Source organism: Loxodonta africana, chromosome 6 (genome assembly GCF_030014295.1).
Source record: "Loxodonta africana isolate mLoxAfr1 chromosome 6, mLoxAfr1.hap2, whole genome shotgun sequence".
Classification (NCBI taxonomy): domain Eukaryota; kingdom Metazoa; phylum Chordata; class Mammalia; order Proboscidea; family Elephantidae; genus Loxodonta; species Loxodonta africana.
In genome coordinates, this window is record NC_087347.1 from 4,934,264 (window position 1) to 5,221,494 (window position 287,231).

At 49.1% G+C, this 287,231-nt stretch overlaps 5 protein-coding genes across 44 annotated transcripts; 2 read left to right on the top strand and 3 right to left on the bottom strand.

Annotated features, from left to right (window-relative positions):
• Positions 1-1,722: 1,722 nt before the first annotated feature.
• On the bottom strand, positions 1,723-156,887 carry LRRFIP1 (LRR binding FLII interacting protein 1). 24 transcript variants are annotated; one of them, XM_064286484.1, is made up of 24 exons: positions 156,775-156,887; positions 67,546-67,632; positions 59,643-59,660; positions 55,839-55,886; positions 53,895-53,939; positions 53,116-53,166; positions 49,805-49,843; positions 45,090-45,149; positions 38,349-38,393; positions 36,537-36,602; positions 34,161-34,238; positions 30,261-30,296; positions 29,554-29,679; positions 27,318-27,389; positions 24,726-24,896; positions 23,364-23,456; positions 22,347-22,439; positions 21,057-21,149; positions 19,292-19,430; positions 8,451-8,500; positions 5,802-5,919; positions 4,819-4,898; positions 3,184-3,288; positions 1,723-2,172 (listed from the first exon to the last, which is right to left on the bottom strand). In XM_064286484.1, exons 1-24 carry the CDS (start codon positions 156,868-156,870, stop codon positions 2,062-2,064), a joined length of 1,920 nt encoding a protein of 639 aa, XP_064142554.1. In that variant the 5' UTR covers positions 156,871-156,887; the 3' UTR covers positions 1,723-2,061. The 24 variants fall into 24 exon arrangements, with proteins under 24 accessions (XP_064142554.1, XP_064142543.1, XP_064142537.1 ...); XM_064286473.1 differs by lacking the exons at positions 1,723-2,172; positions 3,184-3,288; positions 4,819-4,898; ... (9 more) ...; positions 59,643-59,660; positions 156,775-156,887 and adding exons at positions 13,951-16,944; positions 119,244-119,353; positions 119,527-119,692; XM_064286467.1 differs by lacking the exons at positions 1,723-2,172; positions 3,184-3,288; positions 4,819-4,898; ... (8 more) ...; positions 55,839-55,886; positions 59,643-59,660 and adding an exon at positions 13,951-16,944.
• LOC111752750 (spidroin-2-like) lies at positions 87,782-127,742 on the top strand. Of its 17 annotated transcripts, none has more exons than XM_064286486.1 (4): positions 87,783-90,797; positions 90,885-90,957; positions 94,201-94,328; positions 108,753-127,742. In XM_064286486.1, exon 4 carries the CDS (start codon positions 123,783-123,785, stop codon positions 125,019-125,021), a length of 1,239 nt encoding a protein of 412 aa, XP_064142556.1. In that variant the 5' UTR covers positions 87,783-90,797; positions 90,885-90,957; positions 94,201-94,328; positions 108,753-123,782; the 3' UTR covers positions 125,022-127,742. The 17 variants fall into 17 exon arrangements, with proteins under 17 accessions (XP_064142567.1, XP_064142568.1, XP_064142570.1 ...); XM_064286492.1 differs by having other exon boundaries at positions 87,783-90,514; XM_064286487.1 differs by having other exon boundaries at positions 87,784-90,957; positions 108,753-109,566; positions 115,065-127,742.
• Positions 156,888-190,961: 34,074 nt separating the features above from the next.
• On the top strand, positions 190,962-201,793 carry RAB17 (RAB17, member RAS oncogene family). Its single transcript, XM_003417900.3, has 5 exons — positions 190,962-192,863; positions 196,178-196,329; positions 198,112-198,237; positions 201,334-201,427; positions 201,684-201,793. Exons 1-5 carry the CDS (start codon positions 192,686-192,688, stop codon positions 201,791-201,793), a joined length of 660 nt encoding a protein of 219 aa, XP_003417948.2. The 5' UTR covers positions 190,962-192,685.
• A 7,422-nt stretch (positions 201,794-209,215) lies between these two features.
• PRLH (prolactin releasing hormone) lies at positions 209,216-209,964 on the bottom strand. Its single transcript, XM_023557700.1, has 2 exons — positions 209,865-209,964; positions 209,216-209,403 (listed from the first exon to the last, which is right to left on the bottom strand). Exons 1-2 carry the CDS (start codon positions 209,962-209,964, stop codon positions 209,216-209,218), a joined length of 288 nt encoding a protein of 95 aa, XP_023413468.1.
• Positions 209,965-220,420: 10,456 nt separating this feature from the next.
• MLPH (melanophilin) lies at positions 220,421-268,232 on the bottom strand. The gene is made up of 12 exons (XM_064287384.1): positions 268,035-268,232; positions 251,850-252,071; positions 251,356-251,468; positions 246,217-246,320; positions 245,772-245,891; positions 231,967-232,152; positions 231,199-231,354; positions 229,452-229,544; positions 228,412-228,486; positions 226,258-226,321; positions 221,580-221,680; positions 220,421-220,447 (listed from the first exon to the last, which is right to left on the bottom strand). The coding sequence occupies exons 1-12, from the start codon at positions 268,142-268,144 to the stop codon at positions 220,421-220,423; spliced, it is 1,371 nt and encodes a 456-aa protein (XP_064143454.1). The 5' UTR covers positions 268,145-268,232.
• Positions 268,233-287,231: the final 18,999 nt, after the last annotated feature.

The following is a 287,231-nucleotide window of genomic DNA, read 5'->3' on the forward strand; positions in this document are numbered from 1 at the left end:
TCACTCTCCTTTGCTCCAGCAGGGATGGGACCAGTAGATGTATCTTAGATGGCCAGTCTCAGGCTTTTAAGACCCCAGACACTACACATTACAGTCAGATGTAGAACATTTTCTTTACGAACTACATTCTGACAATTGAGCTAGATGTCTCCTGAGACCATGGTCCCCAGCCCTTTGCCCAGTAACTCGGTTCCTCAGGGAGTTTGGATGTATCTGTGAAGCTCCTATGACCTTGCCTTGGTCAAGTTGTGCTGACCTCCCCAGTGTTGTGTACAGTCTTACCCTTCACCCTAAGGCATTCTTTCGAGTTCTTCTCTCTCATGCTTCTGTAGAGTCAATCCCTTGTGACAGGCTGATCATTCTTTGTATTACATTTTCCCTGGTCAAATTACTGAGTGGTCTTTGCTGTCTGACTGGACCTAAGTTGACAGGCTGTATTTTTAACAGAACTTGGAACTCTTAACCCTTACTAAGTACAATTTCAAACTTGGCAATCCCCTAAAACAAATCATCCTGTGATTGTTCTCCAGGTTGCTGGGGAGACTTGGGGATTTCACGGGACCAACGCAAGGTGGGCTTCGGTATGACAACGTTGGTTTTGAATGGGCAGCAGCAGCACCAGGTCTCAGGCACTGGCGAGTGGGTTAGGCAGTGGATGATTTTATCTAGCGGGGTACTCAAGAAGGTCTGAACTGTACGATACCCTCGGCACAAGGAGACACGACCTTCTCTCTTACCCAAGGAGGTTCAGCCTTACACATCCTGGATGGACGTGTTGCTGGGGGTGGACCCCAGTGCTCTGCTGGAAGTGTTTTCTTAATTATATACATGGAACTCCATGTCCTCTGTGCGAGCGTTCTCAAAGTGTCAACACAAAGTACAGTTTAGGATGAATCTGTGTTGGCCTGCATTTGGTAATATCCTGAAAGGATGGCATGCTTAACCAGCCACATCTGAAACACAACATATGTGAATAAGAAAACAAAAACCCATCAAAAGTCTGTGTTTTAAGTAGCCAAGCTTTCTTACTTTTGTCCTTGGAGATATCATAACTGTCCTTCCTGTGGTCTCCTGCTTCTTCAGCTTACCTGTCATTCTAAGTGCACTGATGCAGCAAATGTATCTTTTTTTTTTTTAAAAAAAAAAACAAAACAGGAAAAGGTGTTGTTTGATATGCATGAGAAATAAAAAGATGACCTAAAATATACAAAGTGATGAGTATAAATTAGTTAAACAAAGACCTTCCTCCTCAGTGGAAAAAAAAAAAAAAAAAAAAAAAGACCACACTGCTAAATTCTTTTCCCATTTCATTTTTTTAATTTTTCTAATAGTACATTCTTTAAAAGAAGTTAACAACTTCAATTCCAAATATAAGGATTAAATAATGCAAATGAAAAGCAGTCATTTTCAGTGAAACTATTGCCTAATTACCCTGAAAAGAAGTATTCTTATAATCGAACAGATGCAAAAATCCCTTAGAAAAGCTTCATTTGTTGCCTGTAAAGAGTCTTCTTAAGGTCACTTTTACTTCTAAGACCATCCCCTTGTTTCCAGTGAAAGAGTTTGCTTGGTAATGGCTTGTGGCTCTACAGTGTTTTGTGTATGAAAAGCGTAGACTAAGAGATACTACTGAAGTCGCTCCGATTGTAGGTTCTGCTATGAAAGGAAGTCCCAACACTGCAGCATTTCCCCTTAATTTTCAGCAAGACGCAATGAACAGAAAACCAAGTCCCACCTCAGTTGTCACGGGATGACCATTGGAAGTAGCGTTAAGAGGCTGCCGTGCCATCCAGATACAGAGCTTGTGTGAGGCCCAGTGTGCTTATTTGGTCACCTGCAGGTTCTGAGTGTTGGCCCCGCGTGGCTTGGGGTCTACAGACAGAGGCTTTGGGTGACTGCGGCTCCCAGTAAACCAAGGGCTGGGAGCACAGACAGCCATTGCTCACCATGGTGCTCTCCTCTGTGAGGCGGGGGAAAAAGTACGTCCCAGACAGGAACAGAGAAAAGCTCATGAAACAATGTTCTTGATTCACTGACCCTTTTCCTGTTCTGAGCTGGCATTTACTGCTGGGACAAGAGCGCGCTCCTATTTGCTTTCATTTTTTCCAAACGCTTCACTAAGTGGCCGTTGCTGACCTCAAGCTCCTCTGTTTTGTCTAGTGCAGAGCGAAGCTGGAAACAAAGAGGAAAGAAAGGCTGTGAGCTCTGAGGAACGTGTTTTTTCCACACATAACAGGGCTCTGTGTTGCTCAGACTCCAGTCCTGCTAAAAGGTACATTTTAACTTGGAGCCACTGAAATCCTAAAAATACACACATACGTACATGTATATGTACGTATGTATGTATTTTTTGGACAAAGATTTCAGGTTCACTTAAAAACCTCCATTACCACCTAGCTATGTACGGTACGGTCCTTCATGATGTTGTCATGACAGATAACAACTGAAGAAGAAACTGAAGTTGTCAGTGATTTCATTCTTGGATCCACAGTCAATGTCCCTGGAAGCAGCAGTCAAGAAATCAAGTGACACATTACATTTGGGTAAATCTGCTACAAAAGACCTCTTTAAGGTTTTAAAGATGTCACTTTGATGACTAAGGTGCGCCTAACCCAAGCCATGGTCTATTCAATTGCCCCATATGCACGCAAAAGCTGGACAATGAAAAAAGAAGACAGAAGAAGAATTGATACATTTGAATTAAAGTGTTGGTCAAGAATATCTAATATACCCTAGCTGCTGGAAGTATGGACAAATCGGTCTTAGAAGAAATACAAACACAATGCTCCTTAGATGCAAGGATGGGGAAGGCTTTGGTTTGCTTACTTTTAGACATGTCATCAGGAAAGACCAATCACTAGAAAAGGACATCATGTTTGGCTAAGTAAATGGTCAGTAAAAATGAGGGAAACCCTCAATGAGATGGATTGATATAGTAGCCACAACAATGGACTCAATCACGAAGATGGCGCAGGGCTGGGTAACATTTTGTTTTGTTATAGACCAGGTCTCCAAGAGTTGGAGCTGACTTGACAGCGACAGGGCGCTTCTGAATGGGTTGGGATGTTACCGTAGCGAATAACCCAGCGGCGGATTTAACTGTAATAAATCCTCCCTTTGGGTTCCCAGCTGGATTATCATTCATTACCCATTCTTTTTCTAGAAACAGCCTAGTAAATTTACCTCTCTTTGGAGTTTTCGTTTTTCAGCCTTAAGCTCATCTTCTACTTTTTCTGCATTTTCGGCAGCTGATTTGTAACGTGACACTTGACTCTCTAACCTTATGACCTACAAGGAAAAACCACGTGGATAAATTGACAGGCCTGTTCCCTTTCTCCAAATATGCTGTCATATTTGAAATCAAAAGGGTGTGATGTAATAAAACGGGAAAATACATCACGCAAATAATTGTGGATAGCATTTATGGATCTTACGGGTTCTAGCCAAGCAGGTCATTCATTCATAACGTTGAAGGACCTCTTAGTCACACTTCTAAGGACCTACTTCCCTTTGACCCTAATCTAGAAGGGTGTGCCCACACTGCTGACTCCTTTGCTGCCCTCACTTCCATCTCGCCCCTTTATGGGATTATTCTGTTACACAATGGGCAAGTTGAGGCAGAACAACGCTGGTACGGCAAAGGTTCCACCAGGCCCTCAGTTCCAGTCTAATCTCTCCTGGGGGTGGCGGGTGGGGAGGGAGGAGAGCGGGGAGGAAAGGCAAGGAAATAATAGAAAGAAGAGTAAAAGAGGAGACTTGGGCGGCATTCCAGTCAAGGGCGTGAGGTCAGAGACAGGAGCAAAGGCCGACTCAAGACCTGAACTCTGTTGAGACCAAAGCCTGTGCTTCACAAAACGCTTTCTCTGGGTGCTGTTTGTGTTTTTGTTTCTATAAAAACTTCAGAGAGTTCCAGCTACGTATGCCCACAACTGAGGGGAAAGGATATCTGTTTTTTCCTCCCCCTTTGGTAAGGCCAGAGTCCCCAAGTGGTGTGAATGGTTAATGAACTTGGCTGCTAATCAAAAGGCTGGAGGCTCCAATCCACCCAGAGGTGCCTTGGAAGAAAGGCTTGGCAATCTGCTTCTGAAAAATCAGCCATCGAAACCCCACGGAGCACAGTCCTGCTCTGACGCACATGCTGTCGTCACGAGTTGGAATCAACTCCATGGCAACAGGTTTTTGGTTGGTAAGGACACAACTGGAGCCCTGGTTGCATAGTGGTTAAGAGCTCGGCTGCTAAGCAAAAGGTCAGCAGTTCAAATCCACCAGGCACTCCTTAGAGCCCCTATGGGGCAGTTCTATTCTCACCTGTAGGGTCGCTATGAGTCAGAATCGACTCGACAGCAATGGGTAAGGACACAATTTGCACTGGGCCCACACGCTAGAGGCAGGAATGGCCCAAATTTAGAATCCAGGGAGAGTACGCCTGGCTGGGGAGAAAAGGCTAAAAATCCAGGTGGGAAGAGGTCCCAGCATGAAGCGTATTTAAAAAAGTAATGGAATTATTTTAAAGAATGAATTTATTGAAACTTCCAAGCCATTATTAGCTTTTTCCTATAACTAACCACTGCTTATAAAGGATCAGTATATACTATAACACGCCAAACCCTAATAATTATCTCCTTTCTCTATGTTTCCTCTCTCTAAGGAATACACTGAGAGACTTGCCGCCTTAACTCATCCCCCTCAGAACCTCTTTTGGCTGTAAAACTCTCTGCTTCTCTTTGTCCTCAGCCTTTCAGGGGCTACTTCCAGCCAGTCAAACTTGAGACGTTCATCAGTTTAGCTGGCCATAATTGCTCAAAAGTGTTCACGTACATTTTGCTCTAATGCAGTTATCTCTTGCTCAGATTTTGCAAGTTTAAATTTGAGGTCGCTGATCTGTCTGTTGGCATCCCCTAAAGGCAAAGAAGAAGGAAAATCTGTTAAGGTCTCAGGCCTTTAAAGTGGTAAAGTGACAGTTACCGGGAACCAGGCCTTACTTCATAATTAGCTTACAAATCTGTACGTTCGGGACTGTGGCTCCAGAACAGGGAGATGGCGCTCTCTTGCCACGTTCCCACGCTAGGGGGGGGCATCCCTGCCCCTCTGCATGGGACCCAGATCCCAGATAGGAGAGCACCCATGAGTGAAGAAGGCAAAGAAGTGGTGGGGTGTAGGAGGAGGGGAGAGAGAGACTGGGCCTCCTTTTATCTCCCTTAAGCCTGCTTCTAGGAGTCCCTGGGTGGCACAAATAGTTAAGCACTTGATTGCTAGCTGAGAGGTTGCTGATTCAAGCCCATCCAGGGATGCCTCAGAAGAAGGGCCTGGCGATCCACTTCTGAAAGATCACGGCCATTGGAAACCCTTTGGAGCACAGCTCTACTCTGATACACATGGGGTCGTGATGGATCGAAGTGGACTCGACAGCAAACTGGTTTGTTTTCTTTTGGAAGCCTGTTTCTAATTTGCTGGCATAGAAAAATACCTTTCAATTTTTCCATACAATCAGCAGATCAAGAGAGTCCTGCATCCCTCACAGGGAAAGTGGTTTTTATCCGTACTTCACAGGATGGCTCCTGGAGTGCGCTGGGGCACCCGCTTTACTTCACAGGCTTACAGAGAAGCACCCTGTGTGCCACCTGCCCCTCTTGGCTCTGTCCCATAAAGAAGCACCTTTGCTCTTTTGTACTCAAGGGCTTGGGGGGGCGGGTATGGGGAATACTGGGTACTCTTTGCCATGGCAGTTTCTCTCCTCCAGACAAATATCATAAAAACAGCACACATAGAAGTGTTTACTTCACATGAGAGCTGCTATTTACTTTGTAGATCCATGACATGCACGTCTGTCCCGTTTTCTAAGACGTCACCTTCAGGCCGTGAGCTGTCTAGCTTGCCATTCTTCTGTCTCTGCTCCAGCTGCCCTTTGAGTTTCTTAACCTGAAAACACCATGGGTAAAATATGTTCATTTGTGTATTCTAAATGAGGCTGAAAAGCTGAGCTTAGAGGCTATCAGAGAGACAGCAGCAAGCAGTGTGTGAATGAAAACCAATACCCCATATGTATAATTGGCCCCCACCTTGCTGCTATGTAGTGTGTCTTAATGGCACCAGAGAGAGAAGGACTACATAATAACAAGCATTAGAGAGATAGACTAAAAGGTTACAGTCCACCAGGCAGGCAGGAAGGGTAGTCTTTCTCCCTTTAATAAAGAAATTAACCAAAATTAGTAAAAAACAAAAAACTCTATCAATTAGTATAATAGACACTGTAGTGAGTTATGTTTACAGTATCAGGCATGAATTATTTTATAACTCTGGGTGAAAAGTTATTTCTCTAAAGTTCAAATTCCTCTTGAATTCAAGAGGAGATTGTACATAAAGTACTTAAAATGTTTATTGTTGTTAGTTGCCATTGAGTCGAATCCCGACTCATGGTGGCCCATTTGTGCAGAGTAGAACTGCTCCGTGGGGTTTTTAAGGCTATGACTTTTCAGAAGCAGATGGCCAAGCCTATCTTCTGAGGTGCCTCTGGGTGGGTTCGAACCGTCAACCTTTTGGCTAGTAGTTGAGTGCTTAACTGTTTGCAAATGCTTGTCTAGAAGTTATCAAATCAGCGTGCTATCAAGCTTTGCTTTATTCACTAAGAAGCCAAAAAAGGGCCACCTGGAGGCTTCTGGGCACCAAACCCAAAAAACCAAACCAACTGCCGTCAAGTTGATTCCAACTCATAGTGACCCTATAAGACAGAGTAGACCTGCGCATGGAGTTCCCAAGGAGCGCCTGGTGGATTCAAACTGCCAACCCTTGGTTAGCACCCATAGCACTTAACCACTACACCACCAGGGCACGGAAGTACTGTAATTGAGTCCCCGACAAACCTGTGTGCCTCCTCACAGGGCTTGGTCAAGTTTCAGGTTTGTCAGCCTTCAGGGAGTCCTGGCTTCTACGTACCCCTCCTCTCTCCAAGAGCAGGCAAATGTGTACAGAGCAGTTGGAAGGGCACGTAACCGTAACAGCCATGGCTGTATACAGAGCAGTTGGAAGGGCACATAACCGTAACAGCCATGGCTATATACAGAGCAGTTGGAAGGGCACGTAACAGTAACAGCCACGGCTGTAGAACCTTCTGGTGTCTCACGGAGGTGCTCCAAGCCCTTTTCAGGTAAAAGTTCTGATTTATGAGGAATCGTTTGTAGGTGATCACCTGCCTTGCTACCCAACACACGTACCACACGAGAACCAAAAAACCCAAACTCGCTACCGTTGAGTCAATTCTGACTCACAGAGACCCTACAGAACAGAGTAGAACCACCCTATAGGGTTTCCAAGGAGTGGCTGGTGGATTTGAACTGCCAACCTTTTGGTTAGCAGCCGAGTTCTTAACCACCGTGCCACCAGGACTCCTACACACAAGCACAGTAGATCCGAATTAAATATGACCCACTAGTATATGCTGCTTGAAGAAAATAAGCATGGAATTATGATAGTACATTTTTAGAAAATATCACAGGAACTTCAGTGGACTTCTCCCACTATATTTAGTGCTTCATCCAATTCTGAGAGAAAACATAACAGACTTGTACAGAGTAAGGCAAACACATTTCATCAGGTGCATGAAGAAAACTTAGGAATTAAGTTTCCTAAGTCTTGTGGAATGAACTAGTAACTATTCCACATATGAAAAAGACCAAATAGGGCTATTTAGTATTTCTTGAGGTAGCAGAGAGCAATGAAGGTAAAATAACATAGACCTACGTCTACCTGAGATGGCTTAGGAGGAGAGATTACAGAATTGACTTTTATGAACCAATAAGAGAAGCGGTGTCTGGAATGACTCAGTAACGTCCTTGCCTCTCAGTGGCTCATCTAGGCCTTCCACACAAGTACTTGTTTTAACTAATACTTCGAATAAAACGTAGCAAATTCGTGTCTATGAATTTTCTGAGACGCCCTCACTAAAGCTCATATGATTTATTTTCTACTTGTTCTTTTTTAGCTGCTATCGAGTTGGCCCTGACTCACGGCAACTCCACGCACAATGGAACAAAACGCCGCCCAGGCCTGTGTCGTCCTCAGGATTGCTTGTGGATTGGACCATTGTGATCCACCGGGTTTTCACTGGCTGACTTGTGGAGTAGCCCTCCGGGCCTTTCCTCGTAGTCTGTCTTAGTCTGGAAGTTCTGCTGAAACCCGTTCGTCATAGCAACACACAAGCCCCCACTGATGGACAGGTGTGTGGTGGCTGCACATGAGGTGCCCCGGCCAGGAATCGAACCCAGGTCTCCTGCAGGGAAGGCGAGAATTCTACTGCTGAGCCACCACTGCCCTTGTCTGTTCTACTTAGATAAGAAGACTAAGAACGTGGGCTGCCTTGATAATTACTCTCAGGCACGCTGTGTCAGGGGTTTCTTGATGAGGCAAGAACGTTCAGGTGGAGAACTCATCATGTAACGTGAAAAGAGTGTTACCTGTTCCAGTAAGCTTTCCCGTTCATCAATCAGCTTTTTCAACCTAATATCTAAAGAAATCAGAGAGACACAAGTTTAGATGAATCCGCGTACGGCGCGCCTTGGTGCATTGTTAAACCAAAGAATGATCGATCAGGTTAGTGAAATTAATGATGAAGGTAGTTCTACACGTACCACAATGAATGAGGTCACAGACAGGACTGGGGGAGAGGCCAGCCAAGGAAGTGTGTGTCACCTCCCAGAACATGCTTGTCGCGTCCGGAGCAGCTGCCGGGTGCATGCAAACAGGCTAATCTTCTACTTTAGGTTATCATGCAAGAACTCTAGGGCGAAACCACACTGCAACACAAGATCTCACAGGCTTATGGTTTACATCGTTAGCAAGGTACAAACACACCTACAATCACGATGATGTAGCCCCAGCATCTTAACTAGTCTTGCCTTCCCAAGCTTACACCCCAGAAATATCCCTCCTCTCTCTTATACTCATCAGTGTCAGGGTTCTGACTGGACATGGACTAATCAGAAGTCTGTAAACAACATGTCTGCTGACACAGTTACGCAAAGCTGTCATTCTCTGCAGGAAAAAATTCAGTGATAGCGTAGGTTCCTGTAATTCTACACAGATGCGTGAGGATGCATGTACGTGAGCATCTCTTCACCCCCAAACACGTCTCTGAAGGGACCGTTTCAGTGACGTAATTTTCAGGTTAGGGATGGGAAACCAAGACCTGGGGAGGAGCTGGTGGTTTGGGCAAAATCCCACACCGTCAGGACGATGATGGCATGATGGTGGAGATGCTGACACGTGTTGCCCCCATACTCTGTGCCAGGCGCTGTTCTAGGTGGTGCACCCCATTAACTCCTTTTGCCCTCACAAAGCCCCGTGGGTGGGCATGGATATCATGTGCCCTTCTACAGGTGATGACCCAGTGCCCAGAGCACCGAAACAGCTTTCCTAAGGCCTTACAGTTGGGAGGTGCAGCCAGCCTCAGGGGCACCCCCTAACCACTCTGCTGTCTTTCCAGATTTAACTTGGTCCCTAAGTGGGGCCTGGCCTCAGGCTCTTGCTCACGAGGGGACTGCGGTCTAGAGTGAATTAGTTCCACATTCTTCAGGGAGTAAAAAATTAACCTTGACCAGTCATGTGAAATGAAAATAATAATATAAAATGCATCTTCATTTTCATTTAAAAAAATAGTCTATCGACATTCTAATTTAACTTACACACTTTCTCTCACAATTGTTTCAAAGAAAAGACCCTACGCTGTTATTCTGAAAGGCAGAATTACAAAAGAAAACCAGGAAATTTTAAACATAAGGTAAATTAAATTTATGGCTCATTTGAGGTCCGTTTTAAGTTATATACAATCAAGTTGCTCTTAACAGATATTTCATTTGTTCCCTTCCATGAACTCACCCAAACTGAAGCAAACAAACAAAAAATTGTAGTTATAAACCCAGCTCTTTTATTCAATATCGATTTTCATTTTTATCTTACATATTTCATACTCTCAGACACACAAACTACAGGCATCGCAAGGAACACTGAGTACACCAGAAAGTGATCTTGAAGCTCACATATCTACTATACAACTTTATTATTACTTTTCTTTAAAAGACTTCAAATATCCCCAATAGCCGATGGAAAATAATGTTAAAATGTAATAACAGTGCTAGCCAAAAAAAAAAAAAAAGGGTAACGTGACCTTCGGTAGTGAGAATATGAAAAACAGAGAGAGGGGTGAAACTCTGAAAGAAGAGAAATTTTAAACCAGAGTTGAGGAAGAAAACAAAAATGAAGCAGTTGAAAGGAAATGGAAAAAGAAGCAAAATTAAGCCTACTCAGTTGGATAAGCGGTGGCACCTCACGGACGTATCGTATACTTAAGGAGATCACTGGAAATCTATCACTGCCTGTTTTAACTTGGCCAGGAGCGTTGGTCTCTTGGGCCTGTAACATTCAGTTTATAAACAGACACAAACTAGTCATTTGAAGACGGTGACTGCAGTTTTTAGAAGATGAAGTCACGTTGTCCCAAATCTAGGGTTATCTTTCATACTGGGAGGTTAAAGTTAGTTGGCGATTAAAGGTAGTTTAGTAATATTGTGAAAGGATTACTTTTTTTTTCTTAAATCTGGCCTTTATATATCAAATTCCAACCGATTTTCTTCTACTCGTTTGTGACCCATGAAATGAGAATGGTTTTGTGAAAAATTGCTCTGGCAGGAAACGAGAACTGGGGTTCTCCCAGCCCACATGCCCCACGTCTGTCCCTTTGGCTGGTCCGTCTGCCCGTCAGGAGCTTGTCTGTCCATGGGGAGAGCGAGGTTCACTAACAGCAACAAGAAGCAGTTTGTTGAACGCCAGCACTTTTAAGGGTCCTGCCTGGATTTAACCCTCACAAATCCCAGAGGCAGGTTCTAGGACCATGTTCAGTGAGGGGAGGGAGCTTGCTCATGTTGTTACTGGGCGCTGTCAAGTCGGTTCTGACTCAGAACAACCCTACAGGACTGAGCAGAACTCCTCCATAGGGTTTGCTAGGCTGTAATCTTTTCTCCCACAGAACCAATGGTGGATTTGAACTGTTGACCTTTCAGTTAGCAGCTGAGCTCTTAACCACTGTGCCACCAGGGCTTGCTCATAGAGACCCCATAATAACGTATTTTCTAGAATGTATTTTTCATTCTGTGGCTTCATCTCAGCCATGGCGGGCCACAGTCTCTTCCCTCCACCGACAAGCAGCATCGTCTTCCCTCTGCATCCACAAAGGGAGGTGAGGCCTCTGTAGAACCCCACTAACCGAAGCTTTCTGTACTCCTTCCTCACAGGGATTAGTTTCATCTTCCCCAAGGCCGGCCTCCCACCCCAGGGACTCCTGTTGTCAGCTGTTATCAAGTCAGCCCCCCGACTCATGGCCACCCCATGTGTTACAGAGTAGAACTGCCCCATAGGGTTTTCTTGGCTGTAATCCTTACCGAAGCAGAGTGCCCGGCCTTCCTTCCATGGAGCTGCTAGGTGGGTTTGAACCGCCAACCTTTGGGTAAGCAGCCAATCACAAACTGCCTGTGCCACCCAGGGAGCACCAGGGACTCCAGTGCTTGCAGAAGGCAGAACATGGACAGGTTGCTGGAGAAGACTTTTCTCCTATTTACAGGGCCCAAGGGGCCTGGGCAGAAGGGAACCATCCCCCTATATTCGGTAACCTTGGGCTTGAGTCCAGCTGAAGAGTGGGAGCCATTCACATCTCCCAAAATACGTATGTCTTTGAGGTAAGGGGAGCAGTAGAGAGGGAGTAAGGGGAAGAGGAAAAGAATTTTTCCCCCAGAAATCACTGCACTGATCAAGTACATATTCTGAACACAACAAACAAACAAAACCCTTCCTTCCTTTCCTTCAGGTGCCCAAACATTTGGAATGAATCTCACTCTTGTGTTCCCTTGACTCGATGGCCGAGGGGACTCACTGTACAACGCAGTCTCCTAGGAAAGGTTTCTCAATACAGAACAGGAACCTGGAACCACCTAAACCCCCCAGAATTGGCATTCCAGGGTCCCGGTGAGCCCGGAAATTGACAAGTTCAGGTTGTAAGGTCTTCTGTAAGTAAAGAGACTAAAAATTATAGAAGGTCGTCACTGCAATGCATTCTCGACACAGTTCTTAAAAACTCCTCAAAAAACATTACTGCTTTCAACCTTTGCATATTTTGAAATAATAACCTGTAATTAAAAAGTCTCAGTTACCTTTCCCTATTTCCTATATATATCTACAATTATACTTAAGCATATTTTTGAAGGGAGATTTACGTTTTATGTACTGTAGCCGAGTTCTGGTTTGGGGCTGAAAAATACCCAAGGTTTTTGAGTTGAAGGTGTCAGTCCTAAATGTTTTGCTCTGTTCTGTATTATTATAACATTTCAGGGACTTAAGTTACTTTGGGAATGTGGTTGACAAATAATAGCCTTTTGATTCCTGTCTGAGTTTTATCTTTTGACATTGAAATCTTCCTACATTGGCTTCTATATTTCCATCCTACTTAAACTGAGTATACTGAATTTAACGATTTCTTGATCACTAAAGGGCCTCATATGTATGCAAAAGATGGACACTGAATAAGGAAGACTGAAGAAGAATTGATGCCTTTGAATTGTGTTGTTGGTAAAGAATACCGAATATACCACGGACTGCCAAAAGAATGAATAAATCTGTCTTGGAAGAAGTACAACCAGAATGCCCCTTAGAAGCAAAGACGGCGAGACTGCGTCTCACATACTTTGGACATGTTATCGGAGGGATCAGTCCCTGGAGAAGGACCTCATGCTTGGGAAAGTAGAGGGTCAGCAAAAAAGAGGAAGGCCCTCAATGAGATGGACGGACACGGTGGCTGCAACAAGGGGCTCAAGCACAGCAACAATTGAGAGGATGGCGCAGAACCGGGCAGTGTTTCTTTCTGCTGTGGGTAGGGTCGCTGTGAGTCAGAACTGACTCGATGGCACCTAACAATGACATAACAAAAAGGCCTTTACTGTGAACATGAGTGACTATGCTGGGCTGTGATGTCATTACACTCTTGAAGCCTGGTAATCAATGTCTGCAGTGAAGCCCTCTCAATGAGCAAGAAATGGCTTGGCTCTTCAGATGTCTCGTTTTTGCCCACTTCCTGATTCTCAGCTGTCACTCCCCACAGAGTCCCATCTGCTTGTTCACTAGCACAGTGCCTTCCAGATACAAAGGGTTTGAAAATGCTCACTAACTAAACGAATGCGTCAGTGAGTGAGTAACAGACTGCTCATGGCTGAGCTGAGGGATGAGAAGTCTGTCATCATATCCATAAATGTGCTCTTGAATAACGTGGGAAAGAAAGGAAAGAGCTTACACGGGTCAGTGATTTCACCAGCTAGTGACCTGGCTTGTTGAGTCACTTCCCAAGAAAGCTTTAAGAGTGGGAATGAGAGCTGTTTTCCAAGGCGGTGTGAGGACAATTTTGATGTTAGGGACCTAAACTAAAACCCTATAAAGCCCTTTACAGCCAGTGGGCTGGAATCTCCAGCAAACCTGATATTTTTCCATTTATATGGCATAACTGGAGAGGATTTATCATGCCCAATATCCTCCACCTCAAGACATTTACACAAAAATAGTCAAGGTTTATTTGCCCTTTTCATCATACCGTTCAAAAAACAGTCTTAAGTACTGGGACATACAAATAGCAAAGCGACAGAATGGAGACCTTGCTCAGCTAGGGTTCCTTGTTAGAGCCACAGCACACAATTCGAGTGATGATCTTCTCAGCTCTCCAGGGATGGTCCAACATCAGCCCTGGTCTAGACATCCAGAAGGAAGACCACTCAGTACTTATGAAGGGCAGCGGGCGTTAGTCTTGCGCAGAGCCCCAAGGGAGACTTAGCTCCCAGAAGGAGACGTTACTTTAAAGATGTGTTATGTGTAACAGTGGCCAGAATCAGACCTCAAGCAGCCAGAGAGTGGAATCACAGGGTCTTAAAATTACAAAATGTTTTTATTTCCATCACATAATAACACAGTTGCTTCAAATTTTATTGAGCTTTTGGTCTTGGTGCACTCAATTATATCTCATAACAGTAATACGAAGTCACGTAATCTCATAAAGTGTCAACAGCATTCATGATGTACATTCCCTTGTGATCTCAACATTTTACAATTATTTTTCTAAATGCTTCTTTATATAGAAAATATATATTCCCTTCAGGCAGATCAACACAAGAAGTTTCCAGTAAGAATGCATGGAAAAACAGCAAATGAAAGTATTTATACCAAAATACCCCGAATGATTCAACTATTTAAAAACCCCTGTTACAGTCTAATTAGCAAGATCAGTGACCTTTTGTAAGGCTCTTCTGAAGAATGAGTAGACGCTCAAACAGAAAGAGGAGGAATTTTAAGGTTAAAAAAAAAGTTTTTTTAATGGCTCTGCCCTTCCCAAATACTTCAGTGCAAGAGGGAATGCAATTTCAACATATGTCTCTTCCAGAATTAAAAAAAAAAAAAAATAGAATCGTTGCATACAATGAATTTGGTACATAATCAGCATAAAGTGAAGTCAAAATCTCCTACAAAATGAATTCAGGTCCCATCAACAATGAGGTCCAAAAGTATTGGTTTGAAATACAATACTTCTGTGAGGTAAAGGTAAACCAGATCTCTCCTGTACTTGAAGGTGTTTACTCATTATCCCTAAAATGACCAACTGTTATCCTAAGGTGTGTATTTTATCATTTGGTGACCTACATGCTATCTGGCCGTTTGTCTCCTTTAGAGAAAACACCATACAGGTTATAACGTACATGTTAAAACCAAATATGAAAGTACATATATCTGAATGAGACAAATCAATTTCAGCATCCATTAAACTCACAGCACGGAAATCTCAAAATTCAATTTGGTCCTTTCTGTCAGATGCTGATTTATTTGGTCAAGAGTGTCCACGTTCACATCAGCCTAAGGCAGAAGTTCAACATTTTTATTCTGATTTTAAGCAAGAACAGAAGCAACAGTGTACATTATTGGCTGATACCCCTGGAATGCTCTCAGTTACAACGAAGACGTGTGTCCTCCTAATCTGGGTGATAACCGTAATGATTGGATAGAAATCTAAAGGTGAACAGTCGACAATGCAAAAGAGTAGGTAACTTGGCGGCTGATTGCCACACAGTGTGTTTATACTGAGTTAGAGCTTTGTATGCATATCGCCAGCGGAGAGAAAAGACAAGCGCCTCCTGACAATGTGACTTACTGTGCAAAGTCCTCGGTCCTCTCTAAGCCTCCACCTCACCAGCTGCCCTTCTGTTTCTGCCTTGGCTCAGGACATGGTACAATCTTCTTTGCTTTTGGTCTTCTCACTGCCACCTCTCGTATCTTCTTTGCGTTCTGACTCGAAGTCCCCCAGCTCTCCTGCTGGTGCCGAGGAGTCATCGTTTCCTAGACTAACGTTCTCTAACACTTTCTCCACTGTCTGACTTGGATGCTCTGATGTCACACACGTCACTGCGCTTTCTGTTTGGGAGACATCACTAATTTCCTCGGAGGGTCTAGCACACACATCTCCATCCTCTGGCTCCAGAGGACTGCTCTGAGCAGCACCCTCTTTTCCGGCATTCTCTTTTGTAATACTTGCATCTAATTCTTTTTCACTAGCACTAGTGCCTGATGACTGAATTGTATCGTTTTCAAAATCTAGTGCGTCTCTATCAGCGATTCCTTCCCCCGCCTTACCTGTTACAGCATCATCTTCTGGGTTAAGTTTCCCATTCAACTCAGTTTTAGGACTTTCTAGACCCTCAACATTCTCGCTGCTCCCTGATACCACTTTCTGTTTTGCATCTTTAGTTACCTCATTGTGGGCTTCTCCTGCGGCTTTGCTGTCAGTTAATTTGGCCTCTGCTTCCTCCTTAACTTCACTGAAATCTGTGTTCTGAAACGTTAACTCTGCCTTAACATCGTTACAGGTGTCTGCAGGGACTGGCGACTTTTTCTTCTTGTTTTTCTTCTTCTTGTTCTTTGCCTTCTTCTGTGATGAGTCCAAGGTCTCTCCCTGTTGGCTGGCCTTTTCTTCATCACGTTCTTTCAGATCTAGGGGTTCACTTCCACTATCCACCTTACCTTCACCCATTGCTTTCTGATGGTTGCTCTTGGCTGCTGGAGAACAAGGAATGGTTTGGCCTTCTGTGGGTTTCTCATCCACTGATTTCATTTCATCCTCATCTTCACTGTGCTCCCTACCTACTTCTGCACTCTGAGTTGGGGCCTCCTTGGGCTCTGCTACTTCCTGGTTGGTGATTTCCTTCTCCAAGCTACACTCTGTGCTTGGGTCTTTAGGGGCATCTACCGTATGATTTTCATCCTGATTCACTGGGTCTTCACTACATTTTGGAGGACTTGAGGCCACTGGGCCCATGTGCTCCTCCACGTTAGCTACCCCTGCCTCTACTACACTCTCTGTAGGGGTCCCACACTGCCCCCCAGCGTCTGTACCACTTGCCCTTTCAACGTCTGGTGTGTGCAAAGGAACAGATTCCTGACACGGTTTTGTGCTAACCTCTCCCAAGTTGGTTTTAAAATCCTCTTGTTCTTCATTTTCCTGCTTTTCTGCAGATTCTTCCCTTTCATTTTTGATATCCAGGGCACTACCACCGTCCTGCTCAACCACAGGGTCTGGGCTCTGACTCCCTAAATCACTCAAGCATTTGGGTTCCTCAGGGGAAGCCCTGGTCCTATCGTCTAATGTATTCATGACCTGCTCCTCATTTTCTGCATTTGCTAATGTTTCCGGGGATGAGGCCTTGTCTTCAGAGGTTTTCTGGTCCTCGGTATTTTCACTAGGACGTAATCCCTCTATGTCCACACAGTCCTTTCCTCTGTCCTCTTTGTGCCGCTCTTGCTCAGTATTCTGTAAGATTTCTCCTTTCCCCACATTCTCCACCATTTCATTTTTCACCTCCACGTCACTGGCTCTTCCTAAAAGACCATTGAGAAAATTGAAGGGACCACATGATGTGGTGACCACTTGATACATACCAAATGTAAACACATGTCCTAATTCCCACCCAAGCCCGTGCCTAAAGAGTGAGAATCATCAAGAGCCAAAAGAACAGAAGCCTTTGCCAGTTCCGTGCGGCAGGGCAGCAGCTACACTAGTGAGCTCCTGATCAGCAAAGGCCACCGCCACCAGCTGAAAGGCCAGGGTGGTTTCTGGTGCCATCTTGCATGAAGTGATTTTTTTAAAGGTGATGTTACGTTTTAACCAATAGAAAGGGCTTCAGATCAGGCCGCAAAACAATCCAAAATGCTGAGGTTTAACGATGGACTTAGGTTTGGCTCCCTGTTCTCATTTCTAAGTGCACATCTGGACTACTCACACTTCCTCAGCTGTCAAATGGCAACACACGTATCACATAGCCCCAAAGGGGCTTCTAAGGGACTTTTTAACAGGACATTCAATTCACATTAAGAAATTCAGCCTCAAGGTCAGCCTCAAGGACAATATTTTTAAAATACCTCATATGATGTAAAAAGAAATCCACCTTCCGCCACCCAATCAATGTATGTCTTCCTGAGACAACATCTCAAGTCTGTGCCCCAAAAACATTTTTGCTCCATTCCTAAGGGACTAGAAAAAATTCCAGCAGGAGGCAAGTGCTTAAGATCAAGATGGCCACTTAATTAAACAATCAACAATTCAACAGTTAAAGAACATATCACTGCTTTGGAACGAACAGTTATATTTTGGGTTCTCCAAACAAACATAACTCCATCGTACTAGATACCATCCTACTGAAAGTCAAATTTGGTAACTTTATAACCTCATGGTCTCCACAAGGGGGTGTATTTTCTCCAGGGAAAATGGGCAAAAAACATCAGAACTTCTATTTAGAGTTAGTTTTACTTAGCCCCTTTAAAATTTCTATTACCGCGCTTGTCTTATACTGCACATCTTATGCTAATGAAATAGAATACACGCATAAATTAAAAATACACGTGGGGACATTCCCCTAATTTTTTACCGATAAGCATATGTGATCAAAAAAACACTTGGTAAACCCTGTCCAAAACTTATTTCTGATTCTTTCAGTATTTTACAAATGGTTGTCAAAGGTTTAAAAAACCTATGTTTGAACAAGAATAGCACGCTCAAACTCCTAGCTGCTCGGGTAGCTAAAATAAAGGTAGGATGGAAATTAATTACTGATTTTCTTTCGACCATCCTGATGCAGTTAAAGGAGCTGCGTTTCTTTAATTACCGAGATCATCATAAAGACAACGCGATGCCTCCCTGGGAAGCAAATCTGGAGAATCTGGGGCCTGCGGGCTTCTACGTGTCCATAAATAAAAAGAAATAGGATGAAAGCTTCTGGACTGAAATTAGAGTCACAGACCTTGACCTCATTCCAGCCTCACTTTAAAAAGCTGGAACCAGGACATGTGAGACCTTATTTGTGGCTGCAACCGGAGGCTGGACCCCAGAATCAGAAGGTTGGCCTCAAAGCCAGATACTGAGACAAACAGTCCTTGGAGGGGCATGAATCAGTGGACCTTTCCAGATAAATGCAAACTGTATAAGCTACATCTGCAATCTGTGGGACCCCCCGGTTTATGTTCTTCCAGGAGCAACACAGGAAATACAAAGTGGGGGTACTACCTCTGGCCAAGAGGCAAAAATGTTTAAATAGAAAGGGGGTACGACCTCTGACACAGGCAGGTACGCTCAGAGTCTCCTTGGTAAGCAGCCTCCTCTGCACCGGTCATGTTCCTGCCGAGTGCCACCTGTCCATCTCATGTTGTGGCTTTAGAATGGCAACCGAGAGACGGGTGGCCCATCTCAGGTGCCAGCCCACTGTCCGCGGCACCATGCACGTCAGAACACGTGGCGGAGCACGGAGCGTGCTGGGCGTATCACAGACATGCCTTCCTGAGAGCCTCAACTCTTCTGCTCTTTGCTCCCTTCCGTAATGGAATACCCTAAAAAGGCCATACTTGATATGTAACCGAGGAAAAACCACGCAGTTACTGTCAAAATCGCCCTTAAGTTTGAGCCTCTTTTCCCTGTGTTCACAGTCTCGTGGGCCAGCTGTGAGAAGCGAGAGCAACGTGACTGAAGCCATCGGTGATGAACACAGGGGAGGGGCATGCCAAGACACACTGGGCCAGCCTGCCGCTTGGGAGGCGCCCCGTGAAGTGACAGACAGACGGCATGCCACGTGACTGTTAACTGATGAGTGGTGATGACTTGAATGCTAACAAGGCATGGAAGGTGAGTCGATGCTGACTGGAGAGGTGGGAAGACCCAACCCAGGCAAATACTTACCTAGCGTCCCGTCTCCTGGCGACTTGAGGGCGCGTAACTCTTCTGTCATCTTCGTGGCATCTTGGTGGCTGACACTATTGACAGTGCTTGAAGCCTCTCCATTGGCAGCTACTTCTGAAGTGAGGATTATTCCATGTTTCTGGGGATAAAAACAGGCTTATCGTAACACTCCCTGAACAATGCTGGGTTCAACTCTGTTTTGGTAATAATAACAGTAACAGTAGCAGCAGTAAGACACTGTCCCTCCTGAAGTAAAGGCCATTTCATACAGACAGGGCAGTGCTATGGCACCACATCGGCAACCACGCTACCAAGACACACAACCCTGAGGCACGTGTTCCACTCCATGTCTCAACTCGCTGGTGACAAGGTCCTGTCCACAGGCATCCTTTTTAGCCAGAGGTCGCGGCCTGTGAGCTTCCACAAGCTGGAGCACCAAGCAGAGCAATGCAGAGTGACCCTTAATTCTGAGACCCGGCTGCATCTTTTAAAAAGAGAGACTGAGATGATGAAAGAAATATGGATGGGTTCCTGAAAAGACTGAACCGAACTGATGATACGGAAGGGATTAAGATGGTGGCTAGGAGCCCTGATGGCACAGTGTTTAAAGCGCTTGGCCGTAAACTGAGAGGCTGGCGGTTTGAACCCACCAGCTGCTCTGTGGGAGAAAGATGTGGCAGTCTGCTTCCCGTAGAGTACAGCCTTGGAAAGCCTATGGGGCAGTTCTACTCTGTCCAACAGGGTCACTATGCGTCAGAATTGACTGGACAGCAGTGGGTTTAAGATGGTGGCTAGAATGCTCAGAAAATTCAAAGAAATAGAACTTGGGCTCACCTAGTAGGGAAACACTTTGAGAACGGCTTTCCTTCCTCACCCCAGGACCCTCCTTCACCATCGACCACTCACTCCCACCTCCCCGCCCACAGCTGTCTCTCTGTTGTCGGCAGGAACCCCCAGCACTGCCCTCACATCATTAAGTCAGGGTGGGGCCACCTGAGGCGAGTGAGTACATGAGGAGCGGGTACCTTCCTGGGAACCCACCATCCAGGCCAGTGAGCCTTAGGTCTAAGCCTGTGCCCTGTGGTTTATGGCTTGGGGTGCGACCCTGGAGCATAGCAGCACACCTACATTCCCGTTGGCTTCTCAGGCATGGTCCCACGGCCATGCCCTCGCTCACCACTGCCTCCTCGGGGCTCTGGGAACCCACTCTGACCTCTGGCCCCAGTGCTGCCCACTGGCTTTCGACTCTGTGTCCGGGTAGCAGCTGATAACTCCTTGGTGTGGGCCTAAGAGGACCAGAAGCTTCCCCCTCCTGCACTCCGAGGTGTCTCACAGTCCGGTTAGCTTGGGCTTCTCCACCACTCACCTAAGACTTTGTTCAGCTAGAGAAGTCCTTAAATTTGAGGCTTTGTTAAAAAGAACCAAACAAGCTTTCTAAATTTTAATAATGTCCTGAATAATTTACTAATGAGTATGAGACAGAATCGAGACAGCATAACAAAAAATTGGAAATCAGAGCTGTTTTCGACGCTTGCATGTGTCAGAGGCCACGGGCAGGCAGACCCCACTGAGCCTACATTTCCTCTTCATTCTCCGTTAATCTTATATTTGAATTGGTTCACAGAGCTAAGATCAATGACACAGAATCAATTAACACCATATACACACACACACACACACTCTCTCTCTCTCTCTCTCATTCTTGGGCATCCCAGAATTGGCTGTTGTCCCCTGGATGTTTTTAAACTCTCCTTTGGCTCCATACCTTCAGTTCCTGTTTGAGCACGGCTGCTTCATCTCTAAGATCATCTCGTTCACTCCTTATGGAATCAAAGAACTCTTTCTGCCTCTCTAAGGCCTGAGCGTGCAGCAGCAGAGAAGAGAGAGAGAAGAGTCATACAGGTAAGCAGAGAACTTAAGAAGCAGGGAGAAGAAGTAGGCTCGTACTGTACTGCACAACATTAACAGAGTTTTAGGACGTTAGATAGAACATGCTTAGAAATACAGACAAAATGCAGGCAATTAAGCTTCTCTTAGTTCATGCAAACCAAAGAACGTTCTAGTTCCTGCTCCCAGAAAGAGTCTGACATTCTGAAGCCCAGCAGCAGAGTGCGAGGCACGGGCGATGATTCTATTCGCATCATTTCTAGCTCGGTCTGTGGCTTCACAGCTTTGCGTCAGAGAACGAACAGAAGCGGTGTACCCATTTAAATGAGGGATAAATAAGGAATAGAGGGAAGAAATGTTTAGGAACCCCCAAAATAACAGCAGTTTTAGCACTTTCTGTAGACTATTCTTCTACATTGATTTTTGTCATTTGTTGTCACAAATACAAACTTAAAGTGGTCCTAAAGCAGAACCACACACAAAAACCCTACCCAGGTGTGGACGAGCACATCCGAGTGGGAACACGGTGCAGCTTCAGGACGAGAACGCACGGTGATGTGCCCAGAGGTCCACGGCTTTTCTCAGGAGCTATGCAGCCCCACAGCCTACTTTTTGGGAGCCATTTGTTAGTATTTTTTTTTTTTTATTGTAGCAGTTACTTTGTGGGGTTCCTTTCCTCCTCTTCTTCCCTGCCTCAATGCTGGTGAGTTTCCCTTTGCTCATGGAGGGGGGGCCTGAGTGGTCTTCCCGGGGTACATTTCAAGGTGGACATACGTAAGACATTGCACCTGCCACCTTGCAGCTTCCTCAAACTCTGTGAGAAAGCACAGTCACACCGGGCAGGGAATTCTAGCACGTTCCGAGCCTCTGCACGTCAGCCCTGCTGCAGAGCGCCTCCCGCACTCCACAGATTTCAAGTCTGCTCACAGCGCAGCCAGGGCTAGCTGGGTCAGTGCTGGCAGAGCGCGAACCTTCATGCTTACAGTCAGCTTCAAGCTGAGTTAATGCCAATTTGGGTGAGGCGGTGAATTCACCATAATTCAGTGTTCCTTGGGGGCGGGGCACGCACACTGGCACAGGCTTTTTGCAAACCAAACGCTCTGAAAGTAGGAAATCTGCCAAGCCAACTGCCCAACTGAATGGATTTTCAAAGATGTAAGGGTCCTACCCCTATCTTTTTGTCCTTCCACTCTATCGTTTCCTGAAGATCAGAAATTTCCCTGATATAACTCGCCTGTTTCTGCTGTAGCTGTCGGATTTCCTGAGGGATAGGAACAGATAGAAAGAAAGCAGATAAAGAGTTAAACAGGAAGGAAAACTCCAGTGCCAGATAAGCTGAGTGCTCTGCTGGTCGTCACTAAGTCCACACTCCAGGCGCCATTTTAACTCATTAACCCTGAATTCACCGTCTGCGCTCCAGGTTTCTCCCCCTCGTTCTACTCCCTGCTTAGGTGAATTCTTACTTACACAAAGAAACTAGTGAAAGTACTGATTAAGTTTAGGAAACAAAAACAACCTTCTGCATTCGTTTTCTATTGCTGCTGTAACAGATTATCACAAATTTAGAGGCTTAAAATAATACAAATTTATTTGCTGATAGTTCTGGAGGTCCAAAGTCCAATATGAGTCTTGCGGGGCTAAAATCAAGGTGTGGACAGGGCTGCGTTCCTTCTGGAGGCTCTAGGTGAGAATCCGTTCCTCGCCTTTTTCAGCTTCTAGAGGCGACCTACTTCCCGGGCTTGTGGCCCCATCCTCACATCGCTCCAGCCTCTGCTTCATCATCCCATCTCCTATTCCTGCCTTTGACCTTCCCGCCTCCCTCTTGCAAGGACTCTTGTCTTTTCACATTGCGCCCACCCAGATAACCCAGGATAATCTCCCCATCCCAAGGTCCCTAACTTAATCACACTGGCAAAGTCCCTCCACCGTGTAAGGAAACACGTTCACAGTATCTGGAGATTAGGATGTGGACATATTTGGGGGGCCGTTATTCTACCTTGCACATCTTCCCAAAACACAACACCATCAAAGAATGAGATGACTCTTCACCAACGACAGGGACTGTCTCTTGAAGTTGAGACACAGAGAATGGGCCTAAACTCAATTTTTGAAGAAAAGTGTTAACTTTAGTAATGAACCAACAAATACTACAAAGTCCAAGACGAAACAGGAAAATGCTACCTACTTCAAGCATTTCTTCTCTTTGCTTCAGGGCCTCCTTCACCTCAGCAAACTGGAACTGCAGGACGCTGTGGGCATGTTTTTCCCGCTCAAGTTCCTACAAAGAAGGAAAACCGGAGCTAAAGATGGAGAGAGATCACCCTTAAACAAAGTTCATCTAACAGCAGACCCTTCTCTGAGCTTAATAAAGATGTTTAGATTCTTAAATAGAGTAACTGTGGTTTTTCTCAGGAAACAAATGAGTATGATTTCCTTAAAATCCTTGACATTTGTAGCAGACAACAAAATGCAAAATAGGGAATGTACATCTCAGGAAAACCTTGACTCAGCTAATTGTGGTTTACTCACAAATGCGTTGGTTATTTTATAGGCATGCTTCTTCATGTTTATGTTTTTACACTACATCTAAAATACTAATTTTTCTCTTAGTAAAACTGTCTCTAGTTTACATGTTGAAATTACACACATCAACATTTCAAGCAACTCAGCAAAGAACTTGGTATTCTTACTCTCAGATGTTTGAGCTTCCTGGACAATTGGAGAACCACGTATATACACACATACATACATTTATACATATATATATGGGGCCCTGGGAAACCCTGGTAGTGCAGTGGTTAAGAGCTACGGCTGCTAACCAAAAGGTCGGCAGTTCGAATCCACCAGGCGCTCCTTGGAAACCCTGTGGGGCAGTTCTTCCCTGTCCTGTAGGATTACGATGAGTCGGAATTGACTTGACAGCAATGGGTTGTTTTTTTTTTTTGCAGGGGTGGGGCATGAGAGATGTGGCAGTCTGCTTCCGTAGGGATTTACAGCCTTGGAAACCCTATGGGGTCACTATAAGTTGGAATTGACACGACGGCAGTAGGTTTGATTCTGGATTTTGGGGGTGCATTTGCTAAAGTGCTCGGTTGCTAACCAAAAGGTTGGTGGTTTGAACCCACCAGTTGCTCCACGGGAGAAAAATGTGGCAGTCTGCTTCTGTAAAAGATTTACAGCCTTGGAAACCTTGTGGGGCAGTTCTACTTTGTCACGTAGGGTTGCTATGTGTCAGAATCGACTTGACGGTAGTGGGTTTTGGTTTTTTACACACACACACACACACACACCTATATCTGTATCTCTATCTGTCTGGCTGTTATCCTTTATAAGGAAACCTGGTTAAGTACTCTGCTGTTACCCAAAAGGTTGACAGTTCAAACCCACCCAGCAGCTCCTCGAGAGAAAGATCTGGCCATCTGCTTCTATAAAGATTATGGCCTAGGAAACCCTGCGGGGCAGTTTGACCCTGTCCCATGGGGTTGCTAAGAGTAGAAATTGACTCAATGACACCTAACAACAACACTACTACCATACCACAGCTTACTTTGTTTTTCTCATCATACTGTCGTCTGGATTCAGCCAGCTGCTCCTCCAGCTCCAGCAACGTGTCTTTTAGGTTGTCCACCTGGTACATGAAGTTCGTTTTCTCGTTGTCCAGCTGAGCATTGGAAACCATCGCCTTCTTATACTTCTCTTCGGCCTCCGCCAGTGAGTCCTGCAGAAATCAGGGCAGAGTTTGCAAATTGTCGTGAGACAACAAAAACAAGGATTAGTTCTGTATTCCTTTAAGAAATTAAAAACAACAACAACAAAAAACTCAGCCCTAAATTTAGACTTTATTTCTTAGTGCAAATTAATGAGAAACACCTGGCAATTTCAAAGGCCTAGAAGTCCCCTCTTTTCAGTTTGATCAAATTCTCATCACTCAGAAAATTAGTTATTAACTGTGCCCTGGTGGCACGATGGTTAAGTGCTTGGCTGCAAACTGAAGGGTCAGCAGTTCAAACCCACCAGCAGCTCTGTGGGGGAAAAGACCCAGCAACCTGCTCCTGCAAAGATTACAGCCTAGGCAACCCTATGGGGCAAGTTCTACTCTGCCATAAAGGGTTGCTATGAGTTGGAATGGATCTGACGGCACACAACAACAATCCCAGAGATGAAAGCAACTTATACCCTTGTTAGAACAAAGGGCGTACAGCATAGAAAGGGTTTTGGTCCCGCAGGCAGGAGAACCACTGACTTTTCAGACAGATGCTACACTGTGACCAGAACCAATGCAGGACACTGTATGATTCCTGAGCCAGGAAGCTTCTTGTGTTAGCGTGGCAGAGCTGTTCAACGGGTTTCTGAAACAATCACCCAAGACACACAACCAGAACCTGACACAGGGCCCGAGAGTGGGGTTGAGAAAGCTCAGCACTTGCCAAAAGCTACGACTGATCATCCTAATTTTGGCTTACGAACCAGGAAAGGATTAAGGGGTAATTCCAGATTCTTGACCCACAGGAAAACTAAACGAGGTGCACAGGTCTCACTGGGGGGTCCCGGAAAGACAAAAGTCATCCCTTTGGAAGGACACACGGGAAAGAGGCCAGCAAGGTACCAGGGTGATGCCACCACTTGGCTCAGCGCTGGGCGGTTCCCGTTAAGATCCGCAAACAAAGTTGGGGAAGGAGCTCCAGGGGAACAGAAAGGTGGAATCATGAGTCTGAGATGAGCAGTGCTCAGCCACGCGTATCGTGTGCCATGGGAGGCTCCATGCGGACCACCCTGGCCTCGCCCTGCACCTCCAAACTGGAGGAACAACTTTAGGTGGGACCAGCAGTCCCTGGACTGGTCCAATGGCTCTCTTTCTACATGAGTCATAAGCCAGAGTCTCAACTGTTTCCCTGGTGGCACAATGGTTAAGCGTTAGACCGCTGAGAGGCTGGCAGTTCGAACCCACCCAGAGGCTCCTCAGGAGAAACACTTGGCAATCTGCTTCTGTAAAGATTACAGCCTAGGAAACCCTATGGGGCAGTTCTACTTGTCATATGGGGTCGCTATCAGTCAGAATTGACTTGACAGCCCCCAACAACAACAACAACAACAAAGGAGTGGTGACAAACATGAAAACAGTCAATAAGTCATGTGATCTATGTTACCCTCTATCTGGCGCCCTGTGTGATAATCAATTCCGACTTTTTACCAGGCAGGGCTTCAAAACGGTTCTTTTTGGTTTGACCCCCTGCTGAGAATTTGCGTTTTCACCCCAGATGTATGGAGTCAGAATCTACATTTTAGCACGATCCCAGATGATTCTCTCGTGAGGATCCTGTTAAAATGTAGATTCTGATTCAGTATATCTGGGGGTGGGGGTGGGGGTGGAAATGCAAATTCTTAGTAGGGGGTTGAACCAGAAAGAACTGGTTTGAATTCCTGTTTCCAGGTGCTTTCTGGGGAGCTGGAAAGGAAGGGACAGAGCCATGGTCGACTGCTAGATTAGTGGTGGGCCATAAGCTGCCTGGTGGAGACACAGAAAGAAAACCCGGTTGCCGAATACTCACCTTGCCTCCCAGGAACATGGCTGACACCATGAGGCAATTCCACATTCTAAACGTGGCATGCATACACTCAAAGAAATCTGAGATGACACACACCCAGACATGGCTTCAGCCAGCAGAATTTACAGTACGCAAACGCTTTGGAAGTTTCAAAAACATGGTGTGTAAGGACTGACTTACTGGTAAAAACATCAAATATCTAGAGAAGCAAGTTAAGCAAAGCGTTGCTTGTATGGAACTGCTACGGAAAGGGAAGAAAACCAAAACCCTTCTTCAAGGGTACAGTACACGTCGGGGGGAAATGAGGAACTGGTTTTAAGCTGGGATGGGGGACAGCAGTAGGGTGCAGAGGGAGGGTGAGAGCAAAGCATGCATCAGGAATACATATTAGTAACCTTTTCTACTGAGTTACTATGGGTTCAAAACTGCACTTGGGCAAACGGTGAGCGCCCACGCCTAGGCCGGCATCACTGCCACATTGCGCTCCACGACCTGCAGCCTGTTTAGCACACAGCATGCAGGGTGAATATCTTCTGTATGGCTTTTTTGTAAGTTGGGTTAGTATCACAAGCCCACACTGTGTCAGCTGGTACCTTCATTTCTTTCAGTCCCTGCATGTATTTGCCTTCTACATCCTGAATCTGGTCCTTTAGCTCATTGAGCTCCTGGGGGAAATGGCAAAAGAGGCAGACGATGTCGAGGGAAAAATCAGCTGCCATCACAAAGAGAGGCAATCCCCTGACTCTTTGTATACTTCCGAACAGTGTTTCTTATTTGGCTAGTCTGAGTACCGATTTTTCTTTTTAAATTAAAAGGAAAACCAAGTAAATTGAAATTTAGGTGTATCTATATATCGTTATTTCCCTGGGTGGTGCAAGCAGTTTGCAATCGGCTGCTAACCTGAAGGTTGGTGGTTTGAACCCACCCGGTGGTACTGTGAAAGAAAGGCCTGGGGATCTACTTCCATAAAGATTATACTCAAGAAAATCCTATGGAGCAGCTCTACTTACAGGGACGCCGCGAGTCAGAGTCAACGCAATGGCAATGAGTTTGGTTTGGATTTAATATCATATTTTTACACTTTTTATAAAATAGGCAAAATAGGTTTTGAGAATGCTTCAAGTTCTTTTACTCATATTTAATGATTCATTCCAGCACTCCAAGTTCCTACTTTCTGCTAGGTAACAGGAGAGGCTAGAGGCAAAAATCAGCAAGGCGTTGTCCCTGCATTTATGAGCGCCAAGTCTCTCCTCTGTCTGTCTCGTCCATCACTGAGTTCCTGGTGCTTCAGACAAGCGCCTGGCATGAGCTAGACTCCCGATAGATAATTGCTGAGCAAATGAAAGGCGCTCACAACTAAGACCAGAGATGAGCTGTGACTGCAGCAAACTCTACTTCAGTGCAGAGAAGGATTGAGCTCAGAGCTGCAGGACCTGCAGAAGACGGCAACGGCATGGACATCTGAGGAAGAGCACGGTCTGCTTTCCGCTTTCTGATGGCGCTTTTGCGCTCACGTACTCAGTAAACTTAGCAGCTGGGAGGCACCTTCAAGGCAGCCCCGTCCAACCTTCTCCACCTTCCCTGCCAAACGGTGGTCCAGCTGTTTGGACAGCACCAGTGGCAATTACCAACCAGTTTTAATTGTTAGAAAACTCTTCCATAAATGAAGTCAAAATCTTTACGTTCCTCCCTCTGACCTTGGCCCTGGCCTCTAGAGGACACAAAGTTCTAGTAACTTAAACATCCTCCTTTCTAGTCTTCTCTGTTCAGATGCAATGCCCCTAGTTCCTTTATCAAATGATGGTGTGTTTCTCTCACACACGCTGAGTGTCACTGTATGCCTGGCCCTGTGCTGAGTGCCAGTCCCTGGGTGTTGCAAAAGGTGAATGTGCTTGGCTGCTAACCCAAAGGTTGGAGGTCCAAGTCTACCCACAAGCACCTTGGAAGACAGGCTTGGCAATCTACTTCCAGAAAAATCTGCCACTGAAAACCGAATGGACCACAGTTCTACTCTGACACACTTGGGATTGCCATGCGTCAGGATCGACTTGATGGCAAGTGGTTTACTGGTTTAATCGTTAGAAAGCTCTTCCATAAATGCAGCCAAAATCTAACTCCCTGAAATTTCTCCCTTTGACCTTGGTTCTGTCCTCTAGACAACACAAAGTTCTACGATTTTTGTAAAAGTGAAGTTGGGTTAATATCATGAGCCCACACTTAACCTTCTTCCTTTCTAGTCTTTTCTTTTCGGATAAAATGCCCTAATGACTTTAATAAACGGAGTTGTGTTTTCTGAGTGTCACCATATGCCTGGCCCTCTGCTCACTGCCAAAGATGTAGCAGACAATAATATCTACATTCTAGTGGGAGGAAAAAAAAACATTAAAATGTAATATGCTGAGGTCTACCAAAGGCATATTACAAATGGAAAGGAAAGGGATACACAAAGTCAAGGTTGCTTGAAAGTACCTGCTGTGGTCTGGGAACAGTAAACAATCTGGCATCCAATACAGTCCGGGAAAAGTAGACTGAGTGTCTACGCACGCTAGGTACACAAAAATGACTGATCTTGTGAACACAACATGGTGAGTGCTCTGGAAAGGTATGGCCAGAGAGACAGGATAGGACCGTAGTCTGCCCTGGAGGGGTGGGGGCAGGTGGGGGGATGGTATCTGAGCTGGGGCTTGGTGTTACCAGAACACCATGTTTATGGGAGGGAGGGGAGACAGGACCGAGATCCAGAATTTTAAGAATGAAATCTTTTTCTATTTGAAGACATGTTCTCATAAAAGATACTTTTAAGTCGTAAGGAAGTAAAGAGGGTCTTACCTTGATTTCCCTAATGGATGCCTCAGTGTCGATGGAGATGGACGTGTCTCCGCTCCCTCTCCGGGAGGACGTCCCACCCAGAGAGGCAAGGGTGGCTGCAGACAAGCTGGGCATGTTACGAGACCCCTAGAATATTGCAAAGGATCAAATATGATTTCAGACAAAACCGAAAAGACTTAGAAGATTGAGATTACAGGGCCTTTACTTTAAGTCCTGGTGGTGCAGCGATTCAGAGCTCAGCTGCTAACCAAAAGGTCGGCAGTTTGAATCCACCAGCCGCTCCTTGGAAACCCTCTGGGGCCGTTTTACTCTGACCTATATATGGTCACTATGAGTTATAATCAACTCGACGGCAATGGGTTGTTTTTCTGGTTTTACTTTAACTCAGTTTCCAAATGGGAAAACCTTCAATGGGCTTACGGTAAGAGCACAGAGCGCTTTGTTTTGCGGGACCACGTGGCAACTTTGGGATTTGCCTGGGTTGACCTTGAGCTCCATGGTTAGGCCTATCATGAACACCTCTGTCTTCTTCAGGATTTTTCACTCCTGCTGGAAGTGACTCCCAGGGAGCTTTCTGGAGAGATGAGATACTAGTTTGGTGGGCCACTTACTGGTCCAATGTTCACACATCGGCAGGCATCTTTGTTAAACACTGAGCAACTATGTTCATAAATGACATAATACAAAGGCTTACGGCAACTCCTCACCTTCTCAGTAAAGTCTTTTTCTGGTCTCTCTTCAACCTGCAGAGGAAAATGGACAAGTATTAAATACTTAAAAGCATTCAAGGGACAATGTGGACTCAAAGGGAAGGAAGTAATAAAATGAAGCATTAGTCCCTCCGTATTTTTAACAATGACTTTGAGGGGTTTCCGATGCGCGGCTACGGGCAGTGTGGACACAGCAGTGGTGCTGGTGTAGCTCACTAGGCGGGTGGACTCAACCGTATGGGTTTCAAAGTTTACGATTCCCACTAGAACATAACTCCAAAACCCCACTGCCATCGAGTCGATTCCGACTCATAGCGACCCTGTAGGACAGAGTAGAACTGCCTCACAGAGTTTCCAAGGAGTGCCTGGCGGATTCGAACTGCCGATCTTTTGGTTTGCAGCCATTGCACTTAACCACTACTCCACCAGGGTTTCCAGAACATAACTAGGTCAACATAAAACAGACACTGATCACAGAAGGACACAAAACAAAGGCTTTATTGCTGAACTGAGCTGGACAGGTTTACTCTGTCGACTTCTTGCAGTTCTGGGTGTCGATCTCAACAAAGTAGAGGAAAACACCGGCCGTTTGCCGATGTGTGTATCTGGCGTGTGTGAAGGTACATAGAGGAAGATCTTTACTTCAGAGATGCACGTCACATCCACCAAACTAGACAATCTGCAGGTGTCAGGTGGTCCCGATCATCCTATCCTATCGTCCCGGGCAGAGCCCCGGAGAGTCCTGGGCTGGTGTTCTGAGTTGTGTTGACGATTTAACATTTCCAATGTGATTCTTCTCTCCACTTAGGAATAAAAAAAACAAGCCCATTGCCATCCAGCTGATTCCAACTCATAGTGACCCTACAGGACAGAGTAGAACTTCCTCACAGGGTTTCCAAAGAGTGGTTGGTGGATTTGAACTGCTGACCTTTTAGTTAGCAGATGTAACACTTAACCACTACACCACAGGGTCTCCAAGGAATAAGAATAAAATTATTCCTGACATATTTTTCAATTTCAAATAACTACAGAAAATCCACCTGTCTAGTACCCAGTCTTCTGGGGAAATTAATTCATTAAATCTCCTGGGGCCAAAACCTTCATTCCCCGGAAGAGTATGCTAGTTTGCCGAGCAAATATTGATCAATCTGAAAATATGGAAGGAACTTTAACTCTTGAGGGAATGAGAAGACCCAGTTCAACAGACTGCCAAGTCACTGCTGAGAATCTGGACCGTTTCTGCTGCACAGCCGAAATGGTACGTTTTCTGATTGCTTGTCAGCAAGAGCTAGATATTATGTGTAGCTAAAGGAAGCTCCCGAAACCCGGGGTTCACCTACTCAGACATCCGTGCCCATAAAAGCAGGCCTCCACCCAACTTACTCTTAGTGTTTCTTGTGAGAGAAACGAGAAAGGGCACACAGCGGACCACAGATGCTGGTTTTGTGGGGTGGTGAGTGAGGACGTGTGCTCGACCTTTAAACAGATGTCTTTGTTCTGCATGGACTCACTTGTTACCACAAACACACATCACTTTTGTAAGTTGGAAAATGGAAAATAAGGAAGAAGGAAAGAAAAAACTCTAAAGCCCCAGCTTTCTCTGTTTATAGTTAAAAGAAGCCTTGGCTCTGACATACGAAAATGGCTCAGAATGGGACCGTCTGGGGTGTGTTTCTGAGCAGAGACCATGCAGAGAAAGATTAAGCTCTAAATGAAAGTTAGAGCAAATCTATGATGAATTATTGTTCCCAATGTCTCTACATGTTAAGGAAAAGCCCTTGTGTTTGTTTTCCTAGTTAGAAACAAACAAACCCACTGTCGTAGACTCAATTCCGACTCATAGCGACCCTATAGGACAGAGTAGCACTGCCCCATCGGGTTTCCAAGGGGCGGCTGGGGTGTATGTATTTGCGCCCCTAAGGAAGTATGCAGAGCGCGAGTGGACGGATGGGACCGTACATCCGCTAGAGGGCAGCCGTGAGTACCATCTGACAGCTGTGAGGCCTCCAGACAGAAGGTGCCAGCTGCACCCACTTTTAATAAAGCTCCCTAGCCATCCTCTAAATGAAGGACCGGATTAGTAAATTAGATGGCGTATTTAATTTTGACACAAAGCACTTTTCTTTAGTCTCTGAAAATATATAGACGCAGAAAGGGAAGAGAGGAAAGCGTAGCTCAAAGGGTTTTTAAGCGTTGTCATAGGGTGCAGAAGCTCCGTGGCTGGGGGTGGACATGGGCAGATGGAGGCTGGGGGGCTACCACTGCAGGGGGCTCCATCCCAAATACCACGGGACCCTGGATAAGCTGTGGAACCACTGTGAAACCCACTTCCTCACCGGACGGTGGCCTGTGCAACACACCCCTGGATAACTGGGCCACTACAAGAAGAAACACACTACAGGCTTCATTCTGTTGTGCTCTGTAAAGGTGTAGTTGCCTCTTCTCTCCAGGTGAAGCTTGGGAGCTTTAAGCGCCTGGCCACAGGGCCCCGGCCAGGAATGAGGGCCTGTGATCGGACCTTCCTCTCCCAGGGCACTTCCTGCTCTACCCCCGAGAGGCCCAGGCCAGACTGCGGCTGTCAGCCTCTGTGCCGGGCAGTGTCCTGGACAGAAGGACAGGGAGACCCAGCACAGTGTGCCTTCTGGGGATTTTGACTAGACTGGTCGGCTTCCTTCCAACACACAAGCCCAAATATGTCAGCTACTGCTTTCTGTTTGCCCAACATAATCACCCTGGGACTTAGAAAACAGAAATGGTTCAGATTCAGCGTAGGATCATGAGTTTTGGAAATGAAGGGAAGTGAGGGATAGCTGAGATCTGTTTTCTGGACTCGCTTCAGGCGCCAGGGAGGTGCTTATTTCCTGTCCCCTCCTGGATGTCCTAGGGGTAATGACTAGTGACAAGGGGCTCTGGTGAGCTGCTGCAGCCATGCCCCCCACCCCTCCACCTCCCACCAAGAACTCCTGCACATTCCAGAAAAGTCTCTGCAGTTCTAACAAGCACACACTGGAAGTATTTTCCGCTTCGGGGTCCCCAACCGACGTGAGGTGCTTAGCATAGAGCAGGAGGACCCCTGACACATACACTCTCTGCGGGACCCTGATCTGTGCCAACCAGCCCACTTTGTAAAAGGAGCAGCCGAATCAAGGAAGAAGAGAAAACCCAGCTGTTATCTGTTTGTAATGAATTCAAAGACCAGCTCAGTGAAATATCTGAGAGCGGCACACACTCAGCGCTTCCATTCAGAAGGCAGTGTGGACACATCTGCGAACAAACGCATACGCAGGAGTCTTTTCAGTTATAAATGCAGAGGATTGAAAAAAATAAACAAGAGCTTTAGAACGGGACAGGGGCCCCTTGCAGCTCTGGGGCTTGGCACGTTCTCAGCAGCCTGAGAGCCAGTGAGATAGCAGGTACATGGAGAAGAACCAGGGACAGAACAGCACTGAAAGGCTGACATGTAATTCCAAAAACTGCCCGGGTCCAATAACCGATAAGATTTCAAATAAAATGTTAAAATTCAACCCTGTACATTTTTAAATCATAAAAAACCACAAACCACAGAAAACAACACATCCACGCACGAGTAGCCCCCCGTTTCCCTTCTCCCACTCAGCCCCCCACCTCGAAGCCCTGCTGACAGTCTCTTATACAGCTCTTTAGAAATGCAGCAACAATCCTAACAGTATCGCTGAAGAGTAATACTCTGCATTTTTCCCAGTTCCAGTTTTCATGTAGACACGAAAAGAAACACAGAAAAACCTTCTGGCTTCATCCTGTGTTTGGGTTTTGGAGGTGGGGGTTGCTTTGAACAAACAGAGAAGTGGGAGTGTGAAAAAGGGCAAGGGGAGGAGAGAAGGAGGCCGGTGTGCGAGACCGAGCGGGGGACAGACTTACCACGGGGCTGGCTCGGGCCGAGCTGGCCCGGGAGGAGGCGCGGGAGCCGGAGTTGAGGTAGCCGCTGTACTCCGAGGGCTGTGTGTGCAGCCCGCAGCGTCAGACACGGACAGAAACAGAGGAACAGGGTCAGCAAGGAGCGAGGAGAGAGGGCACCCGACAAAGTGCTTCAGTTAGTTTGTGATTAGCCACTCGCCTCGCAGAAAGGAGAAGAGTTAGGGTTAGAGAGCACACGTTCCCCTTGGGAAGAAGGCTGTGCCCACCGCATGTCCAAATAAATGCCCACTAACAATTTTAACAATAAACATAGTTATTATAACACCAGGAGAAAACAGGATTCTTAGTAAATAAAAAGAAAGGGATCCACAGCCCCTGTTCGTTGGGTGTGGAGTCACACCTCGCTGATACACAGAAAACCCCACAGGCGGGAAAACAGTGTGTGAGAGCTGAACTGGGGCTGCCTCCCAGCATGGAAACTGACAGGGGACTGGCTTCATAAAAAAAAAAAAAACAACTGAAAATTCTGCTTCTCTACTGTCTTTACAAGTAGAAACAAACAGATCTAAGGTAAATATAAAATTATGCATGCTCTTTAAAAACAGTTTCATTGTCGTGAAAATATATACACCAAAAGCCACAATACAACAACTTCCTGTGTACGGCTTCTTAGTAGTACCAGCTTACCTTCTACCTAGTTCCCTGCATGTACGGATGTATGATCTGTGTATGTATGTATCTGTCTATCCATATGTCCGTCTGCCTGTCTGCCTGTCTGCCTGCCTGCCCATCCTCCCACTCCCCCACCCATCCACCCACCCCCCCACCCATCCACCCACCCCCCCCACCCATCCACCCAAACTCTCTTCTTGTAAAAGGAAAACACCAGCAGCTCATGGATCTGGAAGCGATGGCGTCTTAACTTTGATTGCGATTTGCGTCTGTGCTAGTCCCTAGATACATTTTCACGTTATCAAAAAAAAAAAACAAAAAACTTATTTTCCTGAAGTTGAAACTGATCACTCATGCAACAAGTTCTTCCAGAGTGTAGCAGGCTGCAGCTGGGTGCTGGGGATTAGGCGTGGGGCAGACGCAGAAGCTGTCCTCAGGGAGGTTACATTCTGGCGGGAAACAGGCCAGAGATGGAGGGCTGGCACCGGGGTGGGGCAGCACCATTTGACCTGGATCATAAGCAGAGAGCAGCTGCTGACAATTTCTGAGGAATATTTCCTGAGAGCGACCTGCACAGCCCCCAGTGGTGCTGCCTGGTGGGCAAACCCCTTCCCTGCTGAAGGCCCCACAACTGTAGCCTCTTAGATGGCCGCATATTGCACACCTGGGCCAGGTGCTTGACTGCTACCTGCACGGCCTCACGGCCCCACTGTGCGATCTGTGGGCGCTATCCTCACTGCAAATACAAGGGACCACGTACCTCTGGGCGTTTTGACCCTCATCTCCAACGCTGTTGGGTGCTGTTGAGTCAGTTTTCGACTACAGTGACCCCAAGTGACAGAGTAGAACTGCACCACAGGGTTTTCTTGGCTGTAATCTTTCCGGGAGCAGATTGCCAGGTCTCCTGTGGAGCCACTGGGTGGATTCGAACTGCCAACCTTTTGGTTAGCAGCCAAACATTTAAGTATTGCACTGCCCAGGCACCTACTGACTACCTACTGCCCTAGAAAGTTTCCTTCTCTTAAAGAAGCAGTCCATCTGCCTCTTCTGAGTAAAAACACTCACTTAGTTGCACTCTATCCATTGTATTGGAGGCTGTTTTATCCCTGAGCCGCAGCTTGTGAGCATTCCCAGGGCCTACCAAAATGTGCAAGAACTGGGAAAAATACTTAATACAGGGGGATGCCCTAACATACTAAAAAAAATCCATGAGATATCAAAATCAATAAATGTTTAATTAGATGTCGACAAAACTAATTACCATGTCAACTTAATTAACTGTTATACTCAATACTCATAAAAATTACATTCTACTGTAGGTTAGATTGCCTTAGTTGGTAAGAATTCCTGAATACCCATGGTGACTAGAGAAAAATCATAAAATCAGATTACTTTGCAGCCAGTTAATTTCAAAAGCAAAAATCATAAAAGCACTTTGAAATGCTGCTTAGTGAATCAGTTATTTAACGTGGGGCTTGGGTGCATCCTTATAGGATGTGGGGAGGAGGCTCTGAAGGTAGGCCTATCTGGGCTGACGCTGGCGTCCAGCTGCCCGGCACCGGTTCCCGGGAGCCCTGACCAGGACTGAGCGCTTCCTCCCTTAGCAGGCAGTCACCTCCCATGCCTGCAGCTGTGCCAGCACGTCCCAGGGGCCATGCAGTGGACAGGAAAGGACGTGGGACCACAGAAACATAGAAACCACCTTACAGTGCGGGAGCCAGAGGCACTGCCCCGCCGGACCGCGCCGAGGACGCTCTCATCCAGCAGGGATGCCTACGAGGAAAGCAGACCATCAGGACAGATGCCGCATCAGGACAGACACCTGTGTGGCCTCTCTGTCTCCGAGTCCCAGGAAGCCCTTGAAACGTAAGCTCAGAAAGATGGTCACGCGTTAGGGACACGTCCTGAGAAACATTAGATAAAGGCGTGCTAGGGAGGCTTCCAGGCAGAGCGCTCGGAGCAGGGCAAGGAATGTGAGAGAGAGACAGAGATGACATACAAAGAGAGAGAGAGAGATGGTTAGAGAGAGAGATGACAGATAGAGAGACAGAGATGGAGAGAGAGGGAGAGAGGGAGGTGGTTAGAGACAGATGACAGAGAGAGAGAGAGACAGACACAGGGGGAGAGAGAGGGAAGCCTTAGTTTAGGGAAGCCATCAATGGCGTGCAATTTCATCTCCAACAAATCATTTAAAGCGATTATTTTGAAAAACATTCCTTGCTAAGTAAAAACTTATTAATTCAGATGGTTAAGAAAGCAGATAACTAAAATATCCTGAATTTTGTTATGGCATCCTCACACTTGACACACCGGCTGCAACAATGGGCTCAAGCTTAACAACGGCTGTGAGGATGGTGCAGGACTCGGCAGTGTTTCATTCTGTCATGCATGGGGTCGCTGAATTGGAACCGACTCGACGGCACCTAACAACAAACACTGATAAGTAGAAAATGGGGCCCTAGTGGTGTAACGGTTAAGAACTCAGCTGCTAACCAAAAGGTCAGCTGTTCAAATTCACCAGCCGCTCCTTGGAAAGCCTACGAGACAGTTCTACTCTGTCCTCTAGGGTAACTATGAGTCGGAATCAGCTTGAGGGCAATTGGCATTACAATGGGGTAAGTAGAAAACAGAATATCTGACTAAGTTCAAAATCCTACATAGTTAATCAGGAGCAAATGATACCTCACATGGCAAGGTCAATCTCAGCCCATGTTTAGGGGAACTTGACTTTTCTCTATTTCCCCTTGACGACACCACAGGCTTTCTTGGGCAGCTATGTCTTTAATTCAGAAGTGTGCAATCGGATGGCAACTCAGAGACTTATAAAAATACACAGTAGATACTCTGAATGGTTAAATTTAAGCTTCCTGCACAGCACAAATACCTGTATTTAAAACTGCAAATTCCCAAAGTCACATGGCCAAATGGATTTGTGTCTATGAAGGTTTACCAAGCACCAAAGAGCCCATCTTTCTTCCTCCCAATAGCTGCTGCCATCGAGTCGATTCTGCCTCTTGGCGACCCCAGGTGTTAAAGAGCAGAGCTGCTCCATAGGGTTTTCTTGGCTGTAATCTTTACAGATTGCCAGGCCTTTCTTCCATGGCACCACTGGGTAGGTTTGAACCGTCGACCTTTACCTTAGCAGCTGATTGCAGACTGCTTCTGCCACCCAGGCTCCCTCAGTTAAGGAAACGCTACCATTGCCCCATTCTTGCCTAACAGTTTATTAGCACGAGTTTCCCTAAAAACTGGAGCAAGAGTGACTGGAAGAGCCACAACCCAGGGCGGGCCAAAGTGGACCAACAGGCACCACGGGCACGTGGAAGCTCCAGGTAAGAGGGTAATCCACCACTGGGGGCTGGACACAAACATTCCAGCTGCCAGAGTCCCAAAGGGCACAGGGAGGGGCAGGTAGGGGAGGAGGGTACATGTTAATGGAGAGGCGTGCAAACACGCGTGTGCTGGCATGTGGTGTGGGCAGGGAGTGTGGGGGAGAGAGGAGGCACACCATGCACGCACCCTGTGGCTCCCGGGGGGCCGAACCGCGCTGCACAGATAGGAGGGCTGCAGAAGGAAAGCAAACAGCAGGCTTTAAAGGCCTTGAAGAAACAGCAACAAGTGGCAACATCACAAGGTAGTGGCGACAGGTTCAGTCACACGCGGGCCAGGTTACCCGACAGCGGTTAGAGAAAAAGGCGGGTCAAGGCTCTGTGTTTTCAGCAAACCTGATGGGGCAAATCCAAGCCGACAAGAAGGGGAACTGTGAGATGATTGTTAACTTAAGAATGGGAAACGGCCCCAGCATCTTTGAAACTGGACCCTTTTATAGGCACTTCTTTACAGACACTTCTGGAAGGAAGGCTCAGGAAGTGAGACAGAAGTTCTGTGACAACTCGAACCCCTCAGTTAGTAGGGCACCTATGACTAACCGCAAACAAAACCAACCAGCTGCCGTCCCGCTGACTCTGACCCACGGCGACCGCAGGTCTGTCACAGTAGAACTGCGCTCTACAGGGTTTTTAGTGGGTGATTTTTCACAAGCAGATCACCAGGTCTTTCTTCCAAGGCACCTCTGGGTGGGTTCAAACTGCCAACCATTCAATTAGCAGCTGGGTACTTAACGCTTTGTGCCATCCAGGGACTCCACTGAGGTACTTAACCCAGAACCTAGACTCATTGCTGCCAAATTGATTTTGATTCATAGGGACCCTACAGGACAGGGTAGAACTGCCCCATAGGGTTTCCAAGGCTGTAAATCTTCACCTAAGCAGACTGCCACATCTTTCTCCCATAGAGCAGCTGGTGGGTTTGAACTGCTGACCTTTCAGTTAAAAGCCAGGCGCTTTAACTACTGCACCACCAGGACTCCTCAGTAAGGCACTTAAAAAAAAAAACAAATCCGTTGCCGTGAAGTCAATTCTGACTCATAGTGATCCTATAGGACAAAGCAGAACTGCCCCCATAAAGCTCCCACCAAGCGCCTGGTGGATTTGAACTGCTGACCTTTTGGTTAGCAGCTGTAGCACTCACCCACCACGCCACCAGGGTTTCCCAGTAAGGCACGTAGGGGTATTTAATACACACGTTTCCACATGTGAAGAGTGGGGCAGAAACCATGTGTTTATTTCTATCAGCAGCCTTCAAGTCACAACAGGGAGATGCTAGGCCTGCTCAGCAGTCAGGGCTGGCCCCGCAGAAATGCTCAGAAGCCCTGGCGGTGTAGTGGTTAAGTGCTACAGGTGCTAACCAAAAGGCTGGCAGTTTGAATCCAACAGCCGCTCCTTGGAAACCCTATGGGGCAGTTCTACTCTGTCCTATAGGATCGCTGTGAGTCGGAGCCAACTTGATAGCAAGGAGTTTGGTTTTTGTTTTTTTTAATCCCATACAAGGGGACTCCAGGCGTAGCCTGTGCGCTGCCTGTGGAGTAGTCCTGGGACATAAAACACCCAGAGACTCGGCTACCAGGCAGCCTGTGACTCATGTATCAGCAGAGGCCACTAAACCCACAGCACAGGGTGGGGCGCTGAGTCACCAGCAACGTGTGTCTACTTGCATATGAGACTGACAATTCAACCTCCAAAAGATATGGCTTTCACTTGCCACCTGACACTTCCTTGTATCAGAACAAGACTCGTACACATATAGCTAAAAAAGCCCAGCACCTCAGGCCGGGCCCAGATGCTGGCCCAGTGAACACAGGAAGCCCAGCGGGGAGCGTGAACCAGAGGAACAAAACAGCTCTCCCCACTTCTGGGAGACGGAGGAGCCAGGCTGGACACACGGGCCTTCCAGATTGCTTCCTGGATACATTTACAAGAGGAAGAGAAAAACAAAGAGCACACGGAACCCCAGATGGGGAACAATTGCTGGAAAAGGAGGGGAGACTCAGGAGACTAATTTGTTGGACTTGAGTTTTTGAAAATATACATTTAATAATTAAAAAAAAACAAACATTTGACAGTGGGCTCATGGCAACCTCTTGGGCCTGCTTTTTCCTAAGCTTTTTCCTATATTAGGTCCTAAAGTTATTTTTGATGGACTTTTTTAAAAGGCTGAGAAAGGTTTTAGGAAATGAGTCAAGCCAATGAAAACGCCCACGAGATTTGCTCTCTAACAGGTAACACAGAGAAGAGGTTGAAGTGTTCCCATAGATTTAATCAGTGATTAGAATGACACACAGGAGCAGGGAAGAGGGAAGAATGGGCGGGGGAGGCAGGAGACAGACCCGGTTTCCATTCTGGGCGGACAGGGGTTTGGAGGCAAGGCCGCTACTGGGAAATCTGAGGTCCGAGCAGGAGAGCCCCTGAAAGCAGAAAAAGGGAGAAGAGAGGGGAGGAAGGCAGAAAGGCTTACAACTTGTTTTCCTCTGAAAGGTACATCAGCATTTCAAATTCAGACAGAGCTACCTTCTACAACCAAGAGGTGGAGTGCTTGTTGGGGGTGTGTGTGTGGGGGGGGGTGGGTCATCAAGCCCAGGGAATGGTCCAGACAACACCCTGTACTCCAGCCACCTGGCTCCCTCATCCTGGAGGAGCTTCCCCCTCGCTCTCCTTGCTCCTGTTTATTCTTTAAGGCTCAGCTCACGGTTCCATCCTCTGCTAGAGTGCTTCTGGCAGCTACTTCTCCCTGGTGTTCTGTCCACGCATCTATTTGCCGCTGCCTTAGCGTATCCATGTGTAGGTCTCTCTTCTCTTCTAAAAGTGAGTGCTTCAAGAGCACCTATCTCAACTCACCTGCATTTCTATGTGACCCCAGGGCCCACTCAACCCTGTTCCCATCTAAATTAGTTCCCCCATGTTTGCTGAGTGAATAAGACCCTTAACTAGGGCAGGGAAGCATTACCTATTAGGGCTTTTCGATAACTTAGAAATATCTGCCTGGCAAAACTGATATCTGCTCCTAAACTGTGGGAAGAAACTCAACTGTGTAGACCTTTGGATTTTGATTTGACTTGATTTTCATTCCAAGCAGGTCTAGTTCTTCCCCTGAGAAGCTGCCACAAAGTTTGCATTTACCCTGCAAAGTGTGTTATCAAGAACTCACAAGGGAAGAACTTCAAGGCTTCCTTATTTTAATTTTCCCTTTGATGAATTCTAACTACAAAATATCCACAAGGATACCTCCTTTCATTATAGCCAACTGAATACCATAATTCATATGCAAATGTGGGACACAGTGGACCAATATGATTTAAATGATTCATGTTGATTACTGCTCAAAAACTTAACAAATTAGCTATCCCAATGAAAATCTGAAAAAGAGGCATGGGGAAAAAAGGAGAGCTGGAGCTGAATTCACACGTACAAGATTGCAAGCTACAAAACCTGTAGTCTCTGCAGACAGAATTTGAGAGATTTAAATGGACACCAACCAACTTCTCCTCCCTGGATGATGGCAAAGTGGAGGCTCTGCTGTCGCTGCTGAAGCTGGAATTCTGAGCACCAAAGAAGGAGACATTTGTAAGTGGTGAGCAGTCACTACTCCAAAAGTACCACTTGTCTGTTCAAAAGGCAACAGCGGTAAACGAGGCAAAATAACAAAAGCAGATCAGTATTAGTATTCCAGGAACTTATCTGAAGAATCAAGACACAGCCGGTCGGCAGGCATTCTTAGCACCTGCAGAGTCTAAGCTCCGTCTTCTATTTCACTGTTTATTTCCGCGGTGCCACGTGCCTTGCCTAGGACCGTTTGTACCAGTTCACATCTCCAGCGTTATTTGTGATCGCTTGCTGAATCTCAGGACCCACTGTCTGTATAGCCTCCTGGTCTGAATTTTCCTTATTCCATACCTTCTTAAAAAACAAACAAACTAGTCGTGGTCGAGTCGATTCCGACTCGTGGTGGCCCCATGTGTTACAGAGAAGACTGGTGCCCCACAGGGTTTTCTCGGCTGTGATCTTTTTGGAAGCAGCTGCCAGCCTTTCTTCTGTGGCATCACTGGGGAGGTCTGAGCCTCCAACCTTTTGATTAGCAGTCGAGCACAAACTGTATACGCCACCTAGGAACCTAGCAAACCTTCTTAGGTAACTAAAATTCCATTTATTGCAAAATTCCCAGTTTTTCTTCAGCCCAAGAACCCCTGAGGGACACGACTCACTCCCGAAGCTTTGAGAGGCAAGCGGCGTCTGGGAGAGCCTACCTCCCCTTCCCACTGAGAAACATTTTTCCACAGAACACAAATGCCCTCGGGCCCTTTTAGTGGTGTCTTCAATGCATGCTTTAAAAATGCCAGATCCCACCAAGAACCTGGAGGGGGCTAGGAGATATGTGTGAAAGTCACAAACGAAGACATAAAATGATCAAAATGACCAAACCTCCCTCACTCTCCCCAAAAAAACAAGCCGTTCTCCTATGACATTAAACTATGGATTTCTGAGTTCCCCGGTGGTACAGTGCTTAAGAGCTACAGCTGCTAATCAAAAGGGCCGGCAGTTCGAATCCATCTGCCACTCCTTGGAAACCCTGTGGGCCAGTTGTACTCTGTCCTATAGGGTCGCGAAATTGACTCGAAGGCAACAGGTTTATAAATGAAGGAGCCCTGGTAGCGCAGTGGTTCAGTGTTCGGCTGCTAACCAAAAGGTCTATGGTTTGAACCCACCAGCTGGGAGAAAGATGTGGCACCAAGATTACAGCTTTGGAAACCCTGCTCTGTCCTATAGGGCAGTTCTACTCTGTCCTATCGGTTCACTATGAGTTGGAAGGAACTTGATAGCAACGGGTTTGGTTTTTTGGGTTTATGACAGAAACAGATATTTCTAAACTCTCATCACTGGTTGGTCATTTTATTCCTTCCCACAAGCAGACATTTCCTGCATCTATACAACATCTCATTCCAATCCGATCTTTCTCCATGTTCTACTTTGCACTGTTCCGGAGCTCTCTGCTCGAGGGTTGTCCTGTGTATGACGCCGCATCAAATGTAGCATATTGGGGACTCCAATCATTATACATCCTGTTTGTTTTATAAGCCAATTTCATGCTACAGAGAACAATTTTATTATCAGCTTCCTTTGTATTTGAATTCTAAAGGCATTACTTAAACCTTAACTAAATCATAATGCATACTTCTACTGTTTTCACGTAAAAATCAAAGATTCAAATTTATGTGTATACACACAACACAGAGCTTGATGTCATCCTGCAATGTCACAAACACATTGGCAACTACACATTCGGGACAGTCTAAAGGTAATACTGGGGAGAAGCTGGACTGAAGAACTTTGTAAGTAACTGCCAACTCTAAACTATGATTCTATAACCAATTATTGATTCTTTGTGAAACAATATATTTAAGGGAAAACATTCCAAACTAGTCAAGAAAACTCTGAGAAGCGGTCTAGGGGCTGTTAGAGGACACTGGAGTTCTCGTCCACCACGCTAACACCAAGCATTGTCGTCGGCAACATGGGCAACAGCTGCCTTGTACAAAATGGCGTGCTGTATGCTCCTGGCCCCGTTTTACCTTAAAGAAAAGCACAGCGGAGCCGGACAACATCCAAAGGGAGCCAGTGTAAAAGGCAAAATAAACAGGAAGACACAGCTTTTCAGTTGGGAGTTTTTCTCCTGGCTGGAATGAGAAAAGCTTTGCTAACACACAACAGACGTGTATGCAATCCTGAACAGGAGAGGGAAGGTGAAAACCTGAGCAGCCAACTCCAGAACGCCAATACCAGGTTGGGGTGGTGGGAGTGGGGGGAGGGTTACCTCTTTGAAGCCTGAAAATATAACTGAAGTTTAGGTATCACATTGTATCTTAATAAGAAATATCATAATATCTTAATGTAATAAAGTGAAAAGAAGCACTGTTTGGCAGAACTAGTAGAACGTATTACTCTAAGAAAGAAATGAAGCAAACGTAAGGACAGGAGGGTCTCCCAGACTTCAGTGTACAACAGACCTGCAGCAGGCACGAAGCGTGGCTAAAATGCATCTAGCCCAACCTTCTGAAACCCCCAGCGACTGCCTTCCTGGGCTGCCCATCCTGGCGCCCCTGCTCCTGGGTGCCTCCTCCTTCTCTCCCAGCCCAGCACTCCCCTCTGCTCCCCACCCACCTCTCTGCGACCCCTTTCCTGCCAGCCAGCCCTCAGTGGTGAGCAGCCCGGGGAATAGTATCCACTTTGCTTCCCTTCAGTGTCTTTATCTCTGCGGGCAAACCCAGCCCGGTGCACACATGTCTTTAGGACAAACTCTAAAATGACAAATAAGAGATGTGCAGAACTCTGTGTCAGATTTAAGCATATTTGAAAGCCGAATACGCTTCATAAAAACACACATAAATACATACACTTAAAAAAACCAAAACCAAAACCAAACCTTTGCTGTCAGGCTGATTCCGACTCAGAGTGACTCCATGTGACAGAGTAGAACTGCCCCACCGGGTTTCCAAGGCTGTCATCTGCGCAGAACCACCCTGCCACACCTTTCTCCCTCAGAGCCTAGCAGCTGAGCATTTCACCACTGTGCCACCAGGGGTCCTTTCACACACACATTGAGGGCAACAAAATAACAAAAGAGCCACTCTTCATTTCTTGATGTTTTCTTTGTAAACAGAGATTCTTATCAATATTGAGCTCTCACACTAACCCTTAGAAAGCCTAGTAGTTGGAAACTTCAGCTTTTAATTCTATCATGTGCTAAGAAAAAAAAAGAGAGACCCAATGTAACAGAAAGTAAAGCAAAGAAGCTAAATTTACCCATATTTAAAAAAAACGCTGCAGAGACCTGATTGAATTTGGTGTCAGGATAACTTACTATACTGACCCTGCCAGCTCTTCTACTCAGGGACTGGTGTCCGTGTAATTCTCCATCATAACCGTTTGTCTGTTGCAAGGAAGAAGAGAAGAGAAATGGACATCAGCAGGGACATGAAGACACAGGCAAGCTTAGCAGGGAAAACAAGCAGAGCAGACACACAGCCTTCTAAGCGGAGCAGATTAACGGAAGCCCAGGATGGTACAAGTCCTGCTGTTTTAGATTCTGACTCATGGAGACCCCACATGCTACACAGCAGAACGGCCCCATAGGGACTTCTTGGCTGTAATCAGATCTCCAGGCCTGTTCTTCCATGGTACCGCTGGGTGGGTTCAAACTGCCAACTTTAGGCTCGCAGCTGGGCGCAAACCATTTGCGCCACCCAGGAACCTTGTACAAACCCTAGTGGCCCCCAAACTGCGTCCATGCTTCTCATCTGCTCCACTACAAGGCAGGAGAAAGCAGCACAGTCAGGCCCGTGAGATCCGTATGGCTGATGTTACATGTAACTGCAGGTCACTCAGGGCTGACCCTCCTGAGAAGTGAAGCCTGAGCCTGCTTGCAGTGAGTGCTACCGGAATTTCAGCTCACAAGAAGGCTGGGTGCCATGTCCAGGGTGGGTGAGGGCCCTGATGTGGCCTCAGCCAAGAAGATTTTAGTTCTTAGTTCAGGGTGAGTCCTTGACAATCATGGCCCATGATGAAGATGTACTCTGAAGATTTAGAAATAGTTTCTATTCAATCTGTAATTAAATGCCAAGGTTTATCATGAAAAAAGCTTATTAGGGGCTGTATATTCTATCGTACTTCCTCAGATATAGAATGTAATTATTCTATAATTAAATGTAATTATTGTATTACTATTCATCTAGTCTTCCTACTTCCTTTATTTTTCAAAATGAGATCTGAGGATGTATTTAATGATTCAATAATCTGACCTCCAGAAAAAAAGAGAAAGGTTTTTATGTGTATGTTTACCTCTCTTCTCTTCTCAGCCCAAGTGCCCACTAAGCCAAAGCAAGGGGTTTCCCAAACTTGAATTAATCCATACAGAAATTTCTGATGATTCAGGAGGAGAGCTGCCAAGCACCAGAGATGTACCAACATCCAGAGCCAGGAAAGGAGGAGCAGTGGACGGAATGGGTGAAGAGGATGGAGCTGGCTCTGGGGTCGTGGGTATGGTCCGAATTCAACTTGTCATGTGACCTGGAGCAAGTCACTAAATCCACTTAACTTCTACTTTCTCAGCTATATATATAAACTTTATTGGAAGTAATATATACTTTCAAAAGTCATTGTGAGGATTAAATGAGGTTAAAATGAGCATCCCAAGCACCCTGAAGAGTGTCCTCATGAAGCCTGGGCTTACCGAAAGGAGAAATAAATAATATTTACGTCAGGTGGCCAGCAGGTCAGACGTACGGGTAGCCCCGACTTCTGACGTATTCAAGTTACCACGAGCTGCCTTTATGATTGTTTTCGGTTTGTACATCTCATCGTTAGTGATGTGTACTACATACAGCGTTGAAGCGCGTCATTTGCTGATGTTACCGTTCTCAGATCTTCACTCGCAGGTGTTTAACGATTGGATTTATAAAGAAACTGATGATAAAGTAAAATAATAATGAAAACTAAAAAAAAAAAAAAAAAGGGGTATTCGACTTAGGTCGGAACCAACAGAGTCACTGGAATGAAACTCTGTTGTAAGTAGGGGCTACCTGTAGTGGGGACCTTTCCTTACTCAAAGGGTTCCGGGGGGGTGGGGGCAAGGAGGACCAGCAGACTGTTTAGCACATATTTTTCACCCAGGAAATTAATGGAGGCTAAAAAAATGAATTTCCGGACAGATTATAAACCAAGACTCATAAAACCTCAACTATAAAACTATGTATTTACTTTTGCTACAACTCAAAACCAAATCAAATAAATCTGAAGCTTCTGAATGAAATAGTAGGGTACGTAGAAATCCTTCTGCATTAAACCTGAGCTCTGCTGGTAACATGAAAACATGTCTGAAATAAGTTTAAGAGTAAAAATCTTTAGAGAATGGCAGGAATTTAATTCCATCTAATTCCTTTTCCTTTCTCGGCTGATGAGATTATTGATTCCAAAATACGTGTCAAGGGTTTGTATGTTTCAGACATTACTCTTGCTCGTTTGTTATCCCTTTAGAAACTGGTTTCTGGAAAAAATTAATACAATACTGTAGCCTAAAATAAATCAAGTTTAGATGACTTTCACTTTATCAAAGGGGTTAAGTGAGGAAGAGAATGTATTACAGGCAGAAACTCTCTGGTTTTCCATTGTTGCTTATAAAATACATACTGGTTTAGACCGGTTCTTCTTTCTGGCCTTGTCAGTCTCTAACTGAGCCTGGCCTTACAGCGAGGCCGGTGAGAACTGGCAGAGCTAGCCTTCTCGCCGGCCACCATTCCTCTGCTAGCCTCCTCCGGAAATGCAGGAAGAACCACCCTAGATGCTTCAGGAGTTGGCAACATGTTTGGTTTTTTTTGGTTTAAACGCTTCATGGAATGTCCACCCTGTTGGTCTGTAACAGAATTCCATTATAGGGAACATATTCCTAGAAAGTATTCCCGAATCCATAGGATCTTGTTGACAAAGCCTCGTTGACCTTCTTAAAGAAGCCAGCCAACTTTTTCCTCCTGGGAACTGAACGTTTTATGTGCTGTATGCAGATGGGTGGAGCTGTCTTTACATGGCACAACAGGGAAAGGAGAGTTGAAAATTAATAATATCGGCACAGAAAGCCCAGAAACAGCACACCAGCAGCATCGGAAGGCAGGTCTCTGATGTTCACCCAGCTGTGCACCGCCGGGTTCTTTTTCAGCACTCCTTGCTGTGTGTCTTACTCGGTACACATGCAAACACGTACACATTGCTACACGGCAGCGTTTCTCGGAGGATGGTCTACAGACTACCTGCGCCACGGCCACCTGGCGTGCTGCTCAGGGACTCAGAATACCCATGCACTTTAACAAGCACAGGGAGCATTCCACTGAGAAATACTGCCGTGAGAGAGAACAAAACAAAGACGATGTTCACAAATCACCATTTTCCGAAAGGCGATAAACATGCAAGAATAAACGCCCTTTCCAAACCAATTATTCTAGTGGTAACTTCTGATTAGTCATAACACTAACAATGGTCGTGAGGCTAGCATTCCGAGCATCCATGAACCTCACAGGTAACCAACCACACAGAAGCCAACTGTTAGCTTTTTAGATCAATAGTGTTAGATGTCTATTTTTCTGTATGAATCAAAAGACAGATCGCCTTTAAGGGGCATTACAGGTGGGAGACAAAAAAAGAAAGATAGAATCAAAACTCTCAAGTACAATATTTGATGCATTCGATTTAACTTTAAAACAGTATGAAACTGAAAATAAAAAAAAGAAATTCAAACTGTGTTCCTGGTCATCGCTGACACAATACATAATCATTCCATCATGGGCTGGCCCTTAAACACAGTTTACTTTGAGTTTAAAATAAAAAGGCCAATAACCTAGAAATGTGTGGCTAATAAATCTAGTCATTTAAAGAAGAGAGGAGTTCCTAGAATCAGAGTGTCATGGAAATGCTCCTGTCTATCAGTGTAGCTGTTGAAGTGCTAGGTGGATAAAAGAAACTGGAATACTTTGTGAAGAGTGTTTTTGAATCTAATCACACGTTTTTCTGCTTTCTGCTCTCAACAGCAGGTCTAATCCTCGCCAGGCTAAGACGTCTTCACCTGCTGGGCTGGGATGCCTGCTGCCTCCTGGGCGCCCCTCACCCTTGGGTTCTTGGGGTCCTCTCTGTTGAGTTGGGGGCAGTAGCTTCATATGGAAACCCAGAGGACGAAACTCTGCCGTGCAGAGGCAGGCCACTATTATCACCTTCAAGGTGGAAAATGCATTTTTAAAACAAACTTATTAAATAGTTCTTAAATGCAATGGAATAATGAAGCACAAAACGCTTTTAAGTAAAGTCCTTAACGTGGAGACATGTATTAAATATAGCTATAATAACTTCAGTACTGAATCACTTTGATACCGAACTGTACTTCCTGGGAAGGTTAAAATTTTCTTCCCTTAAACGGTGCTTAAGTTTACAGGTGTTCAGGAAGTGTAAGCACAGAAACTTTCACAGGTAGATTAAAGACAGCAATTCCCGAGTTTAAATCCAAAGGCTTCATTTTTGTTACTGTAACTGGGATCTTTTTCAAGGAGCACTTTCTGGAAAGAGCCAGACCTTCCTTTTAATTTGCACAGATAGGAGATTAGAAATAATGAATTTGTCAATAGGAGAGACAACTTTCATTTTTTTTCCAAAGGAAATTTAGACTAAGGCTTTGGGAATTCTCGATCTGATTTTAGTTCCTTGGAAGCAAGGCACTACCTTGTTCGTCTGTGTATATGCAGCTGTTAGCATAGTGCAGGGCAAAGGGTGGGTGCTCACAAACCACCTGGTGAGTGGGTGCGTCCACAGTGTGATTCCAGAACCTTCCCCAGGAGGAGGGGCACTCCCTGGGGAGGACCTGCCCTTCCGTCCTCACAGTCCCCCAAGGTAAACAGATAGATGGCATATCTGTCTTTTTGGACAAAGACGTACTTGGCATTTTAGAAAAACATCCAACAGGTTAGTGGAAATACCAATGTTGTTATGTTATTATCTGTCACACAAATGGTTAGGAACCACACACGACAAAGCTTATCCGACCCCTCTCACCCAGGCGAAGGCACCCCCGAACTCCAAGTCAGGCTGCGACTGTCAGAACAGGGATGGGAGAGGGAGACAGTAGAAAAAGAGATGCCAAATTAAATCAAAGAGCTAAGTAGGATGGCAGAAACCCAAAGCAAAGACAGGCGCTCTTGAACATTTGAACAAAATTCCATTTTTTTCATGACTTCCAGGCTGTCGTATTTACAAAAAGAATCCATGGAGAGTTATCTGCCATGGATCTAATAACATTAAACGGAGCTTCCAAGACAAATGTTGCTATAATCCAGGAAATCTGACACTGAGGAACTTTATGTCCTTCTCTATAAAACCTATTTATAGAGAGGAGAAGGTAACCCAGGCCTCACTGCCAACTTCTAAATAATAAAAATGAAAAACTTACGATAGCCAAAACATAAATTTCCTGACAGGGACGTTCACACAAACATCAGGAAAGTAAAACTCCCCCCGCCCCTTTTTTTTTTTTTTTTTAGGGTTTATCATCACTGCCAGTTGAATGAAAGGGGCCTGTGTTTTACGAGCTTTAGGAAATGAGAGATATGATCTGATACCAGAACTTTACAAACTAAAGACTTCAGAATATCAAAACACATAGGGACAACACAATCGGCCCACACAGAGATGGAGCCGGCTCAGGGTCCTTCCAGCACACCAGCCTGGCTGCCTTGCTGCGCTGGGCCAATCGGCCAAGTTCGGAGTCGGGCTTCCCTGGTCGTGGACGACGCGTGCCCACCAGACCCCTGGGGAAGGGGCACTGGCCCTGGTGCTCAGAACTGTGACCCTGAGCAAGCCTCTCACTGCCCTGGGCTTGCTTCTGCCTCTACACAAACCAGGAGGCTTAACTTTCATCTCTAGGGTCCAAGTTCTCAGGTTCTGTGGTTTTTAAACAGTCTACTTTTTCAGAGCAAGTAGTCCACCACTGAAAGGTTAGCAAACTACTTTGGCTGGGAATGAAACTCCCAAAATCCTTTTGATTTACCCCTGCCCCGTCTCATATTTAGCATCCTGACTGTGGCCCTCCAGTATGAAATTTTATACCTTAAAACAAGTATGCTTGATATCTTGGCAAAGAATGGTCTCCAGCAAAGAAACTTGATTCTGGTTAAAGTGATTGAAAATGAAATGAACACTAGTATTCCACCATAGCACTCACTAGGCCTGTGATGGTTTTAAACTCTTTGGGATCAGGAAACCTGAGAATTTTACAAGAACAACAAATTCTTGTCCTAGAACAGTGCAATACAACGTCTCGCAAGTGATTTCAGGAGTCAAAAAAATCAAACAACATATTGCATTGGGCAAATCTTCTGCAAAAGATGGCTTTAAAGTGTTAAAAAAACAAAGGTGTCACTTTGAGAGCTAAGGTGCACCTGACCCAAGCCATGGAGTTTTCAATCACCTCATATGCATGCGAAACCTGGACAATGAATGAGGAAGAACAAAGAAGAATTGAAGCCTTTGAATTATGGTGTTGGTGAGGAATGCTGAGTATACCATGGACTGGCAGAAGAACAAACAAATCCGTCTTGGAAGAAGTACAGCCAGAATGCTCCTTAGAAGCAAGGATGGTGAGACTTCATCTCACATATTTTGGACATGTAATCAGAAGGGATCAGTCCCTGGAGAAGGACATCATGCTTGGTAAAGTAGAGGGTCAGCAAAAAAGAGGAAGACCCTCAACCAGATGGATTGACGTAGTGGCTGCAGCAATGGGCTTAAGCATAGCAACGACTGTGAGCACGGCGCAGGACTGGGCAGTATTTCGTTCTGCTGTACACAGGGTCACTATGAGTCGGAACTGACTCAACCGCACAAACAACAACAGATCTGAAGAGAATGCATTTTGATAGAGAGATTTAGATTCTGTCTCCAATTTCTCTCCTCTTTGTCTCTCTGTAACCCATTTCAATCAGGTTTTGGTCTCACCATTTCCACCCAAAATTCCCTTGTCAAGGCCACCAATGTCCTCCATGATACTGCCCCCAATAGTCAATTCTCAGTCCTACTCTTACTTGATTGCTCAGCCCCCTCCTCCTTGAAATAGTATTTTCTTCACTTGGTTTCAAGGATATAGTCAATGACATATTCTCCTGGGCCCGCTCAGCAGCTGTAATTTCTATGCTTTGTCTACAGATTCTGAAAACTGAATTTTACATTTATAATATTCTGGGCTCAATCAATCTTATTTACTCTAGGATGAGACACCTCAGAAGGTCTGCAGGGCAGTCAACACTGTATCACTAGGTCTATGCTCTCGCAGGAGAAAGTTCCAGATACCAAGGTAGCTCTTGAATTGCTTCAGGTTCGACCAAGGACACAGCTTTCTGGCAAAATCCCGGTGGATCTGCTTCGGGCTCTGAGTAAAACAGGGTAAGGTAACAGCAGACCAACAGTATATCATCTTCATGTTTCCTGCCCTAAAGGAAGAGCTACATGAAATATGCCAATGCAGGCAGTCCCGTGTGATATCACGATTTAATTGTCACGGTGATTAAAAACAACAGCAAACCTTCAGCTCTATCCAGTCCTTGAATTAAACGGAGTGGCCAGATTGAGACGTAGTTGTTACTCACGGTGAGATGTAATTTCACCTCTGTGGTCAAATCAACTGACATGCCCAGATGCATTTCCTGATTTAAAGCACTAAGTAAAACATAGTTTTTCTGCTTCAATTCTCAAAGCACACACATTTTCCAAGTACAGTTATGAAGATTTTTTGGGGGATGTTTAAGGAAAAATATATATTTGTGTCTATTGAAAATTCAAGGTGTCAGGGAAGGGATTTATCTCACTGTGGTTATAAAGGGGAAGGCCCCTCACACACGTCACCAGGCAGCCCAGAGCTTACAAGGAGCTACGCAAAACCCTCGCTGACGAGCAATCGCGTGACGGGTGCAGCTGTAAAGTCACTTTCGCTGCCATCATCCCGTTTTGTTGGGGACCATCATCCCGTTTTGTTGGGGAGCGTGTATGTAAACAAGCGCATCAGCAAAGCCAAGACAACATCAACCAAGGTTGGGTAGTTTTGTGATGTGGACAAATCAAAAAAAAAAAAGGTGGTAGCTTCTACTCTTGGGAGAAGGGTGCAACAGGAGTGCCCGGGGTTATTAAACAACCCCCCAGGTAGCAACACAGAAACAGGGCAGCGTTGACCAGCTTTTAAGTGAGCATCTTGTCAGCTGGATACTGACGGTGAGACTCTCTGGGAGGAGGAATGAGGATTGTGGAAGCAGGGATGACAAGGCAAAGCGTTTCTATCCTAAATGGGTCCATGCAAAGGCAGTCGCAGTGGTACTGACCCTCAGGCTGCCACGACTACCCACTGACATGCGCTCGTCTTCATCGGAAGCCTAGGAAGAGAGAGGATGAGAACAACCATGAGGTGATCGTACACACAGAGAAGCCACGCTGACCGATCCCACAGCAGGGGGCTCAGATGCCCCCTACAATCCCAGGGGATGTAAGCCTAGGTCCTCCGCCACATGGGTGCTGCACACGCTGTTTACGCAGGACTGTTTCTGGGTCACATGGATTCAGATTGATTTCGTCAAAGTGGAATCATTTACTTCCCTAGTGATTTACTAATCCCGACTCCTAGTGAATATTATTACGCAAACTATTCATGTGTCTTCCACAGCAAAAAAGCACTGAAAGCTTTATGAACATGTTAATACTTGAAAATTTCTCACACACACTCCCCTCACCACAGTCAGGTCAAAGCGCTAAAAGTTGCACTCAGAGTCTTTGTTTAGGTAACAAAACTGCTATTCCAGGAAAACCTGCGAAAGCCGGAACCTGTATAAGGTGGAAACTTGTCAGAGAAGGAAAACTCAAATATTTTCCACTAAAAGAGTGCAACAGAAAGGTGGCAAGACTGCACCCTGTCAAAGGCGGGAAACTTGTAAGACCCAGAAAAACAAGGCAGAGTCGTCGAGTTCCGGCTCTCACAGGTCTCACTGCAGTGAACTTCGTTCAGAAGTGTCATTGGGAGATGACAGCAAATACACATTTCAGCCATTAAAAGTACAAATCAGACTCTCAGTCAAACGCCGAAGTGAGGAACGAGGAGGGTACTAACCGATGTGTTCCTTCTGGATCTACGAGAGTAGCGTTCGCTGTCTTCCTACCGAAGCATCGGAGAAGAGTATGAAAAGGTTAGAGACAGCAGAGCAAGTGCCTAGAAGAGCCTTAGACAGCCCAGTTGCATATAATACAGCGTTTCTGATATAAATGTCAAGTAAATATTTTCTTTGCTTTTGTTTAAAGGTTTCAATTAAACCACTGGGGAAAAATGTTTTCTTCTAAAGGAGGGTATGTAAGCACACAAATAATCGGTGTATTTTATTTTGGCTTAAAAACAAGCATGTGTGGGAGGCTGGGCCTTAATTTCTTTTAGCCTCTGTAATCTGGCCCATTTAAATAAACTTACTATTTTTCTTACATTCAGGACCTGTCTTCTCAGTAATCAGAAAGTAAGCCATTTTTCTTACATATCCGATAAGGATTATCGCCCTTCTATCTGATATATTTCGTGGCTTCTAACACACACGCAGTTTTCTACATCTTGACATCTCTGAAATTGGGGTATATCTTATAATCAAATCTCAAAATTATAACTAGCAGCAATTTTCTTTTTTACCCAGTCAAAAAACCATGATGCATTTTAAGATTTGATAAAATACCCCTCCCCCCGTGCTTTATAAGCCTAAAATGATGGTTTACACCACAAGAAAGGTTGGATTTAATCTTTTTTTTTCCCCCCAATAGGGGAAGTTCTTGCTCTTTGTATTTCAAAACCTATTCTCTTTTACATTACACGTAGGTATCTAAGACTTCAGGAGATGATTTTACATTTCCTTTACTTTTATGTATGTTGTTGTCCTTAGGTGTCATCAAGTCGACTTTGACTCACAGCGACTCCACCGAACAGAACTGCCCTGCAGGGTTTCCTAGGCTGTAATCTTTATGGGAACAGATCGCCAGGTCTTTCTCCTTTCGACAGCAACTGGTTTTTTTTATCATGAGAAGTGAACCAGTTCTCAATTAAAAAGCAAGAGGGGATGTTTCAGGAGACCGGCTGAGAAGGTAAAGGTGTTTCCTCATCACAAACGGGGCTTCAGGGGTCACAGTGGGTGAGGTGGGGAACAGAGGGTGTATCAAGGTAAACAGGGAGGGCGTATCAAGGCCGGAAGGAGGTGACGGGACCGGTGGTGGCAGTCATGAATGAAGGAAACAGAGCACAATGCCACTTTTGGGTTCCAACGAGAACTTGGCAAGAGGTGTGATTGTATTTCTGGAAAGTTCTCATGCCGGGGGCACGAGCTCAGCCTAAGTGCCCCCTATAGGAAAGTCTTGTGCCCGGGGAAATCAGGGAGGCTGTGGTAGTAGGGAAAACCCTGGTGGAGCAGTGGTTAAGAGCTACAGCTGCTAACCAAAAGGTCGGCAGTTCAAATCCACCAGGTGCTCCTTGGAAACTCTATGGAGCAGCTCTACTCTGTCCTATAGGTTTGCTATGAGTTGGAATCAACTCGATGACAACGGGTATTTTTTTTTTGTTTTTTTGGTGGTAGCAGGGGCCCCACAAACTCTGCTGGCCAGCAGGCTCCAGGAGTCAGCTTCCACTAAACCGAAATCCAAGCCTATTGCCATTGGGTCAATTCTGACTCACGGCAACCCTATGTGTTACACAGTAGAACTGCTCCGTAGGGTTTTCTTGGCTATAATCTTTAGGGAAGCAGGTTGCCAGGCCTTTGTTCCGCAGTGCTGCTGGGTGGGTTTGGACTGCCAACCTTGAGCACAAACCGTTTGCACCACCCAGGCAAGAAAAAAAAGGCCAGACCAGGACTGTCACTAACCAAGCTTCATACAGAGATGTAAACAATCAGAAATCAGATGCAGAAATCCCCAGAAGAAAAATCTCAGTATTACATTACCATGCAAGAGAAAGATAGCTATGTAATTAAAGTGCATTGGAATTAAATTATGAACCATTTAAAAGTTTTAAATCGTATTCGAGGCCTACCATCCACTGCTCGATGTCACCCCATTTTGTATCCAGCCCATAATATTTCTATAGACAGAAGGGAGAGAAGATTAGGCAAGAAGTGAAATGGTGACCGCGTAAGAAGCTCTTCTGACATGCACTTCCACAGCCCCACAGTGAGGGACAGGCCAAGGCAAAGCAGCAGTCACGCGTTCCGGGTTCTGCTGAGGGAGGAAGCCGCCGCCCTAGCAGGCCTGGGGGTTTGGGAGACCCCCCCGCCCCCGCAAACTGAGAGAGGCAGGACAAAAGCATTCCCGTGGGGAGGAGGTAGTGGGGACCAGAGATCTAAACTTAGACCAGCAGCATTTCAAGCCCCTCTGCCAAGCTGTTCATACCCTCAAAACACACCGGAGGAAAAAGCGCTGTTCAAGAGAAGCAAGCTGAGAGCCATTCCCAAGGAGCTAAAACTGGGATGGAAAAACCTAGAGGAGACGGGGAGAAACTGTGTAACGGTCTCTAGGTTTCCAGCTCGCTGATCTCAGCTCTCTGACCTCTGTTCTACATCTGGGCACATGAGAAAATCCTTGGGACGTCTTTATAGATGCTGATGGAAAGGTGACTGGGCAGCTGGCAGAAGAGGTCTCTGCACTGTGAAGAAATACATGCAGAGTGGCCGGTTATGTTCAGAGTTCCCTGGATCTGACACCTCCACGTTTTCATCTGACTAGTCCACATCACGATGGCGCCAGAGAATGAAATAAGGAGGCTTGGAGTGGCCCTTACTGTTACTACTCCAAAATTAGGTGGGAACCCAGGTTAGAACCTCGAATAACGAGGATCTGCTCTTCTCACGTTTCCCTCAATTTCCAGTAAGAAAAGCAAGGAACAGCTGACCAGACCTCCCTCTCATACAACACAGGTGTGATTTTCTCTTTGACATTAAGGATCTTATAATCGAAAGGAAAAAAGCTGGGTGCTGGAGGTACACAACAGCTTTGGAAACTGTGTCCCAACAGCCAAAACAGGCGGTGTTTGGTTCCGTGTGGTTTTCGTCTCAGTTGATTTGGAAGGACGGCCAAATTTAGAACACACTGCCCTAACATGGTCGCAGGCCTTTCTCTGAGAGATGCTGGTAAGCAGAGGCCTGGAAGAGGAAAGAGTAGGGGGAGAATTTAACAGTGTTTTCAAAATTCAGGGAAGACAGGCTCTAATATAAAATGTGCAGCAGCCAAATCTTTTCCTCTAAGTTGCTTTCCTTAGAATATAAATTCAGAAAGGAAATAAAGGCAAACATTTCCCAAAGTCATGTTTTAACTTTAGCTTCGGCAGAATGCAAGAGCTTCCAAGCTGTCCTGCTTTCTATCAATCCCAATTCATTTAACACCAGCCTAACCCTCACTGTCAAAGTTCAGGTTTTTCACCTATAAAACGGGATGTCATCATCCCTCCTTCTCTCATGGCTTAATGACAAAGAAGGAAAATACAGTCTGCAAAAGGAAGGGGTCTATATAAATACCCCATCAAATTATTTAAATTCCAAAAGAAGTCTGTGTTAACAGTTTTTCTATTTTCATATTTGCCTTTCCGCCACATTCTATACCTACATCAAACACTGCACGCTATCTATTGCTCTTTTCATGATAAAAATAAGGACCAGTACTCAAAACCTTCCCTCCAGTTTCGAGGTGACTTTATTAATAGGTGCTGTAACTCTAGCTACATTTCCTCGTCATTCCTGGGGGACAACGCTGCTAGGAATAGCAAGTGCAGGGAACAAGCAGCCCCGGTGTTAGCTAGTGGCACCAGCACAGCAAACTCCAGAAACAGAGAAAAGATTTCCAAGGTGAACCACTGTGATTAGCAGGTGAGTCATGCAAAGAAGCAAGAGCCAGGCTACTGTGAAAGGTGCTTGACTTGCAGAAAAAGCCTTAATCCAGGAGAAGAGAAACCATTCCGAGAAGCAGCCAAACTGGCCAGGAGAGGGTATTTACTGTCTCTGTTTCCTTTCCTCAGGCCTCGGTGATAAGGAAAGCCTGCCCGTACCTGGGACGCACCTTTACTACAGAAATGTGTACCTGCTTGGCCACGGAGGACTTGGGAGCTTTGTCTGCTTCCACTTTGTATACAAATGAACATTCTGGCAAAAATTCTAAAAATGTCTTGCTGGTGAGTTAATAGAAAATAACGAGTCACCTGGAACAGGAAAGGCACGAACCCAAGTGGAAATGAACAGACAGAGCGACCCTTCCATGGTATTAGATCACAGAGTCTGGCACTGTTGGTTACAGCCAGGGCAGCCGGCCTTGCCTTTCCCCGGTCCAATGCTCAACCAGGCTACAGAAGACATGGAACTCTATTTTCAGTGTACAGTTCAACACACGGACCCTAGAAAAACTAGTGTGGCACGAATAGATTTTGGCACCTACCTAGCTGATTCCTTTGCACTCTTCAGGTTATTTAGGGTTGTACAGAGAGAAGAGAGCAGGTAAATCAAAAACCAGCCCACTGCCGTCGAGTCAGTTCCGACTCACAGCGACCCTCCAGGACAGAGTAGAGCCACCCCATAGGGTTTCCAAGGCCGTAATCTTTACGAAAGCAGCCTGCCCCGTCTTTCTCCTCGGTCGGCACCTGAGTGCTTAACCACTGCACCACCAGGGGTCCTTTAAGAGGGCCGGAGGAGGAGGCAATCTGGAGCTGCAGCTAGTCGAGAAATCCATCTCGACAGACTTTTAAAGTGCACAGATCGTGTGTTAAAGGGATGCCTGTCTGAGTCTCTGAAATTAAGCCATCCGATTTTGATTTTCTTAGCTGCTCTAAGAAGAAAAATATCGTTCTTTATCTAGAAACTGTTCTTAGTTGCCATCAGGTTGGCTCCGACTCGTGGCAACCCACGTGTGCAGCGCAGAACTGCCCAGTAGGGTTCTCAAGGCTGGGACCTCTCCGAAGCAGGCCACCAGGCCTGTCTTCCGCAGTGCCGCTGGGTAGGTTCGAACCACCCACCTTTTGGCTAGCAGTCGAGCACTTAAGCATTTGAGCCACCCAGGAACTCCATCTAGTAACTAAAGAAATGTATTTGAGGAACAATTATAAATGTCATAAACAACGAACTCAGTTCACTTAGTGAAGACTCGCTGTAGTCCACAAATTCCCCAGGGTCCGCGTGCTGCCTGCTTCATTATTCCGAAGCGTGAGTCACTGATCGCTTGTGTTCCTCTCTATTTCTCTGCCTGGCCTGCTCGGTGTATTTATTCGAAACCTCAGCCACTTCTACCAAATGCTAGGACGCAGAAATGCGTGCTCGTCTACAATATTCCGAATAGCAGGGAGGGAGGACAGCTAAATTTTGAGCTGGTGGATTTCATTGTTACATCATCACTTTTCCTTTTTACTCAGATTTTTAAATCAGTATGTAATAATCTCTCAGTGCATGGTGCTTTGCAGTGATATTTTTAAAGTTTTCTAATAAAATTAGCTGGGAAGATAATCTTTCTCTTTAAATATCTGATTTGAAAAGGGTTCCCAAATTTTGAAACGTGATTTTTGTCTTAGCACTAGGGTTTTTTTGTTTTTTTTTTTGAAAGAAACAATTTTCCTAATTTCTTGACGAAAACAGATGAGAAAAACACTAGGGACATAGAAATGTGTTCAATGGTTGCTCTCCACGGGTGTGTACGTGGGGGACCTAAGCGTACAAGTTCAAACACACTCATAAACCAAGCGGTAAGACAAGCAGTAAGAACTTCTGTGCGTCTTCAGCGCAAAGCGTTATTTCTGAAAGGTGGCCAGGCCCTTGGCAAAGAAAAACTGTGCATGCAAATTGGAAGTAAATAAGAAACAGCCTACCTTTTGAACCTGATAGATCTACAGAGAAGGGCAAAAGAAAAAGAGGGAAAGAAACAAAATCCAATTAAGGAGCCAGAAACATCAGAAAGACAGGTCCTGTAAATACCTAGAAATACCTAGAAATGTGAATAAAAGAATCATATTGAGAGAGAAAAAAAACAAACAGTGGACACTTGTAAAATATGAACCCAAAAAACCCTTTTAACCCCCCCACCGAAAGACTTAGTAATTTCATCACTTATCCCATAGTCTATTTCAGATAGACTGCAGAATCGTGGGTGTACCCCGTGGCTCTGTACCAGAACCTCTATCACCCTAATGCAAAAGTCTGTGTAACCTTCCAGTGACATCAGAGGAAAAAAGTACTCCTTCACCCTCAATTTCAAAATTCCTTTTCATACTGATAAAGCTTCAGTCAAAAAATGCAGAAACTTAATTGCAAAGTCAACAGATCAAGTTCATACATGATAAAGATGCTTTGACGTTCTGAATTGTGCAGATACAAACTGCACACCAGGAAAATTCCAGCTAAATAGAGTGATCGCTAGACTCTAACTGAAATACTTCAAAAAAACCAAAAACATGGCTTATTATCATAGCTTGACATATTAGTTTGCTTCGCAGGTTTATTCTACTTTTGTAGTAATCATTAAGAGTGAGATATCGCTCATTCATTCAAGAAACCACGTATTATGTCAGGTACTGTTCGAGGCCCTGCCAGAGCAGCAAAGGTGAGCCCAGGTGACTAGAATCAACCTCATGATTGACAACAGTGCAGAGAGGCACACTGATCATCTCATCACCACTTTCCCCTGTTGGTGCAGGTTCACTTGTGAAGTTCAAGGTTCACGTGGATTTCCCACAGAATACATACATTCTTCCCTAGTAAGTCCATTATAAACCTTTTAAACAGCCCCCAGAGCATGGCTAGCATGAGGACCACCACTACAGAGGGCTCCATGGGCTGCTGTGGAGGGGCCAGGGCTGGGGCTGGCCTGGGGGGTCTGAGTAAACCAGCAGCCAGCTCACTACCCCTATCCCCAGGCTCTGCTGGGCTTGGAGACACAGCTGATGTGACACACCTTGATGACAAATACTGGTGGCTCTGGACTCCTTCCCTGGCCCTCCTTTCTGCTCACTCCTCAGGCTCTCCTTGGGGGATCCCAGTCCCTGAAGTGGCTGCACTGGCAACCCGTCCCTGCAGTCCCCAAACCCAGCTTCCTGTTCTCGGAGCTCCCGGGGACATTCGGCATACAGCAGGTCTGGGTCTCCTGCTCAGAGCCAAACCTGTGTGAGTTGGGATGGTTGCCAATGATGATGGGAACAGGGGTCACAGCTCTCAATTTTTACACCAAAATGTTGACCTGACTAGTTAGACATGGGTCTTCCAGGGCATATTAATTTCTACTTAATCAACAAGTTGAAATGCCACTGCCTCAGGCTATGGGATTAAATAACCTCCAACTGGGAGAGCTGGTCTAATAATAGCCAGACCCGAGGCCGGGGCGGGTGGTGAGGAGTGGAGGGGTGTGCTCCCTGTGTGCGTTCCCAGACCTGCAAAGAGCCTCTCTGCAACTGGAAGCTCAGCCATTATCTCCTCTCACTCTTCCCTCTACATGTATGTGCAAACACACGCGTGTACACACGTGCACATTCCCTTGATTTGGGTCAGACCAAGAAATGGCAACACAAACAGCAACTGCGTCTGTGTTTTCTGTAAAATTCTTGCTAACAAAATCACCTCTTTTGGTGTTTAGTACTGCACTGTTACTGCTGCTGTTGAGCACAGCAGGTGGCGGCCCCACGTGTGCAGAGCAGGTGGCGGCCCCACGGGTGCAGGGCGGAGCGGCCCCACGGGTGCAGGGCGGAGCGGCCCCACAGGGTTTTCAAGGCTGTGACCTTTTGGAAGCAGATTGCCAGGCGTTTCTTCTGCACCGCCCAGGGACTCCCTGTTTAACACTATAATAGATACTATTTGTTTTTCCAGGTATGCTCCCATTTCTGTGAAGACTGGGGTCACGTGGATCATTACACCCCCTCTGCGGTGGGCTCCAGCAGGCTCACAAAAGCTAACTTTAATTCCATGCTTTGCTTTTTTTGGTTTGTTTTTACTGTTGACTATGTTATTTGACTGTGAGGCAGAGAAGGGTACTGGGAAGAAATAAGCTTTAAAAAAAAAAAAAAAAACCCACTCCCGTCGAGTCGATTCCAACTCATAGCGACACTACAGGATACAGTAGAACTGCCCCATAGAGTTTCCAAGGAGCGCCTGGTGGATTCAAACTGCTGACCTCCTGGTTAGCAGGTGTAGCATTTAACCACTACGCCACCAGGGTTTCCGAAAACAAGCTTTACAGTCAGCTAAATCTAGTGCTAAATCTTGGCTCGGCCGTGTCACGAGCTGCAGGAAACACTGTCAGATCTAAGGCCTGTTTTCCTCGCCTATCAAATGTGGGACGGTCCCTGTCACAGGCTGTATGTGAAGGTACCCAAGCTTAGGCTGAGACAGGATGGGGCTCCATCAGTGTCCACGCCACCCCCATCCCATTCTCTTTCACTGGTAATAAAATAGATACACTTTCCATTTAAAAATCTTTCAAATCCTTTTCTGAAGAAACAAATAGCATCACTCTCGTGTTTCAAAGACCCAAAAGTTACGACAGCAAAGCTGCAGTCTATAAACGGGTGCAGCTGTTGGGCTAACGAGATCAATAAACCAGGGCTCCACAGCCAGTGCACCGCCCCCTTCCACCGTCCACCCTGAACCCCCCTCCTTGATCTGGACGGGGTGAGCTTCTCACAAGGTTCTGCCTGGAGTGTTTGTCCTTGGCTTTGAGAAAACATGGCTTTCCTAAGTTAGGGCTGCCTTAACTCAGCGTCCCCACTGCTCAACCCTGAGAGTTTCCGGTGCTTCCGTCCTGACACGCCCTGCCCTCCATGCTGTCCTTCCACACACTGGTCATTCTCAGCCTGGGGCCGGGTCATGAGTCACAAGACCTGACCCTGGGTGGGAAACACTTCACTTTCTGGCTGCCTCCAGGGAAATCACAGGAGTGAGGGTATGAACACAAAAGCTGCTGTAATGCCGGGACAGCAGAGATCCGAACTATCAACATAAGATACACTTTAAATACATTTGCCACTTCCTTACAAGTGGGGCTGAGTTTTCCTCCTGGTTCTCTAACACAAACCCAGGGTGGCCAACGCTCACCTTACCTAAACGCCGCCCCAGTGTCTGGAGGCACCTCTGTGTGTAGCTGAATGCAGGGAGGGGAGTCCAGACCCAAATTACCCAAGTGTGTTCCCGTGAGACGCTCCATGGAGCCTGTGGGAGGCAGGACGTTTTCATCACCATGAGCCCTTCAGATGTCTTTACAGTGAAGGTGGAACGTACTGTTGTAATGAAGAGTTTCAAAGTTCTAATGGGATTTACCTGCCAAAGGACAGTTGTGAGTATGGCAAGGAGGGCCAATTGTGGCATCTTTAACCCACCTTTCTGGCTGCCTTATTCTCTGACAGTGCACACTCTTAGCAGGTACCCAGAGGGCAGTGCTGTTGCAGATGTGGACCTGGGAACGTGCAGGCCAGGTTCTGAGCCTCACTCAGCCATCCAGGGGCCCCACGGCAGTCCTGGCCACCTCCTTCTTCTGTTTGTGAAGTCAGGTGGTTCAGTGGGCTTCCCGGGGCTCTGTGAGGATGATGAGAACTGGCCAAGGCCTCCAGCACCCACCATGTCTGGTGGAGGGGACCAACCCCCAGCCACCATTTTTTTATACCAACTTTAATGGCCAAGGCTGAAAGCTTGCTATCTTCAGATAGCATCTGGTCAACTCTCTAGAGAAACAGAACCAATCACGATATATATATATATGGGGGCGAAGGGAAAAGAGAGAGAATTATTTTGAGGAATTGGCTCACGAGACTGTGGGGACTGGCAAGTCCCAACATCTGCAGGTTAGGCAGCAGCCTGGGAATCCCAGCAATCTTGTCCATTTCTAGTCCTGAAACAGAAGCCTCTTTTACCAAAGCTCAGTTTTTTCTCTTAGGGCCTTTAACTGATTGGACGAGGCCCACTCATACCGTGGAAGGTGAACTGCTTCACTGAAGGCCAACGGATTTAAATTAATCACAGGTAAACAGCTTCAGAGCAACATCCAGGCTGCCACTGGACCAAACGATAGGGCACCAGAGCCTTGCTGCGTGGACACACGACATTAACCATCACAGACGGCAATGATTTTTTGCAGCTTGGAATAAGAAAAACCCAACCAAACCCATATCCACTGAGATGATTCCAACCCACAGCGACCCTATAGGACAGAGGAGAACTGCCCCACGGGGTTTCCAACGCTGTCCTCTTTATAGAAGCAGACTGCCATGTCTTTCTCCCTCAGAGCAGCTGGTAGGCTCAAACTGCCATCCTTTTGCTCTGCAGCTGAGTGCTTTAACCACTGTGCCACCAGGGCTCTGAAATTGCCGAAGCTCTGCAACAGATTACTCTTATATTGTAGAATTAAAATAAAACAGAGAAGCTAAAATAAGTTTGACTCAAAGGAAGAGAGGGATGCTGTGCCCCTTAAAGGAGGCCATTCACGTAGCTGGCTTCTTGGCTTAATTCCTCCTAATGTTTTTCTTTCTAGATAAAGAAGTTTTGCCAAAGAACTTTGTTGAGTGCTGAGCTATTTACAATGTCACAGGCATACGTAAATCAATCCTGCCCATAATTAAGGATAAACGAAAAGCAAACCCACTGCCGTCGAGTGGATTCTGAGTCATAGAAACCCTACAGGACAGAGTAGAACTATCCTATAGGGTTTCCAAGGAGCGGATGGTAGATTTGAACTACCGACCTTTTGTTTAGCAGCTGAACTCTTAACCACTGGACAATTAACGATAGAATACATTTTGTCTAAACGTGAAATGTGAAAGGTATGTATGTATGTACATATGATATACCAATTCATTTCTGCATCGGTTTTGTCAAAGTTTATATTTGCATTCTTGGTGAAAGTAAATTTCTCTTAAATGTGAGAAAAGTGATAAAATGATGACCAATAACATCATGAAAACCAGAAGGACCCGCTTACAGGTCCCCCGCCATCGACTTCCTCTGAGTCCACCAGTTCAGCTCCAACAGCAGAGCCTAAGAAGGCAGCCATGTGTCCTGGGAAAGACTACCAGGACCGGGGGTGGGTGAGCTGCAATTCAATCAACTGTGCCAAAACCTGGCAGACCAACCAAACATTCTGGGAAGTTCTTCATACAAACCTTTACAACCTTAATAAGAAAGAATGGGGGACTACGGCAGCCCCCGGAGGGTGAGGGGTCCATGTGATAATAATGAAGCGGGGGGGTGGAGGGGAGCGCTCACTGGCTCCTGGCCCTGGAGAAGGCAGCAACCTCAACTCTGTAAGCTGTGAACCCAAACTAAGAAGCCACTACCCACTGGATTTACCATTGCCACGCCCCTCTGTCATTCTGGCTTCTAAAACAGTCAGTGGGGGGCCAGCAGGGTCCTGTGTACAGTGGACTTGCGCCAACAGAAACACACTGAGGAGAAATCAACACCAGGCAGTTTGAAAAAGCAATTGGGGGTTTATCACTTTAAAACTCTATCTATGAGAAACCAGTTCAGAATAAAATAATATTCCATTAGGTGGCCTCCAATACTCACTGTTTATTCAGATTTTGAGTGTGCAAGAATGGATCAATATCAGGACCATGGGAAGGTGGGGTGACAGGTACGTAACAGTGGCCTGCAGAACACTGAGATCTACTCCTCTTTCCCAGCTCTCTGTCCAAATACTTCCCTCTGGAAATTTCCTTGAACCTGCTTCTGGACTGATCATCCAGGGTCACTCCCGGTTCACGTCCTGGAGTTTATGCAAATGTGTTACTCAGGCTCTGATCCCTACACCGACACCATTAGAACCTGACCTCACCCTGACAGAGATGATGGGAGGAGGGGAAGGTGTTTCCTGTTAAACATCAGGCCTTTGGAAGTTTCAGCTCAGTCTAAAGTTCAAATAACTCATGTGAAAATCTGGGAGTATCTACTTCCTAATTTTAAAATGGGTGGGGGAAAAGGGTACCAGGAGAAGGCGAAACCTGTGCTCCTCTAAGTGAAGTAAATTAAAAGAAAGCCCAAAAAAGTAAAATACTAAGTCAATATAGAGGCAAAACGTCCTAAAAGCTAGAGCCTACTTACACGTGCATTTATATTCACAGTGAGGGAAAACGTGGTTATCTCAAACACTCGCTTAGTCTTTATTCACATGTACACACAGCACAACACCAAAAATACACTTGAAGCTGTTGTCGCAGCTGCTCGTTTGCTTGGGTCACTTCTCAATGACAGCTGGAATGTGTATGGGTCCCCTCTAAGGGACCAGTGTCTCCTCCTGTCCCTATCACTGCTGTGCCTGCATGGGTGTCCCGCCACCCCTTTCACTGGGGCTGTGGAACCACTCTCTTCATTAATCTCTTGGGCCTGAGTTTCCAGTAATCCTCAACCTATTCTTCCCACCACGTGGAAGACTTTTCTTCCCCAAACTCGAGGCTGGCCATGTCCCCACCCCTGTTTACACATTTCCAGTGACTGTCCATGGTCCTACCCCCAACCCCTGTGGTCAAAGGCAGGGAAGAGAAAGGTGACCCATTTGGTCCTCATTGAGAGTGTGACAGAATCTGCAATGGTTTTAAGAGAAATGCTGGTTTTTAACTGAAATCTCCCAAGCTGTCAACATGGGTTCAACTTTTTAAATTTCAGTAGAAAAGGACATCATGTCTGGTAAAATAGAGGGTCAGCGAAAACAAGGAAGACCCTCCATGAGATGGATGCCCACAGCGGCTGCAACAATGGGCTCTAAGGTACCAGTGATGATGAAGATGGCCAGGGCTGGGCAACATTCCATTCTGTCGTACATGATGTGGCCACGGGTCGGAGCCAATTCAACGACAACAACGTGCAAGTCAAACAAGAGCCTGTGCGTGAAAGCCAACCCTGGGAAAGGCAGCTGGCAACCTCTGTCCCACCCAACAACTGCAAACATTCTGAATAAGGAAACCCCTTAGGGGGTAGTGACAGTGGATGGCCCCTCAGGCCCGTCGGGCATGGCTTACAGGAGAACCTGGACTGAGACGGAATTGTCTTCATCTGACACGTCATCTTCAAGGTCAGGGTGAAGCTCACCGCTCTGTGAATTAAGGAGCGCTCACGCTGTAACACCTGACCTCTGACTCCAATCCAGATGATAAAGATGAGTAGCAGACAGCACCAGCAGGTGTGCCAACTACTGCTACCTGCCCGCCTGGGGGGCTACCTGCCCGCCTGGGGGGCTATCTGCCCGCCTGGGGGGCTACCTGCCTGCCTGGGGGGCGGCTTCCTCAGTGGCTATTTCACCCCCAGGTTTACTCTGTTCTGCGTGTCACACAGGGAGGGCTTCAGGCTTCATGAAACCTAATTAAAGCCATAAAAAAACCCAGGCGGGCGGGGCTGTTTTTACACAAAGCACCTTTGTCAGTTTTAAAAAGTGTAATAAGCTGCTCTTGTTTCACATTTTGATTTAGAGTATCCGGATGCCAGCTCATGATGTTCAGACCCAGCACCTCTTGGCTGCGTTCAGCAGAAGGCTGAGCTGGGAGCTGTGCCGGCAAGGGGCTCTGTGCAGGAAGCTGGTTCTGGGAGCTGCAGGCTAAGTGCCTGGGACAGGCACGCCTGGTATCTCGGCTATGTGCTCTCCTTGGCTTGACCTTGGACAAAAATCACATGCCCAGATGCGTGCCGCCCACGAGTAACATCCAGGGAACAGGTGTGTCCACAGCCAACAGGTGCCTCCATATCTGCACACAGAGCCTAAAATAAAAACCACTGTTGAAAGAATGCGCGGCCTCAGAGCCTTACCTCCTTCTGCTGCCGCTCTAACTCCTTCATGCGGATCTCACGAGCCTCTGCGCGGGCCGCACGCTTCGCCGCAAGCCTGGCCTCCGCCTAGAAGAGACAGGAAGAGATGGGGTTAACCACACTATCCTTGGAAGAAAGTCTTGTTCAGAGTTGTATAAACGCACGGTGAAGAATCACAGACTCAGAGGAGTTACAAGTGTCATCTGCAGTAACAGCAGTAGTAGTTATGTTACAATCATCACCACCATGGATCCAGCCCTTAACAACTCGGTTTTAGAGGAAACACAACCAGAATGGTCCTTAGAAGCAAGGATGGCGAGACTCTGGCTCACTTCCTTTGGTCACATCATTAGGAATGACCAATTGCTAGAAAAGGACGTCATGGTTGGTAACGTAGAGGGTCGGCAAAAATGAGGGAAATTCCTCATGAGATAAGTGGACCAGTAGGCACAACAATGGGCTCAAGAATATCAAAGATTGTGAAGATGGTGCAGGACTGGGCAAGGTTCCATTCTGTTATACATAAGGTCGCCATGAGTCGGGGCCAATGCGATGTCAACTGACATCAACAATGACAGGCACTACTCTCCGTATGCCATGTATTGGGTAGACACTATCGCCGTCCCCCGTTTCTAAATGACGGAACTAAGGCACAGACAGGGTGAGTCACTTGCCCAAAGTCACGCAGGCCCAAAGTGGCAGGCTGGTCTTGGAACCCAGGCAGCCTGGCTGCATGCCTGTGCTGTAGATCACCCGCCCACCTGTGGCTATGATGGACGCACAGAGCAGAGTGTCAGGGCTGCACGTGGCTGTGGGGCCATTGGTTCGGCCCCTGCCTTTGCTGAGCAGGAAGCAAGAGCCCGAGAGGTCACAGGGCCAGGGAGCACAGACTCTGACCCCACTTCCCAGGGCTGGCCAGCCCCTTCTTACCACACCCTGCTGCCTTCAGCCTCTGTTTCAAAACTCGCAATGCTGGGCAGCCCAACCACTTTCAAGACAACTAAGATCAGCATCGAACAGTTCTCCATGTCAGAGTCCTTCCTTACATTACAAAATGGGCCTCCATTGAACACTCTCCTGACTCGTAGCAGTTGTGGCATATTCTCTGAGAGGACATCTAAAAGGCCTGACCAACCAAGCCTGGCATTTGAGCACTGGTTCAGGCTTCCCCAGACCCTTGCTCACTCGGTCCTTCATGTGATACTCACAGGGGGCCTGGGAGGTCACTAGCATAAGTGTACCCGGACGCAGATTTCCTGATGCTCAACAAGCCCACCTCCTTCCCTCTGAAGGTTCTGTAAATGACACGGTGTTCAGACTTGTCATTGCTCCCTGGATAGTCTTGAAGCAGGACATTCCAAGACTGCCAGTAGGCTTCTGGCACGATCCGTGGGGCACGTGCAGTGATGTGGCCAGTGCCTCAGCGCTGCGTCTCCTACCACGGCCAACATACAACCCCGCAGGCCCAGGTCGTATGCTCAATGGAAAATCACAACTGTGTCAGGGCTTTGGAACCTTGCTGCCCTTTTCAGGTTTCTAGGCCATGCTACCTTGTGTGAAGGGCCACCTGGGGTCTATAAAGAGGTCCAGGAACTCAGGCAGGAAGGGGAGAGAAGGGATGGGGCAGAAAGGGCCACTGGACTGAAGGCCTGACACACTGACCTCCTCTAGCCTGTTTGATGGCGAGCAAAACGACCAAGTTCACACCAAGTGCAGCCTGCCTCCCAGCCCTTCCAGTGAGTCCAAGCTCGGTGCCTTCTGGCTCCGTAGTCAGCACAGACCAGGTAAGAGTTCCCATGGCAGCCTTAGTCCATGAGCTCAGGTGGGAAGGACAGGGAGTGGGGCTGGGAGAACAGGAGGGAGGGCATGGAGGGAGAAAGAAGGAGTGAGAACATAATAAAGAGGAGAGGGGCTGGAAGAAGGAAGGTGCCACCAGTGGGGGACGGAGGGAAGGAGGAGCGTGGTGGGCAGAATTCTAAGGTGACCCCCGAGATTGCCACTCCCGTGTACAAGTCCCACGCAACCCCCTCCTCATGAGTACAAGCAGGGCCTGTGACTGCGGTGGGATGTCACCCCTGTGATTAGGGTGCCTTATATGGCAAAGGTGAAGGGAGGTTTGCTGGTGTAATTAGGACCACTGATCAGCTGACTTTGGGTTAATTAAAAGATAGATAGATTATGCTGGGTGGGAACGACCTAGTTAGGTATGTGTGGCGGGGTCTACATGTCAAGAGATGCTCCCGCTGGCTTTGAAAACGTGAGCTGCCATGTTGTAAGGGGGCTGGTGGGGTGGCCATGTGGTAAGCCCACGTGGGTGGCCTCTAGGAACTGAGAGCTGCCCCTGGCTGACAGCCAGCAGGAAAATGGGGACCTCAGTCTTACAGCCGCAAGGAACTGAATTCTGCCAACAACCACGTGAGCCTAAAGAAGAACCCGAGCTCCAAAAAGGACCACAGTCTGGCCTTGTGATACCCAGAGGAGAGGACCCGGGTAAGCAATGCCTGGACTCCTGACCCACTGAAACCCTGAGGCAGCAAACATCTGTTGTTTTAAGCAGCTACGTTTGTGGTAATTTGCTATGCAGCAAGAGGTAACGGACGCGAGGAGGTGAGGTCTGAAATGATTACTGCTGGCATGATGTGAGTATCTCTGTGGTCTGAGGTAAGCCCAAGCACCTACATGACCAACAGTCCTTCCTTCATCTTCTCCAGGCCTGCCTGTCCAGCCCCCACCCTCCCCTGGTTTATCTCTGGCCTGAGACTGGGGCAAAGATTCTAGAAGAGACCACCTGCCTGAGTATGAAGTGCCTGCCATCTGGTGGCTCCCACTCAGGTGGCTCCCACCAGACTGGCAGGCCCCCAAAAAGATGCCCTGTGATTCCACTAGTCCTGTGGGGCCTGCCTTCCACCCAGGAAACGGCTCCCGTCACGGCCTGCGTTCCCCTCTGACCTTCACTGTTCAGCCCAACATGTCTGTCCTGTCCAGGAGGATAACCGCATCCAAAGACTAAAAACTATACCCCTTGATTTGAAGGATGCGGGGCTTGGGTCATAAAAGGACTAAATGAACAAACCAAGTTAAAGCATAAACCCCTTATGAGGACATACACAAAAAACTGCCACCTCTAAGGCAGATCAGCTTTGATCAACCTTCCACTTAGAATTTATGGGGAAGAGAAGTTTGTAATTCAACACAACTGGCAGCGTAAAACACTCACATCATTCAGGATTCTTTGGTGACTCATATCTGGAAAACAAAGCCCCCATAATACAGGAAGCGGTGACAATCATGCTTGCTTCTGAGAATCTGGCTAACGAAGAACCAACGGATACATGAGCCAACATTTAAGTTGGTGCAGAGTCTATTCATATCCGCCTTCAGGAGCTCAAAACTCTACTCTTATCGGCAGAATCACCCTTGACACCAGCCTGTGAGTAAATTTCCATAAAAGGCCCAACAGAAAAACCACACAAACTTCCAACAACACAATGCATCCTAAAACATGCCGAGAACATCAAAACAGCCAGGCACAGAGCACAACGGGTCATCTGAACCTCCTAAATGACCATTATGGCCTCACTAAAGGGAACAGTTGATATAATCAAGCCACTAAATGAACAAAAAACACCAAATAGCTTGTGGCCCACCATGGCAACATGCAAACGCAAATTCATGGTTCAGTGGAAGGATTCTCGCCTTCCATGAGGGAGACCTGGGTTCAATTCCCGGCCAATGCACCTCACGCACAGCCCCAACCCATTTGTCAGTGGACGCTTGTGTGTTGCTCCGATGCTGCACGTGTTTTAGTGGAGTTTCCAGACTAAGACTAGGAAGAAAGGCCTGGTGACCTATTTCCAAAAATCAGCTAATAAAAACCCTATGCATCACAATGGTCTGACCCCCAATCAATCACGGGGATGGCGCGGGACTGGGTCGCACTTGCTTCATTGTGCACGGGGTCACCGTGAGTCAGCTCGAGTCCAAGGCAACTGCATCTCAAACAGCACCTGCCAGGTCCCCCCTCCAAGGCGCCCCTGTCCACACCGCCAGGCCCCCCCAAGGTGCCCCTGTCCACACCGCCAGGCCCCCCCAAGGTGCCCCATCCACACCGCCAGGCCCCCTCAAGGCGCCCCTGTCCACACCGCCAGGCCCCCCCAAGGCGCCCCTGTCCACCCTGCCAGCCCCCCCAGGTGCCCCTGTCCACACCGCCAGGCCCCCCCAAGGCACCCCATCCACACTGCCAGGCCCCCCAAGGTGCCCCGTCCACACCGCCAGGCCCCCCCAAGGCGCTCCTGTCCACACCGCCAGGCCCCCCCAAAGTGCCCCTGTCCACATTGCCAGCCCCCCCCAGGTGCCCCTGTCCACACCGCCAGGCCCCCCCAAGGCGCCCCGTCCACACCGCCAGGCCCCCCCAAGGCGCCCCTGTCCACACCGCCAGGCCCCCCCAAGGCGCCCCTGTCCACACCGCCAGGCCCCCCCAAGGTGCCCCTGTCCACATTGCCAGCCCCCCTCAGGTGCCCCTGTCCACGCTGCCAGGCCCCCCCAAGGCGCCCCATCCACGCTGCCAGCTCCCCCAAGGCGCCCCTGTCCACGCCGCCAGGCCCCCCCAAGGCACCCCTGTCCACGCCGCCAGGCCCCCCCAAGGAGCCCCCGTCCACGCTGCCAGGCCCCCCCAAAGTGCCCCGTCCACATTGCCAGCCCCCCTCAGGTGCCCCTGTCCACACTGCCAGGCCCCCCCCGAGGCGCCCCTGTCCACACTGCCAGGCCACCCCCCCAAGGCGCTTCTATCCACACTGCCAGGTTCCCCCAAGGCGCCCTGTCCACACTGCCAGGCCCCCCCCAAGGCGCTCCTGTCCACGCTGCCAGGTTCCCCCAAGGCACTCCTGTCTAGGCAGCTGTTCGCAAGGATTGGTGAACCTCAGCCACTGCTTCATGGAGCAGGACCTGTATTTTTACTTCCCATTCGTCAAGGATCAGTTTTGTAAAATATAAAATTGCATATTTGATGTCACAGCTCTGCCAAACTGCTTCGAGAGCTTTCAAAGGCTCCCTTCCACTTTCAGCTAGCGGGGGTGGTTTACTGGCCCTCACTGCTCCCTGCCACATGCACCCTCACAGGGCCCTGCCTCACAAAGGCCCTCAGCACTTCTTCTTGGCCCCTGTCCACCTGGTCACGGGGCTCTGGGAAGGGGAAGCCTCTGGGCCCTGTACCCCCTTCTCTGCCCAATACCATCCTTGCTGAGGTTCCTGGGAAGCATTTAAGGATGAGATGATAAGCTCCCTCCTGGATCTGCCTCCAGGTGACCCGGGTGGGAGGACAGGGGGATGTAAAGGGGCATAAGCTGGTGACCCTTGAAGCTGGGGGAGGGGCACACGGGTTCTTTTCACCAATGGTTCTCGAAGTGTGAGCCCCAGCGGCAGCATCAGTACAACGCGGGAACTTGTTAGAACTGCAGAAACTCAGGCCCCACCCCAGGCTCCCCAGTTAGAACTTCTGGGGGTGGGGCCCAGACAGAAAGTAAGTTAAAGGAGCCTAAGGAACAGGACGGTGCCTGCTGATGCTACAAGATGGTTGAAGCTCCATCAGTTTTTTGCTAAACACCGCCTCAGTGTTGCCCCTCCTCGGCTCCCCTCTTCCTGCTTCGGCTGGCACTCCCCACACCCCTGAGGGTCGGAGAAAGGCAGGAGCTGACCTCTCATACCTGTTGGTCAGGAAGGCAGAGTTCCGCCTGTCCCGCCTCACAGGGAGAGTCGGCCGTGTCCCCCCATCCCCCTGGGCCTGGTCCAGACCCCATACACGGTTTTCTAAGCCCTGGATTTTAAAGGGAGGCACTTTGTAAGGGTGGGGCACTTGGGAAGGGATGCCTCCAGCTATCACCAAGTTACCCCATTACAGTAATTTTAAGGAACTGAACCTTGAAAACTGGACGAATGGACACAGAGAACCAGGGTGGAAAGGAGGAGAGTGCTGCCACATTGCAGGGCTTGTGTGAAACAATTTGTGTACAAGTTTTTGAATGAAAAACTAATTTGTGCTATAAACTTTCACCTAAAACACAATAAAAAAAAAAAAAGAACTGAACCCTCAGCTCCAATGGTCACTTTGAGTTTTTATATTAACATATATATATATATATATATTTTTTTTTTATATAACTACACAGCACTCTCAGACCGAGGTGATCTGTGTGGTGGTGAGAGACGCTAAAAACACACAGACGTGTTAAGCCTGACCCCAGGGCCTCCTGACAGATGGGTAAAAAGAGCCAGGGTGTCCGGCCGCTGCCCTCAACGCTGACCGTATGGCACTCGGGGCTCAGAGGTCTCGGCAACCTGGACCTTGACCCTCAGGGTGCCCGGGCTGGGTGGGGACAGTCACACGCGGTCACCTCCCCTGGATGCCTTCTCAGCCACACGTCCCGGGCAGGAGCTACTGTAGTGAAGGCCGCTGTACCACATGAGGGCCCTGGCTGTTCTGGCTCTGACCGACTGCGGAGCGGACGGGATGCTATCTGCCGGAGCAGAACACGAAGAGGGAGACAGCAGTCCGCACAGGCCTGCTCTGGCCTGACCAGACGGCCCAGCTCCGTGCGCCAGCCACCCGAGCTGACCTGCTGTGAGTTGCAGTGGTGATAAAACAGGGGTCCAAGGATGCCAGCTCCTTCCTGGGGTCAGGTGGCTCAGTGCAGGGCAGTGTGGGCTGGGGATGGGGGCCAGGAGAGCTAGAAAGAGAAGTCCTTCACCAGGCCCAGTGAGAGAGGGCCAGGGGGCTCACAGAACAGAGCCCCCGCCCTAGCCTCCCCGCCCCGAGGCTTTTGCACAATAACTTGGTTCTTACTTGTCCTTGTGTCTGCGGCGCAGGTTTTGGAAGAAACAGGAGATCCTCCCCAAGAGTGGGCAGCACCCCAACACCCTGAACCCCAATTCCAGCAACCTTCGAGGGCTCTACTAGTCGAATGGTATCTGCGCTCTTCTGCGGCTCCCACTGTTGAATTGCTGTAGGTCCCCACATGGTGCTCTTCAAAGAACTGCTGTTGCTAGTTGCCATCGACTGGATTCTGACTCACGGTGACCTCATGTGCGCAGAGCAGAACTGCTCCACAGGGTTTCCAAGGCTGTGACCTTTCAGAAGCAATCTCCAGGCCTGTCTTTTGGCTCACCGTCCAGCGCTAAGCCGTTGGCACCGCCCAGGGACTCCTCTTCAAAGCTCAGAGAATGGATAAACATTCGTGGAAGGGAATCCCCAGCTGCCTGTAGACGGAGAAGGTGTTTGCAGATGGTGTGTACAAAATAATTTAAAAAGCTGCAAATAACTTCAGGGAATTCCGCTATTCACACATTTCCTTAGCTTAGAGACTCTTCTGGGGTTCAAACATAGCGTGGAATTCTGTATCCTTGGACCACGCACCCTGCAGAAAAAGTCCTTATTCTGCTTTTAAACCCTGTATCTACACCCAGAGAGAACACCGGTGGTTCGGTGGCAGAATTCTCGCCTTCCATGCGGGAGACCCAGCCGCCATTTCCGGCCTGTGCACCCCATGTGCAGCCACCACCCATCTGTTGGTGGAGGTCTGGGTGTGGCTCTCATGCTGAATAGGTCTCAGCAGAGCTTCCAGGCTAAGACAGACTAGGCATTAGGCTGGGTGATCTATTTCCCCGAAAACCAGCCAGTCGAAACCCTACGGACCACAACGGTCCGATCCACGATGGCTCTGCGATGGAGGGCACAGGACGGGCAGCATTTCATTCCATGGAGCCTGGGGTCACTGTGAGTCGGGGTCAACTCCACAGCAGCTAACAGTTACACCCAGGAGTTTCAGAATGCTACACAGAAGCTGGAAGGGATTTACCAGCCATAACTCCCTCCATCAGTTCTCGAGAAACAGGACTGAGGCGCTTTTGCATCATTTCCTCCCTGTAAATGAGACAGTGGTGGGGTTTTCAAAGGCGTCATCCAGACAGCTGGCACAGCAGCTCTGGCAGCCAGCCTCCACCTCTAGTGCTGCTATAACAGAAATACCACAAGCGGGTGGCTTTAACAAAGAGAAATTTATTCTCTTACAGTCTAGGAGGCCAGAAGTCCGAATTCAGAGCACCAATTCCAGGGGAAGGCCTTCTCTCTCTGTTGGCTCTGGGGGAAGGTCCTTGTCGTCAGTCTTCCGCTGGACTAGGAGCTTCTCAGGAGCAGGGACCCTGGGTCCAAAGGACACGCTCTGCTTACGGCACTACATTCTTGGTGGGATGAGGTCCCCCGTCTCTCTGCTCGCTTCTCCCTTTTAAATCTCAAAAGAGATTGGCTTAAGACACAACCTAATCCTGCAGACTGAGTCCTGCCCATTAAGATAACTGCGTCTAATCCTGCCTCATTAACATCATAGCGGTAGGATTTACAACACATAGGAAAATCACATCAGATGACAATATGGTGGACGATCACAGAATATTGGGAATCGTGGCCTAGCCAAGTTGACACATATTTTGGGGGACACAATTCAATCCATAACAGAGACTATCACCACGCAAATTAGCAACTGCAGTCCTCTTGGTGGTGGGATGCTGACCTAGAACAGTCTTTGAAAGGAGACTGTCTGCAATACATCCTGTAATGCCGTGTGGCTCATGGAGAGAGGCCTGGGCCTCGGACCAGCAGCTCTTAGTCCGACAAGAAGGGGGACAGCAGTGACACCAGCTGCATGCCAAGTCCCTTCTCAGATGTACAATGGCAATGATGCCACAGCAGCTGTGCAGAGAAAGGCACCGTCTGCCAGCTGTACAGCGTTCTACACGTAGGAGGAAGTTTTAATAATAATTACATGTGTTGCTTTCAGCCTCCAGGCTTTCAAATCCAACAGAATTGAAAAACTGGCAGCATTGTTTTTTTCACGCCGCATGATACACTATAACTATAATTCACAACCTTTTGGGAAAGCGTTAAGGATGTACTGAGAGTTCATTCATGTGGATGGGGCAGGAACATCATGTCACTGAGGCCTAAACCAAAAAAATCCCAAACTTGTTGCCGTTGATGCCAACTCAGGATGACCCCATGTGTTACAGAGTAGAACTGTCTTGTAGGGTTTTCTTGGCTGTAATCTTTGTGGAAGTAGATTGCCAGGCCTTTCTTCTGTGGAACTGCTGGGTCGGTTTGAATCACCAACCTTCAAGTTAGCAGCTGATCACAAATCGCTTGTGCCATCCAGGGACATTGGTTGAGGCCTGAAGTGGCTGAAAAGGACCAATTTTGCTTAGAAACCAGTAATCCTTGGCCAATATCTGATTCTTTCCCAGGATGCTGAGGCCTGGGGCTCGCTAAGGAAAGTACACACAGGCCGAGTCCAAGCGACACTGCGTGTGCCCCACAGTCCCCAGTTTGCAGCAGATACGGCTGTGTGCTGTAGCTATGAGAAAACGACCCAGAATCCCTGTCAATTTCCTGGCTGTCGGTGCTCCAGGAACTGACAGCTGCCACCAATGTTTGCTTCCTATGCCAACCTCCAGCTCTTCATACTCAGTAGATTCTAAAAATAGTTCGCTATTCAGAGCAGCTGAGCAGACTGGCTGAGGCGTTCTCCTGCTCAGATAAGAGCGCGGACAAGCCTCATAGCTTTGAATGGTGGCCAGCTGCTGGCCTCTGTCATGTGTCTCCATGGCCCCGGGTCCCTCGGCTGACAGATGCATCTCAACTCTGTCTCAAAAGAAACACTCGCCTTTCAGAACGCTTGCTTGGTTAGGCGTCAAAGTGGTTCCCCAATGGCCACAACAAGGAGGCCTATCCTCTACAGCCATGACTGTGATTGCAGCCGCCATGATGGAGGGTGCTTTGGGGCAGCAGCTGCTGGTGGGAGAGTTGCCAACACACAGAGGGCATCTTGGAAATGTTGAGGGGAGTTGTCACAATGATGGGGGGAGCTACTGGGACTCAGAGAGCAGGCCCAGGGATGCCGGCCACCCCGCACTGCAGACGGGCATGCACATGAAGGAGGGCGGGAATGGCTGCACAACTTGAAGAGTAATAATCAACGTTGCTGAATTGTACATGTAGAAACTGTTGAAATTGGTGCATTTGTGCTGCGTATATCTTTAACAACAACAACAAAAAAAAACTTTTTAAAAACGGGGGGGTGTTGGGTCTGCCAGGGTTGGAAAATGAAGCTTTACAACTTCTGCACTGAAAAGTGGTGCCCAATCCTCAATCCTCTACTGATGCCAAGATGGCGCCCGGCCACCCTGTGGAGCCAAAAGAGCACAGGTTCAGATTGCTGGTCTGAGTGCCACTCTGAGGCCACTGGACATACAGGGCAGGCACACCTGCCTCAATCTTACCTGATGATTTGGAGAGTGTAAAGTTGAAGACTGAAGTTTAACAAGCTATTTAAAACGGTTTCCATCAGAGTCAATTATGGAGTGGATTATAAAATTATCATGGATTTTAAAGATAAAACAGCAGCCTTTGAAGGAGACCTCCATCTCGCCTGGCTACTCTCGCTGGGTGAAGGCCCCAGGAGCTGGGCACCTTCCGCAGCCCTTGGGGGACATAGAGGAGAAGTCCCAGAGGCGCTGGGGCAGGCAGTCTCTATGCTGGGGCTGCAGCATTCTCATTTAAATTGTTCTACAGATGGAGGCTTCTTCACAGATGGAGGCTGTCCACAAAGAAGTCTCAAGGCTTAGAAACCAGTTTTGCCTCTATTGCATACCAGTTAACACGAGCTTGGGTAGATTCCTTAAACTTCTGAACATCAGCGTTCATTACAGAGGGGCAGGGTGGGGTGAGGGGGAATGAGGCTACGTGATCCCTAAACGTTTCCTTTTCCTCTGCAATTCCCCGCCTCTTTTTTTTTTTTATACCTGAGGTGAGCTACTGGGTCGGCAGACTTCTTTCCCCTTTGTTACTACAAGTCTCCTGACTTTGCTTATTAACTAAAAGTAAATCCCTTAAAAGTACCTCATATATCAAATAACAAATTTATATTAATCAGAAACAAAATCATTGATGCTGCTTTTATCAAGTGCAATAAAGAAGAACATCGACCTATTCAAACTTCGGAAACCCTGATGGCATAGTGGTTAAGAGCTACAGCTGGTAACCAAAAGGTCAGCAGTTCGAATCCACCAGGTGCTCCTTGGAAACTCTCTGGGGCAGCTCTACTCTGTCCTACAGGGTCGCTATGAGTCGGAATCAACTCGATGGCAATGGGTTTGGTTTGGGTTTTTTGGTATTCAAACTTCACAGCACCATCCAGTCTCCTGGATAGCCACCACCCACATTGATTTTGATGAACAGGAAATGATACACAGTGTCTTCTCGGCAAATGAACTGCTGTTACTACATCCTTCTCCAGCCTCACCTGTCTGCCAGCTGCTCGCCAGATGACAGGTTTCTATCTAGCCACCCAATCTGGGCTCCCCCCTCCCCTCCACCTTCACCTACAGTCTCCAAGACCTTTCCTGCAAACCCCACACCTGGAAGGTTTCAGAAAACGTTTTGTTTCCATTCAAGATAAGGCCAATCCCAGAAGCTCCAGGGTCTTCCTACCTGAGGCAGCTGGTGACTACTGACAACCTCCCCTATAGGCAATAGATACTCTTCATTATGGACTGAACTGTATCTCCCCCAAATATGTGTTAGAATCCTGACGCCTACCCCTGTGGATGTAACCCCGTTTGGGAATAAGGTTTTCCTTGTTATGTTGGTGAGGCCAAATCAGAGTAGGGTGCGTCTTAAACCTAACGACTTTTCAGATATAAAAGAGCACATTAGGTACAGAGAGGAGCAAGCACAAACGGGGAAGACAGATGCCACATGGAGGTCTCCAAGGAACCAAGGCACGCCAGGCTACAGATGCCCAAAGAGACAAGGACCTTCCCCCAGAGTCAACTGAGAGCCTTCCCCTAGAGCCGGCTCCCTGAATTCAGACTTCCAGCCTCCTAAACTGTGAGAAAATAAACAAGTGTGTTTGTTAAAGCCATTCACTTATGGCATTTCTGTGACAGTAGCACTAGGAGACAAAGACGCTCCTGGATCCCGCTATAAAAGAGAGAGAGAGAAGCTGTCATTTCTACCCCCAAAGAGCTGGTCCACTTGGATGGGGGAGGAGCTACCTGAGCAGAAAAAAGACTTCTGCCTCAGCACTTCTGGTGCACGGTGACATAAGGAACAGTTACAAAGTCACCACGGCATGAAAAAGTGTGAAACAGGAGTTTCTGCAGCCTTTCATTTCTGCTCTCCTTTTCCTTATTTAGAACAATGGACCACTGCCCATTCAATCGTCTGAAAGTTACCAGATATAGAAAAGGAAACCTCGACAACTTCTCAATATTCATTCAGGGACAAGCACCCTTGTCCTAAGAAGCCACCTTAGTAAACAGAAATCTCTGGGCCCCGGTGTTGGGGCTGTGAGATCCCAGGATGCAAACAGAAGCTGATGGCAGCAACAATGACAGACGGGTCTAGGTGTCAGCCCACTGCTAGGTGGGCTTGGGGCGGCCACCTAACTTTTCTGAGCCTCAGTTTTATCTTTATCTGTACAATGGAGTTAGCAAAACTACCAACTCCTCATGAGGCTGTGACGAAAGCTGGGAAGATAGGATTTCTACGCAAGCACTTTTCACAATAGCCAAAAGGTGGAAACAACCAAAATGTCCATCAACGGATGAATGGATAAACAGAATGTAGTATATACACGCAATGGAGTACTCAGCCACAGAGAGAGAGAGGAAGTCCTCATACATGCTACACGGATGAAGCCTGGAAACATCACGCAGAGCCAAACAAGTCACTTGCAAAAGGACAAATACTATATGATCTCACATGAAATATACAGAAACCAAAGCTAAGAATTTTTAGTATTCAGACTATCAAGAGAAAATTAAATTAGCTTCTTTCTTCCAAGTTAAACAAAGCCGTCTTTTGCAGTACCCAAGATTTAATTATTCAAAATTGCCATGTGCTTGATTACAGCTATTATTACCTTCGGAGGGAGAGGGAAGGGGGAGTTTTTGCTTAGGGGCACTGAGTTGATGTTCCTGGTGGTGGAATGACTGGGAAAAGGACAGCATCAATGGTGGCATGACTTGAAGAATACAATCAATGTCGCTGAGTTGTACATGCAGGAATTGTCCAAGATGGTGTATGGTTTGTTATGTATGTTTTCACCACACACAAAAAGAGTTCTACATAAAACACCAACAGGAGGACACAGCAAGGGTTTGACAAAAGTTAAACCACTGAGACAAATGTTAGCGATGTTTATTATTTACATCGTGTCTTCTGCAACAGGTACCGATCTAGTGGGACAAATCCTACCCAGATTAAGCTGGAAAGCACCATGAGGAGACAAGCATGCTAAGGCACCCACCTAGCAAAGCAAGCAGAAAAAAAGACCACAGGGGAAATTTCACAGGAAGTAGGTGGGTTCTGTCAACCCTCTCCCGAGCAGGTGCTTTACTTCTCTTCCCTCAGGAAAATGACACACCCACTGCCCCCTATAACAGACACGAGGAACACAAATGGTGTTCAGGAATGTACATGAAACTTCTGATTCAAACTAAAAGTAAATCCTCACTGTAATCATTTAGGATAAATTACTTCTCTAGAACAAAGTAGTTGTAATTCAGATTCAATACAAAACTACTCAGATGGTTTTAAAGTCGCCAAGTTACAGCCCTAAGGAGAAGCCACTTGAAACGCTGGTCCTCCCAAAAGAATGAATGAATCTCAGAATACACCTTTGTGCTGTTTTTCAGTTGCTCTGTTTTGGAATTTGGCCTGGGGAAGGGAGGCTGTAGCTGTAATCAAGCACATGGCAATTCTGAATGATTAAATCTTGGGTACTGGCAAGAGACAGCTTTGTTTAACGTGGGAGAAAGAGGCTTATTTAATTTTATCTAAATAGTCTAAATAATAAAAATTCTTATAAATCCATTCCATGAAAATAAGTTTCTTTACTAAAAGAAAACCAAAAACAAACTAAAATTTGGGAGACCAAGAGTAAAATAAGGTAACGAAAACACCTCTCTACCTCACATGTGTCTCAAACCACTAGGATGTAACAGGGTTTAATGACTGTTAATAACATACTAGGAATTTGAACATCATGGCCTCTGAGGCTCTAAGCATAATGCCCTTAAACATGAATAGATTGGAAACACTGGCACATGAGTAAGGAGTCATAAACAATTCCTTTGCTGAGTCACAGAGCCTGATTTTTGGGGGATAACAAATTCCTCTTGAACATTGCCTTTTGAGGAGCAAACATCAGGCCACACTTGGCCTCACAATTCTGTAGACATTGGATAAGAGCCTGGCTCTGATCAGGTAATACTCCAATTAACTTCACAGAAACACAGTTTTGCAACTATAAATAACTTGACTTCCTGTGCACCATGTAAGTGGCAGCTCAGACTGCAGGGTTTAGAAATTTGCAAAGGAGGCTTCCGCTGTGTGGTATCAGTTCAAGCTGAACAGAAACGAACTCTTAGACAAAACGGGAAATTTTGTCTCCAGTTTTGCCCCAGTAGGACACTCTGAATACTATTAGAAAAGACTTAAACTTACTACTTTCCTATCTTAACTGCTTTGGGAAATGATACATCTAAGTGCTACTGTGGCTCTGAGCTCAAAATCCCAAGCGGAGCTACAGCAGGACCGCCATCTCGGTGTTGACCTCACCCACATGAGTCAACAGTCTTCCCCTGCAGCTCCTGGAACGCGGACCCAGGTGCCTACAGCGGCCACTTGAGAAGGGACTTGTGAGCCTGTGTGTACAGGCTCTACCCTTCCAGCTTCTCCTCAGGATGGTCCTGGTCATTTACAAGGGCTTATCGTTTTTTTTTTTTATCACTAATTAGTATGTCGAAAGACACCAAAGGTGACACAACATGCCTCAAACGTGGGGAAGTTACAAAAGATAAAGAAATGGGAAAGCTAGAGCAATGGCCCACAGCTGATCGTCTTACATCGTTTCAGGGTGGGCCCAGGGTGGACCCTGCCCTTTTCTTCAGGTGGAGCTTGCCAAAGCTGCCTCTTCCTGACAACCCCCTATCTCACCAAGGTGGCCTCCAGCCCTCTCCCTCCACTGAAGACCCCTAATCCCAGCACACGTTGGGGCGGTGGTGGTTCAGTGGTAGAATTCTCACCTTCCATGTAGAAGATCCGGGTTCGGTTCCTGACTAATGTACCTCAAGCAGGACTACCACCCATCTGTCAGCGGAGGCTCGTGTGTCTCTATGATGCTGAACGGATTTCAGTAGAGCTTCCAGACCAAGGTGGACTAGGAAGGAAGGGCCGGTGATCTACTTCTGAAAATCAGCCCATGAAAACCCTATGGATCACAATGGCCCGACCCGCAACTGATCACGGGGGTGGTGTAGGACTGGGCAGCGTTTTGTTCTGTTACGCATGCGGTCACCATGAATCAGGCTAACTTGACAGTAGCTAACAACAGTCACAATCCCAGGTCACAGGGACACTTACTGTAGAATAGAAGCTGGGTTAACCCAGTCTGAAATGCCCACCAGTCTCCAGTTGGAGCTCTGCATCCTGCAGTGGCCGCGTATGATTCCTATGGAAACGCACCCCACTTCTGCACCTCGCCTCATCTTCCTGACACCACTGCTCATCTCTCAATCAGACGCTTCCTTTTCCAACACACCACAACCTCAGCACACAGGGACTGTCTCACTTCTGTTCCCCATACTGTTGCATGCTGTCGAGTCAATTCCACTCATAGTGACCCCATAGGACAGGGTAGGTCTGCCCCATTGGGTTCCGTAGGCTGTAATCTTTATGGAAGATTCATAGCAATTCTACACGACAGGGGAGAACCGCCCCATAGAGTTTCTAGGCTGTAATCTTTTGGGAGCAGTTCGACAGGTCTCTTTTTCCAATGAGTGGCTGGGGGGTTCAAACTGCTGAGTTTTTAGCCATCGTGCCACCAGAGCTCCTTCACTCCCCCATGCACCACTCTCTAATAAAGTTTTCTTACTACTTATTTGTTTAAAAAAAAAAAAAAAAAGTCCCTGTTGTTGTTAGTTGACATCGAGTTGCTACAGGTTTACATTTTCTTACTGGCAACTATTGGGGCCAAATGTTTCAGAATGAAAAGGTTCCTGGATTTCAGAAGGTTAATATGCATGTGATAGCTGGACGATGAATAAGGAAGGCCGAAGAAGAATCAATGCCTTTAAATTATGGTGTTGGTGAGGAATATCAAATAGGCCACGGACTGCCAAAAAATGAACAAATCTGTCTTGGAAGAAGTACAACCAAAATGGTCCTTAGAGGCAAGGATGGCGAGACTTTGTCTCACATACTTTGGACGTGTTTTCAGGAGGGACCAATCCCTAGAGGAGGACATCAAGTTTGGTGAAGTCAGTGAAAAAGAGGAAGACCCTCAACAAGATGGATTGACACAGTGGCTACAACAATGGGCTCAAGTACGACAACGACTGTGACGATGGCACAGGACCAGGCAGTGTTTCGTTCTGTGGTACACAGGGTCCCTATGAGTCAGAACTGACGTGGTGACACCTAACAAGAACGGCAACCATAGGATTCATATACCACGTACTCTGTGACAACTCTGCATACCAGCCCTTAATCAAACACATTAACAAGCCTGCAGAGAAATCCATGAATAAATAATGACTAAAAATAGCCTTACTCAGTCTGGCCAGGTTTCACTGCCAAAGGAATTTTTGCCACAAACTTTTGGTTTTCAGAGCTTATGGGGTTCTGGTGTTGGGGCGACAGGTGGTGAGCCTGTGGGGATGAACCACCTGCTTTTGTCCTACTTATTTCTGCAACAGCTCTATGAAGCAGGCCTCTTAACCCAGGCAAGGTACAAGGCCCAAAGTGCTAAGGAGATACCGTATACAGTGCTTTAGTGTACCCAGCTGTTGTCTCCACAGTCAGGAGACACTGTAGCCAGCGCCTCACTGTACCCAGCTGTTGTCTCTACAGTCAGGGGACACTGTACCCAGCACCTCACTGTACCGAGCTATTGTCTCCCCAGTCAGGAGACACTGTAGCCAGCACCTCACTGTACCCAGCTGTTGTCTCCACTGCTAGGGGACACTGTAGCCAGTGCCTCACTGTACCCAGCTGTTGTCTCCACTGCTAGGGGACACTGTAGCCAGTGCCTCACTGTACCCAGCTGTTGTCTCCACTGTAAGGGGACACTGTAGCTGGCGCCTCACTGTACCCAGCTGTTGTCTCCACTGTAAGGGGACACTGTATCCAGTGCCAACTGTACCCAGCTGTTCCCCCAGCCCGGTTGTGTGCTCTTTTGCACTAGAATCTTACCTAGGACTACCATCTACCTCATCTTTGCCATCTCTGGTTTACCTTGGTGGCTCCTTTGGCGCACCAGGCATCTTGGCCGCACCCTATCCATCCTCATTTCCAGCACCCTTCACTGATGGCAGTGGGTTCACTGAAGATGGCTTCAGGATCTGTCTGTAAGTCCTCAGGCCCCTAGAAGCAAATTATGTTAAGGGGTCTGAGCCAGCTCCAAAAGTCTGGCTTACAGCCTCAACGTGAAATGAGATAACAGAAGCAGCACACTAAAATGGACATTAAGGAAAATCCAGCAGACCCTCCTCAGCAAGGAATTTCAATTCTGAGGGTGCACTCATTAGAGTCCAGTTCTGTGACTCTCTCGGGCAGGCGCTGACCAGGAAGCTCCTCCAAGGGCAGGGAAAGCTTACTCATCTCTAAGTTCTCTCCACACCCAGCGGGTGATTAACTTCTACCTGGTGAATGGGCAATTGTTTGGGGTTCATGCTTTCCTCAAAGTCCCCACAAAAACCCAATAAAGTGTAAATTTAGTGTTTTTTGCTCTCTTCAGTATTCTTTTTTCAGTATTAGGCCAATAAAATATTTCTTTACCAAAGTGCACCCCACACCTTTCACCTTTAAAAACTTCCTTCCATTCACGATCAACTGCAGGCTGTGTCAATATGGGTCTTTTCCATCCTTCCCCATCTCATTCCCCACCCAATTTTGGTGGCCACACTCCCTGATACCCATGGTTCCACTACTGGGTCTGGAGCTGGATTACAGCGAAGTCCCACCGGTGGAGGGTCCTGTCTAGACCCCGGAGACCAGCTAATGTCGATTTGGGGTCTTGGGCTCCTGTGGGTGCTGGAGAGATGGGGTTCAGTCCCCAGTAGTCTGAAGCCTCAGGGCAGGACAGGTGCCCCGGAAACCACGCCCGCCCCAGAGGACGCCAGCCTCCAGGAAGGGCAGCAGCTCTGGGCACCGGTTCCTGGGTGTCGGTATTGTGTAAAACCCTAATCTAGCAGTTCCCTGTGCAACTCGAGAGCGCACGTAGGTCTCAGACCTCGTCCTGGCTGATCCGCCGCCAGAGTCAACTCCGCAGGGGAAGCCGGCAGTCCAGGCAGAGGGAGAGGCCACACTGCGTTTCCCCGTGGCCAGGGGTCCCACAAGAAGAGGGGGTGCTGGTGTCCCGGACAGCCCCGCCCGAGCTGGCTCCCGCCCACAGCCCCCCGCCAAAAAGGGGGTCCGCCGACTCGGCGCCCCCACCCCACGCCCCGCTCCAGCTCCCGGAAATCCAGGGGAGGTCCCCGGGGAAACCAGCTGCACGAGGACGGAGCTCCCACAAGGTCCCGCTCCCTTACCAGCCGCTGCGCCTCGGGGCTCAGGCAGTCCATCTCCGCGCTGCGCACGGCCGGGGAGCTCGCCATCGCGCCGGCCACGCTCCCAGTCGCCGCGCCTTAGGAGCGCACCCGGCGGGTCCGCGGGCCGGGGCCTCAGCGCAGCCGCATGCCCGCCGCGGCGCCGGCCACCGAAATCCCACGGCAGCGCCGAGGCCCGAACCGCTCTCGCCGGGAGGCGCCGGGGGTGCGCGGGCTCGGGCGCGGCCGGTGGGGCGGGGCGCAGGTGGCGGCGGGCCGGAGGGAGCAGGGCCGCCCCGCCCCGCGCTGCCCCGCCCACCTCTGGTGGCCGCCCCGCTCCGCACTGCCCCGCCCGCCCCGCGCTGCCCCGCCCACTCCGCCCGCCCCGCTCCGCACTGCCCCGCCCGCCCCGCCCCGCCCCGCCCCGCGCTGCCCCGCCCCGCCCCGCTCTCACCTCCCCCTCCCGCCCACCCCGCCCCGCCCCTCCGCGCGCCGCGGCCCCACCCCCAGGCGCGACCCCGCCCCCTGCGCCACGCCCCGCCCCTCTCCGACACGCGAGCCGGGACGCGGCCACCAATCACCAGTTCAATCCTCTTTGACTCCTGCCGGAAAAAAAAAAAAAAATTTTTTTTATTTGCCGGAAAAACGGTGAAAAAAAAACGATCCCAGGCAGCCTGCCGCAGGGGCCCGAGTTAGCAGGGAAGGCGACAGCGATGGGGTGGGCGTGCGAAGAGGGGTATGAGGGAGAGGGGTTGTCGGGGGAGGAGCCTGCACGGGGGAGAGGCCCACAGGGGGCACCTGCAGGGGGCGGGTCCGCAGGGGACAGGGTCCGCCTGGAGACTGAAGGAGGCCGGGGTCCCACGGGGGTTGGGCCAGCAGGGGGGAGGGATCCCCAAGGGAGAGACCCACAGGGGCGGGGCTTTGCGGGGGTCCGCCAGGGGAGGAGTCTGCATGGGGCGGGGTCCACAAGGGGGAGGAGCCTTACCGGGGGGGGGGGTCCCACAGGGCGGAAGAGCCTGCACGGGGCGGGGCACACCGGGGGGGGGGGGGAGCCTGCACACGGGTCCACCAGGGGAGGAGTCTGCACGGGGCGGGGCCCACCAGGGGAGGAGCCTGCACACGGGTCCACCAGGGGAGGAGCCTGCACGGGGCGGGGCCCACAAGGGGAGGAGCCTGCACACGGGTCCACCAGGGGAGGAGTCTGCACGGGGCGGGGCCCACCAGGGGAGGAGCCTGCACACGGGTCCACCAGGGGAGGAGCCTGCACGGGGCGGGGCCCACAAGGGGAGGAGCCTGCACACGGGTCCACCAGGGGAGGAGTCTGCACGGGCCGGGGCCCACCAGGGGAGGAGTCTGCACACGGGTCCACCAGGGGAGGAGTCTGCACGGGGGCCGGGGCCCACCAGGGGAGGAGCCTGCAGGGGCGGGGCCCACCAGGGGAGGAGCCTGCACACGGGTCCACCAGGGGAGGAGCCTGCACGGGGCGGGGCCCACCAGGGGAGGAGCCTGCACACGGGTCCACCAGGGGAGGAGTCTGCACGGGGGCCGGGGCCCACCAGGGGAGGAGCCTGCAGGGGCGGGGCCCACCAGGGGAGGAGTCTGCACACGGGTCCACCAGGGGAGGAGCCTTTACAGAACCCGAGTCCGTCAGCGACAGGAGCCCGAATGGACGAGTCCGATGGGGGTGGGGCCAGCACGAGGGCGCGGCTCACTGGGGAGAGAGGTCATACTGAGTTCCGCACCTGCCGGGCCAGGGACCCCTTTAACGCGTCACCCCGAGAAGGGCCGGCTTCCAGGCCCCGCTGCCCTGGCCCACGTCGTCGAGGACTGGCGACTCCCTCGTCCGCCCCCTTAACGACCCACCCAGCACGGCGCTGTGTGCACTCGAGAAGCGCAGAGCCCTCGGGTGGATGGATCAAGGGGTGCGCTTGCCCCAGGCGCAAGTCCAAGGGAGCACCAGTGACATCACTAGGGGTGCGGGGCTGCGGACCGCACGGGGGACACCGTCAGAGGGGGTGACACCTCACGCTGCACAGATACACCCAGACCAAACCACGCAGGACTTGAGCGGCTCCAGAAAGCCCGGGCCCGCTTCGGCCTTGTTTTGGAGGAGCCCTCCGCACGGGGCTCTCCACGTCCACTGGGATGATTCCACTGCCCGGCGGCTCCGCTCCTTTCCAGCACCGCTATCAGCACCTACTCATCTTGAAATCTGGGGGAGGGGGCGCAATTTAGGCATTGCCCCTCGGTGCTGGAATTAGGGGGGCAGTTTAGAGATTGTCCCTGGGGGCTCGTTACCCTCGCCATGCCCCTGAGTCACCGGTGTACGAGGCTGCGGCTCGGGTGTCTGGGACTCGGCCGCAGGAGGGCGCAGGCCCCGCGCTCCGCCGTGGGCGCCCCGGGCTCTCCCCCTCGCCTCACTCAGCCGCAGCTAGAAAGTAGGGTCCCTGCCCGTGGGAAGGATCTGAATCCGAGCACCACTCCGCGAGGCGCAGAGCATGGACCTCGGCACATAAAATCCAAGTCTCCAGGCAAAGCAGCGAACTTTTCCTAAACTCTGCCGCTTGGAGCAGCAGCACGGGAAGGAAACGCCAGGGGTTTTCATCAGGAGGTCGAGCCTGTGCCGGCCAAGGCCAGGGCCGGCTGTGTCTGCAATCCCCCTGACCCCCGAGTTCTGTACCAGATCCGACCCGCTCCTGACGCTGTTCTGGGGACACGTTTTACACGCCTGCCCTTCTTTCAATTAAATATCAGCTCCTAAAAGCCAACTTCCGGCCTCAAGGAGGGAATCCCCAACAGCAGCGCCCTGCCGGATGCTCTGCAAAAACAGCTCCAGAAAGGTTCCTGAGACCCCACGACTGAGGTGTAAACGTCACAACCCCCAAACTCCCCATCCTCTGCCACCGTCCCCTAGCTCTTGGTAACATGCCTGTCAGCGCATGAGCTGTGTGCTCACCCTTTCCATTTACCGGGGACGGCAGGGCCCTGTGTTCCCCTGGAAGCTAGGGGCAGAAGCTTGACTAATTTTGGGGCTTCCGTGGTGATAGGCGCTCCAGCACAGCCAGGGCGCAAGGGGCCAAGTGGAGGCTCTGAGCAGGCCTGCCCTTGCTTCTTCACACCTTCTTCCTCCTCCTCTGAAATCTAGATCCCGTCCCTTGGAAGAGCTCAGCCTCTGACCCCTTTGCCAAGTGGGACAGACCACAAAGGACAAAAAGACCCCCGTGCTCCCTGAGTCCCATTCTCACTGGGGAGAAGAGAGGACACGTGGAGCCACCGGGAAGCACAAAACAGCCAGGCCAGGTCACACATTGGACAGTGATGGGGCTTCAGAGGAGGGGCTTTGGGAAGTAGGGGTTGTCGGCAGGCAGGCAGGGAAGGTGGGCCCAGGGAGAGGAGGACCTGATTTAGGAGAGGAAGGCCAGAAGGAAAAGAGGGGAAGCAAAGGCCAAGGGGCCCCTGTGCAGAAATTCACCAGGTTTCCACTTTGATCAAGATGAACAGAGCTCCTCCCTTTGACAGATAATATCATCAAATAACTTTCAAAGAGAATGAAAGGCTGTAACATTTAAAAATAACATTATGATTCTTGATTTTATAAATGAATTGGAGAAAATAATTTTGAGCTATTTTTCGTAAACAAATATGGAATTTATCATGGAAAGTAATTATAATGTTAATAGTAATGACAACTTCACAGATGATAAAGACAGCCAATTAATAAAGTGGCCTCCTTCCTCAGAGACCTCAGTGGGAATATTCTGATTTAAATAGGTGGGTTCTAGAGCTACCAGGGAGTCCCTGGGTGGTACAAATGGTTAACGCGCTTGGCTGCTAACTGAAAGGTTGGTGGTTTGAGCCCACCCAGGGGTGCCTCAGAAGAAAGGCCTGGCAATCTACTTTTGAAAGGTCAGCCGTTGAAAACCTTACAGAGCACAGTTATACTCTGACGCACATTGGGGTCGCCATGAGCTGGAGTCAACTCTGACCACATCTCCCAGAAGAGGCATGGGGACAGGCTTTGATCTGCCTGTCTCGGGGCAGTACACACAGAGCATTCTCCCCAAGCCTGAGGCCGCCATCCTGGTGCTATTACCACTTCCTGAAAACCATATAGGGGAGGGGTTAAGAAGGCAGACTCTGGAACTAAACAGCCTGGTTTAGTTGCTAGCCCTGCCGTGTACTGTGTTACCTGAAGCAAGCTACTTAGCCTGGGTCACCAGTGGCGGCGACTTGTAGCACTCCAACGTCAGTGACAGCGAGGGCCAAACGCCCTAGCCTGGGGACCCACCGCACAGCCAGCTTGCACTGCCCCGCTAGGCCAGGGCCATATCCAGTAAGTCCAACAAAGACTTAATCAACAGCCGCCCTTCCCCTCTGCTCCAGCTAGAGTCCCCACGGTCAGTACTCTCTTTATGGCACTCAGGCCCTGTCCTCCACACCAAGAAGGACCCAGGCCACAACAGGTTAAAATGGCTGGGAACCAGGATGAGCAGTTGTGGGAGGGGCTGGCTGAGAAGACTTAGGAAGTAGAGGAGATGGCTGTGACAGGACACTGTGAGGAAGGAAGAAGCAACTAGCCGGCCGTTCTCAGTCCTGGGAAGAAAACAGCAAACCCAGTAATAAAATAATAGTAATATGCAAGAGACTTCTATGACACTAAAGGGCAGCATATGAAAGACACCGCTTTTCTAACTTCCTTCTAGGTGGGGGTCAGCCCTGGGAGGCCCGGCAGAGCCATCCGCAGCTCCAGGGCAACGTCCAAGTCTGAATTGCAAGGTAAATGCTTAACATAAGCTTCTTGGTGTGACTATTTATTTCTGGGGCCCCAAGGATTTTTTTTTTTTAAGGATAGAGTGCCTTCTGTTAATTTGATATAAATAGCTCTCTAAGGAAAAAGAGGACACTGGCGGTTCAGTGGCAAAATTCTCGCCCTCCATGCAGGAGACCCAGGTTCGATTCCCAGCCAACGCACTTCATGCACAGCCAATACCCACCTGGCGGTAAAGGCTTCTGTATAGCTATGATGCTGAACAGAGTTTATCTAGCAGGGCTTTCAGACTAAAGCAGACTAGGAAGAAAGGCCTGGTGATCTGGAAAGCAGCCAATGAAAACCCTGTGGAACACAACGGTTGGATCTACAACCCGCCACGGGGACAGTGAGGGACTGGGCGGCATTTTGTTTCATTGTGATGAAGTCTCCACACACTGGGGGCCGACTCAATAGCAGCTAACAACCACCACGACAACTAATGAAAAGGGCCCCCCATCGAAGCCCCCTTCCAATGCAGGCTTTAAACAATTGTTTTAATTTTATTTTTAACTTATAGCAAGGCCGCTTGTGAGGGTGATTCATGAGTGGCTGGAACCCAAACACTTGTCGCTGGGAAGGGCAAGGGATGGGCGTGGCTTTGAAAAATGACAGTTTGTGGAACATGCAACTTGGAGGACGTAACGTTTTCATCCCAGGACTCACAGCTCTAAATGAGTCATGGGAGAATTATACAAAACCCTTTCCCTGGAAACCCATTGCCATTGAGACGATCCTGACTCATAGCGACCCCACAGGACAGAGTAGAACTGCCCCTATAGGTTTCCCAAGGCTGTAAATCTTTAAGGAAGCAGACTGCCACATCTTTCTCTTGTGGAGCAGCTGGGGGGTTCGAATCACCGACCTTTTGGTTGGCAGCTGGGCACTTAACCACTGTGCCCCAGGGCTCCTTTTCCTGGAGGAAGACAAAACTAAAACACTCATCCCACCTAAACCAGCTGCCGTCCAGTCGAGAACTGCCTCATAGGGTTTCCAAGGAGCAGCTGGTGGATTCAAACTGCCGACTCTTTGGTTAGCAGGTGTAGCTCTTAACCACTGTGCCAACAGGACTCCAACCTAGAAGTATGAAAATATCAGAAAAGAAGCCCCAAGCTCCCAACCCTAGGAAGGTTAGCAGAAGGAATCCGAACGTGCCTTTAAATGGTGTGAACACATGGGTGGAGACCCTCTAGGAAGGGAATGGTGTGGTGGGTACCCCAGGGGGAGCCGTCCACCTGGGATAGGCCCGCATGGAGTTGGGTACCTGGCTTTATACAAGGGCTGCGAGGTCAGTGACCCAGGTTAAAATCTTCCTTTGGTAGGGATGCTCAATGCAGGCCCCTTCCAAGCTGCCACAGTTAACGACCTGCCCACAGGCTGCATTCCCCTGGCGTCCCTGCTTAAACCCAGGACTCTACTGAATGGCCGGCAGGCAGGGCTGCTGCAGGCTTTGCGAAGCCTGTGTGTCTTGGACGTGTTAAGGGTGGCCACGCTGAAGAGATGTCCACGTCTTGCCCTGGAAGGTAAAATGACCTGTGAACTTAAGGCCAGTTCTCAGGCATATGCTAAGACCACAGGCAGGGACTTCGCTTCTTGAGGGGACAAGTGAGAAAAGAACAAAAGGCAACCGGAATGGTCTAATTTTGTTGTAGGAACATCAGAATCATAGGTCACCAGCAAACGCCGGAACACTTCACCAATTTGGGGCCACACCCAAACCGAGTCTGTTGTGTCTCCATGGCACCCGTCTGTTGCAGGGTTCACCAGCTCTGCCTCCAGCTGCGGTCTGGTGACGTGCAGGATTCTTATCACAACTCTGAGTGTGGGGGGCAGAGCGGGGATGCAAGAGTGGGGGGGGCAGCATGAGGGGCAGTATGGAGGGCATGGTGGGGAGGGTGGGTGGGGGCATAGTGGGGAGAGTATCATAGAAGGGCAGCGTGGGGGCAGTGGGGGGCATGGAGAGGAGGGAAGGGTGCAGCTTGGGAGGCAGCATGGGGGAGTGGTGGGGAGGGTGGGATGGGGGCATGGCGAGGGGAGGGGGCATGATGGGCAGGGCAGATGGGGGCATGGAGGGGAGGGTGGGTGTGGGGCATGGTGGGGAGGGTGGTGTGGGGCATGGTGGGGAGGGTGGGTGCGGGGGCACAGTGGTGAGAGTATCATAGAAGGGCAGCGTGGGGGGCAACAGGGGGGCATGGTGAGGAGGGAAGGGGGCAGCTTGGGAGGCAGCATGGGGGAGTGGTGGGGAGGTCAGATGGGGGCATGGTGGGGAGGGTGGTGTGGGCGGCATGGTGGGGAGGGTGATGTGGTGGGGCATGGTAGGGAGGGTGGGTGGGGGGACAGAGTGGGGCAGGTGGGTGGGAGGCATGGTGGAGAGGGCAGGTGGGGGGCATGGTGGGGAGAGTGGGTGGGGGCATGTGGGGAGGGTGGGGTGGGAGGACATGGTGGGGAGGGTGGGTGGGAGGACATGGTGGGGAGGGCGGCATGGTGCTCAGCCTCCCCTCTGGTCAGGTAACCACCAGGAAGCTGCTTCTCTAAGCCAAGCTGTGGAGTCTGTTTTCCGTGAATGACAACCACTAGCACAGTCAGCGTCTGCTGGTTGCACAACGAGCTCACATCTATGTTATCACTGTATTTGGGTCCTTTTGATTAATATCTGAACACACTTTGTACTATCAAAGTCAGTGCACGAAATGACCACGCAGAATTCGCAAGCGCCTTCAGGTGTACCGGGCACTCTGCACACACCCCGTCCACACACCAAGGCTCATGGAGTGACGTAACGTGGCCACAGGTGCACAGCAAAAGAGTAAAGCCAGGTTTTTACCCCAGCCTGGTTCTCAGCAGTACACCGCAATGCAGGGCCTCTAGCACGCCTGACACCAAGACCAGAAGTCTCCCCCTCCCAGCCACGCAGAGGTCCTCATGGGGACAGGTCCTCACAGACTGTCCCCTGGCTGAGCCTGAGGCATTACTCCAACCCCCCACGCCAGGGGCATCGGCACAGCAGGGCACCCAGCTCAGTGCCAGGAGCCACCTCCCCAGCAGAGCCAGGACCCTGCCTGCCTCCAGTGGACAGAAGCAGGGAGGCTGAGAAGCACAGGGTGCCGTCTCTGGTTCACGGGACAGCTGTCCTGACATTACACGTGGCATCACACTGAATTCCCATGGCCGCTCATCGTGTGGACACTAACTTCATCTTTTGTCCCCATCAGGAAAACCATGAGGTTCAGAGAGGTTAATCTCCTTGCCCAAAGCTGCACAGCTGGTAGCAGAGCAGGATTCCAAACCAGGAAGGGTGACTCTGAGCCCACCCTCTCGGGCCATAGCGCCCAGTTCAAAGGTGAGCCTGTGTCAGTTCTCAGTACCCAGCTCACAGGGCTCCTCCTGGTCGCTCGGTATGGTATGTGTCTGTCCTGTTCTTGAGGACACAAAGAGGATCCCGCTCCTCCTTGTCCCCTGGCCCCTGGCCCTGCAGTCAGCACACAGGAGTCTCATAGTATTCATCTAATTAAACTGAACTAACAGTCACTGATAGTCTCAAGCATTGCATATGTGACCCTGACTTTCCACCTCAATGGACGAGGCTGGCCTGAGTGTTTTGGGGAGTCAAAGAGGAGCCTCGATTTCCAAGCATAACGAAATGATACAACAAAGCTACACCAGAAAAGGCTTCTGAAGTGTTATATTTGGTTCCCACCTTCTAACTCTCCCTGAATTTGGTCTTACCTAGGAACGATAAGGAGTCCCTGGGTGGTGCAAACAGTGAACGCACTCGGCTGCTAACTGAAAGGTTGGAGGTTTGAGTACACCCAGAGGTGCCTCGGAGGAAAGGCCTGGAGACCTAGTGTCAAAAGATCACCCATGGAAAACGCTGTGGAGCACAGCTCTACTCTGACACACTTGGGGGCACCATGAGTCAGAGCCAACTTGATGGCAACTGGCTTGGTTTAGGAATGATGTTATTGATGTTGGCTGTTGTTGAGTTGATTCTGACTCACAGTGACCCTACAGAACAGAGTAGAATGCCCAGCAGGGTTTCCTAGGCTGTAATCTTTACGGGGGCAGATTGCCAGGTCTTTCTCCTGAGGAGCCGCTGGTGGATCGGAACCACTGACCTTTTGGTTAGTGGCCAATTGCTTAACCATTTTGCCACCGAGGCTCCTTGATAGAGTACGGAGAACAGAGAACAGCACAACCTCGCTCAGGAGTGAATGGATCGGTCTTGGCTGGTGGTTCTCACGTGGCTGTGCTGAATTCTGATACTCTGAGGCTCACTCCTTGCCTTTTTTCTATCAGTAATGTCATTTTCTGCTTCATTCTGTAGAAAACTTCCCCCCAAAGACTGTGTAATGTGTAAGTTCTTCTCTATCTTGATTTTAAAAAATATTTCTTTTAATTCTTTAATCTGTGTGGGATTATTTGGATACACGATGTAAAGTATGGATCTAAGCTTTTTTTTTACTCATTATTCATATAACAACAGTATTTGCACTTAATAGAGCCTGGTAGCACAGTGGTTAAGAGCTCAGCTGCTGACCAAAAGGTCAGCTGTTCAAATCTACCAGTCACTCCTTGGAAACCCTACGGGGCTGTTCTACTCTGTCCTGTAGGGTCACTATGAGTCACAATTGACTCAATGGCAACCTTTTTTTTTTTTTGCATTTCATAAAATATCATTTTTTATTGGTTTGCAGTGCCTCAATTACCATATGTTAAATTTTTAAACATGACTGTGTCGATTTCTGGAAACTTTGTCCTCTTTCATTCACGAATATTGCTATAATTCTACTGTAGTCATGCTTTAGGCAATCATCTGTTTAGAGTATGTTACCTGATCATGGTGGACCTTCATTTCTCCTTTCCAGAAACTGATATTCTGGTCCATTTATTTTAGCATCTTTGGGTTCGGTTTCTGCAACGGGCCTTATTGGATATCCATATATTATTGTTGTTGTTGTTAGGTGCCGTAGAGTTGGTTCTGACTCATAGCGACCCCATGCACAACAGAACGAATTGCTGCCCGGTCCTGCGCCATCCTTACAATCGTTGTATGCTTGAGCTCATTGTTGCAGCCACTGTGTCAATCTACCTCGTTGAGGGTCTTCCTCTTTTCTGCTGACCCTGTACTCTGCCAAGCATGATGTCCTTCTCCAGGGACTGATCCCTCCTGACAACATGTCCAAAGTATGTAAGACACAGCCTCACCATCCTTGCCTCTAAGGGGCATTCTGGTTGTACTTCTAAGACAGATTTGTTCATTCTTCTGGCAGTCCATGGTATATTCAATATTCTTCGCCAACACCACAATTCAAAGGCGTCAACTCTTCTTCAGTCTTCCTTATTCATTGTCCAACTTCCACATGCATATGATGCGATTGAAAACACCATGGCTTGGGTCAGGTGCACCTTAGTCTTCAGGGTGACATCTTTGCTCTTCAACACTTTGAAGAGGTCCTTTGCAGCAGATTTGCCCAATGCAATGCGTCTTTTGATTTCTTGACTGCTGCTTCCGTGGCTGTTGATTGTGGATCCAAGTAAAATGAAATCCTTGACAACTCCAATCTTTTCTCTTTTCATCATGATGTTCCTCACTGGTCCAGTTGTGAGGATTTGTTTTCTTTATGTTGGGGTGTAATCCATACTGAAGGCTGTGGTCTTTGATCTTCACTAGTAAGTGCTTCAAGTCCTCTTCACTTTCAGCAAGCAAGGTTGTGTCATCTGCATAACGCAGGTTGTTAATGAGTCTTCCTACAATCTTGACACCCTGCTCTTCTTCATATAGTCCAGCTTCTCTGATTATTTGTTCAGCATACAGATTAAATAGGTATGGTGAATGAATACAACCCTGACGCACACCTTTCCTGACTTTAAACCAATCAGTATCCCCCTGTTCTGTCCAAACAACTGCCTCTTGATCTATGTAAAGGTTCCTCATGAGCACAATTAAGTGTTCTGGAATTCCCATTCTTCACAGTGTTATCCATAGTTTGTTTTGATCCACACAGTCAAATGCCTTTGCATAATCAATAAAACACAGGTAAACATCCTTCTGGTATTCTCTGCTTTCAGCCAGGATCCATCTGACATCAGCAACGATATCCCTGGTTCTACATCCTCTTCTGAAACCGGCCTGAATTTCTGGCAGTTCCCTGTCGATATACTGCTGCAGCCGTTTTTGAATGATCTTCAGCAGAATTTTGCTTGCGTGTGATATTAATGATATTGGTCTGTAATTTCCACATTCGGGTTGATCACCTTTCTTGGGAATAGGCATAAATATAGATCTCTTCCAGTCAGTTGGCCAGGAAGCTGTCTTCCGTATTTCTTGGCATAGATGGGTGAGCACCTCTAGCACTGCATCTGTTTGTTGAAACATCTCAATTGATATTCCATCAATTCCTGGAGCCTTGTTTTTTGCCAATGCCTTCAGAGCAGCTTGGACTTCTTCCTTCAGTACCATCGGTTCCTGATCATATGCCACCCCTTGAAATGGTTGAATATCAACTAATTCTTTTTAGTATAATGACTCTGTGTATTCTTTCCATTTCTTTTGATGCTTCCTGCATCATTTAATATTTTCCCCATGGAATCCTTCACTATTGCAACTCGAGGCTTGAATTTTTTCTTCGGTTCTTTCAGCTTGAGAAACGCCGAGCGTGTTCTTCCCTTTTGGTTTTCCATCTCCAGCTCTTTGCACATATCATTATAATACTTTATTTTGTCTTCTCGGGAGGCCCTTTGAAATCTTCCGTTCAGTTCTTTTACTTCATCAATTCTTCCTTTTGCTTTAGCTGCTCGACGCTCAAGAGTAAGTTTCAGAGTCTCCTCTGATATCCACGTTGGTATTTTCTTTCTTTCCTGTCTTTTCAATGACCTCTTGCTCTCTTCAGGGATGATGTTCTTGATGTCATTCCACAACTCGTCTAGTCTGCGGTTACTAGTGTTCAATGCATCAAATCTATTCTTCAGATGGTCTCTAAATTCAGGTGGGATATACTCAAGGTCATATTTTGGCTCTCGTGGACTTGCTCTGATTTTCTTCAGTTTCAGCTTGAACTTGCATATGAGCAATTGATGGTCTGTTCCACAGTCGGCCCCTGGCCTTGTTCTGACTGATAATATTGAGCTTTTCCATTGTCTCTTTCCACAGACGTAGTCAATTTGATTTCTGCGTGTTCCATCTGGCCAGGTCCATGTGTATAGCCGCCGTTTATGTTGGTGAAAGAAGGTATTTGCAATGAAGAAGTCGTAGGTTTTGTAAAATTCTATCATTCGATCTCGATCTCTGGCATTGTTTCTATCACCAAGGCCATATTTTCCAACTACTGATCCTTCTTCTTTGTTTCCAACTTTTGCATTCCAATCACCAGTAATTATCAATGCATCTTGATTGCATGTTCGATTAATTTCAGACTGCAGCAGCTGATAAAAGTCTTCTAGTTCTTCATCTTTGGCCCTAGTGGTTGGTGCGTAAATTTGAATAATAGTCATATTAACTGGTCTTCCTTGTAGGCTTATGGATATTATTCTATCACTGACAGCGTTGTACTTGAGGATAGACCTTGAAACATTCTTTTTGATGATGAATGTAACACCATTCCTCTTCAAGTTGTCATTCCCAGCATAGTAGACTATATGATTGTCCGATTCAAAATGGCCAATACCAGTCCATTTCTGCTCACTAATGCCTAGGGTATCGATGTTTATGCGTTCCATTTCATTTTTGACGATTTCCAATTTTCCTAGATTCATACTTCGTACATTATCCATATATTAACTGGAGAAAAATCAATATCACAGCAGTGGTATTTCATTTATGGGCGTATTTGTCTATTCACGGAGCCCTGGTGGCACAGGGGTTAAGAGCTCAGCTGCTAACCAAAAGGTCGGCAGTTGGAATCCACCAGCCGCTCCTTGGAAACCCTATGGGGCAGTTCTACTCTGTCCTATAGGGTCGCTACGAGTTGGAATCCACTCGATGGCAATGGATTTGGTTTTGGTTTGATGTTTATTCATGAACGTCTTCTTGCTGGCCCTTCAAGAATCAGAGGTTCCTCTCCTCTCTGAACCTTCCTTGATCTTACCCTTCGGCCTAAGAAGCACCCCTTCTGAGCCCTCACAGTGCTCTGCACACTGTCAAAGCACCCTGCATCCACCTCTGGTGCGGTGGCTACCACACTGCTGTCAGTATTTCAGGATCTGTCTGTCCCACTAGACTCCGAGGAAGCCCTTCCGGAACGGGAACAGGCTCTCATCTACTCTGTGGCCCTGGGGTCTGGCACACTGCTGGGAGTCTCTGGAGGGTTCAAATGGTTAAGACGCTCTGCTGCTAGCCGAAAGGTTGGCAGTTCAAGTCCACTCAGGGGCACTTTGGAAGAAACGCCTGGTGACGCATGTCTGAAAAATCAGCCACTGAAAACCCTGTGGATCACAGTTGTACTCTGCGTATGTGGGGGCACTGTGAGTCAGAATCGACTCAATGGCAACTGGGAAAAAATAAAGCTCGCTGCTTGGAATGTGGGCGTGTTGTGGATAACGGATGGGCGGGCAACTCTCCCAACAAAATGGAAGGCTCTGGTGGGTGATGATTAACGCTCCCCGATCCTAACTATTTTAAACTTCTTTTACAAGACATGCTTTTAGGATTTTTTTTCTCTTTTTTTTTTCATAACTATCTAGCATTCAGCAATTCACCCCACTTTTTTTTTTTTTTCTGAGGAGCTCTGGTGGCACAATGGTTAAGTGCTTGGCTGCTAACTGAAAGGTTGGTAGTTCGAACCCACCAGTGGCTCCGAGGGAGAAAAGACCTGGTGATCTGCTCCAGTAAAGATTAAAGATTAAAGCCTAGGAAACCCTATGGGGCAATTCTACTCTGCCAGATAGGGTCACATTTTCATTTAATAGGTTTTTTTTTTTTAATTAAAATATTTTATGGTGTTTTCAGTGAAGGTTTATACAGAAAATTAGGTTTCCATTTAACAAATTTTTTCTTTTTCACAATTTGTTCAGTGACATTGGTTACATTTTTCACAGCGTGTCAACTTTCTCATAATTTCCGTTCTGGTTGTCCCGTTTCCAGTAATCCAGTTTCCCTGCCCCCTTGCCTTCTCATCTTTGTTTTGAGTAAATGTTGACCATTTGGTCTCACATAGATGAGCTTTAAAAGGAACCCAGGACTCGGAGATGATATTGTTTATTTTAAGAGCCAATCTGTTAGTTAGCTAAAAGATGGCCTCATGGAATAGTTTTGATTCAAGGTTTAAAGAGTATCTCAGGGTGATAGTCTCAGGGAGTTCTCCAGTCTCAACTGGTCTAGTAAGTCTGGACTTTTTAAGAATTTGAGTTCTGTTCTACCTTTTGCTCCCATTGTATCAGGATCCATCTCTTGTATTCCTGATCGAAACAGTCAGTAGCGGTAGCTGGGCACAGTCTCGTTCTTCTGGTGTCGGGGTAGATGAGGTCATGGCTCATGCAGACTGTGAGTCTTGTGGACTACTTTCTTCTCTGAGTCTTTGGTTTCTTTCTTTCTCTTTTACTCTAGACATGCAGACACCAAAGCTCTATCTCAGATGGCTGCTCGCAAGCTTTTAAGACCCCAGATACTACTCCCCAAACTAAGATGTAGAACATAAACTTTAAGTACTATAGTATGCCAATTGACTGAGTTGTCCCACGACTCTACGGTCCTAAGCCCTCAGACCTTGTAAACCGATCCTGCAAGTTGTTTGGTTAAGCCTAGGAAGCATCTGTGCTCGTGCCTCCATGTGCTTTATTGAATATATGAATATATATGAATGCATACATTTACATATACACACACCTGCATGTAGATACATCTACATAGGCCCATGTATACACAGACATACACTCGCCTATACACTTGTATGCACGCATACACACACAGGTAACCACACTCCCATTTTTTAGTTGTTGCCGCACAGCTGTATGTCATAGCATTTACCAAAAACGTCCTTTTTTCCTGTGTACTTCTTAGTGACATCATTTACCTTGGTCAAGCTGTGCACACTTCACCCACATTTGGTGTTATGTACCGGAAACGTTTTAATTGGAATTTTCTAAGGAAGGTAGTGAGTTTGGTTTTGGTTGAACTGAACTTTTGTTGTTTTTGTGATCCATATGTTTTTTTTTAAAGTGTGGTAAATACATAGGTAACATAACATTTGCCATTTCAACCATCCTCACAGGTACAGTTCTACAACATTAATTATGTTTACCATGTTTGGTTAAAGTGCATTTGAAGTGGTGGCAGGAAACCTAACAGACACTCTAGCACCAGAGATATTAATTGGTTTAAGGTGATGATTAAGTGGTTGGTAGTTAACCGAAAGGTTGGCGGTTCGAACCCACCCAGCTGCTCCACGGGAGAAAGACTTGGCGACCTGCTTTCGTAAAGATTACAGCCGAGAAAACTCCATGGGGCAGTTCTACTCTGTCGCACAGGGTTGCTATGAGTCAAAAGCTACTCAACAGCATCCAACAACATCAACAAGGTGATGAGAAAGATGGTGGCATGCAAATAAAAGAAAGAGGCTCTACATTTAATAGAATAAGAGGCATCTAAGTGACGAGACGAGACAGGGAAGAGATGCTGAGAAGAGTAGAACACAGGAAGGTTGGAGAAGGTGGGTGAATATCAGTGTCAAATGAGGCAGACAGAGCAAAGAGAACAGGGTCTGAGAAAGCCTTTAATTTGCAGCTGAGGAAGCATTGGTTGTTGCCAGGGGTGGATTACCCAGTCAGCAAGGTAAGCACGGGCTGACTTGTGCTTACTTCCTAATGTGTACTGCACAGTTTCATATGGGTTTTACCACATCTTTGAAACCCATGTGCTAGCTGGGTCACCTGCCCTTGTCCAGAACTGTAAATGTGAAAAGAGGCTTTGATTCTGTAGGAAGGTGCTGTGGGTTTGGGAGAGAGACAGATGCCAGCCATACCTAGAAGCAGAATCTTTGATGTGGTGAAAATATCTGAAATTATCACTACAGGTGATCTGGTAAGCAAGGTAAGCATGGTGCTTACCTTGCCTATTGGACAATCTGCCCTCGGTTATTGCACTCTATTGTTAAGATTCACAATTAAATGTTTTCTGGAATTTGTGCAGGTATGATAAATGGCTGACTGCAGCCCAAGGGGAAGGGGGGCCAAGGGGAGAGCTTTGGGCGTGGGGGGATTTGTTCGTTTGTTCACCTCTCTTTACGGATGGAAGAGACTTGGATCTGTTTGGAGGCTGAAGGGCAGGCATCAAAGCAGAGTGAGAAAAGATGGGGGGTGGGAGTGATGCAGAGAGAGATTGATGACTCAGTGATGGGCAGGGGGCTGGGAAGCAGCTGCCAGGTGCTGGCACCGTGAGTTGACTTTCGGGGTTTGGTTTGATTCTGAGCTAAATGGAGCTGAGAATGCCAGGAGCAGAGAGATAAGAGGAGGGCTGCTCCTGGTGTGGCCTGGGGATGGCAGAGAAGAAGGAGGAGCAAGCCTAGGCGGAGGACCAGAACTGAGAGACCTGGCTGAGGAGCTGCACCTGGCCAGCCGGAGGCTACCGTGCTCAGCATTGCATACAGGGCTCCAGGAGCTCCAGGGAACACAGCAATGTTGCCGCTGGTGGAGGTGGATTCACGTTGAAAGTCATTTCTAATTAATTTTACTCTGGAATTAAGTTCATCTCCAAAAGTATCCAGGAACACAGGCACAGAAACCCAGAAAAAAATGTATGAATTTTTCCAATCCTCCCTTCAGAATCGGGGATCCTGGAGGGCAGACCAAAATCATCACAGAAACATGCCCCCTAAATGGTAACCAAGGAAACCCCGCAAACACTTCCAATCAAGTACCTCTCAGGAAAAGCAATTGTTTTTCATGAACAAAATGCACTACAAATATCAACAGATTATTTTTTAAAATATTGAAAGCGAGCAACCAAAATCCATTATGTATTTCTCATCACAAAGGGTGAACTGAACTCTGAAAAGCCCTCTAGGTTGGATCTAACGCAAAGATGAGAATATCCACATATGCCGTCAGGGTGATGTGTTTACGATGCTTTTGATCAGATTAGATAGAGACTAGGAAAGAAAGCCTCACTCTCGACAACTGTATCCCAGAGTCAGCAGAAGAATTGTCCAGTTGATTCCAACCCACAGCGTCCCTGGAGGACAGATTCGAGCTGCCGCATAGGGTTTCCAAGGCTGCAATCTTTACAGAAGCAGCCTGCCACATCTTTCTCCTGCAGAGCAGCTCATGGGTTCGAACCACTGACCTTTTTGTTAGCAGCCAAGTGCTTAACCACTGTGCCACCAGGGCTCCTAAGAGAATACCCCACTAATAAGAAATAAATCCTTCAATACATACTCAGGCATAGAAAATGACTAAAAAATAAATAAAAGCAAGATGTCTTCCAAATATAACTTTATTTGGCTTTGAGCCCAGTAATCCTGCCTGTGAGTTTAAAATTCTAGAAAAGATAGAGTCTTCCCAACAAACAGAACCATGAAGTAAATCTTTATTTTACTAGCCGAAAAATCCAGAAACCACCCAGGTCACAAATGTGATTGACAAATGTCATCCACAGACAGGCACCTGTGAAGGATGCGGGACCATCTAATCTGAGTTTAAACACTACGCACGGCCAACAGGGAGATTGAAGGGCACTTAACGATGAATTCAAAAGTTAAGGACGCAAAAATGTTTAATGAGCTTTAAGGAGACACAAAGGCAGCAGGAGAAACGAGCAGCCTCCCCATCTAAGGTACAGAAACTCCTAAAACAGCACGCCTACACTAATCTTCCCAAGAAAAAGAACTCCCCAAGGGAAAATAAAGTCGGTAACACTTTTCAGCATAGTACTAAAAACACGCACCCACACACTGATATAAAGGTTTTTTTCCCCTTTGCACTCGGGCCCCTGATACATAGTTCCAAGAAACGTCAGCAACTATTAGGCCACAGAAAAGCACCAAATTAGGAGAAACTTCCTTAGCATCAACTTGTAGGGACCGGGTATCTTTAGAGAAGACATTAACGCGTGATAGAAAAAAAGCCTCACCTTTGAAAAATGAGGATAATTAGATGAACTTCGAGGGAAGTTTAAGGAAGAGCAAAGGATGGCAGTCTGGAGACACGTTTGGCATGAGAGTGGAAATTCTGGAATAAGGAGGTCAGGTAGCCACTCCTGACCACGTCATAGCCAAGCACCAGCAAAGAGGTCAATTAAAGCACCTTTATGCCCTCCACCTCGCCGACACCTACCTGCCTGTGAATAATGGAGGGTGTGACCTCCTGTATCCGCTGAGGCCTCCCCCACACTGCTTCGGACCTTTGGACTGAACTAATTTAGTTAAACCTCCAGGTGTCGTCCTCTGGACTCTGACTGCTGGCGGCTCTACGTGTGTCACAGTAGAGCTGTGCTCCACAGGGCTTTCAGTGGCTGACTTTCCAGAAGTAGAATGCCAGGCCTTTCTTCCAAGGCACCTGTAGGTGGACTTGAACCTCCAACCTTTCAGTTAGCAGCCGAGTGCATTAACCATTTGCATTGCCCAGGGACTCCTAATTTTAGTTATTTAGATTATACCGAAGCCCCTTTCCCTTATTTTCACTTCGCCGGAGGCATCCGTGTTAATTGCGGGATTAGGCTTTCTGTGGAAACTCTAATGTAAGGGTAGAGTGGCGTTTCCCCACCTCGGCACTATCTACGTTCTGTGCCAGACCATTATTTGTGGTGGGGGCTGTGCTGCGCATCGCAGAATGATTCCCACTAGAGGCCAGTAGCGTCCCCACCCCCCAGCCGTGACAACCAAAATTGCCTCCAGGCTTTGCCACATATCCCCTGGTGGATAACACCGCCCCTAGACCAGAACTCCTGATCTGCAGGGACTTGAACCTTTGTCATAGGCACCCAACGCGTGGAAGCTCACTGACCTAGCACCGTACGCAGACGCATCCCACCCTGGCAGACCCACGCAGAAACACACAGAAGCGATGGTCGGGGCAGAGCACTGCATGTGTCATCTAATACCTGTCCCACTCTGTTTCATCAAGTCAGGACGACAGCAAGAAAGTCAGCACCAAGGCAGTAGGTAGAAACAGCCCAAACCTTGATGCTGCTTTGCCTACACCCCGTAACCCAGACCGAAAAACCAAACCCACTGCCATCGAGTTGGTTCCAACTCATAGTGGCCCTGTAGGACAGAGCAGAACTGCCCCGTAGGGTTCCCAAGGCTGTAATCTTTACAGAGGCAGACTGCCACATCGTACTCCCTTGGAGTGGCTGGTGGGTTTGAGCTGCTGACCTTTTAGTTAGTAGATGAACTCTTAACCACTAAGCCACAAGGGCTCCTCCCATCCTTAGACAAGTCCTTTACGAACACATGTGTTAAAGATGTATGCATACAGTCAGACGCTGGAAGGGAACACAGAACAAACAAAAGACTGGCTCTTACCAAGTGGCGGAATCATGGAGTTTTCATTCTTACGGTCACTATGAGTTGGAATTGACTCAACCACACACAACCACACTGCTTTTCAGAATATCCTTCAAAATTGTTATAATGCTTTTTTCTTTCTTTCTTTTTTTTTTTTTAACAATATTAGGTTAAGGAGCTTGGACTTTATCAGGAAATAGTAAAGGACTTACGGAAAGTGTTTGAATAGGGAGATAAAAGTTTGAACAAAGAATCTGTAGGCTACCAAAAAAAATAAATTGAAAATCACCCTCATCGTTCTTTTTAAAAAGTTTCTTGGCTGGTCTCACTCTTTATTCTTCCAGATGGATTTTAGAGTCTATTTGTTTAAGCTCTAAGCCAATCTTCCCCCCAAAACTAGAATTTTATTTGAATTGCATTGTATTTATAAACTATGGCGGGGGGGCGGTTAGCCTCTTAACACTGAGTCTTCCCATTCAGAATAAAGCATCTCTCTCTCCATTTTTTAGTTCTTCTAATAAGTCCTTCAGAAAATTGTTACAGTTTTTTTTTTCATATAATCAAAAACCAAACCGACTGCCATCAAATAGATTCCAACTCATAGTGACCCTATAGGACACAGTAAAACTGCCCCACACGGTTTCCAAGGAGCGCCTGGTGGATTGGAATTGCTGACTTTCTGGTTAGCAGCCAAGTGCTTAACTGCTGCGCCACCAGGGCTCCTACCTTCATGCAGATCCTGCATAGTCTTTATTCCTATAGGCTACTTTGAACGGATCTTTTCACCATTGATTTTTAAAAGTCTCTATTGTGGAATATGGCAATGTTCTGGATTCTTGTTTATACTGTTACAAACCATCTTACTGAATGAACTCTGTCTTAGAAATTTTAGATTCGTTTTCCTGCTTAGACATACCCATCACCTGCAAGCAATTGCACATTTTATCTACTCCAGTTCAGTAGTTCTGTCCCTGATTTCTTCCTGCTGACTGACTGTCAGAAGTCTCATTACCATTATAACTTCACAGTAGCCCTGGCCTATCCGTTGCTTCGTAAATCGGACAATTAGGGAGATAATAGGCGGGCAGCAGCTTTGTGAGTAAGCCCTGTGAGTTAGAGCTTGTGCTTTTAAAACAGGCCAGGACGGCAGACTTGTTAAAGTTTAACAGCCCTTAAACTTGCACAGCAAATAAATCGAGAAGTTAACATCAGGCACCTGTGGGGAAACCAGGCCCAAGCTTCACAATAAGGCGCTCTGACCGATACAAGATAAACAGGCAAAGCAACCTGGACAAGGAGGTTAATTACCATTGTGGGTGTTTGAATACAATTGTTTTCTGCAGTGACAGGCACCACAGAGTAATGACAACAAGGAACACAGACTGGGGGTCAGCAGCTGTCCGGGTGTGAATCTTTACCTCGTACCAGCTGTTGACCTTGGGCAAGTTACATCTCCTCTCTGTGTGTCTCAGTTTGCTCATCTGTAAAATGGGGATACAGCAATGATTGTGAGGATGGTGCAGGACTGGGCAGTGTTTTATTCTGTTGTACATACGGTCGCTATGAGTTGGAACCCACTCAATGGCACCTAACAACAACAAAATGGGTTAATAATAGTACCTAGTTTATAGGGGCTATGAAGATTAAACCAATTATTGTTGATGTTGTTGTTGGGTGCCATCAGCTTGATTATTTAGACCCCTAGCACCCCCACGGGACAGAGTAGAACTGCCTCATAGGGTTTCCCAGGCTGTAATCTTTATGGAAGCAGATCGCCAGGTCTTCACCTGCTGGTGGGTTGGAATTGCTCACTTTTTGGTTAGTCCAAGTGCTTAGCCACTGCACCACCAGGGCTCCTTTGTTCATAATCGTTATTTAAATCAATAAAATGCTAAGAACAAGTGTAGTGAAAATGTTTGATCTATATAATGTAAGTTATAAAATAAATGAACATTTAATCTAAACATAATGTATCTAGTCTCAGTCTGGAAAGGAATGTGGGAGTGGACATTCGTCCCAGACAAATCTGCCCCTCCCTGTCCCCTTCCTGCCCCACCCCAGTGTGGCCTCCACCTCCGCCCTCAGTCCCTGCTGCTGGAGCCCACAGGCTGTATCTACACACGGGTGCAGGGAACTACGTAAGTGTGTTAAACCACAGAGACTCGGGTTTAACTGGGATCCTAACTCCTCAGGCTCCGGCAGGATTGGCCACATCACTTTTCTGGAACAAGAGGCCAGAACTTTGTGACGGTTCTTTTCTTGAAGGCTCCCAGTGACTTCCGAGTTGATCTAGATGTCCTACATTTAACATAAAATATTGTGGCACCATCTCTAATTTTTAGTGGTTGGAGCTCGCTAGCCACACAAGGGGGCGTGACCATGTTTCAAAAGAACACTGTTAGGCAACAGGAGCCGGTGAACTTCTCCTTTTGGGTAAAGGGCCCCTTCTCCTATATAAAAAAAACAGGTTTTCGAAAAAAGGGAAATAATCTGCCCACGGTGAAGCCACTAACTCAGAGAAACACAAAGATAAAACATTTCAAACTTTTCAGTTCTAATAAGCCCAAACCAAACCAGGTACCGCCGAGTCAGCTCCAACTCACAGCAACCCCGTGTGTGTCAGAGTAGAACTGCACTCCATTCAGTTTTCAATGGCTGTTTGTTTGCAAGTAGGTTGCCAGACTTTTCTTCTGAGTCACCTCTGGGTGGGCTGCCAGCCTTTTGGTGAGCAGCCTCTTTGAGCCATCTGGGGAATCCTTCAGTTCTTAAAATAAATGTCCTATGTTTGAAATAAAATACTGTAGTGCCACCTCTAACTTTTAGCTCTCTTTATCTGCTGAAGAAGGCATGGGGGTGTGGGCAGTAAGGACAGGAGAAATCAGGGCGGTCACTCCAACTACTGCCTCCTGGGCAGCCACAGGTAAGTGCTTTGAAGGAGCCCTGGTGCTGCTGTGGCTAAGTGATATGGCTGCTAACCAAAACATCAGCCGTTCAAATCCACCAGCTGCTCCTTGGAAACCCTACGGGGTAGCTCTGCTCTGTCCTATAGGGTTGCTAGGGGTTGGAATCGACCTGGTGACAATAGGTTTGGTTTTTTGATCTGGTGCTACAGGGTTCACGATGGCTTAATAATCCAAAATAACGTCATGGTAAAAAGGGATTCACACAACAGACATCTGAGTTTATCGGTGGTTACCAGGGGCGGTGGGAGGGAGGGAGAAAGGAAGACACAGCGCTAAGCAGACACCGAGCTTCTGTTTAGGGTGGTGGGAAAATTCGGGGACAGTTAACAGTGATGGCGGAACAACAGAATGAATGTTTGTTGCTAGGAGGTGCAGTCGAGCTGGTTCTGACGCGTATCGACCTCACGTGCAACGGAACGAAACACTGCCCTGTCCTGCGCCATCCTCACAATCGTTGCTATGTTTGAGCCCATTGCTGCAGCCACTGTGTTAGTTCATCTCATTGAGGGTCTTCCTCTTTTCCGCTGACCCTGTACTCTACCAAGCATGATGTCCTTCTCCAGGGACTGATCCCTCCTGACAACATGTCCCAAGTATGTAAGATGAAATCTCGCCATCCTTGCTTCTATGGAGCATTCTGCCTGTGCTTCTCCCAAGACGGATTTGTTCGTTCTTCTGGCAATCCCTGGTATATCCAATACTGTTCACCAACACCACAATTCAAATATAAATGAGGAAGATGTTTAATGTCACGGAACTGTATATGTGAAGACTGCTGAAATGGCAAATGCTTTGTTACCTACATATTTGCCACAATAAAAAACGTATTAAAATAAGGAATTCACATAAAAAAACTAATAGTTCATATGAATTACAAAGACCAACTTACTCTTTTGCTTAAGCAATATCACAAAAGCAGGAAGAGCCAGTGAGGAGTTCCCCCCTCCACACAGAAGCTAGACGAATAGAGTTCCCAAAGCCCAGTGTGAAATCATCACACCATGGACTAGGAAATGTGCGTGGGAGAGAAGTCCTCAGAGAACATGACCGCTGCACCTCTCTGTTCTAAAACCATCTCCCTACCATGAGCTCTCTACACTTAAAATTCATAGGAGTGGAAAGATTGAACGTTATCATGGATTTTCAGACATCGCCAGAAAAATCAGAACAACTAGAATTGGTAAGGTAATGTTCTAGCTCTACACTTGCTAATTAAAAAAAAAAAAGGAAAAGAAGGCAGGCAGGCCTTATGCCAATACTGCTGCCATTCCGCATACACAGTTAAGCCATTTTTAGCATGAACTTTTATTCGGAAACAAAAACACAGCAGGAGGAATGCCCATTAAAACATCTACCTCGAAAGAAAACGGCCAAGTCAGCTTGGGTCTATCTGCTTAATGGTGCCCTGCCCAGCTGTAAAAATGATTTTAGGACAAGAAAGAGAATGAAACAATCTTACGACAATGTTGAGTGTGTGCAAAAACGAACAAAACGAACAACAACAACAACCCTAAGGGAATACAACAAAATTGAGCTATGGTTGTCTTCACGTCATAATGAGGGGATAGATACATTTTTCTTTCCTTTTATTTTCCAGTGTTTTTCCACCCCCCGCCCCATGAGCATGCACCACTTTTAAAGTGGGTGGGGCAGATAACACAAGTTCATTTTCCACCATAACTTTATCTGAAAAGACAGGAAGAACGGAAATAAGAAATCCTAATGCTTTGTGTTCCTGTTGTTGTTGTGTGCCGTCTAGCCAATTCCCATTCATAGCTACCCTCTAGGACAGAGCAGAACTGCCCTGTCAGGTTTCTGAGGCTGTAATCTTTATTTCCACAAATAAAGACTGCCACATCTTTCTCCCAAGGAGCCGCTGGTGGGTTCGAACTGCCAACCTTTAGCAGCCAATCATTTAATCACTTCACCACCAGGGCAGTTTCTTTGTGAGGCTTTTAAACATAACCTAGGAAATTGCAGTTAATCACGTTGGCTTCTACTTTCAGTTCTTGACTATTTTTGTGTAATGGACCCCTTGTAGGCTGCGGAAGCCTGTGGATGGCTCTCAAAGTAATATTTTTAAAAGCATAAAGCAAAATGCCTAGGGTTACAAGGAAACAGATTATTCTAAAACTTGATCGAATATATTTTTAAATTGTGATACAGCGTATCAGTCAGGGTTCAGCAAGAAAAAAGAAACTGTACCAGTTATTTAATAGAAATAATTTAATACAGGGGCTCAGCTAAACAGGGGTGGATGACGGAGAAGACAAAGGGGACTCAAGCAACACGGGGATGATAACTGCAGGAACAGCTAGGTCTGGGGGACAAAGGGCTGGGTTACTGGGCCCCCAAATCTTGGGAGCCCAGGCTTCTGAGGATGGGGAGCCTCAGGCACTCTGAGGGGGTATGACGATGGTGGTTTCTAGGAGTGTGGAAAAATCCAGAAACAACCAGCTGCTGCTGCCGCCAGGGTGAAGAACGGTTGCTGGGGTGATGCTCACAGAAACAGGAAGTGGACAGAAGGAGCCTGTCCTTCACACTCCAGCCCCCCCCCTCAGCGGAGCCAAACAGGAGCGGCGGGCAAAGCAGAAATGTGGTTTGCGGAGTCCCAGTCTCAGTGTCAGAGCCAAATGAGGAAGGGCGGGTTTGGGGCTGAGAGACCAGAGTTAATAGTCAACACGCACGTGCTGCTTTATTTATGCAGCAAGTAACAACAGATAACATCTACCAACAGAGCCACACGGTGATGCATAGAAATGATTTCCCCAGCTCCTTGCAATGCCTGTAGGATGACAGAAAAATATCTATGATTTCTATTGGGCGATGAGGCCACGTATACTTGTAATACTACTGAGGTTTGTTGCCCACGTTCATCATTGAAGGTACTGCTACTTCCCCCAGTCTGTGTGGTGCAAAGCATTAATGTGCTCATCTGCTCACCAAAAGGTTGGATGTTCCAGCCCACCCAGAGGTACCTTGGAATAAAGGCCTGGGGATCTACTTCCGAAAAACCAGCCACTGAAAACCCTACGGAGCACAGTTCTTTGACACACAAGGGGGCGCCATACATTGGAGCTGACTTGATGGCAACTGGTGTTGGTGGTTGCTATGAGTTGGAATTGACTCGATGGCACTGGGTTTGGTTTGGTTTTTGGGTGGTGTTGGTGGTGGATCCCATTTCACGTGTCTCTTGAAATCAAATCTATCCAAAGGCCTGGGGGTTCATGGACCAAAAAAAAAACCCAAACCCATTGCTGTCAAGTTGATTCGGAGTCACAGCGATCCTATAGGACAGAGTAGAACTGCCCCATAGAGTTTCCATGGAGCGGCTGATGGATTCGAACTGACGACCTTTTGGTTAGCAGCCAAATCTTAATGATTGCGCCCCCAGCGCTCCTCTGAGTCTTTCAAGGTGTCAAATACAGTTCTTTTGCCTTCTTTATTTTAATTCTTGCTTTGAAAAATCACATGACTGATTGTTTGTAACACATTTTCTATTCTTTGAAAGATAAAAACACTGCTAGTACTAACAGTGCTGATTCCTGTCTTTCTGCACTTCTCTCATTTAACTGATACTGCCTACCACTCCTGCAAGTACTGAACAGTTAGCAGATTTTACACTTTATCGTATCCTACTATTTCCTGTACCTCCCTCTTGCTCATGGGCTCTCTTGCCCCCACCGACTGGACGATGACCTAGAGGCTGACAAGCACCAGATCTATACTTCTAATCCCGAATTCTCCAAACTGCAGCCCACCTGCCAACTGCCAAAGGCATCTCAACCCTCACGTCCAAAACAGAGTCCCTACTGCCCCCTACAGACTTTCCCCTGCACCTTCCCGCCTGTGGGTGCACCCCAACCAGGGTTTTCTAAGCCAAAGCAAACCCACTGCTGTCATTTCTGACCATGGTGACCCCGTGTGTCTCAGAGTACGACTGTGCTCCACAGGGTTTTCTTGGCTGTGACCTTTATGGAAGCAGGTCACCAGGGCTTTCTTCCACGGAGCCTGTGTGGGTTCAAACCTCTGACCTTTAGGTTAGTTGTTGTTGGGTGTCGTGGAGTCAATTCTGACTCACGGTGACCCTAAAGGGCAGAGCAGAACTGCCCATAGGGTTTCCTAGACTAATCTTTATGGGAGCAGATGGCCAGATCTTTTTTCCCACAAAGCCGCTGGTGGGTTCGAACCTCCGCCCTTTTTGTTAGCAGTCGAGCACAAACTGTGCCAGTAAGCAGGCTCTATTTAACTTCTCTGTGCCTCAGTTCCCTCATCTGTAAAGTAGGGGCAATGACAATAACTACTTTACAGAGCTGCAGTAAGGACTAATGAGATGATACTTGTAGGGTGCATGGCACAGAGCCTCATATAAGGCAAATACCCACAAAGGTACCCTCCCCCAAGGCACCACCTTCCACCCACTTCCCACTTTCAATTTAGCAGGTTCCTCTCTTAACATCAATTTAACGTGCTCCCATGGCTACTGTTTTCTATCAGGCCCTCTTCAATCCCCTCAGTATTATTACAATTGTCCCACAGAGCCCCCCTCATCCTTCACACTTCTTCCAGTGTAATCTAACTCATTCACTCATTCAACCATGTGGTGCAGTGAATCACTCAACATGGCCCTTGTAGCCACTCATGGTCTTGTGACTCCTACAAAACAAATGGGTGTAACTATGCAAATACAGTGCTTGTGATCCACCAGGGGGATTGGACATCATTGCTCGCAATGCAGATAACGTGCATAGGACACTTCAGGGGTGGGATCATGCAAATAAGCTATGTGGAACCCTAACAAGGGGATTAGTCAGTTTTCCCATTCTGCTAGACCTAAAGAGAACCAATCCCAGGGCAGAGGGGGACATCACTACTACCAAGAAGAGACACAAGTGGTACACGTCCTTCGAACCCACAGTCCCTGTGCTGAGAACCTCTAGACTCAGGAGACAGAGAGAGACAGCTTTAACACTGGAGACGGCGGCAGCAGAACCAGGAGATCAGTGCAAGACCATGGAGTAAGGCTGTTACAGTGGGTGTGCCAACCCACGAAGTCAGAGCTGATAGCCTTCAGGCAGGAGGCTTGCTAGTGGAGTGGGGTGCCTCCAGGCACTTGGTGGCACTAGGCTTGCTGGCCCACAGAGTGACCCACAGAATGAGAGAGCTGAGTGCCTTCAGGCCAAGGCTTACAGGCAGAGTGGGGTACCCTCGGGCACTTATTGGTGGAGCTAAAGAGCTTTGTAAGGCTTCCCTGAGCAAAGCAGGGGCTGAGAGGCTGAGGGCCAGAGAGAGGCCTGCCTGTGGGCACAGCTGAGAAGAGGCTGTCCTGACCAAATAACTGTATCCTGAGTCATTCCTAATCCTTAATTGAAACCTGTTACCTCCCGAATGAACCCCATAATCATGAGTATCGTCTGTGAGTTCCGTGTGGCCATTGTAATGAATTATCGAACCCGGCAGAGAAGTAGAGACTGCTGTGGGAGAGACAGCTGGTGTCAGCGTTGGAAGAAAGGTTGGAAGGTGGAGGCGTGTTTGATTTCTGCCTCATAGGAACCAGCTTTGGGCTGTCGATGCGACAAGGATTCTCTCTCCTTCCCCTTGTGAAGTTAGAAGGGGAGATCTGACACCCCCATGTCACTATTTTTACAACCAACAAATACAAAGTGACGACCTACCTCTTGTCAGATACCATGCTAAGTATGGATATAATGATGGACGAGGCAGAAATGGCACCTTCTAGGGGAGGGGTGGAATAAGCCAAAACCATTGCCGTCAAGATGATCCTGAGTCATGGCGACCCCATGTGTGACAGAGCAGAACTGCCCCATAGGGTTTCTTGCCTGTAATCTTTACAGAAGCAGGTAGCCAGGACTTTCTTCTGCAGCGTTGCTGGGTGGGTTCAAACCACTAACCTTTAGGTTAGCAGCTGATGGCAAACTGCTGGCACCACCTAGGGACTTCTTCCAGAGGGAAGGCAGATGTTAAATAATTGCACAAATAATTAATTAATTATCCTTGTGATAAGTGCCATGACATTAAATAGATGCTGGGTAGGCAGACAGAAAACACATACCGAGCTGGGTATGCAGACAGAAAACATGGATTTGTGTTTTCCAAGGAAATGAGAGCTAAGTAGAGGGGTGAGAGGAGAGGGTGAAACTATGGCCTGTTTTGAAACCTTTTAAAGGGTTTGCTTTGAGAATGGGGTGAAGTTCAAACTCCTCCTTAATACTGACCGCTCATCAGAATGTGGCCCGACTTCCTGATAACCAGCTCTCCAACTTCCTGCCAACCAGCTCTCCAACTTCCTGACAACCAGCTCTCCAACTTCCCGCCAACCAGCTCTCCAACTTCCTGACAACCAGCTCGCCAGCTTCCTGACAACCAGCTCTCCAACTTCCTGACAACCAGCTCTCCAACTTCCTGATAACCAGCTCTCCAACTTCCCATCAACCAGCTCTCCAAGCTGGTCCCCTTTGGTCTTATGGCCCAGTGACAGGAAAGTCTATTATGCTTCTGGGTGGTGACTTCAAGCCTTCGAGAGTGAATCCTTAAGTTTCTTGTTTCACCAAAACAATTTATCAGAATTTAATAGCATGAACAGGAGAGAGCCGACCCTCAGGTGAAGAACTGAGTGGATAAACTAATCTATTTTTTTTTTTTTTTTCTGTCTCATAGAGCAAATACACCATGCATCGATACCAAAAAAAACAAACCAAACCTGCTGCCATCAAGTCAATTCTGACTCATAATGACCCTGTAAGACAGAGTAGAACTGCCCCATAGGGTTTCCAAGGAGTGGCTACATTAACAAGTCTACCCTTAATCTAAAAAGTTTGAACACTTCCACCATATAGTGAAATGAGTTCATTGTACTTTATGAAGAATTGAAAAACTTCAACTATTTATTTATTTTTTTATTTATTAAAGAAACAAAGTATTTTGTGATATTTGAAGACATAAGGTGAATCAAATCAAGAGGTTTTCTTTAGAGCCTCAATCTAAGGGAGAAATTTTAAAATACATAGCATCCATTTTTATATACTTGTAAGATCTTACTTCAATATACGTTAAAGTAGTTATCCTCCTAGATTAATCAGAGGGAAGCTGAACCAAAAGACGGGCAAAGTGGGCAAATCGCACCTTCATTTCTAACTGCGTGGTCAGGATCAACATGAATCCCTGGAAATGGACCTAGTCCTCACCTTCCCACTTCTCCATCTTTGTCACCAGCCCCCAAGTGACACTGTCTCTTTGACTTTAGCCACCCAGAGCTGGGTCAGAGCTTACAAGTTAGAAGGACACATTTCAGACTAGCTGCCCATGTAGCATTTCTCTGACCCTAGCCACCTGGAGCTGGGTCAGAGCTTACAAGTTAGGACATCTTCTTTCAGATTGCCAAGCAGGCAGACTCCAGTCCCTGCTCATCTCACTGCCCTTGTGGGTTCTTTGGAATGACTCATGGAATCTCATGGAGAGTACACTATACTTATGGTGACAGATTTATCACAACCAGATTTAATACAAACAAAGAGACGCAATGGTAAGGCCTGAGGGGGTGCCAGCCTGGAGCTTCCATGTCCCAAAGAGGGACATGCTACCCTCTCCTGTGCATGGTCAACGACCAGGAAGTTCCTCTGAGCCTTAGGATTCAGGCTCTTCTCGGCCTCCTCACTCGGTCCTGCTAGATTACATCATGTCTCCTGAGGCCAGTCAGCATTGGGCTCCCAGGTGATCCCTCTTGGGCTGGCTGGCCCCCACTCATTTGCCTCAGGTGTGGTCTGGCTCTCAGGAACCAAGACCAAAGGCCAAATTGTTTTTTGCCAGATGACTCACACTTCACAGATGCCGAGTTGAAAACAAATTTAGATCAATATTTTTTAAGAACAAGATAAACTTTTTGTTCCAGAGGTACAGAAAATCATCTGCTTTCCATTTTGATTGACTTGTCTGATCACAGCAATACCGAGGGTTTTTTTTCACTTTTATTTATTCTTAGTGTCTTAGTTAGGGTTTTCTAGAGAAACAAAACCAGTGAGATACATTCACAATAGCCAGAAGGTGGAAACAACCCAAGTGTCCATATTATTCCACCATAAAGAGAAATGAAATTCTGATACATGCTATGACATGGATGAACCTTGAAGATAGTATATGAGTGATATATGTCAATCACAAAAGGACAAATATTGTATGATCCCATTGTTATAGACTGACTTGTGTCCCCCAAACGTGTTATAAATCCTAACCCCTACGCCTGTGGTTATAATCCCATTTGTGAATGGGTTGTCTTTATTATGTTAATGAGGCAGCGTTAGTGTAGGGTGTGTCTTGAGTCAATCTTTTTTGAGATATAAAAGAGATTATACAAGCAAGTTAGGGAGCAGATACAGGGGAAGAGAGACGCCAAGCCACCTGAAGATCACCAAGGTTCCAAGGAATAGAAGCTGAAGAGACACAGATCTTCCTCTAGAGGTGACAGAGAAAGCAAGCTTTCCCCTAGAGGCTGTGCCCTGCATTTGAGCTTCTAGCCTCCTAAGCTGTGAGAAAATAAACTTCTGTTTCTTATAGCCACCCATCTGTGGTATTTCTGTTATAGCAGCCCTAAATAACTACGACATCCCACTTACACAAAGTCATTAGAACAGGCACATAGAGACCCAAGTTTATTAGTGGTTACCAGGGGCTGGAGTAGGGGAAGGTGGGAGTCATTGCTTAAGGGGTAGGGATTGATCTCCTGTTTGGGTTGATGCCACTTTTGGAAATGGGCGGTGGTGATGGTAACGTGCAGGTTGGATATAACTGATGTCACTGAATTGTACACTTAAAAATGGTTAAAATGGCAAATGCTATGTTGTATAAACTTTACCACAATAAAAATAATAAAACTAAAAAGAATATGGAGAAGGAAAAAATAGCGTAAAAATAAGAATTGAAAGGTCAACACATATGTGGATATGAAGGCAAGCAGAGATTGTTATGTTGTATTATAAGGACTGGAAGTATGGATCCAAATAAAATCATCTTTTATGAGGCAAAAGTGACACTTATACGGTCTTTATAAGGACATAGGGTTGCTATGAGTCAGAACTGACTTGACGACAATGGTTTTGTTTTTTTTTTGGTTTATAACGCTATGTATTTTAAAGTGTTTTATACTAAAATATTAGGCAATATCACTGAAATGGGACATCGAGCTTCACAGTTTGGCAGACATTTCTGAATAAGAGGCTGTTTTGATCAGCTTAAGGAAAAAACATAGGAGAAGCCACAGATAATTACAGTAAAATCTCATTTGGTATCTGCTAATTTGAAATTGCAGCCCTGGCGACGCAGTGGTTAAGAGCTGAGCTGCTAACCAAAAGGTTGGCAGTTGGAATCCATCAGCTGCTCCTTGGAAGCCCTGTGGGGCAGTTCTACTCTGTCCTATAGGATCCCTATGAGTCAGAATCGACTCGACGGCAACAAGTTTGGTTTGGTTTTTTGGTTTAATTTGGAATTTGTGAGAAATTCCTCAGTAACTTTTTGGTGAACCAAATGGTAGCTTTTTTTTTTTTTTTTTTTAATCCACTGGACACTTGTACTTGGTAGAAGCCCAATGACAAGGTTATATATTTTTTAAAAAATCTCTACATAAAAGAAAACAAAATTTTTTTTCTCATAGGAAAATGCTACGTGTAACCACATCTGTTTAAGTAATTGTCCACTTTCAAAACTATTTATTGAAATACCGAGTTTGAAAACAATTTTATTTGTAGGAAGTTTCATCATGCTGTAAAAGATGCAAACAAACATCAAAATAAGGAACAGAAACTCTGAAGATGGTGGGCAGTAAAAAGGCCTTAAGGAAAAATGTTGCCAGACTGGTCAGTCATATCACCCAAACGTAGTTTACTCAGACCAGTTGTCTCACATATTTCAAAAGGGAAACACACACACACACGCCCACACTCGTGTGTGCCAACCAACTAGTTGCTGCGGATTCAGCTCCGACTCTTGGTGACTCCACTCGTGTCAGAGGAGAACTGCACCCCAGAGGGTCTTCAAGACTGTAACCTTTCAGAAGCAGATTGCCAGGTCTTTCTTCCAAGGTGCCTCTGATGGGTTTTAACCACCAACCTTTTTGTTATAAGTTGAGCACTTAACTGTTTGCCACCCAGGGACCTCACATACATGTAAAAACCAAACCAAACCCATTACTGTCAAGTCGATTCTGACTCATAGAGACCCTGTAGGAGAGTAGAGTTGCCCCACAGGGTTTCCAAGGCTGTAATCTTTATGGAAACAGACTGCCATATCTTTCTCCTGTGGAGCAGCTGGTTGGGTTGAACTGCCAACCTTTCGGTTAGCAGCTGAGTGCCTCACCACTTTGCCATCAGGGCTCCTGTATACATGTAAACCAAAAAAAAGAAAAAGGAAAAAGTCCGTTGCTGTCGAGTTGATTCTGACTCATAGAAACTCTACAGGACAGAACAGAACTGCGCCATAAGGCTTCCAAGGAGCAGCTAGTGGATTCAAACTGCCGACCTTTAGGTTTGCAACCCAGCTCTAAGCCATTGGGTCACCGGGGCTCCATGCATACTTGTAAAGCCAGTACTAAGTACATTACGGAGCTGCTGGTGGGCCCCGGTACCTGCCCAGCTTCTTCCAAAAGACCACAGAAATGGGGTGCCAGAAGTCCCCAAGCCTCACTCCCCTTTGGTCTGATTTCCTTCCCCATCCCCACCTTCCCATCTTCCTCTTACCCAACTCTTGCTGTTGCATTTCTCTTTAGTTGTTGCTAGAATACAAGACCCACAAAACACACATTGGTCATTGCAACAGGATCATCTCTGACTTAAAAGTGTCTGACGGTACCTGGGAGCCAGCGAGAGTCGGGAAGGAAATCTGTTTCATGCCTTCCTGGCCTTCTCATCTGTGGCAAACACGTGAGCTTTTGCGGGGCCGTGGGCTGGGCCTGGATCTGTCTTCACAAACAGAGATTAATTGGTTCGGACCATTAGCTGCTTGAAGAGCCTCTGGCTACCAGGCTGGCACCTACACAGCAGCTGGTAGGACATCTGTGCAGGTTCCCACCCTGGTCCACAGCCCAGGTGCAAGCAGGTACAAGCTCACCCCTTTTTGAAAAGGAACTACCTACATTATTAACAGTAACTGCCATCTGAGCTTGAAGGGGTTCCCTCAGTTCAAAACTCCTAGACTCCTTTGGGATGCAGCAGACTGGGTCTTCCCTTGAGATATATGCCAGGTGCCTTCAGACAAAACCAGGGACGAGTTGAACCTCCACAGCAGAGGGCTGGGCTGCCCTGCAAGGCTGTGCGCACCAGTGTCTGCTGACCTCTGCTGGCCTCTCCCGGAAAATATCGCCCAGTGAGGCGGAGGGGGAGGAGATGCCTCTGACAAGGAGAACAAGGAAGCCACAGCCACACTCAACAAAACAGAAACACCCAACGCTAACAACAGCTAACGCTCTTGAGCCAGGCATGATTTAGACGCCTTCCATGTTTTCATTGGTGTCGTTCTCCCGACAGCCCTAGGAAGAGGCACCAAAGACAGGTAAACAGCTGCCAAGGTCCCACAACTAGTGAGTGATGGAGCCAGAATCCAAATCCAAGCAGTTTACTCCAAAATCGATTGCTCCAGGACACTGACTGCTAAATGCGTGAGCACCTGGGGTGTGTGATCTCATTTAACCCTCGGACAGCCCTGAGAGGCTGGTGTTATCATCCCCGCGGTAGCATTGAGGAAACTGTGGCTTAGGGTGAGCAATGTCCTCAGGGTGACACAAGTATGAGATGCTGCGGCCTGACCCTTGTGCACCCCACCTGGCTTCCATCGCACAGGTGCTTTTCCCACTTAATGAAAATACCAGCTGAAAGGGACCTCTGAGCGTGGCCCAGCCGTCGCCCCTGCCCCCAGCCGCCAGGTCATTAACCCCGCTGTGGCCCAGATGCGGAGCTACGCCACTCAGTCAAGCAGACACCCGAGGACGTGGGACTCGGCCCGCCGGGTGCATTTCAACGACCCTGCTTCCTGCCCACCAGGTCTGTGCTGACCATCTCAGATAGCTTTGTTTGGTCATTCCTGACTTTCTCCTCTCCATGGAAAACCCAATTGACAGGTCACCCTCAGAGTATGTGTTGCTTTTTCCTATTTACAGTTATAACAGTCTGCCACTATTTGTCAAACATCCAGGAACAGAGGGAAATCTGCTCTACCCAACTGGTTTTCATTAAACTCTTTGGTGCCTAATATTCAAACTTGTCCAGAGACTGCCAATCTCCTGCTGGCAGCTGACTCCAGTGGGTTCTCTGTGCAGTGCTGTGTGATGTTTCTGTCGGTGAACACACCTGACGACTGGCTGAAAATTACCGACCCATTAGGCTTCTGCCAGCCAGCAACGGTTTCCTAGGAAACAATGCAATGGAACTGCCAGAACGTGCTTAGCGAGACTGTGTTCTTTTTAAAGACAGGAGTGTGTGCAAGCACTCACGTGAGGTGGTGTCATCATTTTCTTCCTACTTAACTCCAGTCATCAGCCCTCATTCATGCTCAACATACCAAGATAGTGTCAACATCCTACCACATAAAGCCCAACAGGCGAATCTATTTTAGGATCTTCAAGCACCTGGTTAGGCATATTTCTTTAAGGCAACAAGGAAAATATTCGATTTCTAATCTATGCTGGGGAAAATATTTGCAATAGCTATGAAAAGCTTCTAAGAAGTAACCTTCAAATCTACAAGAAAATAGATACCAACAGTCCCAGACATGTTTTGACAATTTGAAAAAGAGCTTCAAATAACTAAGACTCAAAACGCTACCAGTTTTTAGCTACTGAGTTTGCAAAGACTAAGAATACTCGCAGTCTTTAATCCTGTGGTGAGAAAGAGGCTTCCAGGGAACACTGATGCAAGTGTAAACTGATACAATCTTTCTGGAAAGCATTTTGGAAACAGTATCGAGATCCTTAAATATGTTTATACTTTCTAAATTTCCAATTGCACTTTAATATTCTAATTTAAGGAAATAATCTGAAGTACAAAAACTACTCTTAAAAATGCTCACTGCAATGTTATTCACAATAGTAAACACAGAAATACAAAAACAACCTAAATGTCCAACAACAGGAAAATGGAGACATAATGGTATATTCTCAACATCATATAAACCAGCTGCTAGAGAGTCAGTTCTGACTTCTGGCACCACCCCGTGTGTCCGAGTAGAACTGCTCCACAGGGTTGTCAATGCCGGAGTTTTCAGAAGTAGATTGCCAGGCCTTTCTTCCAAGGTGCCCTGAGTGGACTTGAATCACAAACCTTTCAGTTAGTAGCCAAGTGCGTTAACTGTTTGCAGCACCCAGGGACTTTGCAGTATCACATTATGGGGCCCCTAAAATGTTTCGCAGAGTATTTAATATGAGGGATGTGCTTATTTGTTTCCTTTAAAAAAGAAGAATAAAAAATAAATATGCAGAATTTCTAAATACGCAATGGAGATTATATTGAAAAAAATCATAATAAAAGAATGAAGGAGAACAAAATGATAACAAGTGTTACGCTTGGTCACCATACAGAGCATATTTTTTATTTTCTGCTATTGCCTGTATTTTCCTTATTGTTTTTCTACAGTAAACATGTACTGTAGCATATATAATGGATTACAATTTTTCTTTCATCGACATGAACTGTCTTTGTTGGTAATAATTTTTTGCCATTTATTCAACTTGAAACTGTTGTATGTCAAGCCAAACATCAAAATAAAGGCTGTGACCAGATACATGAAAGGAGTGGCAATGTTCCTATCCCAGCCTGGGGAAGTCAGGGAAGGCTTCCTGGAGGAGAGAGAATTAAGTCTGGAAGGAAGAAAAGTTGTGGGAAACGTGCCTCAGCACCTCAGTATGGCTGGAGTGCAAGATGCCGGAAGGAGAGACAGGAGATGAAGCAGGAGGAAGGGGTTCTGGGGCTAACAGGCTTCTGTGGTATCTAAGAGTTTTTAAATTTATCCTGGAAGCTACAGGGGTCATCAAGGGCTGTAAGGAGGGGAATTGGGGGTATAAGATTTGTGTTTTCTAGGGCTCAGTAACCAGTCTTGGAGAAGTACAGCCAGAATGCTCCTTAGAAGCCAGGATGGCGAGACTATGTCTCATGTGCTTTGGACATGTTATCAGGAGGGACCAGTCCCTGGAGAAGGACACCATTCTTGGTAAAGTAGAGGGTCAGCGAAAAAGAGGAAGACCCTGAATAAAATGGACTGACACAGTGGCTGCAACCATGGGCTTAAGCATAGCAATGATTGTGAGGATGGCACAGGACCAGGCAGTGTTTCATTCTGTTGTGCACAGGGTCACTAGGAGCTGGAGCTGGCTCCACACAACAACGACAACCAGGATCAGTGGGACACACAACAAGATGAATATAGACCCGAGTTGGGGTCAATCTTGGAAGCAGACAAACTAGGTGGCTACTGGGCAGTCCACAGGCGATGAGGAGGCCCCACCCAGGCAGGAGCTGTGTCCATGATCACATGGCAGGAGGGAGGGAAGGGGGCAGCTCCGGAGCACTGGCTCAGGCACTCCGAGGAGGAGGGTCAGAAGACAGGAGGGGAGGCAGCAGGCTGCTGGCAGGTGAAGATGCTCAGTGGGGATACTGGGGGTGTGTGGGCATCAGGGAAGGTGGCCAGTTGGCAGAAGGAGTTCAAAGGGGGGTCAGGGCAGGAGGTGGAGATGGAGAAGTTTGAAGTCAACAGTTAAAGCTATGAGTGTGGCTGAAACTGCATAAAGACTGTCCTGTAGACATGACAAAGGAAAGAAGTTAGAGACCAAAACACATTAATTAAGGGATCAAATGGGGTGAAAAGCAAGCAGAGGAGACCAGAAAGAGTGGCAGAGGTTGAGGGGAACAGGAAAGAAGGAAGCGGGAGGGTGTGAGGGCTGTGCAAGTTCCATGCTGGGAAAGTTGCTTCTGCTCAGCCCCTGAGTTCAACCCAGCATGTCAACAGTGGCCTAGGTCCTGGGTTCAACCAGCATGCCAAGGGGGACACAGGTCCCAGGTTCAACCCAGCATGCCAAGGGGGACCCAGGTCCCGGGTTCAACCCAGTACGCCAAGGGGGACCCAGGTCCTGGGTTCAACCCAGTATGCCAAGGGGGACTCAGGTCCCGGGTTCAACCCAGCACGCCAACAGCGGCCTAGGTCCTGGGTTCAACCCAGCACGCCAAGGGGGACACAGGTCCCGGGTTCAACCCAGCATGCCAAGGGGGACCCAGGTCCCGGGTTCAACCCAGTACGCCAACAGCGGCCTAGGTCCTGGGTTCAACCCAGCACGCCAAGGGGGACACAGGTCCCGGGTTCAACCCAGCATGCCAAGGGGGACCCAGGTCCCGGGTTCAACCCAGCATGCCAAGGGGGACCCAGGTCCCGGGTTCAACCCAGTACGCCAACAGCGGCCTAGGTCCTGGGTTCAACCCAGCACGCCAAGGGGGACACAGGTCCCGGGTTCAACCCAGCATGCCAAGGGGGACCCAGGTCCCGGGTTCAACCCAGTACGCCAACAGCGGCCTAGGTCCTGGGTTCAACCCAGCACGCCAAGGGGGACACAGGTCCCGGGTTCAACCCAGCATGCCAAGGGGGACCCAGGTCCCGGGTTCAACCCAGCATGCCAAGGGGGACCCAGGTCCCGGGTTCAACCCAGTACGCCAACAGCGGCCTAGGTCCTGGGTTCAACCCAGCACGCGAAGGGGGACCCAGGTCCCGGGTTCAACCCAGCACGCCAACAGCGGCCTAGGTCCTGGGTTCAACCCAGCACGCCAAGGGGGACACAGGTCCCGGGTTCAACCCAGCATGCCAAGGGGGACCCAGGTCCCGGGTTCAACCCAGTATGCCAAGGGGGACCCAGGTCCCGGGTTCAACCCAGCACGCCAACAGCGGCCTAGGTCCTGGGTTCAACCCAGCACGCCAAGGGGGACACAGGTCCCGGGTTCAACCCAGCATGCCAAGGGGGACCCAGGTCCCGGGTTCAACCCACTACGCCAACAGCGGCCTAGGTCCTGGGTTCAACCCAGCACGCCAAGGGAGACACAGGTCCCGGGTTCAACCCAGCACGCCAAGGGGGACACAGGTCCCGGGTTCAACCCAGCATGCCAAGGGGGACCCAGGTCCCGGGTTCAACCCAGTATGCCAAGGGGGACCCAGGTCCCGGGTTCAACCCAGCACGCCAACAGCGGCCTAGGTCCTGGGTTCAACCCAGCACGCCAAGGGGGACACAGGTCCCGGGTTCAACCCAGTACGCCAAGGGGGACCCAGGTCCCGGGTTCAACCCAGTACGCCAACAGCGGCCTAGGTCCTGGGTTCAACCCAGCACGCCAAGGGGGACACAGGTCCTGGGTTCAACCCAGCATGCCAAGGGGGACCCAGGTCCCGGGTTCAACCCAGCACGCCAACAGCGGCCTAGGTCCTGGGTTCAACCCAGCACGTCAAGGGGGACACAGGTCCCGGGTTCAACCCAGTACGCCAAGGGGGACCCAGGTCCCGGGTTCAACCCAGCATGCCAAGGGGGACACAGGTCCTGGGTTCAACCCAGCATGCCAAGGGGGACACAGGTCCTGGGTTCAACCCAGCATGCCAACAGGGACTTAGTTCTGGGAGGGTGGGGAGCAAGGGTAGGTCGTTTTCATTTGGGTATCATCCAGGTCATTTCAGTATCACCCAGGTCCCATTCCCAACCAATGCACCTCCTGGGCGGCCACCACCTCTCTGTCTGTGGAGGCTTGTGTGCTACGATGCTGAACAGGTTTCAGCGGAGCTTCCGACTAAGGTGGAGTAGGAAGAAAGGCCTGGTGTTCCACTTCCCAAAATCAGCCAATGAGAGCCTTATGGCTCACAACAGTCCAGTGTGTAACCGACCTTGGGATTGGCGCAGGGCCGGGTAGCATTTTGTTCCACTGTGTGTGGGGTCGCCATGCGTTGAGGTTGACTCAACGGCAGCTAACAACGACAAATGCCTGGCACACAACAGATGATATTCGATGAAGAATGAATGAATGAATGAATGAATGAAAAGTCCTCTGATTTATGAAGCCAGTGATGTCTTACTTCCCTCCTCCCACCCGTGTGGTCTCTGCAGTATGACCAGGGTTTACCACACTCCCCTCCCTGCCCCCCACGTTCCCCTAACCCCTCACAAGCACCCCCACCCCATCTCCAGGAAGAGATGAGAAAAGGGGCAAGAAGACAAAGTGCGAACCGGTGGGGACTGCTGATAATTTTGAAAAGAAACCTAATAACAGTAGTACTTGTTCCAACGCAGCGTTTGCGCTGCTCACAGGCTTTGTTGCAAAGAATGCGTTTACAGAGCCTCTGAATGACAGCCATTTCCCAGCAAGGACTCCGAGGCACAAAAAGGTTAAATAACCTGCCCAGAACCTCGTGGCTAGTCGGGGGGTGAACAGGAATCAGGCATGGGCTCCCACGCCCCTGCTCACACTGGGGCCCTGTGCTGCCTCCATCAGGAAGGCTGAAGGCTTGCAGGAGTCACTGAAAAAGGATGCAAGTTGCCATGGAAACTTCCAGCATTCACCACTCGAAGACTCTCAGAGGCGCTTTTGCCAATCAAATCAGCAAGGAAGAACCACGCAATAAATGACCCTAGTGTGGACCCAAGGAGCCCTGGTGGTGCAACGGTTAAGCGCGTGGCTGCTATCTGGAAGGCTGGCTGTTGGAACACACCCAGCTGCTCTGTGGGGGAAAAGACCTGGCGATCTGCTCCCATAGAGATTACAGCCCTGGAAACCCTATGGGGCAGTTCTACTCTGTCATATAGGGTTCGCTATGAGTTGGAATCGACTCGAATGCCACTCAACAATGACAGTGTGGACCCGGTTTGAGGGTCTTCAGGACAACTGAGAAGGCCTGTGCTTGCTGGAAGGAGGGGCCTCGCCCCCTCAGACTTCTCATGGCTGCTATTTTCTACTGGGTCAACTAAAAAACTAAGCCCATGTTAAAACACTTTTAACCTTCCCATCCCCTACACACACACACACACACACACACAACACTTTTACATAGCATCCAGTTTTAATATTACCAAAGTTTATAAACAGCATATTGTTTTTATTTTATTTTCATAGTACTTTTTGGCAGTATCATGGCATGAAATGGGTTACTCAGAATGGAACTCCAGTTTTAAATTCTGGGCTGATAATAAAGAAGGCATTAAATTAAGATATTTTGGCTCATTGCTACCTCTAGGAACCAGCTCGTTCTCAACTGAAGAGTGGACTACAACCCTGGCTCTCTAAAGAAAAACCCGTGAGAAAAGCTGGGATCCATATGTTTTGTAGGTCATGTATATATAACGGAAATAATCTCTAATCTACAAAACACACGGCTACCTATCTATCTGTATACATACATAAAGCATACAGACATATCTGTATGTTTTGTAGATTAGAGATTACTTCCATTATATATATATCTGTATGTTTTGTAGATTACATATATATATATATATGCTTTGTTCAAAATCACAGGCTCACAAATTAAAGTTATCTTAAACGCAAAATAAAAACATCAGGAGAACATTTCACTCTAGTAAACACACAATGTTTCTTTTCCTATAACAACAACAACAAAACAGCCAAACAAAATCACCATTGTATTTTATTTCTATGAAGCCATTAGGCTTCACTTTCATTGACTTCAAAAAGCCTAACTAAATGGTTTATTCCACAATAAGAAAGGCTGTATTACAGAACAAGAAGTTTGCTTAAATGTTCATGAATAATTAAAATCGTAAGCATTTGGTACGTTATACAAAAAACTTAAACATCCTTCAGGGTCAGCACAGTGCAATGCTAAGCGGAAGAAAGGCCTGGGTCATTTATTAGCTTCCAAAGAAAACCCTTCACCCGGCTTTATGAACGGAAATTCTTGGCTGCCACAAAATTCTGCAAAGAATGGAAAGCCAAACCAAGGAGGCATGAAAACCAGCATGTCCCAAGAGTCTTCAAAATGGGCCTGTCCTTTGAACACAGCTATTTCACTTCTAGCAACAACCAAAGATGCAGACAAAGAGGACTATGCGTGGGCCCTCATTCCAACGGTATTTATGACAGAGAAGAACAGGACTTGGGGGAATAAATTGTGTCAAATATACAGTGAAACCTGTGAGAGCTGGAACTCGAAGAGGACTGCCAAGTTTTCCGCCTTTGACAGGACACAGTCTTACTGCTTTTCTATGGCTTGTTTTAGCGGAAAGCATTTGAATTTTCCTTCTCTGACAGGTTTCCGCCTTAAACAGACTTTGGCTTTCGCGCGCTTTACTGTAGATAGAATACTATGTAGCAATGTGGTAAAAAAAAAAAAAAAAATTTAGAATGATTATGATTTTATAAAATGATAATGTGCTCAAAATTTAAACATTCAAACAGAAAAGCTCAAAGAAGGCAGAAAAAAAAATTTCCAGAGACCAAACCCTCAGCCTTGAAAAGGAAGCCCAGACCCTCAGCCTTGAAAAGGAAGCCTCTCCCATCTTTGAGCAGCATGACTTTCTGGAAAGTCTCTCTTTAAGAGCACAAAGCCCTGATGCCTTGGAGCCATTGCTCTTATACAGAACATGACTTCCTTCCTTCTTCTAAAGGGGGCATCAAACATTGGACCATGACTACCCTGTCTCCAGACCCCCGTCTTCTATGGATGGAGTCAGACCTGGACTCCTGCTCCTACAGCTGTGCCCCTCAGTGGAAGGGAATCCCCACCTGAAGCCAGGCTACCTGGTGTCCACTGCTGCCTCCACCACTGGCCAGCCAGGTGACCGCTAAGTCACTGTTTATTTTTCCCCATGAAAGAACCTAACCACACCTAGCATTGCATTGTTGGGAAGATTAAAGTCAAGGGCCTGGAAGGTAACAAGCACTCAACAAATACCAGGGATTATTGTTTTAAACAAGGTTTTCAACTCCTAGAACAGCCCATTGTTGTTAGGTGCTGTCAAGTCAGTTCCAACACATAGCGACCCCATGTACAACAGAACAAAACACTGCCCAGTCCTGCACCATCCTCACAATCGTTGTTATGCTTGAGCCCATTGTGGCAGCCACTGTGTCAACCCATCTCGTTGAGGGTCGTCTTCTTTTTTGCTGACTCTCTACTTTACCAGGCATGATGTCCTTCTCCAGGGACTGGTCCCTCCCCTGATAAAACGTCGCAAGTTCGTGAGACAAAAGTCTTGCCATCCTCGCTTCTAAGGAGTATTCTGGCCGTACCTCTTTCAGGACAGACTTGTTCTTTCCTCTGGCAGTCCATGGTATATTCAATACTCTTTGCTGACTCCATAATTCAAGGCATCAACTCTTCTTTGGTCTTCCTTATTCATTGTCCAGCTTTCGCATGCATATGAGGGAATTGAAAACACCGTGGCTTAGGTCAGATGCACCTTAGTCCTCAAAGTGATATTTTAAAAAGGTCTTTTGCAGCAGACTCTCCTGATGCAATATAGCTTACTAGCCTTGAAGTGATCCTTGTTGAATTCTCCACGGATAGTTTTACTGGATTGAAGAGTATTCCCTCAAAATTCATGACCACCCAGAGCCTGTGAGTAAGACTTTGTTTGGGGAAATAGGGTCTTTGCAGATGCAGTCAAGATGAAGTGATACTGGAGAGTAGGGTGGCCCCTAATCCAAAATTTTGTCTTCATAACAAGAGAAAACAGAGGCACAGGGAGAGTGCCACATGATGATGGAGTGATGCAGCTACAAGCCAAGGACTGCCTGTTCCCCTAGAGCCTTTGGAGTGAGCATGGTCCTGCTGATGCCCTGATTCAGGACTCTGGCCTCAGAACTCTGAATGAATACATTTCCAGTTTGTGGACTTTGTTATGGCGGCCCTAGGAGACTGGCACAGGGTGGACCTGGATGTCCGACAGGAGATGCGGGCGACACTGCTGAAAACCAAGACGTTCTAGGAACGCGGTTAAGAACTGCTGTAGCTGGATGCTGGAAATCAGCTGTAGATCAAAAGCTGAGTGACAGCCATCAGCAGAGGCCCTGGGCAGACCAGACAGCAGGGACGCCTGGGCAGGGAGGACAGCAGGGACACCTGGGCAGGGAGGAAAGCAGGGACACCTGAGCAGGGAGGACAGCAGGGACACCTGAGCAGGCAGGACAGCAGGGACGCCTGAGCAGGCAGGACAGCAGGGACGCCTGGGCAGGCAGGACAGCAGGGACGCCTGGGCAGGGAGGACAGCAGGGACGCCTGGGCAGGCAGGACAGCAGGGACGCCTGGGCAGGCAGGACAGCAGGGACGCCTGGGCAGGCAGGACAGCAGGGACGCCTGGGCAGGCAGGACAGCAGGGACGCCTGGGCAGGCAGGACAGCAGGGACGCCTGGGCAGGCAGGACAGCAGGGACGCCTGGGCAGGCAGGACAGCAGGAGCACCTGGGCAGGGAGGAAAGCAGGGACACCTGGGCAGGGAGGATAGCAGGGACACCTAAGCAGGGAGGACAGCAGGGACACCTGGGCAGGGAGGACAGCAGGGGCACCTGGGCAGACCAGACAGCAGGGACGCCTGGGCAGACCAGACAGCAGGGACGCCTGGGCAGGCAGGACAGCAGGGACGCCTGGGCAGGCAGGACAGCAGGGACACCTGGGCAGGGAGGAAAGCAGGGATACCTGGGCAGGGAGGATAGCAGGGACACCTAAGCAGGGAGGACAGCAGGGACACCTGGGCAGGGAGGATAGCAGGGGCACCTGGGCAGGGAGGAAAGCAGGGACACCTGGGCAGGGAGGATAGCACGGACACCTAAGCAGGGAGGACAGCAGGGACGCCTGGGCAGGGAGGAAAGCAGGGACACCTAAGCAGGCAGTATAGTAGGGGTACCTGGGCAGGCAGGACAGCAGGGACACATGAGCAGGCAGGACAGTAGGGACACCTAGGCAGGCAGGACAGCAGGGACACTTGGGCAGGCAGGACAGCAAGGACACCTGGGCAAGCACACCTGGGCAGGCAGGACAGCAGGGACACCTGAGCAGGCAGGACAGCAGGGACACCTGAGCAGGGAGGACAGCAGGGGCACCTGGGCAGGCAGGACAGCAGGGACACCTAAGCAGGGAGGACAGTAGGGGCACCTGAGCAGGGAGGACATCAGGGACACCTGAGCAGGCAGGACAGTAGGGGGACCTGGGCAGGCAAGACAGCAGGGACATCTGGGCAGGCAGGACAGCAAGGTCACCTGGGCAAGCACACCTGGGCAGGCAGGACAACAGGGACACCTGAGCAGGGAGGGCAGTAGGGACATCTGGACAGGAATGACAGCAGGGACACCTGGGCAGGCTGGACAGCAGACACACCTAGGCAAGCACACCTGCGCAGGCAGGACAGCAGGAACAGCTGGAAAGCAGGATAGTAGGCACACCTGGGCAGGTCAGAAGTAGGCACAGCTGGGAAGGTGGGACAGCAGTCACAACTGGGTTATCAGGATAGCAGGGACACGTGGGAAGGCAGGACAGTGGGCATACCTGGGCAGGCAGGCAGCAGGCACACCTGGGCAGGCAGGACAGAAGGTACACCTGGGCAGGCAGGCTGCAGGCACATGTGTGGATGGAACCACACTAAGAGAAAGCAGCCAGTCTCGCAGGACAGCTGCGCACTCTCGTTGCTGTGAACCCAGCCCTCGGCCTTGGGCCCTTCAACGGCTTCATTCCCAGCCTCCCACATCCCATCCCCTGTGGGCCTTCCACTTCCACAGCATCATCACTGAAACCGCTCTGCCAGGGCCCAGGGACCTCCCAAATGCAAGTATGAGCGGCATTCTCCTACCGGCGCCCTTCGGGTCTTTCTGCTGATCTCCCTTTCCCCTGGCCCCTGGCTCCTCCTGCCCAGTCTCCTCCGGAGGTCTCTGCCCCTGCTCTCCCCTTCTTCATCCAAGGTCCCCAAGACTCCGTCTTCAGCCCTCCACTCCTCCGATCTTGCTGCGGGTTCTCACGGAACCCCATGGCGTCAACCATCCCTGACTGCTGGTGACTCCCTCTCGGCCCTGCAGTCCAGGCCAGCACGTCCCAGCACCTGGAAGCCGCTTCCATCTGGGCAGCCCTCAGCTACCTCAGACTCAGCACTTGCAGCTCCCCCTGAGCTTCCCCTGGCTCCAACCCCACCCACCACACCATGACCCTCACCGGGAGCCGGGAGGTCCTTCTGCACAGCTCTCCCCTCTCGTCCCACAGAATGGTCACTATCAATCATTTTTTAAAACCAACAATTTCCACCACTTTCGTGAAACCAGTACCAGTTTTTCATGTTAGCCGATGCATTTTAATTCAGAGAAAATAGGTTTTGCTATAAATAGTGGGATCTAGAGTGGGCGCCTGCAGCTGTCCTGGTTTCACCGTGTCACCAATGGATTTAGATGCAGGCAGACAAGTGTCTCAGGTCAGTTGTGACACAGCTTTAGCATCTTCAAGTCCCGGAGAAAGGAAAAAAATACATTCCGTCATTGAACTTGAAAAAAAGGACTTTTCCTTGTCTTGCGTAGGGTCAAGGACATGGCACACCACAGCCCTGAAGGACAAACTCTCACGTGACGCTCATACAGGCTGTCAGATGCACCCCGGGCACACGGGGACCAAGTCCTCAGCCAGATTTTACACTTGCCCAAAGGAATCCTGGCAACTCCTAGTCTGCAGGTGTACAGGTACCTGGAAGGGGCCCTGGAGGCGCAGTTGTTAAGTGCTTGGCTGCTAACTGAAAGGTCGGTGGTTCAAATCCACCTGCCACTCCTCAGGAGAAAGATGTAGCAGTCTGCTTCCGTAAAGATGGCAGTCTTGGAAACCCGACGGGGCCGTTCTACTCTGTCCTAGAGGGTTGCTCTGAGTTGGAATCGACAGCTCCAGGTACCTGGGAGTCCCTGGGTGGTGCAAACGATTAAACGCTCACTTTTTTTTTTTTTTTTTACTAGCCAAAAGACTGACAGTTTGAACCCACCCAGAGGTGCCTCGGAAGACAGGCCTGGCAGTCTGCTTCCAAAAGGTCACAGCCTTGAAAACCCTATGGAGCACAGTTCTACTCTGCACATATAGGGCCTATGAGTTGCAGTTGGCTCTGAGGCACCTAACACAACGACAAAGGGCAGTGGGAAGGGGAATGGGAGTTACTGCTTAGGGAGCGCTGGGCTTCCCTTAAGGGCGATGAAAAAAAAAAAAATGGGAACGGACAGTGGGGATGGCAGCTGGGCTCATGAGTGTGACTAATGCCCCTGAATCAGGCTCGTACAAACGGCGGAAAGGGAAATGTTTTGTGGTATGTGTTTTACCACAATAAAAAACGAAACAAAACAAAAACCCTGTGGATCACAACAGTCTGATTCGCATCTGATCATGGTGATGTCTCACAGGGACGGCACAGGACCAGGTGGCGTTTCGTTCCTTTGTGGGTGGGGCTGCCATGAGTCGGGGGCGGGGGGGAGGGCGACTGGACGGCGGCCATGGACGAGACCCCTTCCAGCACTAAGCTATGATCGTCATTTTATTTGATGTCATCAATCTAGGAAAGTAGTCGGCAACTGTACCTGTCTGGCCTGAGCAGACCACTCGTGGGTGCTTTTTCACTATGTGTGGGTCAGAGTAAAGGGTGGTGCTGAATCACAGCTGCTCTACATCAAGTCACCGAGCGGTCCTAATGCCTCCCTGCTCCCGAAACGGAGGGGAACCTCCCCCACGCCTGCCCCAGCAGGCACCCTGTTAATAAAGACACCGTGCCAAGCACACTCCACAAGGCCAACATAGGAAGAAATGAGGTGAGGGATGTGCTAAGACCAAAGCCCGCCTCCGAGTTATTTCCAGACAGACAGTGTTTAATTTAACAGCCACTGCACCTCCAGAAGGCCCAAGTTCCTCTCTACAGACTCGCACTTGGGCAGAGCAGCTGTTTCTTCCTGGGCAGCCACCTCTGTGGGTGGGAATGTCAGCAGTGAGGGGCAGGCGTGGGTGTGGAGGGACCGGCCACACGCCCTCAGCCCCCTCAAGTGCCTCCCAGTTAATGGCCAGTGGACGTGGAGGGAAGCCAACCATGCCGTCACCGGCTGGAGTCGTTCATAGGGCCCCAGTGTGGGGAAGGTCTTACTCAGTGTTGCTCATGTGGGTGGCTGAAATTGGGCCAGTCCAGAACCACCTCTGGTGAGCTCACTGTGTCTAGACTGAAACACATCAAGTTCTAAAACTGTGATATGAGCACAGAGGGGTTCCCTACCCGAGGCCCCGAACAGGTGATGCAGGTATGGAGGAGCTCAGCCCACCTCAACGGGACCCCGGCCCAAACTGCAGCCACTCCCTGAATGGGCTGGGGCAGTGGGCACTGGGCAGACTGCCTCGGTGTGAGCGCCAAGCACAGACTAAAGGCAAGCTTGGCCATTTGAGTGTTTTCTAACAGTTTTATTGAGGTATAGCTTACTTATTATAAAACTACCTGCTTTAAGTGCACAACTCAATGCTTTTCAGTAAATGTACAGAGCTGTGCGACCATCACCACGATCCAATTTCAGCATATTTCCATCATCTCAAAGATACCTGCTTTATCAAGGGCAAATTACCCAGTAAGTAAGGTAAGCACAGGCTCACTTGTACTTACTAATTTGTAGTGAACAATTAAAAAAAATTTTTTTTACCTTGCTGACTGGGTCACCCACCTCTGTCAGGGGTTGTAAATTTGAAAAGAGGCTTTGATTCTGTTGGAAGGTGCTGTGTGGCTGGGAGGGAGACAGATGCCAGCCATATCTAGAAGCAGAATCTTTGATGTGGTGAAAAAACGTGAAATTGGTTACTACAGATGGTCTGGTAAGCAAGGTAAGCACTGTGCTTACCATGCCTATTGGGTAATCTGTTCCTGTGTTTTATATACATTTTTATAGTCTCTGCTTTCACACTCACTTCCTGGAAGTACTTCCAGCCCTGCCAACCAGTTATACTTTATCAAGAATTTCCTGGATTTTTTGCTGCCTCTAAGGTCACCACGGAAACCCTGGCGGCATAGTGGTTAAGTGCTAACAGATTGACGGTTCGAATCCAACAGGTGCTCCTTGGAAACTCTACGGGGCAGTTCTACTCTGTCCTATAGGGTCATTATGAGTCGGAATCGACTCCATGGCAGTGGGTTTTTGGTTGGTTTTAAGGTCACCATGGAGTCCCTGGGTGGTGCAAATGGTTAACATGCTTGGCTGCTAACCAAAAGGCTGGTGGTTCAAGTCCACCCAGAGGCACCTAGGAAAAAAGACCCGAAGGTCTGCTTCTGAAAAATCAGCCGCTGAAAACCTTATGGAGCACAGTTCTACGCGGACACACTTGGGGTCACCGAGAGTCAGAGTCGGCTCAACGGCAAGCGGGGCCGGTTTAAGGTCGCCTCGGGGGAGAAAGCGGCCAAGAGCAATCTCTCTCTTTCCTTAATTTTCTAACATGTTTTATGCATCGCCCTTCATCTCCTATATGGCAACAGTCCTTACAGAACAACTCCCCATTCTCTCTTACACCTACCCCAACCGGGAGTCACCCCATTATGCCACTGGCCCAAAAGTGACACGGCCTCCTTGGCTGCTCCAGACCACGGGGAGTGAGGGTGGAGGCTCTGATCAGAAAAACAAAATAAAAGGTAAAAAATGCCAAGATCCTTCGTCATCTGCCACTGACAGCCACTTGAAAAACATAATCTTCCTTCTAGAAAAATTAAACACAATCTAAAAAGACACCGAGGATACCCAGAGATTGACCCAAAATTGCATCTAATCTCACAGTGCTCTTAGCTGACTGGAGCGAATGAAATAACACTTGTTCTGGGGTGGGAGAGGGCGCTGCTCCGGCCAGCTATGAGTGAGACCCAAGGTCAGTGTGGGGCCCCTCGGACAGGCATGAGTAGCGAGTCTTTCTTGTGGGTCCCCCAGAAGTCAACGGAGGTGGCGGGCGGCCACGGTTGTGACCACAGAAGTGAGCAAGGAAGGGAGCCTCGCTCTTCGTTTTCAGCCATGTCTGCTCTGAGAATTCCTTTACGACAGTGAGCACGGCGGGACTGACACACCTCGCTGCAACATCACACCCGGAAAGGAAAAAAATCAAAGCAAACCCATTGCAGTGGAGTCAATTCTGATTTATAGCAACCCTACAGGACAGAGTAAAACTGCTCCATAGAGCTTCCAAGGAGTGGCTGGTGGATTCGAACTGCTGACCTTTTGGTTAGCAGCCAAGCTCTAAAGCATTATGCCACCAGAGCTTCAAGAGATGATAAACCACTTAATTTCAGGCAAAGTATTGCCCTAGTTGCTCAGCACAGGAAGGCAACTGAAATACGGGTTGAGGCTACGTGACTTGCCCAGGTTCACAGAACACGCTGTAAGAGCTGATACAGAAGCTCAGGGAGCAGGCGTCTTTGTTCCACTCCAGGCTGCACTGAACTCCCGGCTGCTTCGGAAGCAACGCACCCCTGATACGCTGTCCCACCATTTCAGAAAGAGTGATCCTGAAAGTAGGGTGAGAGGAGCGTTAGGGTGTCAGGAGAACTGCAGATGCCAGGAAAGCAAGGCTGGCGGCTGCAGCTACTTCTAGTCTCCACATTCTTAAGACACACGTGCTTTACTGGACGCCCAGGGCAGGGCTCGGTGCTCTCGGCCTTCCTCAGTCACGGCTGGTGGAGAAGCATTAGGTCACTCAGAGAGAACCTTAGCGTGGGAACAAACCCGGTGCTGATGAGTTGATTTTGACCCATAGTGTCCCTGTAGGACAGAGGAGAACCGCCCCATAAGGTTTCCAAAGCCGTAATCTTTTTTTTTTTTTTTAATTGTGCTTTAGGTGAAAGTTTACAGCTCAAGTTAATTTCTCATAGAAAAATTTATACAGATACTGTTATGTGACATTAGTTGCAATCCCTACAATGTGACAACACACTTCCTCTTTCCACCCTGGTTTTCTTGTGTCCGTTCAACCAGTTCCTGTCCCTTTCTGCCTTCTCGTCCTGCCTCTGGGTCTCGTGTATCTGACTGAACTAAGAAGCACACTCTTCACGGGTATTATTTTTTGTCTTATAGTCCTGTCCAATCTTTGTCTGAAGAGTGGGCTTCGGCAATGTTTTAGTTCTGGGTTAACAGAGTGTCTGGGTTCCAAAGTTTCAGGGGTGCCTCCAGGCTCTGTCAGACCATTAAGTCTGGTCTTTTTACGTGAATTTGAGTTCTGCTCTGTACTCTTCTGCTCCATCTGGGATTTTCTCCCACTCTATCTGGGACCAAGGCTGTAATCTTTACAGAAGGAGACTACCACGTCTTTCTCCCACGGGTTTGAACCGCTGACCTTTCGGTTAGCAGCCAAGCACTTTACAACTGTGTCATCAGGGCTCCCCCATGACTCCAGACCAGATGAATTTCCCACCTTCTCATGAAAATACCTGAAAGCACAAAAAAGGAACACCTTGCGGCATCAACAAGGACACATCTCACACCAGGATCTGGAAGAACAGGCGCTAACTAGAAGTCACACCTTGTGCCGCCTTAGGACACACAGCATGCTCCAGCCAGCATCACTGCTCCCACCCTGCAGCCTGGCCACAGGGCTGACGCCTAGCCCTCTGCCCCACCAGCCACAAGCCATGCACCCTGCAGGCTGTTCCACCCACAGAAGGGGTGCTTCCTCCTTCCCATGGTGTGCCGTAGCTGGGTCTTCCTCCTACCCAGGGCGTGTGTAGCTGGGTCTTCCTCCTTTCCAGGGTGCCTGAGACTGCTTCTTCCTCCTACCCAGGGTGCCTCTGGGCTATGTCTTCCTCCTTCCCACGGTGCCTGGGGTTGGGTCTTCTTCTTACCCAGGGCGCCTGAGGCTAGGTCTTCCTCCTACCCAGGGTGCCTGGGGCTGGGTCTTCCTCCTACCCAGGGTGCCTGGGGCTGGGTCTTCCTCCTACCCAGGGTGCCTGGGGCTGGGTCTTCCTCCTACCCAGGGTGCCTGGGGCTGGGTCTTCCTCCTACCCAGGGTGCCTGGGGCTGGGTCTTCCTCTGGGAGGGGCTCCTTTTTCTGACATGCACTCAGAGCCTCAGATGGCTGTGGGGCAGGGGACCGCGTCTACATGGAATGGGAAACCTGGCATGGGACAAGACAGGACAGAACAGGACAGGCTGCCCAAGGCTCACAGGCTCTGCTCTCTGCTCTGCTATTTCTGTGCAACCAGGAGAAATGGCGGGCTGCAGGAGACAATCAGGCAGATAAGGGCAGGAGGACTGGTGGGCTGGGCACAGCAGTGGAGCGCTGGTGACAGAGAATGGTGGTCATGAGATAAAGGACTCTAGAGCAACAGGCACTGGGGACTGTATTTGTTCACCTGCCACACTGCCACAAAGTACCAAAGAAAGAGAAAGGAAGGGCAACGCATCAGGGCTTTCCAGGAAACAGAATCGATATCGTTTTCTAGAGAAAATGTGTGTGTGTGTATGTGTATCATATGTATGATGAGGCAAATAATCCAAGAAGCTGGACTATGTGAAGAAGAACAGGGCATCAGGATTGGAAGAAGACTCATTAACAACCTGCGTGCATTACGCAGGTGACACAATCTTGTTTGCTGAAAGTGAAGAGGACTTGAAGCACTTACTGATGAAGATCAAAGACCACAGCCTTCAGCATGGATTGCACCTCAACATAAAGGAAACAAAAATTCTTTCAACTGGATCAATAAGCAACATCATGATAAAAAAAGAAAAGATTGAAGTCGTCAAAGATTTCATTTTACGTGGATCCACAATCAACACCCACGCAAGCAGCAGTCAAGAAATCAAAAGACGCATTGCATGGGGCAAATCTGCTGCAAAGGACCTCTTTAAAGTGTTAAGATAGCAAAGATGTCACCTTGAAGACTCAAGCCATAGTGTTTTCCATCACCTCATGTGCATGTGAGTGTTGGACAATGAATAAGGGAGATCAAAAAAGAATTGACACCTTTGAATTACGGCGTTGGTGAAGAATACAATATACCATGGACTGCCAGAAGAACAAACGAATCTGTCTTGGAAGCATTACCGCCAGAATGCTCCTTAGAAGCAAGGATGGCGGACTTCTTCTCACAGACTTTGGACATATCATTAGGAGGGATCAGTCCCTGGAGAAGGACATCATGCTTGGTAAAGTAGAGGGTCAGTGAAAAAGAAGAAGACCCTTGAGATGGATTGACACAACGGCTGCAACACTGGGCTCAAGCACAGCAACAAAATTGTGAGGATGGCGCAGGGCCAGGCAGTGTTTCGTTCTGTTGTACATAGGGTCGCTATGAGTGGGAACCGACTCGACGGCACCTAACAACATGTGTATATATATATATATATGCATATTTATATATGTGTTATGGATTGACTTGTGCCCCTCAAAAAGTGTGTCAACTTGGCTAGCCCATGATTCCCAGTACTGTGTGATTGTCCACCATTTTGTTATCCGAGGTGACTATCCTTTGTGTTGTAAATCCTACCTCTACGATTGTTAATGAAGCAGGGCTCGATCTATAAGATCAGGTTGTGTTTTAAGTCAACACCTTTTGAGATATAAAAGAATGAAGCAAGCAGAGAGACATGGGGACCTCATACCACTAAGAAAGCCCGGGGTTCCTGCTTGGAGAAGCTCCTAGACCAGGGGAAGATTGATGACAAGGACCTTCCCCCAGAGCCAACAGAGAGAGAAGGCCTTCCCCTGGAGCGGGCATCCTGATTGTGAGAGAATAAATTTCTGTTTGTTAAAGCCACCCACTTGTGGTGTTTCTGTCATAGCAGCGCTAGATGACTGAGACAATATGTATATATGGAGCCCTCGTGGTGTAGTAGTTAAGAGCTCAGCTGCTAACCAAAAGGTTGGCAGTTTGAATTCACTAGCCGCTCCTTGGAAACCCTATGGGGCAGTTCTACTCTGCCCTATGGGGTCGCTATGAGTTGGAACCAACTTGATGGCACTTAACAACAACATACATATATATATAAAACAACAAAAAAAACCCAACCCCATTGCAGTACATATATTCATACATACACATGTATATACACATATGTACATGTATATGTATATATTCATGTGATCCTCGTTAGAGCTGTTCATCCAATATTTCCAGATTGCCTCTGCAGGGACAACAGCAGGATGGTGCTTCTCTGACCCCCTGATGTTAGGTGTGGCCCGAAATGGTGTCACCTCTGGGCAGAAGTGTCAGGAGCCAGGCAACAGCCCATCACGGCATCCCGTCACTGCAAGGACGGTGGACACATGTGAGAACAAAAGCTCTCTCTGGCTGGGTCCCTGAGAGACTACGATGAGCAGAGGCCCTGCTGCCATGAGATAAACTTTGTTGTTTCAGGCCTGTGAGGTTTTGGGGGTATTTGTTACCGCATTATAACCTAGCTTATCTTGACTGATAGAAAGGTTTTGAATATTAACATCAAAGAAAGAAGCACTCAGAGTGAAAAAAGTCAACCAAGGAAAAGGGATCCTGGTGATACTGAAAACTGGGTAAAATTTACAAGAAAGACAGGACTGTCAGGAACCTCTATGACCTGAGCATTACATTAAACTGTGAGAAATAAAGGAAAACATCCACAGGTAAATAAGGCAAGTTACTTCTTTCAACGACTCAGTTTCTTTACTTTCAATATGGAACTAATAGTAACTAGGAGTCCCTGGGCGCAAAAAGTGAACGCACTCGGCTACTAACTGAAAGGTTAGAGATTCTAGTCCACCCAGAGGTACCTCAGAAGAAAGGCCTGGCAATCTACCCCCAAAAACTCACCAATTGAAAACCCTACAGAGCTCAGTTCTACTCTGACACACTTAGGGTCATGACTCAATGACAAAGCGGTTTTTTTTTTTCCAGCAAAAATGAAAAACCAGAGGAATTCACAGAATTATCTTCTTGAGTGTATCTTGTCTCCGCTTGTGTAAGGACAGCGAGGGCAGCTTTCTTTGGCTGCGTGGGATTTAAACTGGGACATGGAGAAATGCTGCTTCCGGCCGCTGCTGGTTCTGGGGGGAAGTTGAGAAGAGAGCACACCAAATTGCAGGGGCACCTGCCGCAGCCACTTCTCAGCCCAGCTCTGTGGCCTTTACTGTTTCTCCTACTTGCTGGGACGCTGGCCAGGACTCCAGGTCTTGCCAACACCTTTGGACCAATCACAGGGCTGGTGCAGGACCGGCCCGCGTTTCATTCCATTGTGCATGGGGTCGCCATGAGTAGGGGGCTGACACCATGGAGCTAGCCACAGCATGGGTGTGCACAGCCTTTGCAGAGCCATGGCACCTCCACGAGGCTAAGGTCAGCCAAAGGCAGCTATTTATTGTACCTGGCAGGGTATTTTAATACACCTAAATTCCTCTGGTCCAAACCGCATGCCCCAGAAGGAAAGCCACACGGGAGAATGTTCTGCACACACTGTCCAAGTCGCTCAGCCCTGGTAGAGTGCCACCAAACGGAGCTGAGCTTTCCTGGACGCGGTGCCTGTCTTTTTAGGGGATGCGACCTCATGGCTCTGGCAGCGGGCGAAGCAACCTGATCGCGAGGATGGTGTCCAACAAAGTCAGAGCTCCATCCCGGGACCATTCAAAGGATTTTTTCCAAGTGCAAACATCATAAAAGAAGTAAATGGAGGAACACGAGGTGGAAAAAGTCACAAAAGTGGTGCATGGGAACAAGGGGACAATTATAGGTGTGAATGGAAAAGGGTTTATCGTTCCTGGCTTTCACTCTCCACTCTATGTCCTATGACTAGACAGGGGTACAGTCGCTAGCTGTCCTGGCCAGTGTGAGGTGGACCTAAAACGTTCAACACAGACTATCCCAATAGGGATTATTAGTGAAAAGGGCCGTCCGCCACCTCCACGATCAGGTCCTCAAGGGCATCAGTTCACCCAAGCTGCGTCTGCATCCCCGGAGGGTTTGGGGAGGCCCAGATGGCTGGGTCCTACGCCCGAGCCCTGACACAGTAGGACCGCCACCCCACCCGGCTGGGAACCAGCCAGGTCTAAGGAGTTGCCAGGTGGTGTAGATAGCACTGTCTGGAGACCACACTTTGAGAACCACTGATCTAAGCTAAAATCAGTCCCCTCAACAATTCTACCTAGGGGGCTCTGATTTCTCAAAGTTGGTTTAACAACTTAACTGCTACCACTTCAAAGAAGCTCCTATAACCCTCCATATCTGAGTAACCAGAAACTTCTAGGTCAGCTGATAGGCTGACTGGAGCTAGCTGATGACTCCGCCCCATGAGGGACAAGTAGGTTTTGAACGACTAAAAAATTACAACCAAACCCACTGCTATTGAGTTAATCCCGTGCAGAGTAGGATTGCTCCACAGGGTTTTCTTGGCTATGATCTTTACCAAAGCAGATTGCCAGACCTTTCCTCCACAGTGCCGCTGGGCAGGTTCAAACCACAACCTTTAGGTTAGCGGTCGAGCGCAAACGTTTGCACCTGCACAATGAACACGCACAAAATGCAAGAGGAGGGCCAGAGCCAAAGAGAGAGAAGCAGCCACAGATGCCATTTATGGCAAAGTCCAAATGAAGACGTAAGAGTCCAGCACCTTCCTTTGCCCCTTGACAAAAGGCTTGACTCAGTAATGCCCTTTTGTATGTAACAGAGAGTGAAAGCTACCCTTGGATATGAGACAGGGGCTCACAACACTGATTTCTGCCAGGCAACTTTGTAGAATAAAAAGATTTCAGTGAAGATGGGAGAGGAGCAGGAAGGCCCCGTGCCCTTCTGGCTCCCACTGAACAGTGTGTGGCTGTGCCCCCTGCCCTTGACTGTTTGGCCTCACTGGTCCTTGTCTGGAATCTGGGACTCCGGAGTTGGACAGACACAGCATTTCAGGCTCGGCCACTCAGCAGCCTGGTCCTTCTCCCGGCCAGTGTTCCGCCTCTCCCAGCCGGCGGGCACCTTGGTGGAGATGTCCACACGCAGGGTTACTTGGGGGATGACCAGTCACAAGTGAGAGCACCAGCTCGATGTTCAGCTCAGTGTCCATGTCGGCGCCGGCAGCGCTCACTCCCTCTCCCTAAGTCCTCAGCGTAAGAGGCAGTGGGCACCAGGCAGCGGCCATGGGCAACGTGGTGCCTGATAGCCACTGCTCTCAGAAGGCCAACCCCACACCGCTTAACCGCAGGCATAGTGACTCTCAGCAGCTCTAACGGTGGTGGCTGTGTGAACGCCGCTGGCCTGACTGCGTTATTCCTGCAGCGCCCCTGAGTGGTGCCTTCCCCTGGAGAGAACAACGTTTCTGCGGCACCATGTGCAGAACTATTTCCTGTATCATGGGGGGCGTGGACCAGCCGGGGTGTCGGGCTTGACACCGGCCAGGCTTGTCTCCACACACCAGACACAGACAGGACAACAGCACCTCAGACAGGGAGGAAGGAGGCCTCAGCTCCACAGTGTTGCACTGTGGGGCCTTGTGTGTTGCTATGATGAGGGAAGCTACCCCACAGGTATGTCAAATACCAGCAGGGTCGCCCATGGTGGACAGGTTTCAGTGGAACTTCCAGATTAAGACAGACTAGGAAGAAAGGTCTGGCAATCTACTTCTGAAAATTAGCCAGTGAAGAAATCCCTGTGGGTCACAACAGAACACTGCCAGATACAGTGCTGGAAGATGGGCCCCCTAAGGTGGAAAACACTCAGAATACACAGTGGCGGCAATGATGGATTTGAGCATATCAACGATGGTGGAGATGGTGCAGGACTGAGGAACAGTTCATTCTGTTGTACACGGGGTCGCCACGAGTTGGAACTGACTTGATGGCAGCTGACAACAACTACAAGCCTCCCTCCAGTTTATCTTCCACAGAGGCAGCTATGAGTCCCCATTGCACATGCAATCAAGGTTCATCCCATCGCCCCTTTTTTACCAGCTCTGGCATCAACCCTGGTGGCATAGTGGTTAAGTGCTACAGCTGCTAACCAAGAGGTCAGCAGTTCGAATCTGCCAGGTGCTCCTTGGAAACTCTATGGGGCAGCTCTACTCTGTCCTGTTGGGTCACCATGAGTCGGAATCAACTCGACAGCAGTGAGTTTGGTTCTTTGGTTTGGGCATCAACTCAAGCACACCGCTGGAGTGCTGCGATGCATAACCCACTTCGCAACTGATTCCCAGTTTCCTCTGAGCCCGCAAAGCTTCATCCCAAGATTGCTCTTTCCGAGACACGTGAACACCTCCGCACTGATTCCTGTTGTTGTTGTTGTTGCTGTTAGCTGCTGCAGTGTAATGAATTACTTTATATGGCCCTTGTAGCCATGGTCTTGTGACTCCCACAAAATGACTGGGTGGGACTTTGCAAACCCACCAAGGGGCTTGGACAGCCTACTAATAATGCAAATAAGATGCATGGAGTCCTTGTGGGGGTGGGACTATGCAAATAAGGAACATGGAACCCTTGTAGGGGATTGGTCAGTTTTGCCAAACTTTTAGATTTAAAAAGAGCAATCCTAGGCAGTGAGAGGGGAACCTCACTACCATAAAGAAGAAAGGCCAGGAGTGGAGCATGTCCTTGGACCGGGGGTCCCTGTACTGAGAACCTCTTAGACCCAGGAGACAGAGAGAGCTGTAATAATACTGGAGAAGGCAAGAGATGGCAAGAAGCAGCAGCAAGCATGGCAGAGCCCAGCAGCAGAGAAATGGCAGAGGCAGCACCAGGAGACTGGCGTGAAAAGGCACAGTAGGCTTCCTGACCCATGGAGCAAGGTGGCTACAGTAGCCTTCCCAGCCCACGGAGCAAAGAGTTGATTGTCTTCGGGCAGGAGGCTTACTGGCAGAGTGGGGTGCCACTGGCCACTTATTGGCAGAGGTAAAGAGCTTTGTAACACTTGCTTGAGCAGGGCAGAGACGAAGTGGCCGAGGGGCCGAGAGCCGAGAGAGAGGTCTACCTATGGACTCAGCCAAGAAGCAGCTGGACTGACAGAAGAACTGCATTCTAAGTTGATATTGATCCTGCATTGTAACTGTTACTTTCCTTACAAACCCCGTAATCATGGGTATGGTCTGTGAGCTCTGTGTGGCCACTGCAATGAATTATTGAACCTAGCAGAGAAGTAGAGAGTGCTGTGGGAGGGATGGCTGGTGTCAGAATTGGTAAAAGGTTGGAGAGAGTAGCTGTGTCTGACTTCCACCTCACAGGACTCATTTTCGGTCTGATGCTGACCTTGATTCTCCTCCTACCTCGTAAAGTTAGGCAAGGAGGTCGGACGCCACCATGCCATTTTTACAGCTGCTGTTGAGTCGACCCCCTACTCATGACAAACCCCTGTACAAAAGGATAGGATTGTTGTGACCCACAGGGTTTTCACTGGCTGATTTTCAAAAGTATATTGCCAGGCCTTTCTTCCTATTCCGTCTTAGTCTGGAAGCTCTGCCAAAACTTGTTCAGCATCACACAAGCCTCCACTGACAGATGGGGGATGGCTCAAACCGTTCTCACAGCTTTTCGGTGCCTTACTCTCAAATATGAACGGACAGCCAAGGATCAACAAACATCTGCTGAAAGACTCCAGGATGAAATCAGCGAACAAAACACACAAAGGGCAAAAAGATTTGGAAATAAAGAGACCAAAATTCAGGGTACAAAGAAAACTTCAGGAAAAAACAAAAAACCTTAATGACAACCTTGCTTGCTGAAATCGAAGAGGACCGGAAGTACATACTGATGAAGATCAAAGATTACACCCTTCAGTATGGATTACATCTCAACATAAACAGAACAAAAATCCTCACAACTGGGCCAATAAGGAATATCCTGATAAATGGAGAAAAGATTGAAATTGTCAAGGATTTCATTTTACTTGGATTCATAGTCAACACTCATGGAAGCAGGAGTCAAAAAAATCAGAAGACACATTAAAAAACAAACAAACAAAGTCCTCTTTAAAGTGTTAAAAATCAAAGATGTCACCTTGAGGACTAAGCTGTGCCTGACCCAAGCCATAGTATCTTCAATTGCCTCATGTGCATGTGAAATCTGGACATTGACTAAGGAAGACCAAAGAAGAATTGATGCCTCTGACTATGGTATTGGCAAAGAATACTAAATATACCACAGACTGCCAGAAGAGCGAACAAATCCGTCTTGGAAGAAGTACAGCCAGAATGCTCATTAGAAGCGAGGATGGCGAGACTTTGTCTCACATACTTAGGACATGTTATCAGCATGGACCAGTTCCTGCAGAAGGACGGCACGTTTGCTAAAGCAGAGGGTCAGCAAAAGAGAGGAAGACCCTCGACGAGATGGACTGATGCAGTGGCTACAACAGTGGGTTCAAACATAGCGATGATTGTGAGGATGGCACAGGACCCGGCAGTGTTTGGTTCTGTTGTACATAGGGTCACTATGAGTCAGAACAGACTTGATGGCACCTAACAAAAACAATGTATGGGATCAAAAATGACAAGAGCAACTTGAAAGATTAGATAGAAACCTTAGGGGGCGGTGATTTTGCGTTAATGGGAACAACGCAGAAAAGGAAGGTGAGAATGGTTATACAACTCGAAGAATGTAGTCAGTGTCACTGAATTGTACATGTAGAAACTGCTGAACTGATGTATGTTTTGCTATGTATATTCTCTACGACAATAACAAAATAAATAAAATAAAAAAAAAAGGGATGCTATGAAAAAGGAGCAGAGAACAGCCACCAAAACACTCTTAGAAATTAAAGGCAGAAAAGGTGGAAGAGACAGTAGAGTAATCTCCCATGAAGTATCACCAAAAGACAAAAAGTTACAAAATAAGAGCAAAAAGGAGATACTTTCCAAACAACAGGAGTTCCTCAGAGAACAGAGAAAATGGCGGGGAGGGGAAAAAAACTAAGAAAGTTTCTCAGAACTTTAGGATACAAGTTTCTAGATTAAATGAATGCTAAAAAACAAAAACAAACCAGAACACTGAGGATAAAGTAAACATCTTAAAAGCTTCTAGACAGTAAAAGCAAATATTCTACAAGATGTTTAAAATACCATTATTAAACTTCTCAAAGCAATCCAAAATCGAGAATAAAATGTAAAAAAAATGCATTCAAATTTTTGATTAAAAAATGTTTTTATTTTACTTTTAAAATATTTATTAGTTTATTTTAACCAGAGACTCCAGCAGCCTGAGATCAGAAGAACTAGACGGTGTCCGGCTACCACCAATGACGGCCCTGACACGAAATACAACCGAGAGTTCCCCGACAGAGCAGGAGAAAAGTGTGGAGCAGAACTCAAGTTCACATAAAAAGAGCAGACTTACTGGTCTGGGACTGGAGGAACCCTTGAAGCCATGGCCCCGGACGCTCTGTTAACCTAGAACTAAAACCATTCCCAAAGCCCACTCTTCAGACAAAGATTAGACTGGACTATAAAACATAAAATAACGTGCATGCAGAGCGTGTTTCTAAATTCAAGCAGGTACATGAGACCAAATGGGCAGCTCCTGTCCGGAGGCAGGATGAGAAGGCAGAAAGGGACAGAAGCTGGTTAGATGGACACGGGAAACATGGCATGGAAAGGGGGAGTGTGCTGTCACATTACAGGGACTGCAACTAGTGTCACATAACAGTATGTTTATAAATTTTTGTGTGAGAAATTAACTTAAGGTGTAAACTTTCACCTAAAGCACCGTAAAAAAGGATATGATAGATTAAAAAAGTAAATAAATAAAATAATTCTTAGTTTATTTTATTGAATAGATAATAGTCACATGGTTCAAATATCAAAAGAACATGAAAAGTTATACTTGATACGCCTGCTTCCACTCACATCTTCAAACACTTTTTACTGTGGATTCTGCCTGTGTTTCTTTATGCAAATGCAGGCAAATCACATCCTTTTTCTCACAGTGGACAGCATATTATATTCACTTTCTGCACACTGCTTTTTTCAGTTAACAATATATTCTGAAAATAATCTCATAAGACATAGAAATCTTCATCCGTGGGAAAAATTATTTTTAACATAGAACTCTATACCCAGCCAAACTATCAATTGAGTGTGAGTGCAAGACAAAAACGTTTTCAGACATGCAAACTCTCAGAAAATGTATTCTTTCTCAGAAAGCTACTGAAGGATGTGTTTCAGCAAAATGAGATAGTAATCCAAGAAAAAAGACAATACGAAATCCAGAAAATGGGCACCCAACACAAAAAAGGGGCAAGAAGAATTCTCAGAATGGTGGCAAAGGAATGGAAGCTGCAGCAAACCTTGAGATCACTCAGGGCAGATGAGATCTAGAGGACAAAGGTCTCCAGAAGGGAGATTTCAGGGGAGAATAAAATGGAATTGATAGATGATCAGATTTGTTCGATCATACAGAAAATCATATTTTGAGGAGTTCTGTTGAAAAGTTTGTGAAAAATTGGTGAGAGCTCTGTCCAGCAACTGCAAACAGACATACAACAAGAAATGATTAACTTCACAAAAAGGAAAAAGTTGTACAAGGAAAGAAATGTTATAGTACACTACTTGGCTCTGCAATCAACACTATTTACATAGTCAGCAACATCGTCATCATCACCAGCATTTACCGAGCATTTACTCTTGCCAGTCATTGTTCTGAGGTCTTTTCATAAAATATCTCATTCTACCCTCACCTTGTGAGATGTGTACTCTTAAATTTTTCCCATCTTACATATGGGGGAACTGAGGCACAAAGTGGTTAAGTAACTTGCCAATTGATAGTATTAAAATTGATAATAAATAATGCCTATTTATGTTATTTGTAAACACAGAGATAATTACCAGGCCATTTAGGGTCTTGTAGGTCTTTTTTTTAGGTCATTTAATGACTTGGATTCTTCTGAGTGACATGAGAAGCCACTGGGGAGTTTTAATCAGAGAAGTGACGTGGCCTGACATATTTTAAAAGGGTCAGCCAGTTGCTTAGTTGAGAACAGTCTGAGAATATGAGGTGAGGGTAAAAAAAAAATATACACACATACATATATACACACGCAGTCTGAATCCAGCAGATGCTCCTTGGAAACCCTATGGGGCAGTTCCACTCTGTCTTATAAGGTCACTGAGAGTCAGAATCGACTCGATGGCAATGGGGTTTTACACACACATACATGCTGTTGTTGTTGTTGTTAGATGCCGTCGAGTCAGTTCTGACTCAGAGTAACCCCAAGTACAACGGAATGAAACACCACCTGGTCCTGCCCCATCCTCACAATTGTTGCTATGTTTGAGCCCATTGTTGCATCCACTGTGTCAATCCATCTCATTGAGGGTCTTCTTCTTTTTTGCTGACCCTCTACTTTACTAAGCATGATATCCTTCTCGAGTAACTGGTCCTTCCTGATAACATGTCCAAAGTAAACAAGAGGCAGTGTCACCATCCTCCCTCCTAAGGAGCACTCTGGCTGTACTTCTTCTAAGACAGACTTGTTCCTCCTTCTGGAATTCATAGTATATGCGATACTCTTCACCAACACCAAACTCAAAGGCATCAAGTCTACTTTGGTCTTCCTTATTTATTGTCCAGCTTTTGCTTGTATATGAGGCCATTGAAAATATCATGGCTTGGGTCAGGTGCACCTTAGTCCTCAAGGTGACATCTTTGCTTTTCAACACTTTAAAGAGGTCTCCTGCAGCAGATGTGCCCCCGTGCAATACATCGTTTGATTTCTTGAGTGCTGCTTCCATGGATGCCGATTGTGGATCCAAATACAATGAAACCCTTGACAGAACAACATACTAGCCACCACAATATGACAAACTGACAGACGAGTGGTGGCACACATATATATAACTTTAAATACAAATTGATTTTTAAAAGAAGAGTTGGAACCATAAGGCTGAGCAGAATACGGGACTCTCTCCCAGAAGGCATTCGCCTGATGACTCAGAGATCAGCTGGGGACAACAGTCCCGGGGCTGGGAAGGAAGTCGGCCTGACGGGAGGACACCGCCTGGAATCAGGCTTTGGGTGGAGCCGAGAAACTGATCCAAGAAACACGCCGGATGATGAACTGGCCCCAATTAATTCCTAGATGACCTTGGGGAGGTCGCCTCGCATCTCCGAGCCCATTTCTCCACGGCAGATAGCGAGCTGCCATCGTGTCCTCCCAGCTCACGGCGACCCCATGTGTGTCAGAATAGGACTGGGCCCTACAGGGCTTCCAATGGCTGATTTTGTGGACGTACATCACCAGGCCTTTCGTCTGAGGCACCTCTGGGTGGACTCGAACTTCCAGCCCCTCAGTTAGCAGCCAAGTGTGTTGACCCTTTGCACCACCCAGGGACTCCCATGGCAAGCAGAGGCACTGTAAAATCTTTGCTTGAATTTACAATTATCATTATGGAAGCAAAGCTCCGAAGAGTCCCTGGCACGCTGTAGGTCATACAAGAAACCCATGCTCCCACTCTCCCCTTTCCTCTCCCGTACTCCAGCAAGGCACACTGGTGACAGGTACACCTGGAACCAGGCCCCTGATTTCCACTACAGTGCAGCACTTCACACAGCTCTGCCATCCACACACGTCACAACCCTAACCGCTAAGGCCATGAATCAGCTGGTTCTCTGATAGAAATAGCTGTGGGGTGGGGCCCACTGGCCACCAGAGACCAGTGGGTTGTCCAGAGCTAAGTTTTCTGAGTCTGTCTCCAACCAGAAGGTTCTTGTCGGGAATCACGTAAACAGCCCAGAGTCACAGGCGGCAGTGTTTGCATCCCCCGTCTGGAACGCTGGTCCTGCTGCATTTCTAATGCTTTGGAGATGATACGCCAAGACGTGTGTGCGCGCGCGCGTGTGCGTGCGTGTGTGCGTGTGTATGGTAGGAGATCGGCTAAGGGAGGGCCTGGTTAGACAGTGAGGCAGTTCTTCACGCTGAGTGGTCCTGGGCCCTTCGGGATGTTTGATACCCTCGCCTGTCCCCCGGGTCACAGCAGACTGTCTTGGGAGGAAGGTCATGGCACTGACCTTGACTGCAAACCACTGGGAACCCTGGATGACACCATGCCACCACTGTCCACTTGGCTATATCCTCTGGCCAGCCTCGGAAAGTCACAGGGAAGAAAGCGTGAAGGTGAGGGCTCCCGTGAAGTGTAACAAGAAGTAGCACATCGAGGTGAACTCGTGACCCACCACCATGTCATCTGAGGCCGCAGGGCTGAGACCCAGGCCAGCACAGGGCACCGGCTTGGACCACTGCCTGGTTTGCAGTCCCAGAGGAGCCAGCTTAGTGCCAGGGGAGGGCGAGGTGAAGGTTCCAAGCTGAACCAAATTTCTGGGGACCAGGAGTCCCTCCCTGGTGCTAACGGTTCATGCGCTCGGCTGCTAACCAAAAGGCTAGCAGCAACTGGCTTGTTTTTTCTATTTTTTACTTCAAAGGGTCCACAAGCTAGTCCCCAACGTGGCTTTCAGGTATTACATCCTTGTTTCTGGAAAGATGCTCGTATTTAAGAGGCGTCCTCCAGACTGCTTCGGGCATGGTGAGAGCAATGTCATCTTCTTCCCATGGAAGCAAGCTGAAGGAGAAATTTGGGATGCTACCAAAAATGACTCACAGGGTGTTAAACAAGGTAGCAGGGAAACATTTTTCCATTTTTAACACCCCTCTCCCCAGATATGAGAAGCCCTGCTTGGCCTTCAGCGACGGCGAGTTTCCAGAATTGCTTGCTGGGCGTCTTTCCTGACAGGATCTTGTCTGAACGCCACCTCAGACAACACAGTGAAGCACCATCAGCTTGCACCAATGCGTCCGCGGCATCTTACAACTCCACTTACTATCAGCTGCCTAGAGTTTAAACCCTAACGTAACTCCACGAACACAAATGTATCACTGCAAATGTTTTCTCTTTGCTGCTTCCTACTCCAGCCCACGGAAGTCCAAACCCACACCAAATCCACCGCCGGGAGTCAGTTCTGACTCATGGAGACCCCACTTGTTACAGAGTAGAACTGTTCCGCAGGGTTTTCTTGGCTGTGATCTTTAGGGAAGCAGACCGCCAGGCCCTTCTTCTGTGGACCGGGAGGGTTTGAGCTGCCAATCTTTAGGTTAGTGGCCAACTGCAGACTGCTGGTGCCACCCAGGGACCTTGAAGAAAGCCCAAGCCCCTCAGAAGATAGAGCCTGGCTGGCCCAAGGGCCCCTGCACACCTCTCCGTCAGTGTCCCGGCTCTCCCCACATTCTTCCTAGGCTCCAGTGGAACTGGGCCCTGAACTTACCCTGCCTGAGGTTCAGACCTCCTGATTACCTCAGCCTAGAATTCTCCACCACCCTTTGAAGTTCATATGATAGATGCCTGACAGGGTCCACTCCACCTCTTCCTGTTTCTTAACAGTGCCCAGTTCTCACTATGGTCCCCATACCTCCCCATGGGCTCCAGGGGAGGCTGCCTCCCCCATTCCAGGACAGACCCGGTTAGTCAAAAGGCAGACTCACTGCTCCTGCCCCACCCAATGTCCTGGTCCCAGAGCTCGGCTCAGGAGGGCCAGGGGGACACATGGCAGTTGTCAGGAAGGCAGCTCTGCGCTCTCGGGAGACAGCCACCAGGAGAGACAGGCCAGGAATGCTGTGGCCAGCTTGTCTCTGCAACGCAGGTAAGCCTGGGATGCAGCCACCCCACAGAGCACGGCACCAGAGGTGCCTGTGGTGTGGCTGTGAGGAAAAGGAGCCGGAACCGAGGGTGAGCTGACCGGGAGCCTCCCCACCTCAGGCTTCGTACTCCAGGCAGTTTATTCCCTCTTGTTGAAGCCAGTTGGGTCAGGGTTTCTGTCACTGCCGACCAAGTCATCCTGAGTGATCCATCCTTCAAGAGCCGTTTCAGCTAGTGGCAATTCTCATTTCCAAGGGCCACTTCCTACAAGAACCTGTCTGTTGTGGGTTGATTTGTGTCCCCAAAAAAGATATGTTCAAGTCCTAACCCCCAGTGCCTGTGAGGGGACCTTGTCTGGAGCAGTCTTGGCAGATGTGATTAGTTAACATGAGGTCATATCTGAGCAAGGGGGTCCTGATCCAACATGACAGGTGTCCTGATGAAAGAGGAGACAAGACAGAGACAAGAGATGCAGAGGGAAGACCTGGGGCTGCCAGAAGGTGGAGGGGATAAGGAAGGACCCTCCTCTAAAGCCCTCGGAGGGAGACGGCCCTGTAGACACCCTGGCTTCTGGGCTCCAGAGCTGTGAGTGAACACATTTCTCTTGCTCAAGCCACCCCATTGGTGGTGCTTTGTTACGGTGGCCCCAGGAGATGAACACACCATCTCTGACCACCATTCCTAGTCCCACCAGCTAGTGGCAACTCTCATTTCCAAACCTTTAGGGCCAACTACCCCATTGCTGTCAAGTCGATTATGACTCACAGTGACCCTATAGGACACACTAGGGTTTCCAATGCCCATAAGGTTTCCAACGCTGTAATCTTTACCTCTGCACATCTGTCACTTTGTCCTACTGTGGGGGCTTGCATGTTGCTGTGATGCTGGAAGCTGTGCCACTGGTACCGAAATCCCAGCAGGGTCACCCATGGTGGACAGGTTTCAGCTGAGCTTGCAGACTAAGACAGACTAGGAAGAAGGACCTAGCGGTCTACTTCTGAAAAGAATTAGCCAGTGAAAACCTTATGAATAGCAGTGGAACTCTGTCTGATATAGTGCCGGAAGATGAGCCCTCAGGTTGGGGACTCAAGCATAACAACGATTGTGAGGACGGTGCAGGACCAGACAGTGTTTTGCTCTGTGGTATGTAGGGTCACTATCAGTCAGAGCTGACTCCTGGCACCTAACGGACATCAGTCTTTATGGAAGTAGACTGTCACATTTTTCTCCTGTGGAACAGCTGGTGGGTTCGCACTGCCAGCCTTTGGGTTAGCAGGTGAACACTTAACCACTGTACCACCAGGGGCCTTTCAGGGCCCTCTACCCAGGCCGTTTTTGTATCTCATCACTTCCTGTCTTCAATTACGATAATTTACCTACAGGCCATTTCCTCTCTGTGACTGAACGCCTCAAGGCAGATCCAAGGTCAGGTTCTTCCCTGACTTCCCAGTCTTCCCACACCGGTGACCTGAACATCACAACATGTACCTGTTGAATCAATGAGTGAACAGGAAAGTACTGAACTGATTTATAAAAGCATTTGTTAATCTTTATAAAGACTCCAAGAACTCAATGATGAATAGTTATCTGCCATTTGATTGGTGATTGTAATGTTCATGGTTGGGAAATATAATTCAGTTTAGAACAAAACATAAAACGGTGCACATGCTCCCTCCAATAAAATAAGATTATGATTATATCTTGTAAACACAATCCACTCAGTACTTGTAGCCGCTGGATCTATGGTTGGCTTTGACTGGAAGGATGTGTGTGTGGGTAGATCTTATATTTACCGAGTGCCTAATTATGTACTTCATGTATGCTCCAAAACCCAAAACCAAACCCACTGCCATAGAGTCGATTCTAACTCATAGCAACCCTGTAGGACAGAGTAGAACTACCCCATCGTGTTTCCAAGGAGTGGATGGTAGATTTCAACTGCTGACCTTTTGGTTTGAAGGTGAGCTCTTAACCACTGGGCCACCAGGGCTCCTCATGTATGCTACTCATGTTTAATCCTGACAGCCAACAGGGATTTATTCATGCCCGTCTTAGAGGCGAGAAAAGGAAGGCTCGGATGGGGCTGAGTAACTCCCTTTCCTAGGATCACACAGCTGGTGAGGACCCGTGCAGTTCCGACCCGCAGGTCTGACTCCACGGTCTATCTTTGTACCGACAACCCACATCTCCTGGGTGGGAGGCAAGACAGGTCCGGCTGAGCAGGACCTGGAGGCTGTCAGCCCGGGAGAATTCCTGAGCACTTAGTTCCCATCTATTTTTATCCAAGGCAGCAGATGAGAAGAGGCAGACTCAGGGAACTCATTCTTCTCATTCCTTGTCTGGTAGAGTGACCTGAAGCCAAGGCCCAGGATTCGTCAGCTACCTCTGGCCTCCCGGGAAGCACTTGTGTGGTCTGAGGGCCATACATAAATGACAGTCTTCACAGGCAGAGAGGATGGTATTCAAACTACTATGTTGAGCAAAGGGCTATATTTAGCCAATCGGAAAAAAGGGCTGGTGATCTACTTCTGAGTAACCGGCCAGTGAGAACCCTATGGAGCACAGTTCTACACTGACACACAGCAGGGTCACCATGAGTCGGAGTCGACTTGATGGCACCTGGTTTTAGGAGTCCCTGAGTGACAAAAATAGCTGAGAGCTCAGCTACTAACTTGAAGGCTGGAGGTTCAAGTCCACCTAGAGGCACCTCAGAAGAAAGGCCTGGAGATCTACTTTCGAAAGGTCACAGTCACTGAAACCCCTGTGTGCAGCCTGCTCTGAAACACGGGGCTTACCAAGTCAGAGCAGTGAGTCGATGACAACTGGTATACTTAGCCAAAGGTGCTTAAGGGCCTCATACTTCCTTTGTCTATCAGTTAATGTAACAGACACTTCCGAGCACCCACTACCTGCCAGGCTAGGTGTTGAGCCCTGGGGGCACAAAACTGAGTGAGACCCACCTGTCAGGGCATCACCTTCTACAGGTAGACAAAGAAGGATGAGGCAGGGTGACCACCATGCAGGGTGCAGAGAGCGAGAGCTGGCGGAGCTGAGTGGAGGCCAGGAGAGTTCTGCGGGGGCGAGTCAGCAGGCTTTAAGGGATGAACAGGAGTTTACCTGCAAAGCCATTTTCCTTCCCATACAAAGAGAAATGAACGTCTTTACTCATTCAGTAGTCAACAAATATCGATTGACTGCCTTGTGTCCGTGAAAGCAAAGTTCGGTACTTACCAGCAAAAATACCCAAGACCTGTTAAAAGAGTGAAAAACGGGAAACTAAACCAGCTGCAGCTGATTCAGACTCACGGCAACCCCACACGTCGGGGAAGAGCTGTGCTCCACGGGGGTGCAATGGCTGATTTTTCAAAGGTAGATTGCCAGCCCTTTCTTCTGAGGTGCTCCTGGATGAACTCCAACCTCCAACCTTCGGGTAAGCAGCGACTGTGTTGGCCACTTGCATCACCCAGGGACTCCATTACAGAGTGCCCATTACCCGTTGCCATTGATTTGGATTCATAATGACCCTATAGGACAGAGTAGAACTGCCCCATAAGGCTTCCAAGGAGTGGCTGGTGGATTCCAACGGCCCACCTTTCTGGTTAGCGGCTGAGCTTTTAACCACTATGTCCCCAGGCTCCCCATTATAAAGGAGGCCCCAACAAAGACCGACTGATGGAACCAGAGATACTGCTGTTGTTAGTACCGTGGAGTTGATTTTGACTCATTATGACCCTCCTGTGGAAGAGTAGAGCTGCCTCATAGGGTTTTCTAGGCTGTAATCTTTATGGGAGCAATTGCCAGGTCTTTTTCCCGCAGAGCTGCTGGGTGGGTTCTCACCCAGCCTTTCCATTAGGAGCCAAGCACTTGACCGCTGCACCGCCAGGGCTCCGTAAGCAGACACTCCTAATACTTGGAAGCTTCTCCTTGTGAGAATGGTGCTCCTACACAGAATTTCCAGACACTAGGAGGAGGGTCCCACTGCCTTGGTGTACACATTCCTCTTAGTCAATTTTTTTTAAATTGGTCATTTATACACATGGTACACAATTCAAAGGTACAAGAGGGTCCACCTGAAAAATTAAGCCTCCTTTCCACCCAGTGGCACCAATCACTCCCCTCCTTGAAGCTGCTGTCACCAATCTGCTGAACATCTTTCCGATGTCACTTAACTCATTCAACCTCAATGTGGGATCCACGTGGGAGGAAAAAGCCACTTCTCCAGCCCTGTGGACGCACAGAGCACACCGACGTTCATCACCAATGGGATCCTTATAACAAACTCTGCCCGGGAAACTCTGGGGGACCCGTCAGTGTGCCCCGATCGATTTCATCTTCAGTCCAGAAACAAGACACACTGTGACGCCCAAGACAGTGACCCCCACGTTCATCCTCAAGCTGCGCCTCCAGTCACGATCTAGGAGAACAGTCCCCACAGTCCCTGGGCAATTTCGGCAGGGCCATGTGGTCCCAGGGAGCGCCCACGGCCTCAGGGCCGGGCCTACCATCCTGCCCCCCACCTGCCACGATGCGGCACCACAAAGTGGGGACACTGGCCCCCACCTCCAGGGCCAGCCCACCCTGGGCCGTCTGTAGTGTCCCCGTCCGGCTCGCTGCGGGGGGGCGGCGGCCGACGAGGGTGGGGCGGGGGTAGTGTCGCCGGCCGGTCCCTGGGCCGAGGACGCGCGAGACCGCGAGCCGCGCCCAACGCTCCAGGCCTGCGCCCCTGCCCGCACCGCCGGGCGGATGGACAGACAGTGGACACGCGGGCGAACCCGCGCCTGCCGGTTGCCGAACCCCGGGTGCCGCCGGGCACATAACGGGCCGGACCGGCTTCGCGCGCCCCGGGCTCACCTCGCGCGCGATCTGGTTCAGCGCGTCGTCTTCGGCCGACAGCCGCTCCCGGTTGGGGAGCCGCTTGCGGCCCGAGCCCTGGGTGCCCATGTCCATCGGCCGCGTCGCCGCACTGCCGCGGCCCCGCCGCCCAGCTCCGGCCCGGCCTCGCCTCGCCCCACCCTCCGCCGCGGCGTCATGGCGTCAGCGGGCGCGGGGACGCCGGCGGGCCGGGGGGCTGAGGGGCTGAGGGGCTGGGGGACCCGGGGCCGGGGGGCCGTAGGGGGCCGGGGAGTGCCAGGACGGCGGAGACGGCCAGGGCGCGGGGACGCTATGGGGCCAGGGTTCCTGGGCGCAACGATGGTGGGGAAGCCGGGGTCGGAGGAACGCCAGGGACTTGGAGACACCGGGGAGCGCGGGGACAACGGAGACTCAGGAGCGACGGGGCCTGGGGGCACGCTTGGAGACTAGGGGCTCAGGGACGCCGGTGGGGAAGGTGCCTGGGGTCCAGGGCGCAAGGATGGCGGGGAAGCCGGGATCCAGAGGACTCGGGGACACCAGGGGGGCGTGGTGACAACGGAGACGCGGGGACGGCGCGGCCCGGGGAGAAGACGGGACTTGGGGGTACGCCTGGAGGCTGAGGGTGCGAGGACAGCGGGGGCTCCCAGGGCGCAGGGGTAGCAGGGGTTCAGAGGGACCGGGATTACGGAGCGCAGGGATGGCGGGGAGGCGGGGATCTGGGGGGACGCGGGGGCACCGGGCCCAGGGGGCGAGGAGATGATGTAAACTCGGACACGGGATGGCGGGGGCCGTGGGCCCTGGGACACCAGGGGCCGGGAGCATGGAGAGAGCCTGGAAGGCTGGCCTCTGGAGACGCCTGGAGGCTGGGGGCGCCAGGACGACGAGGGCATGGGGAGAGTGGAAGCTCTGGGGCTCAGAGATGCTGGGGACCGAGAAGAGGGGGGCGCGGGCCCTGCGGAGGCCCTGGAGGTCAATGGAGGCCTGCGGGGACTCTCAGGTCGGCAGGTAAAGGCAGAAAGACCCTCACTGTGGACACCTGCCGAGCCCAACCCCCGCGGGGCGCAGCTGGAAGGCTCCCAGGGGCTTGGGTTGCTGAAGGGGCTTGCGCAAAAGGGTGGGCGACCGGAAGTGCGTTCAGACCCGCGCCCGGGTTATCAGGGTCAGAGGCTGTCACCAATGAGAGTGTGAGACAGGCCCACGGGGCGTTCAGATCCAGCAGGCCCTGCCAGGGCCCAGCTGTGTGCCCTTGGCCAGCCTGCAGAGTGATTGCGTCCGAATTATCGTGCTGACTTAAGCACTTATTGTCTTTACATACCTGTCCTCCCCCCCGCCCCGCAACGTGTTTCTCCCTGAAAGCCGAGACTTGTCACTTCCCTTCTGTGTCCCCAGCTTCCCGGGAACTGACACATCAATTACTCTCAATAAATACTTGCTGAAAAGGATGAATTCACCTAAGCTCTCTGAAGCTTAGTTCCTCACCCTGAAGGTGGATTTAAAAATAAATTGGAGAATTAGATAAGATTTGCAGAGCCCTTGTGTCCTAGGTAGATGCTGAGTAACTGTTAGCTGGCTGCACTCAATCAGAGGAAGAAAGGTGCAGGCAAAAGCAGGGTCGGGAAAGTGGCTGGTATGTTTGGGATTTGGGGGGAATCTCAGTGTGGCTGGTTCCCGGCAAGGAAGGGTGGAAGGGCGGAGGTGGGAGAGGGGAGGTGGAAGCTTGGACTGAATTCTGGAGGAAAAAGAAGTCATTCCTGCCTGGCTGTGCATGCCCCTGTTTCTAACTAGAAGATGGTACCCCAAAGCACTTGGGTCACCAGCACTACCTAAACTCCTGCCATGTAGTCCTTTCCCTGTTCCCCTTCCCACCTGAACCCCAGACAATTATACTACCTACTACAGACCAGGAGATAGAGAAGATACATCACAGATGTACATCACGGGGCCATCTCCAAGTCTGGTACCAAGCCCTTCACAAAAATATAGGTGTCAACTTAAGGAAGGGTCCGTCAGAAAGTGGAGGTAGCCAAGAGCCTTGGTGAGGAGGCACACATGCTGTTGAACCCACATGGAGCTTCCATCCCTGGCCCAATGCTCCCTTTGTGCAGGAGCTTGATGAGCTGGGGAGAGAAGTTAACGAACATCCAAAGAGGGGTCATCAGTCTGCATGATGACTCTTAGCTTCTCAGACATAACACCCTCTGCAGGTCATTCCCGTGGACCCTGGGGATGACTTGCTCTGGGTCCACTGAGAGAGTCATCCAGGCGGTTTACCCCACATCTCTTTCACTGGTATTCCAGGCTTGCCTCTTCCTAGTCCCTATAATTCAATTAACAGAGGGTGGAAAGACCTCATTTTGGATTACAGATGGAGAGAGGCTGGGGAGCACTACAGCCCCCACAGGGATGGTTTGAAAGTCAGGAGACAGAGAGCTACTCACTGCATAGAGCTTGGAGCCGGAGTCATGCCCAGGGACCTGGCTGAGTTCGTTATGATGCTTGAGGCATCTATAAGATGCTTGAGAGGTTAATGGTTTGCTGTCTATGGTCTGCTGGCCATTTTCAGTTGCCTCTTTCAGTACTTCATATGCAACAGATCCAAAACAGAAAATCGGACCCACCTCCCACCCCAACCCGATTTCGTAATCTAGTCCTTTCCTTTCCAGAATGCCACCATTTCTAGCTACTTTTTCGCATCTCTTGGAGATAAAACTTTGGATTCATCTACCTTCTTTCTCCTCTAAATCCAGTCAGATGCCAAAATTAAGCTTTTCCTTCATTTCTATCTCCCTTCCGAATTTTTGCTGACACCACCACGGTCCGTACCTGGTTCACTTCCTCACCTTACTCATGGATTACCTGCAGCCTCCTGGACTAGCTGTCTGCAAAGTGGATTGCACAAGATAGTCCACTGGGGTACAGGAAGAAAACGCTAGATCTTCTATTAATAGATATTTTAAACTAAAAATAAGAACATGTTCATTATTAACATTTACTATAGGAACTCACTTTAAGTGGTCAGATGCCATGTCGCCATAATACATGAGATATTCCCAGGGCTTGGCGGTAAGGCCCTCTTTCATGTAATAATTTCCAGCATATTCCGATGTATGAGCAGGATTAAATATCAGGAATGAAAGAGGGACATCACTACAGAACCTACAGACACTGAAAGGATAATAAGGGAATATTAGGAACAACTTTATTTTTCAACATAGATGAAAATGGACTAATTCCTTGAAAAATACAACTTGCCAATGTAGAAGAACAGACAGAAAATTTGAGTAGTCTCGTATCTCTCAAAGAAATTGAATTTGCTATTGAAAAACCCTATAGGGAGAACTCCAGGCTCAGATGGCTTCATTGGTGAATTCTATCACACAATTAAAGATGAAATGATATCCATCTTGGAGCCCTGGTGGTGCAGTTGTTAAGAACTCGACTGCTAACCAAAAAGCTGGCAGTTTGAATCCACCAATCTCTCCTTGGAAACCATAGGGGGCAGTTCTACTCTGTCCTATAGGGTTGCTATGAGTCAGAACCGACTTGATGGCAAAGGTTTTTTTTAAATGGCATCTTAGATACATCCTTTCAAATACAGGAGAGAACAATTACCAAATTGCCTTATGAGACCAGTAAAACACTGACATAAAGCTAATAAGGATATTATAAGAAAAAAAAATTCCAGACCAATATACCTCATGAATATATATACAGGCAGTCCCTGGATTATGAATGAGTCCCGTTTCTAATCTTTAAGTTGAATTTGTACATAAGTTGGAACAGTTAGGTATGGTTCATATCTAAGGTCAGCCAAATGTTCGTCTTAGTAAGTAATATATAGCATACCTTCCTATGCATAAAAAGCATTAAAGAAACACTCCCAGATACACGAAAACAGCTTCCAATAATAATACAGTAATAATGTTTTGATGTGCATCACAAAGTAGCACCCATTTGTTATGATGAACCATTGTATGTATCCCAAATTTTTAATACAATAGGCTTTACAGGGGTTGATTTGTAACTATGGGTCGGGCGTTCATAACCCAGGGACCGCCTGTATACATCCATATAGATAGAGATACAGATATATATACATACACGCAGAGATAGCTATCTGCATCTGTCTATATACAACAATCCTCAACAAAATAATAGCAAATAAAGTTGAGCAATATATAAAAAGATGATACATTATGACCAAGTGGGGTTCATTTCAGAAATGTAAGGTTGGTTTAACACGAGAAAGTCTGTCAGTATAATTCAAGCATCATCAGAATAAAAGAAAAAAAAGGATCATCTGAAGAGATGCATAAACAGCCTTTGACAAAATTCAATATACCCATTCAAGATTTTTAAAAAGAAAACTTTCAGCAAACTAGAACTAGAGAGGACTTTCTTGATCTGATTAAGGGCATCTATCAAAAACCTATAGCTAGCATTATATTTAAGGATCACATATGGGATGGCTTCCTTCAAAGACTGGGAGCAAGGCAAAGGTACCTACCCTTGCCGCATCTACTCAATATTGTACCAGAAGTTTTAGTCAGTGCAATCAAACAAGAAAAGGAAATAAAAGACATAAAATTTGGAATGGAATTAGTAAAACTACCCCTATCTATGGATGTCATAATTATGATGTCGAAAAAATTATAAGGAATCTAGGAAACCAATCTAATGGAACTAGTAAGTGAATTGATCAAAGACGCAGTATACAAAGTCAATATTCAAAAACTCAGTTGTATTCTATAACACTACTAACAAGCAATTGAAAAATAAAAATTCTAAAGCTACTACTTACAATACTATTAAAAAATATAAACTATTAGGGATAATTCTCACCCTGAAAAGCATAGAAGGTTGCAGATAGATAAGAAGACCTAAATAAAGTGATCTATGACATTCTATATTAAACCCTCAATAATGTAAAGATGTCACTTCTCCTGAAATTGGTGTATAGAGGCAAAGCAATTCCGGTCCAAATCCTGGGACTTTGTTGGAGAAACCAGGACTGATTCAGCAGTTTATATGGAAAGGACCAAGCCTAAGCAAACCAATCTGAAAAAGAAGAACAAAGTTGGAGATTTTACAGTATCTGATTGTAAGACTTACTATAAAGCTTGTTGCTGTATGCCGCTGAGTTGATATGGACTCGTAGTGACCCTGTAGGACAGAATAGATCTTCCCTCCATAGAGTTTCCTGTCTGGAAGGAGCCCTGGTGGCACAGTGGTTAAGTGTCCAGCTGCTAACTCAGAGTTTGGCTGTTCGAACCCACCAGCAACTCCATGGGAGAAGGCCTGGTGATCTGTTCCCATAAAGATTTACAGTCTTAGAAACCCTATGGGGGCAGTTCCACTATGTCCTATAGGGTCACTACAAGTTGGAACTGACTCAGTAGCAATGGGTTTTTTGGGCTTGGAATCCTTACAGGAACAGAGTGCCAAGTCTTTCCTCCCATAGAATGGCTAGTGGGTTCGAACTGCTGACCTTTCTGTTAGCAGATCAGTACTTAACCATTTTGTTATTGGGGCTCCTTACTATAAACCTACAGTAATTAATTAGTGGGGTACTGGTTAAGGAACCAAGGAACACTCAGGGCTACTGACAAGAAAGAAGTCAATATGGCAGAGACACTGATCTGGACTTTCAGCCTCTAGGACTTTGAGAAAATAAATTTCTGTTCTTAAAAACCACCCCCCTTGTGGTGTTGTGTTACAGTAGCATGAGGTAACTAAGAACAATAGGCTTTACGGGGGTTGATTTGTAACTATGGGTTGGGCATTCATAACCCAGGGACTGCCTGCATATTTATGTATAAGTGTAAACCAACCTTGCATTTCTGAAATGAACCCCACTTGGTCATAGTGTATCATCTTTTTATATATTGCTCAACTTCATTTGCTACTATTTTGTTGAGGATTATTGTATATAGATAGATATAGATGGCTGTCTCTGTCTGTATATATATATATGCTATATCTCTATCTCTATCTATATTTATGTATATATACAAATAAGAACACAAGCAGGCAACTGAAGAGGGCATTTGACATCAAACTAAATTCATGGTTTTCATGTAATAACTTTTGGGAGGACCATGACTTAGGGGCTGCCTAAGTTGAATATACCATGGACTCCCAAAAGAAAGAACGAATGTGTCTTAGAGGACATACAGCCAGAATGTTCCTTGGAAACAAGGATGGCGAGACTTCATCACACATATTTTGCACATATATTCAGAAGGGTCCAGTTCCTGGAGAAGGACATCACGCTTGGTAAAGTAGAGGGTCAGCAAAAAAGAGCAAGACCCTCAACAAAGTGGATTGACACAGTGGCTGCAACAATGGGCTCAAGCATAACAATGATCATAAGGATGGTGCGGGACTGGGGAGTGTTTTGTTCTGTTGTACATGGTGTCGCTATGAGTTGGAACTGACTCGGCAGCACCTAACAACAACAATAACAGGATGAAATGACGATATGAGGGGATATTTGGGGTTTAGCATAGTTGACACTCTTCCTCGGGGAGAGCTATCTCCACACCCGCCATTGGTCACACCGCGTTTCTGCAGAAGGACCACAGCTATCATCAGGACATAAAGAGAAGGAGGTGTCTCACCCACAATTCCAGGCTGGCTATTGTCCCATTTAGGAAAGGAATCATCAAGCCCATTTCCTTTTATCTTTCTTTCCCTGATCCTTGCTGCATGCACCCTCTTCTATATTTTGTGCTCTTTGATCATCTGTGACCCAAAGGGCAGAGCCAGTGTACTCTGGGCCACATTTGGATTTTCACGCCATTTCCCATTAGGTACTGCGTAGGAGGTCTTGGTTGTGGGCTGGCTTCTCCTCAGTCCTTGACGGTTTGCACACATCAGTACATCTAGTGGGCATTTTGAGTATGAAGTCACAGTGAGTCTGAAATCCACTATTTACACATAGCAGCTAGCTAAGGCAGGTTTTCCTTTTGAGAAATCACAGTATTTATGAGTGAAACATCATCCCTGTCAATCACTCAACCCCAATCGTCCACAACAGAAAGTTAGCACAGATGTTTCGGATCTGTTCCCTTGTCACAGGAAGGAGCTGGCTGTATTTTTGGCTGTGGCTTTTAAAAGCACTCTGTTTCCTTGATTTGCCAATTTTTAAATAGCACAAACATGTCGTCAAGTTTTTGTTACGCTGAATAACGCTCTGAAGACATTTCCATGAGAAAATCACTGGAAGTTTCTCTACGGTAACACAGCACTGGACGATTGAGGACATTCTGAGGGGCCTAGGCTTTGCCTAGTTCTACTCTTAGCCTGTAACAGTGCTCAGGGGTGCTGGCTAAGATAAAGCCAGCAACCCATCTATTTTAGGAACGTAACAGAAAAATAGTTTACCACTTACTCATTTGTGCTCAAGTTGAATTCTTTATATCAACATCCCAGACAAAGGAGAGTTTATAAAATTTGCTACAGTTTATAAAATTCATCTTTGCCCTAAGTATGTAGTTTTCTTCCAATGGAGCATTTCTCTTACTGACAGTAAAACGTAATCACAACGCAAGAAGTAACCCCTGTGAAGGGCTTGGTGCAGCTCTGGGCACGCCGCAAGTGCACGAGAGAGTGCCTGTTGTGTGCACCGTGTGCCAGGGGAGAGGCTGAGAGGAGCAAAAGTCGGCCCTCCTCCCAGTGGATCTCAAGGCATCGGAAGGAGTGGTAAGTCACCATGTAAATAACCAACTTGGTCCAAGGGTTGCATTACAGATAGAATTGTGTCCTCTAAAAATGTGAGTTGGAGTCCTAACTCCTGTACCTGTGGATGTGATTCCATTCAGGAATACGGTTTTCTCTGTTATGTTAATGAGGCCACATCAGTGTAGGGCGTGTCTTAGAAGTAATCATGGCTAAGATGTAGAAAGACCAGACTAAGCACAGAAATGAGCTAGCACAAATTCAATGAGGGAGGACACGCGGAGATCTTCAAGGAACAGAGGACCCCGGGGTTCCCGAGGCCAAGACAACTATTTTCCCCAGACCTGGTGCACTGAATTTGGACTTCTAGCCTCCTATGTGTTTGTAAGTTTGTTGTACTGTGGGGGCTTGCATGTTGCTGTGATGCTGGAAGCTATGCCACTGGTATTCAAATATCAGCGGGGTCACCCATCATGGACAGGTTTCAGCTAAGCTTCCAGACTAAGGACAGACAAGGAAGAAGGACCCGGCAGTCTACTTCTGAAAAGCATTAGCCAGTGAAAACCTTATGAATAGCAGTGGAACATTGTCTGATATAGTGCTGGAAGATGAGCCCCCCAGGTTGGAAGACACTCAAAATACAACTGGGGAAGAGCTGCCTCCTCAAAGTAGAGTCAACTTTAATGAGGTGGATGGAGTCAAGCTTTCGGGACCTTCATTTGCTGATGTGGCACAACTCAAAATGAGAAGAAACAGCTGCAAACATCCATTAATAATCAGAACATGGAATTTACAAAGTATGAATCTAGGAAAATTGGAAGCCATAAAAAATGAAATGGTGCGCATAAACATCAATATCCTAGGCATTAGTGAGCTGAAATGGACTGGTATTAGCCATTTGGAATCGGACAATCATACAGTCTACCCTGCTGGGAATGACACCTTGAAGAAGATGGCTTTGCATTCATTGTCAAAAAGGACATTTCAAGATCTATCCTGAAGTACAATGCTGTCAGTGATAGGAGAACATCCACGTGCCTACAATGAAGACCACTTAATACAACTGTTATTCAAATTCACGCACCAACCGCTAAGGCCAAAGATGAAGAAATTGAAGTTTTTACCAACTTCTGCAGTCTGAAAATGATTGAATATGCAATCTGGATGTATTGATAATTACTGGAGATTGGAATGTGAAAGTTGGAAACACAGAAGAAGGAAACATAGTTGGAAAAATATGGCTTTAGTGATAGCAACGATGCCAGAGGTCGCATGATAGAATTTTGCAAGACCAATGACTTCTTTGTTGCAAATATCTTTTTTTCACCAACATAAATGGCAACTATACACAGGGACCTCACCAGATGGAATACACAGGAATCAAATTGACTACAAAAGTGGGAAGAGATGATGGAAAAGCTCAATATCGTTAGTCAGAACAAGGCCAGGGGCCGCATGTGGAACAGACCATCAATTGTTCATATGCAAGTTCAAGTTGAAACTGAAGAAAACTAGAACAAGTCCACCAGAGAAAAAGTATTACCTTGAGTATATCCCAACTGAATTTAGAGACCATCTCAAGAATAGATCTGACACGTTGAACACTAATGACCAAAGAGCAGACGAATTGTGGAATGACATCAAGGGCATCATACATGAAGAAAGCAAAAGGTCATTAAAAAGATAGGAAAGAAAGAAAAGGCCAAAATGGATGTCAGAAGAGACCCTGAAACTTGATCTCAAATGTTGAGCAACTAAGCCAAAGGAAGAAATGATGAAGTAAAAGAACTGAACAGAAGATTTCAAAGGGCAGCTCGAGAAGACAAAGTAAAGTATTATAATGGCATGTGCAAAGAGCTGGGGATAGAAAACCAAAAGGGAAGAACACACTCAGCATTTTTCAGGCTGAAAGAACTGAAAAAATTCATGCCTCGAATTGCAATAGTGAAGGATTCTATGGAGGAAATATTAAATAACTCAGAAAGCATCAAAAGAAGATGGAAGGAATACACAGAGTCACTATACCAAAAAGAATTGGTTGATGTTCAACTATTTCGGTAGGTACCATATGAACTGGAAATGATGGTACTGAAGGAAGAAGTCCAAGCTGCACTGAAGGCATTGGCAAAAAACAAGGCTCCACAAACTGACAGAATACCAACTGAGATGTTTCAACAAATGGATGCAGCTCTGGAAGTACTCGCTCATCTATGCCAAGAAATAGGGAAGACAGCCACCTGGCCAACCAACTGGAAAAGATCTATATTTATGCCTATTCCCAAGAAAGGTGATCCCACCAAACACGGAAATTATTGAACAATATCATTAATATCACACACAAGTAAAATTTTGCTGAAGATCATTCAAAAGCAGCTGCAGCAGTATATCGACAGGGAGATGCCAGAAATTCAAGTCAGATTCAGAAGAGGATGAGGAACCAGGGATATCATTGCTGATGTCAGATGGATTCTGGCTGAAGGCAGAGAATACCAGGAAGATGTTTACCTGTGTTTTATTGACTATGCAAAGGGATTCGACTGTGTGAATCATAACAAATTATGGATAACACAGGGGAGAATGGGGATTCCAGAACACTTAATCGTGCTCATGAAGAATCTGTACATGGATCAAGAGGCAGTCATTTGAAAAGAACAAGAGGGTAATACATGGTTTAAAGTCAGGAAGGGTGTGTGTTATGGTTGTATCCTTTCACCATACCTATTCAATCTGTATGCTGAGCAAATAATCTGAGAACCTGGACTATATGAAGAAGAATGGGGCATCAAGATTGGAGGAAGACTCAATAACAACCTGCGTTATGCAGATGACACAACCTTGCTTGCTGAAAGTGAAGAGAACTTGAAGCAATTACTGATAAAGATCAAAGACCACAGCCTTCAGTATGGATTACATCTAAACATAAAGAAAAAAAAATCCTCACAACTGGGCCAATAAGCAACAATATGATAAATGGGGAAAAGATTGAAGTTGTCAAGGATTTCATTTTACTTGGATCCACAATCAACACCCATGGAAGCAGCAGCCAAGAAATCAAAAGACGCATTGCATTGGGCAAATCTGCTGTAAAAGACCTCTTTAAAGTGTTGAAAAGCAAAGATGTCACCTTGAAGACTAAGGTGTGCCTGACCCAAGCCATGGGGTTTTCAATTGCCTCATATGCATGGGAAAACTGGACCATGAATAAAGAAGACCGAAGAAGAACTGACACCTTCGAATTGTGGTGTTGGAGAATACTGTATATACCATCGACTGCCAAAAGAATGAACAAATCTGTCTTGGGAGAAGTACAACCAGAAAGCTCCTTAGAAGCTTTGGACACGTCGGGAGGGATCAGTCCCTGGAGATGGACATCATACTTGGTAAAGCAGAGGGTCAGAGAAAACGAGGAAGACCCTCGGTGAGATGGACTGACACAGTGGCTGCAACAGTGGGCTCAGGAATAGCAACGATTGTGAGGACGGCACAGGACCGGGCAGGGTTTCCTTCTGTTGTGTGTAGGGTGGTTATGACTTGGAACTGACTTGATAGCACCTAACAACAACCAAAACAAGAACGACGGCCTTCTAAACGGTGAGAAAATAAATTTCTATTCTTTAAAACCACATCCTTGCGGTATTTCTGTTACAGAGGTAAACAAAAGCCAAAAAATCCCTTGCCGTTGAGTCGATTCCGACTCATAGCGACTGTGGAGGACAGAGCAGAACTGCCCCACGGGGCTTCCAAGGCTGTAATCTGTACAGAAGCATCTTTCCGCCATGGGGCAGCTGGGGGGTTGGAGCGACCAACCTTTCTGTTAGCAGCTGAGCGCTCTGACCACTGCATCACCAGGGCTCCTTGTGTTACACGGCGCTAGGGAACTAAGACGGGTTGTACCTTTTGGGAAAATCAGGACGGAGCCCTTGCTTCGATGATGGATGTGACTTCTCCACACGGGTAGGAATGGTGGCCGAGGCAAGTCCAGGCAGGGGCGACCTTGTTCTTGCATCATCCTCACTGGCCGTGCTGTGAGGCCACCTGAAGGGTAAATGTCTTGAGCCCTCTCTGTATCCTCCTCAGGGACTCCCGCCCTGCCACTCTTGGAAGGAGACTTGAGCTCCTGGCTCAGGGGGAGACCATAGGTGTTAAGCATAGCTGCTGGCTGCTCTGAGGGCCCAGAGATGCCACACCCCTCTCAGGGAGAAGGAAGCCTTTGGCCTTAGCAGGGGTACAGAAGGCACAAGGCTGAGGGCTGGGCTGGCCTGATCCCAGGAAGGAGGGAAGACACTCCAGAGCCAGCCAAGATAGGGCAACAAAGACCTGCCAGTGCCAGGCTGAGAGAGAGCAAAGAAGAGAACGTCCAGGCCGCACAGCCGTGGCTCTGCTGTGTGCATACATGCGTGTTTCTGCAGGTGTGTGTGCATGCATTGTACATGTGTGTTTGTGTGCATGTGTGTGTGTGTGCCGGTGTGCATGTGTGTCTGCTTGTGTATGTTTTCCTGCATGTGTGCAGTATGCACACATATGTGCATGCATGTGTCCATGTGCATGCCTGTGTATGCGCACTTGTGTGTGTTCCTGCACGTGTGTACATGCTGTTGTTGTTGTTGTTAGATGCCGTCGAGTCGGTTCTGACTCATAGTGACCCCATGCACAACAGAATGAAACTCTGCCCGGTCCCATGCCATCCTTACAATTGTTGTATGCTTGAGCTCAATGTTGCAGCCACTGTGTCAATACACCTTATTGAAGGTCTTCCTTTTTTCCCCTGACCCAGTACTCTGCCAAGCACGATGTCCTTCTCCAGGGACTGATCCTTCTTGACAACATGTCCAAAGCATGTAAGACGCAGTCTCGCCATCCTTGCTTCTAAGGAGCATTCTGGTTGTACTTCTTCTAAGACAGATTTGTTCGTTTTTCTGGTAGTCTACAGTATATTCAATATTCTTCGCCAACACCACCATTTGAAGGTGTCAATTCTTCTTCGGTCTTCCTTATTCATTGTCCAGTTTTCACATGCATTTGATGAGATTGAAAATACCATGGCTTGGGTCAGGCGCACCTTAGTCTTCAAGGTGACATCTTTGCTCTTCAACACTTTGAAGAGGCCCTTTGCAGCAGATTTACCCAATGCAATGCTTCTTTTGATTTCTTGACTGCTGCTTTCCATGGCTGTTGATTGTCGATCCAAGTAAAATGAAATCCTTGACAACTTCAAACTTTTCTCCGTTTATCATGATGTTGCTCATTGGTCCAGTTGTAAGGATTTCTGTTTTCTTTATGTTGGGGTGTAATCCATACTGAAGGCTGTGGTCTTTGATCTTCATTAGTAAGTGCTTCAAGTCCTCTTCACTTTCAGCAAGAGAGGTTGTGTCATCTGCATAATACAGGTTGTTAATGAGCCTTCCTCCAATCCTGATGCCCTGTTTTTCTTCATATAGTCCGGCTTCTCGTATTATCTGCTCAGCATACAGGCTGAACAGGTATGGTGAAAGAATACACCCCTGATGCACACCTTTCCTGACTTTAAACAAATCAGTATCCCCTTGTTCTGTCCGAACAACTGTCTCTTGACCTATGAAAAGGTTCCTCATGAGCGCAATTAAGTGTTCTGGAATTCCCATTCTTCGCAGTGTTATCTATAGTTTGTTATGATCCACACAATCCAATGCCTTTGCATAGTCCATAAAACACAGGTAAACATCCTTCTGGTATTCTCTGCTCTCAGCCAGGACCCATCTGACATCAGCAATGATATCCCTGGCTCCACGTCCTCTTCTGAAACCAGCCTGAATTTCTGGCAGTTCCCTGTCGATATACTGCTACAGCCGTTTTTGAATGATCTTCAGCAAAATTTTGCTTGTGTGTGATATTAATGATATTGTTCTATAATTTCCACATTCGATTGGATCACCTTTCTTGGGAATAGGCATAAATATGGATCTCTTCCAGTCAGTTGGCCAGGAAGCTGTCTTCCATATTTCTTGGCATAGTCGAGTGAGCACCTCCAGCGCTGCATCTGTTTGTTGAAACACCTCAACTGATATTCCATCAATTCCTGGAGCCTTGTTTTTAGCCAATGCTTTCAGAGAAGCTTGGACTTCTTCCTTCAGTACAATAAAGATCAAAGACCACAGCCTTCAGTATGGTTTGCACCTCAACATAAAGAAAACAGAAATCCTCACAACTGGACCAATGAGCAACATCATGATAAATGGAGAAAAGATTGAAGTTGTCAAGGATTTCATTTTACTTGGATCGACAATCAACAGCCATGGAAGCAGCAGTCAAGAAATCAAAAGACGCATTGCATTGGGTAAATCTGCTGCAAAGAACCTCTTTAAAGTGTTGAAAAGCAAAGATGTCACCTTGAAGACTAAGGTGCGCCTGACCCAAGCCATGGTATTTTCAGTCTCATCATATGCATGTGAAAGCTGCACAATGAATAAGGAAGACTGAAGAAGAATTGACGCCTTTGAATTGTGGTGCTGGCGAAGAATATTGAATATACCATGGACTGCCAAAATAACAAACAAATCTGTCTTAGAAGAAGTACAACCAGAATGCTCCTTAGAGACACAAGGATGGCGAAACTGCATCTTACATACTTTGGACATGTTGTCAGGAGGGATCAGTCCCTGGAGAAGGACATCATTCTTGGCAGAGTACAGGGTCAGCAGAAAAGAGGAAGACCCTCAACAAGGTGGATTGAGACAGCGGCTGCAACAATGAGCTCAAGCATAACAATGATGGTAAGGATGGCTCAGAACCGGGCAGTGTTTCGTTCTGTTGTGCATAGGGTCGCTATGAGTCGGAACCAACTCAAGGGCACCTAACAACAACAACAATCATTAGAACACAAGTAAACATCTTCCTGGTACACTCTGCTTTTAGCCAAATCCATCTGCAGTTCTAGGGACCCCCAAGGGACTGGCTGGGCCATCACCCAGTTTGCCTTTCATGGGGACTGCCCTACACAAAAGCATGGTGGCCAACTGTCTCACGAGTATTTACGGGATTTGAGAGGTGGGTGGGTAGAGCACGTTATTTCTCCACTTCTGATGGGAGATGGGTTGTTCAGAGCCTCAGTTCTTCTGTGTGTCTGGCTCCTCTTTTGTCTTGCCTGGCTCCCTCTTGGTGTAACAGTGAGCACCTCAGTTGAGGTCCCCTCATCTCTCCTGCACACTTTGCCCTTGGTGTGCTGGGAGGGTTGTGGACTCTGCTGTGGGTCACTGCGACCTGAGGATCTACTTCAGAAAAACCAGCCATTGAAAACTCTATGGAGCACAGTTCTACTCTGATACACACAGGGCCACTATGAGTCAGAATCGACTATATGGCAACAGAGGCGTTGTGAGGGGGAGATAAGGGGGGCAAGTCCAAGGGGGCAGCAGGCTTGGTGGGGGTAGGGGTTGCTGGAGTAGTTTTACTCAACAGCCTTCCCCCTTCCTTTTTTTTTTTTTTTAATTGTGCTTTAGGTGAAAGTTTACCGTGCAAATTAATTTCTCATTCAAAAATTTATACACAATTTTTTTTTGATGTTCGTTGCAATCCGCTCTAGTTGTCAGCACTCTCCCCCTTTCCCTTTCCACCCTGGGTTCTCTGTGTCCATTCGGCCAGTTTTCCTGTCCCTTCCTGCCTTCTCGTCTTTGCTTTTGGGCAGGTGTTGCCCATTTGGTCTCATATACTTGATTGATCTAAGAAGCATGTTCCTCACGTGTGTTATTGTTTGTTTTATAGGTCTAATAATTGGCTGAAAGGTGGACTTCGAATGTGACTTCAGTTCTGAATTAGCAGGGTGGCTTTTTCTGGAGGCCATAGTCTCAGGGGTTACTCCAGTCTCTGTCAGATTAGCAAATCTGCTTTTTTTTTTTTTTTTTTTTTTTTATGAACCCAAATTTTGTTCTGCATTTTTCTACTGCTCTGTCCAGGGCCCTGTATTGGATCCCTGTCGGAGCAGTCAGCGGTGGTAGCTGGGCACTGTCTCAATCTTCTGGGCTCAGGCTGGTGGAGACCATGGTACCTGTCGTCTGTTAGTCCTTTTGAGTAATATTTCCCTTGTGTCTTTGGTTTTCTTTGTTCTCCTTTGTTGCAGACCAATAGATGTATCTCAGATGGCCACTCGAAAGCTTTTAAGACCCCCAATGCTACTCACAAAAGTAGAAACTAGAACATTTTCTTTATGAACTATGTTATGCCAACTGACCTAGATGTCCCCTGAGACCATGGCCCCCAGCCCTCAGCCCCTGTAATTCTTTCTCTCAAGGCGTTTGGATGCATCTAGGAAGCTTCTATGACTTTGCCTTGGTTAAGCTGTGCTGCCTACCCCTATAACATGTGTTGTCTTTTCCTTCACCAAAGTTAACTTGTCTACTATCTAGTTAGAGGCTCCCCTCCCAACCCCTTCCTGCCCTCATTCAAGAGCCTTTTTTTAGGGAAGTTGGTCAGGGAATCTCAAGTGAAAGCCAAGGAACTATGAGAAAGGGGGAGGAAGGGTCATTCAATAGCCTGGAGCTCAGAGAAGACTTACACATGTCTCAGATATTTGTCTAAACCAAGCTGAATCCAGGCTTCCTCTTGCTCCCAGCTTGGATCTTTCACAAGGTGTGACCCCTGCTGGCTCAGCGTGATGGTGAGCGATTTCAGTCTGCCGGTGTGAAGCCTTGTAGCTCAAAGCCACAGGTGAATTAAAGAACTGAATCACTCACTCATCACGGCCTTCTGGGCTCTGGATGCTGAGTATGAGCTGCGTGCAGTTGGCAAGAGTCTCGTTTCTTCCAGTGCCATTGGTGAGTCAAAGGGCCCTTGGCTGTTAAACCCACTGGCACGTAGTCCCAGATTGCCCTCTAGAAAACAGTACCACTTGACGGGCTCAGTAGGAGTTTCTGGAATTCCCCAACTCTTGACTCTCTCGATTCTCTTGCCAAACCATGGGTGTTATTAATCTTTGCTAATCTGATTTTTGGGTTGATTTAATCAGCATTTGTACATACTGGTGCAGGTGAACACTTCTGCATGTGCTTCTCAGACATCTATGATCCTTTCTCACGCGTTGCCTGGCCATAGTCTTGCCCATTTTCCTATGAATGGGTCAGTGCAATTTTATAAATTAGCGATATTAAATAGCACGTATGTCGTAATGATTTTTCTCAGTTTTCTGTTTGCATTTTTGTTTTTATTCTTGGTACTTTTCTTCATGTAGAGATGGTTTTAATTTGCAGGTAGTCGTTCTTTCTGCCGATGGTTTGACTTCTGCGTTTGACTGTGTGGCATGGTGGTTAAGAAGGATGTGGGTTTGAGTCATGGTTCAGCAGCTGCATGACTTACTTTGGGGAATTCCATCAATGTTTCTGAGCATCAGCATTCTCATTCATAAAATGGGGATAACAATATTCTCCTCCACTGGTTTACTGTGAGGATCCACTGTTATAACTTATATAAATGCTGAGCAGGGTGCTGGGAAGCACTCAATAAATGACGGCGTTCCATGCTCTTTGATCATAATCAGCAAGTGTAGTTGTGGCACTTCTGTTACTACGGAGGTATCTGAGAAATAGAAGAAAAAGTTAAGACCCAGGTCCTGTCCTTGAAAGAAAAGGGAAATGGAAAATTAACTTATAGGGAGGGACTGCCTGGTGCTGGGGTCCCTGGCAATATTGGAAGGAAGTGTTAATATGATGTTGTTGAAGGACTCCATCAGATGAAGACCCTGAGAAGCCATTAAAAACTTAGTCTAAGTACAAGGTGCAGCAGAGATGGACACCAGGTCCGTCTGTTCCCAGAGACCTCGGGCATCTAGTTGACCTTGCGGCTTATCACCTTGCTGGAGAGACAAGGCAACGTGTTCATGTGACTACTCTTCCACAGCTCAGCCTTGCAGGTTCAGGCTTCCCTGGCTTTTGTGCCAGTAGGGGGCAGTGGTGCGCAGTGGCCATGTCAGCTGAGTGTAAAATGCTGAGTAGCATTTTCGGGAATTTTCCTACTCTCGACTCTTGCCAAACTGTGGGTGTTATTGGTCTTTGCTAATCTGATTTCTGGGTTGATTTAATCAGCAGTTGTACACACTGGTGCAGGTGAACATTTCTGCATGTGCTTCTCAGACATCTACGATTCTTTCTCATGCGTTACTTGGCCGTATTGTTTGCCCATTTTTCTCTGAATGGGTCAGCACAATTTTGTAAATTAGTGGTGTTAAATAGCATGTATGTTGCAATGATTTTTCTCAGTTTTCTGTATGCATTTTTGCTTTTATTCTTGGTGGATCAGCATCTGGGCAGCTTGGGAGTGGCCAGGCAGAAGGAACTCCTGGATAATTGGTCAAGAGAGACGGTCAAGGCCAGCAATGCCTGCCAAGGCTGGGAGGAGCAGGAGTGTACTATGTGTTGTCGTGTGCCATCTAGTTGATTCCAACTCATAGCCGCCCCATGTAACAGAGTAGCACTGCCCCATAGGGTTTCCTAGGCTGTAATCCTTATATGAGCAAATTGCCAGCTCTTTGTCCTGCAGAGCTGTTGGTGGGTTTGGAGGACTGACCTTTCAGTTAGCCACTGAGTGCTTAATCATTGTGCCACCAGGGCTTCTTGTACTATGTGTAGGGCTAGGGAAAACCCTGGTGGCATAGTGGTTAAGAGCTACGGCTGCTAACCAAAAGTTCAGTAGTTGGAATCCACCAGGTGCTCCTTTGAAACCCTGTGGGGCAGTTCTACTCTGTCCTATAGGGTGGCTAGGAGTTGGAATCTACTCGATGACAGTGGGTTTGTGGGTAGGAAAGTTAGGTCCAGGGCCCAGAAGGTGAGGAATAGGATCTGGGAACCCAGGTTAGGGAACAGTGATCAGGTCTCAGGTGGGGAAAGCAAAGTAAGCACCTGACCCAGGACTCTGGCAATGAGGGGACTTTGTGGAGAATAAGGTCTTCTGACAGAATTACTCATCGAATGTCGACTGTGCCAGCGAGGACCCTATTCATCATCACCCAGCCACTCGCACGTGCCAGGATCTTTACCTTATCATCTTTAATTTTCACAATAATTTTAAAAGTTAAGTGATATTATTTCCACTTTACCAGACAGGAAACTGAGGTTTAGAGATGAAGGAGCCTGCCTGAGGTCACAATGCTGCAATGTATCACTATGTTTCCTTATTCATTGTCCAGCTTCCACATGCATATGAGGTGACTGAAAATACCATGGCTTGGGTCAGGCGCACCTTAGTCTTCAAGGTGACATCTTTGCTTTTTAACACTTTAAAGAGGTCTTTTGCAGCAGATTTGCCCAATTCGGTGTGTCGAGGATTTCTTGACTGCTGCTTCCATGGGTGTTGATTGTGGATCCAAGTAAAAAGAAACCCTTGACAACTTCAATCTTTTCTCCATTTATCATGATGTTGCTCGTTGGTCCAGTTGTGAAGATTTTTGTTTTCTTTATGTTGAGGTGCAATGCATACTGAAGGCTGTGGTCTTTGATCTTCATTAGTAAGTGCTTCAAGTCCTCTTTGCTTTCAGCAAGCAAGGTTGTGTCATCTGCAAAATGCCGGTTGTCAATGAGTCTTCCTCCAATCCTGATGCCCCGTTCTTCTTCATATAGTCCAGCTTCTCAGATTATTTGCTCAGCATACAGATTAAATAGGTGTGGTGAAAGGATACACCCCTGATGCACACTGTTCCTGACTTTAAATCACGCGGTACCCCCTTGTTCTGTCCGAATGCCTGTGTCTTGATCTGTGTGCAGCTTCCTCCCAAGCACAGCTAAGCCACCCTGTAGGACAGAGTGAACCGCCTCTGGGGTCACCAGGGCTGCGGTCTGTACGAGAGCAGATTGCCACATCTTTCTCCCGAGAAGCGGCTGGTGGGTTCAAACCACTGACCTTTCAGTTAGTAGTTGAGCACTTAACCACTGTGCCACAGATGCTCAGTAAAAGGTGGCTGTTGTTGTCGGGAGCTGTCAGGTTGACTCCACCTCACGGCGACCCTGTGTGCTGCAGAGCAGAGCTCGACCCTGTGTGCTGCGGAGCAGAGCTGTGCTCCACGGGATTTTCTTGCTGTAGTTTTTATAGAAGCAGATCAACAGGGCTTTCTTCTGTGGCACTGTGAGCTAGTTTGAATCACCCACTTTGCGGTGAGCAGCAGCTACTTTTATTTTTGTTATGTTTCTAGTCCAAGTCCTTACCCAATTGGACAAGGCTTTCACACCTGGGCTCCCCGCCCTCCTCCCCACACCTTCCCTCTCACCGCCCACCACAGACCCCATGCTCACTGACTGTGCGCCCCTCGTCCCCCGCTTCTAGCCCTCCACCCACACTCACACTCCTCCCAGGCGGGCGAGTTTTTCTGCCCTGTTTCAGCATTTCCTCCTGGGGACAGTCTTCCTGACCCTTCCCCTTCTCCGCAGTATTAGGCAGTCTCCCCTGCCTGCACCCTATGACCCTTTGTGCCTGGGCTGCCACCTCTCAGCTGCAGACACCTGTCCTGCCCCTGCCGGGCACTGGCCCTTCAGGGCAGGACTTAGATTTATTTCCTTGGCTCCCCTCTGCTCTGCCCAGCCTGGTAGGCAGCCAGGTGCCAAAGGAATTGTTGAGCTGAGGAATTTGACTCGGTGTACAGAAACCCTCATGGAATTTTCCACTGAGATAAGTAAAACAAGGGTGAAGACTTGTAGGCAGACATGGCCATTTCTGTTTATCTCAAAGGCCTTGGCAGATAAGAGGGCTCTGGAAGAACAGGCTGAGATAACTATCATGCTATGAGTTCGACCCTTAGATAACAGCTCAGCAAGGGGGCCCCAGGGAGGAAGGGGAGGCCTAGAAAAGCTCCAGCTGACTTCTGCCAGGTGCGCTGGGCAGAGTGGGGCGGTGGCATCACTAGGGGAGACGGGGGTGTGGATTGCACCCTTTGACACTGTCAGATGGGGTGACACCAAAATGACCCCAAGGCCGGTGGTGGTGGGCGGGCAGGTGCTGCTGGGGGAGGAGCCACCAAGGCAGTGGTGTCACTATGGTTGGTGTCGCCTGTCACCCAATGTGGTAACTCATTACCACTCCCCCAACAGTAGCCAATCACTAGGGTTGGTGTCATCCAGTGTGGTAGCTCGTCACTCCCCACCCCCCACCGTCACCTGCCTGTTGGGCAGAGAGGAGGGTCTTCGCCTTGCCCAATGGGAGAGGGGAGGAGCCTGGGGGCAGAGGGGTGGAGCCATATGGAGCTCAGCACAGTGCAGGGGTGGGGTGGGGCCACAGCTCCTCCTACAAGGGGGTTCCCTGGCAGGCCCCGCCCACCCCTAGCAGGGGTGGGGTGGGAGGGTGGGGGAATGGGAGGTGGGGTGGGTGGTGGTAGGTGACATCATGATTACCATACTGGGTAACACCAACCCCAGTGACACCACTGGAATGGGGTCCCTTGGCCACTCCCGCTGGAAGGATGTGAAGGTGTTCGCTATGCGAACGACACTGGGGGCCTCCGTAAGGAACTGTGGGGCATGGATCTGGAGTGGGCAGTTAGCAGTGTTCACCGCGAGCCCTGATAACCGCTTCTAGGATCTCAGGAGTGTTTATAAGCTGTGGGTCAAGCTTCCACCGAGTGATGCCAGGTAGCAAATTGGGAGGAAGCCCCAAAAGGCTGGCATGGATGGAAAGGAACCCAGTGGAATGGCTGTCCTGGGGAGCAGAGAAGCCCCAGAATTTCCCTGTAGATATTTGAGCAGAGACTGAAAAGTCAGCTGGCAGGGGTGTTGCTGAGATAGTTCAGACCCTAGGTGAGGCTCAATCCCATAAGCCCTAGAGCCTGGCTAGCCCTGGTGGCTGTTGTTGTTAGGTGCCCTTAGGTCAGTTTCCACGCCTAGTGACTCCATGGACAGCAGAATGAAACGTTGTCTGGTCTTGCAGCATCCTTACAGTAGTAGGTACGTTTGAGCCCATTGTTGCCATCACTGTGTCAATACATCTCACTGAGGGTCCTCCTCTTTTCTGCTGATTCAGTACGATGCACGATGTCCTTCTCCAGGGACTGGTCCCTCCTGACAACGTGTCCAAAGTATGTGAGACGAAATCTTGCCATCTTTGCTTCTAAGGAGGATTCTGGCTGTGCTTCTTCTAAGACAGATTTGTTCATTCTTTTCGCAGTCCATGGTATGTTCAATACTCTTGGCCAACACCACAATTCAAAGGTGTCAGCTCTCCAGTCTTCCTTATTCATTGTCCAGCTTTCACATGCCTATGAGGTGACTGAAAACACCACCGCTTGGGTCAGGTACACCTGAATCTTCAAAGTGACATCTTTGCTTTTCAACACTTTAAAGAGATCTTTTGCGGCAGATTTGCCTGATGCAGTAAGTCATCTGATTTTTTGACTGTGGCTCCCACGGGCATTGATCCAGGTGGAATCCAGCCCTGCAGCTCTGTGAGTTGGCAGTTCTGTTGGAAGCTCAACGTGTGCACATGAGTGTGCGTGTTGTGTAGGTGAGCTGACTAAATGGAGTCACTGTGATGCTTCATCAGGGTGGCCCGGGGCCCAGCCCCTCACCTTCTTCTCTCCCACCCTACTAAAGGTCCCCGGGTAGTGCAAATGGTTTGCGCTGGACTGCTAACCTAAAGGTTGGCGTTTCAGACCCACTCCGGCTCCATGGAAGAAAGCCCTGGCGATTTGCTTCCTTTAAGGTTACAGCCCATAAAACTCTCTAGAGCGGTTCTCCCCTGACACACACACGGGGCCACAATGAGTCAGAACAGATCTGACGGCAACTAACAACAACAAGTGCTGATGCGGAGTCCTGGGTGGTGCAAATGTTTAACATGCTTGGCTGCTAATTGAAAGGTTGGAGGTTGGTGTCCACTCATAGGTCCCTCAGAAGAAAGGCCTGGCAATCCACTTCTCAAAAATCAGTCCTTGAAAACTCCAGGGAGCACAGGGGGACCCACCGAGGCTGCTGTGAGGCCGACTTGGTGGCAGCTGGATTGTGCCGTCTGGGCTCACAGCCGACACACTCCCACCGCGTGTCTTTAGCCTCGCCCACCGCCCGGGCACGCTCGGAGACCCTGAAACCTTACCTTGCAGGCACTGTTCCATCACCACCAGGCGGGGAATTCCAGGCCTAGAGTCCTGTGAAGAACTCAAGGACGAAGAGGGAGCCCCTGTCACCTCTCCTGCCCCTCCCTCCACAGTGATACCCAGGGGCTGAGACTCCAAGGAAGGGTTGGGGGTGACAAAGTATGGAGAGAAGATTAGAAAAATATACCGTCCCCCAGGCGGCACCAGCCCGGACCCCACTGTCTGACCCTGGACGAGTGCAACCTGAACAGCCTCGGGGTCCCGGGGTGGGGTCTGCAGGAGTTGGCTGGCCGCTGTTTGCAGAAGGAATTAACTTATTTGACCAAAATGCTGTTTTCCCCTCTGGACTGTTTGTTTCAAGTACAACAGAGGTTCACTGCAGCTCCAGGGAAGGGGCCCAGGCAGTCCTGAGGGGGGCCTGTGCCAGAGCTGACACTCGGATTTGGGGACAGAGCCGCGAAAGGCGCTACACGGGTGAGGCTGTGACTTCCTGTGGCACCAGGTGTCACGCTTGCCCGCTTTATGCCCGGCCTCCTGCCTGGCCCTGCCCAGCCCTGGGTGACCACATGACCTCGGTTGGACCTTGCCCCCAAGGCAGGAGGGGAGGGCAGAGGCCTGTCCTGGGCGGGTGGGCGCTCACACACCTGCCCGAGGCCGCCGCTCTGACCTCCCTGCCCCGGGCTCTGTTTTCGGGTGCAGCAGAGCCGTCTGCTGAGCCGGCTGCAGCCCTGTCTGCTGCCCCTACTGGGGAAACCAGCCTCTGCCACACCAGGAGGAAGGAGGACGGGACAGGTGGCAGCCCTGCATGGCCCAGTGATGGTTGTGAAGCTGGTGCCCTGAAGTGACCAGCCTGGGAATTGTGAGTTGTTGTTTAAACTTCTGAGCACTGTATAGAGGGAGAAAGTGTGTTTGTGTGTGTAGTATATGTGGGGCGTGTGTGGTGCGTGTGTCTGTGTGCTGTGTGTGTGTCTGTGTATGGTGTGTGTGTGCTTGTATGCATGCGTGTGTGTGTGTGTGTGTGTGTTTGAACGTGCCCATGTGCATGTTATCAAAGGAGCAAAGCAAGGGGCAGAAGAGGCTTGTTGTACTCAGGGGTCAGAGGGGCCCTTGTTTGGATCCCCAGTGGCACTAGGTCCGATTTCTGGAAGAGATTCTTACTTGAGGGTGTGCTGGCCTCAGGAAAATTCCCATGCAAAGCCTGAGTGTAAAACCACTGTAACGAAGAGAGGCCTGTAAAGGAATCCGTGTCAATGGGATCAAACTGCTCAATTAAAACATTTTGTTGATGTCAGACTTCCTTGTGAAAATCCCCTGTAAATCTACCTGTGTGTTTTTCGTATATATTTTTCTGTATCCAGTGGCGACAGCGTTTCTGAAAGGGACTAAAGGTCTGAAAAAGCACCTGTGTGGCAGTCGTGTGTCCTCTCCGAGCCTGGGCAAGGGTGACATCCAGGACAGAAGTCTCGCCAATATTCTCATAAAACCAGAACCTTCCCTGAAATTGCCCAAAGGAAAACAAAACAAAAACAAGAGTGGTGTGTGTTTGCTCTCCTTCCTTTTTCGCTTTCGGTGGAAAGCAGTGAGGCTGTAAGAAATGAAAAAGCCCCAAATGAAGAGAAGTAGGGAGGACTGTCCCTGTCAGGCTTGAAAACTGAGATTCCTTTGCCTTTAGAAAGACTCCGAACGCCACCATCTTGATTAAATTCTAGAGGCCCGGTCAGATGTCCCCTTTAGAATTTTTTCTCTAAATGGAGCCCGCCAGCCTCTGATTACTGAAAGCTACAGCGTAGAAATCACATAAAAAGTTAAACACGAACATGGTGAGTGTGGCCTTATCCGTAGGAGAGAAAAACTTAAAACCAAGGAAAAATCCAGCATCAGGGAAATGACTCAGCAAATTGGGATAACCATTGGAACGCTATGCGGCCGTTACACACTAGGTTTTTGAAAGCATAAATAGGAATGTGGAAAGCTGCCTTTGATATTACATTAAGTTTTTTTTTTTTTTTAAGAAGATAGGATACAATAATTTTCTTTTAAAACTATGGGTTTTGGTTTGTTTTTAAGATTCATAGGGGAAGAACTGGAAGAATAGAGGAAAAATATTCATGGCTGTCTTAGGGGTGTGGGATTGTGAGTAATTTCTCTTTTTTTCCACATGGACAATTCTGTGTCTATATTTATGGTAAAAGGTTACTTTTTAAACCAAGAGAGGTATCACTGAAGGCATGAAGTGTTGGTACCTGGTGTCATAGTAACAGCACCTTCATTCATATTCCACTTATTTCAGTTAATTCCGACATGTTTTGGGCTAAAGATTTCCTTGACTTAAAGGACTTTCCAGTCTCTGCAAATAAATAACCCACCGGTGGCCGTCAGTCAATTCGGATTCACGGCGACCCCACGTGCGTCAGAGCAGAACTGTGCTCCACAGGGTTTTCAGTGGCCGACTTTTTGGAAGTAGATTGCCAGGCCTTTCTTCCAAGGTGCCTCTGGGTGGACTTGAACCTCCAGCCTTTCAGTGAGCAGTCTAGCCCCTTTACTGTTTGCAGGATCCAGGAACTCTGTGCAAATAAATAGCAAAGAAAACTTGAAGGAGTGTCTTTAAATACTGAGGATGCATTGCTGTTGGGTGTCTTACAACTTTCTCTTGATGTAAAATTACTGTACAAACCAAAGGGTCTTTTTCTCCCAAGCAAGCTGTCTTAAGCGCTTCTCACAAGAAACAAGTCATTAGCCTGGGATGGCCCAGAAAGTTCAGAAACTCCGTTCCCAAAAATGGTTTGCAAATTTGGTTGTTTCTTTAGCTGTTAGGTGCCATCAAGTCAGTTCCTACTCAGAGCGACCCTATGGGACAGAGTGGAACTGCCCCACAGGGTTTTCTAGACTGTAATCTTTATGGGAGAAGATCATCAGGTCTTTCTCCCCCAGAGCCACCCAGTGGGTTTGAACTGCCAACGTTTCAGTTAGCAGCCAAGCACTTAACTATTGTGACATCAGAGCTCCTTTGCAAGTTTAGACTCATTACTGAAGTGACCATCTTTTTCCAGCGAGTCTGAGGCGCTGGGGTTCCAGGGCCAGGTGTACTGTGATGTGGTTCTTGTCAGTAAAGTGGGCCCTGCCCTTGCCGCCCTTGTTTGCTTTCTGAAATGATGACAGAGCCCAGAGAATCCCGTCGGGCTTGGGGCAGCAGACTGTGGTGTTCATCTTGTGTCTTTGTCATAGAACAACTGCTGGGCCTCTCTGTAGGGTGGGGTGACACCAGGACCCTCAGAGCTTCTTGGTCACCTGCACCAGGAGGCTCTGTGAGCATGTTGCCAGGCTTGGCCCATCCACTCTGTGGAGGTGGCCTGTCCACTAGGCCTGGTCAGCTCGAGGCCCCTCGGGTCAGTACACTGTGAGCAGGCTTGGCCTCGAGGCGTAGTCTCGTGCTTTCCTCGGCCGCCCTGAGCTGGGTGGCTGGTGTGAAGCGTTTTCAGTGTCCTGCGGTTCTACTCTGTTCTCCCTTCTGCAGTTGCCCCAACTTACTGCTTGATGAGTGGCTGGAGCTCCACTGACAGTAAAACCGTACAGCGGAAACAGCGTGTCGGTCCAGTTACAGCTTCCTGCTGAGCCCTTCCCTCACTCATTCATTCATGAACTATTTTTTGAACACTGCGTGAGTTAGCCTAGGGTTGCTGTACAAATTACCACAAACTGAGTGGCTTCAAACCCCAGTATTCATTCTTCGCTCACAGTTCTGGAGGCTGTTGTGGTTGTTAGCTGCCGTGGAGTGTGTACCAGTGAAGGGGACCCCATGTACCACAGAACGAAACCCTGCCCGGTCCTGCACCATCCTCCCAATCCTCGCTATGCTTGAGGTCATTGTTGCAGCCACTGTGTCAATCCGTTTCATTGAGGGTCTTCCTCTTTTTCACTGACCCTCTACCAAGCATGATGTCCTCCGCCTGGGACTGGTCTCTCTTGATAACATCTTCAAAGTATGTAAGATGAAGTCTCGCCATCTTCACTTTTAAGAAGCATTCTGGCTGTACTTCTCCTGAGACAGATTTGTTCTGTCTTGCTGCGGTCCATGGAGTATTCAATATTCTCTGCCAACTCCACAGTTCAAAGGTATCAATTCTTCTTCAGTCTTCATTATTCTTTGTCCAGGTTTCACATGCATACGAGGCAATTGAAAACACCATGGCTTGGGCCAGGCACACCTTAGTCTTCAAGATTACATCTTTGCTTTTTAACACTTTAAGGAGGTCTTCGGCAGCAGATTTGCCCAATAAAATACATTGTTCGATTTCCTGACTGCTGCTACCTTGGGCGTTGATTGTGGATCCAAGTAAAATTAAATCCTTGACAACTTCAATCTTTTCTCCATTTATCATGATGCTGCTTACCGGTCCAGTGGTGAGGATTTTTGTTTTCTTTATATTGAGTTGTAATCCATACTGAAGGCTGTGGTGTTGATCTTAATCAGTAAATACTTCAAGTCCTCCCTTTCAGCAAGCAAGGTCGTGTCATCTGCACATCACAGGTTGTTAAGGAGTCTTTCTCCAAACCTGATGCCCGTTCTTCTTCATGTAGTCCAGCTTCTTGAATTGTTTGCTCAGAAAACAGATGGAATAAGTATGGTGAAAGGATACAACCCTGACGTACACCTTTCCTGTTTTGAAACCATGCAGTATCCCCTTGTTCTGTTCGAACTGCCTCTTAGTCTATGTACAGGTTCCTCATGAACAATGAAGTGTTCTGGAATTCCCGGTCTTTGCAATGTTATCCATAATTTGTTATGATCCACTCCACACAGTCAAATGCCTTTGCATAGTCAATAAAACACAGGTAAACATCTTTCTGGTAGTCTCTGCTTTTAGCCAAGATCCATCTGAAGTCAGCTTTTAGCCAAGTTCCACATCCTCTTCTGAATCCACCTTGAATTTCTGGCAGTTCCATGTCAATGTACTGTTGCAAATGACTTTGAATTATTTTCAGCAAAATTTTAATTGTGTGTGATATTAATGATATTGTTCGATAATTTTCACATTCTGTTGGATCACTTTTCTTTGGAATGGGCACAAACATGGATCTCTTTCAGTTAATTGGCCAGGTAGCTGTCTTCCAAATTTCTAGGCATAGATGAGTGAGTGCCTACAGCACTGTATCCATTTGTTGAAGCATCTGAGTTGGTATTCTGTCAATTCCTGGAGCCTCGTTTCTCGCCAATGCCTTCAGTGCAGCTTGGACTTCTTCCTTCAATACCATCAGCTCTTAATCATATGCTACCTCCTGAAATAATTGAACATTGACCAGTTCTTTTTGGTAGAGTGACTGTATATTCCTTCCATCTTCTTTTGATGCCTCCTGCATTGTTCAATTTTTTGCCCATAGAATCTTTGAATATTGCAGCTCAAGGCTCAGATTTTTTCTTCAGTTCTTTCAGCTTGAAAAATGCCAAGTGGTTTTCCATCTCCAGGTCTTTGTACATTTCATTACATAATACTTTGTATACTTTTCTCAAGCCACCCTTTGAAATCTTCTGTTCAGCTCTTTTACTTCATCATTTCTTCCATTCACTTTAGCTGCTCTATGTTCAATAGCAAATTTCAGAGTTTCTTCTGATACCCATTTTGGTGTTTTCTTTCTTTCCTGTCTTTTTAATGACCTCTTGCTTTCTTCATGTATGATGTCCTTGATGTTGTTCCACAACTCGTCCGGTCGTCGGTCATTAATGTTCAACAAATCAAATCTACTCTTGAGGTGGTCTCTAAATTCAGGTGGGATATACTCAAGGTTATATTCTGGCTCTCGTGGACTTGTTTTAATTGCTTCAGCTTCAGCTTGAACTTTCATATAAGCTATGGATGGTTTGTTCTGCAGTTGGTCCCTGGCCTTGTTCTGACTGATGCTATTGAGCTTTTCCATCTTCTCTTTCCACAGGTGTAGTAAATTTGATTCCTGTGTATTCCATCTGGCGAAGTGCACGTGTATAGTTGCCGTTAATGTTTTTGAAAAAAGATATTTCAAGACTATGTCATTGGTCTTGCAAAATTCTATCATGCAATCTCCAGCATTGTTTCTATCACCAAAGACATGTTTTCCAACTGCCTATCCTTCTTTGTTTCCAACTTTCACATTCCAGTCACAGCTCCAGTTACATTAATGGAATGTACAAACTATGAATCTAGGAAAATTAGGAGTCCTCAAAAATGAAAAGGATTGCATAAACATGGATATGTTAGGCATTAGTGAGCTGAAATGGACCTGTACTGGCCGTTTTCAATCAGGCGATTATATAGTCTACTATAACAGGAATGACAAACTGAAGAGGAATGATGCCACGTTCATCCTCAGAAAGAACATTTTAGGATCTATCCTGAAGTACGACACTATTGGCCATCGGATAATATCCATACGCCTACAAGGAAGACCTTTTTTTTTACAAGGAAGACCAGTTAATACAATTATTATTCAATTTTATGCATCAACCACTAAGGCCAAAGAAGAAGAAATTGATGGTTTTTACCAACTTCTGCAGTCTGAAATTGATCAAGTGTGTGTTCCAGATGCATTGATAATTACTGGTGATTGGAACTCGAAAGTTGGAAACAAAAGAGAAGGACTTGGAGGCCAGAAGTCCTAGCTCAGAGTGTGGGCAGGATCTTGTTCTCTCTGGAGGCTGATGGGGAAGATCCTTTCCTATCTCTCCAGCTCTGGTGGCCCCAGGCCTGCAGCTGGAGGGTATCTCCAATCTCTGCCTCCATTGTCAGATGTTGTCTTCCCTCTGAGGCTCTCTGTCTGTCTTATTTCCTCTTTTTATATGGACACCGGTCATACTGGATTAGGTCCCTCCCCACTCTAATACGACCTGATGTTAACTCAACCTTACGCTAACTCGTTCCATCTACAAAGACCCTGTTTCCAAACAAGGTCAAGTTCACAGGTACCAGGAGCTAGAACCTCAACATATCTTTTTGGGAGGCACAATTCCATCCTTAACAGTAATTCGATCCATAATAAGCACCTAGTAAATACTCAATGACTATACATCTTGCTCTCATTCAAGGTTACAGCCCAGGGAAGGAGATAAAACTTGAATAAAATAATTATATAAATTGAATCTCATTAGAGGTTTCAGCCAATGACAGAGATGTCATTAGTAAAAAAATCATTCATGTTAACGTACAGTTACAGACAGATACTTTCAAACAAGAAGAGGAATAGGGAATAATAAACTCCGTGATGGCAAGAATCTTTGTTTATTTCTTACCACTGCTTGTATGTATGGAGACCATGGTGGCATAGTGGTTAAGAGGTAAACTGCTAACTGAAAGGTGGGCAGTTCAAATCCACCAGGCGCTCCTTGGAGCTCTTTTTTTTTTTTGGTTTTGTGTGTTGGGGTGAAGAGGGCAATGGTTTTTCAGTGGTAGAATTCTTGCCTTCCACACAGGAAACCCAGGTTCAATTCCCAGCCAATGTACCTCACGTACAGCCAACAACTGTCTGTCAGTTGCTATCATACTGAACAGGCTACAGCGGAGCTTCCAGATAGGAAAGATGAGGAAAAAAGGCCTGGCAATCTACTTCCAACTATCTGCCAATGAAAACTCTGTGGAATAAAATGGGCTGACCCTCAACTGATCAAGGGGATGGTACAGGACCAAGAAGTATTTCGTTCCATTGTGTACGGGGTTGGCATGAATTGGGGGCCAACTTTCTGGCAGCTAACAACAACCATGCTTGTGTAGTGTGGACACGAGACCTTATTTAACCTTTATAAGGGCATTTCTCAGCTCTGTGTGGACTGCGCCACAAGGGCAGGGATGGCTGAGCTGGGAAGGCAGTTTCCGGCCAATGGGTCAGGCATCTCTGGCAGGAATTGCTGTGGTCCTGCACTAGTCATGGCCATGTTGGAGAGGAGAATGGCCTCTCCCGCTCCCTGGGCTGGGCTGTTACATGCCTGTGGAATCCGGAAATCCTAGGATGGCCAGACAGGGCAGAGGGAGCTCCAAGAGATTGTCCTATGCTCAGGCAAATATTTTAAAACACGGCACACTGGTAATGTACCCTTCTTTGTCTTTGCACAGAGCCCAGCGTTTCACCTCATTCATTCATTCATTCACCAGGTGTTCACCGAGCACCTATTATGTGCCAAGAGTCCCTGGATGGCGCAAATGGTTATGTGCTTGGCTACTAACTGAAAGGATCGTGGTTCAAATCCACCCAGAGGCACCTCAGAAGAAAAGCCTGGCAATCTACTCCCAAAAGGTCAGCATTGAAAACCCTATGGAGTGCAGTTCTACTGACACACATGGGGTTGCCATGAGTTGGAATCAACTTGACAGCAATGGGTTTGTTTTTTTTATTTTTTATTCTTAATTATGCTTTAAGCGAAAGTTTACAATTCAAGTCAGTTTCTCATATAAAAACTTACACATACATTGTTAGTTGCTCTCTCTGTAATGTGACAGCACACTCCTCCTCTTCACCCTGTATTCCTCGTGTCCATTCAGCCAGCTCCTGTCCTCCTCTGCCTTTTCATCTCGCCTCCAGACAGGAGATGCCCACATAGTCTCATGTGTCTACTTGAGGCAAGAAGCTCACTTCTCACCAGTATCACTTTATGTCTTACAGTCCCGTCTAGTATTTGTCTGAAGAGTTGGCTTAGAGAATGGTTTTAGTTTTGGGCTAACAGAGAGTCTGGGGGCCATGTTTTCTGGAGTCCCTCCAGCCTCAGTCAGACCATTAAGTCTGGTCTTTTTACTAGAATTTGAGTTCCGCACCCCACTTTTCTCCTGCTGCAACAAGGACTCTCTCTTGTGTTCCCTGTCAGGGTGTTCATTGGTGGTAGCCAGGCACCATCTAGTTCTTCTGGTTTCAGGCTGATGGAGTGTCTGGTTTATGTGGCCCTTTCTGTTTGTTGGGCTCATATTTAACTTGTGTCTTTGGCGTTCTTCATTCTTCTTTGCTCCAGGTGGGTTGGGACCAATTGCTGCATCTTAGATGACCACTTGCTAACTTTTAAGACCCCATATGCCACTCACCAAAGTGGGATGCAGAACATTTTCTTAATAAAGTTTGTCATGCCAATTGACCTAGATGTCCCCTGAAACCATGGTCCCCAGATCCTACCCCTGCTACTCTGTCCCTCGAAGTGTTTAGTTGTGTTCAGGAAACTTAGCTTTTAGTTTAGTTCAGTTGTGCTGACTCTCCTGTATTCTGTGTTGGCCTTCCCTTCACCTAAAATAATTCTTGTCTACTATCTAGTTAGTGAATACCCCTCTCCCTCCCTCCCCACCCTTGTAACCATCAAAAAATGTTTTCTTCTGTGTTTAAACCTTTTCTTGAGTTCTTATAATAGTGGTCTCATACAGTATTTGTCCTTTTGCAACTGACTAATTTCACTCAGCATAATGCCTTCCAGATTCCTCCATGTTATGAAATGTTTCATGGATTCATCATTATTCTTTATCAATTCATAGTATTCCATTGTGTGAATATACCATAATTTCTTTATCCATTCATCCGTTGATGGGCACTTTGGTTGCTTCCAGCTTTTAGCTATTGTGAACAGTGCTGCAGTGAACATGGGTGTGCATATATCTGTTCGTGTGACAGCTCTTATTTCTCTAGGGTATATTCCAAGGAGTGGGATTGCTGGATCGTTTCTATTTCTAACTTTTTAAGGAAGTGCCAAATCGATTTCCAAAGTGGTTGTACCATTTTACATTCCCACTAGCAGTATAGAAGTGTTCCAATCTCTCCACAGCCTCTCCAACATTTATTATTTTGTGTTTTTTGGATTAATGCCAGCCTTGTTGAAGTGAGATGAAATCTCATTGTAGTTTTGATTTGCATTTCTCTAATGGCTAATGAACGTGAGCATTTCCTCATGTATCTGTTAGCTGCCTGAATGTCTTCTTTAGTGGAGTGTCTGTTCGTATCTTTTGCCCATTTTTTAATTGGGTTATTTGTCTTTTTGTAGTTGAGTTTTTGCAGTACCTTGTAGATTTTAGAGATTAGACACTGATTGGATTTGTCATAGCCAAAATTTTTTTCCCAGTCTGTAGGTCGTCCTTTTACTCTTTTGGTGAACTCTTTGGATGAGCCTAAGTGTTTGATTTTTGGGAGCTCCCAGTTATCTATTTTCTCTTCTGTGGGTCCAGGCAACAGTTGCCGGTGGGTGAAAACTTCTCAACAGGACAACTGAACGTCATTAGTCTCCAGAGGGGAGCGTGCACCACACTCACAGGCATTCTTGTCGGAAAATTGAGCCTGTACCTGATCAGATTTCCATTCTGAAACACCAGTGTGCAGAAAACACAGGGTTCACGGGAAAGTTCCTGGTGGCCACATAGGGATGTGATCAGCAGCATCCCAAAACTGCAGGACAAACAACCTAATTTCATCAACAAATAAATAGCAAAGAAATAATATACATATATATACTGAAAGCTACAGAGGAGATAATAGGATGACAGAGGTTTGCTTCAAAGCAATCTGGTGCTGGGCTATGGGTGAACAAGACTGGCTATGGGGTGTTAGTCGTGGAGGTGGGCGAGGGGTACCTGGAGGTCCTTTGGGCCGTTCTTTCTCCCTCATGGCACGTGTGTGAAATTTTCTGTAATAAAAACTGTGCATGGTCTCCCAAATTTATTTTGGCCACAGAGCTGTTTTCCTCCAGTGCTGTGGCTTCTGAGGCTTTGGATCCAAGGAGAAAAACTACAAAGTTTTGAGATCCCTGAAATACCAATTTTATTTTTAGAAAGATTTTTTTAAAGCACTAGCTTTAATCCATGAACCAACAATTAAGAGAGCAGTTTACCTCTTGGGTGTTTCAGGTACTTTTACGAATAAGTCATGCATTTTTAAGAAGTGAGACGTGGTAGAATGAAGACAATAGGACATAGACTAACTATTGTTGTTGTTAGATACCGTTGAGTCAACTCTGACTCATGGCGACTCCATGGGCAACAGAACCAAATACTGCCCGGTCCTGCATCATCCTCATAATAGCTGACGTGTTCAAGTCCATCACTGTGGCCATTGTGCCAATCCATCTCACCAAGGGTCTCCCTCACCCTCACTGACCCTCTACTTCACCAAACAAGATATCCCCTACCAGTGACTGATCCCTCCTGACGACGTGTCCAAAGCAAGCAAGCTGAACAATGTTCTGTTGTGATCTGTTGGGTTTTCGTTGGCCGCTTTGTGGAAAGAAGAAGTCCAAGCTGCACTGAAGGCATTAGTGAAAATCAAGGCATCAGGAATTGAAGGAATATCAATGAAGGTGTTTCAAAAAATGGATGCAACACTGGAAGCGCTCACTTGTCTAGGCCAAGAAATCTGGAAGACAGCTACCTGGCTGACTGAAAGAGAGCCGTGTTTGTGCCCATTCCTAAGAAGGGTGATCCATCGGAATGAAGAAATTATCCAACAATAAAAAAAAAAAAAAAAGGTTTCTTCTTTTTTTTTATCATGAGTATCACACACAAGTAAAGTTCTGCTGGAGATCATTCAGAAGCGCTTGCAGCGGTACATCCACAGGGAACTGCCAGAAATTCAGGCTGGATTCAGAAGAGGGTGTGGTAGGAGGGATATCACTGCTGACTTCAGATGGATCCTGGCTGAAAGCAGAGAACACCAGGAGGGTGTTACCTGTGTTTTTTCGACTGTGCAGAGGCATTGGACTGCGTGGATCACAACAAATGATGGATAACATTGCAAAGAATGAGAATTCCAGAACACTTAATTGTGCTCAAGAGGAACCTGTACATTGACCAAGAGGTAGTTGTTCAAACAGAACAAGGGGACACTACATGGTTTAAAACCAAAAGAGTGTGTGTCAGGGTCGTATCCTCTCACCATACTTAATCAATCTGTATATTGAGCAAATAGTCTTAGAAGCTGGACTATACGAAGAAGAAGGGGGCATGAGGACTGGAAGGAGACTCATTAACAACCTGCGTTATGCAGATGACACAACCTAGCTTGCTGAAAGTGAAGAGGACTTGAAGCACTTACTGGTGAAGATCAAAGACCACAGCCTTCAGTATGGATTCCACCCCAACATAAAGAAACAAAAACCCTCAAAACTAGACCAATAATCAACATCATGATAAACAGAGAAAAGATCGAAGTGGTCAAGGATTTTATTTTACTTGGATCCACAAACAACACTTATGGAAGCAGCAGTCAAGAAATCAAATGACATATTGCATTGCGCAAATCTGCTGCAAAAGACCTTTTTAAAGTGTTAAAAAGCAAAGATGTCACTTTAAGGACTAAGGTGCATCTGACCCAAGCCATGGTATTTTCAGTCACCTTGTGAAAACTGGACAATGAATGGGGAAGATGGAAGAAGAATTGATGTCTTTGAATTATGGTGTTAAAGAAGAATTTTGAATATACCATGGGCTGGCAGAAGAAGGAACAGATCTGTCCTGGAAGAAGTACAAGCAGAACGCTCCTTAGAAGCAAGGATGGCAAGACTTCATCTCACATACTTTGGACATGTTATCGGGAGGAACCAGTCCCTAGAGGAAGACATCATGCTTGGTAAAGGAGATGGCCAGTGAAAAAGAGGAAGGCCCTCAATGGGATGGGTTGACACAGTGGCTGCAACAATGGGCTCAAGCACAGAAACGATTGTGAGGATGGTGCGGGTCTGGGCAGTGTTTTGTTCTGTTGTACTTGGGGTCACTATGAGTTAGAATTGACTCAACACCTAATGACAACAATAATTCGTGGAAGTGGCTCTCCAGGCCTTTCTTCCTAGTGTGTCTTAGTCTGTAGGCTCTGCTGAAACTTGTCCACCATGAGTGACGGATCACTGGTGTTTGAGATATTGGTGGCATAGCTTCCAGCACCACGGCAATGTGCAAGCCCCCACAGTATGAGGAACTGACAAATGGGTAGTGGGTGACAACTATAAGGGTAGTCATTATAAATCAGGGTCTGCAGCCATTTCTGATGTAACACACCTCACAGGCTGAGCTTTCTGTGCTCCTCACACAGACCTACACCACAGACATTGGTCACCCTGAGTACAGATGGGGAGATAGGGGGCAGGGTGAGCAGGGGTGTGCACCCATTGTCACCTGTGGCTTGCAGCTCTGTTCCAGGTTACCTGCCCGAACCAGTGCAGATGGTTACCAGGTGGATTGGACTCACCGAGCTTATTGGCCCCAGGTAGCCACCCCATTTCAAATGTGTGCCTCTTTGCAGGGCATGGCACAGAAAGACACGACCCCACCACCTGGGGCCGCCTTGAGACCACCCCGTGTCTTCAAGCTGGTTCTCCTGGGAAGCGGCTCTGTGGGCAAGTCCAGCTTGGCTCTCCGGTATGTCAAGAATGACTTCAAGAGCATCCTGCCCACCGTGGGATGTAAGTGGTGCATGGACAGAGTGCCCTGTCAACCTCTAGCAGCATAGTCTCTGGGTGGAACAAATGGTTAAGTGCTGATCTACTAGTGGAAAGGTTGGAGGTTTGAGCCCAGCCAGAGGTGCCTCGGGAGAAAGGTCTGGCAATCTCCTTCCAAAATGTAGCCATTGAAAACCATGTGGAGCACAGTTCCACTCTGATACACAGGGTCGACATGAGTCAGAGTCAACCTGCTGGTGAAAGGTTTTTGTTTTAGTAAAAAAGCCAGAGCTGCTGACTTGACGGGTGGGAGCGGGTCGAGGCTGTCCCCGGGATTCCCATGCTTGGCGTTTGCACCTGGAACCTCAGCTGCACCCAGCAGCGGGTTGAGGAGTGGGAGGGTGATGGAGTCCTTCACAACCAGGCACACGGGACCCAGAAGAACAAGCAAACGCCCTTGCCTTCAGCTCAGGTCTCTCTCAGCTGGGGTCTGCAGGGGTGGAGACTCAGGGTCCCTGGCCCCAAAGGGCTGGGCGTGTGAGCAGCTCTGTAGGTGGATGGAGGGACATAGACAGCCTGGCCAGGCTCTACCGCCCACATTGATGCCCAGATGAGTTGGCCTTTTACTCAGGGTGCGCTCTTGCTAACACACTCCCTTGGCCAGTTTGCCTAAAGAGCACCCCTCTCCGCCTGCGCTTGGCTTCCCAGTGAGCCTGGATGGCGGTGGGGAGCCTAGGAAGGGTACCAGGGAGGGAAGACCTTCTTACTGAGCTCCTTAGAGAGGCTGCATCTTAATGTAACCCCCTTTGGACATCTGCGAGGCACCTCCTGCCTGGGCATAGAAAACACATGGCCCCACCTAAAACTGGGAAACCCAAAAGTGTTCTTTATGGTGATCCCCCAGGGGGCACTGGTGGGGGCCTCCCCCACGTGGACTCGTGGAGTCGGAGCTTTGCTGTCAGATTCCCACTTTGAGTTAATAAGCTGTCAATGTCTCTGAATCCACTCATTCATTCAGCAGGTGGACCCTTCACCTGTATCAGGTGTGGAGGATCCTACAGGGACAGGAATAGGCAAGCCCTGTGACCTGCAGCCTCGTTTGGAGGCCTGTCAATCTTCTCAAAGGCGGCTCCTAAGGAGTACCCCAGGGGTACGGGAGTGAGGGCTTGGCCCCAGGTGGCCCGAAGTTTAATCCCGGCCTTTCTCTGGGCTGCAAACTTTCTCAGTGATGTCTTTTGGAGAAATGGTGACACCCAGTGCTTCTGTGCCGATGCACTGATGGAAGCCAAAATCAATCCCAGACCCGCTGGACTTTATGTGGAGGAGGATGGCGACACACAGCACGGTCGGCTCTGCTGGCGGCGTCTCTGTCACCTTCTAAACTGAGAGCCTTGTGAAGTCAAGCGCCCCTGAAATAAGTTACCTGTTCCGTGTTCCCTTGTAACCAGTAACCAGGTCATTACTTTTATAAAAAGGATGGATGATATGGAGGGAGCTTTGCTTACAGACCTATTTAACCAAAAGAACCAACCGTTTACTAAGTTAAAAGGTAGAGAAAACCAAAATCGTTTTTATTAAGTTAAAATTTAGCATACTGCTGTTAGTTGACTCTGACACAAGGTGACCCCAGCCACAAGAGAATGAGACGTTGCCCGGTCCTGCACCATCATCACCATCGTTGGCATACTTGGGTTCATTGTTGCGGCCACGGTGTATTTTGAGCGCCTTCCAGCCTAGGGGCTCATCTTCCAGCGCTATATCAGACAGTGTCCTGCTGTGGTCCGTAGGGCTTTCATTTGCTGGCTTTCGGAAGTAGATTGCCAGGCCTTTCTCCCTAGCCTTAGTCTGGAAGCTCTGCTGAAATAACCTGTTGGTATTTGAGTACCGGTGGCCCAATGTCTTGGTCACCTAGTGCTGCTGTAACAGAAACACCACAAATGGATGGCTTTAACAGAGCGAAGTTTATTCTCTCACAGTCCAGTGGACTAGAAGTCCAGATTCAGGGCATCAGCTCCGGGAAGGCTTTCTCTCTGTCAGCTCTGGAGAAAAGTCCTTGTCATCAGTCCTTTCTTGGTCTGGGAGCATCTCAGTGCAGGAATCTCAGGTCCAAAGGATGCGCTCTGCTCCCATCAGGCTGCCTTTTGGCAAGATTGGTCCCGCAGCCAGGAGGCAGGGGACCAGATGTGCTCAGGGCTCTGTGGCTCCGTAGCCACAGATTTCTTTCTTTTTTTTTTAAATTATATTTTATTGTGTGTTTGGTGGAAGCTTACACAGTAAATTAGATTCCCACTTGACAGTTTCTATACAAATTGTTCAGTGACATTAGTTACATTCTCCACAATGTGTCAACATTCTCTTTGACTGTGTTCTGGCTATTCCCTTTTCAGGTATCTGAGTTAGGCTCCAGTCTTAGTCACCTAGTGCTGCTATAACAAATATCACAAGTGGATGGCTTTAGCAAAGGGAAATTTATTTTCTCACAGTCTAGTAGGCTAGATATTCAAATTCAGGGCGTCAGTTCCAGGGGAAGGCCTTCTCTCTCTGTTGGCTCTGGGGGAATGTCCTTGTCATCAATCTTCCCCTGGACTAGGAGCTTCTCCACTCAGGGGCCCTGGGTTCAAAGGACGCGCTCCGGACCCGGTGCTGCTTTCTTGGTGGTATGAGGTCCCCATTCTCTACTTGCTTCCCCTTCCTTTTATCTCTTGTAAGGTAAAAGGTGGTGCAGGCCACACCCCAGGGAAACTCCCTTTACGTTGGATCAGGGATGTGACCTGAGCAAGTGTCACATCCCACCCTAGTCCTCTCTAACCACAGGCAGAGATTATGATTTATAACACACAGGAAAATCACGAAATGGAGGACAACCACACATGGCCTAACCAAGCTGACACTTATTTTTTGGGGACACAATTCAATCCATGACAGTCCCTGAGAGTTTTTCTTCTTGCCCAGAGTCTCTCCGAAATCGACCACAGATCTATAGCAAATCATTTTGAACACTCTGCTTTACCCATTGCAGTCGAGTCCATCCTGACTCACAGCGACCCCATAGGACAGATTAGAGCTGCCCCGCAGAGTTTCCAAGGCTGTAAATCTTTACGAAAGCAGACAGCCACATCTTTCTCCCGTGGAGCAGCTGGTGGGTTCAAACACTGACCTTTTGGTTAGCAGCCGAGCGCTAAACCACTGTGCCACCAGGCCTCCTTCCCTCTGCTTTAACGGCTATGAAAACCCCGACGTGTGGGCAGCAGGGAGCAGGTTCGCTGAGCCAGGGCTTGTGGCCATCCAATCCAAGCCGTGGATAAAAACATCTTCTAAATGAAGCTCCCGCGTTTCAGGTGCCTTCTTCACAAAGGTGGTGCACATGGAGGCTGCTTCCCTCAAGTTTGAGATCTGGGACACAGCCGGCCAGGAGAAGTACCACAGCGTCTGCCACCTCTACTTGCGGGGTGCCAATGCCGCGCTCCTTGTGTATGACATCACCAGCAAGGTGAGTGCACCATGACCTCCTCCCTGTGTCTCAGGTGCGGTGCGGCTGTGTTCTGAAGAAGTTACATCGCTGCCTGTGCCCTGGTCCTGGATTTGTTCGGGGCGGGGGGGGGTCCTTCAAGCTGGCTTCCATGTCCTTTCAACCGTACTTTCTAGCATCCCAAGATATTCCAGTGCCAGTGCTTTGTGGTAAAGTTACACCAAACAATGGAGAACACTGCAGTGCAAGTTGGTCACCTCCTCCAGGACGCCCTCCTGCTCAGCTGGGCTTGTGTCCCTTCACAGCCCCCAGAACATCTGCACACAGCCCTCCTGTTGTCACTCACTGTTCCTCGGGTGCCCGCTGAGTTGGCAAGGAGGATGTCACAGACACAGGACAGACACAGCCCCTGTCTGCACAGGGTGCCAGCCAGGTAGAAGCTAACTACAAGTCACCAACCAGGTGCTGTTGAGTCGACTTCGGCTCATGGCATGCCATGTGTGTCAGAGCAGAACTGAGCTCCATAGGGCTTTCAATAACTGATTCAATAACTGATGTGGATTGCCAGGCCTTTCTTCCGAGGTGCTTCTGGGTGGACTTGAACCTCCAGGCTTTTGGTTAGCAGGCAGCATGTTAATTGTTGAATCACCCCAAAACAAGACAAAACAAAACAAACCTTCACCATCGAGTTGATTCCAACTCCTGACGACCCCATGCGTTACAGGGTAGGACTGTGCTCTATAGGGTTTTCTTGGCCGTAGTCTTTGTGGGAGCAGATCACCAGCCTTTCTTCTGAGGGTGCGTTTGAACCTCCAACCTCTTGGTTAGCAGCTGAGTGCATTAATCATTCGTACCCCCCCCCCAAAAAAACACCAAACCTGCTCCCACTGAGTTGGTTCTGACTCATAGTGACCCGACAGGACAGAGTAGAACTGCCCCATAGGGTTTCCAAGGAGTGCCTGGTGGACTCCAACTGCTGACCTTTTGGCTAGCAGCTGTAGCTCTTACCCACTGCGCCACAAGGGCCTCTGTTCGCACCATCCGGGGACTCCTAAATACAAGTGAACAGGACCTCGATGAGGCAGGCCAGGCTCTGTGGGAGTACCTTGGAGGGTCACCGGTCCCAGCAGAGGTCAGGGAGGGCTTTCCGCGGGGAAACAGGGACTAGCCATGGTGGAGGTGGGCGGGGCAGGGAGCTGGCGGTGTGGCACCTGAGCAGGAAGGGGGAAGAGGTTCTTGCACGAGGGAATAGCATGCGTAGAGGGCCAGCAGCCAGAGAGCTCAGGGCAGGATCTGGGGCGTGAGCGGTGCTGCAGTGGGGTCACGGGTGGGAGGGCTGCGAGTAGGGGCTGACTCGGTCAGGGTGGAGAGGGGGGCTACTGGGGCAAGAGAAGGAGCCTGTTGCCTGCTTCACGGGGCACTGCAGTTAGGATCAGGGTTTGGGGTGATAGCCACCCCCAAACTCTCCTGCACAAAGGGGTCTTTTAAGGGCATCCAGAGGTGCAGGGCTCTGGAGCTTGAGGCCTGACCCAAAATACCTGGGGCCTTGGTCTAGGGGCCCTATGAGGAGGGAAGGGTGGGTGAGAGGAGCTGCCCTGTGTCCTGGCAGCTCACTGGCTGACTGCACAGACCACGCAAAGCTGGAGAAAGGCCTGGTCACCTGTCCCCAGAGGAACAGGGGTTGTCACAACCAGGTCACAGGGCAGCTTACACGTGACAGGCAGCCTTCTTTTTTATCTCCTGGAATAGCTCATGAAGACCACCCATAAGTTTCCATCTGACATTTTAAACACCTTTTTGTAGGATTCCTTCGTCAGGGCTCAAAGTTGGCTGAAGGACCTGGAGAGCGAGTTTCTGCCGGGAGAGGTTGTGGTGATGTTGCTGGGCAACAAGACAGACCTCAACAAGGAGCGTGAAGTGACGTTCGAGGTGCGTCTCTGGAGGCCCTGTCACTACCTCCCGTAGGAAGAAAGCAGCAACTTCTCCATCGTTGAGACCTACACACATGGGCGCGTGTGTGCGCGCGCGCACACACACACACAGTGTAGGATGGGCTGGAGGACACTGGAGGGCAGGCACCCCGGCCAGGGGGAGGCAGTGGGTCTCAGGGGGCTGCATCCCTTGCTTCTGCTTTCCCAGCGGTTCTGCCTGGGTTTGGCTGCCTGAGGCAGGAAATCCTTGTGGCTTAGACCCCACGGAAGCAGCCTCTCCTCCTTAGTGATGAGTGGCTCCCCCTGCCCCCACAGGCCCCAGGCCCCACTCTGCTTTCCTTCCTCATTCTGAGTTCCCCACCAACAATGGCCCAGGCCTCGGGTGGTTGGGAGCCAGGTGCTGTAGACCAGAGCACCGTACCTGGGAGCCAAGCAGGTGGCTTCACCTGGGCCAGAGGTGAGGCTGAGCTCTGAAGGCAGTAGGTTTTCAAATACTTTTGACTTTTCATTTTAAAGTAATTTCAGAATTACAGTAATGTTGCAAAAATAGAACCCAAAAAATACCCTTCTCCAAGCTTGCCCCATTGCTAGCATCTCACGTGAGCATAGGACAGTGATCACTGCCAGTAAAGAGACACAGTGCGACCCGGTCCGCACCGCACTGGCTTCCCACCCATGATTCAGGAAAGTTTGGTCCCAGATTTGGCCAGTGGGGGCGCCTTCAATGGATCCATGTCCTTTCAACTGGCCCCATTGCTGTTTGAGCGCATCCCGAGATGCTCGAGGCCCACCTTGTACCTTCTCTGCCATTTCCCCCAACTTGCACTCGTCCCTTTCATTGGAGAATGAATGGGGGTCCTCATTCCTCCTGGGTGAGATGACGGTAGACTCTTCTGGGCCCTTTGGACCTAAGGACAAACTCTTCACATGACCTTACCTGGAAAACACAACCTGGTGGGGCAGAGGGGGATATTTGGGTTTCATTTATTCACCTAGATATGTGCAGTGGAAACCCTGGTGGCGTAGTGGTTAAGAACTCGGCTGCTAACCAAAAGGTCAGCAGTTTGAATCCACCAGGTGCTCCTTGGAAATCCTATGGGGCAGCTCTACTCTGTTCTATAGGGTCGCTATGAGTTGGAATCGATTTGACGGCAACGGATTTAACAGGTAGATAGGTGCTATGTAACGTCACCAAGTCTCCCAGTCATACTGGATCACCTTGCCTTTTAAAACGGGAATGAATAGTGGCCACATATCAGGTAGTATAGGTGCCCAGAAGCTTACCTGGGGACTTGCAGGTGTTTACGTCTTCTCCTTCCCTGTTGTGCTGATACCCATTATTGCGCTCACGTTTGCCTTCTGAGGCTGTTCTGTCTCCACCTGACGCTCATCCAAGCAAGGCCCCAGCTGCTTCTCCTCCATGTCCTGGACACAGCACCACACAGGCTATATGGGAGAAGCAGGCTTTTCCAGATGTTGGGGGCAGTGGACTGAGTGACCTGGTAGCCCAGCCCAGCAAACGTTCCCTCCCTGCACTTTCTCCCCGAGGCCCCAGCCTCCCCAGCTCCCCCAGCCTCCCCACCCCCCCCCAGCCCCCCAGCCTCCCCAGCCCCCCTAGCCCCCCCAGCCTCCCCAGCCTCTGGGCCTCCTCCTCACTTGTGCCCAACGCCCCTCCTCTGGCCTGGCCCAGCCTGGCCCAGACCTCTGTCTCTCTCACATGGGCAACTCAGCCCCCACCTGCCACCCAGGCGGCCCTTCTCCCCCCACCCTCGATGGGTGCCACCATCTGCGTGCCAGCCCCATGGGCACACCTCTCAGCTGCTCCAGGCTCAGGCCCCCTCTCTGGAAGTGTGTTTCCCTTTATGGCCATCCAGTTCTTCTGTAGTCCCCCCTTTCCTCTCAGTAACCAGGAGGGACTCCCTAAAGATTGCCTGCCCCACGCATGAATGGCCGCGACCCCACTGACCTCACGGGTGGAGCAGCCATCCTCCATTTTCCGTCCTTGCTGTTGTCTGTCTTCACTAGCGTCTTCCTTCCCTCTGCGTCCCAGACGAGGGCGGTATAAGTGGTGCAGAAAGGGAGTGTGTGGGAAACCCTGTGCATACCAGGCAGTCCCCAGAGGGAGCCTGGGCACAGGGAGTAGCTCAGTTTCTGAGGACACTTGGCCACCTGGGTTCCTTGAAGGTGAGCAGGAAGGCGGAGAGAAGGTAAGGAAGAAGTCAGAGGAATCTGGAGAGTAAGGGGAAATGGCACCGTGTGAGGCCCGCGGGGTGCTGACGGGTCCACGGGAGCCGGAATTGCAAATGGTGGTCCACTGGGAGGAAGTAGGGTTTGCAGCCTGCTGGCCTATGGGGCTGTGCCCTGAGAGCTGCCATCTGGGGGTGGTGAAGCCAGGTGGACCCAGTTAACACAGGGGCCAGGGGGCTGGCTGGGAGGTGAGAAAAGCGGGAAGGTGTGGGAGCCCCTGCTTGGGGGGACTGGCTGTGAAGTAGGAAAGAATAAGGAACAGGCAGTCAGCACTGTGGGCACAGGGAAGGGGACCCCAAAGAGGTGAAGCCTGGCGGTGGCTGATTCCTCATTCTTACCTCCTCTGGGCATGACCCATGCCTTCCAGTGAACATGGGGGGGTCCTGGGGCTCACCTGCCTGTGTCCCATGTGTCACATCAGGGAGGGTCCACCTGCCTGTGTCCCGTGACAGCCATCTCTGCACAGGCCTGACTGTGTGTCACACCAGGGAGGGCTCCTGGGGGCGAGGGCTGAGTGGACAGAGCCTGTCTCTCCTTCCCTCCTCACGTTTCCTCAGTTCTCGGTTTCTTCGTCCCAGTATCAAAGCGTCTCTGGTTTATAGGCTCAGCACTCTCTGTTCACACCCCGGTTCCCCTCTGTGTCTCCTCTTTGATGAGGACAACACTCAGGTAGGATTAGGACCCACCATCCTCCAGCATGGCCTCATAGTCACTAACGACATCTTCAAACATCTCTAGCATGTCTCTCTGGGGGGGCACAATTCCATCTGTGACAGAAGGCAGTGAGTGTTCTCAGGAAATGCTCTTCTCCTAAGTAAAGCTGGGCTCCTCTGGCTGTTTCCCTCAGGAGGGGAAGGAGTTTGCAGAGAGCAAAAAGCTGCTGTTCATGGAAACCTCAGCCAGGCTCAACCACCAAGTGACCGAGGCCTTCAGTGCTGTGGGTGAGCAAGGGGCCATGAGGGGCAGCAAGGGGAGAGGGATGGAGGGTATATCCCCTGGCCTTCTTTGCGGGGTCTTCTTTTCTGCTGTCCTGGGAACTAAGACACTCCTTCTAGGGGTGAAAAGGTGAGCAAGAGAGGCACGGGGCCCTTGTTTGCCATGGAGGGGGTGTTCCCAGGGCTGCCATGGTCTGCAGGGTATGTGCCAGGCTGGGGACTGCCGTCCCCACCTTACCCTTCCTCGTTCTGCCTTTTACAGCCCGAGAGCTACTGCAAAGAGAAGAGACAGTGGGCCCGACGCAGAAGGAGAACGCCCGGGTGGCTCTGAACGAGGGGCCCCCCAGGCAGGTCAGGTGCTGTGCCCACTAGAAGCAGGAGGACTGTGGGAGCACATCCCGCAGCCAGGTCCCTGCCCAGTTCTCAGAAGGAGTGGCGCTGACCGTGGCCCTCAGCTGTGACTCTCTGTTGTCACTGGATTGTCCTGAGCCTGGAAGTCCCGGGATGCTAGCATTCATGTGAAACCACTTCCCAAAGTCACGGGGTCATCTGTGTCAAATGGCATGTCCACAAGAGTCCATCTGATTCCTGGACACTGGTTGGGGTGTCTGCCCCACCTGGACACCCGGATGCTGTCCTTCTTGGCTGCTTTAGCCCGGGACACAGAGGAATGAAAGGGGCAGGAAGGAGCAAGAATTCAGAAAGGACTTCGGTTGTTACGATGGGTGGACAGGCACCTTCTTCCCAGTGCTGGGCAGGGGTAGGCCCACCTGCTTCTGGGGAGTGGGGGAGGAGGGGCCGGGCTCAGGTCGGGGTGGCAGTGCCAGGAGAAAACGCAGGCATGGGGCAGGTCCAAGGCCTTTGGATCTCAGTGAAGACCCCTGGGAAAGAAGGATAGCGTCTGATGGAGGGTGGTGGGGAGTGCCGGCCCCCTCCCCACCCCTTCTCCTGGCTGTGAACTCCCTGAAGCTGTGCATGCATTCAAGACCCTGAGACTTCTAGCCTGAGGTGTCAGCTGTGCTGGTTGTAAAATTAAACTGCTTTCTGTAATCGGGAAGGTGGTACGTTTGCAGGGCCAGGCGGGACCTGACTGCGTTATCGAGGGCCACTCTCTACACGTTCCAGGAGAGCTCAGTTTAGCTGAATGAGCAGGCAGCCCTCCTGGCTGGCAGTGGCTAACTGGTCCACAGGACCCTTCTCTGGATGGTACCAGGTCCAGTTGCCATCGAGTTGACTCCAGCTCTCGGCAACCCCATGTGTGTTGGAGTAGAACTGTGCTCCATAGGATTTGCAATGGCTGATTTTTCAGAAGTAAGCTGCCAGGCCTTTCTTCCGAGGTGCCTCTGGGTGGACTTGAACCTCTAACCTTTTGGTCAGTAGCCATTAACTGTTTGTACCACTAGGGATTAATCTACTCACCTCTCATCCACCTGCCTTTACTGAGAGGGGCGCCATCATTGCCTGGGAGGTAATCCCCAGAGACCTCTTTTTCTGTTTGGGCTTTCTCTTGATGCCTGACATGACAGGTTGAAGGGATTCAAATGTGGCCATATTTGGGGTGAGATCGGTTTCCATCCTTGCCTCTGGAACTATGCCCGCACAAAAGCAAACCCACTGCTGTCAGGTCGGTCCTGACTCACAGTAACCCTACAGGACAGAGTAGAGCTACCCCATAGGGCTTCCAAGGAACGGCTGGTGGATTTGATCTGCTGACCTTTTGGTTAGCAGCCTGAGCTGCACCACCAGGGCTCGCAGCTATGAAAGCATAATTAATGAAACATTGCTATCTACTGGAAAAGGTGGCTTAACTCTGTCCACTGCAAGGGTAAATGTAAGCACAAAGGTGGAGGCACCCCCTGCCCCGACCCGGAATCCAGAACCCAGAGGCGTGTGGAGCTTCTCTGGAGGGTTCGGGTTGCTCCCTGTCCATTCTTCTCCACCTGGGGGACATCAGTTGGACCACTGCGCTTGGGCCTCCAAGTCGTGGCAGCCTCTGCAGAGCTCTGGCAGAAGGCGAAATGTTGGCTGGGTTCCCTCTTGGTGGGGTCACCTCAGGATGACGGTGTCCTTCCAGGTCCTGGGAGCAGCTTGCTCCCCTCCCGCACCAGGCAGGTGGGCTCCCTCCATCGCTGTGAGCCTGGACTCCCACCTCCCTGTGGTCCTCTATGTCCCAGTCACACCTTAGTAATGAGTTCCTCTGTAATAAGCCCACCTTGCCTCATCCTAACTGGGGATGCCGCCATGTCCTGGTGTCCCCTGGCTGGTCCTGCTTCTGTGCTGGGTTTGGCGTGGGCTCAGCTCAGGTTCTCCTGAAAGATTCAGTCTTTTCTGGTGCTTATTCTGAAAGAGTGGGGCAGTCACGGGATTCTCACTTCCGTGTGGGAGACCGGGGTTTGATTCCCAGCCAATGTACCTCACGCACAACTACCACCCTCTCGTCAGTGGAGGCTGGCATGTTCCTGTGATGCTGGACAGGTATCAGTGGGGCTCCCAGACTAAGACAGACTAGGAAGAAAGGCCTGGCGAATTGCTTCAGAGAATCAGCCAACGACCACCCTGTGGATCACAGCGGTCTGATCCGAAGCCCATCATGGGGATGGTATCGAACCGAGCAGTGCTCCATTCCACCGTCCGTGGGGTCGCCAGTAGTCGCGGTCTAACTTGACGGCAGCTGACAACAACAACTCTAGGAAAAGCTTCTCATGGGTCTCCACTAGACAGCTGTTCCTTCTGGTCGTGATCTTCAAGAAAAGCTAAAGGATAACTAAAGGAAACGAGAGCTTAGGAGAGAGCTCATTTCTTTGATTCTTGGGATTTTCATCCTCAAACAATTTCATAGGTAAAAACTGATTTCTTATCATGGTGCCCGTTGCAGTTTCGATGGCTAGTAAGGTTGGACAGTGTTGTCATACGATTATTCCCTAGGACGAGAAGGGAGGCTCCAGGTGCCTGTGCGACCTCCCTCTCTGGACCCCCGCCAGGCCCTACAGTGCTGGGAACCCCCATCACCAAAGGCAGGGCCACCTGCAGGCAGAGGGACGCTGGGGCTGCCCCTGGCCACCAGATGGCGCTCCAGCATCACTGAAGCGAGTCTGCTGTGTGCGGTCTGGAGGGTCCTGGGATCCCCCCACCTAGGGAGGGCAGTATTTACTAAAGAGCAAAATGAGAGGCTTTCAAGGAGTTTCTGAGGAGCCCATTGAGAAAACAGGAAGTGAGGAGATAGTGATGTTTGGAGGACACCCCATGTCTGGCTGCCTGTCCCCTCCTCACATCTCCTACCTCCTGGTCAGGTTAGCTATCACTTGTGCTACAATTTATTATAAAAGGTATGTTCATATTAAAACTATATTAAATATATAAAAATGTAAATATAAAATGATATAAAAATTAGACTAATTTCCACCGGGAACCTGCCATGGCCCCTCCAAGATGGAATGGGGGGTGGCTGTGGTCCCGGACCCTTGTGCTCCCATCTCCTGGGCTGTGGTGGCCCCTTCCCTCTGCCCCACAACCCACCGCCATGCCCGTGGACATTGAAATCACCTGGGAGCATCAGACAGTACCACTGCTGCCCCTTCCCTAGAGGCCCTGGTTAAGTCCCTCTGCAGGACGACCTGGGTGTTGAGATTTTACAACCTCCCCCGGTAAATCTAGGCTAAGGCAAAGTGGAGGGCCTGGTGGTGGCAAGGGCGCAGTCTGCCTTTATTTTGAACTTCCAGCCCCTGGAATCAAATTGATGGCAATGGGTTTGTTTTTCTGATACAAGGTCAGATCCCTGGGTGGCACAAACGTTTTGTGCTTGACTATTAGCCTAAAGGTTGGTGGTTCAAGCCACCCAGCAGCACTGAGGAAGAAAGACCTGGCGATCTGCTTCCGTAAAGATTACAGTCAAGGGGCAGTTCTACTGTGTAAGACACGGGGTCACCTCGGTGGCCAAGGGCTTGGGTTTGGTTTGGTGTAAGGCGGGGGCCACAGCAGATGCTGTTCAAACACGTGTTGACCAAGGGAATGAAGGCTGTTTTCTCAGAGCCCTAGAGAAAAGGCAGGCGTTCCTAAAACAGTCCTAAAACAGCAGCCGCCACAACTGACGAACGTTAGTGGAGTGCTCGCCGGCGGCCAGCTTCACCCATGCCATCTCATGGGCCCACACCAAAAACAAAAAAAACAAAAAACCCCAACCTGATGCCATGGAGTCGACTCTGACTCGTAGGGACCCTCTAGGACAGAGTAGAACTGCCCCGTAGTGTTTCCAAGGAGCAGCTGGTGGATTCGAACTGCAGACCTTTTGGTTAGCAGCTGAGTTCTTAACCACTGCACCACTTATGGGTGATGGGGTACTTATTCTCACCCTGAAATGTGGGGTGGTAGTGGCGGGGAGCTGGCGTGAAGTCCCCATCCCTGTCAGCGTGCAAGGGTGAGCCAGCATGGTGGAAGTTGGTGGCACAGATTCTCCAAGGATAAAGGGGTCCTGGACCCCACAGGATCCTAGGCGAGGCCTGTCTATGTGTTCGTTGTCCTGGTCTGCTCATGAGCTAGCGTGTGCGTGGAGGGGATGGAGGGACGGAGGCAGGGAGAGGGTTATAAGTGACACTCCCAGGGGCGCTTCTGCTGACCTGGCCTGGGATGCAAGCTTTTCCATTCCTTGTCTTGTTTCCATTGAATGTGTTCCCCTTCGACTCCCTGGATGAATGTGCTTCCCCAGCCAGCCTGACCAGGCTCCAGCTCTGCGCTGCTCCTGCGGGGACCGGGTCCTTTTCTCTGAAGATTTCCTCCCTTATTGGGGTCCTGTTGGCCACACGTGGGACAACTTGAGCATCAGAAATTACTTATAAGTTGTTGAACAAACAAACCCCCCCCCAAAAAAAAAGAAAGAGAAAAAGGAAAAATTCTTCTTCAGAAGAATTCAGTAGATAAGTGTGGAAGGTAAGTAGAAGACCCCCTTGGTGTCACCCTACCGGCCAGGGTGTTCAGGGGGTATTTCCATTTATGGCTGTGAGCCTGTGGAGCAGAGGATACCACCAAGGGCCAAGGCGCCTGCCGCAGGTATATGGTAGGTACACGGGGACTGGAATACCACTGTCAGCTGTGACACTGTTGGGGGGACACGGTGCACTCCTGGTCATGCTGGAAAACCTCACCACCTCCCTTTCAGATCACAAGAGATACGGGAACAGAGGACAAGATGCTCCCCATGTGGGTCATTCTATGAGACAGCTGCTCTAGGCTCTTGAAACCGTCAACGTTGTGACAAGATGGGACGACCAGGGGGCTGCTCTGTACTTAGGCTAAAGAGAAACCGCAGACCGTAGCCTGAGGCTTTAGGTTGGAGCCTGGTTCCAAAATAAAAAAGAAAAGAAGAAGCTGTAGGGTTTCTTGCCTCAGGGATTTCTAAGCGTAGACTAGAAGCGTGATTCTGTTACAGATTCTTGTTCCTTTCTTAGGTGTGATCACGGTGTTGTGGTCGTGTAGGCGATGGCTCTTGGTCTCGGAGAAGAATGTCATGACGTCTACAGCTTACTTTCAAATGGTGGAGGGAGGGAGCGAGATGGAGAGGGCGGGGGAGAGGGGAGGAGGGAAGGAAAGAGGGACCCACCCAAAGAGGGAGAGGGATGTAAAATAAATATAGCAGAAAATATTGATATAAATATAGCAGAGATAGACATTCATAATTGGTGAATCCAAGTGGAAGGTACTCAGATGCTCATTATTAGAATTTTCCACTTTCCTGTGTGTTTAGAAACTTTTATGAGGAATTGTAGACACAGATGCCCTTGACCAACATGACGTGGAGTTCTGTTTCCCAGGAACACATCCCAGACAACAGTGAAGATGACTAATTATGACAGTAGATGAAAACAAAGAAGTTGTAGAAGATGTAAAGCCTCCCGCCCTCACCTCCCCTAGGAGAGTGGTGAGCAGCAGCAGCTTGGACGTCCTCCGGCCCCAGGGCTCTCACTCGGAGACTGTGTGGGCTGCCTGGTCACAGCGGCCAGTGGCCAAGCCTAGTCCCCTTCTCTGTAGCCTCCTCTGTGTGGTGGTTCCCACCCATGACCCCAGAGTCCTTGAGGGGAGGAGGTCTTTGCCTCATGATGGGCTGTGAACCTCCAAGGGCATGACCCTTACCTGCAGTCATCTCTTCTCTCCCCATGAGCTTGCTCTGACCTGGGGAGGCATGTGGACAAGGGGCTGTCCCTGGAGGAGGCTAGCTTGGTTGCCCCCCCCAACTCCATTGTTTGTCTAGTGGCAGCTGGGGAGTGGGGCATGAACAGCTGGGGCTTGGGGTCTATGGGCTGCACTGGGATCTGGCCACTGGCCCCTCCTGGGCATGTGAGTCTGTGGTCTGGGTGGACCCCTGAGATTGACTTCTGCATGCAGGGGCTGGATGGTGCCCAGCTTTGGGTTGAGTGTCCCTGGCATTGCCTGTCCCCCATGCTGGGTTGGGAGTGGAGCTTGGGGAAGGGGGTTCATGCTCAGGAGTAGCCCTCCCTGAGCTGGGCCACTGTACAGGTGCTGGGCCTGTAAGTGCAACTGTCCTGGGTCCACTGTGGAACTTGAGGCACAAGGAAGTCAAGGAGCAGCTCACGTCAAAGAGTAAGAGCTGGGTGTGGTGTCTGGGACAGGGCAGAACTTGGAGATGTGACCACTGTGGGATGTGGAGACACGGGCAGGTAATGTTGTGACCACTGTGGGATGTGGGGACACAGGCAGGTGATGTTGTGACCACTGTGGAATGCGGGGACACAGGGCAAGTGATGTCACCACTGTGGGATGCGGAGAGATGGGCAGGTGATGTGACCATTGTGGGATGTGGGGACACAGGGCAGGTGATGTGACCATTGTGGGATGTGGGGACACAGGCAGGTGATGATGTGGAGAACACTGTGGGAGGCCCCTTTACCTTTGACTGGACAACCCCCCCAGCTGCCTCTTCTCCTTGGATACCAACAGGGAAGTAAAAAGGCCTGGGCTGAGGGAGATACAACAGCATTGTGGCAGGGACGAGGGGTTGAGCAGGCTGAGGGCCTCCTCTGGGACGTGTCCACCCCGTGGGGTGCATGCACCCCTGGAATCCCACATTGGGCATTGGGCACCCCACATGGCAGCCTGGGTGGCAGGGCGGGTGGGAGGCGGGAGACCGAGGGCTGTTGGAGCCCCTGACTCCTGCCAGGGCCCTTAAGCAAGTCCCGGGGTCGCTCGCTCCACAGAGCCTGCTGGATCTAGCTTTCCTTCTGGGCCACATTTCTTGTGGAGTAGTGGTGATGCAAATGGTTAGTATATTCAGCTGCTAACCAATAGGTTGGAAGTTCGAGTCCACCCAGAGGCAGCTCGGAAGAAAGACCTGGCAATCTACTTCCCAAAAAGCAGCTATTGAAAACCCCATGGAGCACAGTTCTCTCTGACACACATGGGATCGCCGGGAGTCAAAATCTAGTCTACGGCAACTGTTTAGCAGTCCCGGGTGGTACGAACACTTGACGTGCTCAGCTGCCAGCCTAACGTTAGACACTTGAGTCCACTCCGAGGCACCTCGGGAGAAAGTCCTGGTAATCTTCTTCCGGAAGGCCACAGCCACTGAAAACCCTCTGGGGCACTGTTCTACTCCGCACAGGTGGGGCCGCTCGGAGTCGTGGTTGACTCCATGGCAGCTGTTTTTTTTAACATTCTACACAGAAAACACTTCCCGGTTTACCACCACGTGGTGCAGACCGCCTCACACAGTCCCCAGGTTTTTATTTGGGTTGAAGGGAAGCAGCCAGGGGAGGAGAAGGGAGGGTGGTGGGGAGGAGCCAGCAGCTACTTTCTTGATGAGCTGGACCGTCCCCTGTCCCACGAGGACTCTGCACCGCTGATCAGCGCAAAGCAGGCCGGCTGCTGCCAGGGGCCAGGCCTGGGGCCACCTTCCAGGGCTGCCCGCCTCCTGCCGAAGCGTCCCACAGGCCTGAAGCCCCTGCCTGTGTACCAGGCGGGGTTGATGTCAGGGGCTGCGGAGGGAAGACGAGAGAGGTGTGGGTGGGTGTCCCTGGGCACGCACACCTCAGCTGGCATCCTGGGCTCCCACCTAACCGTGCCTGGTAGCCCCAGCAATGCGAGATACCTCCCCCCATGAGAAGACTTTGGGAAATGGGAATTCAGACTTACTCATGGTCAACTTCCCTACTCGCCTGACCACCCGGTCTGGGCAGAGCTGGCTGGCCCCCAGGTCTCGTGGTCGGTAAGATGTGAAACCCTCGACTCAGGGCTGGGTAGGGCCAGGGGCTCTGGGGCAAGGACTGGTGTGAGGAGCCTGGTACATCCCGAGGCTGATCCCAAGGAGCCAGGACCCAGCCAGGACAGGCCTGGTGCACAGGAACCTGCTACATCCCCGGGCCGGCCCCCAGAGCCAGTACTCAGCCAGGACAGGGCTGGCTGGGGTGGGGGCTGCAGGGAGGTAGGTGGCACTCACTGCGGGCCTCCGTAGAGTGCGGGCGGGCTCGGTTGGTGGACCCCTGCAGGGCCAGGCCCAACAGTAGCAGGCACAGGAGCCAGGCCGACGGTGCCTTCATCGCCCTGGGTCCTTGGATGAGGCCACACTCCGGTGGGACCCCAAACGGGGAGGGTGCAGCCTGGAGACAGAGGACAGAAAGGCAGTCCAATGTTAACACATGTGCACACAAAGTTGGGGGGTCCTGAATGAGATGAGTGGTGGGCTGTGTGTGCGCACACCAGTGCACATGATATAGATGCGTGTGCGTGTACATAGGACTGTGTGCATGTGTGTAAGTTAAGAGTCTATATGTGGGTATACAGGAAAGAGCATGTTGTGTGCATATGTGTATGTATATATTCGTGTGTGCATATGCACATGTGTACACATAAGAAGTGCACTGTGTGAGTGCATGTGTGCATGTACATATGTGTTTGTGTAGATGTGAGAAAGTCTGTGCGTGAGTGCACGTGTACGTGTGTACATCCAGGTGTGTGGGAGTGTGTGTATGTAGGTAAGACATATGCTGATGGACTGTGTATGAGAGTGTATGTGTGCACATGTGCATATGTGTGTGTGTATGTGTATACACGCATCTGCGTATGTATATAAGACAGCGTGTGCACGTATGTGAGTGTATGTGTCCATTTGTACGTGCATGCGTGTGCAAGTGTGTATGTGTATGTAGATTAGAGCATGTGCTGATGTGCTGGGTGTGAGTGTATGTGTGCATATATTTACATATACATGTGTGCACACTTATGTGTGTATGTGTGTACATACATGTGTGTATGTATATAAGAGAACATGTGTATGTGTGTGAGTATACATGTGCATGTGTATGTATGTATGTGTGTACATGCATGTTTGTAAGTGTGTATGTATATAAGACAGCATGTGCACATGTGTGAGAGTGTACGTGTGTATGTGTACATGTGTGTATACAAGGGAGCATGTGCACATGTGTCAGAGTGTGTGTGCCCCCATATGCGTACATGTGTGTACATGTATGTGTGTGCATGCAAGTGAGTGTGTGTATATAAGGAGCGTGTGCATGTGTGAGAGTGTATATGTGTACATATGTGCATGCATGTGTGAACGTGTATGTACATAACAGAGCATGTACACGTGTGTGTGAGTGTATGTGTGCAAATGTATTTATGTACATATGTATGTGTGTACATGCATGTGTGTATGTATAGAAAAACACATGCATGTGTGTGAGTGTGTGCAAGTGTATGTGTATACAGGTAAGGGCATATGCTGATGTACTGTGTGTGAGTGTATGTATGCATGTGTACATGTGTGTATGTTCATGCGTGCATGTGAATGTGTATGTAGGTAAGAGAGCATGTGCACATCTGTGAGAGTGTACGTGTGCCTGTACATGCTTGTGCATGTAAGTATGTAGGTAAGAGAGCTTTGCACACATGCGAGAGTGTATATGTGCATGTGTGTACATGCTTGTGAATGCAAGTATGTATGTAAGAGCTTGTGCACACATGTGACAGTGTATGTGTGCATGTGTGTACCTGCACGTGCATGCAGCCAACCCCTGTGGATCCCTCTGCCCCGCACTGGGGTGGGAGTGAGCCCCAAGCAGCAGTTAATGCGGTGCTCTAGGAAGCTGCTTTCCCTCCCTGGGTCCCATCCTCTCCCCTGTGAGATACGGAATGAATGACAGGACAGTGTGTGTCAGCCTCTGGGGTCGGAAAGACCTGGGAGTTGTGTGAAGGTACTGTCTGTGAAAGACTTGGTTTGTGTGTGCTAGGAAACCAGGAGGGGCGGGGGCCTCTCTGAACTCTGTGTTCTTGCCCCTCTCCCATGCCCCCTTTAGGTGCCTTGGCAGGGAGGCCGTCGGGAAGCATTGTGAGGGGGCTGCCCCTGGAGCCAGAGGAGCTGAGGGTAGCATGGATGGCTTGCCCAACCCCACGCAGGGCTGGGGGCACCGAGGCTGGGCACAGGGCTGTGACCCCATGCAGGGCTCTTCCCTGCACCCAGCTGGGGCCCCCAGCCTATCCTCGCCCCACTTGGGGAAGTCCCCTGACAGCTTGCTTTGTGGGAAGAGCTGGTGTCCTCAGTCTGTACCGAGAGCTCGCTGCTCTCCACAGCTGGGCCAGCTCTGGGGGTCCCCACAGGAAACCCACAGCTGCGTGACCTGCTCTCATGGGCAGCAGGACCCCACGGATGGAGGGAGGAGCGGCTACTGGGATTCCTCACCAACACAAACAGGTACCAAAAATCCACCTGAAGCGCTGCCAGAGCAGAGGCGATGACCCGCCTAAACAGCGTCCACCTGCTTCAGATGCCCAGGCCCATGGGCACCCCCCAGCCCTCGGAGCTCCAGGAGCCAACAGAAAATGCTGTCACACCCAGCCCAGGGCCCCCGCTATCTCAGGAAAGGACCCCTCTGCAGACCTTTGAGTGTTTAGCCATCTTCCCAACCCCTCCCTCCAGAAGCGGGATTTAAACACCCTCACCCCTCTCCTCAGGAGCCCTGGTGGCACAACAGTTAAGCAGCTGCTAACTGAAGGGTTGGCGGTTGGAACCCACCAGCTACTCTATGGGAGAAAAGGCCTGGCAACCTGCTCTGTAAAAATTACAGCCTAGGAAACCCTATGGGGCAGTTCTACTCTGTCTCATGGGGTTGTCATGAGCTGGAATCACCACAAATTAGAGCTGAGGGCAATGAAGACTGTGAGACCTAGGGAGCCGGAAGCTTTTTCCTCGGGCATCGCCCTGGGAGTGCGGCCCTCGGAAGGGTGGTGTGTGAGAGAGTGTATATGAGTGTGAGTGTGTGAGTGTGTATGAGTGTGAGTGTGTGTGAGTGCGAGTGTGTGAGTGTGTGTGAATCTCTAACAGCAACAACCCCTTTCCTGCTTGGAGACCTGCTGGGGTGTCACACACCTGGGTGGGGTGGGGGTGTCCCCAACCTGGGGGAAGCTGTGCAGCTGATGTGAAAGCAGTGTGATGAGAATAAGCCAAAATGGGGGCGGGGGGGGGGACCGTGTGCTTGTTCCCGGGGACCCACAGGTAGGTCTATCTCAGGGGACCCACGGGTAAGCCTGTCTCAGGGGACCCATGGATGAGCCCGTCTCAGGGGACCCATGAGCGAGCCCTTCTCAGGGGACCCATGTGGTGAGCCTGTCCCAGGGAACGCATGCAGTGAGTCTGTCTCAGAGGACCGACCCACAGGTGAACCTTTCTCAGGGGTCGCATGGGTGAATCTGTCTTGGAGGACCCTCCTGACGAGCCTGTCCCAGGAGACTATCAACAGCAATAAGCCTCGAGGACCTGCTTCCCTGACAGTTGGGTGTCCCTGTCCATGCAGGAGACGCCTTCACCTCGGATGGCCCTGGGGCCCAGACGAACCTCATGGTGGCTGCCCTGCCTTTCTGCGGAGTCCTGGTAAGACCTGACTGACACCCAGGAGGACAGAAGATTTTACACCATAGAGAGACTCCAGCAGCAAGCCCACCCCCCCAGGCTACTCACCGCGCGGCGCTTCCCAGGAGCCAGATGACAGGCGCCGTGTGGCTGCCAGAGAGCAGTGAGGCACAGGGGGCTGCTCGGCTCCCTTTATAGGCTCCCCCAGGAAGCAGGCAGCACCCAGCCCCCTGATGTCACGTCTTCATATCCCCTCCTCTGCCCCGCCGTATCCGCCTCCCTCCCAGGTGGTATCAGGAGAGGGTGTCTTTGTCATCTCTCTTTTCTTCTTTTTTTCTTTTGAATACTCTCATCAGCGACATGACTCTTTCCTTCCTGGGTGATATAATTTCATTTAGGCCAAGTGGTTCTAAAACAGATTAACTTCCCCTCTTTACGCTCGCTTTGGGCAAATGACACAGTCAAGCGTCCATTAAGACTGTGAGCTGCTCTCAGAGGTAAAGGCGACCCTGGGTATCCTTTCTCTTCCTTCATTAAGTGGTTATTTTTAAGTGGAAAGGTGACACGGAAAAATCGCCAAAACCTAACACTCTATCTTACTTTTTCTCAATCCCCCTTAGTGCTTGTTCAGTTACCTATGTCGTTTCTCATAGTCGTGTTTGCTGCATGTGTTTTTCCGTCCTGACTCTATTACTTAGAATTACGCTCTAAATATTTCCTGGGCTGTTACCGAGTCTTCATAATTATTGGTTAAAATAAACAATTTTATTAATACTACAAAACAAACATATTTATTACTGCCAGGGAACACATTCATTTTTTATTATAAAAGCGGTTCACATGAGATACATTTTGAGAAAATAAAGAGCAGACAGAAAAATTGATAAAATCACTGATAATGTCAAAGAAGCCATTGTTTTTTCACTTTTGACTATTTCCTTCTAGAGGGTTTTCCACATAATTTCTGCGTAGGTTTGTCACTCTTATACAACGGTGAATCTCATTTTTTTTTTTTTTTTACCTAACTCTACTCTGTATTTCTAAGCCTTTTGAAATAACTGCACAATATTTTACCATTTAACTTGTAACCAGGAACCTAAATCATTCATATTTTGGATATTTATGTTGTTGTTGTTAGCTGCCGTAAGGTTGGCCCCTGACTCATGGCAACCCCATGCACGATGGAAAAAAATGTGCCATCCCCATGATTGGCCAGGGATTGGACTATTGTGCTCCATAGGGTTTTTATTGGCTGCCTTTTGGAAGTTGATTGCCAGGCTTTTCTTCCTGGTCTGTCTTAGTCTGGATCGCCACTGAAACGTGTTCAGCATTACAGCACGTGTACGCCTCCGCCAACAGACAGGTGGTGGCTGTGGGTGAGATGCGTTGGCCGGGAATTGAACCCAGGTCTCCCACATGGGGAAACCCTGGTGGCATAGTGGTTAAGTGCTACAGCTGCTAACCAAAGGGTTGGCAGTTAGAATCCTCCAGGTGCTCCTTGGAAACTCCACAGGGCAGTTCTACTCTGTCCTGTAGGGTCGCTGTGAGTCGGAATCGACTCGGTGGCTCTGGGTTTGGTTTTTTGGTTTTCTCCCACACAGAGGGTGAGAATTTTACTGCTGAACCACCACTGTTCCCTTGAGTAATTACAGATCTATTAAAGGTCCTTTCAGTGCAGCTGAGGATGATATTAAAGAACACATGCTGGAGGACAAGAGCTGCTTGCTCCCCTAGCGTCCTCGTGGGGTGTGGGGGCAAGGTGGGGCCAGCTCTGGGTTTACTCCGCTCCACGCATCTCCGTCAGACTTCCAGAAAAAGCTCCAGAGAAACGTCGTACACTTCAGCGTCACTGGGCAGAGAGAACGTCGTCTCCCTTACCCATGGCTGCCGGTTCCTGTTTGTGGACAGTGGGCTCCTGGGAGACCAAGAAGTCAGGGGCAGCTGGTAAAGGGTGTTAGTGTAGGCAGCCCTGGGGGGTGGGAGCCACGGCTCTGGGGTCCCGCCTAGCGCTGAGCTTTTGAAACGTCCCACATCTGGCCCACCTGGGACAACGCCCACTGGAGCTTCTGGAGAGGCTCAGGCGCCAGGGCTTGTTCAAAGCTCGTGAGCAGGGCGATGGCTGAGAACCACTGTCGGGGAGGGTGGTCCTGCCTCAGAGACGGGTCCTCTGGGTTGTCACCGTGGGCGTGTGGCTGAGGACCAGGGTCGCTGGGGGCAATGGAAAGTGCGAGACCTGGGGAGCTAGAGCCTTCCTCTTTGGGCATCGCCTTAGGAGTGTGGTGTGTGTGTGAGTGTATATATGTGTATATGTGCATGTGTGTAGGAGTATGTGTGTAGCTGTGCATTTGTGTAGGAGTGTGTTTGTGTGAGTGTATTCACAAGTCTGTGCCTTGTGTATGAGTGTGAGTATGTGTATGGGCATGTGCACAGATGTAGGAGTGTGTATACGTGTGTGTTTGTGTGCAAGAGTGTGTGTGTGTGCGCGTGGGTGCGTATGTGTTTATGTGCATGAGTGTATATCTGTATAAATGTGTTTGTGTTTGTGTGTGTGTGTGTATGTGGCTACTTGGAGATGCCATGGTGGGGCCACCTGCTGAAAAGTTGGAGGAGCAGCTTACGGTCAAGAGAGGACTGGGTGAGGTTTAGAGAGGGGTCAAGAAGCCTCAAGGTCATGGCCGGAGAGCCACCCTGGCCCCTGCTCTCCCTGAGGCTCGGTCCTTGGGCTTCCCTGGCTCCCCGGGAGAAAGCTCTGTGTCCTTCCTCCGTACTTGCTCTCCTTGCTTGAGCTGGTTTGAGTGGGTTTCTGCTCCTTACAATTACAGGACACCTAAGTTGAAGAGGCCTCCAGGAGGAGCCTCAGCCCTCTTGTTCTTCTTCATGTTCTCAGGACAGTTAAGAGAAGCCCATTCTTTGGGCTGTGTTTGACGGTCTGGGATCTTTCAGCTTTCAGCCTCAACATGGCAAATTACCCACAGATAGCAACAGACACGATGGAGAAATTTCTTCCAGATTTGGCTCTTGGGCTATAACAGTGCTCTGCAACCGGGTTGAATAATGGTCCCCACCAGGAACCTCAGTATGTCACCTTATTTGGAACTGAGGCCTTTACAGATATAATTAGTTAGAACGAGGTCGTATTGGGTTAGGATGAGCCCTACATTCAATCACTTGTATCTTTATAAGAAGAAGACAGACACACAGATACGCAGGGAAGACAGCCACGTGAAAACAGAGGCAGAGATGGGAGTGAAGCATCTACAAGCCAAGGGCTGCGAGAAATGCCAGGAGCTGGGAGACAGAGTGGAACAGATGCTCCATCAGAGCCCTCAGAAGACACCAGCCTGCCCTCACCGTGATTTCTGTTGTATTACACTACCTGGTTCATGGCACTTCACTGTGGAGGCCACAGGAAACAAGCAGAAGCTCCACAAATGTTTCTGAATGAACCAATGAGTGTTTCTTCTTAGTACGTGTTCCTAGAAGAAGCCAGAGTCTCTGTGGCTTTGGTCCGTGTGTTTCTTAAACATGGCATTCATCCAGACTCCTAGAAAGACTACTGTACAAGCTGATGGGCAAGAGGGAGCCTTGGGCACTCTCTGAGTTGTAGTCTGTAGTATGTAGGATGGAGTCTTTAGTTACCAGCAAAACTGTTTCTGATGAGGATGCCTTCTAAAATTCCAAATTCTTGAGAAATTTCTAAAGCCCTCATCTCTGTAAGTCAGAAAGGTGTCTTTGAGGTATGAGTCATCTGGAAAGCTCAGTTGCTGAGAACTGAGTGAAAACAAGTTTTAGTGACAGATAAATGGTAATAGGATCGTCTTCCCGACCCCAGAGGCTGTGGCTCCTGGAGCTTGGTATTGCATCTGGGATAGAAAAAAAATGGTGTCCCCAACCCTTGCACATGGCTCCCATCCAACCAGCTTCCAAGCTTCAAATGCAGTAATGCGAAGAACATTAGACAATGCTCTTCTATAGGGACTGTTATGAAGCTTTCCAGTGATGTAGCAAAAGTCTCCCTTCTGCAGCTTGGTGATTTCCTCGGGGCTCTGAGTCCAGATTGCAGTATGAAAGCAACCATTTACAATAAAGAAACATAGGGGTGTGGCCAGATCTGCTGACCCCTGGCCTAGACCATCAGGGCAGGTGACCACAGGAAAACAAGAGCAGGAGGCATTGGAGAAAACAAATGGGGGCTGATCATCCCTTCCTACCTATGGAAACTGGTTAGATCCTGAGCTAGGGAGACTGACTCCTCTCAACGTTCCCAGGGATTTGAAAAGTGAAGGTGAAGAGCTTCTTGGTGGCCTCGTTTGTGGTGACGCTCCTTGACTCCCAGAGGTTCCCCAAGCACAGCCAGACAGAGCGGCCAAGGCTTGCAGGGAACACGTGTTCACAGATCAAAACAACGATTTCAGAAGAAACACAACACACTAGACCACATACCACACCGGAGGCAAAAGCACAGAATTGATGCAACAAAGTAAGATTGTAAAATGACGTAATAATACACTCACAGAGATAAGAGAAGATATTAGCAACATTAAACATGACGTAGACACCGTAGAGAATAACCAAGTGGCACTCAGTATAACAACACCTTTCAAATAAAGAACTCAACAGATGGATGAAACTGAAGGTGGGAGCAGTGGGGACAGTGAGGGTGGGATTCTGATAGAGGCAGAGTGGCCAGGTGTTCCTGGCAGATTGTGAAGGAGCGGTGAAAAAGAGGAGTTAAGGATACCCCAGACCTTACCCTGAGCCAATGGAAGGATGGAGTTGACGTTAATAGGCAGTGCACACAACAGGCTCAGGGTAAGGTTTATGTTCAGTTGGATGGGTTCACGTTGAGATGTCCCTTGAAGGTCCAAGTGGAGACGCCAAGGAAGTGACTGAGCTATGGGTACAGAACTTGGGGTTATCTGGGCTGCAGCTTCTACCCTAAAGATGGTAGTTAACTCAGATGGGAACGGAGAAGAGGTTCAACACCCAGAGGGCTGGGAGAGGAGAAGCCAGCCAGGGAAGAGCAAGGGGGACTCAGATCCTTGGCATTCTGGTCATGTACCCATAGGATTAGTACAGGCAATGAGGCCTACACATGCTGCCAGATCCCTATATCACCCAGCTGAATGAATGAATGAGTGCAAGCTCTGACCCTAATCGGCACCGAGTAAAGGCTCGGAGACCCCCAAGAAGAGGCATTCTGAAAGAGGAGACCAACATGCTCTGTTTCAGAGCTGAAAGTTCTCTGTGCTCAAATTAGTAATGGAGGAAAATGTCTACAAAGTTCTGGGTTCCGAGAAGTTAGCACCGAGGACTCTCTGTACCTGTTATGTCCATACTCAGGGAAATACTCAGCACGGCTGGGAGTGTTGGTGGTGTCTTCGTTGACTTTTAGGAACTTACACTGACTTTCATTTACTTTGTAAATAAGGAAGGGTGCACATAATAAATGAAATCGACACCCTTTCTTTAATATTCTTGCTGAGCTTTGAGTCCGGTACAGCTTCCATGCAGAAGAGGGAGCTGTTCTCTCTTTTCCACAAATCACAGGGGAATGTGAAGCCCCGTCAACCAGATGCTGATTTCTGAAAAGTTGCATTTCTGTCCTAGGGACTAACCTGCCCGGCAAGGTCTTCATGGTGATTGTGACGCAGGGACTTGACTGGAAGTAGCCCAGTGAGCGATAATGTCCACACACGCGGGGCTCTGACTAGCAGGGACCCCAGAAAAAGACTCGTTGGCAAAGGGTCCTGGCCATTATTTCTCCATTTCCTTCTTGGAGTTGCCCTTTCAATCAAACAAAAACGCGGAATGATTTGAGTGAGAAAAGCTAAAGCTGACCCAAAAGTCACCTTAGAATGTAAAAACCAAAAGAAACAAAGCCCATTGCCGTCAAGTCAATTCCAACTCACGGAGACCCCGTGAGTGTCAGAGTAGAACTGTGCTCCATGGGGCTTTCAAGACTGTGACTTTCGGAAGCAGGTCACCAGGCTTGTCTTCTGAGGCACCTCTGGGTGGGTTCAAACCACCAACATTTGGTTAGGAGTCAAGTGCTTAACCACTGCACCACCCGAGGCACAGAGGAACACAAAGGTGGCTTCTAGCTCCAGTTGGGTCCACAGGGGTGCACTGCAGGTGCCCGGCAAGTGAGCTGTGATGACTGTTCCGGTGTCCAAAGGCAGCTCCGGAGAGTTCCTGACGGCTCCACAGAAAACAGGATGTGCCGCACAGGCACCCAGACTGTCTGAGGTGGAGGGGAGCCGGGGATCTTCCATGGCTCTGACAGCAGTGGCGGCTGGTTCTCCTGCCACGGCAGATGTCACTGATTGGTCCCGGCCCTCTTCCACTCAGCTCTGCCTATTGGCATGGAGCTCTCTCACACACCTCCACCAGCCTGCCTGCCCTCTGTGCTTGCTTGAGGATTGGACTCAATTCTTCCTGCCACCATGGGCACTGTCTGCCCTCAAGACAGTGATTTCTCCCGGTCTGTGCAGGGGAACTCGCACAACAGATGTGTGTGCGGGGAATGGGGATGTCTATCCCCCCTTGTTATTTAGCTGTTCAAGTTCAGACTTTTGTCCCAGAGCATAATTTCCTTCTCCAGCAACATCTGCACAGAAATACCCACCCCCGCCCACGCTCTGGTGGACACGGTCAAGGACATACCCACCCCCGCCCACGCTCTGGTGGACACGGTCAAAGACATCTGCACAGAAATATCCGCCCCTACCCATGCTCTGGTGGACACGGTCAAGGATAGACCTACGGCTGGTGCCTTGACTCAGTCGTCCTTGTCTGTTCCACTCATGAAAGCGGCGTCAGGAAGCCCTGAGTGGGAGGGGTTAAAGACCACACCAAGAGAGCTCTTCTCTGCATCCTTTAAACAATTAAACATTGTTCTAAAGAAATATTGCTGGCTCTTTCTCACAAATGGAGCGGGCTGGCTAGAGGGGCCGTGGGAGCCATGAGTGAGTGTGGGTGAACTGGAGATCTGAGCAGTGTGGTCATCTCTCAGGGTAGCCCATGATGGGGAGTGTTTCTTCTTGCTTTTCCCCAGGGCAATTTAGGGCAGAAAGTGCAGAGCAAACATAGGGACGACAGTGTGGGGCTTCTTGGTTGATTTGTCCTGTTCCCAGTGAGTCTCCCCTTCAAGGCTGGTGGGCCATCACCGGCTTCTGTGAAACAAACATGTGCACACATAAGTGTGCACAGACTGGAGTGCACACAGACACACACACACTTGTGCACAGTGATACACACATGAATGTGCACATCGATACATGCGTGTAAGCATGTGCACAGGTGTCCATATGTGAATGTATACACAGATATGCATACATGAGCATGCACACTGATACACACATGTGGGTGTGCACAAGGTAGATACACATGTGAGTGTGCACACAGACACATTCATGTGTGCTCACCAACACACACGAGTGTGCACACAGATAGCCACATGTGAGTGTGCCACATGAATACACACATGTGAATGTGCACACTGGTACATGCACGTGCATGTACACACAGATACATGTACATAAGTGTGCACGCTGATATGTTCACATGGGTGTGCTCAGATACATCCACATGAATGTGCACACTGATACGCACATATGAACACGAGTGCACACACAAATATATGCATACGAGTGTGCACACAGATGCATGCACATGAGTGTGCACATAGATGTATTCACATGAGTGAACACAAGTACACACAGGAGTGTGCACACAGAAATACACATGTGAATTTTAACACACACGTGCATGCAAGAGTGCACACTGATACACACATGACAGCGTGACACACAGATAGGACCCTGTCCAGTGCCATTGTTTCCTGGGGTCTGGGAAGAGCCAGGAGGCTGGGTCTGCAGAGTCCCCTCCCGGAAGTCGGGGGATGGCCTCTGGCTCCAGGACCCTCACGCAGGATTCAGCTGAACAACCTTTACAGCACTGGGGTGGGGGGTCCTGGGGAGAGTGTCCTCCTGGTTTCAGGGTCTGTCACCTTTCCTGGAGCTGAGACCCACCCCTGGGACAGCGAGGCCACTTGGGATCCAGCATCCATTGTATCTATTTTAATATTTCTTGGTTACCATATTCTCTGGTTTCTTTAATAAATGTTTCCTGTTTTCCATTAAATCTTTTGCAGATTTTACTTTACTTTTTATCTTTGATTCTCTGGTTTTAATTCTTGTTAGGTTATCCCAATTTCCTGTACTCTGAATGCTTTAATATAAATACGTAAATCTTACAGGCCACAGAATTTTAAAGACTCTTCCAGAAATGAGGTAAAAACATTACCGCAAATATGTGGTCGGCTTTCTCCTTCCTCCCGTTGGGGTTTCTCTGGGTCAGGGAACCACGGTATGCTGATTTTCTGTCAAAGGGTTCTTCGTCGCTGTCTTTGGGGAAAACAGGAGGGGGGACTTCATTAATCACAAACTTAGCCTAAACAAGAACCTTCACCTCCTAAACTATTTTAAAAGTAGCATAAAGTATTGACACAGCCCCAGTTTTCACAGCATTAAAAAATTTTTTAACAGAGCGTTTTCGTTTTAGCAGTGTTGCAAATAAACATTTCGGTCCATTCTTTCTCTTTTGCTTTGGAGCAAGGATTCCAATCCACCCTCACTGTGGCCCCAGAGATCCTCGCATGGCAGAACAATAGAACGCTTTGTCTTAGTGTCTGGGTATATCCCCGACTTTCCCGTTAATTCCGTGATGTGAAAATGGGCCAAGGGGTCTGGGAACTCGGACCCTTGGAATAGGGGAGCTGGCCTCGGGGCTATGGCTGCAGAGCTGGGGCATTTGGCCTCAAATTCTAGTTAACCGCGTATGCTCATTCTCACAGGTGAGCACACTCCGGTGGGGTGGACACCAGCCTTTCTCCACCTTTGTGTGTCACGCTGGGACCCTGCCTGGCACGTGGTACAGGTGTGCGCTCCACGTGGGGGTGAGCGGAGCTGCTCACAGGCCGTGTGGGCTGAGTGTGCTCAGCCCCTCCCAGCTCACGTTCAGGAAAGTCTCACTGGCAGCTTGGCAGTATTTACACCACGGGCGTTGGGAGGTGCTACAAATCTGGGCTTTTTTTTTCTTTTTTGCGAGCTGGCTTATAGCACACCACTTTTTGGGCAGAGTAAGTTTTGCCTGGCCTCGGCACATGTCTGTGCCCTGGGATGAACCTCTGCAGAAGGACTCACCTAACCCGGGAGATCACAGCTTCTGAGCAGTGAGGGCACATGCGGTCCTTCAGACCTTGAAGCTGCCTACGTTGGGCCAACCTTGGTCACATTCCGCAGGGACTGGAAATGGGGCGGAGATGGACGTGAAGGCCAGAAGCCTCAGCTGTGCTCTCCAGACCCTATAATGCCGTGAGCTTCAGAGCTGGCTGGCGGTGGTCTCCTGGCTGCTGGCTGACCACCGAAGGGTGCTGGCTGACCACCAGAGGTGTTGACTGACCACCAGAGACCGCTGACTGACCACCAGAGACCACTGACTGACCACCAGAGACCACTGACTGACCACCTGAGGTGCTGACTGACCACCAGAGGCTGCTGGCTGACCACTAGAGGTGTTGACTGACCACCAGAGACCACTGACTGACCACCAGAGGTGCTGACTGACCACCAGAGACCACTGACTGACCACCAGAGACCACTAACTGACCACCAGAGGCTGCTGGCTGACCACCAGAGGTGTTGACTGACCACCAGAGACCACTGACTGACCACCAGAGACCACTGACTGACCACCAGAGGCTGCTGGCTGACCACCAGAGGTGTTGACTGGCCACCAGAGACCACTGACTGACCACCAGAGATCACTGACTGACCACCAGAGACCACTGACTGACCACCAGAGGCTGCTGGCTGACCACCAGAGGTGTTGACTGGCCACCAGAGACCACTGACTGACCACCAGAGATCACTGACTGACCACCAGAGGCTGCTGGCTGACCACCAGAGGTGCTGACTGACCACCAGAGGCTGCTGGCTGACCACCAGAGGTGTTGACTGACCACCAGAGACCACTGACTGACCACCAGAGACCACTGACTGACCACCAGAGGCTGCTGGCTGACCACCAGAGGTGTTGACTGGCCACCAGAGACCACTGACTGACCACCAGAGATCACTGACTGACCACCAGAGGCTGCTGGCTGACCACCAGAGGTGCTGACTGACCACCAGAGGCTGCTGGCTGACCACCAGAGGTGTTGACTGACCACCAGAGACCACTGACTGACCACCAGAGACCACTGACTGACCACCAGAGGCTGCTGGCTGACCACCAGAGGTGTTGACTGACCACCAGAGACCACTGACTGACCACCAGAGGCTGCTGGCTGACCACCAGAGGTCCTGACTGACCACCAGAGACCACTGACTGACCACCAGAGACCACTGACTGACCACCAGAGGTGCTGACTGACCACCAGAGGCTGCTGGCTGGCCACCAGAGGGTCTGACTGACCACCAGAGATCACTGACTGACCACCAGAGGCTGCTGGCTGACCACCAGAGGTGTTAACTGACCACCAGAGGGTCTGACTGACCACCAGAGACCACTGACTGACCACCAGAGACCACTGACTGACCACCAGAGGCTGCTGGCTGACCACCAGAGGTGTTGACTGACCACCAGAGACCACTGACTGACCACCAGAGACCACTGACTGACCACCAGAGACCACTGATTGACCACCAGAGGTGCTGACTGACCACCAGAGACCTCTGACGGACCACCGGAGACCTCTGGCGGACCACCAGAGACCTCTGACGGACCACCAGAGACCTCTGACGGACCACCAGAGACCACTGACTGACCACCAGAGACTTCTGATGGACCACCAGAGGTGCTGACTGACCACCAGAGGCTGCTGACTGGACAAAGTGTTGCCGTTGCACAGCCAGTCATGGAGAGGACTCAGGGGCCAGCCTGGATCTCCTGCTGTGAACATGACCTCTGGTATTCTAGCCCAGGAGGCCACTGGGAAATGCCCTTGGGCAGCACGTGGCACTCCAGGAGCCCTTCTGGCAGCCCCCCAGCAGGCATCTTGCTTGTCGACTTGCCCTCCTACCTGTGGGCCCTGGCAAAGATTCCCTGCAGAGGCCTCGGTGCCAGCTCTGTTGTGGGTCAACCTGATCGTGAGCTGGGAGCTCTGGGGCTGCAAAGAGAGAGCCGGAAGGGAGGTGGGGGCAGAGGAGACCAGGTGGAGAGAAGGGGGGAACAGGGATAAGCGGACTGCCACGGGGCCATGAGGAGGGCATGGACAGCCTCCCAGAGTTGACGCAACTGTGCTTGGCCCTGAAGGACGGACGAGCAGGGCTTCACTCCGCAGAGATGGAGACGCAGACATGCAGGGCGGAAGGCATGCCGATGTTGCTTCTGCTTTGTGTGGAGGACCCTGACACTGATGTGTGGGCGGGAAATGTGTGCTGTCCAGTGTGTAGACAAGAGCGTGCACCCAGGTGGGGTAGGGGCAGGCTGGGGGCCAGCCTGCGGGCTGAGGGCACACGGCGGGAAGGCTGGCTAAGATACCTGGCTTCATTCCAAAAGGCCAATGGGAGCCAGCGATTGTTTGTGAGCAGAGGCAGGGCATGAAGAGGGCTACCTTTAAGACTATGGCTCTGGTGGAGTTTGAAAGATGAGGTGATGAGGGCAGAGCTCAGATGGAGGGCCAAAGGCAGAGGGGATGGGCTGTGAGCTGGTGAAGGGCCACTCCCCTATGGTGACCCACATTGGGCTGCCATGAGAGTAACAGGTACAGTGGCCAGGACACAAAGGATCCTGCAGCCTTGGTGGTATGCCGTGCAGGCAACCAGACAACATTCATCCAGGACAAAGTTGATGTCCTTGTCACCACCAAGACATCAAAAACCAAGCTCACTACCATGAAGTTGATCCCGACTCATGGTGACCTCATGTGCTATAGCCTTTTCATTACCAGAGGTTCCTATAGCTACCACTTACTTTTTCTGCCTCTGGGGTATAAGAGCTCAGGCTGCTAACCAAAAGGTGGGCAGTTCAAATCCACCATATGCTCTTTGAAAACTCTATGGGACAGTTCTACTCTGTCCTATAGGGCTGCGATGAGTCAGAATCAACTCGATGGCAGCAGGTTTGGTTTTGAAGGTGCTATGCCACTGACAGTACGTGCTGCTGGCCGGTGGGGACCTGCGTAACCGTTTGAAGTGGAAGAGATGGGCGTGTGCCGTAAAGCACTGTCTCGGCAGGGTAGTGCATGAAGCGGTACTGAATCAATATTTTTGGTAGGAAAAATACGGATTTTGAAATTTTTTGTGTGGTACACATATGTACCGATAGACACTGAGGGTAGGATTTTGGGGACGAGGACAGAAAAATATCCATTTTTACCTATCAAAAATTCAGACACACTCAATGATTCAGCATGCATTGCGTTAATGAAATCACGTGGTATTAACAAAAAATCCAAAACAGGAAATAACTGGGTGTTTAAAGGGAGAGAGTAGGCCTGAGCTCCTTAGGGTTTCCGTGGCTGTAAATCACCAGACGTTTCTTCTGTGGCCACTGGGTGGGTTTGAACTGCCAACCTCCAGGTTAGCGGTTGAGCGAAAACTCTTCGTACCACCCAGAGGCCTCACTGAAACACCAAGGAAGGCTAAACTATGCTCTGCCCTTTGTGTACAAAGGACGAGAACTGTGTACCATCTTAGGACAATTTACATTGCAAAGCATCGAAACAACAGTAACACCGTTGTATGCTCGAGGGCACTGGGTTTTCTGGGTATGTTTAGAGCAGCAGATCCCAGCTACCTAGGAAACCAGCTCACTGCTGGTCTTTCTCTGTGCCCACACCCTCTAGGGTGGCTGGAGCAGCATCAGGAGAGATTTTGGGGTGTCAGGGACATGAGATGGGGTGTCCCATGGCACGGAGAGATGTCCACTCCCCTGAACAACTTTCCCAGACCCCATGGGAAAGGAGGGAGATGGTGACTCTTACCTGCACTTTTAGGGGAGTGACTGAACTTCCTCTTGAGAAGGTGGGGTACAGCCAGGACCTGGAAGAAAGAAGATGGCGCGGCTTCACCTAATCCTTATGATTTTTAGGACACCGAGGGCTAGCTTTGAACTTCTCATCATTCCCCCAGATTCTAAATCAATCAGGTCATCTGTCTTCTGCTCTCTGGCAATATTTGAACCTTTAACCATATTCAAATGCACGTTATCAATAAATTAAGTACCAAAGGCCTGCAGAGAAAAAGAGAGGCATCGCTTCTGGAGAACTGCCAACTTTGGGGGGTATGACAGGAAGAGCCCAATCTCAGCTTCACAGACCTGGGTACAAATGCCAGTTCTAGCACTTGCCACCATGTGACATGGGCAACTTACCCTCTTTAAGCCTTGGTCTCCTCTCTTGGAAAATGGGCCAGTACGCCTCTTTACAGGGAAACTGGGAGATAGATAGGTGTTGGTCTCACGTCTTTTCCTCCCTCACATGGTGTGGACTGAAATGCCCATTTCCTTGCCAATTAAGAAACTGGGTATGAGAATGATTAAGAAATTCATTCTCTGATTTGCCTTTTCCAGGGTGAGGAGAGATAAAATAAACTAATTCCCTTAGAAATACTTTCTAACAACTGGCTTCCTGGGATTTTGCTGGCTGGTTTTGGCATGCACCATGGGCCAGTGAAGGGCTGGGGACGTCACGCTCAGGGTGCCTGGGGTGAGACCCCTTTGTCACTTAGGGTCCGTGTGATCCTGATCAAGTATATTGACCTCCCCTAGACTGCAGGAACAACCTGGAACAGATGCCTGGCTTCTTCTGGGGTGACTGGGAATGGAGCCCCCTAGTCATACCTAGAAGCCCTGGTGGCACCGTGGTTAAGTGCTAGGCTGCTGCTAACCAAAAGATGGGCAGTTCAAATCTACTAGCTGCTCCTTGGAAACCATATGGGACAATTCTACTCTGTCCTATAGGGTCGCTATGAGTCCGAATTGACTCGATGGCAATGGTTTAGTCTTACCTAAATTCAGGCGGTCTCAACGGCACCCTCCTGGGGTGCTCCGTCTCTGTTAATTACCCGCCACCTTCCTGCGGTGCCCATGTTCCCACACAGCCCTGTGTGTGTCTCACCCAGCAGCCAGCACCTTTGTCTCAGGTGGACTGTCCCCAGGCTGTGCCTGTGCAGAAGGGTCCGAAGTGACTGGGAATGTGAGCTGTTCAGGGAGGCCCTTCAGAGGAGACAGTGGTCTAGCCCCTCCTCCCACACAGCATGATTCTGGGGTGGACGTACAAGTCTGGAGAGTGCTGAGAGCTGCCCTGTAGGACGAGCCAAGGTTGCCCTCTGTGGGACTCTACTCAACACAGATCTGCTCACCTCCTTCCCTCCCAGCCCCACTTCCCACTCCCTGTCAGGTTTTTCCTGGGACTTTGCTGATGAACAGCTCCTCAGAAGCCCCTTTTCAGTGTGTGCCTCTGAGGAGCCTAAAGGGATTGTCACATTCTAAAGTCTATGCATTTCAGTGCTGTCATGGATGGATTTGTGTCCCCCCAAAATATGTGTCCACTTGGCTGAGCCATGATTCCCAGTACTGTGGGATTGTCCACCATTTTGTCATCTGATGTGACTATCCCGTGTGCTGTAAATCCTACCCCTATGATGTTAATGAGGCAAGATGACAGGGAGTTATGTTAACAAGGCAGGACTCAACCTACAAGATTAGGTTGTGTTTTAAGCCAGTCTCTTGAGATATAAAAGAGAGAAGCAAGCAGAGAGACCTGGGGACCTCATACCACCAAGAGTAGTAGGAGAAGGCGTGCCCTTTGGACCCGGGGTCCCTGTGCTGAAAAACTCCTAGACCAGGGGAAGATTGATGACAAGGATCTTCCTCCAGGGCCGACACAGAGAGAAAACCTTCTCCTGAAGCTGACGCACTGAATTTGGACTTCTAGCCTTCCAGACTGTGAGAGAATAAACTTCTCTTTGTTGAAGCCATGCACTTGTGTTTCTGTTACAGCAGCACTAGTTAAGACAAGTGCCACCATGCCAGGGGCTGCATGTATCCAGGGACCTGTCACTCTTCTGCAAAGTTGTCCCCATCTTTTGTTCTTTGTCAGCCTCTTGAGTTTGGGTGGAAGAACACCTACCTTGACCTCACTTGAAGGGTCTGGATTTGGATCCTTGGGGCTCTGGTCTAATTTCCCAAGTCGAGGAAGGAATACCTGGAGGGCAAGGAAGAAGCATTGGATGGCCGTTCTCTTCAAATACTTGGTCAAGGATGCTGGGGTGGTGTGACAAGTTTGCCCCCACCTCCACCCCCCCCCCAAAAAAAACACTCCAGTGCCCTTGGACCGGGGTTGCCAGATTTAGAGATAAAACCACAGAATACCCAGTTAAGTTTGAACACCAGATAAAGAATGAACTTTTTTTAAGTGTAAGTATGTCCCAAATGGAGCCCTGGTGGTGCAATGGTTAAGTGTGTGGATGCTAACTGAAAGGTCAGCATTTCAAATCCACCAGGTGCTCCTTGGAAACCCTATGGGGCAGTTCTACTCTGTCCTATAGGGTTGCTATGAGTCAGAATCAACTTGATGGCAATGGGTTTGGTTTGGTTTATGTCCCAAATATTGCATGGGATATACTCATACTACAAAATTCTCCCTTGCTTATCTGAAATTTGAATTTAACTGGTGTTCTGTATTTTTCCTAGCAGCCTGTCTGGGACTTCCCTAAGAGCTCTTGTATTCTTCCACCAAATTTCCTCATCCATGTGGTTTTGTCGGAGGAGAACTGACTAGAATCAGGAGACAAGGATTTCTGCTCCTGGGACAGGTCCCTCGGCAGCTCCATCCATACATCCTAGTCACCCGTTGCTGTCAAGTGGATTCCAACTCATAGCAACCCTATAGGACAGAGTAGAACTGTCCCATAGGGTTTCCAAGGCTGTAATCTTTAAATAAGCAGATCTATCTTCAGTTAGAAATGACAACAAATAACAAACCAAGAAGAATCATGATGCAGGCATGATTTACCAACTAGCTATTAGGAAACAAAGGCTGCAGTCCAAGGAAAAGGGAGGTGGCTGGCTCAGGGCTCCTGGTCTCAGCCCACAGTGGTGACCCTGGGCTCCTGGGGAGATCTTTGAGGGCACCCACTCCCCCAGGGGCCACTGTGCCCCTCTGCTCACCGGGATGTTTGACTTCTTCCGGGGCTTTCCAGAGGGCCTCACTGTGAGCCCTGCAGCCTGCAGGGCTGCAATCCTGGACTTGATATCAGACACCTGGGAGAAAAGCAGACAGACAGGTGGATAGGCAGAGGACACTCAGACGGAACAGAGGGAGCTGCCGCCCCCTTCTTCACTCATGGAGCCAATTTTACGTTTGTTTGCCCTTATGAAGGGCAGCCTAAGCCGAGGCACTTCCTAGTGGTCCCATTCATCTTCCATGGTTGTTGGGGAGGGGGTTGGGTGTTCCTTGATGACCACCTACCAGGTGGAGGGAGAAAGGGGATTCATACATGTTCTGGAGGCACATCAGGAGGTCTGGCTCCCGTCAGGGATTGAAGGAGGGGCAGTGATTCAGGGAATGGCTTGGCTGGGGCTCCAAGGGACAGGGCCCTTCTTTAGGGGGCAAGGCTCCATGGAGGTTGGCCAAACTGCTTTCCTGGCAAGATTTCAAATCCTACCTTGACCCAGGCACTCTGCCCCCCGCCCCCCACTGGCACCATTCTTGCCCTACCCTTAGAGGCTACGCCTCCAACAGCAGCAGAAGAAGCTTATGAACATGGAAACCAGGTCTGTCTCTCCTGGTTCAGATCCCTCCAACAACTCCCCAGATTCTTCCTCCCAGCCCTCAGGGCTCTCTGTGATCTGCTTTCCTCCCGGGCCTACCTTCTGTTCCCCTTACTCCCTCTGCTCCAGGCTCGGGGTTCCACTGTGACCCTTGACACACCAGGCTCGATGCCACCCCAAGGCCTTTGCCCTTCTGTCCCTTGGCCTGGACTCCTGTCCCTAGGCTTCCCATGCGGGCTTCTTCTCCTGATGTCTCTCCCTGCCCCCTTATGGAAGTAGCCCCACTCCAGCACTCTATGGGTTAATATTGCCTTCACAGCCTCCTCATGAACTGATGGATGTTGTTTGTTTGAGTCTCTTTTCTCTCACTAAAATGTGAGCTGCATGAAGGGGGTGCTCTGTCTAAGACCCTTGCAGCCGCAGCTGCTGTGCCCTGCAAATAACCTGCCACTTTCTAGGCATCTGATGACAGTTTGTGAGTTCAGGAGGGAACAGAGGATGAGAAATCCTCAGCCTGGCTCGCTCCTCCTAGTGCAAATGGCTATGGGTGATGTGGCCCTTCCTTGCAGAGGATTGGGCACTTGGCTGATGAAAAGGGAGAGAAGGGGTGGGGGTGCTGGCTGTCCCCCAGGTCTGGGTGACCCTCTCTTCTCTGTAACTGTCCAGTCCCATTGGCTGTCCCGGGGGCCCAGATGCTTTGGCTCTGTATTTTCAGTCTTTGCACACCAACACCGTGACACATCCTGCACCCAAACTCAACTCTGCAATCCACCACATGGGATCATGGGGGTGACCCTCGGGGGCAGAGTCCTATCCTGAGCCCTGGTGAGCCCTAAATTCTGGGTATGTCTGGGCTGCTCTGCATGGGACAGGGAGTGGTAAGTACTCTGCCCCTTTCCCTGTGTTGGAGGCCCCTGGCTGCCCCTCACCAGCTCCAAGTGGAATAAAGGACAGGGTAGGGGCATTCCAGGGGGTGGGCACGGTGCCTACAGAAATCTCCAGACTCATTTCCTGCCTTCATGAATGCACATGCGGAGCCAAAGGGGAAGGGGCTTTGGGGCGGCTTGTTTGCAGTGTTGGACCTGCCACACCTTCTCTGTCTATCCTTGCATCACCACGAGCTCCCTCCACCCGTAGGGGTTACCTCACTCTCTGCCTGCTTGACTTGGGAGGCCGCCACAGCCACTCTGTCCTCCAGCTCTGACAGCGCCTCGTCTGTGGTCCTGGTGGGTGGGGCGTGGTCCTGGGGGCCTTGAAGCTCTGTGTCCCATCTGTCTCTCTGTCTTCTGGTTGCACTCACCTGGGAATGGGAAGGGCTGTAGGATTCCCACCAAGATGGGTCCCCAATGCTCTCTTCTCCCTCCACTCCTGGAGCTGCCGGCCAGCTGCCCAGCCAGGGGCCAGTCACCCCTCGTGACTCCCGTCATGGGCCTTCAGCCTTCAGCCGGCACCCTGGGTTGGCCGCTGTCAGGGATTGAATTGTGTCCCCACAAACAGGTGTTAGAATTCTAACCCCTATACCTGTGGATGTGATCCTATTTTTAAATAGGGTGTTATCTGTTATGTTAGTGAGGCCATATCAGCACAGGGCCAGTCCTAAACCTAATCACTACTGAGTGATGACCAGAGCAGGTTAGATGCCACGTGAGGACCGTCTAGAGCCAGGGAGCCACGGAACGCCTGGGAGCACCTACAGGGGAGGAATCCACATGGCCGGAACTGTAGGACAATAAATTCCTGTCCTTTAAAGCACCCACTTGTGGTGTTTGTGTTACAGTAGCACTAGGTGACTGAGATACCACCTGTGCTGAGGGGGCTGGGGGCTTTTTACCAATGGTTGGGTGGCTGCAATCATGGGTTCCAGTCCGTACCCTCCCTGTGTCCTAGCAAGACACTCCAGTCATGGCCTCACCTTTGGGGCCACCCCTGGGAGGCCCCCACTGGAGGCACTCCTGTTTGACTCCGCTGATGTGTCCTGGCCCTCCTCTTCCTCAGATGAGGTGCCTTGGTCACTGACGTTGCTGGTCATCTCCTCCAGCTTTCTCCTCAGGGTCTCCTCTTCCAGGTCGGTGTCCGTGTGCACGATGGTGACGAGGGGCTGCAATGAATGAGTGAGTGAACTAGTGCCCCTCCTCCTGACGGCCCAGAGCCACGGTTCTTGAGAGGCTGGGCTCTGGGCACTCGGCCATGTCCTGGACCACTGCTGAAGTTCCCACAGGATCTGGTCTCCATCCATCCCCTAAACCACTTTTCCCCAGTCCCAGCCCTACAGAACCAGGCTCTCCCCATGGCTGAGAGCTGCCATCTTGAACAAGACATCAGATTTCCTTGGTGGCTATGGGTGGCCCTTATCTGATTGGATGTTATGTTTTTACGATGAGCTAACAAACCTTCCCTCTGCCCCCCAAATTGGAGTCCCTGGGTGGTGCAAATGGCTAACATGCTTGGCTGCTAACTGAAAGGTTGGAAGTTCACGTCCACCCAGAGGTGCCTCAGAAGAAAGGTCTGGTGATCTGAGAGATTGCAGTCCTTAAAGATCAGCTACTGAAAACACTGCACGGCGCAACTCTACTCTGACAAACACGGGGTCCCCATGAGCTGGGGTTGACGCGACAGCAACTGGTTCTGGCCCCACCAAATTGGGTCCCCGTGCCCTTTCGTTTGGCTCCCAGCTCTGGAACGAAGGTGCTTAACCAAGATGGCGGCCTGGATGTTTAAATCTCGCCAGCTGGAGGCTAGCAGGGGTGTTAATGACTCATTTCTCCGGGTTCTCTCTGCTCTCTCCTGGGGTGAAGCTGGAAGCGCACCATGGCTAGGTGGCCTCATCTGCACAGAAATGTGACGTCCCCCTAGGGCTCTGGGTCCTGCCTTGAACTTGCACAATAGCCACAGCATCCGCACCCGCCTCGCATCACTCGTCTCCACCTGCCACGCACCTGGTGGAGCTGCCCGAGCGGTGCCCAGAGGAACACCGTCTCTGTGACTTCGGAAAACTGTGGATGAAGTCGTGAGGCCATCATGGGGATGTCTTTTAAGACACAATGGGAGGCACCCTTCATACCGAATCCCTTCTTGAGTTTAGGGCCGGAAACGTCTGCCACCTGGGATGAACTTGTCTCTCCTCTCAGAGGGGATACATCTATCCCAGGACAGGCAGATGCCAGGCTTTGGACGAGACCTGTTCCTAGCTGTGTCTTCAAGCTGAATTTGTAGGTAAGTTCAAACAGATGACTCGTATGAGTCGGAATCGACTCGACGGCACTGGGTGTTTGGTGGGTTTGAAACAGGTGCATACGGTTCTTATTTAACCTTGGAAACTCTATGGCGCAGTTCTACTCTGTCCTACAGGGCCACTATGAGTCAGAACCGACTCAACGGCACTGGGTTTGGTTTTTCTGTTTGGTACTTTTGTGGGAAACCCTGGTGGCGTAGTGGTTAGGTGCTATGGCTGCTAACTAAGAGGTCGGCGGTTTGAATCCACCAGGCGCTCCTTGGAAACTCTATGGGGCAGTTCTAGTCTGTCCTGTTGGGTTGCTACGAGTCGGAATCGACTCGACGGCACTGGGTTTGGTTTTGGTTTTGGTACTTCAGTCAGTCTGAGTTGACTCAACAGCAGTGGGCACTTTAGCGGAGCCCTGGTGGTGCAGGGGTTAGGAGCTTGGCTGCTAACCAAAAGGTCGGCAGTTCCAATCCACCAGCTGCTCCCTGGAAACCCTATGGGGCAGCTCTACTCTGTCCTACAGGGTCGCTGTGAGTCGGAATGGTAGTGTTATGACTATCATTTTGGTACTTTAGTGCAAGAAAAGGCTCTAAGTCTTCCAGTGATTTCAAAACTGCAGGCCCAGCAAGTGGAGGCGATTGTGATGAAGACTTTGTTGTGAGTGGGGGTTGGCGTAGTCGTTTCCCAGGGCGAGTCCTAGCTGTCCGTGAGTTGGACGTTCGTAACCTGGGGACTGCACTGCCTGTATCTCCCTCTCCTCTGGCTAGTAAGAAATTTAGGGGTCTCTGGTGGCACAATGGTTAAGTGGGTGGCTGCTAGCCAAAAAGTTGGTGGTTCAAACCCACCCAGAGGCTCCACGGGAGAAAAGACCCAGTGATCTACTCCCATAAAGACTTCAGGCTAGGAAACCCTACGGGGCAGTTCTACCCTGTCACATGGGGTTGCTACGAGTTGGAATCGACTCGACAGCACCCAACAATAAAAAAACAGTAGGAAACTCAGACCTAAACTTGGTACTGGCCTCTGGTGAGCATTTTAGTCTGTACTATAGCTATTTCTCCGCTTCTTGAACAGAGTTTTCAATTTTTGTCCTGACTTTTTGTTAAATGGGATTATAGCTGTAATTGGAGCTGGGGCACGAACGGGGCCTGGAAGGAGGGGGACTAAACGAGTGTTTAGCACCTGTGAGGTGCCGGTGCGCCTCCTTTAATCCAGCCTCTAATTATCCTTATTGCAGTCTCTGGGTGGTGCAAATGCTTAATGTACTTGGCTGCTAGCTGAAAGGGTGAAGGTTTGAGTCTACTCAGACGGGTCTCAGAAGAAAGGCTTGGCGATCTCTTTCTGAAAAGTCAGGCACTGAAGACCCTCGGGAGCACAGGTCTACTCTGACACACACGGGGTCACCATGAGTTGCGGTTGACTCAATGGCAACTGGCTAGTCCCAGCCCTAGGCCTGAAGGGGCAAGAGAGGGCGCTTTCCTAGAACCTGGGGACAGAAGCAGCCTGCCTGGCAGTGCTGCAGCGCGGATGCTGGGGGATAAACGTCCCCGCTCCCTGTCTACCATTGGTCGGTGTTCCCTGGTGGTGAAAGCCAGAGAAGAAGGGACCTGTTGGTGCAGTCCCTACACCCCTACCCTGTGGACTTCTGAGCCTCCGGCAGGCCCCTGCGGCGGCTGGGCTTGTCCCTTTGCCTGCATCTCTGCCCTTTCTAATGCCTGGAAAGGAACCCTGCCAACGCAATGGCGATCCTCTCCCGTAAGGATTTCAACAGTAAGAAACTTAGAGCTAAACTTAGCTTTCGCCTCTGGCTACTGAGTGAAAGGTGGGCGGCTCTGCAGGAGAAGAGGCCTGGGGACCTACTTCTGAAGGGTCACAGATACTCAGTTCTACTCGGACACACATGGCGTTGCTCTAAGTTGCAATGGACTTGGTGGGACACAACAACCACACCTGGAAGGAGGCCCTGGGTGGTGCAAACAGTTAACACACTCAGCTGCCAACCAAAAGGTTGGAAGTTGGAGTCCACCCAGAGGTGCTTCAGAAGACAGGCCTGGTGACCTACATCTGAGAAACCAGGCATTAAAAACCCTGTGGAGCACAGTCCAGCTCTGTTGTGTGGGTCACCATGAGTCGGAACTGACTCAATGGCACCTGGTATATTGGTCATCACCCTTATTTTATGGGTGGGGAAATGTCACTCAGTAAGAGGCAGGGTGGGCCTTGGATGGGGTCGGCTCCAGTGGCTATGCCCTGTCCACACCCCGGCCAACTATTCATGAAACAGCTGTTTGTCAAGTTCCCATGCGGGCTCGTGCTGTGGCTGGTCATGTAAAGACGGCTTTGTGGGTGTGCAGGGGAGAGATTCCATTCAGTTGGCAGCGTTACCTCTGGGCTGGCAGGAGACCAACGGCGATTTTGCCTGCCTGGGAACACGCGTGGTAAGTGAAGGGAGTTGTGTGTAGTGGGCTGAAATGGTGCCCCTGAGGAGGCATGTCCGCGTCCCAACCCCGGCACCTGCGAATGTGAGCTCATTTGGAAAGGAAGTCTTTGCAGATGTAATGAGGTTTAGGATCCGGGGATGAGATCAACCTGGATTTAGGGTGGACCCCAAATCCAGTGACTCGTGTCCTTATGAAAGAAAGGAGAGGGGGTTGCGGCACAGAGATGGGGAAGAAGGGCATGCAGAGACAGAAGCAGAGATTGGGGCTCCGTGTCTCCAAGCCAAGGAACCCCACGGCTTGCTGGCAGCTCTCAGAAGCTAGAAGAGAGACCTGGAACCCATTCTGCCTCGGAGCCTCAGAAGGAACTCACCCGATGACCCTTGATTTTGGACTTCTGGCCTGCCTTTCCTCAGCTTCCCGTGGGCTGTTCAAACTCAGCACTGCCATGGGACTCCCACCTGGGTGGAAGGCTGCTCCATTGTTCAAAGCTTGCTCAGGCCAAATTCTGTGGAATCAGCCTGGTTTCCCTCTTTCTTCCCCTCCCCCACCCCACGTACCCATCCTGCTGGCTTTCCCTTCCAAAGGCATCCAAGCTCTGCCCCTTGCCACACACTTCCTCTCCAGGTCCATCCCTCCACCATCTCTTGCCCAGGTATCACAACAGCCCTGTAACTAGTCTCCCTGCCTCCACCGTCCACCCAGTCTGTTCCCAGCGGAATAGCCAGAGGGAGCCTCGTAACCAGCAGCCGCCAGCCAGAGAGCAGCGCTGCCCTGCTCAGAACCTCATCTCTGGAGGGGGGCCCAGCTCTAACACGGCCGGGAGGCTCTGCGCAGCCTGGACGGCCATTACGGCTGCACTCATCCTCCATTCCCCCACCCCACCTGGCCTCACCCTGCCTCCCACCTGCCGTTCCTACCTGGGGACCTTAGAGAGTCACTGGAGAGCACCTTCCTGCCCCTCTTCCACATCCTGGTGAAGGCTCATGAGCACCCCAGTTAAGACTGCACCCCCCTTTCCCATCCTCCCCTGACCTCTGCAGCCCCGAGGGCCCTGACCCTATCAGCCCCCAGGACGTGCCTTAATCGGAAGCCCTGCTAGAAGGCAGCCACGTGGGCAGTGTCTGCTGAATCTTCTGATATTGCAGATTCAGACCTCGACTTAATAAGACAATCAGGGAAGACAGAAAGTGTGTGTGTTCATTTGCTTGTTTCCTCGTGCACTCATTCATTCACTCTGGATTTTGGCAGCTGGCCTCTGACCCCACAAAGTAGACTTTTATAAGTGTGGGGTGAGGGCCCCATGGGACTGCCACCCTGAGAATTTCGCCACCTCCCACTCCTCCCTTCCGGAAGGGGTGAGTCACCCCGCTGGCACTGGAGTGCTGAGTGGAAAGACACCAGGAAACCACCCACAGGTGCCTTCTGCCAGCATCAACCTCTCCCCTGACCCCAGCTCTTCTGCCAGCCCGGGTTACTGCCCACAATCATTGAATTTCCTATTTGAAGGGAACCTATTAAGACAGGCGAGGAGGCGGCACTGCTGGGTCTCCCAGAGTGAGCACACTGGCTAATGGGATTGGGATCGAGCGGGAGTGGATGCTCAGCTACCACAGCCAGCTTTCTGGAGGAAGCTCAACGATCGAAGTCTGCAGAGGCCACGGTGGCTGGAAGGAGCTGCTGTGACTCTGGCCTGTTGAGTCTCCTGGTCTGATAGGAGCACAGCTTTCTCCCAGTGTAAGTGGGATGAGACACCATGGAGCCCCCCCAAGAAACAGGAGCCCAGGGCTGCCCATCAGGCGGGACCCCATGGGGCTCCTGAGAGGGGCAGACGGTTGGAACTTCTTCTGAAAGCAAGGACCATTTCTACTTTGTAAGTGAATAAGTGCACACACACTCATGCACACACAGACACACATGCACACAGGCACATATACACTCTTACACACACAGACACACACATAGGCACACACACACAGACACACATGCACACACACAGTCACACGTATACACACACACAGACACACATGCACACGGGCACATACAGAAACACACACAATCACACATGCACATTGGCACATGCACAAACACGCACACACTCATGCACACACAGGCACACCCACATGCACACCCACGTGCACACCCACACCCTGACCTTAGATCAAGGGTTTTTGTTGCACTTTTTTTTTCCCCTGTAAAGTGACCCCACGTGCTGATTTTGGTTCACAGACGATGCAGGCGGAGACCCCATGCTGCTTCAGTGGACGGACCCCAGGACCCCCACCCAGAAGCTGCAGGACTGAGTGGGGGCCTCTGGAGTGTCTGGGCTGGACTCTCATCCCTCAGAAGGCTTCACGCTGGCCACCCTGATTCTCTCCCCTGTGCTCAGCCCACAGACGCACAGCTTGGGACACGGCGCATGAGGGCAGCCTGGCTGGCACGGTGACCCCGTGGGGGCATGCGGTGCACAAATGTCCTGCTCTCTAGCATGTTCATGAGCCCAAAAGATGAGCTGTGGAGCCTTGAGCAACTCCTCCTGAACGCCCATGTCAGCAGCCTGGCCTCCTTTACCAGGGCTGCAGGCCTCTCTCCTGCCCGTTCAAAGATCTGCAGCAGAGGGAGGGAAACAGTGACCAGAGGAGCCAGCAGAGCTGGACACAGTACCCTCCTCTGAGCAAGCACCCAGCTCCCGGAATGCAGGAGCACAGCTCAGGCCACCACCATGTATCACCTGGAAAGCTCACTCTGACACTTGATTTCTAACCCCAAGCATTTTGGACACCAAGCCAAAGCTGGGGGTAGTACTGGGGTGTTGGGCTGGAGAGGTGACAGGTCCAGCAAGTCAAGGAAGCTACACCCCAAAGGTGTGACAGTGTCGTTACTGATGGGCACTGCTGTCTCTCCCCACATGGATTAGCCCAGGAAGGCTGAACTAGCCTGGCCATGAGGGTCAAAGTAAAAGTCATTAGCTACTAAGAGCTTTGGGCCTTGAGGGGGACAGGTGGCATGCCAGGTGACAACCCAAAGTGGCCAAAAGTGTGACATCCTCGTCCCTTGAGTCATCAGACACTTGAGTCACCCAGTACCTATTAGCTCCCAGACTGAGACGTGAGAAAATCAATTCTTTCTCCACTTTCTCCCTAGCCCAGCCGAGGCCTCTTGCCTAACATTACCTCATTTACGGCTCCCCTCGTTTTAAAAGCCGGAAATGGTACCGTCAGAGTGAAGATGCTCTGACATTGTGCGGCAGGTAATTAATTTGATCTCAATAGCACTGAGGGCTTCAAGTGGGCAGATCTGCCCAGAGAAGAAGAATATGAACTAAGACGTGTACACACGAGGGCTAAGTTGGGTGAGGGATTGGGGCCGCTGCCGGTAATTGGGGGCACCTCTGGCCACAGAGGTAGCAGTCAGTCCCTTCGGGAGAGGCTGCTCAGCAGACAGCCTTTGTCCCCCTGAGAGCACAGTTTGCGTCACATGTGGCCACCACTTCAGTGGTGGGAAAGGAGTGTCCTGACTTGACCAGTGTCCTTGTCAAATGTCACACAGGAGCGAAGAAGAAAGATGAGTGTCCTACAATGACCAGTGGGGGAGTGTTCATTCCGGTCCCGGGAGGGAAACAGAGGAGCCCAGTGGGGTGTAGAAGGCTGGGCTGCATGTGGGGTGGGCAGGGAGGTGGCAGGGGGCTAGGGGGCCAGCAAAGCTCTGAGCTGAGACAGTAGCACGGTGGATCCATGCTGCTTTCTCACCAGCCCTTGGCCACATCCAGGACCATGTGGTGGTGGGGTCCCAGGACAGCAAGGACATGACAAATTCAACAAAACCCTGGCTTTCCACCGACATTGAGGGCCATTGGACCCCCTTTCAGATAACCCCAGGGAGCACCTGCTTCTCTGGTTCTTGAGAGCAATCTCACCAGGGCTGCCTTTACTCTTGTCCCTTAGCCAGGAGCAGCAGCTGATGGGGCTGCATATCCGTATGCACGGACGAGGGTCTGTGGCTTGATGACACGGGGCCGTGTGGGCTCAGTTGTGAGGGCCGTCCCGCTACTTCAATATGTAGGGCGTAAAACCAGGTGTGGACTCCTCACACTTCAGACACTATGCCAAAATTTACCAATAACAAATGCAGCAGGAACAGAGGTGATGGATTAGAACGAGCAGCAGCAGCTGGTAAAGCTTTCACGTGGACGTGGAATCAGCGTCTGCACCCCGACCTGCCTCTGAACTGGCCATCGACTGCCCTGGGCTGGCTCTAGGGGGTGAGGGGCGACCGGGCCTGCTCCCTGCTCTATCTCAGCTCCAGGGGAGCTTCATCGTACCAAGTGCTGTGTTGTGGGCTTTTGGTGTGAACAATCATTTGGGTAAAGCCTTCCTGATCAGTCCTCATCCAGAAAGCCGTTACCATGAACACAGGCAAAAGCAGACAACAGATAACGGGCAATCACAAAGGCTGGCCACAAGAAAACAGCACTTCCCGGAGCTCTCCACCCGCCTAGGGCATGTCTGTGAGAGCTGGGTTAGAAACACGGTTCTCAGGGATGAGCGTCTGGGTGGTGCAGATGGTTGACATGCTCATCGGCTAACCAAAAGGTTGTCGGTTTGAATCCAGCCAACCCCATGTGTGTCAGAGCAGAACTGCGCTCCACAGGGTTTTCAGTGGCTGATTTTTCAGAAGGAGATCACCAGGCCTTTCTTCTGAGGCATCTCTGGGTGGACTCGAACCTCCAACCTTTCAGTTAGTAGGTGAGTGCATTAACTGCTTGCTTGCACTACCCAGGGGCTCTGTGCTAAAAAGGGCTCTTTTTAAAAGAACTGTGACTACACCATGGACTGCCAGAAGGATGAACACATCTGTCATGGAAGAAGTACAGCCAGAACGCTGCTTAGAAGCGAGTATGACGAGAGTACATCTCACATACTGTGGACATGTTGTCAGGAGGGACCAGCCCCTGGAGAAGGACATCATGCTTGGTAAGGTAGAGGGTCAGCGGAAAAGAGGAAGGCCCCCAGTGAGGTGGACTGACACAGTGGCTGCCAAGATGGGCTCAAGCACAACGATTGTGAGGATGGCGCAGGACCGGGCAGGGTTTGTTCTGTTGTACGTAGGGTCACTGTGAGTCGGAACCAACCGGAAGGTACCTGCAACAATAAAAGTCTGGTGCTTGGAACACCACTCCTTGGGGCTCAGGGCGAAGGGGTATTGAGGTTGGAAGAGCCTGTGCCTGACTCCTTCCCTATACGTGAAAAAGCCTTTGCCTAGCTCTCCTGCCCCGGAGCCCCTGGTGGCTGGGGACTCCCCCTGCCGGAGGCCTCCAGGGTGGGCAGTCTAGTAATTTCCCGATTCAGCCCAGGCCTTGGAGAATAGTTGTCCGTAGCCCGGGGCGGCAGAGAGCCCAAGCTCTGCTCCAGGTCCCTGAGGGCACAGCAGGGGTGGGGGCTCTGGGGCAGACAGGGCTTCCCTGAAGAGCAGCACTTGTGCAGCTAGGGGGAGCCCTGGGCCTCTCTGAGCCTGGCTGGTCTGTTGGTCCCTCCTTTAGTATGGTGAACGGCAACAACCACAGCCACATGCCATCCATCTCCAGGCTGCTTCCAGGCCTTTCCAGAACGTGCTCAACCTTTGGCTCACTTGGTTCGTTTTACGTGCATGTGCCTGAGAGCCTGGAGCCTGGCTGGCCTAGGGGTGCTGAGGAGACGCTCCCCAGATGCGCCCCTGCCCTCCCCCCAAATCTTCCAGGAGGGTCCCCAGATCCTGAAAGTGTCCCCAAGACCCACCTCGGCGGGGCTGCGGTTCAGGATTCTCCCTCAGAGCAACCCACGTACCCTCCTCTGGATTTGTCAGCTGCAACCCCAGCTGGCTTCCCAACCCCACGGCTTCATGGATAGGAGCCCAGGGGGATCAGACATGATGGCCTCACATAGACAGTACCACCTCCCCCCCCACAGTGAAACTTGCTTGCTCTGTCTTAAACCACTCATCTGCAAATGTGGCCGTCCTGTAAATGAGTGAGGGGACATAGGAACTGTAGGACACCTGTGGTGAACAATGTCATAGGCCAACCTCTGCAATGTGAGTCTTCACCGAGTTAACAGGGTTTAAGTATCCTCAGTGGGATTTCTTTTAAACTATGTAAAGCCTGCCAATCACATAAAACGACTGGTGAAATACTTTCCTCTTCTTGTAAAAGACATAATGCTTGACTGAGTATAAACACACATTTTGATGACATCTCATGTCTCCATTAAGGGTTGTTGCTGTGTGCTGTCAGGTCAATTCTGACTCACGGCTACCCCATGCGACAGAGCAGGACTGTCCCACAGGGTTTCCTGGGCTGTAATCTTTATGGGAGCAGATCACCAGGTCTTTCTCCTCTGGCCATCAAATTGATTCTTTCTCATGGTGACCTCAAGTGACAGAGTAGAACTACCCCAAAGGATTTCCTAGGATGCAATCTTTATGGGAGCAGATGGCCAGGTCTTTTCTCCTGTGGAGCCACTGGGTGGTTTGAACTGCCAACCTTTTGGTTAGCAACTGACTGCTTAACCATTGCGCCACCAGGGCTCTTTCTCCATTAAGTAGCCTTGTGCAGTGAATAAGGAAGACCGAAGAAGAACTGATGCCTTTGAATTATGATGTTGGTAAAGAATATTGAATGTACCATGGACTGCCAGAAGAACGAACACGTCTGTCTTGGAAGACGTACAACCAGAATGCTCCTTAGAAGTGAGGATGGTGAGACTTTGTCTCACACACTTTGGACGTGTTGTCAGGAGGGACCAGGCCCTGGAGAAGGACGTCATGCTTGGTAAAGCAGAGGGCCAGTGAAAGAGAGGAAGACCCTCAACGAGATGGACTGACACAGTGGCTGTAACAATGCGCTCAGACATAGCAATGATTGTGAGGATGGTGCAGGACAGGGCAGTGTTTCCTTCTGTTGTGCAGAGGGTTGCTATGAGTGGGAACCGACTCGAAGGCAGCTAACAAGCCCTGAAAACTTTCATTTCTCTCAGATGACTTGGTGTTGGGGTGAAAGGCACCCCTTGAACAAAGGACAGGATTGGATTTTTCTGCGGCACTGTTACCTGACTCTCAGACGGAGTCTGGCTTCTCCATTTCGCATGGTGGGTGGCCATCCTATGGGCTCTGACGGAGTCCTCATCCGAGGTGTCCACATCAGCCAGGTACTGGGGCAAGAGCTGGTCTCTCCTGTTGGTGCCTTGGGAGCAAGGGCAGGTTTGAATTACCTGGATGTGAAAGCTGAAAGCCAATGGATCCAATGAAGGGAAATGAGAGATCAAGGGAAAGGAGGGCCTGGGTGGAGACTCACATAGCACCAGGGGGCAGAGGGGTACAAGGAAGAGCGTCAGGGTCCACACTCACACACAAGGCATCTGCCAAGGATACAGATATTTCTGTACTTGACACACGGTCATATCAGTGCCGTGAATCCTGCCAACAGCCCAAATGAACTGAGCCTTGTGCGTTTTCTGTTTCCCTTGAGAACCCACCCAGCCTGCCCTTCCTGAGAGACCACATAGAGCAGAGATGGAGATTAGCAGCTGCACCCTACACCAGCCAGCCCTGCTGTCCTGCCAACCATGTGAGGAGCCCAGCCGAGATCAGCCGTTGTTGTTAGCTGCAGATGAGACCCTGGTCCTGGCCAACAACTCAGTCTCAGCCTTGTGAGAACACCAGGCAGAGGACTAGCTGGACCATGGCCACACTCCTGACCCACGGAAACAGTGAGCTAACAAACTCTTTTAAGCTTTGTGACCATTTGTTATGCAGCCATAGAAGCTGGTGCCACCATCTCATCCTGTCGTACAATCACGGGATGAGGTAGGCATTGTTAACCCCTTTTTGCAACGAGGAAACCGAGGCACAGTAGGTGAAGTCATGTGAGCACATGGCATGCCCTGTTTCACTAAATCTCAGTCCCCGTAGACTGTAGGAGGTGACATTAAGAAAGAGGCTACACCGCGAGTGAACCCTAACACGCTGCTTTCTTATCACGTCGACTGGAGACGCTCCCAATTTAAGAGATGCTGACGGAGCCCTGGTGGCTCAGTGGTTAAGAGCTCAGCTGCTAACCGAAAGGTCGGCAGTTCAAATCCACCAGCCACTCCTTTGAAACCCTGTGGGGCAGCTCTACTCTGTCCTATAGGGTTGTTATGAGTCAGAATCGACTCGACGGCAGTGGGTTTGGGTTTTTTCAGTCTGGGTATGTGAAACCATGTCTTAGAATCAAGGAAATAGGGCAGTTAATTAATGGGCAAATTGAGGCTTCAACCTCAGAACTGCCCAGTTCCCAGGCTCTGTCTCAGCTTTATCCAGCCTCTCTCACTCACCTCTCCCACCATCCTCACCTCTCCGCTCCCCCGCCCCAAATTGTCAGGTGACTGGGGATCACGGGAGGAACTGAAAGTCTGTGCAAGCCCCGGCCCTGTGGCTTGGTCAATGTGCACCCGTTTATTCCGGCGCCCCCATGTGTGTCAGAGTAGAACTGCGCTCATAATGTTTTCAACGGCTGATTTTTTGGAAGTTGATTGCCAGGTCTTTCTTCCAAGGTGCCTCTGGGTGGACTCCAACCTCCACTCTTTCAGTTAGCAGCTGAGCACTTTAACCGTTTGCACCACCCAGGGACTCCATTATTTAGGGGGAAGTAAAGGCCCACCTCTCCCCGCCCCAAAGCCTCCAGGATCCCATTCACTGCGAGACATCAGGAGGCTCTGTCTCTGCAATACAGTGAAAACGCAGAAGCGGAAACCCGACTGGTTTCCTTACAGACGGTGTCTTCACGAGGTTCCCCCGAATGCTGGGCCACCGTGCTGCGGTTAAGCAGAAACATGTTTGTGGGGCGGCTGTGCCTCCTCTCTGGTCACATCTGTGCCTGCACCAATCGGGCCCCCAACTCCTGAAGCCCAGAGTACATACCCACAGGGCACAGGAAAAGACGGCAATTTGTTGGGGGAGCCTGCAGATTTCATTATGAAGCAAAGCCGGCTGACAACAAGATTAACCTGAGCAGACTGAGGCGTCAGCCCTTAAAGGCCGTCTGACGAAGGGCCGGGCAGGGGTGACGTTCGAGGATGCCCATCTGCCAGCAGCCTGCACCAGGCCGGGTGGGAGGGCACCCAGACAGGGCCTGTGCCCCGGCTTTTGGGGCAGCTCAGCTGGAGCTGCCTCGTCTGGGGTTGAGGTGGTCAGCTGGGTGGCCGATGGCCCTATTCCTCTCAGAGAACCAGCTCAGCATCCTCCCTAGCAGCTGGGAGGCTCTGAGCACCCAGCCTTGGGAGACAGGGTGTCGGTGGCATTTTCCATGGCTGCACAGCATGTTGAAGGAGGGGCTACTTTAAGTCAGTCTGTGGTGGCTAACACGCTCTCTGCTAACCAAAATGTAGGAGGTTCCACTCCGCCCGGAAGCGCCTTGGAAGAAAGGCCTGGTGATCTAGTTCCAAAAGGTCACAGCCATTGAAAACTGTGGAGCACCGTTCTGCTCTGACACACACGGGGCTGCCAGGAGTTGGAGTCGGCTCCACGACAAGTGTTTTTTTTGTGTCTTCATAAGCTGGGGTGAAGGGGCAGGTTTCCTGGTGTCCCCTCCCCATGCACAGTGGATCGGGGGGACCCCGGCCAAGGCACCCACCGGCTGTGGCAGCTTCCCCCAGGGCTGCCCCACAGGTGTCTCCAGGTGGGTAGAGCTCAGCGAAGGAGTGTCGTCTGGCGGTCGAGGGGCCGTCTCTCTGCTCTTCAGGACGGGGCTGGGACCCGGGGGCCCCCCTGTCAGCCTCTACTGCCACAGTGTCCTGCAAGGTGGTCTCGTCTGCACCTGGGTCATCTGTGAGGGGCTGAGCACAGGGCTCCATCAGCCTCAGAAGGTCTACCGGGGTGGCAGCTCCTTGGGATGCAGGACTTTCAAGTCAAAACCCACCCACCTTTCCCGGCCCACCGTGCCCTAGAGCTTGGCCATCAGACACTGCTCTTCTGCACTGCTGCCCCCACCTGGCATTGGGCACCTGTCCCTCATGTTATGGGGGGCAGACACGGCAGCCTACTGACCTGTGGGCCGTCCACAGCTGTGAGGACAGAGGACAGGTGCAGGGCATGATGTCGGGACTGGGTGAAGTCATCTGAGTCGTCCTCCAGGTTCAGGTTGTGGATGGCAAGGAGGCGCTTCTTCTGAGCAGGCGCAGGCGCAGACGCAGGAGGATGGGTCAGTATCAATTAACTGAGGGACAGACACACTGCCCACACATGGCCCAGGGCCCACCTGGCTGGGGTCCCCGCTGGCTTCCCAGCAGGCTGTGCCCACCCACACCGTTCATTGGATTTCTTATGCTAAATCTCTGCAGTGCTCCGTGATCTCAGAGGCTGTCTTGGGGGGAGAGGAGGCTCTTTGTGCTCAGCTCCATCAGTGGAGGCCTCAGGAACATTTACAGTTCAGGAAGTCAGAGCCTTAGGGGCTCAAGGCTCAGGCAGGTGGGGTGGCTGGGGCAGGACTTACTTTGCTGCCGCCAGACTGGGGCTTGCCTGCTGCATCCACATCTTCGTCCTCATCTGTCTGCTCACTGTCTCCACCATTCTCACCAGGGGTCTGCTCAGGCCCATCTATGACAGACACCAGGCAGACTCCACCAGGGAGAGCCAAGAACAACCTGTCTGTCCGTCCGTCCGTCCATCCATCCATCCGTCCATCCATCCATCCATCCATCCACGCACCCATCCATCCATCCATCCATCCATCCATCCATCCATCCATCCATCCATCCATCCATCCATCCATCCATCCATCCATCCATCCATCCATCCAGAGAGGATGATCCAGTAAGCAAGGTAAGCATAGGCTTACTTGTGCTCACTTACTAATCTGTAGTGAAATTGTTCAAGCACGAGAAACTGTGCCTACTGGGTCACCTGCTCCTGTCAGGGATTGTAAATTTGGAAAAGAGGCTCTGATTCTGTAGGGAGGTACTGTGGGGTTGGTAGAGAGACAGATGTCAGCCACCCCTAGAAACAGAATCTTTGATGTGGTGAAAAAATGTGAAATTGTTCACTAAAAGAAGATCTGGTAAGCAAGGTGAGCACTGTGCTTACCTTGCCTATTGGATCATCTGCCCCTGCATTCACCCGCCCACTGAGAAACATCCAGACAAAGACTGCCTGCCGACAACCTGTCCAAGCATCAGTTAGAAGTGGTCTGAACTACAGCATAAAACTTGCAGTTTCCATCACCAAAACAATGCTTGAAAAATCAAAGTGTTGACATGGAGTCTCTGGGGGGTGCAAACGGTTAACACACTTGGCTGCTAACTGAGAGGCCGGAGGTTCTAGTCCACCCAGAGGCACCTCGGAAGAAAGGCCTGGTGATCTACTTCCAAAAAAGCAGCCACTGGAAACCCTATGGAGCACAGTTCTACTCTGACACCCATGGGGTCTCCATGAGTTGGAGTCGACTCAATGGCAGCTGGTTTGACGTGGGGCAGCGATTTCTTGACCACTCGTGATAGAGCGTGAAAACACAGACCAGCCCATTTGCAGCATAAAGGACTTACTCTGCACGCCTGGCAAGCTATGCACCTGGGCAGGTAAATCTATGAGGAAAGAAAAGGCAATGAGAACAAAGATGTTTCCAGAAGGGCCGCATGCCTGACAAGGGGCTAGTTTCCTTCCTTTTCATGCCATTGGGACTGGTTTCCTGGGACCAGTGGTCCCATTATGGAGAGCTTCAGGAAACACACACCCACTCCTCTTCCAGCTCCTCTTGAGAGGTTCAGTGGGGAAAGACCCCTGAGCCCACCAACTGGACAAGGTCTGCATCAGGCCCTGGCAGGGCCAGGTTTCAAAACATTAACTTTACTAATTTAATTTTTAGTTTGATTTTTTTTTTTTTTTAAAGGCACAGCTTTCCCTGTTTTACTGTGACCGAATTGTGTCTCCTGCAAAGAAAGGTGGAAGTCCTAACCCTCCTACCTGATATGACCCTGTTTGGAAACAGGGTTTTTTTTTTGTTGTTGTTATGTTAATAAGGTCGTACCTGAGTACCCTGGGCTCTGAACCTAATCCCTTCTGCACAGGGTCTTGTAAAAAGAGCAGAAGAGACACAGGCACACACAGGAAAGACAGACGCCACACGAGGATCTGCTACAAGCAAAGGAGTGCCCGGGATCGCGGCAGACACCAGAAGCTAGGAGAGAGGCCGCAGAAGCAATCGATGTGGCCAGGGTCGTGATTTGGACTTTCAGCCTCCAGACCCATGAGAAAATAAACTGCTGTTCTTTAAAGCCACCGACTCGTGGTTGTTTGTAATGGCAGACCTCGAAGCTAAGCTACCTTCCTTCGTGTGACATACAGGCAGTTCCTGGTTTACGAAAGTCCAACTGAGCACGACCGTAGTTAGGAAACAAGCCTGTAAAGCCTATTCTATTAAAAATTCAAAGTACATACAGTGGTTCCTAACAGCAAACAGGAGCTACCTTGTGACACACATGGAAACGTTGTTATTACCGTATCATTATGTTAAAGACGTTTTAGTGTACCGGAAGTGTTTCTTTAATGTTTTTTTATGCACAGAAAGGTACATTATATACTGTACATTAAAACAAACATTGACTAATGGACATTAGATATGAACTGTACCTAACTGTTCTGACTTATCTGCATATTCAACTTAAAGACAGATTCAGGAACAGAACTCCTTTGTAATCTGGGGACTGTCTGTATTCACAGGAACCACAAGGGAAAATGCAGCCCTGGGGCGTCCCTCCTGGGTGGGAACTGAGCCCTTCAGCTGGGGCAGGAGGGAGACCTTCAGCTGGGGTGGGAGTGAGACCTTCTTCAGCTGGGGCCAGGAGGGAGACCTTCAGCTGGGGTGGGAGTGAGACCTTCTTCAGCTGGGGCCAGGAGGGAGACCTTCAGCTGGGGTGGGGAGTGAGACCTTCAGCTGGGGCGGGAGTGAGACCTTCAGCTGGGGTGGGAGTGAGACCTTCTTCAGCTGGGGCCAGGAGGGAGACCTTCAGCTGGGGTGGGGAGTGAGACCTTCAGCTGGGGCGGGAGTGAGACCTTCAGCTGGGCCAGGAGTCAGGCCTTCAGCTGGGGCCAGGAGCAGCAGTTGAAACTCAGGAAGGAGAAATAGCACTGTCTGCTGCCCCACAGCGCCACCTCCTGGCAAACTGGAAAGTGGCGGGTTTGGGGCTGTGTTGACTTCCTAGCTCTGGGCCTGGCTGTGACCTTTCACAAAACACAGACTTCTAGGTGCACCCCAAAGACCAGAGGAAACCAGTTGCCATCAAGTGGACTCATGGCAACCCCATGTGTGTCAGAGTAGAACTGTGCTCCATAGGGTTCTTTTTGGCTGATTTTTGGAAGTAGATTTCTAGGCCTTTCTTTTGAGGGTCCTCTAGGTGGGCTCCTCTAATCTTTTGGTCAGAGCCAAATGTGTTAACTGTTTGCACCACCCACGTTCTCCGAAGCCCCACTCCCATTTCTAGAGTCTTCCAGGTGAGGTACCGGTACTTGAGCATTTGAGAACCCCTCAGGGGTCCTCAGATCCATTGTGGTTCTCCAGGGAGTGGACCACCTTTGGAGTTGGCCTTCCTCACGCTCCATGATGTTTCTGCCCCTGGGCCCTGGTGCGGGGGCTGGATGGAGCTCTCTGCTGGGGGAAGAGGGTTTGTTCTAGGGAGACCCCTAGGCTAGCTCCTGGCTGGCTGGGTGGGGTATGTGGACATGGTGATCTGTGGTGGGCACACTCCAGCCCAGGACAGAGATGACAACCACCAAGAAGCCCTGGGGGTGTCACTGTAGAGGGAGGAGGTGGGCAGGAACCCCCCAAGAATATGGTGATGGCACCTGGCCATGTCATCAGGGTACTTCCCACCCTGTCTGTCGTCTCAGGGATCTGCTGCTCCGTAGAGGGGAGGATGCTTCCGTGGTCTCTGCTCTAAATTAAATGATGAGCCATGGTGCCTCAGAAATACCTGCACCAGGCCCCTGAGATCAGGAATGTTCTGAGAGGGTCTGTCCACCTGTTGCTCCTCTTCTACGTTATGCATTGGATTGTGTTCCCCAGAAAATATATGGGGAAGTCCTAACCCCTGATACCTGTGAATGTGACCTTGGTTGGAAACAGGGTCTGTGAAGATGCTATCGGTTAAGTGAACTGGAAGTCATGACGGAGCAGGGTGGGTCCAGTGTGGCTGGTGTCCTTAATAAAAGAGGAGAAGTGATGCAGAGACAAGCACAGAGAGAAGACAGCCACGTGAAGATGGAGGCAGGGACGGGAGTGATGCTGCCACAAGCCAAGGAATGCAAGGGCTGCCAGCAATCTCCAGAGGCTGGGAGAGAGGTGTGGGGCAGATCCTGCCTCAGAGCCTCAGGGGAAATCAACACGGCCAACACCCTGATTCTGACTCCCAGCCTCCAGACTGTGAGTTTATGTGAGACCATAAACTTCTCTTCTTGTAAGACCTCTGTTTGAGGTGCTTTGTTACGGCAGTCCCAGCAAACAAAGATGCTACACAAACCTGAGGCTTTCGGGGCAAACACAAATGTGGTGCCTTCCCGGGGGGCTGGAGGAGACTCTGGGTTGGGGCATGATGAGGACCCCCAATCCAAGAAGCCCATGTCTGCTCTGGACATGCCTGAGGATGCTGGATCCAGGTGCCATTTAATGGCCCCGGGGACTCCAGAGGGAGAGACCTAAGACCCCAAGACCCCAACCTGGCCTGTGGGGCTGTGCAGCTGAGTGCTCACTGGGCTGAACTGAAGAAGTCCGAGTTCAGGTGACAGTGGTGGGGCCCTGCTGCCCCATAAGCACTGCTTAGTGATCTCAACCCAAGTTCATTGCCCCCCCCACGAAATGTTCTCCCCAATACCTTAAAGGAAGACACATTCAGAGTAAACTTTTTGCAGCTGTAAAGACCAGCCTGGATGTCAAGTCCATCAAGAAGTAAATACTTGCATTCAAAACATTAAAAAACCCATGACTGCATTGCAATAGATTTCCCTAGGTCTTTACAATCCTTGGTGCAGTTAAGGCACTTGGCTGCTAACCAAAAGTTTGGAGGTTTCAGTTCACCTAGAAGCACCTCGGAAGAAAGGCCTGGCAATCTACTTCCAAAAAATCAGCCACTGAAAACCCTATGGAGCCCATCTCTGCTCTGGCACACGTGGGGTCATCATGAGGTCGGACTGACTCAACGGCAACTGGTTTGGGTTTTGGTTCTGAATCCTTAGAACCCTGTGGAATGTTTCCTGAAAACTGAGCTTCCGGGTCTCAATCAGATGCCTCGGGAAGAAGGGTCTGGAGACCATGCAGCACCGACAAGCACCCTGGCGACCCGGCTAGCAGCCGAGTTTGAGAACCTTGGCTACGAGTCCTCCGTGTGCTCTGAAAGCTCCAGAAAAAACATGACTTCAGTAGTGGGGAAGTCAGCATCACGTGGGACTTCTGAGGAGGCCAGGCCAGCGGGATGCAGAGGTTTGCACCTCCTACGAGAAGCAGCTAACCCCACAGAAGACTCCAGGAAGCGAATGCGCAGAGAGACGCGCACAGGTTCAGAGGAATCCGCATCCTGAAGCCTGAGGACCCACTTGGGGACAAGAGGAACACGGTCAGGTCCTGCCTCTCACCCTTCAGCCTTACCTCCAGCCTGCAGCCTCCAAGACAGGGACCGGACCACCTTGGCACTCCCGAACCGCTTGAAGCGGGCCCGTACATGCTTGTAGTACCACTCCAGCGAGCCAACCTTCACAACCCTGCAGACACAGACCAGGCAATGTCCACGTGGCACGACCAGTGTGCAGCCGCCACATGCGTGCACTGCCTGCCCTCACTGCCCAGCCTCACTGGGGACCTCGTCAGCCCAGAGACCTTGGGGCCATCTGACATGGGGGACACACCAACCCAGAGCCCATGGAGCCATCCAACTCAGGGAATGAGCCAGCTCAGAGCCCACAGGGCTGTCTGACCTGGGAAACAAGCAGCCCAGAGCCCCCGGGGCCATCTGACCCAGGAGATGAGCTAGCTCAGAGCCCATGGGGCTATCCTATGTGGGGGACAAGTAGCCCAGAGCCCACGGGGCCATCTGACCCAGGGGATGTGCAGCTCACGGGGTTGTCAGACCTGAGGCCACTCACCGGGCCAGGTGGCAGGGGTCACACAGCCAGCCCTGCTCCCTGGGGTGGGCGCTGCCACAGCCCTTACAGGTGAAGAGGTGGCAGTCTAGGCACTGCCTCCTGCTGTTCACCAGGAGCCGGTAGGGCTGCAGGCAGTGCGCACAGTGGGTCTCGTTCAGGTGGGCAGAGTCCGACAGCAGCTCCCTCTTGGAGCTTTCCTTCTTAATCTTGCCCTTCAAGCCCCTGAGGGAAATGTCAGAAAGAGGAAATATACTGGATGCCTTGTTTTTGCAACAGGCTTTAAACTCAAACACAGAGACACACAGACACAGACAGACAGGCACAGAAGCATAGACACACAGACATGGACACAAACATACACACAGAGGCACATATTCATGCACACACATACAGACACACAGGAGACACACAGACACACAGAGACATACAGATACACACACAGACATACCCATAGACAGACACAGGCATGCACAGAGACACAAACAGACACACATACACACACACGCAGACACACACAGATACACACAGAAATACAGACAGACACACACACACAGAGATGGACAGACAGACACACATCCTGAAACTCTCTCACATGCAGAAATGTGGACTGGAAGTTGGACAAAGGCACCCACAGCAGCCCTTACCATTTCCAGCAGCACCCCACCCCCATTCTCCCTGGGGGAAGACCGAAGGTTGAGTTCAAACATGTGCACTTTGTGTTTTGGAGTGGAAGCACATTTTCCCATGGAAATGATGTACTGAAACACTTCGGTGATCTTGTGCTTACTTGGTTTTCCAGGCAGCACCTCCGCGACCTCCACTCACTGCTGAGGGGGCCACAAACCACAAAGACTCAGAGCACGGGGGGTGGGGCGGCCCCACCACTGCCCACACAGCCCCATGGAACCCACATATAAGGGGAGGAGGCTCAACGGAGCCCTGAACTCTAAGTTCACGTTCTCTTCCCCGCTGGATGCCTGACCGCTGAGCCCAAACGCTGAGACTGTGCTCAGTGGAGCCACACCGTCAGTACCCAGTGTCCAATCTCCGTTGGTGGTGTGGGGGTGGTGGCCCAGGGAACCCAGCAGCCCTGGAGGTGTGGTCTGGTCAGGCCACATGGCTCTCTGGAACCTCCCGTTGCCTAGTCTAATGGGGAGTTTCCTTGGGTGTGTGGTCTGCATCCGGTACAGGTGGACTTTCTGGCAAGGCTCATAGGCTTTTGCTCACTCTGGATCCTGCAGCTGGCTCCTGTTTTTCTGACCTCTGGTTTTCGGGACTTGAGCTAGCAGCTTACCTCCCATCTTGCCTGCTGATTTTAGGATTCGTCAATCTTCACAGCCTGTGAGCAAGAGCCCTGCTGTCTGACCTGCTGATCATGGGTTCACCAGCCCCTGTGGCTATGTAAATCAGGAGAAGCCTCTATCCTGACCCAAGGACTTGGAATGTTCCAGCCTCTAAAATTGTGTGAGCCATTTCCTTGACATAATTCTTTCTCTCTCTATATATTTATTCACTTTACTGGTTTTGGTTCTCTATAGAACCCAGCCTAAAACACAGGAGTTAGTCAGAGCAGCAGAGAAGATTCAGGGAATGAGGGGTGAGGGGAGGAAGAAAGGATGGATTACTCAATAAGGAAGGTACACATGGGCTTAATTGTGCTTACTGACTAATCTGTAGTGCACAATTTCGGTGAAACCCATGTGAAATTGTGCACTGCACATAGTAAATAAACACAATCAAGCCCATGCACACCTTGCTTACTGCAAGCCAATGGGTATCTCGCTTACTGGTTAATCCACCCCTGGGAGGAAGGGGTAGATGCCAACGTCCATAAGGCTTGGTCGGTCACACCCCCTCTGCCAGGGCTGAGTTGACTGCTCTCAGTTAATGACAATATCAGGCTGGCACCCTGTTGTAAAAGTTGTGAAGCTTCACCAAGACTTGCATTTGGAAGGCAAATCATTATACCTCCCTGGAGTCCCTGGATGGTGGAAATGATTGAGCTCTCATCTGTTAACTGGAAGGTTGGAGGTTAGAGTCTACCCAGAGGTACCTCGGAAGGGAGGTCTGGTGATGTACAGTCATCGAGAACCCTACGGAGCAGTTCTACTCTGACACACGTGGGGTCTCCATGTGCAGTGTGACAGGTCACTTTTGTGTGGCCTTTCTAGCCATGGTCTTGTCTAGCCATGGTCTTGTAACTCTCAACAAAGGGATTGGGTGGGACTGTGCAAATACGGTAATTGTGCCCCTTCAAAGGGATTGGTCAGTTTTGCCATTCCACTGGGCTTGAGACGAGGCATCCCAGAGGTGGGAAGAGAGAAGAGCCCACCACCACCAAGGAAGAATAGCAAGGGGCCAGTAGGTTCTTTAGACCTGGGATCCCTGCGCTCAGAAATTCCTGGAACCAGCAGAGAGAGAGAGAGAGATAACACTGAAGGCAAAGAGCCAGCAGCCGAAACCCAGTGGCAGGAGACAGTGCGGTGGGTTTTCTGACACACAGAGAGAGAAAGCTGAGCGCCTTTGGGAAGAGGCCTGGGGCCAGGGAGAGGCGTGCCTGCAAGCATCGCTGGGAAGAGTCCGTCCTGATGGAAGAGCTGTATCCTGAGTGTTCTTAAGCCTGAATTGTAACTGTTACTTCCTCAATAAACCCCATAATTGTGAGTATGGTCTGTGAGTTTTTTGTGGCCATTACAATGAATTATGGAACGCAGTGGAGTGTGCCGTGGGAGGGATGGCTGGTGTCACAATTGGTAAAGATGGCCAAGACAGGAGGCATGGCCGACCTCCCTCTCATAGGAGTTAGCCTTGGGCTGTTGATCTTGGTTCTCCTTCCCCCTTGTAAAGTTAGAGGAGGTCAGACATTGACCCCATGCTGTTTTTACACCGTGAGTCAGAGTAGACTCCACAGTACTGGTTAGAGGGGAACTCAGGGTCCTGAAGGTAAAGCCAGATATTTCTTACCAAGCCATTCCAGGACTTTCCCAGCAGTGGGTGAAACTGCTTGGCCAGTTTCCAGAGCAAGAATTACCCAGCACCCGGAAGTCCCAGGAAAACCACAGCTCTCCTAGACCAGCAGGTGTTTAGTGATCTGGCTTCCTGGTGAGCGAGCCAAGGTGAGCTGCTGGGAAACCTGCCCCACGTAGTGAATGCATTCATTTTGTTCTGGGTTTCAGACAACGTCTGCCAAACATAATACTTTTAGATGAGATGAAATGAATCCATTCTGACAAAAGTTAGGTCCTGAGACACCAGGTGCTTTGGTCCCCTGAGAACATGGTTCCTGTCACGGATGCCTGGAGCACGGCGGAGGGAGAAGGCAATGGGGTGGTCCTAGGGGCCTCTGAGGGAGGACTTGTGGTTTCCAGTGGCCTTGGCTGAACTTCACTGACTTCCCTCCCTGCGACTTTCATAAGAAGACCTACGAAGTCAGAGGAAAAAAGGAAACCCTGGGCACAGCTTTGAAAACAAACAAAAAAAGGGGGCCAATGAGTTGTCAGAATCTAGGGCGAGTCCTGTAGTCCACAACAGACATAAAGCTGCATCGACAAGATAAAGCCTTGCCTCAGACAGAACTGCACGGAATACCTGGCTTCAGGTAGGAGGGGTTCGTCTCTTCCATTCTCTCCCTGGCTGTGTCTGCACCAACCAGGAGACCTGGCAGCCACCCTCACTGGGCAGGATGGCCCAGCCTGTCTACCCTGAGTGTCCCCTCATTTTCTGTCCAGGCAGAGCTGTGCCCTGGGGCCCCCACAGCAGGAAGGACTCATGGACATATACTGCATCCTGGGGGTGAGGTCCCTTAAACACAGCCAGGAATGGTGCTGGTGGTGACTGGAGGTGGATTGTTTCCAGGTGCAGGATTTGGGAGAAAGAATCATTACACCGTGCGCCAGGTCCTTTACAATGTAACCCCCCTTCTTCATGGTTGGGGAGAGATGGGGACCCCGCCCTGGTTCAGCAGAGGAGCACCAGATGGGTGCCGAGCTGCTGGCTTCCGTTGGGAGGGGTGGAGGCAGACCAGTACACACACCTGCTTATAGCAAGGGCTGGGTCAGACCTGAGGCCTCCCCAGTACAGGCGCATCTGCTGGCAGAAACCCAGCCTGCAGGTACATGTTAAAAGTCTCATTATGCTGAAGATACAGGAGTAAGACACCTCTGAGTGTGATTTACTATCGGAAACAGAAAAAGAGCTGAAGCAAGTCAGCTTGGTGTGCTAACTGGGGCATGAGAAGGTACAGTCTCACCAGCGAGAAGCAGGAGACAGAAGAGGAAGCAAGGCTGAGATGGGAAGACCACAGCTCTGTTGACTGAGGAGGGAAAGAGCAGGCTAAAATCAAGTTTTAAAAAGCAAAGATGTCACTTTGATGACAAAGGTAAGCCTGACCCAAGCCGCAGTCTTTTCGATTATCTCATAAGCATGCAAACCTGGACAATGAAAACGGAAGACCAAAGAAGTTGATGCATTCTGAATTGTGATGTTGGCAAAGAATACTGAATATACTGTGGACTGTCAAAAAGAATGAACAAATCAATCTTAGAAGAAATACAACCAGAACGTTCTTTACAAGTGAGGGTGGCAACTTTGACTTGCTTGCTTTGGATGTGTCATCAGGAAAGAACAATGGCCAGAAAATGACATCATGTTGGTAAAGCAGAGGGTCAGCAAAAACGAGGGAAACCTTGCATGCGACGGATTGAGACAACAGTCACAGCAATGGACTCAGACATACCAACAATTGTGAAGACGGCGCAGGACCGGGCAGCGTTTCACTCTGTTATACGTAAAGTCGCCATGAATCAGACCTGACTAGACAGCAACTAACAACATCGCAAAGACAAAACGATTGTTATAATAACGCAATGACAGTATTTGCCTTCTTTGCTGTGTTGATGTTTGTGCTGATAGTGTAAATGCAACGGTGGGTAAAAGTGTTAGGGCCGCAACCCGAATCAAGGCTGGGACACCAAAGTGCACTAGCATCTTTCCTGGCAAAAGAAAAGAAGGACGGAAGGGAAGGGATGGAAAGACAGAGAAAAAACGGGGAAGGGAAGACAAGCCATTTCGGTTAAGAACATCCTTGAAGACACAGTAAAAATGCTGACTCTTGTTGAACCCTGAGCCTCGTACACACCCTTTTACTCTCCTGTGTGATGACCTGGGGTCCGGACGTGAAGCTCTTCACCTGTATCTTGAAGTACAAAGGATGCCTCGGTGAAAGGAATTGGGTGTTGGAGTTGCGAGCTGAACCAGACACTTTTTCCAAGAAGCACCATTTTCACCTGAAAATACATCTGAGAGACAAATGTCTTTGACTTGGATGTTTGGCAGACATTCTCCAATGTGAACGAAGTGAGCCGGTCCCTCCAAGGAAAACAAGTGACAGCATTTGTGGCGATGACACAATTCAAACTTTCAAGCACCGAGTAGAATTTCGGAAAACTTATACCCGCCGCTGTGAGCTCCACAGCTTCCCGAGACTTACAGATTTCTGACGAGGTCGGAGGTGATGTTAACGAAGGCGATTTTTTCATTGTGGATAATGAAGTGTGTCAGTATTTGGGAAACCTGCACAGCTCCACAAACCAGGCTTTTCCAAGCGACCGACATCACAGAATCACGCCTGGCTAAGAAATCCCCTCCAAGGGTAGTGACACACCGGTGGGCCTCAGTGCAGCCATGTGCAAAGGTCGTGGACGCGGGGTCAGATTCCACATTGCGACCGGCCTTTGAGACACCATCAGTTGTCGGGTTTTCATGCAGCACCCAAAACAGTCTCGAGTATTTGAAATGTCTTTTAAAGTGTTGTCGTTGTTAGTTGCCGTTGAGTTGCTTCCGGCTCATGGCGACCACATGTATTAAAAGTAGAACTGTCCCTTAGGGTTTTCTTGGCTGTAATGTTAACATAAAGGAGCCCTGGTGGTGCAGTGGTTAAGCGCTTGGCTGTGAACCGAAAGGTCAGTGGTTTGAACCCACCAGCCACTCTGCTGGAAAAAGATGTGGCAGTCTGCTTCCATAAGGATTACAGCCTTGGAAACACTATGGGGCCGTTCTACTCTGTCCTGTAGGGTCACTACGAGTTGGAATTGACTCGATGGCAATCGGCTTAATCTTAACAAAAGCAAATCACCAGGCCTTTCCTTCTCAGTGCTGCTAGGTGCGTTCAAACTGCCAACCTTTAGGTTAGCAGTTGAGGGCAAACCATTTGCGCCCCCCCCAGGGACCTTTTCCAGCTTCTAGACACCACTTGTGTTCCTTGGCTCATGGCCCCTTCCTCTCCCTTCAAAGCCAGCAATGGTGGGCTGAGTCCTTCTTACCCTGGGTCACTCAGACTCCTATGCTTTTCTGCCTCCTCTCCCACTTAGTGGACGTTGTGATTGGAGTGGACCCCCGCCAGAAACCCCGGGCAAACTCCCCACGTCAGTGCCAGCTGACTAGCAACCTTATTCTACCTGCAGTCTTTGTTCCCCTCTGCCATGTGACTAACACATCCTTGGGGTCTGGGTGTTAGTGTGCGGACATCTTTTTCTCGGGGGGGCGTCCATTATTCTGTCTACCAGGCAGCAACATCTCCAGAGTCCTGAGGGGTAATTGTGAGAGCTCAAGAGTTTACTGCCAGCTGAGTGGAGCAGAAAGATGATTAAATACCGAGTACACCACCCCATGCCGTTCCTGAGAAGACAATTTACTTGAAGGTATGCTCCAGGTGACTGAGAGATGAATCCCAACGATGACCCTAAGAATGGAAATTAGAACCCTCAGAATGGGGTGCTTATCGACTAAAAGGACCAATGAGTCCCAGAATTAAGGGACAAAATGATTGAAAGTATGGCAACCAAACAAAACAGACCCAAAACCCAAACCAAAGTACTGCCATCGAGTTGATTCCGACTCATAGCAACCCTACAGGACAGAGTAGAACTGCCCCACAGGGTTTCCAAGGCTGTAATCTTTACAGAAGCAGACTGCCATATGTTTCTCCCACGGGAAGAGCTGTTGGGTTCGAACCGCCAACCGTTTCGTTCACAGTCAAGTGTTTAACCACTGTGCCACCACGGCTGCTCAAAACTAAAAATAGATGCTGAAAATAATTGCTGAAAGAGAACCAATATAATGTAATGATAACTGAAGAGTAATTATGTGAATGGAAACCTCCAAATGATAAAAATAAATAACAGGAATTACACTGAGGGAAAGAGAGCTTTGCTCAAGTTCTGTGAGATCTTTGAAGGAATGACAATGATGACAGAAATCAGAGGGAGGAAGAAAGGGGCGAAGTGGGAAAGAGGAGGTGTCATGGATTGAATTATGTCGCCCCCAAAATGTGCGCATTAACTTGACTAGGTCATGATTAGGGAACCCTGGTGGCATAGTGGTTAAGTGCTACAGCTGCTAACCAAGAGGTCGGCAGTTTGAATCCACCAGGCGCTCCTTGGAAACTCGATGGGGCAGTTCTACTTTGTCCTATAGGGTCGCTATGAGTTGGAATTGACTCAGTGGCAGTGGCTTTTTTGTTTTTAGGTCGTGACTCCCTTGTATGATTGTGTACCATTTTACTTCTGACGTGATTTCTCTATGTGTTGTAAATCCTATCACTATGATATAATAAGATGGATTAGCAGCAGTTATATTGATGAGGCCTAACAAGATTAGTTAGCATCTTAAGCCAATCTCTTTTGAGGTATAAAAGAGAGAAGCGAGCAGAGAGACATGGGGACCTCATATCACCAAGAAAGCAGCACCGGGAGCAGAGCGTGTCCTTTGGACCTGAGGTTCCTGCGCTGAGATGTGCCCAGACCAAGGGAAGACTGACGACAAGGACCTTCCCCCAGAGCCGACAGAGAGAGAAAGCCTTCCCCTGGAGCTGGCACCGTGAATTTGGACTTCTAGCCTGATTGACTGTGAGAGAACAAACTTCTGTTTGTTAAAGCCGTCCATTTGTGGCACTTCTGTTACAGCAGCAGTAGATGACTACGACAGGAGGTCTTACCCAGCCGCCGAGCAAGCCCTGAGACCCTTGTGAGTAGACGTTAGGCCAGAGTTAATCTCCAGGCCCTGAGCTGGCAGCCGTTTGCTACTCCAGCCTGATTCCTCAGGCCTGGGGTTGTCTGTCTGAGGTGCCCAAACCCAAAGCCAAACCCGTTGCTGTCGAGTCGATTCCGACTCATAGCGACCCTATAGGACAGAGTGGAACTGCCCCGTATTGTTTCCAAGGAGCACCTGGTGGATTCTAACTGCCAACCTTTTGGTTAACAGCCATCGCACTTAACCACTACGCCCCCAGGGTTTCCTCTGGGGTGCCAAGTAGCCAGAAAAGGGTGATTTCAAGTTCAGTATTTTTCAGCCAGCCCTGGTTTGCCTCCCACTGGAAGATTGCTCCCAGATTTTCTCTGGAATTCCCATCTGTTTACAGAGATTACGAATCCACCTCACCACCTGTTTGCCTTTTGGGGTCAGGTCTGCAGGGCTAATATTTGATTTTGGGGCTGTCCCTTTTAAAGCAGGGTGTTCTATTTGGGGAATCTCAGTCTTTATCCAAGGGTGTGACTCAGCCGAGCCTGGCTACACCGTCTTGGTCATTCACTCTGGGCTTTAGGAATACCCAATATGTTATAAAACAACCACGATTGAGAGGAGACCTCGATACAACCAGGAAGCAGTTACTGAAAAGACTGTAAATAAGCGCTGTAGAAAGCAAAAGTAGCCCTGGCAGTAGAGTGGTTAAGTGCTTCGCTGCTGACCAAGAGGGTGGCAGTTCGAATCCACTAGCCGCTCCGTGGGAGAAAGATGTGGCAGTCTGCTTCCACAAAGAGTGTAGCCTCGGAAACCTTACGGAGTAGTTCTACTCTGTCCTATAGGGTCACCATGAATCCGAATGGCCTCGAAGGCAGTGAGCGTAGAAGGCAATGAAAAAATTAGCAATGAGGGCAGGCTCTAGAATGTTCGGGCTGGTGCTTGTTTCTTTGGCTCTGGGTTCCGCAGAGAGGGAGGGGGCTAAAAAGCTGTGACAATTAACTGGGAGCTCCCTCCAAGAAGGCAAGTGCTTTCTACTCGCTGTCGAGTCGACCCTGCCTCACGGCGCCTCGTGTGTGTCAGAGCAGAGCCGTGCTCTGTAGGTTTCCATCTCTGATTCTTCAGGAGCAGGTCACCAGCCCTTTCTTCCTGGTTGACTCTGGGTGGACTTGAACCTCCAGTCTTTTAGTTGGCAGCCAAGCACATTAACTAACCATTTGCACCAGCCAGAGACTCCCCCAAGAAGGTGGTTCTCTGTATTTATATGACATTCATAAAATAATAATATGATCATCTTTTTGTACTTACAACCTTTTCAGTATCCAAGTGACACACACTTATAGAACACTTAGAAGACGGACATGAATAATCATACAAAACAGTACGCAGCAAGATAGCCACCCCCCGCCCTAGATGTATCCGGGGTGTTCTTCAGAGCTGGGCGCCCTGCCTTACCCTGTCTCCTCACCTCTGGTGCTAATAACAGCAGCCGCATCACAGGGTGCCTGCGGATTAAGTTAGCTAACACAGACAAAACCCTGAGTTGTCATCATGCATGCATTCAAAAATAGCTACTGGGTCCCTCCTGTGGTCAGGTGCTGAGCTAGGTGCTGGCGACGTAGCGGCAAACAAAATACAGCCCACGTGGAGCTTATACACCAGACAAGGGAGACATACGAAATAAATAGATGGCTAACACAACATCAGAGGAGCTCCAAGTGCTAGGAGAGAGATTCAGCGAGCTACGCAGAAAGAGGGAGCGTTGGGGGGGCGGCGGCTATTTTAGAAGGAGTCAAGGGAGGCTTCTTGGAGGAGGTGACTTTTGAGATGAGACCTGAGTGATTGAAGGAGCGAGAAAAAGGGAGACCTGGGGAAAGACACTCAGGATGGTGGGTGGTGGGCAGTGGGTGGTGGGAGTAGGCCTGGTGTGTTAGCGAGATGGCAAGATGGCCCAGGCTGGAACAAGATGAGGCTGGGCAGGCGGTCAGGAGAAGAGGTAGGAGACAGGCCAGCGCAGCGGCAGGGGCAGGTTCTGTGGGGCAAACTAATCTTCACACAGCTCTTGCACATTTTTGTATGCACTTTTCTGTTGTTAGATGCTGTGGGGTCCGCTCTGACTCACAGAGACCCCGTGTGTAACAGAACACAACTCTTGCTCGGGCCTGCACCATCTTCACAATCGTTGCTGTGTTTGAGCCCATTGCCGCAGCCACTGTGTCAATCCATTTTGTTGAGGGTCTTGCTCTTTTTCACTGACCCTCTACCAAGCATGATGTCCTTCTCCAGGGACTGGTCCTTCCTAATAACAAGTCCAAAGTGAGACAAAGTCTCTCCATCCGCGTTTCTAAGGAGCATTCTGGCTGTACTTTCTCTAAGATAGATTTGCTTATTTTTCTGGCAGTCCATGGTATATTCAGGAGCCCTGAAGGAGCAATGCTTAAACACTGGGCTGCTAACTGAAAGGTTGGAGGTTCGAACCCACCAGGCATGCTGTAGAAGAAAGGCGTGCAGTCTGCTTCTGTAAAGATTTACAGCCTTGGAAACCCTAAGGGTCACTCTGAATTGGAATCGATTCAATGGCAACTTTTTTTTTTTTTTAATGGCATATTCAATATTTTTCAGCAACGCCATAATTCAAATGCACCGATTCTTCTTTGGTCTTCTTATTCATTGTTCAACTTTCATGTGCATATGAGGCGATTGAAAAGACCATGGCATGATCAGGTGCACATGAGTCCTCAAAGTGATATCTTTGTATTTTAAGATTTTAAATAGGTCTTTTGCAGAAGATTTTCCCAATGCAGTGCATTGTTTGATTTCTTGATTGCTGTATCTTTCTAGGCATCTCCTTGTATTATAAAGACATTTTTTTCCTATATATTTTCTAATTGGCTATTTTTTGATGTCTAAACAAGATGCACTGATTTTTTTTTTAACATTCTTTCATAATTAGCCAGATTACTAAATTATCTTTTTCTCAGTTTTACAGCTAACTATTGTCACATCATCATCTTTAGATAACAGTGTTGGCTCTCCCGCCCATAGTTCACTGTTTATTTTGTTACCTTGTCTGATTGCGTTGGCTAGCACTTCTAGAACAAGGTTAAGTTGTAGCAGTGACGATGGAATCCAACTCTGCTGGAGTGCCAGGCAAATGGGGAGGGTGCCTGCCTCAGAGCAAAGTGTCTCTTTTCTACCTTCATCTGGAATGTTGCCTCCTTCCACACATCCATAGAAGACCCTCAGGACACAAGACAAGCAGCAGGAGGGCCATGCTAAATCTCCTCCCAGTGTTTGAAATATTCCCAGGCTCGAAGTTCATGCTGAGCAAGACACACTTCTTAACACAGCACTGAGAGGATCTTAACAGTAGGAAACAGGTGTAAAAGTCAAATCCGCCCTAAAACACCACTCCGTTGCCAATGCGATTAATATTATAATTTTGTACTTTGAATTTTCGATTCTTCTGAGGCAATGCCGTGACCTGATGGGAACCCAGGAATAACTTCCTGCTTAGTAAAATAAACACCTCGTCCCCAAATCCCAAGTTGTGCGTGGCAAATTTAGTGAGAGATTTATATCTGCCTGGGCTAAATTAAAGGCAAGATGGCGTCCCACCTCCCTTCTTATTACTCCTTGAAATAGCCTGCAAGGAAAATATTCAGTTTATTCTCTCCATGGGTACCTTCTCTTCAGGAACTTAGACTCCAGGGATAAATTCCTTCCTGTCAGCTCTGGGGAGCAGCTGTCCATGTTGTCAGAGCTTTGGTCAACACTGTTCTCTACAATAAACGTGGATCCTATTTGGAATGTCACATTTGAGGCTCCTGTTTGAGAGGCATGGCTAAGACTTGCCAGCTTTGCCTTTCTCAGCAGGACACGGCCTTGGTCATCTGGGGGAGGTGTGCTTTCCTCTCCAAAGCTCTTCTAATTGGATGTCTTCAGCGCAGCCTGGTTAAGTAAGGACACGCCTGGTTAAGGGATCAGAGACACTCAGCGTCTTGGGTAAGCTGGTCACGCCGGTGTTAAAGAAAGGAGTTTCATAGCCACAGCAACCATAGGGTCTTTGTTCCTTTGGAAAGTCTGGGATCTGGGCCAGCATGTCTGTCCCATGGTTGACTGAGGAGAAATCAAGGGTGAGCTGGTCTCGCCAGTGTGGGAAGAGACACGGGAGTGTTCACACAGACCCTGGCCCAATAGCCCCTAACCTGGGTGGTGCTGATACTGGAAGGAATCACAGAGCAACACTCTGCCGTGCTCACATTTCTGCTAACTGTAAATATTAAAAGAAACCCACTTTTTAGTTCTATTGTTTTCAAATTTATAAATACGGTGAATTGGCCATTTAGCAAATTGGCCCCTTGGCAAACGGACTTTTGGTAAGTCGACCTATTGTCTTCCTGACTCGTTCAGAATAAAAAACTTCTTTCTAAGTAATAAACGTGTTTTTTTGTTTGTTTGTTTCACAGTCCCCCCCCCTCCACACACACACTAACTTTGCTCTATCAACAACCTTGGTAGGTTTCTTCCAGCTGGCAATCCATTTGGTGTCCCTTTTAGAGAATCTCACATACATGAAAATGCCATCTGAACCATTCTTGAATTGCTACGTTGGTGCCCTCCACCCACTTGGTGGCCACTTGAGGGCCGTTTTCTCCACCCAGCCCATTGCTGACTCACAGATTAAGGAATAAGTAACTGGGAGCAAATATGAGGACCCCAAGGAGATCAAGGAGAGACATGGTGTAGAGAACGGGAGACTGGTGGCAACAAAGGGGTAATGCTTTGTGCTGAAATTTGTTAAACGCGCAGATTGACATTGATAAGAGCTTGGGCAGGAGGCTGATTGTTTTTAAAATCATCTTCAGTTTCACAGAGGACTTCTGATATTGTAGCCAACTAGCTCTGCAGAGCCAAATTTGACATCAAGAACCCAAAGTGTCTTTATTCTACACTTGTTTCAATCCATGGCTTCTTAACTCTCAGCACTGCCTGGTCTGTGCACAACTTGAACCCGTGTCTTATGACCTCACGGTGCTCATTACAGCCGCCCTCATGACCACATGCCCTGGCCCCTACAGCCCCTCTAGTCAAGAGGGGCACTTGGGAAACAGCTTCTCCAATGCGACAGCGAGTAAGGGACAAAAACGTGAAAGCAATAAGAATACAAAGATCCCTTCACTAAAGACCGCCTCTGCTCTTTACTCCTGAATGTATCACCAGCTAGAATTATATTTGCACGGTAATAACCAATCACAATGATGCTATTTGGGCTTCAGTATTCGTAGCTTAAAGGTCCCTGGGTGGTGCAAATAGTTTGCGCTCAACCGTGAACCTGAAGGTTGGTGGTCAAACCCACCCAGTGGCTCCATAGAAGAAAAGGTCTAGCGATCTGCTTCTGTAAAGGTTGCAGCCAAGAGAACCCTACGGAGCAGTTCTACTCTGTAACATGAGGCTGCCGTGAATTGAAATCAACTTGATGGCAACTAACAACATTTCTGACTTAACACTACTTTGCTATAGATTTTCCATACCACTATCTCCCTCCCTCACTCAAGACTCATTAACAACCTGCTTTATGACACAACCTTGCTTGCTGAAAGTGAAGAGGACTTGAAGCACTTACTGATGAATATCAGAGATTACAGCCTTCAGTATGGATTACACCTCAACATAAAGAAAACAAAAATCCTCACACTCGGACCAATAAGCAACATCATGATAAATGGAGAAAAGATTGAAATTGTCAAGGATTTCCCTTTACTTGGACCCACAATCAATACTCACAGAAGCAGCAGTCAAGAAATCAAAAGATGCATTGCACTGGGCAAATCTGCTGCAAAGGGTCTCTTTAAAGTGTTGAAAAGCAAAGATGACACCTTGAAGATTAAGGCATGCGGGACCAAGCCGTAGTGTTTTCAATCGCATCATATGCATGTGAAAGCTGGACAATGAATAAGGAAGACCTAAGAAGAATTGATGCCTTTGAATTGTGGTGTTGGCGAAGAATATTGAATATACCATGGACTGCCAAAAGAACAAACAAATCTGTCCTGGAAGAAGTACAACCAGAATGCTTCTTAGAAGCAAGGATGGCAAGACTGTGTCTTACACATTTTGGACATGTTGTCAGGAGAGACCAGCCCCTGGAGGACATCATGCTTGGTAAAGTAGAGGGTCAGTGGAAAAGAAGAAGACACTCAGAGAGGTGGATTGATATAGTGGCTGCAACAATTGTCTTAAGCACGCCAATTGTGAGCATGGCGCAGGACTGGGCAGTGTTTCGTTCTGAGGAACATGGAATCAACTCAACAGCACCCAACAACAATGACAACATCTCCCTTATTCATCCATTCAAGTGCTTATTATGTGTCAGGTACTAAGCTAGGCATAGGGGTACAGAAGTGAACAAAACAAAGAAAAACCTCAGCCCTCATGGAGATTACACTTAATTAAGGGGAGAGAGAATAGACAGGATAAGTGAGTAAAACACTGAGCATGGAGTTCAGGGATGCTTACTCAGGGGAAAAAGTGCAGCAGGGATGGTAACTGAAAAATGACCCCTGAAAGACAGGCCCATGTCCTAAGCCCCCCCCAAAAAGCCCCAGAACCCATAAATGCTACCTGATGAGGAAAAAAAAGTCTTTGCAGGTATGATTAAGTGAAGGAACTTGGGATGGGGAGAGTTCCCTGGATTAGCCAGGTGGACCCTAAAAGTAATCACGACATCCTTACAGGAGGGAGACCTGACTTTAGACAAAGTGGAGAAGGTGATGTGACCAAGGAGGCAGAGATTGGAGCGATGTGGTCACAAGCCAAGGAATGCCTGCAGCTACCAGAAGCTGGAAAAGGCAAGGAAGTTTCCTCCCCCAGAGGCTCCAGGAGAAGCACAGCCCTGCCGACACCTTTGATTGTGCCCCAGTGATACTAAGTTTAAACTTCTGGCCTCCAAAACTGAGAGAATGACTTAGTGTTGTTAAAGCTACTCAGTTTGCTGTCATTTGTTTCAGCAGCCGCAGGGCACTCATACAGCACCTTTGCTTTAGCAGCGCCCTCTGCTGGGGGCTCCCTCCCAGGCATTCACTGGGCTACTTTGCTCACCTCCTTCAAGCCTTTGCTCAAATGTCTCCTTGTCAATGAGGACTCCAATCCACAGAAAGGAGCCCCGGTGGTGCAGTGGTTAAGTGCTTGGCTGCTAACTGAAAATTTGCAGTTCGAATACACCAGCCTCTTAGTAGGAGAAAAGACCTGTTGATCTGCTCCTGTAAAGATCATAGCTTAGGAAACCCCATGGGGGGCAGTTCTACTCTGTTACATCGGGTCAGTATAAGTCAGAATCAACGGCACACAATAACAACGACAAATCCACAGAAGACACTAAGAAAAGATAACGAGAAGGTCCAGTGGATAAATAAATGTTAGGGACTTGGTGGGGAGGAATAATCAAGGTAGAAGGGGCATTAAATAATCGTAGGTGGGCTTTAGGCTCAGGCAATGGGGAGTGTGCAAAATGGCGCTGGGGTCATCACTGGTGCCAGGAGGGGGACATCAGACAATACTGGTGAAAAGAAAGGAGAAACGCCAGCCTTTATGCTATAACCCTTTGAGTCCAACATTCCCCATGTACCATTTTTAGCTCTTCTATTCTTGAAATGTCATGGCCTAAAAATTGTCTATTGTCTGACTTGCTTGCTTTGGACGCGTCATCAGGAGGGACCAACTGCTGGAGGAGAACAGCTTGTTTAATGAAGGAGAGGGCCAGTGAGGCCGAGGGTGACCCTTGGCTAGATGGACCGGCACGATGGCCACAATGATGGATTCAAACATGCTGGCAATCATGAGGGTGACGTAAGACCTGACAACGTTTGGTTCTGCTGTACATAAGGTTGCGTGAGTTGGAGGCAGCTAACAACAACAACAACAAGCATCACCTGCTTAGGATATGGTATCACTCCAGAAGCCAGACCAAGTGAAATAAAACTATTCAGGGGACATCTGAATGTGAGGTGGACAGTCAGATCCCTCATTTTAGTTATGAGGAAATTGAGCTCAGAAAGTGGAGATGTTTCCTGGCTCTTTAACCCAACAGAGAGCACCCCAAGAGGGTGGACCCTCAGAAAGACCTCAGGAATCACAGAGCCTCTACGGGCTCGGCCATAAAGCACTTACTCTAGTCTTTCTTCTTCTTTTCTTCTCAGATCAAAGTCCCGCTGAATGACTTCCCAGATGTGCTTGGCCTCTTCATCAGTTAGCTTGGAAAGATCCAGTTTTTTCCCCATCTTGGTTTCTTGTCAGGGTCCCACCTGGAATATCACAGGATAATAAGGTTCAGCCCCAGGAAATCTTCAGATGCCGGCGAATTCACAGAGTAAGAGGCACAACCAAGAACAACCAATTTCCAAGAGGTTTCTGTACCTGGGAGGAGTAATTGATTTCTAAACAGTCAAGTGCTTGTGGGGACACTTGCAGAAATTAAAAAAGTGAGTCTGTGTGTAAAATCTCCACAATATAAGAATTGATGCCTTTGAATTATGGTCTTGGTGAAGAAAACTGACTACGCCATAGACTGCCAAAAGAACTAACTGTCTTGGAAGAAGTACAGCCAGAATGCTCCTTGGAAGAGAGAATGACTAGACTTGGTGTCATATATTTTGGTCATGTTATCAGAGGAGCCAGTCTCTGGAGAAGGACATCATGCTTGGTAAAGTAAAGGGTCAGTGAAAAAGCCGAAGATCCTCAACAAGATGAGTTGACACAGTGGCTGCAACAACGGGCTCCAGTGTACCGTGATCATGAGGAAGGCACAGGACCAGGCAGTGTTCCATTCTACTGTACGTGGGGTTGCCATGAGTTGGAACCGACTCGACGGCACCTAAAGACAACAACTTCCCACCTTCTGGAACACTGGCAACACGAAGATGCAAACACCACTTAGCCACTGTGTCCCTTATCCCTTCCCACAGTGAAATAAACGTCAGTGGTCTCAGCATCGAATGATACCTTCCTTCCCCTTGTCATGTCACTGTGCCCTCAATGAGCTGGACTGCCACAACAATGGGTGCAAACATGCCAGCGCTCATGAAGACGGAGCCGGACCCGGCAACATTTCGTTCTGTTATACACCAGGTCACCCTGAGTCGGAGCCAGCTCGACAGCAACGAACAACAGCAACAACATCACTGTGCTTTGTGTTTGCTTTTAAGCCGAGGGAAGATGCAAACTCTAGAGAAGTGCTGTGGGAGAAACGCTCTATCCCTCGGAGTTCTTGCCTTAGAACCCCCTAGAGTGAGGGGCTGAGAGCACAAAGAAGAGGCCAAGTTCACATCAAATTCATGGTCAAGCTGCCCAGTCTCCTGTGCGTCCCCCTTCCAAGAGTGGCATGTGGGGCAGAGGGTGGCCTGGAAGACTGACTTGCAAAGACCCCATCATCCGGAAGGCTTCACTGTCCTCTAGACTTGGGGGACCGTTCAAATTTGCATATGGTGGGGGTAGGTCAAGAGGGTACCCTGAGTCCCCAAGAGGCCACGCCAGCATGATTCCTAGAACTACTTCCTTGTGGTTGGGACATTCACACATTTTCTTGGTGGCGCAAAACAACACGAGGCAAGGGGAGAACCAAACATCTGGGCCAAACAACAAGGGAGCTCTATCTAGTCAGGGGACATCACCTGTGGGGGCTGCAGGGCAGTCCTCTCAATTCTGGTTGCACATGAGCATCACCTGGGAGCTCTAACGACCATGCCCAGGCCCCACCCTCTGAGACTGTGATTGGATTCAAGTGCTCAGTGGAGCAATAACCAGTTGCCATTGCATCGAATCCAGCTCACGGCGACTCCATGCGTGCAGAGCAGAACTGCTCCATGGGATTTTCAAGGCTGTGAACTTTCGGAAGCAGGTCGCCAGACCTGTCTCTCAAGGAGCCTCTGGGTGGGTTCAGACCACCAACCTTTTGTCAGCAGCTGAGCGTGTTAACCATTTGCACCACCCAGGGACTCCTCAGGAGAGCAGCAGACCCACTCAATGCACTGTGTGATGTATGTTTCTAGATAATCCCCTGATCAGGAACTGAAGCTTCAGATGCTATGAATTCCCCTCCTTGAAGTACACTAAACCTGATCTCAATCAACTGCAAAGGAAGAGGAACGAAAATCCAAATGTCAAAAACCAAGGTAAATCACGTTACTCCAAGTGTGGCCTGTGGACCAGCAGCATCGCCTGGGAGCTTGTTGGGAATGCTGGTTCTTGGGCCCTGCCCCAGACCTACGGACTCAGAATCTGCATTTTAACAAGATCCCCAGGTGATCCATGTACACCTTAGGGCTTGCCCATCCTGCTGGTTCTCAGACCCCTTTGGGTAGCAAAGCCCTAGCAGAGACTCACTGAGTTGGGTGGAGGAGGGGCCAGTGACAGAGAGCCTTGGTCTGACTGTCCTGTGGGGAGGTGATAGTTGTCTGTGATGGTGTCAGGCAGGGCAGTGGTGGCTGAGCTGCTGGCTTCTCATACAGAGAAACCATGTGCTGATATTGACACTACTACTGGGTATAAAATTAGAGGCATTACCACACCAGGGAGGATGTCACCCCTGAATGTGTGCACAGTGGTGACACTGCCAGCTCTACTCACTCCCCAGAGAGGACCTCCTTGACCACCAACGGGTCCTACTCCTCCCCCGCCATTGCTTCCTGTCCCCACCTCCACCCCATCTCGTTAATGTCTCTTCATAGCCCCTTCCGGCTAGGGAAGTCACATTAGTTATTGTCTGCCCAAGCTCCATGAAGACAGCCACTCTGAGTCTTTCCCTGACTAGAACACAGCAGGACCCACAGGCGCCCTACACAGGGACCCCTGTGGCCCAAGGACCAGGCCGCTACATCCAAAGCAGCTCTGCTCCAGGCTCCCAGGCTCTGGGGAAAATTTTGTTTAGTTGACAAGTTTCACTCTGGGTAATTAAAAGTTTGAAAACCATTGTGTGGCTTCAGCCAGTCTTCCCTAAGAACTTAAATCAGTTTTCTCAGGAACATCAGGAAACGGGTCCACTCGTCTGCTTTCACTGAGAGGCCTGAAACCAGCAAGGCTCAGCTCTGTCCCTGGGTCCTGGAAGCATCTCGTGTTCAGTGTTGCTGACCGACCGAAGGCCTTCATCAAGAGGGTGTTGGTAAGACCTGCTCTCTGATAGGATGAACTTCAATTTGGCTGCATGAGAGGTTAACTATGAAAAATGACCTTTCCTAGGTAGCACTGAGACACTATTTAAAATGAAGCTTTCTATGGAGGCCCCTGAGCACCATGACTGCCAACTAAAACTTTCCATTTTGTGCCTTAAAATTGGTGACAAATGATTTATTAGATTTTTTGCACGAGTGCCTGATATTTCCACTCTCAAGCATGATGCTGCTTGTGTACAATATCCTGGAAGGCTGGCCTGATGAGCCGGAATCAAGCACTTCTCATTTTAACTCAAATTTAGCTTTCAGACAAGAAAACTTTAAAACCAAACTTGTTCCTGATGCCTCCTTAAGGCCTGAAGTTTTCTGGTTTTTAAAAACCCGGGGCCAAAAGTTCTTTTCTGATGGGTGACTGGGGTACATTCACTTTTATTTTTCACTATTTTTGGAAAAAAAAGTATCATAAGAAGAGCATTCATCGAAATTCTATTTTTAGAATAGACAAATGACTGCGACCGTCAGCTGACTGGTCATCATTCTCTATTCTCTTAAAACCAAACCAAATCAAACCCATTGCTGTTCGGTCATTTCCAATTCAGAGCAACCCTACAGGACAGAGTAGAACTGCCCCATAGGATTTCCAAGGAGTAGCTGGTGGCTTCGAACTGCTGACCTTGCGGTTAGCAACCGAGCTCTTAACCACTGCACCACAAGGGGTCCATTCTCCTAAAGTAGGAGTCAAATTGCCAGGCCTCATTTTAAGAAATTTAAGTCCTGAGGTGTGAGGGAGAAAAGCAAAACAGATGGAATAAAACGTATTGTTCTTATCCAGGAAGTTTAACGCTCATTGGCATGGCCAGTGTGACCCGTAAGTGGACTTTCATAAAGGTCACTGTTGAGCTGGGGAAGAATCTTGAATACACTTGGACTGCCAGAAGGATAAACATTAGTCTTAGAGATACAACCAGAATGCCCCTTAGAAGTGATGATGGCAAGACTCAGCTCAATGACTATGGACATGTCATCAGTAAACACCAGTCACTAGAAAAAGACATCACGTTTGGTGAAGTGGAGGGTTAGTGAAAACCAGGGGAACCCTCCAGGAGATGGGGAGACATAATAGCCGCAACCGTGGACTCAAACATACCAACAATCATGAAGATGGCACAGGGCTGGACAACGTTTCGTTCTGTTATTCATGAGGTCACCGTGAGTCAGAGCTGACGCGACACCAGTGGCCAGCAATGACCACCAAGCCAGAACCGACACCCCAGAGGCTTCGTGCTGAGCAGGATCTTTGTCTCCCACTCTTCCCCACCTCCTTCAAGCCTGTTTTTTCTCCAGTAAAGCTTGTTTCTAGTAAGAATAGTGACTTGATTTCCCAGCTCAAATAGCAAAGACCATCGAGGTCAGGGACCCCAAGAACGAGGGGCAGAGCACATGCTGGACCCTGGAAGAGCCTAGGGCTCCTCTGGTGAGGGGGTACATGGGGGGAGTGGGCGTTGCCAGCAGTGAGAAGTAGGGCAGATGGCCTAAAGTGAGGCTGCAGACAGAAACAGGTGGAATGTGAGAGAGGGCCCGCATTGAGAGGGAGGGCAGTGGCCCCCACACCCAGAGACCCTGATCTCCACCTGGTGACCCTCCACGCAGACCAGTCAAGGATGGGGGACCCCAGATATGGAGGCAGAGGACAGGGAGGGTGCAGGTGGCTCGGGGACCTGCCATGGCTTGGGGGGGTCACCTCCTGGAGGAAGGGCAGACTGGACCAGGCTCGATCTTTTCCTTTTCCCATTTCTGTGCAGATACCTCCTAGTGAGGTTCTGAGCAAAAGGCTTTCATTTTTGTGTCTGCTCAGCTGCAATCACATTTTTAATCTTTGAGGCTGCCGGCCCTCCCTAATCATTGAATGGTTACAGTGGAGAGAGGGTGGTGACATGAGATTATCAGCAGGAAGGAAGTACTGGTTTTCCATAGTTACCAACTCCCTGGGACCCAGGCCCGTGAATGTCAATGCTTTGTCGTCTTCATCCATTAAAGATCTGAGTATTTTGGACAAATTGAAGAGAACTTGTGGTGGAGGGGGACTTCCTCCCAGAGGAAGACTTGGCTTGACCACCTCGGGCCGGCTGTTCCAGGGAACCTGGGCACAATAGTGGCTATGAATGGTCACCCACTAGAGCAAATGGAAACTAGGAAGCAAAGTCAATGTCCCTCATCAACTACCACCTACCAGTGGCCAGGAATTCTCTCTGACTCAGAACTGAGGTGAGTGGCTGGGTGTTCCTGCTGATAAAAAAGAGGGGGTGGCGGTGGCCACTGTGGTGTCTCCAAGCTAACCCTATGTGGTCATTTTCCAAATGCTGCCCTTTAGCTGGCCTGTGTGCTTATTTCCCAGGGTGGGCCTGACACCCATCAGTGGGGACTGTGTGCCCAGCCTCATCAGCGGCAACGGGAGCAGATTCCCACCCAGAAGGGCTGTTACCTTCTGTGCAGGAGCACCCAGCATACCTGTGGGGCGGCCCCGACTTCCCAAGCTCTGAAACGCCTCTGGCAGCGAAGGCACCTGGTGGAGGTTCTGCCTGCCCACCTCTGCCCCTTCTCCTGGTTTTCTGGGGATTCTTTGGTGAACCTCTTACACGTGTACAGAGGTTCTCCATCCACATTGCAAGCCTCCACTCTGGTCTCTACAGCAAGGACCAGTCCCCAGGGTGAGGCTGCAGAAGGGGGACGGGGCTGAAAGTCAAGCTGAATTCCCATCTCATTCAGGTACCAGCAGCCCTGTCCCTGGGCTCAGTTTCCCCATCTGTGCCATGGGCAATGGTTGACCTAGCTGGTTGACTTCTCTTGCCCTGTGTGATCCCAGGGAGTTAGAATTGAGTAGGGGAGGGGGTTATGGGTGAGGCTAGTGGGAGGGTGGGCTCTTCCTCTGGAAGTTGCTTCTGGAAAGAACAACACCGTCTGGCCTAGAAGGCTGCCCGCCCAATCACTGTACAAGTGAGCAGTCACCAGCTGTCACTGGAGGGCACCAAAGCTGACCCAGTGAGCCAACAGGGCTCAGGACCCCTCCACCATACTCCACTAGATACACGCCCAGCTGGTTTTACTTTGCAGGAAGTCAGTCACTAATGCCTTAACCAATAAGGTTCAGTAACTCCTGCTGTGTGCGGTACGGCCCCAGGTCCTTACGTGTGTCCTCAATCAATCCTGAGAGCACCTCTGTTGTCCCACTTTTTGGACAGGATCCTAAGGCTGGGCGCAGCGCAGGAGCCTGGAGGCCTGGAGTTGGCGCCTTAGATTCTAAGGAGAGGGGTGGGCTGGAGACATGCAGGGCCAGGTTGTAGCCTGGGGAAGAGGAAGCTCTGGCCTCACCCAGTCAGCTGAGTTGGGTCAACAGTCAGGTGGAGGGACAGGTACCTGAGGACAGACCATGCCCACAGGCAGCCAGTGACTGGAACTTGGTGCCCACATCTTGGCCAGCTGCCCTTGGCTGGCAGCCCAGCTTTGCCCCACACTTCAGAGCTATGGGTGTGTTGGCTTGTGTGTCCTGGGCACCTGGCCTCCTTGCTTCCCCACCTCACCCCCCATTATCATTCCCACCCCTCATAATTTGTAACCAAGATAGAAAGCGCACCCCATGAAAAAAAGAAAATATAAAAGCCCCAACCTAAGCTTCATGTGAAAACGAAGCAGGGTTTGCAGCATTAGGTTAAGGCCGTAGGAAAAGGGAGTCTAAACCTATGAGCTCTGGGGATTTGTAAGCGAGGTCCAGCGAGGGCCGGGACCTGGGGCCAGAGCCCCTGATGCCCACCCCCTGCAGACCCTGTCCACCTCTCCACCCAGGGTGGGCTGAACCTGGGGGCCTGTCAGCAAAAAGAAGAGACTGCCAATAAAACCTGAGCTTTTAAATGCACAGAAAAAAAAAAAAATGCCAGCAAGGTTACCTCCTACTGCATGAACCTCCTACATGAGGGGGACATGGGCCTCTCCGTCAAGATGCCCCCCTGCCGGGGCAGCCCAGGTGGGGGACTTTTCCCACACAGCTGTGGTTCCTTGGCCTGGAGTCTACTCTGAGGTCTGCAGCCTCACCCTCCTCTGGGCTGCAGACCTGCATTGGTTTTTGCCCAAAATGGATCTCCAAGGGCCCAGACCCAGTCTGATCAAAGTTCCCACGCAAAGAGTGGGGAATGGGGTTCGGGGTACCGGGCCCGCGTTCCTCACTAGCCTGGACCAAGGTCTGGGGCACCAGGGGTGTCCTCACCCCTGCGGGATTGCATGCATCATCGCGGCTCCTCCCAGGGCCCCTGTTCTGGGAGCCAGCCTCCTGCCCACCTTTCCCCTTTTCCGGGTGCACTCACCGGCCTCTTTCCCGGGACGCAGCACCCTGCCTGGACACCGGGCTGTCCTCTCTGGTCTTGCAGGGAAAGGATGGCGACAAGGCGGGGCGCACGGAGCCAGGCCTGGCGTCCGGGCGGGGAGCCTGGGGCGAGGCAGGACGATTGGGGACAAGGTAGTGCGCAAGGAGCCAGGCGGGGCGTTGTGGGATCAGGCGGGGCGCAGGGCGCAGGCGGCTGGCGCGCTCCTGACCAGAACGACAGGCGGGCAGCGGGAGAGGCCGGGGCCGCCGCCCGGGTCATGTGGTTCGCCTGTCCCCGCCCTGCTCGCCGAGTGCCAGGCGGCACCCCGGAGTGCCGGGCCAGGCCAAGGGCTGAGACTGGCATCAGGGGCACTCGCGCGGGAGGCTCCGGGGCAGGGGTGCCCCTTGTTCCTCTCCCCAAGCCGGCTCCAGGGAGGAAGGCAGGCAGCGCAGGGGAGCGAGGGTGTAGCCCACACCAGACGAGGCGAGCGAGTTGAGTTCCCCGCGGCTTTGCCAAAAGTGATGTGGCCACCGGGGTCCTGCCAGACCCACCTTCTGGGAGCGCGCGCTCGGAGCGCGCGTTCCCTTCTTTTATTCTCATCCCAACCCTTCAGAGACAACACTACGTTCTCTAGCTTTGCAGAAGGGGAAACTGAGTCTCGGACACGTGAAGGGACTTGCCCAAAGCCACCGACTTATAAGTGGGACCGCTAACCAGTGGAGCCCCCCCCAGCCAGGGTGTCCTGCGGGAGACCCCGTGTCCCTCCCCTCCTTCGATCCCGTGGCATCTGGACGCGGCAGGACTGCGAGCCCCTTGGGCCAGGCACCCCACCGGCTGCAGGGGACAGAGAGGCCTGTCTACCACGCAAAGCCCTGAAGGTTGCGCTCCCGCGGCTCTCGGCGGTCAGAATACGCGGGAAGACAGGGCAGGAGGCTGGCCGAGGACGCGCTGCTGGGGGGACACCACCAAACCTCCGCGCCGCCCCACTCTTGTCGCCCATTCCAGGGTCAGCCGCGGAACGCCCTCACTTCAAACCCAGCCGGTCCCCAGCCGCACCGCCATCTGCAGCTTACGGGGCCTGCTCGTCCCTTCAAGTTCTAGTTACGGACACGAAGGGAATCACCGTTTTCTGCCTCCTCTGGAATCCTGCACATTAGAGCACCTCCGCGCCGCCCTCCCACTCACTGCTGTAAAACGATCCAACAAAAAAGTGCAGCGTTTTTCTTTTTTTTTAGGAACTGCTTTTGAAATTCAGTTTCCGTGTCTGCAATTAAGAATCAGATATAAATAAATAAAATTAACAGTATTCAGTGAGCCGATGTTACTCTTTCCATTTTGCAGAGGAGGAGAGGAAATCTTTTAGGATGATTGTAGACAGCCCATTAGATCATTTGTAAAGGGTTCCAACAGCCACAAAGACCCCGATTAGAGCACGTCTGTTGCCTGGTGTGCACAGGAGTCTGGAGGTGAATCCGGGCATTTCAGGACCGTGGAGAAGCCCTGGCAGTGCAGTGGTTAAAGCGCTTGACTGGTAACTGAAAGGTCAGCGGTTTGAACCCACCAGCTGCACCACAGGAGAAGATGTGGCAGACTGCTTCTGTAAAGATTACAGCATAGGAAACCCTATGGGACAACTGAACTCTGTCCTACAGGGTCTCTGGGAGTCGGAATCAACTGGATGGCGTGGGCTTGGCTCGAGCAGACCCATGGGTTGATCAGGATAGGCGCTCTCCTCCAGACACCACCAACTGGTGAGTCCCCATCCTGCTCAGGGCAGAAACTTAGGCTTAAACCAGCCTTTCCGCAACCCATCGGACTCTGCGCTTCTGTTGTTAACTTCCCAACCACGATGCCTTACTATTACTTGTAAAATTACTAGATCTCTTAAGAACTGACATTGTTGCGGTAGCTAGGAGCCGTGGGCCAGTTCCAGCTCACAGCGACCCTGCGTATGACAGAATGAAACACTGCCCTGTCTTGCTTCATCCTCACAATCGTTGTTATGCTTGAGACCATCATTGCAGCCATCGTGTCAATCCATCTCGTTAAGGGTCTTCATCTTTTTTGCTGACCCTGTACTTTACCAAGCATAATGTCCTTCTCCAGGGACTGATCCCTCCTGATAACATGCCCAAAGTATGTGACATGAAGTCTTACCCTTGCTTCTAAGGAGCATTCTGGGTGTACTTCTTCCAAGAGAGAATTGTTCATTCTTCTGGCAGCCCATGGTATATTCAATATTCTTCGCCAACACTGTAATTCAGAAGAGTCAACTCTTCTTCAGTCTTCCTTATTCATTGTCCAGCTTTCACATGCATATGAGGCGATTGAAAATACCATGGCGTGGGACAGGCGCACCTTAGTCCTTAAAGTGACATTTTTGCTTTTGAGCACTTTAAAGAGATCTTTCGCAGCAGATTTGCCCAACGCAATGGGTCTTTTGATATCTTGACTGCTGCTTTCGTGGGCATTCAGCATGGGTCCAAGTAAAGTGAAATCCTTGGCAACGTCAATCTTTCTGTCTGTCATGTTGCTTATTAATCCAGTTGCAATGGGGTATAATCCATACTGAAGGCTGTGGTCTTTGATCTTCATCAGTAAGCGCTTAAGTTGTCTTCACTTTCAGCAAGCAAGTTTGTATCATCTCTATATCGCAGGTTGTTAATGAGTCTTCCACCAATCCCGATCCCAAGTTCTTCTTCATATAGTCCAGTTTGTTGAATTATTTACTCAGCATACAGATTGAATAAGTATGGTGAAAGAATACAACCCTGAAGCACACCTTTCTTCAAGCCATGCAGTATCCCCTTGTTCTGTTTGAACAACTGTCTCTTGGTTTAATTAAGTACAGTTTCTTCATGAGCAAAATTAAGTGTTCTGGAATTTCCATTCTTCAAAGTGTTATCCATAATGTATGATCCACACAGTTGAATGCTTTCGCATAGTCAAAAAAAAAACCACAGGTAAACCTCTTTCTGGTGTTCTCTGCTTTCATCCACGATCCATCTAACATCGACAACGATATCTCTTATTCCACGTCTTCTTCTGAATCCGGCTTGAACATCTGGCTGGTCCGCATAGATGTACTGCTGCAACCACTTTTGAATGATCTCCAACAAAATATTTCTTGTGTGATACACTTTGATAATTACTGCATTCTGTTGGATCGCCTTTCTTTGGAATGGGTACAAATACGGACCTCTTTTGGTTGGCCGGGTAGTTGCCTTCCAAATTTCTTGGCATAGACAAGTTACCCCTCCAGCACCGCATCTGTTTATTGAATCATCTCAAATGGCATTCTGTTAATTCCTGGAGACTTGTTTTTCACCAGGGCCTTTAGTGCAGCTTGGGCCTCTTCCTTCAGTACCATCGGTTCTTGATCATGTGCTCCCTGACGAAACGGTTGAACGTTGGCCAAATCTTTTTGGTGCAGTGACTCTGTGTATTCCTTCCATCTTCTTCTGATGCTTCCTGTGCCGTTTAATATTTCCCCTGTGGAATTCTTCACCATTGCAACTTGAGACTTGAATTTTTTCTTCAGTTATTTCAGCTTGAGGAATGCCGACTGCATTCTTCCCTTTCGGTTTTCTAACTCCAGGTCTTTGCACATGTCATTATAATACTTTACTTTGTTTTCTCGAGCTGCCCTTTGAAATCTTCTGCTCAGTTCTTTTACTTCATCATTTCCTCCTTTTGCTTTAGCTACTTGACATTCAAAAGCAAGTTTCAGAGTCTTTTCTGACATTCATTTTGGTCTTTTCTTTCTTTCTTTTAAATGACCTCTTGCTTTCTTCATGTATGATGTCCTTGATGTCATCCCACAACACATCTGGTATTCAGTCATTAGTGTTCAATGGATCAAATCGACTCTTGAGAAGGTCTCTAAATTCAGGTCAGATATACTCATGATCATACTTTGGCTCTCATGAACTTGTTCTAATTTTCTTCAGCTTTGACTTGAACTTGCATATAAGCAATTGATGGCCCCTGACCTTGTTCTGATTGATGATACTGAGCTTTTCTATCATCTCTTCCCACGGGTGTAGTGGATTTGATTCCTGCGTATTCCCTCTGGCGGAGTCCATGCATATAGTCACCGTTTATGTCGTTGAGAAAAGGTATTTGCAATAAAGAAGTTGTTGGTCTTGCAAAATTCTATCATGCAATCTCCAGCGTCATTTCTATCACCAAGGCCATATTTTCCAACTAGTGATCCTTCTTCTTTGTTTCCAATTTTCACATTCCAGGTGCCAGTAATTATTAGTGCATCCTGATTGCATGTTTGATCAATTTTGGATTGCAGAAGTTGATACAAATCTTCAGTTTCTTCCTTTTTGGCCTTAGTAGTTGGTGGGTAAATTCGAAGAATAGTCGTATTAACTGGTCTTCCTTGTAGAAGTATGGATATTATCCTATCACTGATGGTGTTGTACTTCAGGATAGATCTTGAAATATTCTTTTTGACGATGAATGTGACACCACTCCTCTTCAATTTGTCATTCCTGGCATAGTAGAACATATGATTTTCTGATTCAAAATGGCCAATACCCATCCATTTCAGCTCACTAATGTTTAGAATATCAATGTTTATCAATACCCATCCATTTCAGCTCACTGATGCTTAGAATATCAATGTTTATCAATACCCAACCATTTCAGCTCACTAATGCTTAGAATATCAATGTTTATGTGTTTAGTTTAACTTTTGACAACTTCCAGTTTTCTCAGATTCATAATTCATGAATTGATATCGTGAACTGATATTGGGACAACAAATTCCTTGAGGGCAGATTTTTGGGGAGTTCCTTATACTGAAACTTGAGTATTTATTTAAAATAGTGTTTTCAAAAATGTATAAAACCGATACATGGTGACATATGGTAAAGATGCATGGTAAAGAACATAAAAAGCCCAAAAGTCAAATTTCCTCTTACTTCTGCCCCCAGCTCCACTCCTCTGAAGCAATCATTGTTAATGGTGTCTTGTGTTTTCTCTAAGAATTATTTGATGTGTGTTTTTGTCTGTGTGCATGCTTGTAGATAACATAGATACATATACATATATATATATATACACACCATCACTCTGTAGAATAAAATCCTAACATTGAAATTGCTGAGTCAGAAGTGCATACATAATAATAAAAATAAAAAAAAAACATAAAATAGAAAAAAAGTGCATGCAATTTTTAAAAGACAAAAATTTAATTAAGAAATTTACAAAAATGTTGAAATAATCTCAAAAATACAGAAAGTTGCGAGTCCAAAGTTTTCCCCTGTGACCCATTCGCAAGTAGGCTGCTGACGTGAGGGGTCATCACTCTAAGTACTTCAGGGTGTGTTCGATGTGAACCAGGACAACCTTCTCCTGCATAACTGAAATCCAGTCTTCAAAAATCGGCACAAGATTCTAATGGAATCCAGACTTTCTGGAGCCGTAGAGGCTGAATGAACCCCGAAACTACTGCTCTGAGATAACCTTTAAACCGAAAATATGCCCTGAAGTCTTCTTAAAACCAAACAATAGTTTGGCTTAACTGGTAAAGAATGTCTGCCTTGAGCATTGTGCTCTTTTAAGAACCATCTCTATGGGGTCAAGTTGGCAACAGCAACTGGAAAGATTAGACAGGAACCTTTGAGGACAGCGAGTGTGTGTTAATGGCGGAGGAACAATTTGGAAAAGGAGGGTGAGAATGATCACACAGCTTGGTGAATAGAATCAGTGTCAGCGAAATGCACGTGTAGAAATTATTGAATTAGTGTATGTTCTGCTGCATAAATTCTCAACAGCAACAAAAAGAAAATAAATTATTAAAAAAAATAACCCTTAATGATACATCATGGCCATCTAACCATCTGACCTCTTTCAAGTTTTGCAAATTGTCTCCAAAATACCCTTCAGAGCCTGTTGGGGATTGAATTGCGTCCCCCCAAAATATCTGTCAGCTTGGCGAGGTTGATCCCCTTGTGTGGTAGTCTACCATTTCATCTTCTGACGTGGTTTCCCTATGTGTTGTAAATCCTGCCACTACGATGTAATAAGGTGGATTAGCGGCAGTTGTATTGATGAGACCTACAAGATTAGAAGGTGTCTTAGGCCAATCTCTTTTGAGATATAAAAGAGGGAAGTGAGCAGGGAGACATGGGAGCCTCATACCACCAAGAAAGCAGTGCTGGGGGCAGAGCTTTCCTGCTCTGAGATGCTCCCAGACCAAGGGAAGACTAATGACGAGGGCCTTCCTCCAGAGCCAACAGAAAGAAGAGAGCCTTTCCCTGGAGTCAGCACCCTGAATTCAGGCTTCTAGACTCCTGGGCTGTGAGAGAACAAACTTCTCTTTGTTAAAACCATCCACTTGTGGTATTTCTGTTATAGCAGCACTAGATGAACAAGACAGAGCACAAGGCCCCATTTGGAATCACAAGTTGTATTTATTCAGTTGTTAATGTCTCTTTTGTTGTTGTGGTTAGCTGATGTTGAGTTGGCCCCGACTTATAGAAGGAAATGTTGCCCGGTCCTGGGCCGTCTTCATCACTGCTGTGTTTGAGTCCATCGTTGTGGCTGTTGCGTTAATGCATCTCATGGAGATTTCCCCTCATTTTTTCTGGCCCTCTAGTTTACCAACCATATTGTCCTCTTCTAGAGATTGGTCTGTCTCTTTAGTCTCCTTCCAAATCAAAACACAAACAAATAAAAACAAACCAAAACCAAACAAAAAAACCAAACCCACTACCTTTGAGTTGACTCTGACTCATAGCAACACTACAGGACAGAGTATAACTGCCCCACAGGGTTTCTAAGGCTGTCAGTCTTCATGGAAGCAGACGGCCACATCTTTCTCCCTCGAGGTGGCTGGTGGGTTCCAATCACTGACTTTTCAGTTAGCAGCTGAATGTTTTAACCACTGTGCCACCAGGGTTCTTTTTAGTCTCCTTCCATCTGGATCTGTCCCCCAGTCTTTCCTTGACTTTCACGACCTTTTCATGTTTGAACATTGCTGTTGTTGTAGTTAGGTGTCACTGAGTCTATTCCAACTCGTAGGGGCCCTATAGGACAGAGTAGGACTGCCCCGTAGGGTTTCCTAGGCTGTAATCTTTACGCAAGGAGATCACCAGATCTGTCTTCTGTGGAGCTACCAGGTGGGTTGGAATCACCAATCTTTCGGTTAGCTTCTGAGGGCTTAACCATTGCGCCATCAGGGCTCTTTGTTTAAACATTACAGGCCACTTGTTTTGTGGAATGTCCCTCAGATTGGGCTTCTCTGACCTTCCCTTTTGATGAAATCCTGATAATGCAAATTGGGCAGGAACCACGAAGGAGCGAGGCCAGGTTCTTCTCATCGCCCCATCAGGTGGTGTCTGGGTCAGCTCTGCCCATCACTGCTCGTGTTCACTGTGACCCTTAGGTGATGGTGGTGTCTTCCAGGCTTCTCCACTGCCCAGTCGCTCCCTCCCCCTTGGTAACTAATAAATATTTTGTGGGGAAGAGCACATGCTTTTTACTTTTTCATAAACAATGTCAAATGATAGCCAAAATCAAACTTTACATCTTTGTAGTCTTTGTCCAGTACCCACCCCAGTGCATTTTACTAAACTATCTTGACTTGAGTTCTCAATTTAGCTACCTAAAGGGAAGTGAGAGGGGACAGAGAAGAGAGGGGAGGGGTGTGTGGTGTGGCTTGGAGGCTCCTGGCTACGACCTTGGGGCTTGGTGGTTTCTCCTCACCCTGACGTTCTTGGCCTGCCTGGGCCTTACCCTTAGGGGTTTGGCCCCCTCCTGTCTCCCAGCTCCTCAGGGCTCTCATGTACCCCTTGGGGTGCTCTCTGACTCCCTAATTTTCTTGTCGCTGCCCTTGGGACTTACCCTTCCTTGTTCACTTACTCAGGGCAATTGTCTTTCTCAAGACTATGGGATTCAGTCCTTCATTTGATGGGTGAAGAAGCCAGTGCCCAGATCCAAACCAAAAAACTAGTTGCCGTCAAGTCAATTAGGACTCATTGCAATGCTATAGGATAGAGTAGATGTGCCCCACAGGGTTTCCAAGGAGTGGTTAATGGATTCAAATTGCCAACCTTTTTGTTAGCAGCAAAGCTCTTTAACTGCTGCTGCTCCAAGGCGAGGCCTTTACCTGGATTCATGCTAAAGCAGAAAGAAAAGAAAAAACCCAAACCCCTTGCTGTTGGGTGGATTCCAACTCATAGCAACCCTATAGGACAGGGCAGAACTGCCCCACAGGGTTTCCAAGAAGCAGCTGGTAGATTCGAACTGCTGACAATTTGGTTAGCAGCTGAGCTCTTACTCACTGCACCACCAGTGTCCAGGTAGGGGTGGCCTTTACCTGGACCCATGTTAATCCAAAAAAAGCCAGACCCTTGCCTTGGAGTGGATCCGACTCCTGAGTAGGGCACAAAGCCATTGCTGGACTCTCATGCAGAGTCGGGGTTGGTGGAGGACACCAGAGGGCAGTAGAGGGCCCTTCACCACCTCCTTGTCTCAACAGTGGCTGTCTGGAGACCAGGCCTTTGCTAGATTTTAGGGTCAGCCACCAAATGGAAGTTTTTTGTTCCAAGACGAACAAACCTGTCTTGGAAGAAGTACAACCGGAATGCCCCTTAAAAGCAAGGATGGTGAGACTGCACCTTACATACTTTGGACATGTTGTCAGGAGGGACCAGTCCTTGGAGAAGGACATCATGCTTGGTAAAGTACAGGGTCAGCAGAAAAGAGGAAGACTCTCAATGAGATGAATTGACACAGTGGCTGCAACAATGGGCTCAAGTATAACAACAATTGTGAGCATGGCACAGGACCAGGCAGTGTTCGTTCTGTGGTACATAGGGTTGCAATGAGTCAGAACCAACTCGATGGCACCTAACAACAACAACAACCATGTGGAGGGAAGGATCACTGCCTGGGCTATGCCAGCAGGAAGTTTAGCAGAGAACACAGGCCTCAGGGGAGGGTCCCCCAACTTCAGGGAGTTGGGTGGTACAGTTAGTTAACATGCTCAACTGCTGGCTGGAAGGCTGGAAGTCTGGAGGTTTGAGGGCACCTACAGGTGTCTTAGAAGAAAAGCCTGGGGTTCTCTTTGAGAAAAATCAGTCACTGAAAACCCTATGGGGCGCAGCTCTGCTCTCACACACATGAGTCAGAGTCGGCTTGACGGCAATTTGTGCTGGGTTTTGAGGCAGTGGTATCCAGCTCAACTGTTGTTGTTGTGTGCTGTCGAGTCGGTTCTGATTCATAGAGACCTCATACGACAGAGGAGAACTGCCCCATAGGATTTCCCAGGCCGTAATCTTTTGACAAGAAGGTTGCCAGGTCTTTCTTCTGAGGAGCAGCTCGTGGGTTTGGTTAACGGCCAACTCACTCAGCCTCTCCCTTTTTCTTGTGAGTTGGTCTTTTTTCCTACTGTCTGACATCACTCTTTGCTTTCTCTCCCTGCTAAGAACATGTGAGAGGCAAGGAACAGTTCACTTGTACTCAAAGCTTAGCAGAGTTTTCTTTGCACAGGCTCTTCCCCCACAAGTTAAAGTGCTCGGAAACGCAGGACTCTCAACCTTCTCTGGAGCCCTGGTGGCGCAGTGGTTAAGAGCTCGGCTGCTCGTCAGTCAAAAGTCCAGCAGTTCGAATCCATCAGCCACTTCTTGGAACCCTATGGGGGCAGTTCTACTCTGTCCTACAGGGTCACTCTGAGTAGGAACCAACTTGATGGCAATGGGTTTGGTTTGGTTTTCAACCTTATTTTGGCAACATGCTCTTCCCTGCTCTGAACATAAGGAATTGGACTTTGGTACACGCTGGAGAGGGGCTCCAATTAACCAAGCAGAGGCCGGCCAAGAAAGTGAGACACTCCCGAGGAACGAAGCCTTGACTCTAAAACAGTCTGACAACTCGGCCGGGGTCCTGGAAGCTTCCAGCTCATGTGAGCACTTCTTTTTTCCTAAATTAACTTAATGAGGAGCTTCAACCACCAAGGATTCAGGAATCAAGCAGAAACAGCTTAAATTGAAGGGAAAGCATTCTTGAAGGGAAAACTTTATTTGGCAATGAACCTGGCAATAAAGTTTTAGCCCTGACTCTCAGGAGACCTGCTCTGCCAGTCTCGGTGGTGAGGTAATGACGGACGCAGCATGAGCCAGTCCTCTGAAGTCTGTGGACCGGGCACCGTCTGGGCACCTGACCTACACAGTGTTGGTGTGTTCTGCAGAGGAGGAAGCTGGGGCATGTGCCCAAGGCCACAGAGATTCCAACCCTGGTCCAGTGATCTCAGAGTCTGGGCCTTTCACTGCATCCAGGGCAGGCCCGGCCATTGCAGAAGTGCCATCTGAACTGGTGCCAGCGCTGCTGGAGCCACAAAGCTGTGAAGGGCAGACCCAGAGCTCAGGCCCGGGGCTCCTCTGGTGGAATCTGCCAGGGCACACGGTGGGAAGCCCCCTGTTAGCCCCCGAGCACGTCCCCCCTGACGTCACAAGGTGGTCATCACCCCATCCCCAAGTCGTCACACTGAACCTGGGCACCAGGGTTCCAATTCCTTCCACCCCCCCTTCACTTCCATAATGCCCAGAAATGGTCTAATTTTAGTTTCAATATCGCTAGTTGCACTTCATCATTCACATTAAACTCTTTCTTAAATATGATATTTTATTGTGTTTTAAGTGAAAGTGCACACAGCAAATTAGGTTCCCCTTTAGCAATTTTTATACAAATTGTTCGGTGCCGCTGGTTACAATTTTAACGATGTGTCAGCTTTCTCATTATTTCCGTTCTGTTTGTTCCGTTTCCATTGATCTAGCTTCCATCCCCTCCTTGCTGCTTCATCTTGGTTTTGGGTCAGCACAGTGACCTGCAAGCAGCTTCTTTCCAAGCCTGGGCACACTCAGCCCCAGGTCCTTACACGCCAGCGCTCGGGCACCCTGCTGGGCCTGGACTCCTTCCCTGGGACCTCTGGTGCCCTCTGCTGGCCAGAGCGGGTTCCTGACCCTGCCTCAGGAAGGGCGGAGGGCCCCACCCCATCTGGGCAGCAGGGGACAGTCCCCAGAGCAGACACCTGCTCACTGTGTCCAACTGCCCAATGTGCCCATCTGCCCAGTGTGCCCATCTGCCAGGCTCTCATGTGGAGCCCTTGTGAGCTCCCCACACCTCATCCCACCCCCCCGTGAGTAGGTGGGGTCAGGGAATGCCAGGCGGCCCCCTGCCTGCATTAGCTTGTCTGAGGCACATGGAATCACAGATTCCACCGGACAGACCTACGTGACTGGGTTTCACGTTGGTGTTCTTTTGCTAAATGGCTTGCCACGTCTCTGGGCGTCTGGCTTCAGCGTGACGGTCTTGGAATCTTACGAAGCCTGACCATGCCTGATTTCACAGCTGCGGGATTTCAGATGCCTCCTTGCTGGGTCTGCAAGGGCTCTGCCAGACGTCACTGGTGGAAAACCTGGAATGGACGTTTGCTGGCCACGGAGCGCCTCCGGAGCAGCTTTCCAAGTCACGCGGGAGCCACCCACCAGAGCACGGCTGAGGGCAGAGACTGGTGGGGGGCTCTTGTCACCCCAGCTTAGCCGTGGGTGCCCACCTCACCCTCGCCCACTCAGACAGGACCAGAAACGCAGGCAGTTGGAGACTGAGCAGAAGCTTCTCTGTTAGGCCGAGACCTTCACTCCTCGGAATTTAGATGATAAAATTCCGCAGCGACAGAGCTGCTTTGGTGCCGTCTTGAGCGAAGCATTGCGAGTATCCTGAATGTGCTGTTTATTCTGGTTCTTTTTCCTTGGTCCTGTAAGTATTCACCCGCTAAAGAGTTCCCATATCTGGCCTTGCTGAAGATTACCATCACGGTCCCAGTTGTA

Coding starts and splice junctions, on each gene's coding strand:
- PRLH (XM_023557700.1), bottom strand. CDS start 209,964: ATGAAGGCACCGTCGGCCTGGCTCCTGTGCCTGCTACTGTTGGGCCTG. Junction 209,404..209,864: donor GCACTCTACGGAGGCCCGCA/GTGAGTGCCACC, acceptor TTCCCTCCGCAG/CCCCTGACATCAACCCCGCC.
- RAB17 (XM_003417900.3), top strand. CDS start 192,686: ATGTGTGCCTCTTTGCAGGGCATGGCACAGAAAGACACGACCCCACCA. Junction 192,864..196,177: donor CATCCTGCCCACCGTGGGAT/GTAAGTGGTGCA, acceptor CCCGCGTTTCAG/GTGCCTTCTTCACAAAGGTG. Junction 201,428..201,683: donor CGAGGCCTTCAGTGCTGTGG/GTGAGCAAGGGG, acceptor TGCCTTTTACAG/CCCGAGAGCTACTGCAAAGA.
- LRRFIP1 (XM_064286459.1), bottom strand. CDS start 74,593: ATGGCAACTAGCAACAGCAGTTCTTTGAAGAGCACCATGTGGGGACCT. Junction 53,167..67,545: donor TAGAGCGGCAGCAGAAGGAG/GTAAGGCTCTGA, acceptor CTCTCTTCCTAG/GCTTCCGATGAAGACGAGCG. Junction 45,150..53,115: donor GTAGTCGTGGCAGCCTGAGG/GTCAGTACCACT, acceptor TCCTTGCAACAG/ACAAACGGTTATGATGGAGA.
- LOC111752750 (XM_064286497.1), top strand. CDS start 123,783: ATGCCAAGGGGGACCCAGGTCCCGGGTTCAACCCAGTACGCCAACAGC.
- MLPH (XM_064287384.1), bottom strand. CDS start 268,144: ATGGGGAAAAAACTGGATCTTTCCAAGCTAACTGATGAAGAGGCCAAG. Junction 245,892..246,216: donor CCCAGTCTGGCGGCAGCAAA/GTAAGTCCTGCC, acceptor GCGCCTGCTCAG/AAGAAGCGCCTCCTTGCCAT. Junction 220,448..221,579: donor AAGCCGACCACATATTTGCG/GTAATGTTTTTA, acceptor TTTGTTTCACAG/AAGCCGGTGATGGCCCACCA.